Source organism: Poeciliopsis prolifica, unplaced genomic scaffold (genome assembly GCF_027474105.1).
Source record: "Poeciliopsis prolifica strain line A6 unplaced genomic scaffold, Auburn_PproV2 SCAFFOLD003, whole genome shotgun sequence".
Lineage (NCBI taxonomy): Eukaryota > Metazoa > Chordata > Actinopteri > Cyprinodontiformes > Poeciliidae > Poeciliopsis > Poeciliopsis prolifica.
In genome coordinates, this window is record NW_026562378.1 from 13,562,444 (window position 1) to 13,839,681 (window position 277,238).

General features: G+C 38.3%; 29 protein-coding genes and 1 long non-coding RNA gene across 48 annotated transcripts; 19 read left to right on the forward strand and 11 right to left on the reverse strand.

Annotated features, from left to right (window-relative positions):
• Positions 1–676: 676 nt before the first annotated feature.
• LOC129356121 (SUZ domain-containing protein 1-like) lies at positions 677–5,735 on the reverse strand. Its single transcript, XM_055025733.1, has 4 exons — positions 5,320–5,735; positions 3,530–3,579; positions 3,188–3,457; positions 677–2,988 (listed from the first exon to the last, which is right to left on the reverse strand). The coding sequence occupies exons 1-4, from the start codon at positions 5,368–5,370 to the stop codon at positions 2,865–2,867; spliced, it is 495 nt and encodes a 164-aa protein (XP_054881708.1). The 5' UTR covers positions 5,371–5,735; the 3' UTR covers positions 677–2,864.
• Positions 5,736–7,393: 1,658 nt separating this feature from the next.
• Positions 7,394–14,806, forward strand: fbxo42 (F-box protein 42). Its single transcript, XM_055025726.1, is given in 11 exon segments — positions 7,394–7,879; positions 8,002–8,281; positions 8,423–8,539; positions 9,787–9,921; positions 10,078–10,231; positions 10,346–10,456; positions 11,401–11,497; positions 11,615–11,671; positions 12,353–12,469; positions 13,205–13,513; positions 13,515–14,806. Coding segments are annotated over 10 exon segments (2,106 nt in total). The 5' UTR covers positions 7,394–7,879; positions 8,002–8,007; the 3' UTR covers positions 14,250–14,806.
• A 2,243-nt stretch (positions 14,807–17,049) lies between these two features.
• Positions 17,050–24,227, forward strand: slc25a34 (solute carrier family 25 member 34). Of its 2 annotated transcripts, XR_008605376.1 has the most exons (7): positions 17,050–17,134; positions 17,577–18,348; positions 19,985–20,050; positions 20,792–20,944; positions 21,976–22,110; positions 22,211–22,998; positions 24,161–24,227. XR_008605376.1 is itself a non-coding variant. In XM_055025741.1 (6 exons), the coding sequence occupies exons 2-6, from the start codon at positions 17,875–17,877 to the stop codon at positions 22,379–22,381; spliced, it is 999 nt and encodes a 332-aa protein (XP_054881716.1). In that variant the 5' UTR covers positions 17,050–17,134; positions 17,577–17,874; the 3' UTR covers positions 22,382–24,060. The 2 variants fall into 2 exon arrangements, 1 of the variants encoding a protein (XP_054881716.1); XM_055025741.1 differs by lacking the exon at positions 24,161–24,227 and having other exon boundaries at positions 22,211–24,060.
• A 13-nt stretch (positions 24,228–24,240) lies between these two features.
• LOC129356124 (transmembrane protein 82-like) lies at positions 24,241–29,739 on the forward strand. Its single transcript, XM_055025735.1, has 6 exons — positions 24,241–24,388; positions 24,469–24,541; positions 24,612–24,804; positions 25,746–26,163; positions 28,140–28,324; positions 28,408–29,739. The coding sequence occupies exons 1-6, from the start codon at positions 24,301–24,303 to the stop codon at positions 28,504–28,506; spliced, it is 1,056 nt and encodes a 351-aa protein (XP_054881710.1). The 5' UTR covers positions 24,241–24,300; the 3' UTR covers positions 28,507–29,739.
• A 1,649-nt stretch (positions 29,740–31,388) lies between these two features.
• On the forward strand, positions 31,389–36,928 carry fblim1 (filamin binding LIM protein 1). Of its 2 annotated transcripts, none has more exons than XM_055025755.1 (8): positions 31,389–31,513; positions 31,688–32,040; positions 33,441–33,586; positions 34,352–34,445; positions 34,522–34,691; positions 35,295–35,473; positions 35,955–36,075; positions 36,184–36,928. In XM_055025755.1, exons 2-8 carry the CDS (start codon positions 31,716–31,718, stop codon positions 36,292–36,294), a joined length of 1,146 nt encoding a protein of 381 aa, XP_054881730.1. In that variant the 5' UTR covers positions 31,389–31,513; positions 31,688–31,715; the 3' UTR covers positions 36,295–36,928. The 2 variants fall into 2 exon arrangements, with proteins under 2 accessions (XP_054881730.1, XP_054881737.1); XM_055025762.1 differs by having other exon boundaries at positions 33,492–33,586.
• Positions 36,929–38,251: 1,323 nt separating this feature from the next.
• On the forward strand, positions 38,252–57,051 carry si:ch1073-335m2.2 (msx2-interacting protein). Of its 4 annotated transcripts, none has more exons than XM_055025770.1 (15): positions 38,252–38,525; positions 39,594–39,908; positions 42,900–43,376; positions 43,474–43,628; positions 43,854–44,054; positions 45,125–45,276; positions 45,365–45,490; positions 45,591–45,704; positions 45,793–45,906; positions 45,990–46,090; positions 46,235–53,309; positions 54,026–54,094; positions 54,191–54,385; positions 54,940–55,098; positions 55,997–57,051. In XM_055025770.1, the coding sequence occupies exons 1-15, from the start codon at positions 38,443–38,445 to the stop codon at positions 56,126–56,128; spliced, it is 9,468 nt and encodes a 3,155-aa protein (XP_054881745.1). In that variant the 5' UTR covers positions 38,252–38,442; the 3' UTR covers positions 56,129–57,051. The 4 variants fall into 4 exon arrangements, with proteins under 4 accessions (XP_054881745.1, XP_054881749.1, XP_054881756.1 ...); XM_055025774.1 differs by having other exon boundaries at positions 42,903–43,376; XM_055025781.1 differs by lacking the exons at positions 38,252–38,525; positions 39,594–39,908 and adding an exon at positions 39,922–41,492.
• A 1,011-nt stretch (positions 57,052–58,062) lies between these two features.
• On the reverse strand, positions 58,063–75,500 carry LOC129356195 (mitochondrial carnitine/acylcarnitine carrier protein-like). Of its 5 annotated transcripts, XM_055025819.1 has the most exons (19): positions 75,401–75,500; positions 75,063–75,183; positions 74,832–74,950; positions 73,832–73,924; positions 73,120–73,247; positions 72,945–73,035; positions 72,738–72,855; positions 71,404–71,476; positions 64,949–64,951; positions 64,501–64,748; positions 64,382–64,414; positions 62,825–62,964; positions 62,163–62,269; positions 61,351–61,504; positions 61,171–61,272; positions 61,019–61,093; positions 60,553–60,618; positions 60,330–60,468; positions 58,063–58,363 (listed from the first exon to the last, which is right to left on the reverse strand). In XM_055025819.1, the coding sequence occupies exons 3-19, from the start codon at positions 74,934–74,936 to the stop codon at positions 58,239–58,241; spliced, it is 1,800 nt and encodes a 599-aa protein (XP_054881794.1). In that variant the 5' UTR covers positions 74,937–74,950; positions 75,063–75,183; positions 75,401–75,500; the 3' UTR covers positions 58,063–58,238. The 5 variants fall into 5 exon arrangements, with proteins under 5 accessions (XP_054881794.1, XP_054881775.1, XP_054881769.1 ...); XM_055025800.1 differs by lacking the exons at positions 64,949–64,951; positions 71,404–71,476; positions 72,738–72,855; ... (4 more) ...; positions 75,063–75,183; positions 75,401–75,500 and adding an exon at positions 67,678–67,790 and having other exon boundaries at positions 64,501–64,792; XM_055025794.1 differs by lacking the exons at positions 64,949–64,951; positions 71,404–71,476; positions 72,738–72,855; ... (4 more) ...; positions 75,063–75,183; positions 75,401–75,500 and adding an exon at positions 67,604–67,666 and having other exon boundaries at positions 64,501–64,792.
• Positions 75,501–75,900: 400 nt separating this feature from the next.
• Positions 75,901–88,011, reverse strand: LOC129356226 (NCK-interacting protein with SH3 domain-like). The gene is made up of 13 exons (XM_055025826.1): positions 87,693–88,011; positions 85,787–85,899; positions 85,499–85,703; positions 83,929–84,004; positions 83,192–83,787; positions 81,361–81,531; positions 81,062–81,148; positions 80,027–80,165; positions 78,755–78,835; positions 78,538–78,666; positions 78,326–78,415; positions 78,071–78,243; positions 75,901–77,286 (listed from the first exon to the last, which is right to left on the reverse strand). Exons 1-13 carry the CDS (start codon positions 87,861–87,863, stop codon positions 77,062–77,064), a joined length of 2,256 nt encoding a protein of 751 aa, XP_054881801.1. The 5' UTR covers positions 87,864–88,011; the 3' UTR covers positions 75,901–77,061.
• A 1,129-nt stretch (positions 88,012–89,140) lies between these two features.
• On the forward strand, positions 89,141–91,450 carry ndufaf3 (NADH:ubiquinone oxidoreductase complex assembly factor). Its single transcript, XM_055025846.1, has 5 exons — positions 89,141–89,248; positions 89,883–90,078; positions 90,172–90,238; positions 90,808–90,908; positions 91,027–91,450. The coding sequence occupies exons 1-5, from the start codon at positions 89,172–89,174 to the stop codon at positions 91,150–91,152; spliced, it is 567 nt and encodes a 188-aa protein (XP_054881821.1). The 5' UTR covers positions 89,141–89,171; the 3' UTR covers positions 91,153–91,450.
• A 1,083-nt stretch (positions 91,451–92,533) lies between these two features.
• zgc:112334 (uncharacterized protein LOC619199 homolog) lies at positions 92,534–99,922 on the reverse strand. The gene is made up of 11 exons (XM_055025835.1): positions 99,834–99,922; positions 99,156–99,263; positions 97,474–97,570; positions 97,257–97,391; positions 96,986–97,184; positions 96,776–96,907; positions 95,063–95,162; positions 94,803–94,974; positions 94,573–94,717; positions 94,438–94,492; positions 92,534–92,871 (listed from the first exon to the last, which is right to left on the reverse strand). The coding sequence occupies exons 1-11, from the start codon at positions 99,873–99,875 to the stop codon at positions 92,728–92,730; spliced, it is 1,329 nt and encodes a 442-aa protein (XP_054881810.1). The 5' UTR covers positions 99,876–99,922; the 3' UTR covers positions 92,534–92,727.
• A 973-nt stretch (positions 99,923–100,895) lies between these two features.
• Positions 100,896–107,749, forward strand: LOC129356251 (transmembrane protein 43). Its single transcript, XM_055025856.1, has 12 exons — positions 100,896–101,440; positions 102,508–102,654; positions 102,783–102,917; positions 103,651–103,745; positions 103,814–103,863; positions 103,959–104,028; positions 104,098–104,168; positions 104,258–104,385; positions 104,531–104,605; positions 105,324–105,425; positions 105,536–105,653; positions 105,860–107,749. The coding sequence occupies exons 1-12, from the start codon at positions 101,423–101,425 to the stop codon at positions 106,060–106,062; spliced, it is 1,212 nt and encodes a 403-aa protein (XP_054881831.1). The 5' UTR covers positions 100,896–101,422; the 3' UTR covers positions 106,063–107,749.
• On the reverse strand, positions 107,451–113,641 carry LOC129356262 (transforming protein RhoA). The gene is made up of 5 exons (XM_055025862.1): positions 113,513–113,641; positions 112,445–112,602; positions 111,010–111,130; positions 110,098–110,228; positions 107,451–108,583 (listed from the first exon to the last, which is right to left on the reverse strand). The coding sequence occupies exons 2-5, from the start codon at positions 112,598–112,600 to the stop codon at positions 108,410–108,412; spliced, it is 582 nt and encodes a 193-aa protein (XP_054881837.1). The 5' UTR covers positions 112,601–112,602; positions 113,513–113,641; the 3' UTR covers positions 107,451–108,409.
• Positions 113,642–116,827: 3,186 nt separating this feature from the next.
• LOC129356273 (cytokine-inducible SH2-containing protein-like) lies at positions 116,828–121,153 on the reverse strand. The gene is made up of 3 exons (XM_055025871.1): positions 120,966–121,153; positions 119,337–119,487; positions 116,828–118,022 (listed from the first exon to the last, which is right to left on the reverse strand). Exons 2-3 carry the CDS (start codon positions 119,473–119,475, stop codon positions 117,520–117,522), a joined length of 642 nt encoding a protein of 213 aa, XP_054881846.1. The 5' UTR covers positions 119,476–119,487; positions 120,966–121,153; the 3' UTR covers positions 116,828–117,519.
• A 3,649-nt stretch (positions 121,154–124,802) lies between these two features.
• On the reverse strand, positions 124,803–131,879 carry LOC129356284 (twinfilin-2-like). 2 transcript variants are annotated; one of them, XM_055025877.1, is made up of 11 exons: positions 131,729–131,879; positions 131,118–131,195; positions 130,842–131,020; positions 129,302–129,397; positions 129,120–129,224; positions 128,362–128,376; positions 128,240–128,281; positions 128,022–128,147; positions 127,760–127,910; positions 125,535–125,656; positions 124,803–125,443 (listed from the first exon to the last, which is right to left on the reverse strand). In XM_055025877.1, exons 1-11 carry the CDS (start codon positions 131,751–131,753, stop codon positions 125,276–125,278), a joined length of 1,107 nt encoding a protein of 368 aa, XP_054881852.1. In that variant the 5' UTR covers positions 131,754–131,879; the 3' UTR covers positions 124,803–125,275. The 2 variants fall into 2 exon arrangements, with proteins under 2 accessions (XP_054881852.1, XP_054881858.1); XM_055025883.1 differs by lacking the exon at positions 128,362–128,376.
• A 2,354-nt stretch (positions 131,880–134,233) lies between these two features.
• LOC129356302 (WD repeat-containing protein 82-like) lies at positions 134,234–137,621 on the reverse strand. Its single transcript, XM_055025891.1, has 9 exons — positions 137,257–137,621; positions 137,086–137,186; positions 136,940–137,006; positions 136,165–136,264; positions 135,919–136,035; positions 135,671–135,826; positions 135,523–135,592; positions 134,716–134,858; positions 134,234–134,609 (listed from the first exon to the last, which is right to left on the reverse strand). The coding sequence occupies exons 1-9, from the start codon at positions 137,415–137,417 to the stop codon at positions 134,577–134,579; spliced, it is 948 nt and encodes a 315-aa protein (XP_054881866.1). The 5' UTR covers positions 137,418–137,621; the 3' UTR covers positions 134,234–134,576.
• Positions 137,622–138,199: 578 nt separating this feature from the next.
• On the forward strand, positions 138,200–142,021 carry LOC129356324 (pseudouridylate synthase RPUSD4, mitochondrial-like). 2 transcript variants are annotated; one of them, XM_055025921.1, is made up of 6 exons: positions 138,200–138,741; positions 139,482–139,686; positions 139,778–139,871; positions 140,837–140,987; positions 141,082–141,179; positions 141,595–142,021. In XM_055025921.1, the coding sequence occupies exons 1-6, from the start codon at positions 138,324–138,326 to the stop codon at positions 141,796–141,798; spliced, it is 1,170 nt and encodes a 389-aa protein (XP_054881896.1). In that variant the 5' UTR covers positions 138,200–138,323; the 3' UTR covers positions 141,799–142,021. The 2 variants fall into 2 exon arrangements, with proteins under 2 accessions (XP_054881896.1, XP_054881891.1); XM_055025916.1 differs by having other exon boundaries at positions 138,201–138,741; positions 139,479–139,686.
• Positions 142,022–142,081: 60 nt separating this feature from the next.
• LOC129356310 (transcriptional regulator QRICH1-like) lies at positions 142,082–150,187 on the reverse strand. 2 transcript variants are annotated; one of them, XM_055025900.1, is made up of 12 exons: positions 149,816–150,187; positions 148,859–149,130; positions 147,566–147,640; positions 146,683–146,820; positions 145,791–146,594; positions 145,463–145,622; positions 144,375–144,529; positions 144,183–144,297; positions 144,000–144,108; positions 143,776–143,927; positions 143,005–143,095; positions 142,082–142,914 (listed from the first exon to the last, which is right to left on the reverse strand). In XM_055025900.1, exons 2-12 carry the CDS (start codon positions 149,117–149,119, stop codon positions 142,725–142,727), a joined length of 2,250 nt encoding a protein of 749 aa, XP_054881875.1. In that variant the 5' UTR covers positions 149,120–149,130; positions 149,816–150,187; the 3' UTR covers positions 142,082–142,724. The 2 variants fall into 2 exon arrangements, with proteins under 2 accessions (XP_054881875.1, XP_054881884.1); XM_055025909.1 differs by lacking the exon at positions 149,816–150,187 and adding an exon at positions 149,504–149,783.
• Positions 150,188–153,156: 2,969 nt separating this feature from the next.
• LOC129356340 (proline-rich transmembrane protein 3-like) lies at positions 153,157–158,329 on the forward strand. The gene is made up of 2 exons (XM_055025934.1): positions 153,157–153,628; positions 155,067–158,329. The coding sequence occupies exons 1-2, from the start codon at positions 153,175–153,177 to the stop codon at positions 156,707–156,709; spliced, it is 2,097 nt and encodes a 698-aa protein (XP_054881909.1). The 5' UTR covers positions 153,157–153,174; the 3' UTR covers positions 156,710–158,329.
• Positions 158,330–163,539: 5,210 nt separating this feature from the next.
• On the forward strand, positions 163,540–181,372 carry tmcc1b (transmembrane and coiled-coil domain family 1b). Of its 5 annotated transcripts, none has more exons than XM_055025948.1 (9): positions 163,540–163,617; positions 167,295–167,465; positions 167,668–167,729; positions 170,809–170,852; positions 172,608–173,383; positions 177,273–177,692; positions 178,451–178,935; positions 179,788–179,923; positions 180,001–181,372. In XM_055025948.1, exons 5-9 carry the CDS (start codon positions 172,784–172,786, stop codon positions 180,313–180,315), a joined length of 1,956 nt encoding a protein of 651 aa, XP_054881923.1. In that variant the 5' UTR covers positions 163,540–163,617; positions 167,295–167,465; positions 167,668–167,729; positions 170,809–170,852; positions 172,608–172,783; the 3' UTR covers positions 180,316–181,372. The 5 variants fall into 5 exon arrangements, with proteins under 5 accessions (XP_054881923.1, XP_054881941.1, XP_054881918.1 ...); XM_055025966.1 differs by having other exon boundaries at positions 173,121–173,383; XM_055025943.1 differs by lacking the exon at positions 167,668–167,729.
• Positions 181,373–181,736: 364 nt separating this feature from the next.
• LOC129358203 (transmembrane and coiled-coil domains protein 1-like) lies at positions 181,737–184,722 on the forward strand. Its single transcript, XM_055027093.1, has 4 exons — positions 181,737–181,971; positions 183,426–183,758; positions 183,828–183,963; positions 184,443–184,722. Exons 1-4 carry the CDS (start codon positions 181,940–181,942, stop codon positions 184,608–184,610), a joined length of 669 nt encoding a protein of 222 aa, XP_054883068.1. The 5' UTR covers positions 181,737–181,939; the 3' UTR covers positions 184,611–184,722.
• Positions 184,723–185,101: 379 nt separating this feature from the next.
• LOC129358202 (protein B4) lies at positions 185,102–186,498 on the reverse strand. 2 transcript variants are annotated; one of them, XM_055027092.1, is made up of 5 exons: positions 186,212–186,498; positions 185,911–186,119; positions 185,684–185,780; positions 185,567–185,613; positions 185,102–185,437 (listed from the first exon to the last, which is right to left on the reverse strand). In XM_055027092.1, exons 1-5 carry the CDS (start codon positions 186,294–186,296, stop codon positions 185,198–185,200), a joined length of 678 nt encoding a protein of 225 aa, XP_054883067.1. In that variant the 5' UTR covers positions 186,297–186,498; the 3' UTR covers positions 185,102–185,197. The 2 variants fall into 2 exon arrangements, with proteins under 2 accessions (XP_054883067.1, XP_054883066.1); XM_055027091.1 differs by having other exon boundaries at positions 185,860–186,119; positions 186,212–186,495.
• Positions 186,499–188,384: 1,886 nt separating this feature from the next.
• LOC129353180 (uncharacterized) lies at positions 188,385–193,027 on the forward strand. The gene is made up of 10 exons (XM_055022415.1): positions 188,385–188,460; positions 189,482–189,649; positions 189,828–190,142; positions 190,818–190,910; positions 191,276–191,314; positions 191,446–191,574; positions 191,728–191,746; positions 192,469–192,496; positions 192,606–192,659; positions 192,962–193,027. Exons 1-10 carry the CDS (start codon positions 188,385–188,387, stop codon positions 193,025–193,027), a joined length of 987 nt encoding a protein of 328 aa, XP_054878390.1.
• Positions 193,028–195,408: 2,381 nt separating this feature from the next.
• LOC129358326 (location of vulva defective 1-like) lies at positions 195,409–201,626 on the forward strand. The gene is made up of 16 exons (XM_055027299.1): positions 195,409–195,487; positions 195,734–195,760; positions 196,076–196,366; positions 196,548–196,862; positions 197,373–197,465; positions 197,917–197,970; positions 198,229–198,279; positions 198,576–198,638; positions 199,021–199,062; positions 199,713–199,808; positions 200,113–200,131; positions 200,705–200,724; positions 200,805–200,845; positions 200,935–201,001; positions 201,325–201,365; positions 201,462–201,626. The coding sequence occupies exons 1-16, from the start codon at positions 195,454–195,456 to the stop codon at positions 201,579–201,581; spliced, it is 1,374 nt and encodes a 457-aa protein (XP_054883274.1). The 5' UTR covers positions 195,409–195,453; the 3' UTR covers positions 201,582–201,626.
• Positions 201,627–204,694: 3,068 nt separating this feature from the next.
• On the forward strand, positions 204,695–208,806 carry LOC129358333 (uncharacterized). Its single transcript, XM_055027307.1, has 13 exons — positions 204,695–204,758; positions 204,999–205,028; positions 205,199–205,489; positions 205,633–205,941; positions 206,580–206,663; positions 206,910–206,963; positions 207,365–207,460; positions 207,801–207,819; positions 208,025–208,044; positions 208,122–208,180; positions 208,276–208,336; positions 208,518–208,558; positions 208,648–208,806. Exons 1-13 carry the CDS (start codon positions 204,725–204,727, stop codon positions 208,717–208,719), a joined length of 1,170 nt encoding a protein of 389 aa, XP_054883282.1. The 5' UTR covers positions 204,695–204,724; the 3' UTR covers positions 208,720–208,806.
• Positions 208,807–210,524: 1,718 nt separating this feature from the next.
• On the forward strand, positions 210,525–214,094 carry LOC129358378 (mucin-2-like). Its single transcript, XM_055027384.1, has 11 exons — positions 210,525–210,660; positions 210,735–211,028; positions 211,381–211,440; positions 211,525–211,611; positions 211,699–211,773; positions 212,060–212,173; positions 212,457–212,543; positions 212,704–212,722; positions 213,363–213,382; positions 213,489–213,527; positions 213,931–214,094. Exons 2-11 carry the CDS (start codon positions 210,860–210,862, stop codon positions 213,933–213,935), a joined length of 675 nt encoding a protein of 224 aa, XP_054883359.1. The 5' UTR covers positions 210,525–210,660; positions 210,735–210,859; the 3' UTR covers positions 213,936–214,094.
• Positions 214,095–221,208: 7,114 nt separating this feature from the next.
• LOC129358406 (uncharacterized) lies at positions 221,209–224,778 on the forward strand. Its single transcript, XM_055027440.1, has 11 exons — positions 221,209–221,368; positions 221,443–221,736; positions 221,941–222,000; positions 222,209–222,268; positions 222,353–222,439; positions 222,528–222,602; positions 223,083–223,115; positions 223,703–223,789; positions 223,948–223,966; positions 224,575–224,594; positions 224,704–224,778. Exons 1-11 carry the CDS (start codon positions 221,245–221,247, stop codon positions 224,766–224,768), a joined length of 924 nt encoding a protein of 307 aa, XP_054883415.1. The 5' UTR covers positions 221,209–221,244; the 3' UTR covers positions 224,769–224,778.
• Positions 224,779–226,353: 1,575 nt separating this feature from the next.
• LOC129358247 (uncharacterized) lies at positions 226,354–227,185 on the forward strand. The gene is made up of 4 exons (XR_008605777.1): positions 226,354–226,404; positions 226,548–226,574; positions 226,660–226,948; positions 227,063–227,185. It is a non-coding gene; the product is annotated as an uncharacterized LOC129358247 (long non-coding RNA).
• An 11-nt stretch (positions 227,186–227,196) lies between these two features.
• LOC129358246 (uncharacterized) lies at positions 227,197–233,454 on the forward strand. Its single transcript, XM_055027146.1, has 14 exons — positions 227,197–227,338; positions 227,413–227,706; positions 227,915–227,974; positions 228,184–228,243; positions 228,328–228,414; positions 228,503–228,577; positions 229,088–229,120; positions 230,054–230,167; positions 230,925–230,943; positions 231,241–231,257; positions 231,347–231,387; positions 231,488–231,554; positions 231,850–231,890; positions 231,988–233,454. The coding sequence occupies exons 1-14, from the start codon at positions 227,215–227,217 to the stop codon at positions 232,078–232,080; spliced, it is 1,125 nt and encodes a 374-aa protein (XP_054883121.1). The 5' UTR covers positions 227,197–227,214; the 3' UTR covers positions 232,081–233,454.
• A 115-nt stretch (positions 233,455–233,569) lies between these two features.
• LOC129358320 (uncharacterized) lies at positions 233,570–236,955 on the forward strand. The gene is made up of 9 exons (XM_055027285.1): positions 233,570–233,609; positions 233,722–233,748; positions 233,830–234,108; positions 235,109–235,414; positions 235,502–235,624; positions 235,774–235,851; positions 236,159–236,260; positions 236,649–236,689; positions 236,768–236,955. The coding sequence occupies exons 1-9, from the start codon at positions 233,576–233,578 to the stop codon at positions 236,825–236,827; spliced, it is 1,050 nt and encodes a 349-aa protein (XP_054883260.1). The 5' UTR covers positions 233,570–233,575; the 3' UTR covers positions 236,828–236,955.
• Positions 236,956–237,208: 253 nt separating this feature from the next.
• On the reverse strand, positions 237,209–273,095 carry cacna2d3 (calcium channel, voltage dependent, alpha2/delta subunit 3). 2 transcript variants are annotated; one of them, XM_055027283.1, is made up of 38 exons: positions 272,886–273,095; positions 271,663–271,744; positions 269,180–269,401; positions 267,782–267,898; positions 265,138–265,197; positions 258,801–258,963; positions 258,172–258,303; positions 256,787–256,841; positions 256,512–256,662; positions 256,194–256,268; positions 256,027–256,116; positions 252,774–252,887; positions 251,833–251,911; positions 250,303–250,436; positions 248,512–248,583; positions 247,888–247,968; positions 247,734–247,808; positions 246,842–246,925; positions 246,507–246,578; positions 246,359–246,420; positions 245,521–245,588; positions 245,291–245,336; positions 245,094–245,191; positions 244,936–245,029; positions 244,020–244,103; positions 243,779–243,900; positions 241,838–241,909; positions 241,701–241,762; positions 241,567–241,611; positions 241,423–241,485; positions 241,001–241,071; positions 240,854–240,929; positions 240,610–240,650; positions 240,471–240,526; positions 240,257–240,374; positions 240,041–240,154; positions 239,001–239,082; positions 237,209–238,065 (listed from the first exon to the last, which is right to left on the reverse strand). In XM_055027283.1, the coding sequence occupies exons 1-38, from the start codon at positions 272,996–272,998 to the stop codon at positions 237,973–237,975; spliced, it is 3,438 nt and encodes a 1,145-aa protein (XP_054883258.1). In that variant the 5' UTR covers positions 272,999–273,095; the 3' UTR covers positions 237,209–237,972. The 2 variants fall into 2 exon arrangements, with proteins under 2 accessions (XP_054883258.1, XP_054883259.1); XM_055027284.1 differs by lacking the exons at positions 237,209–238,065; positions 239,001–239,082; positions 240,041–240,154; positions 240,610–240,650 and having other exon boundaries at positions 240,261–240,374.
• Positions 273,096–277,238: the final 4,143 nt, after the last annotated feature.

A 277,238-nucleotide genomic window follows, 5' to 3' on the forward strand; every position in this document is an offset into this window, starting at 1 on the left:
TTTCACGTTAATATAAGAGTTTCTTTTTTTTTTGTCATTTCTGTTAAAAAAAAGAAGTTGAATTTTGTTGCTCATGGTTTATTGTAAAAGCAGTACAAAGGGTAAAACATTCAAAAGAGTGAATACTTTGTATAGGCGCTGAATGTAAGCTGTGTAAATACATTTTAAACTTTAACAGCTACAGTAGTAAACTTCATCTGTACTCCAATAGTAACCTGATTTTGTAAAATGAGACGCTGTCCTTTTGGCACATAATGGTTGATCACATTATTCTGCCACCAGTTTTTGAAACGATTATTTCTCTACATTTCATTCTCACATAAAAGACGTTCATTTCTTCAGAGTGAGATTATTCCACTGCTACTTCTATCCTTTCCGTTTGTACTAGAGATGCTGATATGCTGGGTTTCCTTACAAACTTTTTAATAATTTACTTTACTGCAGTTTGATTACTGGGATTTATGGGAATGTATGCATGATTAAATTCTTTTGGAAAAGTGCCTCAAGGCCTTTGTTGAAGCATGTTGGGGTCCAAGTTTACTGTTTAGTGTTTAATTGGAAAACAGAACCTGTCGTGGTTGAAACACCTCTAGATAAATCCGCTTTTCAAAGGCAACAATTTAAAGCCAATCCACTCACTGTAAAATTCAGACAAAAGACAAAATATTCTAGATGGTATCTTTAAATGTTTATTAAAGGGTATTCGAATTTCATTTGGATTCTTCAAGTTTTAAAACAATGACATCAAATGGGCATCAAACTAGACAACCGGCCGTGAATATCTGCAGTAAAGCATCATGAGTTGATCACACTGCACATCAGCTTTAAATGATAAATCCTGTTTGCCTAAAAAGCCAGACGATGTAACGTCATACAGTTCTGCTAAAAGAGTATGACTGATCCAAATCCCAGAGAACGTTTCCTTTAAAGCTTAAGGTGATAGGTCCAGATCCATGCTGCCTGAAACAGAGCAAATCAACTCAAAGGTAAACAAATGACGTATAAATGAAGCATTTCAGTGACTGGAGCTGCTAGACAGTAGATCTCAAACTGCAACCATTTCCAGACAGGAGGCTTCACATTGATACGTCTAAAACGGTTTGGATAAACTGCATTCAAAGCAGAAAACAATGAATGCAGCTGTGAATTTGCTCTAAAAACCCCCAACTCCTGCAGTGTGCAAGCACCAAAACGGCTTCAAATGTAATCCAAATTATCCCACTTGTGAGCGTTTGTTGGACAGCAGGTTAATTTGAGGCGTAAAGTCACAAAAGGCTCAAAGGCTCAAGGTCGAGTTGCTCCTCGGTCAGTTCCTATTTCCATTTTGTAAAGTGAGATTTAGACAAAAAGTTCGTACTTTGCATCTACTTTAACGTATTTCCAATTAATTTCTGAACAGTTTCCATTATTTATGATTCTGATCACCATTGAAGCCAATTGATTCTAATGAAATATGATAGAAATCATGTTTTATAGGAGTCGTATAACGACATATCCTTTTTGTAGTTCTAAATGCAATTATAAACAGTTACTTCATCAAATCGCTTTCCTGATGGATGAAGATTGAAGTTTGATGGGTATGTAGTGACTGTTCAAAACTGAAAAGGGGCAAACTTAAGAGTTTAGTTACTGGGATCCAAGCTGTCAGTTTATTTAACTCCTCAGTTTTTAATCATACTATGGATTTTGTAAACCATTTATAATTGGTGGAAAACAAGCGTACGCTACAGTAAAAACCCTTCTGCGTTTAAAAAAAGAAAAAAAAAAACAACCTGCCAGGAAGACTTCCGTCAAAACCAGGAAGATAAATTTGGCTTCGTTCCACAGAGCGCTGATTAAAAGTTACGTTCTCTGATATTTCCACGACATCTTTCTGGGCCTGATGCAGCCATTAACGCTCCAACACTTCTGCTGACGCAGCACACACAAGAACAATGAAACACCAGAAATTCTGATTCCTAATTCACAATTCCCTCAAACTTGATCAAATTAACAACATTGCAAATCAATGCTTCTATTGCAACCTATTTTCTAAACAGCCAACAAATCTCCTTATTTAAAAATACTATATCACAGAAACAAAAAAGACAAAAAAAAAACAACCATGGAGAAACAATGTTAACAGTTTAAAACAAAATGCACACACACACACACACAAAAAAAACAAATCCAGGAAGTAATTTCATTGTTATTGCTTGTAGAAACAGATTTAGTGACTCGTCGTTCTGATCACGGTTTATGGCCAGAGGTTGCCTCCCCGCTGCTCTGAGCCACCATCTGCAGGACTAAGACACATTATTCGGCACTGTGCACTTTTACGCGGCAGGTCCAATCAGCGCAGCGTTCCACCGCCGTGCCCCCGGTCAGCTAAACGGGCAGTTCTTGGCACTGTGCAATCCACTTCCTCTCAACTCGCTGAGGCCTTCCTGTTTGTGGACGTCCAACTGTGACCCGCGCTTCGCCAGGGAGAAAAGGCTCACCTAGTTCTCCTCTTTCTCCCTGAAGTGACGAACGCTTTGCAGATTTAAAATCGGAGCGCACATCAGAGTATCACAGTGTGCGTGGGGTGAGAGATTAAAGCCTGTTCCCAATGTGGAACCGAGGGGCTTTTGAATCCTTGACCTCTGGCCAGCCTCCTTGTAAGGTTCAATAGAGGGAAAAGACAAGGCAAAAGGCAAAGATCCAATCAGAGCGTGCAAAGCAGAGAGATGGTGGACAAGTAAATTTAACTCCTTATTTTAGTCAAATTTGATGTCATCCCACCACTCTGCTCTTTGGAAATTACGCAAAACACCCCATTAATTTCTCCCCCGCTCCGCCTCTCGCCAAGAGGCAGCGGTTTCTTCGCAGCAAGCAGCTTCACTTTATCTGCAGAGCCGGAAGCCGGAGGTGCCATCAGGACCAGAAGGCTGACGGATCACATGATTGTTTGGACGAACTATTTCCAAAGGCTGCTGCTGCTGCTGCTGCACATTCATACGAGGAGCCCTGTTGACGTGACAAGACAAACATTTAGCAGTCGAGGTCGAGCTGTAAGCCATAATCATACAAATTAAGAAACGTTTCACATAAATGGATCACTCTGTATTTTAAAATATACAGATGAACTTCACTAATTTAACATTTTAGTAACATAAAAATCTATTGAGATGGATGCATGTTTACTGCTACTGATGTGATGCATTACCGGTCCTGGCTTGGATTGTCCTGAGGGGTTTCCTCTGAAGAAGCGCTACCCAGAATCCTCCTGCGGGCCTCTGCGTACTCTGCCTCCCTTTGGGCCAGCGACTTCATCTGCTGCGAGGGCCGAGACGAGGACGCAGAGTTCCCAGCAGTACCGTTGTTGGAAGGACGCTTTAAAATCCGAATCTGAGGCGGAGGAGCCGCCGGCAGGGAGTCGTCTTGGACTACAATTGCTGTTCGCACTGGGGAGCTAGAAGACTTTAAACTGGTCTTCCTGCAAAAAATAAAACCACTTGAGTTTTTTTCTTAAAAGAAAAACCTAGTAATTTAGGGATTGGTCACTTACTTTGCTTCCTGATTTATCTTTAGCTTTGCCTCAAGTCTCCTCTCAATTTCCTAAAGGGAAACAAACCATTGCCGGTTAGGTGACCTGTAAATTTGATTTAAATATATATGATCTGAGACATTGGAAATATTTAAAAACATAAGCCCTCCAGTGGCTGAGGTATGCTGGCATTTAAAAACAGAATAAGCTGACATTTAGATAAATTCTTGCTATTTTTATGTGAGGAATGCACACAGTGCAACACTCACTTCATCTATGACTTATGAATACTCTCAGCTTTTCCACAACAAAAACCTCTGGAAAAGTAAAAATTACCACAAACACTGATTTCAGAAAAAATATTTTTCTGCAAACACAGTGTGGTTAGTCTGAGTTGTGTTTTTGAAACTTCAGCTAACATTTTACACATTGTTATTTTCCTTAAAAATGCATTAAATACTAGGAGTAGATCATAAGAGTTTATGCATTAAAAATTTGGCCAAAAGTATTGAATTATTACTTGTAAAGTCAGATTTATCTATTTATTTTAATTTAACATCCAACAGGAATGCTAGCACCTAAAACCTCTCCAAATAGATTATAATGAGAAAGAAAAAAGGATTCTAACGTTTCAACATCAAATCGTTCAGAATGTCTTAAATGCTTTTTGTATTTTAATTAAAGCTTCACACTTATATTTAGTCTTAAATACATCTCTTCTTTTACTGAAAGTGAGGCATTTAATTTTTCAAAATTAAATTAAATGTAACATAATTAAAAAAGTATTCTAAAGGAAGGGTATTATGCATTTTCTTATTGCACTATAAAATAAGTTTGTCACAAAAATGCTGCATACATCAAATATCACTTCAAAGAAATTTAACTTTATAATTTGATGGCATAAAATTGGTCTGTGTCTCTTTAAGAAGCTCTTACTCTCTCCTGCTTTTGCACACCATCACAATGCTCCTCTGTGATGCTGTTTACAGCTGCTCATAGGAACACTGGACTGAGAAGTAGTTTCTACAATAAACTCAACTCATGCGCAATGTGTAATTGCTGCTAGTCTGAAGGAGTTGAGTGAGGGGCGCAAACGATGAGATCGTCACTGAATGGTTGCCGTGGGAGATTGAAGAGTTTCTCAAATACGCATGAATGAATCAAAAACACTCCAGGTATGTTTTGAGATGATGGAATAACATAATAAAATGATATGAAGCTAAAAAAGTGTATTTTGCATGATGTCCCCACTTTAATAAAATGGAGGTCAGATTGGATCTTCCAGCTACAAAATCACGACCATAAATAAATAATTAAATTCGTTCAGAAACTGCCCTAAAAACAAGACTTTTGCCTGTTACTCCAAACAGGAAGATAAATTGTGCATAAAGTTTCCAGTATTAGAGAATCTTTTTAGGAAAATGAAAAAAGTGAGGGTAATAATTAACCGCATTGCTGTTATTTCCCCAGTGGGCGGATCTAACGTGGTTTAGGAAAAAGTTGTTACTTCATATAATTCAAACTGTTTTTTCCTCTTACTCGTGCCATAATGTTGACAAAAACGTGACTAATTTAAAAGTAGAAGTGAGTTGAAAACAAGCTTCGTTATGAATTCATCACCTGACGGACTCGGCCTGCAAAATCAAACTCTTGACCCAGGAAACATGGGCAAGGAAATAAGGCCAAAATAAATGGCTTATTTAGCTGGAAACTGAACACTTGCGGAGACCCAGTTGTTTTCTGCCAGGTGATTAGTTTACCGTCAACCTGAAATCAGCACCATCTTGTTGAAAAATGTTAGTCCAACTCACCCCACTGTCCGCAGCTTCTTCCCAGCTCTCGGCTACCTCCTCATCCTCCATGTTTAGCAGGACTCTGACAGGCTGCCTCTTCGAAAGCTATATCCGGTCCCAGCTGAGGGCATGAGACGGTGAGGCCAGGCCAGGCAGAAACTGCTGGGGACTCAGGTTTCACTGGGTTTTCTGGTCTGGGGTTAAGCTGAAGGAACAAATCCGTAAACCTTTATTTTGGCCGCGTGTTAGCCTGACGCTCAACTGAACTGACAATCTCAACCCGACTTCCGGTTATTTTTAATTCTGCGTCAGGGCCGCTTTCGGGTAAAGCTGGGTCACTTTAACAGCAAAGAAAAACTGTGAAATATTCACCAAACAGCGGAGAGATTCAGTCGCTAAGACCCGCCGCTAAGCTAATGTAACCGTTTGGACTGAGGAACGGAAATGACGTGGTAACGTCAGTTAGCCACATGAATGACGCTGATCTCATGAAGATGGCGTCATATTTCAACTACGCCTGTTCCGCGAAAAAACAGCGTTTTGAGAGCTTCATAGTATAAATGTGACCTTCTTTAGACAAATTACAATATTCTATTAACTCTTTCTTTTTCGAACAAATTTGTGTATTTTGTAAAAGTGAAATGAAAAACAAAATGTATTCTCTACACATGTAAACATCACTTACCCTGGAGTACTCTTGCACCTTATTTGTGGTACAAAAATTCAGAAAAGTTTTTGAAAGTATAACATTAATCCCTTTATTAAGCATTAAGCCGTTATCAAGCAAAACATATTCCTAGTTTGCTTTATTGTTCATTTTTTTACAGTTTTTTTACAGGTTGGACTCTAAACATGAAGTGAGAAGCTTCATCATCCAGAGAGACCTAGAAGAAGATTTAAGTACAAGCTTTCCCACCAGAAGGTTGCCAGAGCCTTCATTGCTTCTGACAGCTTGTCTTCTTCCCAGTGTGCATCCTGATGATAGGTCTTACCCAGGCAAATGACAGAAGCAGGCATCCTGAATGACTAGGTGTCACTTCTATGCACTTTGTATTGGTTGATAATGGATGTGTGACCTGTGGTTGTATAATGCTTTATTTAGACCAGAAGACTCCAAATGCTTCCTGGTCAGTCATTTAGCCCAGTGTTTCCCAACCCTGCTCCTCAAGGCACACTGTCCTACATATTTACGAGTTACAGCATGGGTTTTGCTCTTCAGTGCTTCTGAAGAAGTCTTTGAGTGAAGAAACGTTGCCTTTTGAATAGGATGATTATGTTTGCCCATTCTGTTTTGACCTCATCACCTTTCCTTTGCACAATCACCTTTATAGGCTCCTTAACAATCCCTAGGTAAGACTCAAGGCTCTTTATCAATTTGTTTAGCTTTTATAACACGGTGGCCCAAAATATGACTGCAAATGAGACTGCAGTCGAAACAAGAGATCTTTGTATAGAGTTTCCAACTCTTCTGTGGGTCAACAAACACTAAACAAATAGACTGATACCTATCAATTAGTCAATAATACTTTGTCATGAAAACTAAATATCATTTTTACATATCTATCTCTATAAATTCCGTACGTCTTCCTCTTTGATCAACAGTTGGGAGAGCAGAGCCTGGGCCTGATGAGACCCACCCCTGGTGCCGCTCACATCCCCCCGCCTTTACAGAGGCTGTTCGGAAGCGGAGCTCCGCCACCGAGGCAAGAAGCGGAAGATGGCGATTGCATGGAGGCAGCAGAGGAACCAGCGGAGCTGATAACCGGGGTGGAGGAGGACATATACACACCCAGAACCCTGAAAAAAACTGACCTAGAACAAAGGTATGAGCCGGATTCTTTTTTCCACTAATACACAGTAAAATTAGCAACATTTCAGCGGAGAACCTTGACATACACAGACCTTCCACTGAGGCTAATATTAGCAACGATTATATACAGAGACAAGAATGGAGGTAACATCTAGCTGATGCTGACTGTGGATGTCATGTCGGTAAGACATCGAAGAACTGATAGATTTTTATAGTTTGCCAGAAATGTATAATTTGGGGAAATATGTATTATAAAGATTGTCAGGGGAAGATGAACTGGTACATGTAAGTGCTGTTCGCCTGGTTGCAGCTGGTAGGCTAGCTAGCGTTAGCATATGCTAGCAAACCAGGATCAACCGTTAAATTCATCAAGCGAACAGTTCGGTTTCCAGCTGGTGAACTGTTTTTATATATGAAGTAACCTATATGATACCTTAACATTATTACAACTTTAAAATGCTTTGGAGGCGGTTGAAAGCTTTTCAAAGAAGTTAGCATTAGCAGTCCAGTGATTCATTTATTATGTGGAGGCTAAAGATGGCTAGCTAGACGTGGCTAATGGAGCCAACTGGGACGAACGAAGCCGAACAGTTTGAAGAATCAACTATTCCGATTAATTGAGCCGTTACACACGCCGTGTCACAAAATGTCCACCCTGGTCACACCTTCACAGCACCGCTAAGATTTGTCAGCAGGAGCAAATCTGTTTCGCTTTAATACAAGGCTTCGTCGTCGTTATGATTCAGTAGAAAGAACCGAACAAAGCAGGTAAATCTCCAGGTGAAAGGAGAAAGTGACACTTTGAGCCATCACTGCATGATCTTTGGTAATAATCATGTTTACGAGCACTTTTGTGCACACCATCAAGATGTCTTCATGTGTCTCTACAGACAATAATGTCCCTTTCCCCCGACAATGAAGATGGATACTTTGTTGCCATGGATACAGAGGATGAGGGTGCAGAGACTGCTGCGTTAAGAGAGGAGGTGGAGGGAAAGATGGGGACCTGTAGTCAGGAAGGGAACATGGACACTGGTGCCAAAGGGAAGGGCAGGTCGATGGTCGAGTTACCAGAGGAAGTTCTGGAATATATTTTGTCTTTCCTCTCACCTTACCAGGAGCACAAGACCGCTGCACTTGTGTGTAAGCAGTGGTATCGTCTTATTAAAGGTAAGCCTGTCAAATTTTGATGCCATTACGATTAGTGTCACAACATGTTTGGTTAATGTGGAAATAAAAGCGCTAAGGTGTGTGTGCCACTTGGGGAGCTTTTCTTTTCTCTGTTGCTTTATCTCGCTTTTTTCTGAACAGGTGTTGCCTATCAGTGTTATCATGGGTTTTTGAGAGCGGTCCAGGAGGGAAATATCCAGTGGGAAAGCCGGACATATCCATATCCTGGAACCCCCATCACTCAGCGCTTCTCACACAGTCAGTATACATGGCTTTACATCACTGAAGCCAGTCAATAATTTTCTTCCCCCTCTTAACTCCTGCAATTAAAGATGGGGCCAAAGTTTTTTCCAAGCTCATCATGTCATAAAGAAGTGACACTTTTATTAGTTTTAAAAACTGGATATTACTAAATTTAACTTCAAAATAAATACACGGTCTGAATATCTTTTGACGACACCCAAATTATATATTTATACAGCTGGTCCTCTTTCAAACTGTGTCACATTTCAACTGCAAACCTCAGACTTTTTTTTTCTTCAAGATTTTATCTAGTAATCCAACACAAAATAACATATTTGTCAAGTGGATAAAAAAAGGACATGTAGTGTTCAAATTCTATCACAAATAGAGTCTGAATAGTTTGAGATGTGAATTTGTATTCACTCAAAACTGGAGATAAACTGTAGCTATGAGCCTTGTCTTGAGTTTTGTCCCCACATACTTTTATATCTGATATAGTTCTTCTCTGGAAAATATCTCGGGCTCTGTTAACATCAGATTTCCAGTCTTGTCCCAGATACTCATTTGGATGTCTAGACTGTGAGACTCTGACATTTGAATGTTTTAAATGAAACCATTCCACTATAACTCTGGCTACATTGTGATTACTGTCCTGCTGCTCCACTTTTAAGTCTTTTGGAGACTCTAACATGTTTTTTTTTTCGGTATTGCCCAGTTCTATTTCCATTCATCTTCCTTTCAAGTCTGAACAGCTTTCTTGTTTCTTTCCAGAGATTCATCTAGTTATTTGCTGAGTCTTCTACATGGCTTGTGGAAAACAATAGTTTGGCTTTTTCTTGCCACGTTTTCCTCCAGCCCCGATGTTTGGAATGCTCAGCTGGTAGCTGATGGATTTCTGCAGCTCCTCCAGAGTTACTATGTATTTTATAGTAATACGTTCAGAGCACGTACATAGTACTATGTATTTCAATGTACTATTAAAATAGGTTTTCTGATTTATAAATACTCTGATATTTACGGGTATCAGAGTCTAGTTGGATGTGTATAAAGTGCAATTTTCAGATTTTTCTTTTTCCCTTCTCCGTTCTGCACCACGTTTTGTTGGCTGTTGCATGGAGATTTATGTTTATAATGTTACAAAATATAAAAAAGGGAGATGAATATTTTTGCAAGGAGCTGTCTGCAGCGGTTCCCTAATGATTTTTAAACATTGTACCAGTAATCTTGTTTTTTTTGTTTTGTTTTTTTTTTATGTTTTCCAGGTGCGTGTTATTATGACTCAAATCAATCCATGTATGTTTTCGGAGGCTGCACTCAGAGTAGCTGCAACGCTGCCTTTAATGACCTTTGGAGACTTGACCTCAACAGTAAAGAGTGGATCCGCCCTTTAGCTTCAGGTAACAACGAAGCAGAAACAGGAACTCCAAACTATAAACCAGCTGCCCAGTTTAAAGACGTTCTTTTATATTTTTCTGCGTTGTCCCGTTTTCTTTTAACAGTCAAGCATCGTCTTCAGCAAAATGTTAGATTCATTTGTGTCTTATTTCCCACAGGCTCCTATCCGTCTCCAAAAGCTGGAGCGACTCTCGTGATGCACAAAGATCTGTTGGTGCTGTTTGGCGGCTGGACCCGGCCCAGCCCTTACCCACTTCACCAACCAGAGAGGTTCTTTGATGAAATCCACACCTACTCACCTTCAAAAAATTGGTAAGATGAACTCCAGTCATCCAGAGGGTGCGGTTTAGACAAAGCCTTGGAAAGTTGATGTCTTAGTTAAGCTCTTCTAATCTCTTGTGTTGTTTTTTTCTTCTATTTATTCAGGTGGAACTGCATAGTAACGACACATGGACCTCCACCCATGGCAGGCCACTCGTCATCTGTAATAGGAAACTCCATGATAGTGTTCGGGGGATCGTTAGGAGCACGTCAGATGTATGATCATTTTATGAATTACAGTGTATGGTTGACTGTGAAAGGATGTGGGTGGGGAGAAATATTGTTGCTCATCAGAGTAACATTAGGAGTTCACAGCTGATAGAGGTCAGGGTTCGGCAACCCTTTCCATTCATAGAGACACTTTTGCCCCCGCTGCTGCAAAATAAAATTTACTACAAACTGAAAAAAAATATTTTCTAAATATTTGTTATATAAAATTGTTTATGAAATCTAACAAATTAAATTTATATTGTTTTCTACTTTTAGTTATCAGAATGAAATTAATCCTCTATTACAAAATGTAGGAAAACAATCTTGTACATTGAGATGAAACTTTTCTGTAAATGTGGGAAAGCTAGTTACTTTTAAAAGCCCATTGTAGCAATTGAATGTAGATTTTTTTATTTCATAAGAACTTACAAAAAAACTCAGAATATGACAATTTCTTATTATTTTGCTAATCAAAAGTAAAGCGAAAGCCACAGTTTGCAGACCTTTAATATTGATGAACTATTAGAAGTCAAGAGTCCTGCTAAATCTAGTTTTTGCACCTGGGTTGTAATGTTTTAGCTACATTACAATGTAAACAATGCAGATTTAACAACTTAACATGAAACTTTTCTTTTTGGTCTGTATTTTTACATAAAAACCACTGATTGTGTCCACACTGTAAATAGAAGGAAGTCTAGCTTCATATAGAATGGCAGCCAAGTTTAAAACAGGAAATAAATAGAATAAAAAATAGACATATCACTTTCACTGGGGGAAATAAAAAATATATTTAACATTTTGCTCTTTATAGATGAGTTCTCATTTCATCAGTTCATTAATTTTATACAAAATCATGTTGGAAATATCAAGAATAACGTCCATGAGTGAAAATAAAACCATTTGCACTCTACTGTTTTAATATTGTTTATTTATTGACTGGTTCTGATCAGGAGCAATGAAGTCTGGGTTCTAGATCTGGAGCAGTGGTCCTGGTCCAAACCGCCCACGTCGGGTCCATCGCCTCACCCACGAGGAGGCCAGTCACAGGTAAGAAGGGTTGTTTTCTTACTTCAATCAAATAGATTTATTTTCTATTCAACTTCTTTTTTTAGTATTTTGTATCAATTTGAAAATTGATGATACAAATTGTTTTTCCTCTCTCAGATTGTTATTGATGAGAAGACGTTGCTTATATTGGGAGGCTGCGGCGGTCCTAATGCTGTAAGTTTCTTTATTATCCTTTTTTTCCCCCAACTAACAAATTTATATTGACAACAAAAAAACAATTATTTGGTTTCCACTGAGGGATTTTACAAAACATGCAGTTTTGAAAAATCACAAACACATTTTAAATGTTTTTAAGGCATGAGGGCAGGAGACGTATTTACATCTGTAACAGGAGCATAACTACGTCTTTAGCCTCTACATCTGGTGATCAAGAAGCTGGAAACATTTCAGTCTCCATTGTGAAGCCGCCTCCATGTGATTTCATAGTTGACAAGTTTTTCTGAAATTATTACGTTTGGCCTACAAGTTTTTATGCAGCTCTTCAGAACAGAAATGATTAATATCAATTTAATGTGAATAATTTTATCTTAATTTTTGTTTTATTCAAGTTTATGTAATGAAGGACAGAACGGTAAACAATGCTTCATGGTAAAAACAAGCAACTTTTTCTAGACAGAAGCTGATTTGCAAACGGTGCCTGGTTAGATAGCTTTACTTGCAAAGTGCTGTTCAGAATAAAAACTTTTAAAACATTACAAAAGCCATTATGAGGACACAAAAATCCTTGAATGTTAATATTTCCTTAAGTAACATTTTAAGCTCTTGCTGGAGGGGAGAGCTTGGAGAACATCAACATTCATATTTTAGTTAATTCTTTCCTGTTGCGGTTCTCAGCTTCTGAAAGACGCCTGGCTCCTCCACATGGAGGCTCCTGCATGGAAGTGGCAGCAGCTGCAGGTGGAGAACGAGGACCATGGCGCTCCAGAGTTATGGTGCCACCCAGCTTGTAAAGTGAGTCTTCGACCAAATTCATTACCAATTCACTCCTAATTTCATACTGTTGCTGTTTTTTCCTACTTTTACTTTGTACGTGTCCAAAAAACCATTGAATGACTACAAAATACAGCTGAGCGATGAGGACTGGAAATTTATTGCTGTATTTTCTGTGATAACAATAAAAATTTTAATACAAAAATATTTATTACTTCTTTTTTAGGTAACTATTACTAACCGTAACGGTTTAGTATATTACAAATAAGTAAATTTTTCACGTATTTTGGAGAGAAATTGCAATGAAGAGCTCTAAATGTGAATCGAATGTGAACAATGTGAATCAGTCTTACATTATATTCTTTTAAGTAAACAGCATTTCTTTTGATTACGGTTCTGACCGCCTTTTGAGACAACGAAGTGATTTTGCATTTGATGAATTCTGATTCCCGATCAAATAAAAACACTGAAAATAACGACATCGGTAAAATGACGTGGATTATTGTCATAAACTTCGGTGTCAGACCTGGACAATAAACTGAAAATTACGTGAGTAGGTTATTGAATATTGCTCTTATTTTTGGTTGCTTTACTATATATAAAGTATTTGTGTGGTCAGTACAAAACACCTTGTGGCAACAGTCTCTGTTTTTTACCTGTAACAGTGGGATATAAAATGGCGATGGCGTGAAGCCTCCTTCATGTTGCGTTTGTTTGTCTCTAACTTGTGATTTTCCTCCTGTGTGTTTCTGCTAGGTGGGCCAGTGTGTTGTGGTTTTCTCCCAGGCTCCCTCCGGCCGTGCCCCTCTCAGTCCAAGTCTTAACTCGCGACCTTCCCCCATAAGTGCCACGCCTGCCCCTCTGGGCCCGGAGCCCCCCTCCCTGCGGTCTCAGTCCCCGATTCGAAGCGGCGCCGCCGGCGTCGTCTTGGGAGCCGCCGAGGAGGCTCCGTGTGTGAACGGTCGATGGGGGACGCTCAGACCGCGACCCTCAGCCAGAGGAAGCGCCAGAGAAGGCAGCCCCTCCTCGTCCCAGCAGCCGTCTCCGTCTCAAGGCCCAGACAGCCCCCCCCCTGCCTCCGCTCCCCTCTCTACTTAACGGGTCGTCCCCGTCGCCCAGGACCAGCCCGGCCCAGGGCTGCTCCCCCCCCTCCCGTCCTCACCTGCCGGGCTCCACAGACTACGGCTGGGAGTCGCCTCCCTCCGCCGCTCCGCACCACGACGTCCCAAATACTAACGGCCTGCACACGCCGCCCTCCGGCTCCCCGCTCACGCCGCCTGGAGCCGTGTCCCCGGCCGCCCTGCGGCGAGGCCTGGAGGCAGTGAAAAACAAATCTTCCTCATCCTCACCTTCGTCTTCCCTTCAAACACAGGGGGCTTCTCCCATGAGCGGTGGTGGAGGAGGCACCGGCCCCTCAGGAACCCCTCCGTCCTCCTCGTCCAGCCCCCCACAAGCCGCAGTAGCCGATGGACACGCCATCCCGCCCATAGCGCGGCGCCTCGGCCATCACCCGCCTCAGAGCCTGAATGTAGGCAAACCGCTGTACCAGTCGCTGAACTGCAAGCCCATGCAGATGTACGTGTTGGACATTTCCCGGGCCAAGTCCGTGGGGGTGGTGTCCTGGAAAGTTTACGGTAACGGGACACCCGCGGCCGTCACGGGGCCTCCGGAGACCAGCCTTCACACCGTGGTGCAGGGCAGGGGGGAGCTCATCATTTTCGGAGGCCTCATGGACAAGAAACAAAATGCTAAGTACTACCCTAAAACCAATGCTTTGTACTTTGTACGTGCTAAAAGGTAATGCAGCTCCAGGTGGGACGTTACATTCTGCAGCAACATAAGGGAACTAACACACAAGGCCTTTTACCTGTAGGAAGGATTATAAGAAAGAACTTTATCAGTGCTAGATGTTTCACTTGAATTTCACTATTGTTCCTTCTGCCTACCAAACGCATTCATAAGGAAAGACTTTAACTACACTTTGACAAAATATTTGCTTGAATGAGAATTATCTGTGTGTGAGATTGTTTAGAGAGGACCAGACGTTTTTATTGCCCCTCAACCCGATGGTAAACAACCAAGCAAAACATTTGTGTGTGTGTATGTGTGTGTCTCCCTTTCTGAAGTCTTGAAAAGAGAGAAATCAGTTGATGAAAACCTTGCTTTTTCTATCTCTCTCAAAGCCTGCAATGTTTACATAGAAACAGCGTGAGTGTGTGTGTGTGTGTGTGTGTGTGTTCGTATGCATGATGGTGGTTAAGTTGTTGACTGTGTGTCGGTGAGTCGACAGTGGCTGAACGATGTGGGACTGTACTATAAATATAGTTGAACAATAAAGGCCTCCATGTCTGCTCTGTGCCAGAGTTTGTTCTTGTCTGGTGTGGAGAAAACGCAGCTGCTTTTCCACTAAACAAAGCGTCTCTTTGTTGGGCGTAATGACAATATTAGATGTTCTGCCAAAGCAGAGATGGTGGCATTGTCCGTCTGCTGCTCTTCTCTGCTCCAGTTCACAACTTTGGTTCAAATCAATCCAGCAGGTCAAAACTAAACCTGAAGGGAAGTTAAAACCCAGACGCAAGGCAGACAGAATCCTTAGATTACTGTCTCTGCACAAAATGTTTGCGGAAATAAAACCAACTAACAGCAGATGGCTGATAGGACAGAAAAAGGACATTTAGATGCACAACTTCTACCGCTGCCTTGGATTTAAATACTTTTCAGACACTGTCAACTTAAAAAAGTAAGGTATGAATTCACAAAAAGATTGTATTACAAATATTTATCAGAAGTTGAGAAGACCTCGCTGATACAGCTGGTCCATGTTTATTTCTTCATTTGTGTAAAGCTGTGCCTGGAGGTCACTAGCAGCACAAACTTTATTTTTTTTAAAGAAAAGGGATTATTTCTTAAGAGATAATTATTTTTTATTTATATATCAAACCACAGATGGTAAAATTGCAGGTGAAATGATGGATTTTCTGACATAATTCCAGAATAGAGCAAATCTAACCTTATAAAGAAATTCAGTTGAGGCTTTTTTTTTTATAGAGCAGCATTTCCACAGACAAAATCTTCAAAAAATTAAACAGATGTTAGGTTCAATAAAAATAGTTTCTCATGTGTTTCTTCTGCATTTATCTCATTTTACCAATTGATCAATACAGCAAGTGATTCTCGTCTTGTTCTTGTTGCTGAATCTAAAAGGAAAATCTCCCAGCATCCCAAAATGATCAACCTGTTTCGTTCTCTTTTATTCATAAAATCATGTTTTAGATCTAAAATAATGTTTTATAGATCACTTTACTACAAAAATATGACTAGTTTATTCTCTTCAGTAAAACTTTGCATAGTTCGTTCATTATTGAGAAACACAAGCATGGCCGGATTTTCATGGATGTGGGCCCTTGGCTACAACACATTTTGGTGCCCTATTCATTAAAGAGAAATTATTTTTCTAGTACATCATAGGTAATCCTAAACATAACAGAATTATAATCCCAACTGATGATAGTAAGTTTAAAACATCTTTTGGACAGTAGCTCCATGTTCTTTCCACAAAAACTAAAACTGTACTTGAATTTTGTTTATAGTCATAAACATTTCTGAAATATTATTACAGTTCACCTTCTATGGGCCTATGACGCTTATATAAAGTATGTTTGTGAAACATGTACCCATTAAAAAGAAATAATACAATTAAAAAAATAATAAAATTTGTACCTTCATCTTCAATACCCCCCAAAAATTTCCCCTGTCAGCGCTTTCTAAAGTCTGGCTCAGACCCCATGCTTTCAACTTGAAGAAGAAAAAAAACAAATACAATAACTTCATGATTTTCAAGAACAGTTTTTAATACTTGAGTATTGTTTTTATTTGTAAAAACCTCCAAGATATTGTTGCAACTCGCCTTATATGGGTGGACCTAAAACATAAAGTACAATGTTTGCAAAACACACATTCATTAAAAAAAGAAAAAAAAAACTCTTTAAATAAAACTGGCTGAGCCCTTTCTAAAGTCTGGCTCAGAATCCAAGTGTTTTCAACTTCACCATTTTAGTTCTCATGACAAAACGTCTGGGCGCCTCCAGCGACATCTAGCGGCTGCTTTACACGCTACAGGAAGCATGCAAAAAGATGAGTCATCCAAACGTCACGCATTCAGATCAAGTTTCATCACTAATGCGTTCAAGCTTTGACAACATGCTTCAAAATGAGCTAAACGTAAACAGAACCCCACAAATCACAACTGGATCAGAACAGGAAGGAAACAAAAATGCAGCTAAATAAAACGAGTCTTTCTGTTGGTTTTGCTGGTGGGATTATCCACATTACTCTGCTGGGAGCAGGCTTCTCCCGGTATTGACACTGACCGACTCCGCCCCGCTTTCCTCCTCACCCACACGCTCACCTTTTACCCAGAGAGCTCCGATAGGAGCAACGCAGGGGCCGAGCGCCGCTCCGGCCTCTGATTGGTGCAGGCCGGGGCCCGCGGTGACGTGGCAGGCTGCGCCGCGCCTGCATTGGCTGTGGCGTGGGGCGGAGGGAGGAGTCTGTGACAATGAATGTGCTGAGGACACATGTTTACAATGAGACGAGGAAGAATGGAGCCGCAGACTGAAGTGGCTCAGAGGACAGTCAGCTCACACAGGAGATAAGTGGACCACTGTTTTTATCTCGGACCTGCAGGTAAATCTACTTCCAGCTGGTTTTACTGCTATTGTAGATGTTTGTGCTTAGTGCTGAGCTGCTGTTAAGAAAGTAAAACAGATGAAAGCAGAAATCTTACCAAGTGTTCTAGTTTAAAATAGGTCTTGGAATACGACACCATGTACTGCTTGTAACTTTTCAGCAAAATGCACAAGCTTGTTTTGAGTAAATATGTCCTTAATACAGATAAATAGTTACTATTTCCACTGGCAGATTATTTCACGTACAGCAAGACATTTTTTCCATGTTATAAGTTAAATAATTTTCCAGTGAAACTATTTGTTTTCTAGTGAAACAAGCTCTTTTATCTGGGTGAAAAGTTACTTGCATGTCAGTTCGGTCCTAGTCCAAGTTTACTAGAAACTAGACCACAAATCCTCTGATTTTTGCGTTTTTTCGGAATGGATATTTGTCATTTCAGGAGGATTTTCCATCATCCTCGATGTGGTGGGAAAAAGTGAAGCTTCGACCTTGGGCATGTTGTAAACCAGCCAAAACTCAGACGTGAGAAGTGTTCACTTAATAATGAATGCTTGGATTGGAGGTGGCGGCTCCTGCGTGCGCACTCCCAGACAAGGAAGTGAAGAAGAGTGAGGACAGGGAGGGCAGCAGAGTATCGTTCTGTAACAGACACAAACATGCAAAGCAGACAATAATTCATCCCTGCAGTTGATAAACTGCACCCTCCTCTTCCTCTGCACTGTACGGACCACTCAGGGATGACCAGCGCCCAGCTGCTGGAAACTTCCCCCAAAGAGTCAGCATTCTCCCACAGGATGGCTTCTCCTGTCGTCCCCCGCAGTGCTTTGGGGCCCCCTCCTGCCGTCTGGCCCCCTCTGGACTTTGCGCTGGGTGCTCTGGCCTGCTGCGCGGCCTGCGTGTTCACCAATCCGCTGGAGGTCGTGAAGACGCGTCTGCAGCTTCAGGGGGAGCTCCGCGCTCGGGGGTCCTACCAGATCCACTACAGGGGGGTCCTGCAGGCCCTCTGGGTGGTGGGCCGCACAGATGGGCTCCGGGGCCTCCAGAAAGGGCTCTCGGCCGGGCTCCTCTACCAGGCCGTGATGAACGGAGTGAGGCTGGGTTCTTACTCCTGCTGTGACTCTCAGGGCATCACCGCGTTTCATGGAGGCAGCCTGCTGTCAGGGGCCGGGGCCGGGGCCCTGGGGGCCCTCATCGCCTCTCCTGCCTATCTGGTTAGTAGATCCAAGTTCAAAAATACTTTATTGATCCTGAAGGGAAATGAAATGTTGTCACTCATATTAATTCAAAATTCTTCTAAGATTGATGGCTGTGAGCAGGAAGGATCTCCTGTAGCAGTCTGTTTGAGAAATCCTAGGCACTTATAAAAATATTGATACATTTTCAAAATGATTTCTTGTATCTAATCAATACAATAGATATTAATTTGATCAATTATTTATTTGGGTAGTTGCAGGTCTCTTCTTGCTCTTTTTATGTCTCATGTGTGTAATAGGAAGTTAAAACTCAAGCGCAATGTTGTAAAGAAGATATGCAACGTTAGTTAATGAACAACTAACATTGCAGACGCAGATGGAAAAAACTGAATGCTAAGAAAGACTTTGGTAAGTATCTATTCTCTGGCAGGAATAGATGACAGCCTCCATAAATATGGACATTCATGGTAAAAACATGCAGAGCTTTGTTTTTTGAACTTTTAGTTGCTTTAAATGTTTTAATTGTTGCCCCGACTTGCAGATATTTCCTCAGTAATGGAGATGCATGCCCGTCAGCCATGATTGAGACCAAAGTGTGACATCATATTTTGGTCCATTTCAAACCAGGAAAAATACAAACTTACTGTAGAAAACCAGATTTCTGTCTGAATATTCTAGGACTTTAATGTCAACGCAGGAGGTCACATTTGGACTCCTTAGCATGTAGCAACCTGCTACTTTTGAGTCTAATCATGATAACAAATAACTACATTTTTAAAACGTTTTTATCTTCAGCTGTGACAGTAAAAATAAAGTTCTACAGCTGAAAGCTGACCCTGTTGGATCGTCTCCAGTGTTGTGTTGCTTGTTTTTACATGTCAGGATCAGTAGAAACGCCGCCAAAGGTTTGGTGATGCGAGAAATAATTCTTTGATAAGTGGTTGTGCAATTGAGGAATGACTCTGCATGAACCGGCTTGTTGCTACTTTTGCTTTTAACAGGCTTGATACAATACACACCAATTGTTCAGCTGCATATTTTAGCAGAAAAAAAAAAGACAAAATATGACTTATAAGTTATATATTGGTGTTGGTCTCTCCAAAAACCAAAACATGAGTTGCCTGCTCATGGCCTCTCAGATGTCTTTGTTCTGTTTCCGACCCAGTAGAGCAGCTCTGTCTGAATGTGTTTGTTGGATGAGTCTGAAATTACATTTACCGTAAGGGAGTGTTTAATATAACCCAACCTTTCCTCTTTCATCTGCTCCATTTGTTTTACCAGTATTTTTATGGTTGGTTCATTGTTTCTCTGCTTCATGCGTTCTGAACACCAAACATTTTGCACCGTCATGGAAAGACGATACTGTTTGTGTCCAGCTCACTAAATTGTACACCTCTTCTTTTTCTGCCACAAAACGCGGTCCCATCTGGGTCCTACTGTAAAATAACAAAGAGAGGAGTTTTACAGTCGTCTACACTCTGTATTTAAGCGACTATTTAAATGTTTTGTGGCCGGCAGCTCATTTGTCACTGTCAAATGTGTTTGTTTTGTTCTATAAAGATGTGTGTTGTGTAATCCTTTATTCTATCTGCACTTCAGTAATTGTCAGAGAAATAAGGAAGTTTAAGACTTTGCGCTGCATTTTTCTCCACAGGTAAAGACTCACCTGCAAGCTCAGACTATGGATGCAATCGCTGTTGGTCACCAACATAACCATCTGGTAAGAAAAATATCAGAGCATTGTGTTTATAAATGTTTGTCTTAAAAAACTTCATTCGGTTTTTGATAGAGGTGCAAGTTTTGAATATAACAGAACAAATTTTAAACTAATTTGAATAATGAACTGAACTCAAACTGGAGTGGATGCATATTTGGATTAAAATGATTTTATTGTGTAAAGTGCATTTACATGACTGCACTGTAAAACAAAATAAAGTATGGTAATTTATGGTAAAATACCTGCAGCAGTGTTTGCCAGAAATTTCTCCAAATACAAATTCTACAGTATAAATATGTAAATATGATCAAATCTATAAAATTTTGGCAACCATAGCGAGCAGTATTTTACCGTAAATTGGAGACATTTATTTATTTTATTTTTTACAGTGTAGTGTTGTTGTTAAATTTAACATTTTATTCCAAATGAATCTATATAACAGAGTTTCTGAAATAAGTGACCAAATATATTGAACTTTTTCATAATATCCAAATGAATTCTCATGTATTTGTAATTTAGCGTAAAACTAAAATACCTTAAAAATCATTACTGCTTCATTTAGTTTGTTTTTATTTAGATTGTCTCTGTAAGTCACTCTTTGATTTTCAGTGAAGTTAAAACAAAAAAATTTTTTCAACACTTTAATCAAAATATTAAACGAAATAAAGACCAAATCTCTACACGGACATAGAGATTGATTTAAAAACAAGCACGTCATCTTCCTGACCATTTCTTTTTCTCCAGGGTGTGTCTGATGCCTTTGTTACCATCTATAGAAGAGACGGTCTGACTGGGCTGTGGAGGGGGGTGAATGGGGCAGTCCCTCGGGTCATGGTGGGGTCAGCAGCTCAGCTGGCGACCTTCACCTCCGCCAAGGACTGGGTGTCACATTCTCAGGTACAGAAAGGGAATTAATCAAAATTAATCAACTAAATTTGTATTTGACTCGTCAATAACTGGCTCAAAAAATCATCTTCTAAAAAATATTTACATACATTTTGAATTTAAGATAAAAAAAAATTGTATTTAAATATTCAGAACTTTTCAAGTGGCTGTTTTAGTTTCAACTTCTTCAAATTGTGTGAAAAATAATTTAAGAAATCTCTTATTAAGCACCTTTTGTTATCCATTTGTTAATTGGTTAATCCATAAATAATAATAAACCAATCAACTCTTTTTTTTTAGCTGCAGATTCATCCTTTGCTACAAATCAATTGATATATAAATACATATATATAAACAATAATAGGCCACTTAAAATGATCAGTGTCTGTGATTTTACTCTTTATAGGTTTATGTTTGGGTAAAATTAACATTTTTATTTTGTTCTACTGACAACATGTCTCAAATGTTACAAGCAAGAATTTAGTTTTTATTGGCTGAACATGAGAAAATATAAAAATAACAAAAAAGATGCAGACCTGAAATAATGCAAAGAAAGCAAGTTCATGTTAATTTAGAAACAACAACACTAATGTTTTAACTCAGTTCTGAAATCAATATTTGGTGGAAACACCAGGAGGTTTTCAGTGGGTTCAGCGCAGTGGGCTTTTAAAGTTTAAATTTTTTTAAAAATAATTATTTGCTCCTCTAATGTATTTCTAATATTATATAAAAAGGTTTAATGCAGAATGTGCCAATTTATTTTATCTGATTAATTGATTTAAGATTTAATTCCTGAGGTCCAATTTATTCTTTAGCTCATGTTTTTCTGCATCTGATTTTATTGTTGACATTTATCTCAGACGGATCCTCTCATGTTTAATTAGATGAGAGTTTATCTAACAATGTGCAGGTGTTGGCCGTCATCATTACTTTTTGTAAACAAATGTCCCTTTTTGGCTCTAATAAGTGAGTTGATTGATCGATATCGATGACTAAAACAGGAGTTAGTTGCATTCTCGCCACCTGTTCCCTCCTCGTTGCAGTGGTCTCGTGCCGACGCTTGGCTAACGGCGCTGATCGCTGCCTCCATCAGTGGCGTTGCCGTGGCGATCACCATGACTCCGTTCGACGTGATCAGCACGCGCCTCTACAACCAGCCGGTTGACGAGCTTCGCAAGGTGAGTTTGGACGATCTCTCCCTTAGATGTTTGTGTGTTTTTAGGGTGAACTCTTCCAGAGGTCAGAGGGGATCTCACCGGGTTGTGATCTGCTCCGCAGGGCCGCCTGTACCACGGGTTCACCGACTGTTTGCTCAAAGTGTGCCAAGCCGAGGGCCTCCTTGGGCTGTATAAAGGCATGGGCCCCGTGTTCCTGCGGCTGACCCCGCACACGGTGCTCAGCATGCTGTTCTGGGATCTGATGAGGCAACAGGCTGTCAAGGACAAATAGAGAAACACTCTGAGCTGAAGCACAGGAGCCTCTGGGACGAGAGAGGGACTGTGTCGCCAAGCGACTCTGAATTTCATCCGAAACTTGACATTTCTGCTGCTTTCTGATTGTTTTCAACCAACGAAAGATGAATTCATTCATGAAGTGGATGATTGCTCATCGGCTGGAAGGAGAGAAGTTCAGGATATTTGCACAAATACTGATGATGAAACATTCTGGTAGCAGAACGCCCATTATTATTTGCTCCTCTATGTTCTCAGACTAGCACCTTTTAGCATTAGCTGCACATCTGATGTGGAAGACGATCAAACTCTATAAAACACTTAATGAAGAGTTGAATGATGAATATAAACCCATTGATCAGGTTTTACAAACAATGGCTTCTTGCTCACAGAGAAGGTTGAGTGGAAGAAAAAAATCTCGCTAAAACACAAACTGCTTTTCATCACAAGCACTCCTGTGTCGTATTTTATGTGTTTTCCTCTTGCCTTATTGTTTATTGTTTGTTTATTCCTGCAAGAAGAAAGATCCTGCAAAGCAGTGAATCTAATTTCCTTCAAGGTTTTTTTTTTTATTCAAGCTTTTCAACACTGGGAACTCCAGGCCCTTTAATTGTTGTAAGTAATCATAATAAACATTTTGTTTTGTAAATATTACCAAAAATGATTTAGAGTTTTGTCTTTTGAATACATCTGGGAACAAAAACCGTTTTATTATTGTTCCTTTCAGATGTAATTTCCCAGAACCTTCAGCCTCTTCCTGGCTCTTTACTGTTTATATTTGGTCGTTAATCTTGATTATTACATAAAGTCTGTTAACACTGACTGCGCTGTCCAACCTGAGCCAAAAGGAGGCAAAAATAAAAAACCTAGAACAGAAAAGAAATAGCCTTTAATATTCAGGTGCACCAACAGTGACAGGCAATAAAAACATGTTGATTCACAAAAAGATAAAAAAAAATTACCAAGGACAAAATTATAAAAATACTGTGCAGTTAATCGCCTTCTGATAAGGATAGATAGGATAATTAAAAAATATATAAAGTATGCATGTTTGTTTGTGTATAAAAGCAAAAATCAATTTACAAGACGTGAAAATAACTGTCCAAACATCAAATTTGTGCTTACAGCTGAATAAACTGATTGATCAGAGATTAAATATATTTTTGGTTTAGAAACAGAAACAGTATTTTTAAATCGTGTGCCTTTCCTCCTGCTTTCAGTTTTATAATTTACCTCTAAGAATTAAACTATAGTTATTGTGGTTGTGACGAGATGCTTTGTATGAAATGTGTATTAATACTTTAGTTCAAACTGGGTTGAAAAATAATGAGGAAGCTCTGAAAGTTCATAAAGTTCAGGGTAATATCAACAATGCATCTGATGGGAGGATTTCTGGGATAAATTTTGAATTATGAAATTAGTTTTCACCTTATAGATGTAATAAAACAACAGAAATTAATAATTATTGTTAAAAATTGTTCCTTAAGTGGAAATAAATGTACAATTGCTGCTAAAAATAAATCAGGACACTGATTGAAGGAAAACTTAAGATTTTTATTAGACACATGACAATAATTAAACATTTTAATGATAGGCATCTTATAATGTGAAAGACATTGTACAAATACACAAAATCGGTTAAAAGATACTGTAATAAAATATCAGATATAAAACTCAGACCCGATTGTTCAGTCATATCTCGGCAAGAGTGTTTAGTTGCTTAAACAAATCTTATCTTTTCAGGGGACTTTCAACCTTTTTCATTGAAATTTTTTAGAGTGGCAACAGGAGTCAAGCTTTTTGACCTTTGACCGGCCAGAAGCTCGGCTCCTCAGCCAGAGAAACGTTTTGCTGGCGAGCGTTCAGTCGGCATGAGTGGAAAATCCTGCTCTGCGTTTAAGAGGAATTAGGAGAAACATGAACATCTTTTCCCCGTTCGTTTGGATCCTGGACATTTTTCAGTGGACTCCTTTCGATTCAAATCCAGTTGATTGTTTTCTTAAAGGTGAGGCCATAGCGATTTCATTTTAACACTTTTTACTCTGATGTATTTTTCCTCTTTTTCATGTGATGTTTTTATTGTAGGGCTGGTAGGAGCCTGTGGAGTTTCAGTCCTCTATAATCTGATTAGAGTTCACAATTTCGTTCAAGCGTGCAGGTGAGTTTACAGTAGAAAAGGAAAATATTTAAAGTTTCCTTTAATTATTTTGAATTTCCTTTGCGCTCAGAGATCCTGACACCCAAAGTGGGCACAGACGGAGGTCGTCTTCCTCCACAAGTCCTCTGAGGAGGAAATGGAGAGCGGCGGTCCAGTTCTGGGGTCTGACCGGCGTCCTCTCTCTGGTGGGCTGCAGGGTTTCCTCTCTCATCGTACTGGAGTTTTCCCTCAGAGCCGTTTCTGCATTGGCCTCCGCCAGACGGGTGAGTTCACAAAATTCACAAAAAGCACAAACTAGAAAACTGTGGTACTATTCAGACAGGGAGTGAGGAGTTAGGAGGGAAAATTACCCCTTAAAAGTTGATTTAAACTTTCACCAAAGCTCAGAATCAAAGCAGTAGATTAGTACAATAAGAATATACTGTGAAAATACACATTATACCTGTGAAACTGAATAAATTTAATACTAATTCTCTACATTTGTGTCCAAAATGCATGAAGGAAAAAGGAACATTATTACATTGATTATGGAAATGTAATAAAGTTATGCCTTTTTGGGAGTAAGTTAGAAAAATAACAACAAAATTTATTTTGAAAAGCATTTTAAAGGATCCTGCTCTATTTAACTTGTGACTATATCCCTGTAGTCATAAATATAGACTGTATTTTGATAGATATGTTTCTCTTGCAGGTCAAAAATCAATCTATTGCACTGTTGTGGAAAAGAAGAGATTAGACATTTCAGCTCTGAAAAGTGGCAAGCATAACAAACATACAGAAAAATTTGAGGAGGTTTGGATTTAATTTAATTTACTTATCAAAGCGACTAATTTTGTAGGTAAGGAAAATTAAATACAAGATTTGTGTGACCCTGATAAATAAGATTAAATAAAATGGAGACAAATAAAGAATAACTAGACATGAAATTAACACAATAAACTAGAATCACTAGAAAAACCAAAGAAAAGCAGAAATTTGTTTGATCTAATCAAAGGAAATTAATTAAGGAACACAGAAATGAACAAAACCCAAAACCAACTCCAACAACCCCAGATTAAAACAGGATCCACAAAACATCAACATTTAATCAGAAAAGTTTTTAAAGCACCAAAAATAACAAATGTATGAATGGCTCCAAAAACAAAACACATTTTGGTTGCCTCACGTTTGGACTCTTTTCCGGCCTTGTTTTGTCTGAATTCAGGGCGTCGGGTCCAGAGCTCTGGAGTTGCTCCTGATCCAGAGCCAGTTCTCTCTGGGCTGCAGCCTCACCTGCACTCTGGCCTTCATCCACCAGGGGGCGCTGCACAGCTCCTTCGGCCTTCTCCTGGCCGCTGCGCTCAGCTGGGCATTTGCGAGCTACAGCAGCGGTCTTTGGCGCCATGTGGCCAGGCTGTTCCCGCTGCACAGGACCGATGGTTACTGCGGGAAGTGCATCAACCTCCTAACCTCTGGACACACCATGCTGGCCTCGCTTCGCAGGGTGGTTATCTTGGCCTTTGGCGCAGCAGCTGTGGCTTCCACCACCACGGTTTACGAGCACTTCTTATCCCAGAAGGACGCGATGAAGTTCTGGACTCTACTCACTCTCTGCTACACCATGTTGGTGGCCTACAACCAAGGTGAAGATGATCCTGATCAAAGAGATGATCGTCTGCGATCTGCAGCCACGCGTGGCTCCTCACGTTGTCTCGCAATGACGTCAGCCAAAACAGTGTAGAACTGAGTAGTGTTTTTAAATATAAAGATAACTTGAAAGGGTAGTTTTTGGCTATATTTAAAGTGTTTTCATCCAAAATCTGCATAAAATTTCCACAGCAGAATAATACAGATAAAATAAACTTTCCAGCGAAGGAAATAAATAGATTCTCATGTTTTCTTCCTTCTAAAAATTGGTATTTGGAATAAAATACAACATAAACATTTAGTCAGTTTTGCTAAGTATTTTTTAAACGTTCATGTAGGTTTTTCTGCTTTAAATTGGTTGGATTTTGTTAATAATAAAACAACATCCAACCAATGAATAAGGCTCTACTGATCAAAAAAGTTGTTTATCCCTGTTCTAGTGTGCACACTAGAAAGATATGCTTAAAAAAATAGCAATTAAAAACAGCTGATTGACAGAGTCTGAAACTATAAAAATACAAAAAGTGAAAAATAGCAATAGAATAATTGCAATTAAACAAACAAACAAATTTATGTCAGGATCTGAATCTACACAAATACAAAAAGTAAGAAAAACCTAAAATGAGTTATTGCAAAGCAGAGGAAACATATTGTCAAGATAGTTCAGGTAAATACATTGAAATGAATGAGCATTAGTGGGGAGAAATTAGTAAATATATAACTATTTAAGAAGTATATTCAAATAGTATTCACTGAAAGTCAAACCAGATATGATGTGGTAACAATTGGAAGTTTTAGTCAAAATAAAGTATGAAAGTTATATTTTTTTTATTGCAGTTAAAACCATTGTAGATGAAAAGCCATAACTGAGGAAATGAAGCTAGGTCAACAATAAAATACCCTCTTAAATTTAAAAGAAATGGGCCTAAGCGCAGTCTAGCTTATGAAAATGGGTTGCTAAGACTAATTAGCCAATAGCTAACTATTCTTTAGCTTCCTGTATGAAATGCATGCTAAAAGAATGCTAACAGCTAAAACTGTTGGCTAACGATTCAGAACATTTTAGAAAAACTTTTAAATGTTTAGATTGTTTGCACTGGCGAAGCTAACAAATTGACCAACCAACAGTTAGCTTACAAAACACACAAAAATGGAAACCGGACCATAGTTAAAGAAGTGGGATTTGTTTTGTATTGGTTTATGACAGGAATGCTGAACTTTTTAGCTAATTTAAAAAAAAATGGTGAAAATAAATCATCTGCCATTCATGAAGCTGTTGGCTGATAGTACAGTTTTACTTGGTTACAGTTTTAGAAAACTTGTTAAATATCTGAATTGTTTGTGCTTGTTTAGCGACAAGTTTTGCTAACATTTGGTTTGTGTAAGAAAATATTTGAATCGGAGATGCTAAAGTTGGGTTATTTTTTGAACTTATGGAAAAAAAAATGTTTTTTTTTTTATGGAAAGCATCCAGTTGAAGATTCATCCATACTCAAGATTAGCTGATGGCCTTGAGGGTTTTCAACATTTACAGAAAACATCTGATTAGGAAAAGCTTCGTAGGAAGTAAATGTCTGCACCGGTTATTTAAATAAGCATGTTAAACTAACTAGGTAACTAATAGTAACAAAAAATAACACCTTGAACCACTTTTCAAATCAATAAATCAAGTTTATTTGCATTGCAATGCAAGGTGCTTTTTACTTAATAAAAAGACAAAATTACAAAGTCATGAAGAAAACTTGTTTGTTCAGCAACTGAACAAACATTACACTTTGATTTAAAAAAAAATCAAATACATCAGAGATGTAGGTCAGTTTTTAATTCATTATGTTTCAAAAGCAACTCTAAAAATCAGACTTTAGTCTTCGTTTAAAGGACATCAGTGTTTTGGCTGTTATGCAGTTTTCTGGACGTTTGTTCCAGATTTGTGGTGCACAGAAGCTGAATGAATTTTTCTTTCTATCTGCAGAGGAACAACATCGGCTGAGCATCACAGAGACCCTGCTGCGCACCGTGGCGCTGCGACTGGGAGGCCTGCTGGTTCTCATGCTGGCAGTGGGAAACTGGACAGACGTTCTCCACATCCTCGTCGCTTTCCTGGGAGAAGGAGTCTGTCTGCTGCCCTCTGAGGATCTGCTGCAGGCTGCGTTAAAGGTCCTTCCTGTCCTGGATTGTTCAACGGCCTTATTATGAGGAACTTAAAAGTGACTGCTCAAACTTGTCTTGTTTGTTTTCAGAAAGAACGAGAAAGCAACCAGGACAAACAGAAGACCTGCCACAGGTCAAACATGAGAACACACCATCGTGAGTCAGAGGAACGGGCTCAGTGTTTCTAGAAATGCTCTGAATTTAGTTTTGAATTGGTGAGTGGTATCTGAAATAAAGTTTGGACAAGAAGGAGAAGGAGATAGTTCTGAGTATGTAGTTGGTAGCCAAAGGAAAACATTTCTGTTTCCTTTCAGGCTGAAAGAATTATTGAAAATTTCTTAAGTCTTATATCTTAGTCAAACTTCTTATGGACATGAAAACATATAAAAAACTAAAAACGTTCTGAATGCATGCACCAGATTTATTTTAGTTGAAGTCGTGACTTTTTTACACAATTCACCTTTGAATATTTCTGCAGAAAAAGGAAATTCTTAAGCATACCGTCACTGAAGTCTCGCTCTACCTCCATGGTTCCCTGATTGCTCCCACATGTTATCAACTTTTTCTCTACTACATGAGCTCACAGGAAAACCTTTTAATCTTATTTCTTGCCCAGCATCTTGCAGGACCAGATGCTTTCATGAGAAACTTTCTCATAAAACAACAATATCCAAGTTTTTAGCAGTAAAATAACACGGGACAAAGGGCTATTCTGTCTTTCCAGGAGTAGCGGATATTACCGCAGCTCTGAATTATGCTACTGTACATTCAGTCGGTCAATTGATCTGTCATCATCGATCTGAGGCGAATTCTTCACCTTCCCAGGGGACAATCATTATCATACATACAAACAGATGTGGGCCTCCTTTTATAACTATAATTTATTTTCACTCAGAGATGAGAATCATTGAGAAAATTACAATGAGCAATTTATGCAATCTAAGGCTGCAAGTCATTATTATTGTAGCAATCAATCAGGTTTAACTTCACATTCTGCAGATTTTTCATTAAAGCTTTTTTTGTATAAAACTATAAATACAACAAAAGAAGCAGGTGAAGATACAGCTATGCCGCTTTGGGTAGAATACATTTACAGACAGGTATATTTTTTACTTAAATGCAAAATGTATAAGATTTTTGTACATTTTTTGGTTTAATTACTGCTCTGAGAATGTCGTTCTTTCAGAAATTTTTATTTTAAAAGTCTGTATCCTTCAGTTGATGATTAATCAATGACTAAATCAGTTAACAATTATTTCAATAATCAATTCACCACATTTCAGCAAAGAGTAAATGTATTTGTGATTAAACAACTGTATGTTCCTACTTGAAAGAAATATGTGTAAGTAGCAATGAAGAGAAAATGTAAAGACTGATAATAATAATAATAATAATAATAATAATAATAATAATAATAAAGTACAGTAGTTTTATGCTGTGTGGATCCTTTACTTCAGCAGGAACAGGCTGCAAAAGACTAGAGACTGGAACAGAGGTTCACCTTTATCAGGTCAGTGACCCTAACCACGTTTCCATAGCCACGACAGAATTTTAAAAAGCATGGCCTAGTCAAAGTACACACCAAAATCCAACTGAGAAGGATCGTAGACGAGCAACAGATTTGTTTATACCAGATTTGTTTACTCCACAAATCCTTTGTAATTTTTTTTAGGATTTTAGAAATACAAATATCCTTTATTTCTGTGCAACAGCAGCAAAGTGATAGGAAATCACACAACGATAGAATATAAAATACAGAATAAAAACAGAATAAAGGGCAAAATGTTAACATAAATAGTGTGTAGTTATGAAAAAATTGCAATGACGTTGGTTGATTAAAAAATTTGCATCTCTATGTCACACCATTTACAATTAGTGAGAATAATTTAATAATTATATAATTTTGTTTTCAACAAACAAAGTCCTTTCCTGGGTGTTGAGGGAACAAAAGGCGGTGAAAAGCTACTCTGCTCTGACGGCAGGTCAGAAATGAAAAGTCAGGGTGCAGAAGGAGGTTCACAGGGTTTAATGAGGATTTGGGCTGTAAGGGGGCGGAGCCTGCAGGCCCTGGGATTGTATCATCCGTGGGCATGCTCCCTCCTGCAGCCGTGACATCACCGCAGCATTCCTTTCCACAGAGCTGGAACAACAGAGACCCCCATCACTCTCCTCATCGCCATCTCCTGTTAACCCTCTCTGCACGCCCCCAAATCTGCTCGGTTTCCAACATCCCTTTTTTAGCTTTGAAGGAGCGGAGTGGACGTCACAGACTTTTGAAAGTAGCCATAATATTTGCTGATCAGCAGCCCTGATATGACGGATTCAGTCCGGCGTTTTGATTGCTCCACACATCAAAACGCCACAAAGCGCAGAGATGCTGATAACCAGGAAAAGTTTGAGTGCGTCAAATGGTGTGTCCCAAAGTGGAGCTCTGCAGGGGCCAAAGGCTGCTAATGCCATAAGATACTGATAGTGAGTCAAGTCCAAAAGTGATATAATGTGGGGGAAGGGAAGAAGGAAAGAGGGGGAAGAAGAAAAAAAAGGAGGCAGACCCAATGAGGGAGGTAGTGAAAATAAGGTTAAGAGGACAATAAGGCAGAGCTGTACAGGAGAGACGAAACAGAGGAGAGTCAGAGGTGCTGTGAGCACCAGGTACGGTCCAATCCGGATAGATAATAAAATGGGAGTTGGCTGTGTGTCTGCGTGTCCATGTCAGGGTGAAAAACCCTTTATGACACTGTAAAAACACTGCTGTTGGGACAACTGCACGTTGCACAACTCTGTGTGAGCGTACATGCATCTGAGTGAGTGTATGACTGTTCCAGTGTTTGCCAAGTTTTCATAGTGGATGAATGTGTCATGACTTTTTTTCTTCTTCTTTCTCTTTCTCTCTCTCTCTTTTTTTTTCACTGCACTTTGCCAGAGATTAACTGTTCACTTTTTATGGTCAGGAGGGAGGCTGGGTTGTCATTCAGCCAGAGAAAGGAGGAGGGGTCGGCAGACGGCAGAGCTGGGGAGGGGAGGGAGATAGAGGAGGAAAAAGGAGTGGCTTTCTGCAGATAGGCGCCCCTCTCCACCGGAGTAAAGTCTTCTCTCACAGGCAGCTCATGGGAGTGGAAATAAAACAGAAACTCTGATATCCAGACCAAAGAAGAAAAAGATAAAGACTTGACTTCACGCCTCCTTTTGTACCAGGTAAGCTGGAGCCAGATGATTTGGATTCCTTCCTCTGAACCATTCATTGTGTCTGATGAAAGCTGAAAGTGTGATTATTCCTCTGAGGAGGAAAGTGAACAGCCTCTTAATGCTGACTGAGGGCGTTAACCTGTCTCTCTCTCTCTTGGTAATGACCTCTGGTCTGTGCTGCAGTCAGGCTGTATGAGGGTTTCACTCAACCATGGCATCAGCAGCTCCACAGAAAAGGATGGTCTCCTCCGTCTTCATCACTCTGTCGTCCCCTCACCGAGCCACCGTGACACAGCAGCAGCAGCAGCAGCCGGCCCTCCGCACCCACAGCGGCCCAGACAGGCAGCACAGCGCTGCAGGTGATGACCTCTCCTCCCTCCGGCGGAGAGCAGAGGAGACGTCACCCACTAACACTGGCAGAAACTGGACCGGTGCGGGGCCCCGGGCCAGAGCGTCCGTCCCTCAGAGTCAACCCCGACCTGCCCCAACAGGAGCCACCAAAGCTGAGGTGCAGGAGAAAAACAGCAGCTCTTCAGGTATTCATGACCGAGCTTGTTTTAAAGTGTTTGTTCCTCATTTTCAGCCTTCATTGGATCCCAACGGTTTCACTCGGAAAGCTGCTTTAGGAAGCAGAGGTTCCTAATCCAAACCTCCTCTGGCGTTCTGCACAGAAAAGAGTTCATGTTGGAAAACATTTCAGACATTAATCAAAGCAGGGGTGTCCAAACTTTACGCTAAAATCTTCCAAAGTACAAGAAAAACAATAAAACTATAATCTACACTACAAAAATACAAATATTTTTGGTCTAGTTTCAATTGCAAATATTTTTGTACATTTAAAAAAAGACAAAACTTGCTTACAGGTAACTTTTCTGCAAAATATAGCAGCTTGTTTTAAGTATATAATTCTTAAATATTACTGATTTACAACAAGACATTTTTCTTATGTCTTAAATTAAATAATTAGCCAGTGAAATTGGTACAGTTTTATCAAAATCAAGCAATTATTCACTTAAAACAAGCTGAAACATTACTTTTAAGTTAGGTTTGTCTAATTTCAAGAGAACTAAGATATTTGCTAAATAAACTCAACCAAAAATATTAGGTAAGATTTTGTGTTTTGCAGTGAAGCAAATAAAGTAGACTTAATTTCTTTTCTTTTTTTGGTGGGAAAGGGATGTTATTTATCATAGATCCAAAACTTTATTTGATATTTGCTTCTCAAATTCTCTTAAGCTCTGTTGAATACATTTATTCTGTCATGAAACTAAATTTAGCCGAGGTTTATAAATTAATTAAAATCTAATTTGGATGCAGCGAAGTCAGCTTTTCAGTAAAAGTCGCTGGATAGACGTGGTTCTACTTATTTTGTTTTATTTATGCACTGCTGAGTTTCAGGAGGTCCCCATGCTCTCTAATCTTAAATAACTGTAAAGTTCAAAAATTAAATTTAAAAATGTAAGACTGAAAATTGTATTAGTATTATTTTGTTTCCACATTGAAAAAAATAAAAAGAATTGTGCTCTAAAGGCAGAGACAACAACATCAACTTGGCAAATATTTAAAACCTACAAATGTTTAAAAAAAAAAAAGAAAAAGAAAGCAAATAGTTAAAGATGATATTTTTGGGTGGTTTCATCTGTAACATTTATTGAAGTGTCATGTTTATAACAACTTGTCATAAACATGAAAGAGTCTTTATGTATGTATGAATGCTGTCATGACGTGTCATTCAGTAAATAATGAATTTTTAATACAAAATTTTATTAAAAGTCCATTATAAATATCAACTTTCCATCAAAAGTGTTATTATTTATTCATGACAACATTCATAAAGACGCCTTCATGTTTATGACAGTGTCATGTTAATTCCTATCCAATAAAACCATTTCTTCCATAAAGTAAATCTGATTTTGTTGATTTCACTCCCAAACAGAGTTTTTCCCTCCTCCTCCTCCTGACGTTCTACCTTCATCGTTCTCTGAAGGTGCAGCTCTTCCTCCTCTTCCTCCTCCTCCTCCGTCCCTGACGTCTCCCCTCCATCCACAGAGTCCTGACCAGATTCCAGTTTCCAACAAAGAGGTATCGCATCCCATTAAAACCTCGTTTTTCACATCATAATATACAGTTCTAATACTGGTGATTTTTTTTTAACGTCTCGCAAAGTCTAACAAACTCATGTCTTGGAGAAACAGCAAACTGAGAAGAAAACAAAATAAAATTCCTCACAATAGCGTACTTCAAAACATTTTGTTTTATTATTGTCTGGACTAAATAAAATGGAACAAAAGACAAGGAAGAGGGAAGAGATCGCAACAGAAGATCCATTGTTTTACTGGTCTGTGTGTTTTTCTTTGAAAGTCTTCCTGCAATTTTCTTCATTGTCCAGATTTTTCCTGCACGTTTTCAGATGCACGAGATTTACAGTTACCTCATCTGCAGCTGTGGAGAATTTGACACAATTTATAGATTTAGAACAACAGAATAATTCATAGTTTGTTGACATTTATATGTTGTGACCTTCCCAAAATAATGGCTTGCATATTTTTTATTTTGCCAGAAGTGATTTTTTTGTAAAAATAACAATAAAATAAATAATAATTTTAAAAATTATAATAAATAAATAAATAGATTAAAAAAAAACCTCTTTCTTTCCAAAAGATGTTTCAGGCCAAAAAAAAAAAAAAAAAAAATCACTGTTGGCAAAAAAAAAGACTTAGAACATCATTTAAGAAAAACTGGACCAGGACAGATATTTGAGTCTCTATGTTGTTAATAAATTGTGTTTTTCAAGTGCTTTTTTCAGTCTTAGTTTCCTTTTGCATTAATTATTTATTACATTTTCAGGTAAGCGCATTTTCACCAACCAGAGGCTCAAAACATGATGAAGAAACTAACGAGATTCACAGAAGGAGCCGAGAAGTGACCACAGAGAGCAAAGGTTGCAAGATTTACACTTTCAGTTTAACATGAATCATTGTCTGATCTTAACTTTTGTAATATTTGCAACTGTGCAGATTTATGTGGCTTCTGTCGGAAACCCATGGGCTTTTCTGAACCTGCGATAGAAGCCCTGAACAGGATTTACCACGAGGGCTGCTTCCAGTGCAGATCCTGCCACGTTCCCCTGGCCGGGAAGCAGTACTACAACAAGGCAGGAATCCCTCTGTGTGAAGACTGCTATCAGGTGGGTCATCGCTCATTTACCTCCAAGAAAATAAATCAAGGTTAATTAGCAATGGGGCTGAAGGAATCCATTTCTACTCTGCAAAAACACAAAGTCGTACCAAGAATTTGGTCTAGTTTCTGGGCAAATATATAATGTACAAGTAACTTTTTAGAGAAATTTTGGAGCCTGGATTAAGTCAATACTGTCTTATTTTAAAGTGGAAAAAATGTCTTATTAGTGAGCTAATCTCCCAGAGGAGGTAGTATATATTGTTCATCAATGTTAAAAAGTCACAACAGCAACAAAAGGAGTGGATGATGTTTCAAATCCAACACTTTTTCAAGCAGACGCTGTTTCATACACTCTACTGGTCAGAGACAAAGAATTCAAATTTTATTTCTGAAAAAGCCGTCGAAGTCTAAAAAAAACTTTGAAAGACATTTACATTACATTTTGGAGAACTATGGATCCAGATTTTAAAAATTAAAAAAAAAATGCAAGTTATAGCTAACTTGCATTGAATTATAACTTCTTAGGTTATTATTAGACCTAATAACTCTGTTATAAAGACTTATTAGGGCTTGATGATTAGTCGGTGCTGCATCTTTTTCTGTGTTTTAGGCCAGTTTGGAGCTGTGCTGGACGTGCGGGGAGATTATCACCGACCAGATAATCCGTGCAATAGAGCGAACGTACCATCCCTCCTGTTTCACCTGCACAACATGCAACCAGCAAATTGGAGCACAAGCTTTTGCTCAGGGGGAGGTTGGTGAAGTTTACTGTCTGCAGGACTACTACAGGTAAGAAAAAAACAGCAATTACGTCAAGTGCTATTAGCAACAAGAATGTGTTGCAGGCCCTGTAATGTTTTGTTTAAAATCCTTGTACCTTGTAAAAGAATTTTACAGGTAGTGAAACCTTTCAGTCTTTGAATGTGAAAAGCTGGAAGAGGCAAACCCAAACGTCTGCCAAGGTGTTTACATAATGTGTTGACAACTTGAAACATGTCATTCAAAAATGTTTTACCTTCAATCTGACTGACCTTCAGCTTCATTATCATGAGGGAGAAAATCAAGGTTTTATTTTTTATTTCCAGCTCAGAAGGTCTGAAAAAACCCTCCAAAAAAATGTATGCAAGTTCTGAAAAAGGATCACAATTATACACTACTTTGTGATGGATGTTTTAACTTACTACCACTTAATTATTTCAGTGTGTAAAACATGATGTTTTCTCTCATTTACACCACTTTTATGTTCTAATTCAAAACTATTTGCATACAGAAAATATGCTCCGATGTGTAGTGCCTGTGACCAGCTCATCATTCCTAAAGAAGACGGTACTGATAGCTACACTGTTGAGTGTCTGGGGCGCTCCTACCATGAGAACTGCTACAGATGTGAGGTAAGTATTTACTCTGCAGACAGTCTCCTGAATGGACTTACTCACAAACATGTAAATACGCAGATGCACGTTATTCTGCAGCCGGCATGTCTTTCTTCTTCTCTGCAGGACTGTGGCATCCAGCTCTCCCCTGAACCAAACGAGCACGGCTGCTATCCTTTGGAAGGGAAAATGCTGTGCAAAGCCTGCCATGTCATCCTGGTTTCTGGGCAGCAGTAACATCACCTGTTCTCGCTGCAAGCAAGAGAAAACTGAGTGTTCAGCCCAACGATTCACATGTGCCTTTACAGGAAAGCATACGTCACAATGCTTTCTTTGATGACGCATCTAACTTCTTTCCAATTTGTCAGGCTTTCAGAGAAATACAAATCAACTTTTCTTTTATACTTGATCATTTTGCACTCGAGATAAAAATGAACATATTTATGCAACTGGCTTTGCAAAAACTGTTTGTAACAAACTCGTAGAATCTGGATTTTTTAGCCTTGTACAACAAAAAATATATATATTTTAAGCATTTATAGAAAAACTAAAGTAACATAATATATAGCCTGTTAAATTAGGTTCTAAGATACATACATGAATTGGAAATGTTGCACCCTCAGTATATAAATGTATTTAGTACATAATCATATAACAGGTTAAGACAAAGCACAGATCAAAACAGCAGATAAAAAGAAAGATTCCTCAGTAAACAGGTCAGAGCCTGCATTATTCATCCTGATTTGTCAAATCTGTTTCAGCTTTTTAAATAAATGGGTTTTATTTTTATTTCTATATCTCAAAATGGCTTCTGGAATTACATATCTTTTGAAATATGTAAAAAATAAAATAAATCTTTTTTTGAGAAAAACGGTTTCGCTGTTTTGATTTTTTTTAAACTATGACCAGTTGTAGACAAATGTCTTTTGTTAGGTTTCAGACATGGATAGACAGGCCAACTTCAATAGCTGATATTTATATTGCTGTTCTGGCCGATGATCATTATTTAAAGATGTTGCATGCATATTTTCTTCATTTTTAGAGTATTTATTGAGAAAAACAGGCTTTCAGGCACTGAAGGAGACAGGAAAGGGAAGTGGAGAATACTGGCAATGTAAGCAACGAGGGACGGGCAGAGATCAGAAATGCTCTGACAAGGAATGACTGAAAACAGGAGGATTAATTGTTAGGAGGTGATTAGTGGCATGGAAATGAGGTGAGTCCAAAATCTGAATGTAATGTGACAATGAATACTTAAGACTATAGAAAAGCTAACAAAGCAAAGCAAACAAACCCAAAACGGAGCACAACCCAGCATTAGAATGACTCAAAGTATCAAGCCAACATTTGACAAGAAAGAGTGTTAACAGGAAAACAGGAAGTAAATGGAACACAGCCTACCAAAATAAAACAGGAACTGAGATTCACAAAGAGAGGCAGGGTTAGCTAAGATTATAAGAGTGAAAAATAACTTTTGACTTTTACTTGAGTAATTTTATTGAATAACATTTCTGGATACTCTGGTCACTTCAATGAATGAAAAGCAAGCTTGCTTTAACCAAAAATGCACCAAACACAAACACACACCTACAAATTACAACAGTTTTTGTTAAACTACCGTAAGTTTTATCTTTGAATGAATTTATTTGGAAAAATGTTTCGTTTGCCTAATTTTGTTGTTTTGTAATTATATTATTCATATAAATTATTTCTTTTTTGGTCTTTAAAATCCAAGAATTTCCACATAACTTCAGTTTTTGGTAGTTGTAATTTTTAAGCATTAAATTAGTGGTATTTTGATCAGTTACTAGGTACTTCAGTAGCCTTTTTACAAAATATTTTTTTAGTTTTATTTGAGTAATTTCTTGGACGTCCAGATTTTACTTTCACTTGAGTATAAATGCTAATTCTACTCTACCCACCTCTAATAATAATGATTAAATCATGCAGAAATTAAGCATATGACTACATAAAAACATATATACATTTTAATTGTTCATGTTGTATTTATATTTTCTTATTTTCTTCTATGTAGCTTTCTGACTGCACTCGCGCACAAAAATCTTGTGTTGATTTGTTGTCGTCATGAAACCGCGTGCTCGCTGCTCACGCCTGCGCCTGGGTCGATAACGCACGCGGCAACCCGAAACCAACCAACCAACTTGGGGAGAGGGGGCGCGTGCACGCGCTCTGATCGAGGACGCAGCAGCAGGAGCAGCAGCAGCAGCCAAGCCAGCAGCTATAGCTACACGGGGAGCAGGCGGTCGGGCCCACATCGTTCACGGAATCAACCGTCGGTCATTTTGTTCAGGCGGACCTCCGACCGGCAGGGGATTAAAAACGTGCGAGATCATATGTGTTTGAAGGGGGAAAGAAGATCGCAAGATGGTTCGGGAAACCAGACACCTCTGGGTGGGAAATTTACCCGAACATGTTCGCGAGGAGAAAATCATGGAGCATTTTAAAAGGTACGTTACGCAAGCGAGAGACCGTGTTTGCGGACCTGCGCGCGCTGGCTTTAGCACTAACCTTTTCTCGATGCGAGGCTACGCTGCTAGCCCTGCTAACACCGCTAACGTTAGCATTATTAACTATTACTCATGGAGAGGTTCCATGTACGGTGCATGTGCTTTATTACATCACATTTGCATTTGTTTAAGAATATTTACCGAAAGCGACTCGTCCAGGTGACCATGTGGATATTTTAGAGTCTTCCGCTAACTTTTGCTAATGCAAGAAGGCAGTTAGCTGTTAGCCGCTGAGCTACCACCCAGCCAACCATTTTGTGGGAAGTCGACAGGTTTTCGTGATCTGTGCAAGCCAAAAGACAGCCAGGGTCCACCGTTATGATGTGGAGGACTTTTGTGATTTTGGTCACTCAAATTCGACTTTTCCGTTCGCTGCCAGTATAATATCGCAGCGAAGTAGTTTTTAAAAAGCCCAACTCTAAATAATTTTAATGAGCTTTGAGGACTCGGGACCAAATGTTAGCAAGTTGTTGAGCTGCACAGCGTTCAAGTCGGCTGCTGTCACTGAAACTACTTTAAATTGTGGTGCTGTAGGATTAACTCCACGGACCGCGAAACATTGTGTTTTCCTCACTTGTCGCTACTAAGGTTGATAGACGTCAATATTGATTGCTTTACTGATATTTTATCGTTTTTGTTTGCGTCATAATTCAGAGGCCATTCCCATCAACAAACTAATCTAACGCTAACAAACGCATCTATTTGTTATATCATTAGTCAACTTGATTACTATTATGTTTTTGTTTTGATTAGTTCAGTGCGTTTGAACAGTATTTACAACACAAAGTGCCATAGTCCTGGCTGCTTTGTGGGTTGTAATCTAAAACTGATTAAATACAAAAAAAAACGCAGTTAATTCTTTTTCAGATAATCTCTCTGTGGTGGACACTATCGTGTTGCCTTCTCTGCTCTTGCATATCAAGTTTGTTCCATACAGAAAGACAGTAGGCTATTTTTGGATACTCTGAATGTAACTCCTTCTTTGTTGTGTCTGTAATTTCCTGTCAGGTATGGCCGCGTGGAGAGCGTCAAGGTTCTGCGAAAGCGAGGGTCAGAGGGCGGTGTTGCAGCCTTTGTGGATTTTGTGGATATCAAAAGTGCACAGAAGGCTCACAATGCTGTCAATAAGATGGGAGACAGAGACCTTCGGACTGACTACAATGAGCCGGGGTCAGTCCCCAGTGCTGTGCGGGGCCTCGAAGACAGCTCCCCCTCCAGCAGTCGAGACGTTGCAGGATTCCCTAGGGGAACAGTTGGCCCAGTGTTTGGCCCACCTGTGTCCCTACACACCCGAGAGGGACGTTTTGAACGGAGAATAGATGGGTAAGTGGACACGGTGTCCCTCAAAAAAATCCAGAGTGCTCTAGGTTTCATTTAAGTGTAAAACCTGTACACATAGTGGGGTTATTCATCAGGGAGCGGTACCTCCAGGGGTCACACAAAGGTAATCTAGGGATCACTCTACTCTTCATCACACCTGACTCGCCTTGCCCATGGGATTTAAGTAAATTAATTTTACTATCATTTGCAAAGGTAACTATATTTCAAGGTTTTTTACATCTGGTTTGGATTTTACATCCAAGAGGAATATCCTGGTCAGCTGTGGATTTATTATGTGGGATACTACCTTGGGGAGATTTTGGATATGTTTTTTAATGAACATGGAATGTAACCCTGATTTATACATGGATTTGCCTGAAGCTGGAGATAAATTCCAAATATGAAGGATTTACGTTTTGCCTGAAGGATTTATTGAGGTATATCAATGTCCTACCATTGGCCTATCATTTTTGACCCAAGACTTGATTATTGGACTACTCCCTTTCCCAATATGTGGATATACCCTATTCTGGATTGTAAGTTTTAAGCAACTGGATGAAAGAACTTAGAGAATACACATCACAAGAAAGACTGAACAAAGGCATATATCCTAAGTTTTACAAGTTACTTTAGAGTAAAGTGTAACTATTTAATTGATGCCATGCCCCAAATGTGGAAGTTATATTCAGAAGGCAGAAAGGGAACGCTCCCGGATCCAAACGGCCGTCTTCCAAAGTTTTGGCCGTAATTCTTCATCTGAGGAAGCATGAAGAAGGCTGGAACGTCGTGGATGCAGTTCATCATGGACAGAGTGATGTGGATCATACAGTGGCTAGGTTTATTGTTGCCATTTATCTGGAATACCAAGGTGTGGATGTACATTACCTGTGCGTGCGACCTCCAAGAGCCCAGGATGATTGTAAACAAAAAAAAAGCCATGCATTTCTACCAACACGCCTAGTGGGATCTTTGGACTTTGGAATTATGCGATACCAAGACTCGAGAAGGATTTATTACTCTGTGATGTGTCTGATTCTTCCAGAAGTTAAGAAGCAGGATGTAATCCACTGGGATTTTTTTTATTTTTTTATTGGTATGTTTAGTTTTTTCTCCAATGGAATCGCTCAACCTTTGGGACATACTCTTTCCTTATTCTACCATGGCCACCAACACTGATGAGCCATTTGGATATATTTGCCATACTGCCTTCAAACATATTATTAGCTAGTTGACCTGGATATGCAGATTAAGTTCATCATCATATTTTTTTTTTACATGTTATCAAGTTATTTTTTCCCCACTCAATTTATTCAGATTTGTCAAGGAGCATATTTCTAAAGTTGTTTGCTTTTCTTTTTTTGTCCTCATCCACTGGAGAGAATTAAGTAACTAAATACCAAACTGTGGAATATACAGGAATCCTCACCTGGTCCTTGAAGATAACTCAAAGTAAAATTCAGGAGACACATTTTTCCCCTAATTGGATCAATTGATGTTTTTGTTTTTCTCCAATTTTTCATTGGGGCATTCACATTCTGACCACCTAGATTTTATTTGGATTAATTTTGGTAACTTCTTTCCCAAAAGGTTGGTATTTCTCTGGCCATATTTTTATCTTTCTGCTTCCCTAGTGCTTTGTGAAAGTTTAGTTTACTGCTGCTTTTAGAGGAAGTTGCATAATTTAATGTAAGAGGTGAATAATCTTTTTCAGCCCATGAATATGTTTCCTTTCACCGAGTTACAAAAGTAGTACAATGTGTAATTTACATTTTAAACAGCATGCATGACATGTACAAATCCATTCTACTTAGATTCTTTATAGGATTTTAAACTTGAAAATCGAACAAAATGTTATGTTATTTCTTTCATGTGAAACATTTTTATCAGCCTCTGAAATCTGGACATAGAAATACACCTGGCAGAAGTTGAAGCAGATCAAATGTGGCTAGGTTCTCTTTCAAGACAACCTTGCCCCCTCCCTGGAGTAATTTGTCGCTGTTACACCATTTAAAAACATATCCTGATACCTGTTGTTGCTTAAACAACAAATAAATGTGGCAAGAAAAACAACGCCTTGCAAAAGTATTCATTCCCTTTGGTCTTTTTCACATATCTCATGTTACAAACACAAACTTCAACATAGTGTTTTTTTTTTCTGGAGATATATCTTGATATAGACTTTGGTTTATAACAAGGTATATCAAAAATGGTTTTGCAAATCAAAATCTGAAAAGTGTGGAGTGCATTTCTTTTCAGTCCCGCCGATTTTAATAATTTTTCCTACCTTCTCATATTGCGTAGCTTTCTGATCAAACTTGACCAGCTTCCCTGTCTACCCACAACATAATCCTGCCAACACCATGTTTCACTGAGTGCATGGTATGCTAATGGGGGACGTTCATTGCTAGTTTTAGCCAAAAGGGGCTTTCGACCAATTTTTGTCACCTCTGACAAGAGCACCTTCTTCCACATGTTTACTGTCTCCTAAAAGGCCCTAATATATCAACTTTATTTAAAATAAGGTGTGGTTATATACACAGCTGGACTCGGTAAACTAATTTAAGTAATTACTTAAAATATTTGGCTGCAATTTATTTTAATAAGGGATCTGAAAACAAGTTCACTTAGATTTGTAATTTTTTTTCTAATATTTTGTTACTCTACCACATACAACTGCACAAAACTGCACTTAAAATGGTTGTTTTAACATGACAAATGTGTTAAGTTTCTGTGAATACTATTACAAGGCGTTGTAGTTATGTATTTATTCAGCCTAGATTTTCAAATTGCTGCCCTGTATGCAAAGCTGGTTCTGAAAACATGAGTAGTGAGCCTATTCTTTCTTTGTGTAGTTGTGGCATACTTGGTTGTTTTCTAACAAGTTGCTTTGTTGCATATGTGGTGTATAAGTAATTCATGGACTATTTTTAATTCAAGAGTTTACTAATTCTCCTTTTCTTTTGTAAATCTCTCTATCTTGTTCTTAATTCACAGTAGCTCAGAAAGCCGTGAACGTGCTTATGATCACAGCCCATATGGCCACCACGAGCGCAGCGGGACTTTTGACAGACAACGTCACTACAACGCTGATTATTACCGCGATCGCCCTGTGTTTGCAACCGCTGGCCCCGGCAGCAGTGCTATCGGAGGGAGTTTTGAGGCAGCAGACCCACATTTTGACTCTAGAATACGAGACCCATTTACTCTCACCAATTCAACACGGCGAGACCTCTACAGAGATGATAGGGGGAGACGGGTTGATCGATCTTATCACCACCGACGAAGCAGATCATCTCATTCCTCCCAGTCGAGGCATCCGTCTCCTCAGCGGACTGCAGGGCAAACCTCAAAAACCCCTCATTCTCCTAAAAGAACCCCTTTGTCCCCTGGAAGAGGCCCAAGGTCGAGATCTCAAAGCAGATCTTCAAGCTCCGACTCTGTCAGCAGCACCAGCAGCACAGGCAGTGGCAGGTATGCATCTTAAAATCTGAACATTTTACCTATTAATTGACTTTATTCATTTGTTTTTCCAACTGATTTTTGTGTCTGTTCTGTCTCTTTTTGGCAGTGACTCAAACAGCAGCTCCAGTGATGGTTCCCGGGCCCGCTCCGTTCAGTCGTCGGCGGCTCACACGGCTCCCCAGACATGTTTAGTGATGGACTCTGAAGAGCCTCGGAGAAGCTTTGGGATTAAAGTGCAAAACTTACCAGTGCGCTCCACAGGTTAGTTTTGTTCGACATCTGGACAGAAGAGCAGCCTCTTAAGCACTTTTTTTCATCCATTTTTTAGTAGAGAAAACTGCCACTAAATATGGTGGCTGTTCAGTTTGACCTAAACACAGGCTAAAGTTACCTATAAAGATTTTATCTGTAATTTAGCACCATATTTGGAAAATCTGTTTTCATTTTGTTGCAGATTTGACTAACAGTTTGACTTTCCTTCTGCAGATACAAGTTTAAAAGATGGACTCTTCCATGAATTCAAGAAATATGGGAAAGTGAATTCAGTGCAGATTCATGGCGCATCAGAGGACCGCTATGGATTAGTGTTTTTCAGACAGCAAGAGGATCAAGAGAAAGCCCTCAGCGTCTCCAAAGGAAAGCTGTTCTTTGGCATGCTTATTGAGGTTACAGCCTGGAATGGTCCAGGTAAGAGGTGACAGATGACAAATCATTATGACCAGGCAAAGTTATCAGAATAAATAGTCATAATACAAGAAAAAAAGTCATATTACAAGGTTCAAGTTATTTGACAGTAAGTCAATAAAGTTGTAATAATAGGATAATGACCTCATATTAGGAGAAAGAAATTGTAATATGAGAAAAAAAAAGTTGTAATAGAACAGTAGTCATTTTGATGGTAGTAAATCAAAATGAGAGTAGTAATAATAGTACGGGGGGGGACGTAATAATACAAGAATAAACTCAATGTTACGAGAATAACATTGTAATATTCAAAAAGTTCATAATTTGATAAAAGTCATCTTACAAGAAAAAGGTAGTATTACAAGAACAGTCACACAACAGTAAGTCGAAATAATACCAAAAGCCGTATTACCAGAAGAAAATTGTAATATTACGAGAATAGTCGTACAAAAACAATAACAGTTATTACGAGAATAAAGATCTAATAATACAAGAATAAAAGCATATGAAAAAATGTAATAATATAAATGTAATATAAATGTAATAATATGAGAAAAAAGTTAGTGATATGAGAAAAAATCAACATTGAAATGATACAAGAAAAAACTTGTAATATTACCAGAATAAAGTCATAATATTACTAGGATAAATAATAATTTTGTAAGTCTTGTGAGGTTATACTATGGCATTGGTTTTACCAATAAGGACATACTTAATCTTTATCACATTAGCATCAAATTATTATCAGTAGCAGAGTTTTTCAAAATGTGTACAAACTAATGTCTGTTTTGAAAGAATCAAGCTGGACATGTCAAACCTTGATAACTCTGTCAAAGCTTTGATCTCATGAACTTTTTTTCTGGTAATTTTACCACTTTTTCCTGGTAATATTGTCTCTATTCTGCTTATGACTTCATTCTCGTAATTTCCAAACAAAACTCTTAGTCTGGCTCTAATACTTTGCTGTGAGATGGATATTATTTAACATGTCTGAACTTCCATAACGTGAGTGGATGCAAAGATAGTTGGATTAAATGTAGCCTGTATGACTGAAACCTGTTTCTTCCCCTCAGAAACAGAGAATGAAAATGACTACAGACCGTTAGATGGACGCCTAGACGAGTTCCACCCCAAGGCTACAAGAACGCTGTTTATAGGCAACCTTGAGAAGACCACCAGTTATCAGCAACTCCTGGACATTTTTCAGCGCTTTGGAGAAATTGTTGTAAGTTCCCACACAGATTTATGTTGTGAAACTAAAGTTTCCCACTTTACAGTAAGCATCATTGTAATTCTTGTCACTTCCTCTCAAGGACATCGATATCAAGAAAGTAAATGGGATTCCTCAGTATGCCTTTGTCCAGTACTCTAACATTGGCAGCGTTTGCAAGGCCATAAAGAAAATGGATGCAGAATATCTGGGGAACAACAGGCTTAAGGTAGTAATTTTATTCCCTGAAAAGAAAGAACCATTTCTTGTCTGTGTTGAATTATTTACAGCTTATCACTATAAAATTGTTGCTCTACATCTCTTTGCAGCTTGGTTTTGGGAAGAGTATACCTACTACATGCGTTTGGCTTGATGGTTTGGCCCCCAACATCACAGAGCAATACCTCACACGGCATTTCATGCGTTATGGGCACGTAGTTAAAGTAAGCCTCTTTTTTTAAACTTCTCTATGAATTTCTAGACTTTATTTCAGTTCTTCTGGTTGTAACTGTGTGTTTGTAAATTTCACAGGTCGTATTTGATAGACTAAAGGGGATGGCGCTCATTTTGTACAACAACACGGATTTTGCTCAGGCAGCTGTGCGGGAGACCAAAGGCTGGAAGATCGGTGGTAATAAAATTAAGGTAAAAAAACCCCCAAAACATTAATGTCTATTGTTTTTTTTATTTCCTTATTGGTATTAATTGGTATTTGTGATCGTCAATAGGTGGATTTTGCAAGTCAGGAGAGCCAGAATGCATTTTACCGCTCAATGCAAGCCTCTGGACAAGACATTAGAGACTTCTATGAAGTTCCACCAGAACGACGGTAAGTTTATTTTCTTTCTCATTTAATTGCTCCATTGGCATTTTCAGGAATTTAAATTAACCTTTCGTAAATATGTAGAAAAACAAACGTGTGTATTTTTAACATTTCCGAAGTGATTACTAAGATCTTCTATTCATTTCACAGAGACGATCGCAGACCTCCTTATCATGAGTTTACAGCAGAGAGAGCTTACTATGAGAATATAAGAACCACTGGCCTTTATCCAGAGGAAGCTCGCAGAGAGTACACTGCACGCAGTAGAGAGCGTTTTCCTGAACTGGAGCATTATCAGGGAGAACACTTTGACCCACGTTATCATGAGGATCCAAGAGACTACAGGGATTACAGAGACCCCTTCGAGCAGGACATCAGAAAATATACCTACATTCAAAGAGAACGAGAAAGAGAGCGGGAGCGTTTCGAGGCTGACCGCAGCAGGTGGAGCCCGTCGCAAAGAAGAGCTGTCACTCCCACAATTTCCCCTTCTCCATCCGAACGTGCTGCCAGAGACTCAGAACGGCGCGTTTACAGCCAGTCTTCAGAGAGGAGCGGCAGCGTGAGCTCCATGTCGCCTCCACATTTTGACAAATCTGAAAAGACCTTGCCAGATCACGCAGCAAAGAGTGAGAAGAGTGAGAAGAGCGCTCAGCCCGATCGCATGGCAGGGGCAGAGAAAATCAAACGTCCAAAAAGAAAAGATAAAACTGACAAAGAAAAGACTGAAAAGAATAAATCAAGGAAAGGAAAGGGTCAGTCCCCGGCTAGCCAGATCCCAGAAACAGAGCCGGACGCTGCTTTTGAGGGAGGATCTGGAAGAGGAAGGGGATCAGACCAAGATGTTCATGAGAAACCGAAATCCAAGGTGGATGGAGATGCTTTGTCTGGAAACCAGTTAACTGCTCCTCAAGACTCTGTAAAAACTGAAACGACTAAAGGGGATATTGGAGAGCTAGACGGAAAACCCAAACTTAAAAAACAACCCAAATCTGATATTGGAAACGATGGAAAGGATTCGGCGGTGGATTCAGATCGCCTCGCTGCAAGAAAAAGGCGCTTTGGGGATTTAGGTGGCAAGACTGTTCGTCAGAAAAGAAGCAGACATGAGGAGGAGGATGGCAATCAGTCATCAGACTTTGGATCCAGTACCACATATGTGAAAGAACCAGATGCAGACAAACACAAAGATCCTCAACGTCGAGATTCACGACTCAAAACAGAAAAAAGTGTCACTCAAAAGGATGGACTAGAGGACCTCAGGGGACAAGGAGAAAAATCTGAAGGTTCTGTAGATCTGCCAGAGCCAAAACGACAACAAGGAAGCACTTCCTCCAGAAGGGTCTCAGTAGAGGGGAATTTAGATCAAAGCATTTTAAGAGAGCAAGAACAAAATGCTGCATTCAAGCCGAGTCAGAATGCTGAAACTAATAAAAACACCAAGACTAAAGAAGACCATGTTGACATTGATCTCTCTCAGAGTTACCGCAAGCAGATGGAGCAAAACAGACGTTTACACATGCAGCAGCAGCAACAGCGCGAGTCTGACAAACTGAAAAAAGCAGAAAGTCTGCAAAGAAACGAAACTGAAGACCTCGAACATCGTAGCCTTGTGCATGAAGTTGGTAAACCACCTGAGGATGTCACAGATAATTTTCCGTCTCACAAGCTGTCTGACCAGTTCGAAGCCGAGCCTGGGATAAAGAGAGAGCGTTTCTATAGGAGACAAAAAAGTGAAGACCCTGACTGGAGTAGTACCCCTTCTCCAGGACACCAGGTTTTTTCTCAGCATGCTGATGAGGACTTCATGGATGCCTCTCTGAAGGAGTTAAGTCGAAACAATCAGAAGATTCACCCAGAACTTGAGCTTTTGGTCAAAAGGACCCACAACACACAGGTGAACAAGACCAACACCCCCGTTAATATTGGGGAAGAAGATCAACAAAAGAGGTGGGAGAGCAGAGTTAAGCAGGACTTGCTGCCCAACCTGAACTTTTCTAGAGGCTTGGGCAAAAACCTTCACAACCGCAAGCCCTCAGAATACGGCCTTTATGATTTGGAGCCTGGGGAAGTGAGATCAGACTCTGAAGAGGATGGAGAGAACAAAACCCTCTCTCCTGCTCCCTCCACATCTATGCCTTTTTCTGAGAGGCCGAGACCTGATCGGTTTTCAGACCCAAAGCTGGCTCACCTTGAAAGAAACAAATTCTACTCATTCGCACTTGACCAGACCATCACCCCCGATACTAAAGCTCTACTGGAACGAGCAAAATCTCTGTCCTCTTCTCGTGAGGATAACTGGTCATTTTTAGATTACGATTCCCACTTTGTGAATTTCCGAAGCCAGAAAGACACAGAGAAAGTAGAATCAGCACCAAGACCTACTCCTTCCTGGTACATGAAAAAGAAAAAGATACGAAGTGGATCTGAGGACAAACTGGATGACAGAAAAGAAGAGCCCAAGCCAGAGGAACAGGAACGCAGAGAGCTTTTTGCGTCACGTTTCCTTCATAGCGCTGTGTTTGAGCTGGACTCTCGACGACTTCAACACCTGGAGCGCAAATACGAAGAGTTGGAGCACATGCTAAACCAACAAGCTAGTCAGCAAGGAGCAGAGGGAGAACTTGAGGCTGGCCCAGTTGTCCTCTTTCACAGCCGTTTTCTGGAGCTCACGCAACTACAACAACAAAAAAACAAGAGTCACCAGCTGCAGGAGGATAAAGGAAGTACAGTTTGTACAAGTGAAAATAAAGAGGAAAAGCCGTCTGAGCAGGAACAACAAGATTTACGGTCTAATGACACATCAGAATCTAGTGTGGCAGCTGAAATCAAACCCATCAGTCCTGTTGAACAAGTTGCTCCTGAACCGAAACTGACTCCTAATCTTGTCACTCAGTCTGCAAGCAGAGACACAGCTCCTTCAGACCAGAAATGTGTGTTACCAACTCCACCTGCTGATATATGCCCACCTATGTCTTTCACAAAAGAGGAAACAAACGAAGAAGTAAAAGAAAGTGAAGATGTTGTACCAATGCACTGTTCACCAACTGAGACCTTAAAATTTGAACCTGCACCTGAAACTGTTCCTGAAACTAACATTTCTGAGGAGAAGCTGGAATTTCTTGAAGAGGATGCAAAGCTTTTAATTGACGAACAAACAAACGAACCTGGTTCTCAAGAAGAGTTGGTTAGCAGATCAGAGCCAGAACCAAGTCCTGAGATGTCACAACCTGAAGTGCCTACAGCCAGTAGTCCAGTACAACTCAGTGTTGCTGAAGAGGCAGATTTAATCAAAGAAGATCCTCTTTCCACATGTCAAACAACAGTAGACCCAGAAGGAGAGAAGAAACTTGAAGAAGTGAATAAAGAAGAGATTTCTGTTGATAGGGATGCAATTGAAGAGCCAGTCTCCTTTCAAAAAGAAAATAAAACAAAAGAAATTAAAACTAAAAAAGGCAGGCAATCACCTGCTCAAGTTCCTTTAACATCTGTGTCTGAGAAACAAGCTACACGCAAGAGTGAGCGCATTGACAAAGATAAGCTGAAGCGTGGCTCATCCCCAAGAACCGAAACAAAGTCCTCAGCCAAGTCTCCAACTCCCGGATCAGATCATGATCATTCGGAGCAGAGCATCCCGATAAGTAGAGCAAGAACTCGAAGAAATGTAAAATCTGTTTATGCAACCCCAGTGGAAGACGATGCACTGAGTCGTGGCAAGGAAACTGAGTCACCTCGCTCTGCACGAAAGCGGGGTACAGAGAAAGAACCTGTACAGCATAGCACTGAGTCGGAGCCACCGACTCCAGCGCCAGTAAAACAACGTGGGCGTCCTCCCAAAAACCGCAAACCGGTTGAAGAGATTTCAGCTGCAAAAACAGAGAAAATAAAAATGGATAAGGATGCAGATTCAAATGAGTCGGAGAGCGGTGAACGGTTTTCAAGAGTTGCTAAGGGTAAAATGTCCCCTTATCTCACAAAGGGTTCCTCAAATCCAATACCCTCAGTCCCTGGCTCTAAGAAAGGGGATAAAACTGAAGCAGCTGATGAGAATCAAGTAATGCATTTCACCGAAGCAGATGATTTGTCTTCACAACACTCGTCATCTTCAGGCAAAGATTCTTCAGTAAAATCCGATGTAAAGAAGGATGAAAAAGATGAGCAAGGCACAGAACTGGACAAAGATCTTCATGAAAAACTATGTGAGGGGAAATCGAATGGAAAAGAGACAGATTCACTGCTGGCTGAGGAGAAACTTGCCTCAGACAAAGAGAAGATCATAAAAGGAAAGGTCAAGCCAACAGGTGCTCCAAAGCCTCATGTCTTTAGGGACCTCCAAGTCTTACTGGATGTCAAAGAAGTCAAAGACCACGTTTCCAGGTGCACCACTGCCAACAAAGAGTGCCCTAATGAAGAAAAAGAGAAGAAGGATGTAGACGCCTCAAAGAGCTCTTTCCTACAGGAGCGTGAATTGGAGCAGGCAGTTGAGAACATTGCCAAACTTACGGAACCTGCTTTTCCGACAGAACTACCGACTCCTCCTGCCCCTCCTGCAGAGGTAAAAAGTGACCCTGAGGAGGAAAAGCCTTGTAATCCTGCCAGTGAGACAGAGCTGATGGCTGCCATTGACTCAATAACTGGTGAAGATGTAAGTGTACCTCTTACCCCAGCAGTTCCAGTTAGCACAGAAGTTTGTTCAGAACCTGAGGTCCAGGAGATTGTCTCACCGGTCAAGGTTGAAGAACCTGAAACCGCACTGCAAGAGGAACCTGTCTTCTCAAATACTCCCAAAAAGAGTTACAAGGGAAGGCCCAAAACACCTAAACGCCCCAAAGCCCCAAAGCATGCACGAAAAGATGTGAAAGAAGAATTAAGTGAGGAGTTGACGGTGCCTTTAGCCGACAGTGCAGCTTCTGATGTAAAGATTGTGGCTGAGAAGCCTCCATCTGCTGCAGCTGCTGCTGTTATCACTCCTACGACCTGGAAATCGGAGGCTGAACTTTCAGCTGTGAAGGCAGCAGAAACAGAGTTGCCGTCACCTGTGGAAGAGCAAACACAAGCTGTGAAGCCCACACACCCCCAGGCTAAGAGCCCCATATACTCAATGCCTCAACAGTTACCAGCTGATTGTGTTTCTCCCTCTTTGGCCTCCAACAGGCCCAACATCAGATCCATTCAAACCAGCCGAGCGCCTGTTTCTCCACCCGACTGGCGACACCAGTCAAAGGATCCATGTGTTACCTCTGCACACATAATGTCAGTAGGAGCCAAGGAAGGCCAGCTGACCGCTTCTGACTCCAACAGCAAGGAGCTAGATCAAGGCACAAGTGATTTGAGGCAGATTCTCATGAAAACTAAAACAAATACGCTCCCAGGAGGAGGAAGTTCTGCTCCAACCAATCTCCCCAGTCTCCGAGATCAGAATCCATCTGAAAGCAATCCTGCCATCACAGCTGCTATTCACAACAGATCCCCACTCCCAGAGAGTAAAACGCCAACTCATTCAGTGCCACCTATTGTCCGAACACCTTCCACATTACCTGGAGAGGCTAAATCTGTGATCTCCGTTATTGCATCTACGGCAACCTCTGTTATTAGTCGTGTTTGCAACACCCCTGAGTCTGAGGAAAAATCTAATCTAATCATTGGAAATCCCTCCATGGATGTGACTCTGCCCAAAACGGCCTACAGGCCCAGCAAAGACGATGGCGCACCTTACCACGGCCCCTCTTTCGGTTCTGGGTCTTGCTCGGGTCTACGAGTAAACACGTCTGAAGGAGTGGTGGTGCTAAGCCACTCAGGCCAGAAAACAGAAGGACCCCTGAGGATCAGCGCCAAGATTAGTCAAATCCCACAAGCAACAGCCGGTGACATTGAATCTCAGCAATTGGTGTCGATTCCCCAGATTAAACAAGATGTTTACAGCCATTCTCATTCAGGACATCAGAAGGGGTCTTCACAAACCGATCATGGGCATCCTGGTAAACTCCAATCAGCTCTGTCTTCAATTAAGCAGGAAAGCAGCAGCAGTTTAGAAAAGCTGGATTCTGCTTATCAGGCAGGGCCCCAAGGAGTCGTGAAGCGTCTCCCGCAAGGTAACCAGCAGGTAATGGGTTACCACCAAGACTACCTGCAATTAAAACCCCAGAAGAAGATGGAAAATGTTGATCCTCATGGCACAGATGGAGCTAAGCCATCTTGGACCTCCACTGTAAGCCCTGCTATAAGCCCACATTTACCATCTCCCCCTGGGAACCATGTGGGCTTTGTCACATCCACAGGTGACAGAGGTCCGTCGCATCTTGGTAGCATCAAACAGGAACCACGGTCCCCGAGAAAGTCAGGACATTCTCACCCTTCTTTCACCAAGGTGTCTTCGCCTCTTGGGTCCTCCTCACCCAAGGGGATACCTGTAATGATATCCTCTGCTCTCAACTCCATGCAGCAGTACATCCCTAGTGTCCACCACCCAGAGCAGTCTGTCATCATGCCACCTCACAACGTGCCTGGAGGTGTGGGACGAATGTCTCCTCACTGTGTCTCCCAATCCATTACAGTGGGTCATCTGGTTCAGGGGGAGGTCAGGGTCAACACACCACCTCTGTCTGTGATGAACTACGTCCACAGTGAGCAGCTTCCTTCTCCGTGGTCTGGTTCCCTGCAGCCACGGTCGTCCTCCCCCCAGGCTGTCAGCAGGGACAAAGTCCTCAAGGTCAACCACAGTTCTTTGCGGGGCCACGAGGGTGAACAGGACGAATCCAGACACTTCCACCAAACTGGGAGACCATCCGCCACAATGCCGTCAGATACTCGGGCAACTTTGAGGACTAACATGGAAACGTTTATCGCTCAGAGAGATATGCGAATGCACCTGCACCAGCAGGGGGAGCGTCTGACACTGGACCCCCATTCTGGACACATTCAAGAAACTCTGCCGCCTTCTTTATCTCCGAGAGCTCACATGTTGCCCAAAGGCGTGTCTGAGAAGGACATAAAGTCGCTGGAAGCAAAGAGGCCGCACTCTCCTGTAATTCAAAAGGATGGAATGATGGCGATCCGGCAGTCTGGCGCTGCCATTGCATCACCTAAAAGGGTTTCCCTGATGCCACCAGGACCCAGCGGGTCGTACTCAGAGTACTCAGGAATGTACCCAAACCGCATGCATTCTCAGATCCCGGACGCGCCTGTTGGGCACAACCAGCCGCCGTTGAACGTCACTCCGTCTATGGTAAGTTCACTGCGCTTCGGGGCATTATTACAGTAGTTAATTATTCTGTAATTACATTTTTATAAATTGGCCCATCTTCCATATTTCTTATTTAACCATTTAAACTTATTTCATGCACTATTGAAAATGCATGAGATGCAAGGCATTTCTTTTTTAAATAAGAAAATGAACATTTTATTTCATAAAATGCAATAACTGTATTCCTTTAATCAACGCTTGTTGATTTCTAGCAAAGGATTTATCTGCCCCTAAAAACAATGCTTGTAATATTTGGTCTTCTCTAGTTATATTGATCTGCTTATAAATCTATTATGTATCTGAAAAGTTAACGCAGCGCCAATACCGGCTTATCTCATGAGTATCTTTGATTAATAATTGGGTGTTAAATAGCAGATTATGTTTTTGACAGAGTGAGTTTAAAACTGTCCACTTGAGTTTTGGTTAGAACATATTTACAGTAAAAAAAAAAAAGGTTGTTTTTCATAAGCTTAAATGCAATGCAAATTTTTTTTTCAAATGCTTTTTTTTTTAGTAAATACTTCAGTAAAAGAATCAAGATGCAAATTAGTTGATGATTTTGTCAATAATTGGTTAATTGTTTCAGCTTTACTGCATTTATGTTTACATTTCAAAATGAACATATAGATAGCATAAGGGAAGCAGTAGTTTTCCCTCATTTTATGTCTTTTCTAATGATTTTTTTTTGTAATCTAAAGGGTGCAGAACTGCAGGCTAAACCAGATGGAAAGATGACCCAGGTTGTTAATATGGTGCAGTTGCTCACGGTAAGACAGATGTTTGCATTCGTTGGTCGAGTCGCTGGTCAAAACTAAAATGGTGTTCTTCTGACACCCTTTTCTATTTCTGTGTAATTGAAACAGAAGTACCCTATAGTGTGGCAGGGCCTTCTGGCACTGAAAAACGACACAGCTGCTGTCCAGCTGCATTTTGTCTGTGGAAACAAAGCTCTGGCTCATCGATCGCTGCCTTTGCAAGAAGGAGGCGCTCTGCTCAGGATTGTTCAGAGGATGAGACTGGAGGCCTCTCAGTTGGACAGTGTCGCCAGAAGAATGACGGTATGTTGTGTTTTGACTTACTCCTGCTTAATTTCTTATATTTTTGATTACAGTTCAATAAAAAGAGGTATTAAAATCCTTAGAGGCTTCTTGTTTCTGCGTTTTTTGCCATTTAAATGTTTCCAGATGATCAAGTGAACCTTCTCAAATACTTGGTCAAAATGAGTAAATACAAGATATAGTTATAAAATAAAAATTTTTATTTAGCTATGATAACCAAACTTGGACTTCATAACTGGCTACTTCAACGACTCATTTTAATTCAGCTCTAATTAAAGACTTTCAACTCATGCCACACATCTCAAATAAAATTAAAATAGGAACCTCACAGAACATTGATTTCATTTTTTATTATTCTCTTGCTGATCTTGGGATCATTTTGGTCGTGTTTCACTTGAGTCATAAAATCATAGAATCAGCTTTGTACCCGACTGGCCGACAGATCAATTTCACTGACATTGCTTCTTATCTGTTATGTGACAAAAAAGCAAAAACAGAAGTAGTTTGTGGCACAGCAGCATATGTTGAGACTCAATGTTGATGTCTGTCTGCAGGGTGACAGTGAGTACTGTCTTCTTCTCGCTTTGCCTTGTGGACGAGATCAAGACGATGTCATAAACCAAACTCAAGCTCTCAAAGCTGCATTCATCAACTACCTGCAGGCAAAACTGGCAGCTGGTATCATCAATATTCCCAACCCAGGTTCCAGTCAGGTGAGACACAACGCATTGGTGAAGGACTTCAATGTTTGGATTTATGGTAGTGTAATGTGCAGTGTCTTGGGGTTGCATGGACTTGATGAAGTGCTTTACCGCCATTTACGACTTATTTGAAGAGGACGTAATATGTAAAATTTACATTTTGTACGACTATACTTCTATTTGGGTCTTGGCTGCTTCTAAAAACAAAGCACATAAAAACAAAACAAAAAAACACAATCATTTATTTGCACCAGATTAATGTTTTTTGGGTCTGGAAACGAGCCATTTCAAAAATTGGCCGATTGTTAAGTTGCATTTGACAGGCACTGCACCATTACCTAGCAACCCAAGTGGAACTCCAGCACCTATGGTCAGCAGGTATTACCACTGTACAATGGATGCTGGAAAAGACAAGTGTTTTGTTGTTTACTTACCATCCAGAAACCACTTGCTGCATTCTTGTCGGTTGTGCAGGAGGCTCCACTTTTGCTTTTCAAATATATGCAGTTGCATAATTGTTTGTCTGCTTGCAGCCGTTTTCTTGTACGAGAGTAAACGTTGAGTTGGGGGCGTGTCCAACAGCAGCTTATTAGGATTTAAAGTGACAAGATGCCCTAAAACGGCTCAATCTCATCTTAACCTGAGCAGATTGAAATCTGATTATCTAAGTTCATGGAGTGTTTTTTTTTTTTTTTTTCTGAAGCTTGTAAACCTCTACTAACCAATTCCAGGAAGCATAATAGGTCATCTTTAAAAAAAAAAAAGACTTGAAAATCATGGGTTTGTAAGTAAAATATATTTAAATATTTATAGGGAGAATGTTTGTTTTTGTTTATTGGTGTGGCTCAGCACTGATCTCCTGATTTCACAGGAAAGCGTTTTTACGTCTTGATGTTTGTCTTTCTTCCAGCCCGCCTATGTGCTCCAGATTTTCCCACCCTGTGAGTTTTCCGAGAGCCACTTGTCTCAGCTGGCCCCCGACCTTTTGAACAGGATCTCCAGCATCTCGCCACACCTCATGATCGTCATCACCTCTGTGTGACCTGTGACCCCTCCCGTCACTGGACGCTCCCGCCTGCAAGCCTCGGGAAACCAGAGGCGTTTGTCCCAGTTTCTGTTTCTGTTCCTGGATCCAGTGGAGGGGAAAAAGAGAGAAAAAAACATTTTGGATGTACCTTAAACATTTGATTTTTTTACATCAGATTTTTTTCGGCTTCTTTTTATTTGTCACTCCTGTCTGGTATATTTGTCCTTCTCGAAAAAAAGACAAAAAAAAAAAAACCTCAGGGATGGATCAAACCAGAATGAGTCTTACTTGACCATTTTCTGCTGTATTTATATTTATTGAAGTTTTATTCTAGTGTGTTGGAGATGCGCTGAAGAAGGATGGAAAAGAAAAACATTAACATAAAAACTGGTGACTATCTGGGTGGCATCTTTCATTGGTGTTTATTTTTTTTGACTCATTTCTTCACAGGAGGATCATTAAAGCTGTTGAGCTACAACGGTTAACGGGACATTTCATCGTGTAATTTTAAAAGGAATTATGTACAGACTTCTCTCTGCCTTTTATCGGAGGAAGAATGAACTTGTAAATCTTTGGAGACCCTGATGAGGACCATGTTCATTTAACAGCTACTTCATTTCCATCATCTCTGCTTATTTTTCTCACTACTGAAGAGGTCACACATCTGGCATGGGCCTCCATGTCGAGCAAGCTTCATTCTGAGGGGTCTTTCAGTACAGAACTGTAAATATTTTAAATATTTAAACGTCAGTGGAAAAATGGCGACTTAACAGAGACTTTACCTCCGGGACATACGAGAATGCAGAGTGTGGAAATGGATCTTTACTTTTGTTGGTGTAAATACTTGTAACACAAAGAAAGTTGGCAAACTCTGTAGAGTCTGCTGATGGCACTTCATATTTTGTAACTCAAATAAAACTCCAGAAAACAGGATTTCAGATGAGGCTTTAGTTATGTATTTGTCACTTTTTCATCTTTTTATGTGTTTGTTTTATATTTTGTTATTGTCTGTGCAAACCAACAAGCACTGCTACAAAATATGTAAAAGAACAAACTTTTTCAATATATTTTTATTCACTATTCAATAATTAGTACATTTAGTTAGCATAAATCCTGCCTCTCAGCTTTGGACTTCAGTTGGCCATGAGATTTGTGGTGGTAATTTTTTATCAGACAATATATTATGACTTTATTACCATGGTAATATTTCTTGATCACAATCCCCTCATAAGAAAATAAAATATTTTATATTAATCACATTAAAGTAATTTTTTTCACATAGTTCTTAAGAGTTTTTTTTTTACTTTTCCATTTCTCCCATGCTAAACAATCTTAAGGAGCAAAGCAGCTTCATCAATTTGACTGGTAGCCAATCAGAAAATGAGAATCAAAAATAAATTGTAACTTTATTTTTAAAAATATTTGAAAAAAAAAACAGAAAACACAAATTAAAAGATATTTTGTAATGCTTTTTTTTTCCCTCTCCAACTTCCTGGGGCCCCCATAGCGCCTCCTGGCGGCCCCCAGCGGGCCGCTGCCCCCATTTTGACAAACACTGGCATAAGGGGTTTCCTACAGTGATGAAAATTATTTGCTTTTGTAATGTTTCACGGCATTAATTTTCCAAGTTTTTAAAAACACCAAATGTTACATTGCTCATCACAAATTAGCATTTTCACCTTATTTTGATTTTTCTCTTTCTGACAGACGGCCTACGATTAAATATTGACATTAAAACACGTTGGATGTAGATACTTAAGATATATTATAGATATGAAATAATATCACAACGTGTCAGATCTGTAAAAAACATTTAACAACCGAGATGACTATTTTTATGGAAAGTGCCATTAAGAATAAACCAAATTAATTTACTTAAATACTTGCTAGCATAAAAAAATTGACAAATTCAAGTGTAAATATTATAAATAAAGCCCAGCCTCACATCCTTGGTTTTCACGCTATGTTTTATTTCGACGGTAAAACATTATTTTTGATGGATTCACACACACAGAGAAACAGCGGTTAGCTTTGTATGTCGGTATAAAGTCAAACAGGGGAACGGTTTGTGAACAGGAAGCGGCTACATCGTGCTAGCATTCACTCGCTGGTTCGGGGCCCAGTCCTAGTGTTTCAAATCCTCACTGGAGCCGAACAGCGCCACCAGCTGGTCCTCGTACTGGGAGATGTTTCTCTTCATGATGTCCATGCAGGGACCAAGCAGGCGCTCAAAGGCCTGGACGTCAATCACTGAAACACAATTTCATTTGGCATTTCAACGACCAGAATCACTCAAGTACGAGAGAAACAAACAGTGTGGCAGAAATACTCCTAAAAGTACATTTTCACAGAAAAGTTGCTCAAGTAAATGTAATTGAATACAAGAGTGGCCAAAAATTGTGCTTCAGTAAAAGCACCACGACTTTAACATGTTTTAATAAAGTAAAAGTAAAATGTAGCCATCCAAGAAATGACTGAATTACTAGTAAAAAAAAAGTTTGATAAAAGGTCAATTCAAGTAGTGATCAATCATTTAATAATTTAAAATTACATGAACAGAAATATAAAGTAGAAATGTTGGTGTTTTAACGACCAAAATGACAATAATTCATATAACTAACACAAAATCCGAAAAAAGAATATGTTTGACTTTGGCTAGACGATGTTTGTTCTTCATTCAGTGTGTAGAAATTTTACTCAAGTAAGAGTCATAATAAAATGACTCAAGTACAATAAAAATAAAAATACAGCATAGTAGAAATACTCATTTAAGTACATTTTGACAAAACAAGTCACTCAAGTAATTGCGTAAATGTAACTGGTCAACTCTGAATATGCTTATGTGACATTTATTGGCCAGTTATAAAACAAGCAGCAGAGGAGCAGCCTGGTTTTATTTAGTGAAAACGGGAGAATCCAGGTGAAAACATTTCTGTTTTGTGTTTCTGTGATTGAAATGTTTTATTCTTAACCTGACTACGCCTGGCTTTGTGGTGATGGAAGGTCAAAATCTGTTTTCATCAATGATCAAATCAATGAAACTGATTGATTTGTAGGACGTTTTTTTCCCCCCTCCCAGTTTTATGGATGACATTCAGCCTGCAACATTTGCTCTGTGACAAACTGAAAGGGTTGCTGTTTAAAATCAAACGCAGACACAAAAATAACCCCTGGTTTGATTAGAACAGTCTTGAAAACAAAGTTCACATCAATGGGATTACATGTGATAAACCAACACAAAGTAACATAAAAATATTTTACAGTTAAAACTCATTTTTTTCTTTTGGTTGTCTTTCTACTAGATCATTTCTAAGCAGATTGAATGATGAGAGTCTGTAAAGATACATTTTGGAGTCTTGGCTTAGATTCTGAATTAGATTTGGGTCTGGACTTTGACTGGACCGTTCTAACATGCCAACTGAAGTCTCAAGTATCTTGTTTTTACAGGTTTTCTCTCAGAGTTGTTCAGTTTTTAGAGCTCTCCTGTCCCTGCAGAGGAAAACGAATCCCACCTGCCTGTTCCACGGTAGAGACAATCTGATTTCATCAAATGTTTTCCTTGCCAAAAGGTTTAATTTTGGTTCATGTGGCCAGAGAACCATCTTCCTGGCAATAACCAGGTTTTTATTAAAATTTATTTATATGGCACCATTCACAGCTAAAAATAATCAAAGTGCTTCCCAGGAAAATTCAAACAGTGCAGTGATAATAAAAACATTAATCCAGATTTCAGAGTGATAGTACATAATTTAAAAAATGAAAAATAATGTTTTCTAACTTGCCGTCCCTCCAACTTAGTCCTTGACCTGTTTGGTGCATGAGGCTAAATTACACAGATTTATAGTCAATGTATTTATTTATTTATTTTGCTACAAAATGTGGAAAACTTCACTATTATGTGGCATTTTGTGTTGGTGTATCCGATAACATCCCACTAAAATACTCTGAAAAGTAGTCAAAATGTGACTAGAATTAAAATATGAAGTTCAAGAAGAATGCATGTTTGAGCACAGCAAGGTAGATAATTAAGTATGCGATTGAAATGAAGCAATAAAAGAATAATAGAAATGTCAGTACAGAGAATATGAAGGTTCAACAAAGAGAAATTATCCCGATTTCCTCCTGAAAATGAATTTATTGGACTCGATCTTCACTCAAACTAAAATCTCTAGAAATAATCCAGGTTTACAAGGTTTATGTTTGGTGTTTGACGAACCTAAACATTTGGTTTCTCCCACAGCGTAGACGGACGCTGCGCGAGGTTTGTTGGTGACCAGCGCCAGCTCTCCAAAGTATTGCCCCCTGGAGCAACGAGCCACCTCCACCTCTGTGTTGTCCTGCTTCCCCGACTTCGTCTGCAGCAAACACAGAAACACGTCAGGCTGCAGAACTGCTTGTCCTCAAAACAGACCGGAGGTGAATATGGTAAACGTAGTTACTTTGGTTTTGATCAGTATCTTCACCTCCCCTGATTCCACAATGTAGAAACAGTCAGCTTTGTCGCCCTGCAGGTATTTAAAATAAAGGCATAAAGGTTTTTAAAATATTGAAACCGATTTAAAACACAAAATTCTTGGTCTAGTTTTGTATTGCAAACATGTTAGTACACTTGGAAAAAAGACAAAACTACCTTGCAGGTAACTTTTCTGCAAGATATAGGTGCTTGTTTTAAGTCAGTCCTTAGTAGTGATGAAAAAGTGCTAGTTTCATTGACAGATTATTTCACTTTTTCCCTTGTTATCAGTGAAATGATCTGCTTTCTCATCACTATTAAGGAATTATTGACTTAAAACAAGCTCCCAGATCTTGTGGAAAAGTTACTTGTAAGTTGGATTCGTCTTATTTCAGGTGTAATATGTGCGAAACAAAACCAGACCAGAGTTCTTGGTGAAATGTTTTCTGTACCTGTGCTATGATGCGATCTCCATCGTTGAACGTTCGCACTCCTAAAACATCAACGATCTTCATCCTCTCAGAGAGCTGAAGTGAAGGAGAAGGACGTCATTTATGAATGTGTTGATGCGTCTCTCTGAGAAGATTGTTTTCGAGCGACAAACCTCGAGACAGTTCAGGAGAGGCACGCACTCGATGAAGGCCTCGTACGTCCTCCTCTTCTTGGCGTTGTTTTTCACGATCAGCCTGTGAAACGTGGCTCGATCCTGTCGGGTCAGAAACAGCCTCAGGTGTAACGGAGCATCGGGAGACAATGATGCTCCGAGGCGGCGTGGTTCACTCACCAGGCCCCACAGAGCGCCCTCCTCTGTCGCCACGATGGTGGCGGCTCGCGGCGTGTTGTACATGAGGGCCAGCTCCCCGAAGCTGCCCTTGTTGTTGTACTTCCCCACACACACGTTCACGCCGTCCTTCGCCACGAAGATATCGTACACACCTCTGGGATGAGAAGGAAGACGTGTGGAGGAGGATTAGTGCCACCAAAACAAATCTACAAAATTCTGAGCCTTTTTCTCAGAATTTTATTTTTTTTTAATTTTGACTTTTTGTTCAGAATTCTAATTTTTACTAAGAATTTTGACTTATCAGAATTATATTTTTTTTCAGAATTCAGATTTTTTTTATTTGGATTTTTTGCTCAGAATTCTGACTTTTTCTCAGATTTCAGATATTTTTCTCAGAATTTAGTTTTTTCTGGAATTCAGTTTTTTCTCAGAATTTTTTTTAAATTTTGACTTTTTTGCCCAGAATCAAAATTTTTACTAAGAATTCTGACTTTTTCTCATACCATGTCAACATTAATGTCCAAGCATTCTTAGGTGTAAGTCAACTATGGTATTATTTTGAAAATAATCCCATAACTGTTGCTTCCTTGTTGTGGGATTTGTAAAGGTGCAGTGATTGGTAAATTTGAGTTTTAAGACTAAATTTGCCTAATAGTGCATAAACTATTTTTTTAAAATTCTGATTCTGGGAAAAAAAGAATCACAATTCTGAGATTAAAGTCTGAATTTTTGCTCAGTCTTCAGAAGAACTAATCCTGCCAAACACAGCCCTATGCATGTCAAATCTGTATATCTTAAAACCTCTTCCTCACTTGTCTATGACGTAGAAATTATCCCCGTCGTCTCCCTGGTCGATGATGTGGTCCTGAGGTTTGACCAAAACCTCAAACATGGCGTCCAGAACCTCAGAGAATTGTTCCTGATGTACAATAAGCAAATGATTAATTTTTTTTTCTGCAAGTTTTACTGCCAAGTCTTATCTAAGATGGCGTCTCTTTCAAATGCTAAAATGCGAGGAGTCTCCGACAGCACAAGGCCTCACAAATAGAGACACGCAGGCAGAATGAAGACTGATGGTAACTTTTGAAGTGTTTTAATGTGTTGATAAGTTCAGAGGAAGGAAAAACTTTGATTTCTCCACCACTGAGTTATACAGTAAGCCACATTCACACCCTGTTGGTTTAGAAATGAAACAAATCACATCTGAACATCCAGAGATCTTTAAAATGTTTGTTGCTGCTGCTGATTGGATAGATCGCCACAATCCTCTTTACTCTTTCCCAACCGTCTGAAATGAGACTTTAAAATACTTTTTAACCTGCAACAGTGATTTAGTAACGCCTGGCTCTGATATGTTTTGGAGAAAGTGTCACGTTTACCTCACATGGCTGATGCCTCGGCTTCTTTAACCTTTAGTCAAATCCTCTCTGAGTCACAGATGTGAGCGCCGATCTCAGTTTGTGTTTACGTTTACCTTCTCCAGAGTCTTGAACAGCAGAATGTCTTTGCACGCGTCCTGAAGCCGCTGGCGCTGCTGTTCTGTTTTGGGATGCACGACCTGAGGCTCGGTGTTGTCGTCCGCATCGTCATCAGGGTCATAAGCTTCTGCACACACTGCAGAGGAACAGACATGCTTGTTTGACGTTTTGTCCCGGATTCGCAAAAAAAAAAACAAAAAAACAAAAAGTGCTGGTCTTTATAAAGACTGTCAGAGAAAATAAAGACGTGTTTTATTAATGCAGCCTGTCTACTGATCACTGGCGTCAATCAAACAATTAGGAGATTGTTTCCTCATAAGGTGACCCTAAAACAACGACTGCCAGAGTAAGAAATTGAATTTCTAACCCTTTAAATGTTCCTGTTTTTTAGTCCCCACCACCACAACAAGATGATTGTTTTTTCACCCACATGTGCAAATTTAATGTGGAGCAAATAATTTATGTCTGCAGGCGTGAGAAATTGGCAGCAACATTGATTCAGATGAATTCTAATTTTTTACCATTTTCAACTAAATTTCTCTATCAGAGTTGAAAATACACAAGAAATATTCTTTAAAGATTTCTCAAAGAGTCAATATTTACAAACCTATTTCTTAAAATAAACACCTTTTCCATCTTCAGTCATCAAGATACAAATCAGCTGTTTAATCGATTTTATCATTTTTAAACCTCCTACTTGCCAGTTTTGGCCATTTAACTTTAATAAGTCATACAAAGTTATCAAAAGGTCTATTTTTCTATCCCATATATGCAAACTGGTACATCTACAGGACATGATGTTATTTAGTAGAAGATGATGATGTGATGGAAATAAGAATAACCTAAATCTGGTGCAAATCATCTTTTCTTTTTTTTGTTGCACGTCATCCCTACTAACATAAAGCAATAAAACATTTTCAGGGGTTTCAATACCAGAGAACAGAAAACATTTAAAGTCAAATTATAATGCATTAAAAAATGGATCAGATCGCTCCGTTCAGTTTAAAAGGAATGGAAAAAAACCCATAAAAAATTAAAATTTACTTCAAAACACAAAACCTGGAAACTGCACTTGCATCAACAGAGTAAAAAAAAAAAGAATATAAAAATTACAAACATGAATTTAGTAATGGTGATGTCAGTCAAAATGAACAATAAATTAATTAGTCACATAATAAATGAAAATAAAAATTTAATTTGCTTGATTTATCATTTTTCTTTTTTCTTTCTTTTTACCTGATTGATAAAAGTCGTCAGTCTGGTGTTTTGGTCTTGACTAAACCTTTTTTTTGATAGAAAATTTTGTTGACAGAAACTTCATGATTCATTATATTTGTTGTTTTTCTGTTCCAGAGTTTAGATGTTCATTAGAATTTAAAGTTTATTGATCATTGAGAATGTCTTCTTGTATTTTTATGCCATTATTGCTAGTACATTACTTGAAAATGGCCTCAAAGCAATATTATCGTTTATCGCAATAAGTTCCAGGACAATGTATCGTCCAGGCAGGGTTGCTATGGTGGTGTTGATGAACACGGCTGCTGTTCACTGACCTGCGACTCTGCGACTTCTCCCAGTCTTGGCCTCTGAAGAGAGGGCAAAAGGTCAATGTAACAAACTTTGACTATTCCACACAGCCACAGCGTCTGTTAAGTGACGGCGGGACACTCACTGGGAGCCTCCTTCACCTCCTCCTCTTCGTCGTTTTCGTTAGATTTGTTTGACGCCGTCTCAGGCGCGACCTCCTTGGCGGCGGGCTTGCTGCTGCTCTTCCTGGCTTGCTGCTCGTTCTTTTGGTTCTCCAGGATTCGTGTGAAATGCTGCACGGCGAACTCCACCAGGTTGGGAGGCCTGCGGCGCAGCACCTCCACCGTGTAGCCCTGCAGCAGCTCCTTCAGGCCGGACGGGATCTCCACGTTGCTCATGACGGCAGCGGCGGGTCAGACGCTGCGCTGGTTCGACACCTGGGAAAATAAAAAAGCAAAAACTTCCAGTCGAAGTTGATCTCCTCAGAGCTCAACCTGCTGAAATATGTCAGCAGGTTTGAACCATCAGCAGAAACCAGTGACTCCTCCTCCTCCTCTAAACCTCTGCACTTTATCGATTCCTTTATTTAGCACAGCCTGCCGGCAAATATCGACCAGCGCTGCCCGCATCGTCTGTAATTAAAGGCTGTTCAATGGATTATGTGTCAGAACTTCATGATTTGGAAAAGAGGAGCGTTTTCAACTGCTTAAATGACACCAAGTGACTTATGAAAGTAAATAAAATCGAGCAGAAAATGAATGCGCCTCAAAACTTTACAGATGTGAGCAGCAGTCGGACTATTTTGATCTGGTTTCCAGTGCAAAAATATTTGCCCACTTGAAATAAAACAAATCTAACTTGCTGTAAATCTTGTTTAAAGTAAATAATTACTGTGGAACATGTTGTGCTTGTTGATAAAGTCTTTAAAAGCTTTTTAAGAGATTTCAGAAAACTGCAGCGATGACAATGACCTGCAGTCACAATAGATCACCAATGTCATGTTTTAGAAATGAATAAAGTGAAAAGTACAATTGTTTCTGCATTTTGAAACATCTAAGTGGTTTGATGTAGCAAAGTGTTTCTCCTCTCAGCCATTGTAAAACATCAGGCTTTTAAATTAGCTTGGAAAGCTACATTTTCATCTGGCATTAGTCCTATTATTCTAGCTGAAATATTTTAAAATGTATGTTTGGTCAAAAAAAAAGAAGCTACTTTCTTACCTCTAAGTTGTTATGTATTTTTTTTTTTAATAAAGTTGTATCACCAGCTTTCAGCCCTGACATCCACCATGTGGGGTTTGGGAGCGAATGGCTAAATAATGAAGGAATCACAAGACTCTTTCTAACCTCCTGACTGAGAAGGCAAAAAAAAAAAAAAAAGAGAGAGAAAAAACAAGAAAGCTGTCTTTGAACACAGCAGGATTGTTGAAATGTACAAGCTGGAGCTTTCACATCAGTTTATCTCCACCCAGGCTGGATGCAGAAGACAGCAGCCATTTTAAGGTTTCTAAAAATATCCCGGGTTTCGCTGGGCTGGGACAAAAACGTTTGAAAACCGGGTGACAAGACAGACCCCTCCTTGACCCCAATGGAGGCTTGTTCTGACTCTGATGGCGGCCCAATCGCTATAAAATGACACACAGAGAACATCTGTGCAGATGAACCGTTTTGGGATTGAAAGATGGCAGACAGATTTATTTTCTGGCAGAAAAAGAGAAGTTTTGGTCAGGAGGCAGCATCATGATCGGGGATCGTTCTCATTCTGGTTGAGCTGAATCGTCAGTGTTCAGGGAGCCACGCCCCCCTGCTGCACCTTCCTGCTTGTTAGTGATGGGAACCAGGTGGACGCGGTCTCCTAGCAACCAGAGGGCAGGTGAGACTGGCTCTTTGAGTGAAATCCAGTGAAGGTTCATAGAGATGATCCCTTTCAAGTGGGGAATCACACAGTAAACCAAACCAGTCAGCCAGTTTTTGATAGAGGATTCCTGCAGTGATCGGATCTTTAATCTGATCAGTGGCGGCCCCGAAGGGGGCCACGGGGGGCCACGGGGGGCCACGGCCAGAGTCTTGTTCAGTTCATACAGAGGCATCGCTTCACTCAAGACATGCATATAAAATATATGTATATAATATATGTATTAATGCTGTCAAATGAGTAAAAAAACATCTGAGTATACTTTAGCGTTGTGATTAGTTTGGAAGCTTCAAATCTAAAAATGTAAACGTTTTCAAAAAATGAAAGTTAAAAAACCAAATAAATTAGTTTTCCAGGTTTTCACATTCAGGAAAGGAAGAAAATAACTGATTTTGTTTGAAACATAATTTAGAAATGTGGACTATAACTTGTTGTACGTTGGTGGATACAGAAAGTATGCTGCATCCTATGTTGGTTTTATCCAATGTTCATCGCAACGATTTTAAAGTGAAATTTGATTTCAGCAGTCTGACTCTCCTCACTCAGTTTTTCACTTGCATTTTGGTTTTGTACGAGACCAGTGTAATCACATTACTCTGCATTATGTAATAACGCATTACACTTTTTAGATTAATCGCATACTTTAATGTTGCCTCTGCTCCTCTGAAATCCCTTAAACTGCCACAAATGAATGAAGACAAACTTTAATTTAAGAGAAAATACATGTGAAAATGCTGCTTTCAATAAACTGGCTACTATATTTTATTTCTTCAGATTAAATATAAATACTGAAATATAAATACTTGCAGCTTTTTGGCCTACAGTACCCACAAGATGCAAAACATCCTCAAACATTTATGTGACTATTTGTATATATTTGAGTCTTTATGCATATTTTGACCCTAATAAGAGAATAAATCAAACTTGTGCAGCTAATTCTTGATTTCATGAATGAAGTTTTAAGCTTCACAATTATCCCAGGCTGGCAAAAATGGTTAATAAATGATTAAGACATGAAAGATAATTAATGCCACCTTGACACAGATACGCAGCTCATCCAGGTTTTAAGAAACAAATGATAAATTATTTTAAGAGGAACTCAGAAAAAATGACTTCTTCCTAAAGTGGCTTCTCTCTCTGTCTTTTATGATTTTCTTTTCAAATAAAATAAAAATAGTTGAAACTCTTAGTTTCTGTGCTAAATGATCACAGGGAAACGAAAGCCAGTTAAAAGTGAAATTAAATTCAAGATGTTTCACATCATTTTCTCAAACTTTAAGCACATTTCCTTAAAAGACAAAAAAGCCAGTAGAATAAGAGATTCATGACCAAACCTTCAAAATTAGACTGTCTAGAGTCGGTCGGTCGGTGTCCAGCATGTTTTAGTTCATTTCCTGGTTCAACTCACCTGGTGGCTCCTTATCGGGCCTCTGCAGAACTTTGACCCGCTGAGCAGATAGTTGGACCGTTTTAATCAGCCGGGTTGGAGCAGAGACGCATCTGAAGCTGGCAGGAGACCAACGCTGAGGACAACCATCATTTAAAGCTGCAGTACCTCAGTTTATAAAAGCATTTTTTTTATTCAATTTTTTTTTACACATTTGTTAAAACTGTCAATAAGTTGTGACAGTAGAACGTGAGTAACATAATCGAGCTCCTCTGCCTGCTCCAAAAACCTGCAACTGATCTTAGCGCTCTCAATCATCCTCATGTATGCGTTACTCAGACCCTCCCACATTCTCTCTGCTGTGCTACAACCGGTTCACCTCAACCTAGCCTGTCGTGAATGCTAAAGCTAATTAGCATCACCACTAATGACAAGAACACAGATTTCCTGATACAGCAAGTTATTTCTCTGCCATTAGCACATGAAGCAGCACGTACACATGCATGATTGACAGCACTATGAATCTCTGGTTGTTTTTGAATGGTGCACTGTTGCAGACTGTGAGGAGGCCGAAGAGCTTTTTATTTTCAGATTGTGTTTAATTTCTTACTTTTTCAACATTGTTTGAACAAAAATGTGAAACTACGCTTTTATAAAAGTTACATAATACAGCTTTAAGACAAAAATCTGCAACCTTTACAATAAAAAAGCCATTTTTGATTTTTGTCTTCCAAATCTGCAGAATTAAACTCATTTAAAGTTGCTAATATTACATAATCTTTTGAAAAAATGCTTTTATATATAAATATCTTCTGTAGGTAATGTTTTTAAGCTACAATTTCTGTTTTTAGATTTTAAAATAAAGAAAGAATTGGATTAGCATGTTTTCTTCTGTGGGATTGTTGATAGTTTAGGAAAATTATAGGATATTTTAGAAAAAAAATAATAGTTCCGGAAAAAAAATCTAAATATATTTAGTCATTCTGTTGTGAAAATTTAATAAAACAATTCCATAAAATATTTTTCTCATATAGTTTTTAACTCTAGTTATGAAAAGCTGAAGACTTAGAGTCCAAAATAAAGTAAATCCATTTAAGATTTTTAAAACCTGCAGAATATGTGATGCAAATGTTCATTTTTTAAAAATCTTTTTTTCTACATATAACCCCCAAATTTAAGCATTTACACATTTTTTCACCTATTAGAAAACTAATAAAGAAATGTGTTTGTCTTATTCGCATCACAGCAGGTTCAAACTTTTTTAAAGACTGTTTAGGAAGTTTGCATGAAGAGATTCTTTGACTCAAACAAGGAGACAAATGTGTAGAAAGAAGCAGCAGCACTGTGGATTTTCTTAAAGATGGATCAGTTTTATAGTTTCTTTACATGCTGACATGTTATCTTCACCCATTCTTATTACAGTTTCCTTCACATTTTCACATTAAACAGACGGCGTGAAGTGTTGGAGTGAAGGAGACGTGTAGCAGGCTGAAGGCGCTGACAGAACCTGAAACGTTCCACTGCTACCTGCAGCTAAGAGGAGGTAAGGCACCACATGTTCGTTTCACTCCCTTGCTAGTTAAAAAACCCCAACAATAAAACAACAGACTGAAAGGAGCGAGAACATTCGAACTGTCTCCGTTTTTGCGTGCGAGGCGGCACCGTTGGGAGTCGAGCCGACGTCTCCGCAGGTCTGAACCGTTCCTCTGCAGCACCAACAAAAACAATCAAGTAATTTACTGGAAATCTGATAAAAAGCTCTTCGTTTCACATGATTCTCTCTGTGTGAGAGAGCGACTATTCCTGGTGTTCCCAGAGGAAACCCCTCGAGGGCGACGTCACAGGTTCGGAGCTAACCAGTTCAGAAACTTCATCGCCAACTCAAATCCCAGGAAGCAGGCCTAAGGAGACGGAGGGGAAAAAACATCAACCAACGTGTCAGTAATGCTTGATAAAATGGGCCTAAAGGTGGCTAAATGCAGGAATTTATACATGTTTGTGTCTCAAACACTGAAGCATTTTTCTGAGTTTTCTAGGCCTCGACTTAAACTCTGTTGTTCCAGTTACTTTTTAAAGCCTTTTTCTTCTTTTTGGTATTTTTTGTTATTATTCAGAGTGGCTATACTAGCAGCTTAGTGTGCTCAACATTTCTATGTAGAGCTTAAATAAGCTCATTAAGAAGACTAGCTCTGTCCCAGATGACCCTCAAATTTGTATTAAACTTGTTTTTACATCTCAAGTAGAAAACAAGTTTTTCTTCAAACGTTTAAAAGTTGACAAAAGTAATTTATGTTCACAGCTCTAGACATCAAGCTACGAAAATGTGGAATTAAAAATGGGGAAATATTCCAAAAGAAACTCTGATTTGTGACACATTTATTAGCTTAATCAATAACTTTGTTGCTTATGTTGATTAAACCAACATGGTTCATTATGTGGCTCATATAGAGACTTCTACAAAAACAAATGTTTCAAAATAAACTCATTTTTATTGCAGAGGCAAAGCCTCAAATTCAGAAGCTTTATCTTGTTAAAACCAGAAAACTCTTATAAAACAAAAAAGTTTCTCGTTATAACAAGAAACTTTAACAAGTTTTCTTTATGACATACCACTCCTGAATTTATTTCCAAACTCTCAGATTAAAACATTTATGCAGCCTTGATTTTAAAGACTTTTAAAAACTTTATAATTATTTTTGTAGGTAAAAATATGAACAAACTTAAAAAAAAACATGACCCTTGATTAAATCACAATAAGATTTAGTGACTTTGTACTGGTGGATAATTTTAACAGATTATTATAAGACAATATTTTCTTACTGCAGATTACTGATAGAGCAAAGAAAATTACTTTAAAGGACCTGCTAGTAATACATATTTTTACAGGTTTAGCTGTAATAACTTTAGCTCCTGAGGAAATGATCAGCTCTAATGTTCTTCCGTGCAGCAGCTGTTTTACAAACAAATATTAATAAAGACGCTCAAAGCCTCTCTGTGCTTCACTGCTCTGATATGAAAACCAAACTGGGTTAAATCTTCAACCTAAATTCATCACCGACTTTTGAATGATCCTACAAGCGACTGCCTACTTTCCACGACTTTGTCTTTACATTTTCATGATCTTCTACATCTCCAGGTGTGGATCCAGCTGCTTTAAGCCTTCTTACAGCTTTATGAAGCTGAAGGTAAAAGGATGGAGACTCACTGCGTTTGCAGGGAAAGCTCTGAGCATGACGGCGTTGAAGCCTTTGTACAGCGAGCCGATGCCTTCCTCTCGGACCAGTTCCCGCAGAACGTCTCTGAAACCGTTGGGATACTTTCCTTCAGGAGCTGATGGAGGGAGAGAGAGGGAGAGATTTGAGGTTCGCCGTGATGCGGCGTGAGATTCCTCTGAAATAAACACCTGGATTTTTATGATAGAGGCAGCTTTTCCCACAATGAAATTCAAGCAGTTTCAAGGTCAGGCTTTTCCAGCACCACATTTCAGCAATAAAAACAATATACATTTATTTAAAAAACAAAACAAAAACAAGAATGACTGAATGTAACGTTTGAAGAAGAAAACCTGTTTGGAAGCGAGACTTGAGGACGTCGGGGGGAATGGCAACGGCCCAGTTGAAGATCCCGGCCATCCCTCCAGCGAACAGAACGCTGGGGATGCTGAGCTCGTCGTGGCTGTGGAGAGAAGACAGCTCGTCTTTCTGCTCGGAGAACTTCCTGTGAGGAACAGGAAGAGGAAGTCCTCACCTTTTTCCTTCAGGTGTGAGGAGGTTCTTCAGCCACTCGTAAGACATGAAGTACATGCCGCTCGCTGGGACATCTAGGAAATAATTTCAAAAAAGAGCAACATAACCCTAAAACTCTCTGATATGATTTTCCAATCACCTTTCAGTCAAATCAATATTTTAAAAGCAATTTATTTATGATATAATTTAACACTACAAGTGCATTTCAATAAATCTGAATAAAAGGCAGTTTGAGTAAATCAGTTCAAAGAGTTAAATTCTTTACACACAGAAATGTATTTTTAGCATTTATTTCATTAAGGCTGCAGTCTTCCCCCAAAACAATTTATATTTTAAAAATCTTATTTGTTGGTCTTATGTGATGTGATAATTTTTTGTTCAAAATTTTCAAAAAAATTTAACTGAAATTTTTTTTCATCTTTGTTAATAATTGTGTATAAAATTTCTAATAATAAAACGGATCCTCAGTTTATCTGCATGAATCTGTACTAAATCAAACAGCTGGAATACATGCAAACAACCAAACCTGTCGCAATAATCAATAAACAAATTGATCTCATGATGAATTAAAATGAGCTCAATAACTTCCAATAGTTTGAAGGAAAGTTTTGTTTACAGTGACTCTATAATCCATTTTATTTATAGTTTTAACTGTGTGTGTGTGTTTTTTTAAGTTTTGTTTTATTGTTGCATTTTATTTTGAAGTTTTAAATATCTTCCATCTCCAATGTTAAGTGTTCTTAAAGTTTATTGGTTTTTGAGAAGGTGAACTTGTATTATTATGCTGTTATCAATATACAACTTGGAAATTGTCTCGAAACAACAATATTTACAATTTATCATCCAGAAAAACTAGTTACTGTGACAAACCTACCAACAAGTTGGTAATGCAACTCTACGGGACAAATAGCTGATTTAACGGTGGTGGCAGGTGTTATTCAAAGCATGCAGTAAAGATAAGTGGCCTCCAAAGATCCAAAGTCCAAACTGCACTCTGAGGATTGTTTCTGAGGACAGAGCTGCTTAGACTGGTTTCGCTGGACTACCTCGTCCATAAGTTGCTGATTCAGCCTCAAATCCAGAGCAGGAGCAACAGAGATTTGTTGTGTTTAAGTTATTAAGCCATAAACTGCAAAGGAGCTGTCATTTCTTGAGTTTTTCTCCCATCACTGCTGTAATGAAACAAGCCGGTCGAGCCTTTGTTTGCAGGTAAGTAAAGATAAGTTTCAGAACCTGGACACTCCCCGTTTCAGATCCCAGCCATGCTCAATCCCAATTCCCAATATGAACTTTGCATATTAATGAAATCAGAGAGTAATAAAAGTGAGGACGAACCCCTCATGAGGGTCAGAGCTGTGCCTTTGTAAACTCCTCTGATCCCAGACTCTTTGTACAGCTGCTTGACGCAGTCCATCGGCCCGGCGTACTTCACCTCTCCTGTCGATGCCTGAATCTGGAAACTCACACAAAACCTTACTTTAGCCCACATCACTTAACATCATGTTCGAGGTTTGAATCCAGGTTTTAAGAACAGGAACGGACCTGTAGGAGACATTTGATGCGCTCTCCCGGAGCCATGATGGCTGTGGTGAAAACGCCCGATAACATCCCAGCAGCAAACAGCTGTGGATACCTGGAGGAGAGCAGAAGAAGAAGATGAGGAAGAGCTGCTGGCTGCAGAGAGAACACAGCCAGCTGAGGTGAATCAGTCACCTACGTAAGGATATCATCAGGCGTCCTCTGTTGTAGCTTCTTGCCCAGTCCGAACCCAAAGAAACAGACGGCAAACATGGGCGTCACGCCGATTATTGGGGCTGCCATTCCTTTATAGAGTCCTTTCACACCCTGTGAGGAAACATCAGCACGGGGAGTAAGGATACCTATTTTATTATCATTTATTAACACTAAAATGTCAAATTGTAAAAAAAATATGTAAAATCTTTTTGTTTTTTTACAATAATTACCCGATTACCCAATGTATCATATCTGATATAAGAGAGCAAACCAGCAAAATAAAGCAAAACCAAGGAATGTTTCAAATTATTATTTTTTTTTTACCTCTGGCTCTAAAGGATTCACTCTGACATCAAATGTGTCATTTATTTATCCCAGATTGTGAGACTTGTTTAACAAAATACATTTGAAGAATTAAAAAAAGAAAACTCCACTGTGTAGAGTAACTGGAGAGCAGATATGTTGCTCAGTGTATTTTACATTTTCTTTATTAAAATGTAAACCCATGGGGAATTTTATTGTGTCTTACTATATATTACTACAAAAGTCTAACGTATCAATTATAATACAAACAAATTGGAAAATCGTACTGATGTTTAAAAAAAAATTTTTTTTTGTTATGTAAAAGAATTTAGATAACAGTTTAATTACAAAATTTAAAAAAAAAATGAATGAAAATAAGTCTGCATGCTAACCTCTTTGGCTAAGGTCTTTTTAAAACAATCCAAGGTTCCAGCATATATGAGTCTCTCTCCAGGTTTTGGTTTAGGTTGAGTTTGTAGACGCACCTGAGAGGAAAGAAGAACATGAATGAATAAACAAATTAATGTACTTTATTAATCCCTGGGGGGAAATTGACATTTCAAAATGCCACCCAAAGAACAACAACAAAAAACAAACAAAAAAGTAAACAACATAAGGCATCGGTAAATGGGGGCCTGAGGCTGACATACATATTTTCTTTCTTACAAGAAAAATATTATTGCAAAAAAAAAAAAAAAATCTTAGTTTCTGCAATTCTAAGAGTCTAATAGCTGCTAAGCTTAGGAAACTGTATGTATGAACATTGTTAAGGTGTCCCTAAATAAGTATCTGGTTTATTGTTCTGGGGGATGAAGGAGATTTTATGTGTGTCTAGTATTGTAACACCTATCAGCAGAAATCTTCAGAAAAAACAGATTATCAACTGAACAATGCATCTCAAGTCTTTTTTTATTTTGTAAATGTGAAGACAATCTTCATCAGCTACAAACATTGTTTTTGTGCCCTATTTCAACAACATTAAAAACTTGAAGTGATGAACTTATTCAGTCGTGAAATTCTGATCAAATCCACTTCCAGGAATCTGAATCAATCTGCCTTTTGTTACATTTAGTCAAACTCCCACACAGCTGATGTATGAGACTGAATGAGGTTTCAGGTTTGACCAGCTCAAGGTGTTGATCTGGTCACACCCCACTTTTCAGGGGGTGTGACCAGGTTGAAAGGTCACTTTTCAGGTGACCTTTCAACCCGAGCAGCAGAAACCGCGTGGCGTCTTGAATCTGGGTCAAAGGTTTGCAGCAGCAGGACTTAGACGCTGCAGCCCGTTTTGTGTTTATAGTCAGTCTCTGCTGAACCCGGATGCTCTTTGCTGATTGTTTCCCCAAGTAAAAAGCGGTGACAAACACAGACACAACATTTAGCATTGTTTACTTTGATGGTGTCCAGTGGGTGACCGGCGAAAACCAGGCAAACCCCTCCGAAACCTCCAGCGAAGAAGTTCTTCATCGGGCTGATCGGCTGCTGCTGTTTGGCCATTTTTACTTCCCGCTCTGCAGAAAGAGAGAGACGGTGACAAAAACACGACAAAATGTCGCCGCGGGAGGCATAGAGAGATGCGGGGACACGAAGAGAGACAGTCATAAAGACCAGACAACACCTCACCTGCTCTATTTTCCCTCTGAGATCCGATGAAGGGCTCCTGCTGTCACTGCGGTCTAAAGGACCTTTAACCCACTTTAACCCGGACTGCTTTCACTGCGACACAACCATTTTCTCCGAACATCTGTATTGTCCGGGTGGAAACATTCAGCTGTCTTACGGTGTATATAGATGTATTTTTAGATATTTATATTACTTCTCATTACTTTTTTATTTATAATATATTATTTATTATAAACAGCGTAAAAATAAAGAACATAAAGAACTTAGCCAATCATCATGGCAGTAGTAACCATACAGAATAAACAAATGTATTTTTTTGTTTTGTTGTTTTACGTTACCATAATGGAAAAGTTGATCAAAACCGGTTTATTTATTCTTCCAATGAATTTGTTCAGTCAACAAATTATTTTCTCCTGGCTTTTCTTTTTTACTGCCGTTCGTTGTTTTTGGCCGTTGGTGGTTAGCACAGTAACCACTAAGCGTTAGCTTGCTCTCTTTTTCAGTTGCCGTCTGAAACTTGTGTTTTATTTACAATTATTATACTTTGACATGAATTTTGGATAAATTTGATTACACACAGAGTATTGTGTTTTTTTTTCCTTGTTTTGAACTGTTGTGTTTAATTTTATAACTTTTTTGGTCAATTCTTCAGTGGGAACAATTGCTCTGTAGTTTAACTTTATTATATTTTATTTAAGGTATACAATAATTCAGTGAGCCTGAGTGTGAGGCAAACAGATAATAAAATGGACACTGAAGTTATTCTGACAGTTTATTATTAAATCATCTTCATTATTGTCCTGAATTATTTGCTCTTAACCATCTCGACAGACAATAGCACTGTTAAAATATAGCTTTATTAGTTTCATTACATGGTTGCAGCATTTTTTCAGACATTGCCCGTCAGAAGGATGTTTATCACTCAAGCATAAACTTTACACATATTGTAAACAAATACACCATTACTCAAAGAAATTAATATTCAGACATGGATTTTAGAGAACGTGAAGAAGCGCTTCTATTGGAGGAGGACCAGCAACAACAATATGTGAAAAACAAGGACATCAGTCACAACATTGATGCAAGAAACAAGGTAAATAACATAAAAACCACAGTGAGGTCATAAAAATGCCTTGGATTTGTCTTTAAGCATGATATTTTTTCAGCAGGAACACAAGATTATAACTGAACAAGTGCATCATACCTCACATACAGCCTCTATTCAGAACACTTTATCTAAATATTCGAAGGGGTGATTTCTTAAGTCTTCCAAGGCTTTGCATTTTAGGAAAACAGAATAATTATTGTACCAGATGCAAAAGCCAAAAGTAGCAGGAGACAAATGCAGCAGAGTTCAGAGAAGCAGCTGACTCAGCCATGAGGTCGGTGGAGATGAGTGTGCTCTGCCTTTCTGAGTCAGGAAGTAAATTAACTTTAAGTGTAAATATTGAGAGGTTTTATGGCACAAAAAGTCAGGGGTAGAAGTACAGTAACTATTTAAGAAAATAATACTCTCCGTAACACACAGTAGTTTGGTCCCTCTACGAAGGGAAGCTCGCCAAAAATTTTCCCTGGCACGGAAACAAACTACAGCTTTGTCTCTTGATATTTTCTCTGAAAACTATTTGGTTTAAGTTAGTTTGGTTAGAATAAGACTCAACTGTAATTGCAGTAGATTTTATCTGACAAAGCACATGCAGTTAGTCCATATGAGACTCTTATTGCTTTTAAATTCACTTCAAGAGCTGATTGGCAATTATTTTTGGCTAACAGTAGTTTATGGGTTTTTAATATTCTCAATATCCTTTAAAACGCTAAAGAATTGCCTATCATTTAAACTAACTAACTTGAGAAATGTGGAAACATGCACAGCCCATCCCTAAAGAGCCTGTTGTTTTTTTCCTCAGCTGATGCAGAAACCATCAGTCTTCCAGCAAACCCCACCTTCAGCAGACGGGAGCGAAACTAGAGCATGTGAATGTGCACCACACGGATATGGTCAGTCCTGGTTGTTGCAGATCTGCGGGAACTCCTTGAAGATCTGCTGCACAATTAGCTTATCCATCTGTTTCGCCGTGGCGCTGCCTTCGTCCTCTCCGGGGTCTTCCTCCTCCCCGAGAATCCTCTTGAGCGACCCCTGCAGGTCAGAGAGGCGGTGCTGGTGCTCCAGGTAGTCCGTGGAGCGCATTATGGAGTGCATGAGGGAGAGGTACTCCATCCGCAGCTTCAGGAGGAGGACAAGAGATGATTCAGTTCAATTTATTTATTTTAAGGAGGCATGCACATTAATAAACATAAATTTTATTTCCCAATTGGATAAATAAAGTATTTTCCAATTGATTTGAACCCAAAAGTTACCATGCAAGTGATAAAATGGAATATTTCCAACACTACTTCATAAAGCATGCAAAAAGATTTAAATTAAAGACTTTGTGGCCAAATATAAATTACTTTGAACATATTTTTACTCAAAACTCTTTTGTTCACATATTCAAAATTGAGAAAAAGCTATGTTCAGTATGACATACTCAACTATTACAAACAAGAGTCATTTCTGCAAATCCTTAAGATGCTGATTAATTTTTCTGCATATACAAACTAAAACTGTGAAGAAAACCTTCCTCACTTTCCATTTCCTACTGATCAAGAATTATTTTTCTTATATTTCAATTAGTAAAACAGTTAAAATGGAAAATATGTAGCTTCTTTAAATACATTTGTCATTGGCTCCTTTCACCAAGGTGAAAATAGCTCCCTCTAGTGGCTCTGTGTGGTGTTGGAATCATGATGATACTAGAATTGAAGAAATATCTTACTTAATTTTTCATTGATAAAATTGCTTTTGGTCTGGTTTCATGTGACACAAATTAAACATCAAAAAAGCTGAAATAAAAAGCTTATTTTCCAGCTTTCTCTACTGTTTCCATCAGAACTACACAGAGCTATAAATATCCAACAAAACTCTCCTGGCTGCATCTCGGTGCTGCGTCAGCTGCTGAGAGTCTCACCTTGTCTCCGGGAGACAGGTCGGAAATTTGTCGGACGGCGATGTCTATCATCACCATCATGTCAGTGCGATAGAAGATGTCGGCGGTCTCTCGGCTTGCGAAGACATCCTGGAGGAACTTGAGCACAGAGTGAGGTGCAGGTGGCGTGTGTTTGAACATACACACCGGATCCTCTGCAGAAAACAGCAGATTTCATTTAGAAAAACACGTCAGAGCCCATTGAAGAGCAGGAATCATTAGTCGGTGGGATTTTACCTCCTCTGTTCAGAAGCAGCAGCACCTTTTCTGTCAGGACCTTGACGTTTTTCTCCTTCAGCTCCTGCATGATTGCATTGTTGCTCGGCACTGGTTGAACAAATATTGAGTTTAAAAGGGTTTTTCTGAACAGAGAACAGGACAGCTAAAATGTTTCTCAACAGTAGAGATCAGTAAAAAAGTTGTTCAATATGCGAATAATCTTTTCTGACCCGTGTGGTGCAGGTTGAAGGCCAGCAGGAGGTTCAGGAAGATGTCCGGCAGCTGCTCAGTGGGGTCAGAGGGAAGCCCGTCCTCCACCACACCCAACAGGAAACGAACGAATTCGGCGCTGAGATGCTCTGCAGACACAGAGGTTCCTGTAGCTTCAGATCGTCCTCGTGACGAGCATCATGTTAAAACTTCTCAAAACAAAGAGACGTGTCGTACCGTAGTGGTGATACGGCAACTGCTCTCCCATTGAGAATATCATAGTTAATACCAAAGCTGTGTAGCACATCTTCTGATGTTCTGGAGGAAAAGCAAAACAAATGCACAACAAAAAGAACTAAATCATGTTGCAAATAATATCAAACAATTGTTCCTGTTCTAAATAAATGGCAACAATTGGTTTGTTCAAATTTTCTACATATTTTCAGTAAAATGTTCTGGAGTGGTGGAACAAAACCAATAAATAAATACATAAATAAATCATTCATCAGTTAAACTGTTTCATTATTTTATTATATAAAGAGCAGCGTTCTAGAGATATTTGACTATTGCAAATCTACAAATACAAATAAAACAATAAAAATATTACAGAGTGGAAGTGAAAAACCCTTCATGTGGTCAGACAAATCTACTTTTAGAAAACAAATGTGGAAGCACACAATAAATTAAAATGAGTTGGATAATTTCCTGTGTCGTGATTCATTTTTTTGAAGGGAAATTTTGTTTATAGAGACTTCCTAGTGTATTTTATTTATGGTTTTGGTTTTGTGCAGTTTTTATTTTCTTTTTATTAACTGTTTCTGACTATCATGTTTTATTTTGGGTATTTAAAATGTCTTCTAGTTCCTGTGTGGAGTGTTCTGTACAAAGGTTGATCAGTCTTCGAAAATACAACTTGCATTATTATATTATGATATTAGATGAAAATGTTCTCAAAACGACAATATTTATAACAATTATATTTTATTTGCAGAGACATCATAATCCATTAAAGTTATTAATTTATTTACTTTGATTTTGTATGGTTTTGTTTATTTTGGGCATCTAAAATCTCTTCCAGTGTGATGTACTCTGTACAATTATTGTTCAAAATAATCTCAAAATGACCTAATTACAGTTTATTGCAATGAAGCCTGTCAAGATAAACAATTAATCAGTCAATTGCATGATAAACTAAAATTACTTTGATCATTTTCATTTTGATAATTAATAGATTTTAAAGAGCAGTTTTGTTTTCAGATCCATTTTATTTGCATGGTTTTTATTTTCTGTCTATTCACTGTTCTTGGTCGTTTATATCAGATATTCAAAATGTCTCCCACTTCCATCTCTTCCATATTAGCTGAAAATGGCGTCGAAACGACAATATTATTGTTTGTCACAATTATTTCTGGGACAATTCATCGTCCAGCAAAATGTCTTCCAGTGACAGAGACGTGAAAGCTTTCCAGATATGAGGCGACGCACGTTAATATTTCTAATGTTCCTCACCTTGTGTGTCTGTCTGCAGGTCTCTGGCCAGCTCCATGGGCAGGATGGAGTTCAGCAGAGTGGAGATGAACGCCGCGTCCAGGCTGCACATCGCTCCAAACACTTTGAGCAGCAGCAGCCGCAGAGACACGCGGTGCTCCTGCATGAAGTCCAACGGGGAGGGAGAGAGAGAGAGAGAGAGAGAGAGAGAGAGACAGAGAGACAGAGAGACAGAGACAGAGAGAGAGAGAGAGACAGAGAGAGAGAGAGACAGAGAGAAAGAGAGACAGAGACAGAGAGAGAGAGAGAGACAGAGAGAAAGAGAGAGAGAGAGACAGAGAGAGAGAGAGAGAGACAGAGAGAAAGAGAGAGAGAGACAGAAAGAGAGAGAGACAGAGAGAGAGAGACAGAGAGAAAGAGAGAGACAGAGAGAGAGAGACAGAGAGAGAGACAGAGAGAGAGAGACAGAGAGAGAGAGAGAAAGAGAGAGAGAGAAAGAGAGACAGAGAGAGAGAAAGAGGGAGAGAGAGAGACAGAGAGAAAGAGAGAGAGACAGAGAGAGAGAGAGACAGAGAGAGAGAGACAGAGAGAGAGAGAGACAGAGAGAAAGAGAGAGAGAGACAGAAAGAGAGAGAGACAGAGAGAGAGAGAGACAGAGAGAGAGAGACAGAGAGAGAGAGAGAGACAGAGAGAGAGACAGAGAGAGAGACAGAGAGAGAGAGACAGAGAGAGAGAGAGAGACAGAGAGAGAGACAGAGAGAGAGACAGAGAGAGAGAGAGACAGAGAGAGAGACAGAGAGAGAGACAGAGAGACAGAGAGAGAGACAGAGAGAGAGACAGAGAGAGAGAGAGACAGAGAGAGAGAAAGAGGGAGAGAGAGAGAGAGAGAAAGAGAGAGAGAGAGAGTCAAGCTGCACATAGCAACACAAGTCAAAGTTCAGCCAGGAGACAAACTAAAGACCTCAGTGAGACACGTTTACAAAATGAAGATCATTGGTGAACAAGTGTGATGCTGAAACAGTTTTCTATAAACAATAGCAGTAAGCTACACGTTACCATCTGATAATATGACACCAGCGACAGAACATTCTCGAAGTTGTTGGGCCGGCACATCCTCTTACACACTTCTGGATCTGCATCAGTCTGGAAACACAAACAGTGTGAATGACGTGGAGAATAACCTTTTACTGCTGAACACAGAAACACACTGCAGGACGAAGAGTCCTCTAACGATCCAAACTCAGCTCACGCAGACTCAAACTGATCAAACTGATCTGCAGCAGCTCGTCTGGCTTCGCTGCGTTTTGTGAGTCCAGCAGCCTGTTTGGGATTTCTGCTGTCGCTCTCATGGTTACCAGTATCTTCAGCAGCTCCTCCAGGTAACAGGCGATGAGGGCGTGGTCCTCGTGAAGAGCCCAGCTGCGCTGCTGGGAGTCGTCACGATGACGGGCGAGGTCACTGAAGATGACCTCCAGACGCTGTTCGTCGTGACACACTTGACCCTGCGGCAGCCCTGCACTCAAGTCCTACAGACAGTTCAGTTCAGTTCAGTTTAGTTTAGTTCAGTTCAGTTCAGTTCTAAAATTTGCTACTGATGCTAAAAACCATCAGTTCTGACAGATAATTAGCTCCAGTTAGCACCTTAAAACAATAACATAAATTCAGGAATAGGTCAAATATATACATTATATTTGTTCAAATAAACATGTTTTTTTCTTTTATTCACACTTGTTTTAGTGAACCATTTGGCCACCAGAGGGAAATATAAGCAGCTGTTACACATCACTGAGATTTTAAGTCTGGTAAATCTAATTTACCTCCTGTTGTTATTCTTCTTTGGCCTCTGTCATAAAGACTTGTGTTAAACAAATGAGATTAAAAATGATCACTGATGTAAATGTTGAACCTTACAGGATCTGGTATTTCACTTCTCTTTTTGTGCCTCTGCAACCAGTTTAAAGCATTTATTTTTAGAGGCTTGTATCTAACCCTGCAGCTGCTGAAAAATGAAAACTGAAGCTCTAAAAACTAAAATAATTTGAACACACTGTTGGCAGGTGATGTTGTTGTTGAACAGCACTGTGGAGCAGTTTGAAACCTGTTTTTAAAAGTACTATATTAATAAATTTGATACTGATGTAAAAGAACCCAAAGGTGCTGTAGCAAAGTATTAGTCTAAAGCAGTGCTTCTCAAATAGTGGGGCGGGCCCCCTTTGGGGGGCGCGGTGCGATACCTGGGGGGGCGCGTGTGATCCTGGGGAACAGGCTTTTTTTTGGCCGAACTAGTATAAAGTGTAATTGCGCACAGTAGGCGGCAGTGGCGCTCTCATTGTTACTTCTGTCACGTTTGCGACAGTGCAACATTTTACGACTTACAAGACAACAGGTTTGCCTTGGTTAGCAGTGTTAAGTCAACAAAAAGCTCCGACTGCGTTCTGTCTCTGGCCTCCGTTATTCAACAACCCCCAACATGAAAAAGTTTTTCACAGGGATGAAAAGAAAAGCGGAGAGAGACAAAGATAATGAGACAACAGAAAGTCAACCGAAAGCTAAGAAGAGGAAATACGACGAAGCGTATTTAGCGCTTGGCTTCACTGTGACTACAGTTGGAGAAGAGGAAAGACCGGTGTGTTTGCTGTGTCTAAAATGCTCGCAGCGGACAGCATGAAGCCAAATAAATTAGCGCGTCACTTAAATACGTTACATCCCAATCACGCCGATAAGCCGCTAGAGTTTTTTCAGCGAAAAAAATGTTAAGGAAAAAATGTTATGCAGAGATGGATAGTCACGGTGGGGAGTGGGGGGCGCGAATAGTTTTCTTCTTGCTAGGGGGGGCGTAACGGAAAATAATTGAGAAGCACTGGTCTAAAGGTAAACATATTTATGTAACCAGGTTATTTGAAGTTTTTTTATTTTATGTTTCAGTTGAATTGAACAGGTCATAGGTCACCTAAAAGGTGAAATTATTTGTCTTGCTATCAATTGGACAGGGCTGTGTAAACTTTTAATATCCACTGTGTGTGTGTGTGTGTATAATGTGTGTGTATAATGTGTGTGTTATTCCCATCTGGCCCCCCCCCTCGGCCCTCTGACTCTAAAAGTCTGTCTCTGCCTCTGTCCGTAACTCTAAACTCTGAGCAGGCGTCAGGAATGCTGGATCCACATGACAGTGAAAACAAGCCTGACCTTGCTCTCCACCAGCGACAGGAGAACCCGCTCCAGAGCGGCGGCCGCCTGCGGCAGGGCGGTCTGCAGGTGGCCCGCCACCACCCCCACCGCCACCCGCGACAGCTCGAAGCTCAGCCCCGTGTTCTTCCGCACCAGCTCGATCAGTTCGGCGCCGATAGTCATGGGAACCGGCTCGGAGGCCGAGGGGCTGCCGGGAGGGCTTCCGGCCACAGACGGCGGGGCCACGGGCCATTCGGGCCCCGGCGGGTCCGCTAAGGAGAGCTGGGTGGGGGCGGCGCTGGGGTGGGCGGCCTCAGAGAGCTGCGAGAGCTGTGGGAGCTGTGGGAGCTGCGGAGGCTGCGGAGGCTGCGGAGGCTGCGGTGCCGGGCTTTTCTTCACGGAAGGAGAGTCAGACGGCTGGACGTCCGGGGGAGGGACGGGGGGCTTGACGCGAGACGGCACGGGAGGCGGAGGGGTGCTGGCGGCGCTGGGCAGACTGATGTCAGAGGTGGCCAGAGAGGAGCGGGAGGCGGACTCTGTGGAGGTGGTGCTGATGGTGAGGGAGGGAGCGGGGGACGCGGGAAGGGAGGACCCTCTGGAGGGGACCTCCGGCTCTGCAGAGAGGGACAGGAATCCAGTTACAGAGGAGCTGAGCGGCGCTGACCTGACTAAGAATAGAGCGTGGCGCAGGAGGCATCAGCAAAAACACGCCGCCGCAGTTCGCAGCCGACAGGTGGAGGAACTGAGGGCCTAACCTGGACGGCGGTTGTTTCTCTGCTTCTCAGGGGGAGGGGGAGTAATCGGAGCGGCGCGCCGGGGCTGAGGCGGCACCTGCACAGAGGAAAACAAACCGGATCGAGTTAGAGGGACTCTTATGAGAGAGTAGGATGAAAACTGTTTCATTTTCAACATACCTCTAAATTACATATTTTTTATTCATAATCTAGTGTAGCTACAACAAGCATTACAGACAAACATAAAACAAAAAGGGGTTTTGAGCCACAAAATAAATAAGTGGATAAGAGAACAAATGATACAAATGAAATAACCAAAGGAGGTTAAATTAAAATGGATACCTTCAAAACAAAGACAAAACATAATCAATAGGAAATGGTTTAACATTTGTGGATTAGGATAAACTTTTTTTCTACACTCCTGACATAAAATATTAAAACATCTTTTACTTCAATAGGTCGGAGACGAGCCTCTTCAACCATCAGAATGACCTTTTTACAGTAAAGTTTAGTAGAGTGTCGGAGTTACGCCTGCCGCAATAAATCAGTTAATCACATGACAAATTAAAACAAGCTCAATCATTTCGATTTGCATGATTTATTGTTTTTCTTTTTCTACCAAAAATTGGATGACAAAAGTCTTCAGTCTGGTGCTTTTCTGTTTTGAATGACAATTTTGTTTACAGACTTATTTGCTGTTTCTGTCGTTTTGTTTATTTATCTTGGATATTTAAAATGTCTTCCAGTTCCAGTGTTAAATATTCATCAGAAATTAAAGTTTATTGATCTTTGAGAATGTGTCATTTTGCCATTGACACTATATTATTTGAAAATAATCTCAAACTGACAATCTTATCGTTTATCACAATAACTTCTGAGACAATCTGTTTTTGTGACAGGTCTAGTTAGAATACCTAAGAACTAAAATATTATACCTAACAAGATCTGTGAATGTATTCTGGATTTGGTGAATGTATTCTGGATTTGGTATGCACCTTAAACAATTTGTGAAATATTTAAGGTACAAACAAATGTCAATATTATTGACATACATTACCTTGTATCTAACGAGGAAATGATGCTGAAATGCAAACTTTTCTAAATCCAACAAAACAGAAGCTAGCTGAAGCACAGAGCTGAGATCTTTTATTAAAAATGAGTGAGACAAACCCAAAACGTAACATTTGTTCCAAAAAAACCAATGGAAAGCAACTTATTTTAATGCAGGGCTTCCCCCAGGTGTATCATAAGCCTGGCGGGCCACCAGGCTTCAATTGTGCCTCTACCAGGCTAAGCATTGCTTATTTATTTAAGTATTTTTAAGACTTTGTTGTTAGTGTTCAGGTGTTAATCTTCCAATCTTAAAATAATTATCAAATTATATTTTCAAATTTCCTGTCAACTTTTAAAAAATGCAACTCAAAAATACAACGGGCCGCTGGATGAATGACTTCTCTAGCATCCAACCACCGGGCTCAGCACGTTTTCTGGGGGAAACCTTGTAATGCAATTAATGATAAAACAGTTTCCTGTTTTGATTAAACCTCCAAAAACAGATGAAATCATGAGTAGCAGAGCAGGCCATTGTTACCTGGTAGAAGCCCGGCTCTGCCTGCATGCTGTCCATGCTCCCTGATAGCGGCACGCTTCCCTGTCTGCCGTAGTTCTGGTTCAGGCCGTTGGGAGGAGGCGGCGTTTGGCTCAGGGATATTTCACTGTTGGAAGCTGGAAGTCTGTGTCCGGCGGAGGAGGAACTTCGCCGAGCCAGGGTCTCCTTTCTGTGGTGGATCAGCTTTCTACGTCACAGCAAAACAACTATTCAATTAACAGAACATAATGCAGCACTACTGCCAAATGCTCCCCTTTCTCTCTGTCTTACTGTAGAACATCTCGCTGTTCCAGATTGTATTTGCCTCCGTTCTTTAAGGCCACGTTGTGGATGCCTTCGATCGCTCGGTCAATGGACTGCAGAACCTCATCTTGCTCCGGAGCCTGGTGGAAAAAAAACAACAAAAGGGTGAAATATTTATTAATATGGCAGCATTGTTAGCTATTAAACTTTAAGCTGAACAGGACATGGCTTGGGGACATATGTGGCTGTAGGCGGAAACAAACGGGGACAATTATGTAACAACAGTCTTTTACAGCCTTTTTATGTTTTACAAACACATTCCTTAGAAATTCTTCATTGGGATTTCATGTGATGGGCAAACGTAGCGTTGTCCGTATGAAAGGGGAGAAAAATATTTTTGTAAACAAAAATCTGAAATGTGTGGCAATTCATTTGTATTCAGCGGACCTGCGGTACTCACAGGGTTTAGAACCGGCAGCCAGAGTTGGGTAGTAATTAGTGCTTAATGCATTTAAGTAACTTTTTGGAAAAAATTTACTTTTAGGACTATTTTTACTAAGCTGTGCTATTACTTATGTAATATTATTACAAAGTATTTCTACTGTTACTTTGAGTAACTTCACTGAAGGAAGAACAAACTTGTTTTAACAACAAAAAATATATATAATAATAATCCCCAGACACAGATACACACCTGCAGCTTTTGTTAAAGTTTCATACATTTCATATTGAAAAAAACTAAATTATTATTTTTTTGTAATTATGTTATTTATGTGAATTGTTTTCGTTTTAGTCCTTAAAGTACATAAATGTCCTCATGTCTTAATGTGTTGGTCCATCTGATGATGCAACTTTCAAAAATCAAACCACTGATGTACAATTACTCAGGACTTACGGAGCCTTTCTACCAAAAAATGTTTGTTACTGTTGAATTTTTTTTTTTACTTTAATTTGAATAAAATATGTTAAACTACTTACGTACAACTTTTACCAGTTTTACAAATCTATAACTGAAATGTTTGTCCACTCTTCTTTGGAAAATAACTTAGGTGCAGTGTGATAGTATAATGTACCAATTCTTGTCACAGATTCTGTATCTTATTCTGACCATCTGTGAAACTCTGATCAGGCTCCCCCTTGATTACAGCATGATGCTGCCACTACCATGTTTCACAGTTAAATGTATGTTCACAGTTTTCAACCACAAACAGTTTAATTTTGGTCTTAAGCACCACTGACAACACTGAATTTTAATTAGCAGAGTCAGAGTGCAAGGGGCTGAATAAAAATGCACACCACACTTTTTGGATTATCATGATTTCCCCTCAAGTTCACCACAAAACACTGTGGTGTTTCATCAGATAAAACCACCATAAAGTACAATAGGGTATCCTGACTGAATTGCAGGGCTCTATAATTGCAGTCATGCGTGCTCAGAAAACCTCACATTCAGGATTATTAAGTTTAGGAGAGCATGCTGCCAGCTCAGGCATCCGAAACAGCACGCAAGCTCCGACTAGTTAGTCTGCATCCAAGAGCAACCTCCTCATTACTTGACTCATGTGGAAGGAACAGAGAAATACAGCATGAATCATGGTCTATCTAGAAGTTAGCAGAAAGGAGTTTCCTGCAGCTGAGCGCGTCTTTATTGCTTAATGATCCTTTTTGCCATCAGTATTCTGCGCCACTTCTGTCCCACCCCGAGTCTCCCCTCTGCCGCTGCAGCGCAGAAAGATGAAGGAAAGTCTCTGCATGACGCAACGCTTCCTTTAATTTATGATTTATTCAGCAGGCATGCACCGCTGGATGTGTCTCTCTCGATCCCATTGATTCAGCCCTTTTTGTCACCAAGCGCATCAAGAGGCTGAGAGCTCAGTGTTCAGACAGAGGGGGAGGAAAGTGGAAACAAACGCTGTGCATCATACTGGTGTACCTGCAGTTTTTCGATGTAAGAGGCCGGGATGTAGCCGGTTTCCCCCGAGCTGCAGCGGGACCCCAGCCACCAGTGTTTGTTGCTCCTCTCCAGGATTAGGAAGCTCTCCCCGGCCGCGAAGTGCAGCGAGTTGGGCTCGGACGATCGGAAGGCGTACAGAGACCGGTACATGGTTCAGAAATACTTGGACAAACCGAAAAAAGCCGAGAAAAAGCGTAGAGTCCAAGCGGAAGGATCTGCTCAGCTTGGGGGGATTTAAAGAGCCCATGAAGGCATGGCTACAGTGAATGGCTGATGTCTATTTACAAAGCAGCTCAGATCATCTGACCCCTGTTGTACTACCAGATGCCCACGAGGGGCGCTGTTACATCCTGAACGCACCCACCAGGCATTTTAATCGATATCAGAGCTGTTACTGGCTTTTACTCGATAATCAATGTATTATGAAATTATTACATAATTGATTTATATAAACAAATATGCTATTAAACAAAAATACAAGAAAATATGCTGCTATTAAAATTATTATTCATATTTAAAAAATAAATCTCAACTATTACAAAAATATATATTCTTAGTAACTTTTAGCAGCTAATTTACCTACAGGAAAAAATGTAAGTATAAACAGAGTTATTTGTTTTTCTGTACCAGTATTCACACGAAAATAATGTAAAATACATATATCATGGAGTACAACGTTGGATGTAATGTTTAATTGTAAATGATGTGTCAACAACAATTTATCAATTAAATGCAACAAAAGGAATCATAAAAAGGTTGTTTGTAATAAAACCATATGTTTTGCATTGAATCGTGTTAGATTTCACTGAAAATTATAGTAGGCATTGCAAGAAGAAGTAAAGAATGGGTCATTTTTTTTTCAAATTCCAACATTGCAAATAAATAACGTTGTTAAAAGTGATTTTGTAGATTAAACCTCTTAATGTGCCAAAACAGCTAATTCTAATAAATAAATAAAATACTATTTAATATTTAATTACAAAAACTTAATTTGTAGGTTTGTTCTTCTAACCTTCAGTCAGCAGACTATACAATATTTAACTGGAAAAATATTTATTTTGTTTGAATGCTTTTATTTTTTGATTATGATATTTCATCTTAGTCTTTAAAATACCAAAAATGTAGATATGATATTACATATTCGTCTATCTGTGGAAATAGTTTTGGAATATTATGTCAGATGTATATGACCAGGTGCTCACTTTGAGTTTACCTTTACCTGAGTTCAGTTTTTGGCTCCTCTAGTCACCTTTGGCTTTAACTTCTCATTTAGTTGCCCCAGTTGCCCCAGCATTGTAAAACTGTTACCTTTCTGTGTCGGTGGATTGGCGTAAAATCAGTTCAAACCTCCTCAACTAACGTGGGACAAAATATTGTTTGACTTTTCGACACTCGACTGTTCAGTGAGGAAGTGGTGTCACAGCGAATTCCGTCCCCCTGCGTGTCACCGGCTCAAACATGGCCGCCAGGTTCCTCCTTCAGAGATCAACACAGGGGCTCCTGTCCTCCTCCAGATCTGTACCCGCTTTCTCCAGGTGTGTTTCATTAACCCCCCCGAATATTTAACCCTTAAACAACTAATTACGGATGAATATGTCTGCTCTTTATTGTCTCTTTTCTCTTAGAAGGGAGGACATTTTAACGCCATGGTTTCAGTTATAAAAGAGTCCCAGTCGTTTTTTTTTTAAAGTTTTGTTTTTAAAGTCACTGCTGTACTGATTCGCTTTTATTTTGACTAAGACTTTCAGCCTAGATTTAATACTATACTATGCCTAGTTAAAATGACAAAATCACAGTTTACAATTTTAAAACAAAACAAAAGTTTCTCTGCAGCTCAGCAAATAATTGATTATAAAGAATCAAGTATTTGGGAAATGTACTTATGCTTGTGTATGTCTTGTACAAAAACTGGCCTGCAACATTTGGCTGTCAGTGCCTAATGATTGTTATTTAAAAATTAACATGATGGAGGAAAATATAAACACTAATTCATAGCATCTCAGATTTTTAAGCAATTCTTGCTGAAAGTATGGTTTTACTTTATTTCTAGTGTTCACATTCAACCTGGAATAATATATCATTTTATTTAGGTATTTATCTAACTCGGATATGAATTTAAAAGAAAACAAAATACAACCCTAAGTTCGGTTCTCGTGTCTTTGATTGCAGCCCATTTCTCTGCCGAGGTCACAGATTAGGGCCAAGTGACGATGAGATATACCAGCGGACCAGCGTGTCCATCATGAAGAGGGAGGAAAACAATGGGTTCCTGATACACAACTACAGTCCTATGGGATTCAACATTGATGGAAACCGGGTGTTAGGGCCCTGCGCTGTGATACCTCCTGCCATCCTTCAGTGGAACGTGAGATCACAATCCAAACAGTCCCTACGCGTCTTATTGTGTTTCCCTCCAGGTGAGTGTGTTCTAAGTTGGAAAAATTGTTTCTTTCTGCAGGTTGGAAGTTCTGAAGACATCACAGAGGAAAGCATCTCTCTCTTCCACATGCTTGAACCACCTATAGGTACGACTTCGAACCACAAGGTCACGCAAGAAGAAACATGATCATTTTCCAAATACTTTAAGCGTTTTGATTTATTGAGTGTGAAATATCTGAAATTTAGCTCTCTTTGGTTTTGTGTTTTGTGGTTCCTCTAGCAGAAGTCGTATAATTTGAAAAAATGGGATGGACAATAAATAAATATTGCGATAGACATCGGATCAATATCATCTAATAGAATATTTAATGCCGGTATATAGAATATTCACTGGTCTTCGCTATAGAACCGTACAGCATTCTGGGAAATGTAGGCAGAGGAAAGGTTTTAGGTCTTTCCTCTGCTGGAAATCTCAAGCAACCTCTCAGCTCCTTCCTGTTTGCCCTTTTCCTTTTCTGCCCCCTTTGGGCCATCTCTTGCTACTGCATAATTTGAGTATTGGAATCAATTGTAAGGCATCTTTAGATGATAATTGGTGAAAACCACTGCATATTTCTATTATGTTAATATCCATGAATCTATTTTCTTTCTAAGGCACATAGTATTTAAAAGGATTTACTTTTTATTTTTGTATTTTTTTCTCGTGCTGGTTCAGAGATTCTTGTGCTGGGCACAGGGCGTCGGGTCGAACGAGTTAACCCCTCGGTCCTCGCACTCTTGAAGAAGAAACGCATCGCTTTGGAGGTGCAGGACACGGTAAAGATCACTCAATCTTTCCACGATAGTTTAAGAGAAAAACAGATTTTACTTCAATGAATGTATTTTTCTAAAATGCCCATTTCTAAATGTTAATAATTTGATTGCTCTTTTGCAGCCCAATGCCTGTGCAACGTTCAACTTTCTGACCAGCGAGCGGCGGCTGGTGGCCGCTGGTCTGATTCCTCCCTCCTACAGCAGAGCTCTCGAAGTGAAACAGGATGAAAGTGTGGGCTCAGAGTGAGAGTCTAAATGGTCTTTTAAAGATGAGGTTCACATTCAAGTGGGAGGACTGACTCTTCTGCAAAGAGGCTTCAGGATAAAATAGCAAACTGATCCAGCTATTGTATTTCTGCAAACATCGGGGTAAAGGCAGATTGAAGCATTTTTATCAAAGCTTTGAGCCACTTTGAGAAAATTTGAAACAAAGTTGTGGTTAAAAAGTAAATACAACTTTCTGTCATAAATGAGTTGAGTAAATCTGTATTTTGCTGTATAAAGTTGTTGTATAGACTGGTTATAAATACACTTGTTAAATACCACGGTTTGATTTATTTATTATATTCAGTGTTTCCATTATTTGTGTAAGAAAACATTTCACCATTTGCCATTTTCAGTCTTCACAGCAGCATGTACAAAATAAAACGGACTAACAAACACAGGATCTAAAGTGTGTGACGTGTCGCAGGCTGTGCCGAGGCGAGGAGCCTGTTTGTGGCGGCTGTCCTCCTTCTGGATAAGCCTCTTTGCTCTGTGCGTCCAGCAGCTCTGCAGCAGACAAGTTGCCTGTGCAGCATATGATATAATTCACTGGCTTTGTCCTTCTCATAAGCCCCCAGCAGAGAAGAGGATCCACAAATCCCCTGCATGTTCGATTCATCTCTAATCAGCTGCTGCGGCGCAGCATGTCCAAAGTCATTCTCAGCGATTAAACCTATGTCATTCAGATCTGTCTGCAGCTGGGCTACTTTTACCTGAAGCAAAATGCCCACATCACTCAGCTCAGAGTGAGCTTCAGTTAATAGCACATAGAGATCTATTTTATTGGTATTCTAAATAATATTCACGCCTCTCCCTAGGGATTTAGCAAACTCTATTAAAGCACAAACAACGAAATGTGTACGGCCATGTGTTAGGGTCATTTAAGCCAATTTTTTTTCTTTGAAAAAACAAGCAAAGTTTTGAGTTTGAAAAGTTAGTTTTCGGGGAAAGAAATTCTGAAATTTTGAGGTTATTTTCTGAAATTTTTGAGCGAAAAACTTGGACATTCCTGAGTTTTAAAAGTTGCACAATAGCTAGAAAAAAATTTTCTAGAAAAAAAAACCCTTTGCAGAAGTTGAAGATGCTCAACTTTTGAAACTCAAATTTCCAAGTTTTTTTTCTCCTCAAAAACTTCTGAGATTAATCTCAAAATCTGAGTTTTTTTCTTGCAAATTTTCGACTTTTCAAACTCAAAAATGTCTGTGTTTTTCTAGAAAAGTTCTCAGATTAATATAAACATTTCTGAGTTTTTTTGGCAAATATTTACTGCTACTTCCCCATCTAAAATGGCCCTAATATGCATATTAAATTGATAAATGTAAGAACTACACAAAATAACACAAAGAAATCACACAGGGAAGGTACAGGGATCAAAAATTACACAGTTTCATGCAGGCTTTCTCAAACAGAACCAATTATAACAATCAAAAGGAGAAAAGGGGATTTCCAACATTTACATTTTCAGTCACGGTTCACTAAATCTACAGAACTTCTTCACAGCTGTGTGTGGTAGCCATCTTGTCTGTTCAGTCGAGCGTTCCTGATGCGGATGGCTCTCTCAGTCGTCATCAGAGTTGTGGGACAGATTGCGAGGTCTTCCGAAGCAGAGCTCTGCTCCGGTGATCCGCCGGTACATGTCTTTGATGTCCTCACACTCTGAGTCAAAGTGGTTTGTTGCATCATAAGACCGGGACACAAATATCTAATGCAGCAGAAAGAGTTTGGAGGAAACTGATAAAATGCTCTTCAGTTGTAAAAAAAAAAAAAAAAAAAAGATTGTTTTTGCAGCGTTCAGAGCAGAAGTTTACATACATCCATTAGCATGAATCTTTGAATAAATTTGGGCCTTTAATGTTTTTGTCTTTTTTTTCAGACATTCTTTTTACAGAATAAATATACAATACTGCACAAGTTATAATTTCTTGTTGGATACATACAGGCTAAAATATATAAATAGATCCCCACTAATATGTGGTTAAATGTTGCGTTGAAACATTCATAGCTACAAACTTTTGCAGCTATAAATGAGGTTTTGGATTAACCTTTGACCACTCGCTTTACCAGAAGTTGATTTAATTTCTGGAATGTACTTGACTTTTCAACACAGACTGTTTGTACATATTCAGTAGGATTAAGGTTAGAGTCCATGTGAATGTTAGTGTTGAACCCATCAGTTTTAAAGAGTCAGTATTTTGTGTTTTACAGGCACATGGTGCATCTTCTAGCATAATCAAGTAACTATGTTACCTTTAGTTGTTATAAAAATGCTGTAAATATCAAATATATCTAAAAAGAAATTGGGCCTCTGTCTCTTTAAAAACTCCTGAAACTCCGCCTTCAGGAAGTCATCGCAACATTGCTCCTCTATTGAGCCTTAGGTAATATTTTTAACACTGAGCAGTAGCCGTATAATGATCTCAGCAGATGTGCAGTTCCACCAGGTGTTTGCTAAATGCTGCTGGCTAGTCTGAAGGAGCTGCGTGGGAGGGCTGCCATTTGAGGCAAAACCTTGGAAACTGCAGCACGGTGGTTTTTACACCACTGAATGGTTGCCATGGAGAAGACAGGATTTCTCAAACACGCATGAAAAAATAAAGCCTTCACTCCAGGTATGTTTTAGAGGAGGGAATAACATTTATTGAGTTTTGACATAACGCTCAAAAAAGTCAATTTTGCATAATACTGTCCATTTAATGTACAAGTGGGATTATTAATCTGCTACAAAACTCAATTCTGCTCTAGCTTTCATCATGTGAGCTGCTACCTTAAAATGGAGCCTATCAAGTTTATCATAAACAGGACGCTGCTTGAATTGTCGGCAGTGAAGGGACTTGTGCCAACCAATGCATGAGAACCTGAGACAAAATCCACATAACGAAGAACGGCTGAAATGTGCAGCTGCCCACATAGACAAGATATTTCTCGGAAAAGCTTTATGGTCAGTCAGACCAGGTCTGAACTATTTGGCCACAATCAAGGTATGTTTGAATCAAGCACGGTGGTGCTGGCATCATGCTGAGGATCTTTTTTTTTTTTACTCCCATGGCTACTATTACATTTTAAAAAATTAGGTGAAATAATGAAAAAGGTTGAAATATATAACAAATGCATAACGTGTGGAAGAAATTTGTATTTTTCATAAAATTATTTCAGTTGTTTGTTGCTCAAGATATAATAAAAGTCACTGAAAGCCCAAAATGTCAAGACATTCATGCTGACGATTGGTGTATGTAAAATTGTGACTGCCTCTGGCGGCTCCTCTCTTTACCTGACTCTTTCTTCCGTCCTCATTCGGAACCAGCAAGTTGGTGACGGAGACAAATCTAGAATGATTAAAGTCAGGCAAAAAAAATTACAATAAGGTAGTAAAACAGACCTGAGCACAGCAAGAGTCGTCACTGACTTCTGCATGATGGGTTCCAGGAACTCCAGGACCGGCTCCACTTCTTTCTCTGGATCGCTGGTCTCTACAGTCGTGCTCACCGTGGCGATGTACATCCCGTCCGAGGCCAAGCTGTGAGTGTAGGACACTACAGATATGTAAACGTCTGCAAGGACGAAACAGAAACGTTCGTTCAGAGTGGTGATCATAGCTCACAGTCAGTATGGATGAGAAATCACATGGTTTATTACCCGACTTTCTGTTGAGCTGTGCCTGAGGGATGATGATCTGACAGGAGCTGGCCTCATGGGTGTTTTTAACTGGATGATTTAATAAGCAGATAACCCTGATGACACGTCCAATTTTCCTGACCCGGTTAGGGACGTAGCTGGGATCACAGATTAACTGCTTACAGTGGAAAACCTGTGATAAACAAAAAGAAAAGCTTATATCATTTAGTTTTCTGAACATCTCAACTAAAGTTTCCCCCACAGTCCAACGTCTGCTCCACCTTCCCATCCGATTTGACAGCTTTCACTTTGCCGTTGTCCAGGACAATTTCATCCACTGGTTTGTTCAGCAGGAAGGTCCCTCCATACTCTGCACTCAGTCTGAGAAACACACAAAGACAGAAAAATTAAAAGTCACTATAATCCAGTAAATACATGTAAATACACAATATAACATCTTACAGCAGAAATTCTCACCAAATATCTATAACTACCTAAGAAATCCACACACACAACAAAACCATGATAAATTAAGTTTTGTGCAATAAAGTGAAATGGAACAAAGAATAAGTGTTAAATACAAGATTAAAAAAATCATTTAATTATGCTTAAAGCATAATTAAATGACGCATCATTTCAAACTAATATCAAAGGGGTAGTTATTGGTTTTGGCCAATAAAACATTTACTGAGATGTTACACAGGAAGTATCCCCTAACAGGTACAAGCAAAGGGCTCTTTAAAGACTTTTACACTTTAATATTGAAAAATTTAATGACAGCATTGGTCACAGGCATGTGATTAAACTACTGGATGCTCAAGTGAGCTCCAATGGATGCGTGAAATACCGCAAATTAGAGGAACCAAATAATAACCTGAAGAGTTGTCAAAGAGTCACAGATTATTCATGGACAAATTCAGGAAGATCTGAAGTGAGTATAAACATTTTTCTTGTGAAAATAATAAGTAAACACATCAACAGATGAAGAAGAAACTTGTTGAAGCTGGCTTAGTGTTCGCTGCTGAGATTTGAACAAGTCAATAAAATACTAGGAGAATATGGTCTGTTCAGATGAGAGCAAAACTGAACTTTATGATGCTGCAAAACAATGTTTGGAGATGAAATGTTGCTGCACTTAGTCCCAGTAACACCATACCAACAGGAACGCCTCGAGGCGGGAACATCATGGTATAGAGCTGATTTTTCAGAATCTGCTACAGACAGACTCCTTTCAATAAAAGGGAAAGTTGATGGAGAAATGCAGGTTGGAGTTTGAAGAATTAACTATCTGGGATTTCTCAGCAACACAAAGATCCCAAACAGAAAGCTGAGCAAATTCAATACCTGATTAATGCTTGATGCTCGTTTCTTCACATAGGATCAATCTTCATTACCAACAAAGACTATTAGTACTAAATACATTTTAGTACATTTCCATAGTGCCTTTTTTTATGTCGTTCAACTTTATTACATGTTTAACTTCTGACCTACTTTGCTTTGATTTCTTACATGTTGACTTGAGTTTGATACAAAAGTTTCAATAGAAATAAATCTACAATAAAAACATTTGACATGTTTCAAGATTCTTTTTTTCCTACAACACAGCAAGAATTTCAACACTAAACTCTTAGTCAAGAATTTCACAAAAGAAATAGTGTTTCTTAAAACACCGCCTTAACGTTGCGATTGAGACTCGGTGAGATTCAAACAAACTTACTCGTTTGAGGCAACAGTGTTAACAACTGCACTGTGCAGCCAGGCAGTGAAATATTTCTGAAATGTTGTGATATTTAGTTTGATCAAAATTTTGTTTTGCTTTCATTAGTCCAGTTAGACTTTGCCTTTGCCTTTCAACTCCATCTTGTGAATTTGTGAATATTCAAGAAAAGCTGTCAGTTCTGCATGATGGAAATGAAACTAAATTGTTTTTCAGAGGTAAATTTCCATTGTTATCGTAATTTAAATAAAACAAATAGAAACTGTCTGCGCCCCACCTGGCGAATCCCTGCGGTAGCTCGCCGAGGCCGTACAGCGGGTACAGGTACGGACTGCTGTTGTGGCGGGACAAAGACTCACAGTACCGCTTGATCCGGTTGATGGTTTCCAAACAGGGCTGATCCAGGTAGCTGCAGAGCAGGAAACCACATGGAGGCAGACTGAGGCATTTGAAACATCTGGGATCACTGGTTCAGATCTTGACTGACCTCTCGCTGGAGTGTAAGGCTATGGCGTGACCTGTGACCTCTATGACATCCTGTCCCAGGTCAAACCGGCTGAACAGCTCTCGCGCGGTCGTTTTTTTAGGATCCACGTCCTGGTGAGTGCGAGGGTTTCTCGCGTCAAAGTTTATGACAAAGTGCAGCATCTTCTTGAACCTCCTCTTGTCAAACATGCCCATCAGATCTGAGAATATTGTAAAATCATGAAATACATTTCTGCCTGTCGATGCAGATTGAAAATGCTAATCTATGTCACCTGAGCTCTGTGCGTCCTCCTCTGTGGCAGGAACTTTGTGCACTTTGCCTGCTTTGAACACATAACTCCCTTCAACGACTTTGAAGTCCAGATAGCGAGTCACCTCGGTGTGCACCAATATCTTTACCAGCTGGCCTGAAGCAAACACACCTCAGCTGATTGCGACATAAACCTAAAACAACAAGCTCACTAATAAGATGAGCGACACAAAACTCACCAGTGGCAAGAAAAAACTTGGGGACAAGATCCACGTTCCACTCTTTCCCTCGTCGGATGGATTTAGGAGGGCCTGGAACCTTAAACCGCCTGTACAGCTGCGAACAAAATGAGCTTTTAATACCAGAAACAAAGTGTAATGATAAAGATGAAAGTCTGCCAGGCCAGGGCAGGAGTGGATTCATGGTGGCGTGACAAAACCGTCACAAAAAGTCTCAGAATGGAGATGTTGCACAAAACAAAACGCAACAATTATTCCCATTGCTACTAAAAGATTATAATGTTTTCAGTATTAAAGTTATACCAGTATTTTTAACATTCGTTCATTTTTTTATTATTATGCTTCAAACTAAGCAAAAATATATAGTGAATACTTGGATTTTCAAGCCCTTTTGCAGGAATCCACTCCAATCTTGGTCTTTGTGGATTAATAGAACTGAGTTGGTTAGTGAGTTGGGTTATCTGCTCCAGTAACCAGCTAACAGAGGCCATGCTAGTTTTAAAACAGTGTTGGTTTGGTAATCAATGTGGATCTCATAAACTAAACATTCAACGTTCAAAAACTGGCATGAAATAATACTTTTTAAAGTTTCATAAATTTTACGAGAGGTTTACGGCCTAATTTTGATTTGTAATCTGTCAAATAATCTTGACATAAATAAGGGATTAATAATTTCAAAACTGTTTCACGACCAGAAGCAGCACCAGAACAAGCACTAAATAAAAAGTTGAGCGCCTCACCGTGCTCCGAAATGCAGTTTTTAACTCATTCAGCTCATAGGATTAAAGGTCATTAAGCCAGCTGACTGGTAGTGCTCAGCGACAGAAAATACTCCAAACAGTACACTGTAAAACATATGAGGGTGGTTCAACTTGAAAATGAAAGTCCATCTGCTGCCTTGAAATGCAATTTAAATCAACAGGAAAATTGTTTAGGTTTAATTCAGAAATTAAAGTTTATGAAGTTGATTTAACAACAAGAGGAAAATTGTCTAAACTTTGTTTTTAAGTTCATTAATCTTGAATTGTGAGTTTTAACTTAGATGTTGAAATTTAAACAAAATAATTTCTTCACAATATGCAACAAAAAACTGCCCACATAGTTAAAGAGCCACATTTCTCTATCATTTTCACTCATTATATGAAGTTATAATAATTATTCATTTTACTTTAGAATAATAAAAAATCTTGTTTCAAATTGTACGAATAAAATTTTTGATCTTATCATGAATTTTATTCAACATCAAAAATGATTTTTACTCAAAAATTAAAGTAAACATTTGCTTTAATAAAACACAAGAGCCAGATCAACGTAATGCACAAGCCGCTAAGCAATCTGGGAAACAGTTCCCACTCTTTTCTTTTTCTTCTTTCAGTTTTTTAAGCACTTACCTGAAAGCTCCAGTTTATTCAACTTTTTGAGGTTTTACAAAATTAATGAAAAGTTAACATAATTCACTACCTTTCACAAACACACATTTATGTTAAAAATCCAAAACTGGCTAAATGTATTTGACTTAAAGAGTAGAAGAAAGTAGACACAACTAAATGTGGTTCAAATGTTTTGCAACGTAGAAGAAACCTGATCTCTCAAATGCCATTTATTTTTCTTTTCTTTTTTTATTGTTGCATTTTTGAAAGCATAACTCTTTAAAACCTTGAGGTGTTTTGGTTTGAACAGACCTCCTCCAGGGGAGAAATGGAAGCACTTTCTCCTCCATGGTAAGAGTTCTTGTCGATGTGAAGGACCTTTTTCCCACTCAGAGACATGAGGCCAGAGAGGACACATTCCTGAAAGAAGGAAGAGGGGACAGGAGGGGAAGTGGGTCAAATGCTGTTGGAATCAGCAGTTATCAGTTTGTGTAAAGGCAGATCAGCTTTAATGCCATGATGTCACACGATAAATCCCCTTCGATTGCCAGAAGGAGCTCAGCAGGATGACGGTCCAGGAAACTGAAAAATGTCCAAGCATTTCTAGAAACACATTAACTTTTAATTCTACTGGTAAAAGTTGAAGTTAAGGCAACAAATCAGTGTTTTAAGGTGCTGGATGCAAATATCTACAACTTAGTTTTGATTTGACCTTGAAGTGATTGCTAAAATACCCAACTCTACAGACAGCTCTCTTTTTAGGACTGGAAGTCATTGTGGTGCTTCTGTTTTCAGAAAATAATCTTGCAATAGCCATTTCTAACAAATAATGTTGCTTTTCCTGAACCTTTCAAGTTTGTAAATCACCATATCGGCAACTTACTAAAGTTCTCAAGAATCAAGGCTGTAAGTTTCTGACAGAAGAAAATGCTTGTTTCTCCACACTGCAGGCTGATTGTTTAAGAGAAACAACATAATGTCTTTTCTTACCTTAATTCCAGTTCCAAGCACTATCACATCATACTCCTGCATCCTGATTTTGTCTCTGATTCAATCCCAGCTGCTTCCCCTGAATGCAGTTTATAATGTCTGTGCAGAGAAACAGGTGACACGGCGGTCTGTGAGAGTAATTGCTTTGCAATAATCCTCTTATGATGGGCACATATATGCATACTGTGTGTCTGGGTGTAGGAGTGAATAAGACTGAACCTAAGAGGTCACGTTTCACACTCACACGCTGAAGATTAGGGTGTTAAAATCTAATTAGTGCTATACGTGAATGAAACAATTCATGATACATTTGAATAGTTTCACTGTATTTAAATATGCTATTTAGTAATCTCTTATATTTTAAAGCGTAATGTTTTCAGTAAGATGCTTATCAGTTGGTAGCAGGGGCGCAACTACATACTGTCGGAGGTGCATGCAAACATGTCATCATCCCCCTGCTATCCCCCCATGACTTAAACTTGTACAACTCATCTTTAATTAAAGTATCAATAATAAATGCACATACATGTGAATAAATAGCTGCCTATGTAAAGTAAAAGCAATACAAAAAAAACAAAAAAAAACAAATAACACACACTACCCAAATATAACTGGGTTACACCTACAGGGCAATTAGAAAAGAGTGAAACGATAATTATTTAACTGTTAGCCTGTGTCTAGTACCGCCTATAGGCTATAGGTTTATTGATCATAGCTTGATAGGAAGCCTGATCCAAAATGGCCACTCATATTAATAAAATGGTGAAAAAATAATATTAACCACAAAACATTGTATTCATAAAAGATATCAACATTTTTCCTACACAATCTTAACAAACGCTTTTAATGTTGAAAAAATATAAACGGTTTCTCTTCACAATATTTATTTTCTGTCCGTATTTTTGCCAGAGGTTTTATCTCTAGGGACGGTGTGGTGTCTACCGGGTGGACGTTTTAAAAAGACGCGGGTCGATAGCGGCTCACTGCGGCTGCGCAGTGTTCGTCTCTAAGCAACCGTGACAACAGCGTCAGTACACTGACGTTACTGTCTTTCAACCACTTTGAGAAGCTTTTCTTCGTCTCTCTAACATCTCTATCCCTCCCCCTCTTGTTTAGTGCCCGGAGTGAAGAGGTAGTTCTTCACCGCTATCTGAGTGTATATATTTAATCTGTATATTTAATCTTCGATTTTAAATTGTAAAAGTAGAAAGTCGTGTTTGTTGGAGGTGGAATACTAATTGGAATACCATCTTTTTAATCAAACATGTCAAATTCATATTAAAAATTTCTGCTTATCTTTGTATTTAACCGTAAACTGGCTGGAGGACAATTTTTTTTTCCTAACGTGAAACTAAGACTACATTACCCATGATTCTCGACCTAGAGCTATCTGTGCAGTGAAGGTCGCGGTTTTTCTAAACGGCCCGCACGGCTGGGCGGGAGCTGAGATCAAACATGACTCCGCCTTTCCTGGGCTGAAGGCGGGACATTCCGTGCCAATGCGTAAGCGAACCCCGGCAGGCTAGCTGTTCGTCAGTTTGCTAACAACTTTGTGATTCCTGCTTGCAGAGTTAACCAAAGTCAAAGAAATGTCTTCACAGCAGACAGTGAGTGATATAATTTACACGACTTTAGTTTCGCTTCATAGAGAGTATTTTTTATTGTTGCTTTTTTAACAAGGTACAGACTACTTTTTGCAGTTATGCTTCCTGTCCCTTGAGTTAAGCATTTAACTCGAAATGATCTTTTAGCATTGATCTCACAGTTAGTGGAGTTCTAACCATGTGTATAGAACTGTGCTAGGATATTAAGGTAAATGTTATCAAAAAACCGAGACATTACATGTAAGTAATGAAGGTGTATCAGCTATTGACGCCCAAACACCAAATTTAGACACAGTCTGATACTTTCACTTCTTCTATCAACTCCAAATTATCTGTATATAATATCAAAGTTGTAACTGACCCACTTCATTTGACTGAATTTGAGAATCCATTCAATTTCATTTGGTGCATTTGTTTTAAAATATACACACACACTAATATTTAAATAATGTGTGATGATTAAAAAAACCCCAACTGTTATACATTAGATAAAAGCGTAGCAGCTGTATCTGATTATATTGATGCTTTAACATATCAAACATTACGTGGTGCAAAGAAGCATTCAGCTTCAATGCACTTAAAGTTTGTAACAATCTTCTAGAAAATTGCTGAAACATGGAGATAATCCATTGGATTAAGGGTTAAAACCCAACCTGTTTAGAGTTGCCTTTGATCAATAGTAAGTGAAACATTGATCAACATATGTGATGTGTCTTTTGTTGATTATTTTGATGACATTTGATATAAAAAGTAATGTTTTATTGCTTAGTTTTGTAATCGGTGAATGTAAAGCACTTTGCCTTGTTAAAATGTGTTATACAAATAAACGTGACTTGACTAAATGGACTCTAAGGTTTGATTGGTTGATGTGTGAGTTTCTAATTGTCCATAAAAGAGTTGTGAAGTAACACAAAAAAAATGACATTCTTAAATCATTTTCACAATTAATTCTGTGTTTCATAAATATTTACTCATAAAACTGTCAAATTCAGTTTTTACTTTATATGTTTATGAACTATAGTTTTATTAAACTTTGAGCTGTGTCTTTTTATACGTTTTTTTTTTTTTAGTTTTCAAAACCAGAGCCTGACCAACACACTCGCATATCTGTAAAATCAAATCCTGGATTTCTGGAGCGTCTGAGTGAAACGGCAGGAGGAACAGTCGTCGGCGTTGGTCTGTTTTTTCTCTCCATCTACATCCTCTTCACTAATGAGGTGAGAAACAGTCTCTGAGCGAGAAAACGGTTGTTTTGAAGTGTCTCACATCGCGGCTGCTGCTGCCTATGTCAAATGAAGACACCTGGACAGAATTAAGAAGAGGTTTTTCTTGTTTCTCTCCTTAGGGTCGAGCTTTGCAAACTGCCTCTTCTCTGGAGGAAGGTCTCTCCCAGGTGAGGTCGCTGGGCTCTTATCCAATCCTCGACCTGCAGAACAACGGCCACTTAGTTCATCTATCTGCAGAGCTACAAACCCTGAAGGTAGGCTGTTGTTGTTTACACTCTGCACACCTCAATATCTTCCTTGTGGATATTGTGATCTAAACTCATAGCTGCACAAAAAAAAAATGGTTAAAACAAAAATCTGTGGAAATTAGTATGCAACAAATTGTAAATGAAAACAGAGGTTTGGATGCTGGGTGACCACCTGCCACGACCGAATGGGTATTTGAGAAGACGAGGCAGAAAGCAGAGGAAGAACCAGAAGAACTGATGTAGGGTTATTTTCAATCATCTCTGTGAAGGTAAAAGGTAGAAGAGAGAGAACTATGAGTTGATGGCAGCATTATATCAGCCGATGCCATAATCCAGGAAGGTATTGCAGACAAAACAAAATGCCAGACAAGGCGTCGCTTTTATGGAGTTTCTTACCTCCAATTTTGGTCACTTTTTACGATTATAGAAACCAAGTAGAGAAAAGTATAAATAAAAACCTATTCCATTAATGGCTATTGTATGCTAATTATCTCATTTAATGAGGAAACCGACTAATTTTGCCTGTGAAGCTGCATAGAATTCAACAAATAGATGTGCAGTAATCAAAGAGTGCATGAAAACATTTAGGGAAATGACATGCAAAATCTGTCACAGAAATGTTTCTTTAATGTAAATGGACTTTTTTTTTGAGTAGATTCCTTTTTTAATCTAATATGTTCTTAGCTTTTCTTCATGCCATGTGATTTTGATGGGCTGAATCTGATTTATTCCTGCCCAGCCCCTCTATGACCCCAGCTACAGGGTGGTGGTCCAGGCAGTGAAGCTGCGGCGGCAGGTGGAGATGTATCAGTGGGTGGAGCATAGTGAGAGCAGGTATGTCCGCTCCCTGCATATCAGTGCCCAGAGAAAGCATCAAAACCTTGACCCTGAAATCATTTCAGGGATTACCAGGAGAATGGAGAAACCAAAACTGAGACAACCTACACCTACAGTGAGTTCGCTTTTATCGTTTTAGTGTTCGCCTGTTGTTGTTTTTGCATCAACTCAACCAGCTTGTGGTGATAAACGTTGTTTTTTTTTCTTTAGACACTGAGTGGAAATCAGAGGTGGTTAACAGTCGTAACTTCGATAAGGAAATCGGCCACCAGAACCCGAGGTACTGAAAATGTTTGGAAGATGTTTCGTTTTTGTGCTGCACGGTTTTAACTCAGCTGCTGGTTCACAGCGCCATGCCGGTGGAGAGTGTGACAGTGGTGGCTCAGGAAGTCCAAGTGGGATCTTTGATTCTGTCCAAAGGTATTTGCTTCTCTGAAAATCTGTCAGTAGCTTTTTTTTCCATTACAAATATGCTCAAATCTTTGTCTGTATTTTGCTAATGCTGAAAGGCCTGGTGGAGCAGATCAACAACTTCCAGACTCTGAGTCTGAAGGATCTCTCAGCCTTTAATCTGGATCCTTTCCTCTCCATCCATGACAATTACTTCTATCACACTCAGTTCCCGCTTCGGCCACAGGTCAGCCTCTCGCACAGTATCCAGTATTAATGTTGATCAGACATGTGTTTTTATTATTATTATTATTATTGTTATTATTATTATTATTATTATCATTATTATTATTATTATTATTATTATTATTAATATCTTTCTATTTGATCAGGTCGGGGACGTCCGAGTGAGGTTCTCCTTTGCCGGACTGAGTGGTGAGAACAGCTACCTCGGACCGCCGCTAACAGTAGGTGGTCCAATAATAATAATACTAATATTCATAATGTATTATCAATAAGTGTAAAAGAGAATAATAATTATCATTTTCTACTAGCTCAAAAAGGAGTGCAATAACACCTTCTTTAATTCTTGAAGTAATTTATCTACTAAAAATAAAGGTCCTCATCCATCCATAATTATATTAGATATCAATATATAATAATTCTACATGAAAAGAAAATGAATAAGAAACTCCAACATTGTCATCCCTCACAGTTTTTCTATTTTTACAGTCAGAAAATATGATCATGATCAGAATCCATATTTTCTTATCTTTTTTCCTCTTTGACTAAATGTACTTCAGCTGAAGATTGAATTTAAAATGAATTCAATGTTTTGCTTCAATAGTAGATTATTTATATTTTAAAGCTGTTTTGACACATCTTTACCTGCAGTGCCAAAACATGTGATGGATGTTGTTGGAAATGTGCTTTTATTAAATTATATGGAAAATGCCTATTCATTAATTGCAGAAACAAATTAGCATTAGTAATTTTTATTTTATTAATTTAAGATTTTGTCACCATAGAGACTCATTTTTTTGATTCCCTGCAGAACGTAATCATAACTTCCTGCAGGAAGTCAGCGTAGAGGAAATGTTTAGCTGAAACAACAAATTCGATAAGAAGCCATGAATGTGATTGTGTTTGGATGGTGAGTATTGATAACATTTAAACTTTTTCCAGGTGAGTATCGTAGCCATGCAGAGAGGAGAGAAATTGCTCCCCTTTAAGACGAAGTCTGGAGACTTTCTGGAAATCATCTACCTGGAGGAGCTCACCGCAGAGGTCGGTGTGGATTCACGTTTGTTTCTTTTGGTTTAAAGTGTTCATATTTCCCTCCTTTTTTTCTAATGTATGTTTCCTAACTAATGCAGCATCTGTGTTTTAATGTGCAGGAAGTGTTCGCCAAGGAGCATCAGTACAACAGAATGAAGACGTGGGGCCTGAGGGCTGCAGGCTGGTTCCTCATGTTCATTAGTATTCAGCTGACCACACGCATCCTCCACACTCTGGGTAAATCAATGCTGACACTGCAGAACTCCATGTTCAATTCACATTTTTTATTCGTTATATATTTTTTTCTTGTTTTTGAGTGTTTGTTCATATTAGTATTATTATTAAACCTGCGTATTTTCAGCCTCGTTTGTCTGCTGTGAACGTAGCCTGGGTGTGTCAAAGCTCATCCCACGTGTGTTTTTGTTGCTCCGTTTCACTTGCAGTGGATTGGGTTCCTCTCCTCAGAGATCTGGTTTCTTTCGGCCTGAAGATCTTCGCCCTGTGCCTCTCCTGCTCGCTGTCTCTCCTCGTCATCGGGGTCGGTTGGCTGTTCTACAGACCCTTGGTGGCGGTCGCTCTGGGAGCCCTCGCTCTGCTTCCAGTGTTTCTGGCTCGATCAGGCCTTCCCCAGAAGAAGAACGAATGACTATCGCAGTGAGGATTCGACCTGGGTCCACCTTGACTGCAGCTGTGCAGCAGAAAACTCAGACAATGTTACACAGCTACTTTTTGAACTCCAAAGGTTTAGAATATTTCTGCACAAAATGAGTCTCGCAGCAGACGGAGGAGTTTGCTGCCTTCACTGGTCATTAATCTTCGACATGAAGCATAACAATCCCTCACTCTGCCAAATAAGACGCGCCCTACTTTGTTTTGAGTGTCAACATAACTCAGCAGGCAGGTGTTTAGTTATCTCACTTGGTGGTGGACGTGGCTTTGTATTCAAGTGTCACTCATGGACCCTTGCAAACGACAAAAAACTTTAAATTGAACTGGTTTCATACCCATTATTCTACGACCAAATTTGATACTAATCCCAGACTAAAACTGTCTCATTTCAGTTTTGGAAGTTTCTTTCCCCAGTAGTACAACCACTAAAGTTTAATTTGAAGTTTCTGCTGATATTTCTGAAAATATGACAGTCTACAAAAAACCTAAACTGTAAGAATGGATGAAGGAATGCATAAATGGATGGACTGATTGATGGACAAATGATTGAATGAATGGATAGAAACAAAAGGATAGATAAACAGACAAATGGATTGATGAATGAAAATTTGAATTTTGGAATTGATTGGAGTGGCCGATGGGACATGGACAAGAAAAGCCAGAAGTATTTAATATTTTTTTACTCATCCAGATTTGAAGGTGTATGGAAAACACAAGTTTTCTCCAGACATACTGATAGCATGTTTTGGCTTGTTTAGAGGATTTACTTTGTGTTGCTTTTCAATTAGATCACATGCAGAATATCCGCAAAAACATGGGGAAAAGATAAACAGTGTTTACACTCGGATGCCACATTTATAAGTTAAATTGTTTTCAGGGATGGGATTAGACTACTTATGGAAGTTGGTCTTATAATTAAGTTTGGATGTCTCTTAAAGATGCAGAATTTTTCTTGAACCATAAAACGTGGATGGTGCAATTTTCCATTTTTCTAGCTCACATAAACCAGAAATCAAAATCAATTAAATCAAAAGCTTTACCATATATTTTAGTTTCTCTGGTGCAGGTCTGATAATCAGGAAAGAATTTAGTCTACAAAAGTAAGCTTCACCATTTGCATCTGTGTTACATGTGAAACGTTACTTTGTGTGTTTGTTTACTGTATGCCTAATTTATAAACTGCAAAAATGTAATGGGGCGTGGGAGGCAAATTGAAGTAAACGGACACAATTCAGTTTACTTGTAAACGTTGCATGTTGAATAAATCCTTTCGGATGTTTGATAAAAGTCTGAACAGATTATTCACTGGAACGTACCAACACTGACTGCAAGAAGGATAAACAAACAAAAACAAAAAGCAGGCGCTAATTTTGTCCACCAGGGAGCACTGACAAGTTTATTATTTCAAACTGTTAACATCCTGATTGATACATATAATTTATATCCTACTAAGTAGTTCCCGGGCTTATCAAAAGTTGCTTCCACAAATATTAGTCCCTAGTCAGGCTCCACAGACGAGACAAAAAGCTAAAGGAGTGGCTTGTATAAATGTCTAATGCCCAGCGTATCTCCTATGTGCACCTCTTGCACTGTGGCTGAACCAGAAAACCTGACCAACATTGAAACGAAAAAAAAAAACACCCCAAACTGGCCAACAGTGAAAGTTTTAACCCAAGAAAACAAAACAAATCCACCTGAAGCCGGCGTTACATTTAAGTTCTGGTCCTCAATCAGCGTGTCTCAGTCAAGTCAAGCAAATTATCAAGATTCTTACAAAGTAATTTATTACACAAAACACTTGTGTTTTTAGCAAAACCAGTTTCCAGTATAGTAGTGTGCATTGGGTCACAATGCACAGAGGATTGTTTCTAATATTGGGAGGCACGCTGCCGGGTTTAGACTCGCTGCGTGCCTCAGTTTGTCAGAATAGTTAAAGGACTACATGTCACAGTGTGCAGGTTCTTCACCCTAGTTGGCTGTGGACACATTCCTCAGATCAGCAGGCAGGGCTTAAGCACTTAACTGTAGTTGGCAAGTATGACACAACAGCACCCTGGGGTGACCTTTACAATTACATACAACATGTTTAAGGAGCTTTCATTATGGCAAATTTTACTCATGTTAAAAGTACAAAAAAGTATTTTCCATAACCTTAAAGTTGAATACTGACGACCTGACTACTTTTGCTTAAGACAAAACAGTAGAAGCATGACACCTTTAGTAAAAACAGGGGAAAGCAGTCTTTGTGTGTGTTTATCTGGGGGTAGGGTTGACCTAATTCTCCTTCTTCTACCCCCTGCAGGAAGCAGTCCTCATGCCCCGGTTTACAGTAGGATGCATTTATTGCTCTTCTTTCCCCGCCTGGCCTGTAGTGCAGCCCTGGTGGCCATCTCGAACACTTCCCTCACGCCATCCTTTGTTTTTGCAGAGCACTCCATGTATCCGAAGGCACCGATCCTGTTGGCCATATCCCGGCCATCTTCTGGTTTCACGGGTTCCTGCAGAAAGGGGAGAACAGGGCGGCTTTTAGGAAAACCCACAGCTGATGTGACGGAAAGGATGTAAAAAAAATCAACAGGGACCAAGAAACTGATTGATGACTGAAATAGCTGATATTCAGTCGAATAAGCCCTGTTCAGTGGCTGGTCAGAAGCTTGAAAATCCAATCTTCAAATGAAAAAACGCACCATACTAAACACTGAAGCTACACAGAAAAACCTCTTCAGTAATAATGCTGCTGCTGACTGAAGAAGACTGAAAGTCAGCAATTTAAAGTGTTAAACAATAATATAAGAGGCTGTTTAATGTATTTTCTGTCATGTCAAATAAGGTTGAGCAAAGTACAACAACGTTGTTCTTTTTTTCTTCATTCGCCTCCACTTCCTGTCTGTCATGGAACATCCTGGATTTGGGAATGTTGGCAGGCTTTTTGAAATCTCAGCGTTAAAGGAGACCCATTATGCAAAGTTCACATTCTACATGTTTTTATGCTTCTGTTTGGGTCTCAACGGCTTCTAAAAAAACAACCCGGTGCTTTAAAAGACACACCCGGCTGGCTGTGTTCTGGGAAGAAGTTCATGTTTTTTGGCGTATGGAAAAAGAGCCGTCTCAAAAACCTCCTGATTGTTAAAACACAATGCATTGTTGCCTAGTAACCCCAGCTCGTCGCCTAGCAAACCCAAGCGGAGAGCCAGGATGTTTGGTCTGCTGATTTTACAGCTGTGTGTGCCGTACAATGGCTGCTAGAAGAGACAAGCGTTTTGTTGTTGAAACCACTTGCTGCATTCTTGTTGGTTGAACAGGAGGCTCTATTTCTGCTTTTCAAAGATGTATGGTTGTATAATGGCACATCTGTTTGCAGCCATTTTCATATGCGAGTATAAACTTTGAGTTGAGGGGCGTGGCCAGCAGCAGCTTAGAAGAATTTAAAGTGACAAGACACCACAAAACAGGTAGAACTGAGCAGATTAAAATCTCTATCTAGGAATAATTTTGTGCAAAAATGTAATAAAAATGTTTTGCGTAGCTTGTAGACCTATCCTAACCTCTTAAAGGAAGCATAATCAATCCCTTTTAAGGTAAGAATCGACATCCTATTGGCATTTGGATACTGTTTTGTAATACTATCGATAGGATTAGACCACATTCTGACTTATTGTAATATCAGTGTGCAGTATCGCAACCACAAAGACCTCTGGAATGGACTATATGTTGCTATTGTAGTCTAAGAATTATAAATTCATTTTTTGGATCCCAATTATACATTCAACCGGTTGGAGTCGGGTTGCAGTAAATGCCAAGAACCTGACAGATGACATGAACAGAGTGGATTTTTTTTTTACAGCTACTAAAGTGTTTTGCAGCCATTGCTAGTCACAATGACAGCAGGAAAGTAGAAAAATCATATTTTGAATGTTCTCATATTTATCTACAATAGTCAAAAGAAACTGGAATCAGCAGAAATCAATATTGGCGGGTCAAAGCTGTAAATCAGCAGACATTTCTGGTTTACCTGCTTCATTTTAGCTAGCTCCCTTCGAGTGTGATCATCGTTACGCAAGTCCTTTTTATTTCCCACCAGTATGATGGGAACGTTGGGGCAGAAGTGTTTCACCTCAGGGGTCCACTTCTCAGGGATGTTCTCTGAGTAACGGGACAGAAGACACCAGCAGTCAGATCAAAGACACAGCTGGAGCAAAAAGCATCATCACACAAAAAGAAAAGAAATAAAAACCCTTCCAACTCTGGGGTTTTACTCACGAGGGCACAATGTAATCAATTCACATGTTTAAGATTGTTTAAATGTTCTTGTTCTTCTGGGCAAGAGCACTCAAATTCTCACTGTCATTTATTAAAAATATGTGTGGAAACATTGAACCTGATTCAACAGGTTGCAGAATCATTTTTAATAGCATAGAGGTGTTTTCTGTATGGTTTTCCCTGTTTGAGGTCATTTTTCTGTCCTAATTCTGCACAATTTGAGGTTTTATTCAGAGCTTTTGTATATTGTTCAGGGAAATCTTTTCTTGACAGGCCATATTAGTGGAGTTTATTTCTGATTATACCATAATTGACACTTCACATGCAAACTGAGAAATTTAGAGTTATTTTAGAATATTTTGGTAATTTCTCTGTTCACTCTTGAAAATATTAATATTAATAATATAAACACATCTAATAGCTGCCTTCATACTCTTTCTGTTGCTATTTTTTTTACCCCAGTAAAGGTCAGAATATTTTTATTTATACACATAATAACCTTTCAAGACATCTGTACTTAACCATAACAATTTTGGATAAAGAATAATAAATGTCAATTAATAAAGATTCCCTATGCACTGATAACAATTATAAAAATCTATTGCTGGAAAACTACATCATAAACATGAACCACAACATTCACAGAGTCCCGTTTTTAACTCACCAAGACTGTCTGGGCTGTCGATGGAGAAGCACATGAGTATGACATCAGTGTCTGGATAAGAGAGTGGGCGGAGTCGGTCATAGTCCTCTTGACCTGCTGTGTCCCAGAGAGCTAATTCAACCTGCAAGGAGTTTAACGTTATCAACCGACCCCTAGCACTGAAGCTATCCAAGTGTTTACAAGCTCATAATGGTCATAAAGGTGTACTATTTTACTCTGAGTTTTCTCATTCCTCTACTCAAAACCCTGTGCACTCTAAATATTTCTAGCTCTTGATTGACAGTGTAGAAAAACAGATATAAATATGTCCTGCTTAAAAACAAACTTCTGTTAGCAAAGAGCCCAGGTGTCATAGTTTCTAAATTACATCAGGTCCATATGTGGTTAAAGTGGATATATTATGTTTTCAGATTATATTGAGAGACGCACCAAAACCAGATGATTTTATACTCAACTGATCCTAATGGATAATCTACTGGGCAAAACTAAAAATCCTCATCTATTTCCAGTCGGTGAATGCTTCATGCATGTACATGAGCTCTACCACGTCACTGACAATCTTCACTGTTGAAAACAGCTGCTGAAAGATGATACAACGGCTCTAAGTAACAGTGAAGAGTTAAAAAAAGAATAAGGACTAAAGTCGACTTTTGCTTCAGGCAAACGACAGGAAGTTAGGAGCCAGCTGGAAGTATTAGTCAAGTTACTGTTTTATCCTTTTCAAGAGTCCAATTTGTCTGTAGGAAAACATGAAGGAGTAGGAAGTGACTTGTAAATCTCACAGTTAAGATAAGTATCTGCTAACGCTACAGGGAATATCAACAAGGTGCTATTTGAAATGCTAACCACAATGACCATGCTAAAGACATGCTAGGATGCTAAAGACAGCTTAGAAATGGCAACTCTAGTCATTTTCTTATTGCTTTGTGGCAATAGTAGATTTCTGTTTATATTTAGAGCCGTCTAACACACAGTGTGACTTGGCTTCTGCCCTGATATGAATAATAAACATTTGATTCTAATAGAAAGGATGTTTGAGACTCATTTAAAGTGATAGTAAATTCATTTAACATTTCCTCGCAAAAATTTAATTGGATGACACTTATTTGAAAAAGTGAATATCTTAAGATATGGTGCACTCTAAACTTTGAAGTGTGCAAAAAAACAATGATATAGGCAGTTTTTCCTTAAAAATTTTATTTACGAGTACCTAAAATAAACTAGCAGACCTTCAGCTACCCAGAATGAGAGAGCTCTAAAACTTTGGCCAGTTTTAAGGAATTGCTTTGTTTTACTATTTTGTGGTTGTTTGTAGTGTATGACATTTCTATTATTTGTGAATGGGAGAAGTAGAAGAGACCTGACCAGCCGTCAGCTGCTGAAACCTAATAAAATGCTGTTTGACTGAAATGTGGAAGAGGAAAACAATCCCTACCTGTTTTCCGTCAACTTCAATGTCAGCGACGTAGTTTTCAAACACTGTGGGCACATAGACTTCAGGAAACTGGTCCTTGCTGAATACAATGAGCAGGCAGGTCTTCCCACAGGCTCCATCTCCCACGATAACCAGCTTTTTCCTAATTGCTGCCATGGCTAGAGAAAAGAGGGCATGACACACACACACAAAAAAAAAACCAACGGAGGTCAGTCACAGTACCAGAGGTTGTTATCTGTCTTTAACAGGGCGGGTCATTTTATTATGCAACTTTCTAGCCCCGCTGCGCCTGTGATAAACTGTGAGCACATCGCAGGTTCAGCTGTGTTGACACAACCCCCGACTAAAACCAACACTCGGGGCTAACATCCTGACTTTCTGTCACTGCATCATGACGGCTGAAAGCAGACCGCATCAAATACAACAAACAACAATGACAGGCATAAAAGTGGCTGTCTACATCTATCTGATTAATGTCGGATTTATTACTTTTTGGCCAAATTAGAGATCTCTTCTTTCCCGATTGTACATTTCCGCTGAGATTGTTAACCATCAGGCTCGGTTAATTATTCCTTTTGACGCACTTTGTCATAAATTACTGGCACATCTTTTTGCGAATCGTTGCAGAGCTTTGTGGCCTGGATAAAACCAGGCTAAAATAGTTTTCTGTTTACAAAAGACTTAATGTTAGCTGTGGAGGCTAACTAGCTACGACAGGATGTAGCGTAGAAGCTAAGTTTTTATATTATCTTTCCAATTCAGAAGGACTTTGGGGTTTATAAAAACAATTCTGAAACATCGTTGTATTAGTAGAATAGTTATATGAGCTAAATTGAACACAATTGGCTTTGAAGTCGCATACCGGCACGGCTAGCTGGCTAACAAGAATTAGCTTGGCATAACGGAAGTCGAGACGAGTTTTATCGTTCCATTAGCTAGGTGGCTAACATTGGCAAAGAGTCGGTAGAAAATCTACTTTAAAAAATAAACCTGATACATTAAACTGTACATTATAAACCCAGTGAAATAAATGTAGGTATATTTTGTTTGTAGGAATGGTGGACTTACGTATAGAAGTAGTGATTGGTTAGAAGATTATCGAACTGAAGTCAAAGTAGCGCTTTGTTAGCCTCGGTGTCTGCTGCTGATGCTACAGGATTAACAGGAGGGAAGTGAGGGGGTGGGGACAACTAAACAGTTCAAAACTGGATACATGCACGGAGATGTGTCTACATACATCAATATTATAACGGGTTGATTATCTACATTTTATGTAGTCAATATGGACGTTTTGTGTGTGCGTTTTAACTTGGGAAAGAGATAATCAGCCAGGTTTACTGGAAAAGGACAAAAGAAAACAACTATTGATGAATGAGATAGATAGATAGATAGATAGATAGATAGATAGATAGATAGATAGATAGATAGATAGATAGATAGATAGATAGATAGATAGATAGATAGATAGATAGATAGATAGATAGATAGATAGATAGATAGATAGATAGATAGATAGATAGATAGATAGACAATCTTTAGAGTAGGAAACATAAGAAAGAGAGGAAATCCTCTGCTTTGTTATTCAGATCAATGTTGAATTGTCTATTTATACAATGGGCACTGTGACAAATAAGTCTGGATGAGGACCCAAGTACAGTGCAGAGGACAGTAAGGAAGGTGAAAAATAAAAATCTCCACAGCAATCGTTAGACGGTGAGCTAACCCAGAGGTCTTCAATTCCAGGCCTCAAGGTCCAGTGTTCTGCAGTTTTTAGACGTGTCCCTGGATCAACACGCCTAAATCAAATGGCTGAATTATTTCTTCAGGATGCCGTCAAGTTCTTCAGAGTCCTGCTAAAGAACTTCTTATTTGACTTTCATGTGTTGAAGCAGAGACACATCTAAAGCCCTCTTGGGCTAGTTTTGAAAGTGTTCAAGAAAAAAAAAAAAACTCAGTGTGCTTAATTTTATTGGGACTTTGAGAATAAGATCAGCCTTTTACAAGGCAGTTGTATTAATGGTGGATTAATCATGAAGTGATTGTGGTGGAGGTATGGTGAAGTATGGTGGAGGATCTGTGATCAAACCTTTTAAAAATACCAGGAAATGTTAAATACAAATCTGGTGGCCTTTTCCAGAAAACTAGAAATGAATCATCACTGGGCTTTTTTTCCAATTCAAAACAGAAATATAGAAAGCAGATAAAGGACTGTCTGTGGTGTTAGAGAGGTTAACACTGGTGAGCTTGTAAAAATAGAACAAATTTGTATAGTGAACAAATATAATAAACTATAGACAGATTTTTCAAATATTTTTTGCTGTGAGCTTTTACTACTGCAATAAAATATTAATTTATTGAAATTGGTTCTAATAATAAAGGTTAACATTTGTGTCTTGACGTTTTATTCTTACATCTGATCTGGTATTTTACCATAAACCAAATAAAACACGTGCATTTAAGAACATTTGTGTTGAAGACGTGGTAAAAATAAAAATAAAAAATAGAACAGCAACAGGAAATGTGATCTTTTTTATATGGTGTACTCAGCCTTTTCAGATCCCATAATTGTTTGAAAAAGGAGGAAAAGATATTGAAGTAGAAATAATTATTTTTCAATTCTCGGTCGGTGCAGCAGCGCACTAATAGCTGCAGCTCTTATTCTAATCCTGATAAGAGGCTTTCTCGGTGTTGTTCAGCTGCAACTCCTGGAAACCAACTCAGATGCGTTTCCATGAAAACCTCTCATTCATCTGCGCAGTGAAGTGGTCAGCCATTAAAAAGGAAGAACATTTTTTCTTCTCTGAAATCCAAATGATGATGCCCTTCTGAGAATTAGCACAAAAAAAGTCTCCTCACAGACGTTCTTTATCATCTGCAGTTCTTCGTTGAAGTGGCCTCGGTTAGATGAAAATGAAAGGAAATTTAGTTTCCCATCTAAAAAGGAACATATTAAGAATACATGCTATTTATTCAATGTCCTTTATTTGGTTTGTAAAAAATATAAATTACTGCTGGAAAACACATCATTTTCGTAGCAACATAACTTTACTTACAGTCCTTTGCAAATGTGAATAATTCCAACTGCTTTCTTATACATAAACATCACTGTCATCTACAACAGAAAGTGCTGTATAATTATCAAATGAAAGAGGAAAAATGCAATGAATTAATTTCTTTTACAAAAAGAAACCTCAAATGTATGTTAATGTGCAGTAGTATTCAGCCCCCTCTGGGTCAACGCACCGTAAAGTCAGCTTTCAATGTAATTGCTGTATTTTGGGGATTTAAATATTTCCTCTCTTTCTTTGTAAGTAAGAAAGAGAGGTTCAATGTCGACTGCATGAACCACTTTGAGTGTGAGTCATTGCAACACACAACTGGTTACATAAATAGGGCTGTCTGTTGTTTGGCTGGAAGGCGAACCACCAGCCGAGTCTCAAGTGTTTTGCAGCCCCTGAAAGGTTTTATCACAAAATGTTTCCTTTATTTTTTTCCCCATAAATCTTGATGGGGAAGAAAATCTTCCTCACTTCATGACGCTGCCAATCAATAACAAAAATATGTATTACAGTAGACATGTGATCAACATCAATAGACTTTACATCCAATAGAATTTTCCACAATCCAGAACCGCACAGCATTCTGGGTGATGTAGGCAGAGTTGCTGAAATCAACAAACGCACTAACTCTTTGGTTACTGAGCAACAGCCTGCTGAGCAACAGACAAGATTTTGGCACTGCGCCTCATATTTGCTTAAAAACAAAAAACAACGGGGTGGAGTGAAAGAATAAAATGAGTACAACAGCTGGAGAAGGAGTTGTGGATAAACAGGAAAGGTCACACCACAAGTTTAGCAGTATTTCAGATATTTAAAACAAACAAACAAAAAAAAAATCAATGATTAGCGAAATATGAAACGTTTTGAGATACATTTTTCAGCCACACCATCCAGGCCTAATGCTGCCATCACCATGCCAGAGGTGTGATGTGTTCAGGGTAATGTGTAATGTTAGTTTTCCACCACACATTGCCAAAAAGACATTTTTAAATCCCAGTTTACCAGGACACATTCTTCCACATGTTAGCCGTGTCCCTCATGTGGTTTGTGGTAAACTGCTGAAGGGACAATCTCAGTTTTCTTCCAATAATAACTTTATTATCTTTTCTTGATAACAGCTCCCTGTGTGATGTTTAAAGGTTGAAATATTGTTTTTATAACCTAACTCTGCTTTATGCTTCTCTACAACTTTCTCCCTGCCCTCTTTGTTCACTAATGCTCTCTAATAAATCTCCGTAGCCTTCACAGAACAGCTGAAGCTACACTGAAATTAGATTACACACAGATGGATTATTCTATTAACCAAGTAGGCGACTTGTACAACTGGCAACAATAGATTTTTATTGGAATATCAGAGCACATGTGCATGTCATGGTTTTAAAGCTTTTTATTTATCTTTTTAAAATGAAACATCATTTTCATTCCACTTCATAATTATGTGCTACTTTATGCTGGTCTTGACTTAAAATCCTACTAAAATACATTAAATTAGGTAATGTGAAAAAGTTCAGGGGTAGAAATATTTTTGAAAAAGAACAGCATGTCCAACAGAAACGAGACGTAAATTGCAATCCTCAGTCCTGAATTTGTTCAGTTTTGCAGCACATATTTATCACACACTGCACTGTGTTCAGACCGACATAAACATGACGACCACTCATTTTTACCTTCTTCTCCAGTGTTAAAGTGATTAAAGTTCTTCAAACTCAAAAGCTCAGATAATTTGGTTTATTCTGTAAAATTGTCTCTGCCTCATTGCCAACCATTTAAAATCCACAGGTTTTCTTTTGCAGCTCAGAATAAAACATATTGGCCTTCACTGCATGTTTCACAGTTGCTAAGGTAAACATAGAAATCGGAAACTTATGTGGAGTAATGTTGCGGTTTCTCGTATTTGGGCCATCTCCGTCTTCTCTCCCTGTGCTCCACTGAATGTGATGCAGGATCCAGCGCAGCTCCGCATCCACAGGAATGTTCCTGTATCTTTGTCCCTCTGCGTCCACCGGGCTGCCATCTTCATATGAAGAAAGGGTAGTTCTGCAGGAAGCGCAGCAGCGGCTTTGGGAGGGGCAGCTGGTCGGAGCAGTTTGTGTGTTTGTTGATGGCAAGGCGTGCCAGGTGCTGCAGAGAAGGAAAACCCTGCTGCACGTTGTGCAAAGGACGCAGGAGCTTAAGAGGAACACCGCTGTCTTTAGCCGCGCGCTGCGTTGGGTCCGGCTTGGTTTGGGGCCGGACGGACTCCAGGTCCTGCGCCGTCTGGCCTGAGGCGGTGTAGTGCTGGACGAGTCTCGGAACGTCTGGGAAGGATTGTAGGTGAGGCAACTGAGGCGACGTGGAGTCCAGCCAGAAGCTGCCTCTGTTGTACTCGATGCGCACACTGGTGGGCCCACAGCGGGTCTTTACCGAAAGGGCCAGCATGTACTGAGGGTGGCTGCTGTCCCGCACCAGGAATGTCCCTTCGGGCTTGGACTGGAGAACTTCCCGAGCTTGGCTCGCTGAGATAGAACCCCAGTACCAACCTGGAGAATAGAAAATATTTCTAATGTCAGCTTCTGTCTTTTTTGAACCAACACTAATTGTGTTACTTCAACTGATTCAAATGCTAAATGTGTTTGTCTGTTTTACAGAGGCAGCATTAAGAACAAGAGCCCTCCACCCCATTTACGTTTGAACAGTGTCGAGTAATAATTCATTGCATTTACTCAGTTACATTTACTTTTGGTAAATTTTTGGAAAAAAAAACTTTTAGGAGTATTTTTACAACATTGTAGATTTTCTTTTACTTGAGTAACTTCATTATGAAGTATTACTACTCCTACTTTGGTAAAATATTTGGTACTATACCCACTGTGACTAACTTCACAGAATGAAGTTACGTAATTCAGACAGACATACATCTGCAATTTTTGTTAAAGTTTAATAAAAATATTTATTTGAAATTTTATGATTTCTAGATATTGTTTTCATCTGTCAAGTGAAGTTTATTTTCACAGCACATTTCAGCAACAAGCCAGTTCAAAAATGTTTTTAATCACAATTTCAAACAATACAGTAACTAATTATGAAACAGCAATAAATGTTGCATTTTGTGGAATGCCACCATCCAAATGATCAAGCCAACATACATCAAATATGGTGATTAATGTTCCAGTTACTATGAATAAAATGAAGCTTTAAACCAGTTTTAGCCTTGATTTAAAGCACACATGTAAACTCCAGGCTGCTGTCCTGCAACGTTTCGATGTGCTTCTGATGCTCCACACCTGAATAGAATGATTAGGTCATTAAGGTTCTGGAGCTCTGATCTACACAAGGAGGAGGTAATTAAGCCATTTCATTCCAGTGTTTTTATACCTGTGGCACATCTTTAAAAACAGTTTGATTCCCCTGATTTAAAGGATGTCTGTGTTTTGGCAGTTTTGAGGTTTTCTGGAAGTTTATTCCAGATTAGTAGAGCTGAAACATTCTCTAAGCTGAATGCTGTTTCTCCATGTTTGGTTCTGATTCTAATAGAGTAGAATGAAACTATCCATTTAAAGTTCATAAATACCTAAAATGCTGTACAATTTTCGGTATTGCATACCCAAAAGACTATTTATGGTAATTGCGCTGCCATCTGTACGTGGCGATGTAATATAGTCACTGAAATACACCAAAAACAAAGAAAAGTGTGTGGCAACGTAGTTGTGTGGTTCAGTTTGTACATTTTTTTTCCTAAAATATCTACTTGAGATGAAGCTAAATTCCATATGTAACCTTCATACACATTTTCTTCCTCCAACGTAACATAAGTGATGTGAGTTGGTGTCTTTCTGATCCAGCTGTTGGTTTACCTGTGGTCTGCAGATACTGGAAATTGGTGGTGATGCATTGGAGGTCCTGTGCCGGGTGCCAGGCTGGAGGCAAGGGTTGTGGGTAGCAGGAACTTTGCTGCTCCTCGTGATGCAAGATGGTCGCTGCACGGGCAACCATTACGGCCTGATGCTGGATCAGGGCCGGAAATAGAAAAGCGAGCGTCAAGAATCGACTTTCACAGGTGAGTTATTGTTCTGCAGGTCTGTTTTCAATCATCCAAGACTTTGCTATCCCTAATGCTCAGAGATTAGGCTGAATCTGCTGAATCATGTTTTGATTGCTCTGGGGCAGGAGTCTGCAACTTTCATTCCCTCAGCTCTGATAAACTTAATTTAGAGCCACAAATGTCACACCAACTTCAGAAAATAGAGCAACTATTTTGATAAAGATCTACAATGAGGAATTTGCTGTAATGTTTTAAATACAATTTTATTTCTATTTTTAGGTTTTAAAAAGTTATCATTCTCTTTCATCATTTCAGAAAATTTATGTTAAGCACACTCAGTTTCCAACCTAATGGCAAAAGAAAAAAACTAGATCTAAAACTATTGAGCTTAATTGTAGTTCTATCCTGGATTTGAGTGCAATTATTCTATAAAATAACCTGCATTGGTAATTATGTCTATATTTAAAAGAGTTTATTATTCTTAGCCAAACTGGAAAAGCTGCAGGTTTGCAGACGCTGCTTCAGTACTGGGGCTCCCTAAAGCTTTTAACCCATCAAATTACACACAAACTTGTGATCCACAAAAATAGATGGATGAAGTAATCAACATGTGAGCACATGGTAGTGGTAGCATTATGCTGAGGGTTTGTTTGCAGTCATTGCTAATGTTGGATTTCACAAGACATACTAGGAAATGAAAAAGAAGGATGCAAAAGCTTCCAGTTCCTCTCTAGATTGTTATGAAATTGACACAGTGAGGCGATCCAACAGGGCAAACACATTCTAGATGCTCTTTAAGCTGAAAACTAATAAAAATTTACAGGCTGCTTGAAAGTTTTGTCTATACTTAGCAAACCAGGCAATTTAAATAAATGTTTCCATCTCGGTTAAGAAAACTGATCAGATATCAAGAAAAAAACAATCTAAACAGAAGCTTGGTGGTGGTTACAAAGGTGTGCAGATTATTTTGCCAAGGGAATTTTTTTCAAATAATATAATATAAATACAAGGACTGTAAATAAAGTTGTTGTTGGAAAAACCTGCATAAGTTCAAATTTGTTTGGCCAGTTATTTCCTAAAATAACTGGAGCTTTATCTAAAGATTTTCTTTTAAGATTCAATTAAATTATTAAAGCCTGAAATGTTCAAGGCATTCACTCCCATAATGAGATTATGTACATATATGATTGCCACTAAATTAAATTAAAAAATAAATAAAGTCCTGAAATCACCCAGAGTGGATGGCATCGTATATTTCCACCAGAAAGCACAATAATAATATCAAATAGCTTGATTACATGTTCATTCAAAAACAGTATTTATGTTTTTGGAATCCACAGGAAAGAAGGAAACAATGCACGAATAAAAAACAAATAACTACAGCACATGCATTCCATTCAAATGTCCACAATTACTGAAGATATGTTTGACATAAACTTACCTGAAATCAAGGCGAAAGAAAAATAATTTCCACCACTAAAAAATAACCTAAATCCAGTGAATAAAAACCTCAGTGGCTCCAGAAGTCTGAACAGGTGAATTTCCTCTGCTTAAATGAGAGCACAGCTGCAGACTGAGCTCTGTGGAAAGTGCTGCTGCAGTCAGACAGCAGCTCGGTTCAGCTGAAGGTTCCCGGGAATCCGATTCCAGGAAAGATTTAGCGTTTCAGCGCCCGCAGTCACAGATCGTGGCGGTCCGTCAAGCAAACACAAACACACACTTACCGCTTCCTGCACAAATGTCAACATAAGATACAGTCACGATCAGGAGGCCTCGTGTCAAAAACTAGGGAAAATACTGATTCCTCCATACAGAGAGAAATACGCTTTATATGGAATACCGAGAGTATTCTCTCTGTATTTTATACAGCTGAATGATAACAACAGATTTAATTTATGACACTTTCAGAACTCCATAGCAGGCGATACATCGTGAGTTTAGATCTGAGTCTCCATTGCATCAGGAAAAACTTTACTTTCAGATCAGTATTGTTGATTTTTTAAAATTAGTAATCCAGTGTTATAATATATTGATTATGTAATAGCACATAATAAATACAATAATATATGTGAACAATCACGATAACATTATTATTATTATTATTATAATTATATTATATTATTGATTAATAAATAATAATATTAATATAATATATAATACTATAAATAATAATACATTAATGCAAACATGCATTAATGCATAATACATGTGCATTAATGTATTTATTATTTATGCTGTAGCTTTGACATTATAATCAAAGATTATATTTCGGCTGAAGTTTGAAGTTGTTTCTGTTTCTCAGGATTTGCCTGATTCAAGGTTCATGCAGATTTAACTAGGATTGATTTCTGCTTTTACTTTGAAGTCTGCCGGTACTACTTCCTGTACCGTCTGTAACTTGATCTGGATGAAATGTCGCTTGCTGTTATCCAGTTCAGTGACAACAGAAACACAAACATTGGCAGTTTTAATTATATCATGACACTCTCAACTTGACTTTTGAATGTTTTAGCTGATATATATATATATTTAGAAACTCAGTTGAATTTATTTAATGTTAGTTGCTTCTGAAAAAATAAAAATTCTTTCATGCCTTATCAGATTTTATAATTATTTATTATTTTATAATTATTATTATTTATTATTTCTAATCACTATCATCTTTCAGTCAGTGGTTGTTTGTTACTTGAGGTGCAGCTCCTGTTTTCTTGGAAATCAACTTCTTATCTGGAGTCAGCCCGTTTTCTAAGATTCATCTTAACCCGGCCTGTGTTTCCCATGTATTGAGATAATGACCACTTGAAAAGCTGCTGTTCAGCTCTATACCCGGTTTCCAAGAAGAAATGTTCACATCAGGCGTGTTTCCCGTGAGGCATGAAAGCAGCACAGCGCATGGCTTCTGGGTAGAGAGGCTTCTTGGAAAACAGGCTACCCTGTGACCCCTGCTGCTGCTGCTGCTCTCCCAGTGACTGTGGGATATCACTTACACACACGCAGTTAGGAGGAAGTCAGCAAAAACACACACACACACACTGGGAAATACAGAAAATACTTTATATTATGACCATGTAAAACAACAAGTTCAATTTAAATCTTGTTAAATATTGATTGGAGGAGATAATGTAGTTCATCCAAATTTAAAGCGGATAGGCCACGTCACAGTGTCAGAATAGCACAGAAAACATGACAGAAAATCCATTTTAAAACAGAGATTTCACAGTAATTTCTCACTGCTCTTTATGACCTGGATAAAATAAAAATTAAGCTGTAAAAATAAGTTTTAAGAAGTTTTGAATCCTTCAAATGCAGAACGCTGAAAAACACACAACCTTATCAATTATTTTTGGACTAGTGTAAATATCTTAGTACAACTGAAATAAGACAAAACAAATCAATTAATAACTTTTTAGCAAAAAATAGGAGCTAGTTTTAAGTCAATAACTTCTTATTGTTGAAAAAGTTCTAGTTATGAGTGAAATAACCTGCCAGTGGAACAAAACATTTCCCCATATTTAAAATAAAAAACATAACCCGCTAGTAAATCTAATACTTTTTCATCAATATTAAGGAATTTTTAATTCAAAACAAAACTATTTCTTGTTGAAAACTTACTTATATCTGAGTATTTTAAGTTTCAAGATATTTGCACTTCAAACTAGACCAAAATTATTTGGCATGAGATTGTGTTTTTGCATTGCACGCCTTTTTCAGTCAAAACACGTTTACATCACAGGAAAAATGCTCCAATAATTTAAAATTGTTTGCAGAAAGATGTTAAAAATGTGTGCTTTAGGTTGATTTTCTGGGGGTTAAAATAAAAGAGGAGAATCAAGCATTTCACCAAAGCAATAGGAAGTTTTTGGGGAAAAATAAAGAAAACCCCATGCAAGGTTTTCATTTTCATCAGATTGTTTATCCCAAATTTTCATAACAGCATTTCTAATTGAAGAAATCTCAACATAAATGTTTGTCTGAGATTTTAAATAACAAAGCAGAAACCACTGTCCTGTGACCAGCTTCTCTTCTTTGCTGCTTTTGATGCAGTTTTTCCAACTGGGAAAATCCCACTGGACTCACATCAGTGTGGCTCCATTAATTGAGATCAACTTGACAAGTGTGTGTTGAAACTTTGACGTCTGGGGTTTGAAAATACATATTAGCCATTAACAGTGCTGAAATTTTTCAACCAGAATCTGCAACAGTTTGCAATCTATTGAATGTGTTCCTGAAATTAAATTAAATTCAATTAAATGTAGATTTGTTTTATTATTTTAATACTGATCAGCTGTTAAGTAAACAATTTATTTCAAATGCTGCAGACAGAAGTTTCTGGATTTTGGAAATCACTGCAGCATTTCTTGTCATGGTTTGCTACCAAGATTAATTATTAATTAAACTAGCAATTGTCATGTTTTACAAAAATCTGTCTCATGGTGATGTGGACCCAGAGAAATAAATATTTTACAGCAGACGCAAAAAGTAGGACAAGCTTTTGGATCTACAGCTCTTCCAGGAAGGAGGAAAACTCAATGTGTTATCTCAATGTGTTATCTTTTCTTATTTTTCAGTCACCAGTTCTCACAACCCTGTTGTTAATCTTTGACCGTTCCTCTTTGCACAATCTTCATGATCCAGATCATCCATCTAGGAGCTGAAGTTACCAAGAAAAGGCAGGTTGTTTAGTGTCTTACAAACAATTTTTGTGTTGATTTGGCTCCTGAAGCTACTGAAAGATGTGATGACAACTAATTTAAACGTGTGGTTCTTATTTAAACTCGTCAAAGAGTTCATCTTGTTGTGCATTCTGAGAAGATTCTCCAGAATCCCGCAGCATCACAGGACTACAAAGTGTTTTTTTCTCAGCATGTCTCCCAAACCACCGGTTGGCATGCAGATAGCATCTAATGTTTGCCACGAAGATTTGGTGACCGCAACAGCTTAAGAGATTTATTTTTACCTTCCTTACCATCCTGCTCTCTGTGCATGATGACGAGATAAGACTGGATCCTCTTTCAGCCGTTTGCAGTTGTTTTAAACTTTTGTAAATTTTTATTTATGTGTTTTGATTTTAGAAACCAGTTAGATCTACAATTATGGCGACATTTTGACTTAGATGACAAGAAAAAAATGCTTTAGTGTCTGTAGGTTTGAAGTGAGGCTAAGGAAAAATGTACTTCTGTGTTACAATATATTTATACCAAAGGAATACAGGATGTTATTGATTGCTGATTAAAGGTTCCTACACATCTCGAAACATTGAGTAGAAAAAATGCTTTCATAACATTTATTTTACACAAGCAGTGTGGGGTTAGTGATCTCCAGCTGTGTTTCTCCACAGAATAAATGTGATAAAATTAAAGTTTGTTTGTTTTCTCCTGCTACTGAGATAAAAGATTAATTTGCTTCAAGGTTTCCTGCACAGTTAACAATAACTATTGAGTGTACTGTACATCTTCAAAGGCATTCAGATTTCCACAGAAATATGCTGTACCAACATTAACAGCAGGCCAAATTGGTGTTGGTCATGTAGTTGGCGGTAAAATTCACTTTCAGATGTTTGATGTGGATGTGTGAAAACCCTGGCTGTGTTGACTGACTCAGTGATGGATCTGAGATCTACATTTCATTCAATTTCACTTTAAAAACTTTGCTTTGAAATGAAAATAGAGAACCGGTGACCTGAAGGTTAGCAGTGAAACGGCAGATCATTTCTTCAACATTTCTAAACTTCTGTGGATCTGATTAGAGGGTCTAATTTTCCTCCCCGTTCTCTCCTGTCCCCTTGATGAGGCGCTTGTTGCCCCTCTTCCCTCCTGGGCCTCTGGGCTTAGCGAAGGCCTGCTTCAAGGTGTGCTCCATGGGGTGCACCTCCTCGTACAGGAAGTCTTCTGTCAGACCGTCGCCGCTGTCTATTTCCATCTGAACAAACACACAAACCAGGGGATGATGACTGATTCAGTGGTCGTCAATACTGCATATAAACCTGCTGGTTATGTGGATTAACTTTTACCTTCTTGGTGACTTCCAGCTGGTAGTCTCGCTCCACCTCGTCCAGTAACCGGTTCTTACAGCTGGAGTACAGCATCCGCTCCTTGATACTACAGGTGTAGCCAGGCATCGAGTATATGAACACTGGAGGAGGCATGAAGGTGATCAGAAAGGGCACAGCAGTTATAGCTTACTTTAAAGCTGCAGTGTGTAGTTTATATAAAAATATACATATTTCTTTTATATATTAGTTCAAAGTGTCTCTGTGTTGTGGCAGTTTTTATGAGACAGAGAAACTGTGAAAAGATTGATTTCCTTCACCTCCTTCCTAAGCCGTCTGATGAAATGCACCAATCAGAGTCAGGAGGCGGGTCTTAGCACTGTCAATCATCCTCATGTACTCGCTGCTCAATGTGCTAACGGCAGAGAAACAACTTATTGTGACTCGGTATGCTGGCTACAGCATAGCAGAGAGAAAGGGGAGCAGTAAGAAGGTGGTGGGATGAGCAGCACCACAGCAAGGGTGATTGACAGCACTAATGCCAGCCTCCTGGCTCTGATTGGTTGTTTCTAGATAGCATTTGGAACAATGGGAGAAGGCAGAGGAGCTTGATTTTTACACAGATTTTCTATTTCATACAATAATATAATAATATGTTGACAGTTTCAACAAATATAAAGAAAATGTTTTAATAAAAGTTACATTCTGCAGCTTTAATAACCAATATGACATCTTACTTACAATACTTACAAGGTACATCCTCATCAAGTTATTAATAATATAGAGTAAATGCAAAAGCCAAATGATGAATAATTTATACAAATTGATATTTAATTCAAGCAGAAGTTCATTTGCCTCTGATGTCGTAACATGGACGTTTGAAAAGCACAAAACTCAACCTCAAAACTTTCTAATTGCAAGTTTTCTTCACTGTAATCCAGTTAAGTAAAGACAGGTTGCAGGGCAACAGAGTCTTCAATTGTTTTTACAACATGTTGCCCAGTTTAGCCTGAGTACCATTGAATAAACTACCTGAATACATGACTGTTACCCTTTATGAAGTGTAAATTGGCTTTCTAAAAGCAACTAATTAGGATTCAAATCTAATTAAGATAAAGAAAATATCCCATATTTGGTTGAGAAAGTTTTTTGTCAAGAATTATTCACACTTGGTTTTTGAAACTGCTCCATCAGATTAAGCTTCCTTCACCACTAAAGGCTGACGAAGGAAATGAAAACACCAAAGCCTCCGTACAGCTGGCAGGAACATCCGAGATGAGTAATAACACTCACTGGGTGCGTCAGAGGAAGACATCCTTTTGTATTACGCAACCATTTAATTCAGTGTCAGAGGAAGCAACAGAACTGATCTGTAATGCTTCGAGCATGCGGTTGGTTTTCTGTGAGCTGTGGGGAAACACTGAAGCTGACGTGCTCAGAAAGGTCGTGGTTAACTCGACTCTAATCTGTACAGTGAGTCACTAAGACGTGATAGTTGTGATGAAATACCATTTTCACTGAAATGCTAAATTACCGTAATTTTATACTTCTAAATGTAACTGAAAGAGATAAAGACAGTCAAAACAGCTCAACCTAAACATCACTCACACAGGCATTCACAATAAAAAAGAGTTAAACCCCAAATTATTCATACCACAAAGAGTATAAAAGAACTCAATTATGCCAACATTGTCTATTCTTACTGGAGGTATTATTAATTTTGTTCGTCCTGCAGGTTAGGACAGGTCATTGGTCTATGCAAAACATTGCTAGGCGATAGGCAATGCCTGTTGATTTGTGACGTTACATTCTGGAGGTTTTTGAAACAGGACATTTTTCAGACACCAAGGAACATAAATTTATTGCCAAAAACCGACCAGGTGTTTTTTTTTTTTTTTTTTAAATGCTTAGGCTGTTTTTAAAAGGAGTCCTACTATATATATATATATATATATATATATATATATATATATATATATATCTATATATATATATATATATATATATATATATATATAAAAATTTGCACAATAAAATCTCCTTTAAGATTTTTGAGTTGTCCAGTCAACTTAGTTTTGATCAAAAATTTGTTACATCAAACAAATTTTAGTAGATAATTTGCCAAAAGTACGAGAGGAAATATTCAAAACTAGTCCAGTACAAAATCATGTTTGTGGTGAAATCTAAACACTGTCCGACCTCATTTATCTTTCTGCATGTTTTCATCTCGTCTCATGTATACTGACCCAGCGCCTCCTGCAGCTGGCCTTGATGGGAATGCTTGAAGACAAAGAAGTGATATCGAGGGGAGTCTGTGGGAATCCTGAAGGGAAGCTCGTGGGTTTCTGTGGGTTCGGTGTGAACCAGCTCGATCGTCTCTCTCTCTACATCCACCCTCTGGAGCACAACATATCCCATTTAAATCACTTTAAATGTAACTCATTATATTAAAAACGACAGTGTGAAACAAAGACTTCCCACTGATTGCACAGCGGTTTTGTTTCTCACCAGCTGGATGTAGTTGATGCGTTTGTGCTTGAGCTGCTGCAGAGCTCGTTGGGCGTCTTCCTGTAAAGGGAACGCGAGACCCTGAAGAGTCTGTGCTCTCTTGTCTAAACCAAACTCCATTGTGACCTGGAGAGACGAAACGCAGAGCGTTACGAAATCAGCTCTCTTACTGCAGAGTGTAAAATGAGCGAAGAAGCAGATGATCAGAGCTGACAGACCCTCGCTCGCGCTGTTGGGGTTCCAATTTTTCTCCGTTCCTCCTGCAAAATAAAGAGCAGTTGCTTTATTTGACTTTTGTTAATTGCAATGAACACGCTCGAATTCTTGTGTATTCTCCTACCCAGACAACTTTATCCTGAAGCAAAAGAAAGTAAAAAGACTATCAAGCACTAGCAATGAACACATTCTACATGCAGCACCTTCACATTTAGAGCACTTTAACTTGTTTGGATTTGTTTTACTTTTGCAAGGCAGATTTCAAAGTATTTTATTGGTATTTTGTGTGAAAGATAATAATCAATCTCGCAGATCTCAACATTTATTTTCGTTTTCCACTCTGATAAATTCAGTAGAGAACATTATGACACAAAAATATGTCGCTTAATATCTTCCTCTGTGTCTCTGCTAGATGGAAGCCTCCCCAGAGCATGATGCTGCCACCACCATGTTTAATGCTGTCTTTATGGTTTTCTCTTGACAATAGTTTTTTTTCTGCTTCTCCTACTGGAACTGTGAATCTCTGCAGCTCCTCCAGAGGAACTGATCAATCCTCTCTCTGCCTGGACGCTCCATTTGCCATTGTTCTTCCAATTTTATATAATGGACTAAATTGGTGCAGACGTTCGTAGTTTGTTTTTTTGTTTTTTTTTATAACCTATCCCTGCAGTAGACTTTGCAATTGTAAAATATTTTACAAAAAAAATGCATATTTTTTTCTTCCACTTCACAACGACTACTTTGTGTCACTTTACTCCTAAAATATCAGTGAGAAAACATAAACATTTGTGCTCATCACATAAACTTCTCATTAAAATATGCTCAGACACTTTTAGACGTGTCAGTAAAACCTCCAGACAGCTCATGTGATTTGTTCAGCACCTCTGTGATTTTGATTCGTTGCAGTTCCTGCTCGGTCGACGTTAGAGGAGCTGGAGAGGAGCAGGAGGAACGGTGGCGCATGTATCCCTGAAAGCACAAATCGTCCTGCAGACAGAGAGTCGACAAAACTGTCACTCAGGAGACAGCTGGCGGACCTCAGTATATTTTATTTTTTTCCTCACCTCGACTGTGCCGAACATTTCGCCTCTGATGTGACCTCCTCCAAACTCTTTCTTCAGTGTGGCACGGGTCGCAGCGTACATCATCTTCTGCCTCACCTACAAAACACACAGGAGGAATTTTCTGTAGCTTTTAAGTAAAATCTTTTTTTATTATTTTTTATTATTATTATTTTAGTATTATTACTTCATTAATCCGTCCATTTCACAATAAAAAGTAGAAAACAAACTCGACTGGTTGGACACAATCAGCAAAAGAATTTCTTTTAGTTCAACTGGAGATTATTTCTTTATTTTAGGTCCAGAATAGGTTTGATGTAAATAGCAGCAACAAAATATTGAGAAAATATTTCTTGTACATTTAGTTTGTGAACAACCATTTACACACCTCAGCACAATTCAGAGTATTCAATTAACCTAGCAGTAATGTTTGTGGATGATTTTCACTCTAATGCCTCTGAATAAAATGCAGCGTACCCACAGAGCTCATTGAATTAATAAAGTCAACGTGTGTAAATAAATCAAAGTTTCGGTCAGAGTAGGGAAACTTGAGTTCATTAAATGTTAAATGTTTCTGTTCTCCAACACTTGACTCAAATCCTGAAATTATCATCTCTGGCTCTGGTGACGTTCTGTAGCAGCCTGCTGGTTATTTCATCCTGAAACACCTGAACACATCATCTTTACAGTGAGACACGGTAGTAGCAGCATCATGCTGTGGGGTTTCGTTTTGTCAGCTGATCAGATCTGATGGGAGAATGGATGAGAAGAGGCTCCAAAAACTGTCACCGAATCCATGATTGGAATAATCATCGAGAAAACCATCCTAAAAACACAACCAGAGCTGCAACACAGCGATCGAGATTGAAGCATATCCATCTGGCCTAGTCAAAGGTGAGATCTACATTGAGTTCAAAGTCCTTGGAAAGACATAAAACCTTATGCTCACAAACACTAATTATATTTTACTGGTTTTGATTTTGAATTTCTTTGCTTAGATTACACAGCAATTCATGGCTGTAACACTTAAAAATCCTAATATTACATTTTTTTAAATGTTTTGCATTTGACTAAATCAAAGAAAGAAATCAAATTTGTTTTGACAGAATATTGTTAAAGTCATTCATTGAAAAGAAGAATTGATTATTAATTTAAGAATCTGTTTGCACCTGATTATGGATGACTTAAATGTCGTTTAAGACTCTTAATTCATTTCTCTTAAAAGTCAAACGAATTAAAAGAAAATAACTGAAGTCATTAAAGTGTCAAGTCATTTACTCAATGACTTAAATTATTAAAGTAAATGACTTAAAAAACAAACAGGAAGAAACAGTTAAACTAAAATGATCACTTGCGGAAATGAAAATAGAGGAAAAGCAGCAAAAATCCAAAGAAAAACATAAAAGGACTAGAAGAGAATCTGGCTGCATAGATTTGAAAGAAATAAAAATGTTTTGGAGCAAATCAACTTATTTTCTCTCAGATTCTCTGTAAAGTTCAAATTACTTTTGCACAGAAATTAATATCTTGTATCCAGACTTACTGGCGACTGGTCCGGTGACCATGAGATGAACATCCACTCGTATCCCTGTGCATTCTGGGAATCCAGGCGGTAAAGGATGTAGCAGGGCTCCTGAGGCGTGAGAAGAGGAAGCACAAACTGATCGTAGTCTTTGTCCCAGCTCTGCACCGGCTCTCTGAAGGAATCCAACACCAGCTCCTCTGCAGCAGAAAATAATAATTATAATAAGAGAGAAAAAAACAAAATAGGCCTACTCTTAACTCAACCAGGAGGCTTGTGAGCAGAAGACATGTTCACCATTGCTGATTATGATCTTCATTATTCTGATGGAGCCTCTTCTGGCTTGAGCCAAGAACTGTCTGAGCTCCGGTGCAGCTGCAGTAATCAGATATAAGGCAAAACAAAGTTAAAGAAACAAACATTGGTTCTGCAGGTGAAAGCCACTGAGACGGTTTGGTAAGTAAGAAGCTGTGACTCCACTGAGGAGTGAACATTTGATTCACAGCCAGGTATTCATCACAAACGGACTCAGAACTGACTCAACACGCCGGCCAGGCTCTGACCCGCAGCAGCTGCTGGACAAAACCGACTTAAGTTCAGAAATAAAATTTAAAAATATTCTGTGTTCCTGATCTGGTCTCACTGAGGTCACCAAACCCTGCGATCTCATGAAAGATGTAAGATCAGGTGAGAAAGAGGAACACTTCCGTTAACCAGTCCTCCCAGTGCTCCAGTCAATGAACTCCATTACACACACACTACTGCTGCTGGATGAACGAGTTCATTATCAAACAAGCAGACATTTCAGCTAAACATTTTGTGTGACTCTTTGTAATTTTAACATAACTTGAGCAATGCAAGTCCCCCCCCCCTAGAAAGCTCCAATCTAATGAGATTTGCCGCCTTACCATTAATCCCAGTTTGGTGTGACATCCTTTGGCAGTCGCTGTTCACGGTTTCCCGTTCGTCTCATGCAGCAGAGACCCCTTCCAGGTCCTCAGTGTCCTCTCTCTCTCTGCAGGTGAGCGGCCTCTCCTCCGAGGGCAGACAGAAACAGAAGCACGCACAAGTGACATAAACGCCTGGAGGATGACTCGGGAGCTCCCTAACGCCTGAAACACAATCTCCGGAAGTGTGGCCAATGAGTAATAATGTGCCTGTCAGTGGATATGCCTCCCCAATGGGCGATCTAAAACACTTTGCATATCGATGGCAGCAGCGGTAATGGTCTCGCCACAGGTGGAGTCTTAAATGGGTCGCTTGACTTCCCGTCTGGAGAGCCGGAGATGTTCGGGCCCGAGATCAAAACTGTGTTTCCAGAAGCTGCTTCTGTGTCCCGAATAATGACTTTTTAGCACTCCTTCACAAAGAGCGGACAATCAGGCAGACGCAACAGCGTGATCTCAAATTCCAGCCACCTGCTCACAGAAACGTGACACCAGGCCAGAATCTGATCGCCACGTTTGGACATAGTTCCCCCTTCCCACGAACCTGCAGTCCGTACATGTTGTGCCTGTGAGCAGAGAGTAGATGAATGAGGAGCTAAGAGCAGGACAGCTGCAGGTGCAACCTCTGAAAACTCACCAAGTGGCATTTTGTCATAAAGTCTGCACAACATTTTCATCATGCAAAAACCATAAACTAAAGTGAATTATTATACAAATCGAAAAACTGTATTCAGTAACTTTTACTACATTACCCATAAATAAAATGTAATGAAACATGTCAACCTTTGACACTTTTCCCACGGTAAAATTCAAGCACTTTTCAAGTTTCTTATTTTTTTTTTTTAGTTTTCCAGCACAATACTTTGGAGATTAAAATAACACAAACAAATGAAATAAAATGGTTTCAATTCATTAATATATATATGTGAAGCTATGCTATTAACAATGTCTTGTGATAGAATTCAAACATCCGTACAAACCCTGCATTGAGCATTTTACCAATTTATCCAATTCAGCTTTACAAAATGAAAACAGTTGCAGCTCAGAGGAAGCTTTGGAGGAGCCACAGCTCAGGTACAATGTTTGTCGATTGGACGACTTTTTATTGAGCAACAAAAAATATGCAGCAGTGGCAAACATGTGGGCTGCGTGAAAAACGCAGTGTGGCAGAAAAACAACAAACTGAGCAAACATCGGTGACCTTGAAACTTGGAGGTAGAGACAGGGATGCTGGTAAGAGTTCATGGGGAAATGAACTCTTACCAAGCGAGGCAATCCTGGGAAAACACCTCAGAAGCTGCAACTCAAATTTCTACTTGTAAAACAAAAACTAAGAAGAAAAAAATGGTTTCAGATTCCCACTACAGTTCTTCACAATGTTGTTTTGGTCTTTTACATGAACTCGTAATGAAGTTATTGAAGTTTGTGGTTGGAGTGAATGAAAAGGTGAAAAAGTACTTTAGTAAGGCACAGTTTGACATGAAACACCACACCGACTTTTATGTAAGAGGAGCTTCATAGTGATGTAAAATATCTGGATAGACGTCGGTATCACAATCGCCAGACACAAAAACGAGCTAAAGCAGAGAAGAGACACCAGAAGTACTCAAAGTTTAAAGAGAGTGAGAATAAATTGGTACAAATTTAAACTGCTGTGCTTGATTTTTTTCATTTATTCGCACTTGATTTGCTCGCACACACACATGCTCACACGTGGGTGTCGGTCAGAGACAGATTAGTGTGTGCCTGTGAGGTTACCTGTGATGGGATCATCCATTATTCACTCTGTGGTGAGTACACTACCCAAGCATGTATACATTATTCAGCGTGGCTCCCACCCCTCCCCTCTGCTTCAGGAAGACAAAGTTTTAGATGCACAAGGACACACCACTGTCTCTGATTCTCAGTTTTAGAGACTGACCTGACAGTTTTCAGGTCAGTACTTCAAATTATCCAAACGTTCACGATGACTATATGACATAATTATGGAAAATGTACCGAGAGCAGCAACCATCTCAACAAGCCAGTTTACGTTGAACTTCACCACAAAAACAACCCACTAAGTGAAATGAGGCTTATGTGTTTGACTAAGTGTGAATTTATGCAACTGGAAAACTTTGTGGTTAAGTATCACATATTTTAAGCTATAGAAAATTAACAGTGTTAAAAGCAAAAGTCTCCCAAAGCAGCATCCAAACTTTGCACTTAAGACTTAAAGTTAATTTTGTTTTGAAACACTCGCATTGCTGAAATACACGTGGCACGTTTCGACATTACTACATTTGTAGTAATGTTTGAACAACAGACATAAAAAATAAAAACTTTCAGTCTTTATCACATATGGACACAATGAGTCTCATTGATATATTTTCATTTTAGTGCTTTTCAAGGAAACTCGTTTTGCCTTTTGTTTATTTAGTTTCAGGTTTTGGAGTTTGTGAAATGTTGGACCGAAATAGACGGATGGACGCTTAGAACAAAAATGGCAAAAGAGAAAAAAGAAAGTTTATTATTAAAAACCTCAGTAAAAGCTGTCCATCGAACAGGTAGTACAAAAGACATGGTATAAAATTATGAGCACATAAACTGTCTTAAAAACATTATTTTTTTTCTTTACAAAGAACTGACACCATCTTTTAGCCTTTCACAGGATCCTGACGCAAAAGGAACAATAACTTAAAATGCAAAATTAACGGCATTTGAAAATACTTCTGAATTTCTTGGTTAACAAGTTGCAGCTGTGCCAAGGTAGAGTGCAACACATGAAGATATCCGACTTCACTGCTGGGTCGGAAGCTGTTTCAGCCCTCTATAAGTCATCAACGCACGGGAGCCAAAGAGACTGGAAAACACATGAAAACAGTAAAGATTAACAAGAACAGCAAAATCAGAAACACTTTGTCCAGCAGTGCGTCTCCGAGAGCGTCATATAAAGTGTTTGCTCTCACCGTGTTTGTGCAGGCGCTGGCAAACGTCATATATCTGGGGTTAAACTGCAGAGTGTTGATAGGGCCTGGATGTTTGCCGTCCAACACGGCCACCTTCATCCCACTTTCAGTACTCCAAACATGAACTCTTCCGTCCTCTGAACCTGCACAAGACAGAGTCTGTGTACAGCGCCGGCCCAAAGTGGTCAAACTCCTTTGACCTTTTCACATATTGCTTCGTTATGACCACAGACTTCAGTGCAATTTGTGTTAAAGAGCAGGCAATGCCAGACAGGTTGAGGAGAAAATGGTTGGGTTAGAAAACAGCAACCTGAGCTTTGAAAATCTCAGAGGAGAATAATTTTCATCGTCTTGTGAAACCTACTGTTTGACTTCCAGCATGACGACGACTGGCTGAGACCTAAATCTGCTTAAGATTTAACAGAGTTAACCTAAATCTGTGTAATTTGTGATCAGTTAAAGTAAGTTAAATAATTTCCATTTGTGTATTTTATTGGTTTTCTTTTCTCTCCCTCTCCTTCTACCAAAAAATTGGTGCTTTGATCTCAATTAGCCCTTTTTTTGAAGGACAATTTTCTTTAGAGAGACTTCATATTTCATTTTATTTGTTGTTTCTGTTGTTTTGTTTTTATTTTTGGATATTTTCAATGCCTTCCAGTTTAATTATCTTTTGACATTTATGCCACGTCATTATGCCACTACCTTTATATAACTGGAAACTTGTCTCAAAACAACAATATTGTCATTTATCGCAATAATTTCAGAGACAATTTATTGTCCAGTAAAAGAAGTAGTTCTGTTTCTTACCAATCATGACAAATTGTGAGTCTGGGGTGAAGCAGGCCTCCAGGGTGATGCCCTTGTTATTGTTGTAACCCTGAAATCAAGTGAAACACTGTGACACATCCAGCTATTTACCAGTCCTGTCTCTTTATTACATGTTAATGAGTCTCACTGAAAAAGTGTGCAGCACCGATCCACTGAAGGCATTCAGGATGCGAACGGCGCCTCCATTGGTGCAAATGAGAATGAGCTTCCCATCGTTACTAAATTTCAGTCCAGTCCAGTCACAGACGCGGTTTAATCTGGCCTCAAAGCACGCAAAGGGACCCTAACACAAACAGGAAGATCATTTCAGGAACTAAAATCAGACTGGTTGCTGCTTCACAAAGGTCAGGTCAGCCATCTGACAGTGATTTGTACCTTGTCAAAAGCACGAATGTCGTACAGTTTGATGGCCTGTGATTCCACACCAGCTGCAAAAACCAGCCCATCTGGGTCAAATGAACACACAGGTTTCCCCAAAGGATCGGTCAAACCCTGAGACACAAATCAACACAGAGACAAGACAACGGTATTTAATGAAACGCCACCATCCTACATATTTTTTTTTCCAATTTTCTTTGTTTTATTATCAAAGATAAAGTGGAGCTTGAACTAAACTCTCACTTGACAGTTGGGAGATCGCAGATCCCAGATGCGGATCGTCTTATCCAACGAACTGGAGATGAACGTCTCGTCCACCGGAGACATGGAGAGTGCCGTTACCCTGATTGGAAAAGTATAATTCACTTTGATCGTTCAGGAAGGAGCTGTCAGTTCATATAAAGCAAACACAACTTAGTCTGGTAATGCTCCAACATCCAAACTACCTTCATAGGAAACGTTGAAAAGTTTTCAGAAAATGCAACAAAAGTGAAATAATGGCACGTTACAGAGTTTTTACTGACAAACCCATTTGAATATAGATTTTCTTGAATTAAATCTAGAACTTCATCCTGCCAATAAAGGTTCAAAGTTTAAGAGAAACACATTTCTTAACTTTGTTACATAAGTTGATATTATGGAGATAGAAAGTGTTTGTGGATTATGAGTGACTCAGTTATTTTACTGGGAATGTCTGTGATAAACAAACACACAGATCCAAACTAACTCTGTCTGCACATCAACATACCATCTACACGAGGATGATGGCCATATCATGCAGTAGGATTTTTTTTCAGCATGAAACAGGGGAAGTTGGTCAGAGTTGTTAGGAATATACAGCCACAACTACAACTGAATGAATACAAGTGTATTTGAGTTAGGAAGGTCTAGTCAAAGTCCAGAGGAATTAGAAGTTTGTGGCTGTAGCTTGACAAAATGTGAAATAAAATAAACCCCCCCTGAAGGAAAACAAATGCTTTCTCAAGGCTGAACGTTGACTCTTTTGCGTATTACTTACCTTGCAGTGTGACCAGGGAAATATCGGATAAACTTGTTGTCAGTGAGCGACAGATATCTAATAGTATCTGGAAGACAGAAAACAATCTCTGATTAATGAAAACGAGGTTTGGAGATGACAACAGGCTGTAACATGCAGGTTCGGACCATCCAGCTTGTTGGAGCTGAAGACCACAGTCTGGGCTTCCCTCTGCGTGAAGCGGATCAGATCCACCCCGTACTTCTTGCTGTACAGAGTACTGAACGGCCTGGAGCAGAAACAAATCACAAGTTAACTCATATCCACACGGCTGTGGTTCATAAACATTGCCCGCTTACTTTCCCTCCTGGATGTCATATAAAACGATAGAGTCGTCGTCGCTGCTGGAGACGGCATGTTCTCCGTTTGAGCTGTAGTCCACACAGTTAACTTTCTCTGAATTCAGGCGGTAAATCCTGGCGACTTTAAAACTCCTCAGCAGGCTGTCCGTGATCTTCATCGCTCCAGAAGCCCATTAAAAACATGAAAACAAAGCAAGCACTTTCTGCTCGACTTAACCGCGTTTTAAAATCATTTCTGCTTACAAAAGCGTTGCATTATTTCTGATTACCGCTGACAGGCAGGTATAATTGGTTATATTTTATCATATGTGTCATATTATGTTTTTCTTCCTCTTCTGATTCTTCTTGGTTTTTTTAGTTCATTGGCAGGAAACGTTTGGTACGCGATACCGCCATCTACTGGAGTGGAGTGTGGCTAAAAAAAATTGTATTATATATTTTTCTTTTATTTCTTTTATTTGTCTTTTTACTCTTTTATTTTTATGTCGTGGAAAGTTATGCTTCAAAACATCCAGTAACTTTTTAGTCAGAAGCATTCTTACGTTAAACACAGCACCGGTTTTAATAAAAAAAATTAGATTTTTTTTTGTTGCTGGAAATGAACTAAATACATCTCAGATCATTCATATATCAAACAAATAAAATGACCAAAACTTTGAACATTAACACAGTAATGTGTTTATGTGCACTTTTTTTTCTTGTTGCACAAAACAGAGTAGAAAAACAATTGGCCCCAGAGGTTAAATAATAATAATTTAAGGCAAATGCAAAAGTTATTTTAAGGCAAAAGTTACGATTGGTAAAAACAACAATAAAAAAAATCTTGTCTAATTAATGTTGTGTAGGTAAAGGAGAAAGAAAATTCTAAATAATATTATTTTTGCAGTTTTTTTTTAATAGAGAAAGATACAAAAGTTTCACTTGCAAAAAGTTTTGACACCACTGAGCAACACGCTTGAATCCTTTTACTTTGAAAAGTGCGACCCGGATATGAACTCATAGTGTTTCCTGCACCGTTGTTTTCAATGGCTCGTGCGTTATTCCTCTCTTCACCTTGACTCGTAATGAGCTGCTGTAAAGCAGCGGCCGTTCTGGGCGACCAGATGCTTCTTTCTCTGGTTAAATCGCGGACTATCTGCCGCCGGCTCCCGGCCGCAGCTCCGGGCCTCAGCCGGGGTCAGCACACCGCGGCTCAGCTCTCGCCAGGCGGCTCGGAAACCGCTGACAAACCCCGGCTGAAGGCCATCGACCTGGCCAGAAAGATCCGACAGGAGAAGGCGAAGCCTCGGAGTGAATCTCGGACTCAGGAGACGGATCCTCCGGTGTCCGGCTCACAGCAGAGAGTGGCCGAGCTGAAAAGGTTCACTGCGCAGCTACAGCACGTCCATCCGAACGTGCTGGCCAAACATCTGCACCGAACCGCGCTGTACCGGGATGAAGACGTGGTCGTCCTCAACAAACCCTACGGCGTCCCTGTCAGAGGTAAACCAGGTTCCTGTTGGGTTCAGAAAGAGCGGAACCAGCAGCGGCTCTTCACAGGATCTTCTAAATAAAATATATTAAAATATTACTAAATTGAACAGTTTGGTTAAAGTAGGTTTCCCATCGTTACCATGAAAAAATGTAACGAGACATTAAGACATCAAAGTAACAATATATATATATATATATATTGTAATATGTGTATATTACTGTTGAATTGATTTAAAAAATGGGCACATTCTGCAAATTTTTCACTTAAACATTTTTATTTATTATAAATACATCAAAAGATGCGAATAAACAGATATTTCAATTCCATTTTTAAATAAGTAAATATGGCCTAAACCATGATCAATTGTAGCAAATGATGCATCTGCACATAAAAAAATGAATTAAAATAGCTAGAGCTATGCCTATTGTGGTGCTTTGGGTCAAACATCTTTTTTTCACATATTACATCTAAATGCAAAATGTATTTGTTTTTATGTAAATTTTTTGGTTTTTGCTGACTGTTGTCCCAGCAAGTGGCCTGTTTTGAGTCATGCATGGGGTGGGAGGCATATGTATGAGGTAAAGAGGGTTAACCATCCTCTGAGTTGTTCTCCCAGTGGTGTGATTTAAAACGTTTCCATTAATCTGGCATTTGGATTTTAATGAAGCGATACCAGGGCTCCTCATTGAGCAGCTAAGAACTGGAATGACTTTTAGAATTTGTAAAACTCTTCTCTGTCTTTTAGAAGAGTCTGGTGTCACGAGCGTCGCCTCTGTGCTTCCGGTTCTCTGTAAAATGCTGGACGGGCTGAAGACGAAGACAGACACCAAGCTGCTGCCCTCTCTGGGTCTGGAGAAGGACTCATCCGGAGCGCTCCTGCTGGCCAGGAGCGAAGCAGTACTGGAGCACATCCTCTCCCTGAGTAGAAATAACCAAGTGGAGAGGAAGTATTGGTAAAGCGATGGCTGTCATTATCATCAGCCGCATGTTTTCATTTTAAATGAAGCTCCTGTGTTAGTTACCAAGGTCTCTGCGTTTCCTCAGGGTGATCACAGTCGGTGTGCCTGTTCCGTCTGAAGGGGTGATCGACATTCCCATCATCGAAAGAGAAGTTACAGGTCCTACGCCACATTTCAAGGTGTTTCTTATCCTCCATTTTTGATTATTTGTTCAATGAGAATGTAATAAAGATGAGTCATAGCTGCACTTAAAAGCACGTACTATGCTGGTAGCGTTAGCTGTACAGCTGATGACAACGTGCACACCACTTATAAAAACAACCACATTTTTAAATGCCACTCTGTTCGTTTCAGTGCGAAAAGATAAAAATACAGATCCATCTTTAAATTTCAGCAAGTCGTCTTCGCTGCGCCTGGATGCTTAAATTCATTGGTGCCACATGATTCCCTTCAGTACAGACGGATTGGATCGTTTATAATTTATTAATCCCAGAAGGTGAATTATTACAAAACAAAATAAAAAAAGTGTGTGGAATTAAAACTAAGATGGTTGGAAAACACTTTAAATAATGAGAATGTCGTATAGCAGCTGCCTGGAACGACTTAATTGTGTTAAGCAGTTTGTACATAGTAAAGTGGTAGCACATGTAAAGCAACAGTTTAATAAAGTGATATAAAGATGTCTCCAAGTAAACACTGGATTGTGATCAAATTTAGATTATATTGAACCATTTGATTGTGATCTAATTTAGGTAAACATGCAGGTTTAGGAGAAAAGCATATTTTTTTTATTTTGGTTTTGAGTTTTTAGTATTGCTTTACTTTTGAGCCAAATGTTTTTCAAACATTTTGAATTTGATCTTTTTTTTTTTAATCTAAGACTATTATTTCAACTGAGCTGATGACCTGATATAGCTTAGGTATTTATCCTGTGTGGTGACGGGTCCTGCTAGATGGACCGTCCTGACACCAAATACTGTGTTCATCTCAACACGGCGTGCTGAACTGCTCAGATTTATTCTAGTAGAATAGACTTGATTACCACCGGTTTATGATTTGTGATGATTAAACTAAAGAGAAATATTGAAATGCAGGTAATCTTGCTGATGAACACGGGCTCTAGTTTCATAACATTTCATTTCAGATGACGCTGAGTCCGCTTTTCCGAATGAATGAGGCCGGTGACGGCGTATCCAAAGTGCGAAGCCACCGGCAGGCCCATGCTGCAGCCACCAAGTACCGAGTCCTGGACAGCGGCTACGGCTGCAGCCTTGTGGAGCTCCAGCCTCTCACCGGTTAGGCCACATTACTGCAGCCGACGTTACTTTTCATTTTTTCCTTCACCAAATCAGTTTTAGTTCCAGTTTCCCTGTTTTCTTGCATGTACAGCGGTGAAGCACCAGATGCGGGTACACATGGCGTACGCTCTGGCGTGTCCCATTCTTGGAGATCACAAATATTCCCACTGGAACAAACTGGCACCACAGGTGAAACATGTTAATAATAATAATAATAATAATATATATATATAACCAAGTATATATATATATATATATATATATATATATATATGTATTATATGTGTGTGTGTGTGAAGTTTTTACTGTTAGGCCACCTCAGCTTTTGCCCAAACTTGAAAAAGCTTGCTTCCTCCAAAGACACAGGAGCAACTCATCTCAGTGACATCTTTTATTTATTTTTTTTGTCTTTAGATGAATCTCATGTACAACCTATGACCAAACATGTGTAGTGAAGTGAATATTTTATCACTGAAATGTACTTTTTGGTGGTTTTCTATTGTCCTTTGAATATTCTTGTAGAAATGTAATTATTTGGTATTAGAATAAAACAAATGGTTGACAAAGCTTCGATGAAGGCTTAGCTTAGCTTTTTGTTTTCCAGAAATTACCGGAGCGTGTGCTGAAAAAGCTCGGAATGGAGCAGAGCAAGAGCCGGTACCTTCCTCTTCATCTGCACGCGCGTCGGCTGGAGCTCCCGGGTCGCAGCCAGTCCGATGTCGCCGTGTCCTGCCCCATGCCCAAGTACTTCATAAAAACACTCAACAGACTGCAGCTGATGTTCCCAGAGGACAAAAATGATGGATAATCCCTCTGTGTCTGCAGAAAGCTGGGTTATACCGAGAGGCTGCTGAATAAAGGAGAAATAACCATTTAAATTAAATGGGGACTTTTATATTAATACTGACCTGAGTTTATGTTTATAAGAATTTAATAGAGCAAAAGAAGAGTTTGTTTTGTAGAAAATGGTTGCATTTGTTACTGTACTGACCTATATAATGTCTTCATATTAAAGTGGATATGCTAAGGAACACCAAAGTGATTATTTTTTCTTCCCTGCATTATTTGACACAATTCAAGATACAAGAATATTTCCAACCGTTTCTCCTCTTTAATATACTACTATACACACATACATGAAGGGCTAAAGATGGCAAAATATTTGGTGGCTCTCCAATTGCTAGTTTTAACCAGGGAGGAAATCAAGTCTACTGAATAATTACAATAAAATCCTGGATCCTGTTGAAAATTGACAAGCCTCAAAACCAAGTAAAAAAAGAAAAAAAACAAACAAAAGGCACACATTCCTCAGATTTAAACATATCAATACATTGTTTGAATTGCAGTCAGAATACAAAACCGGAGCAATTGTCCCTGTAATCATGAGCTGCAACCTATCATAGCGAGAGCTTGGAGAGAAGTAAGACGCGAGAGTAAGATGTTCAGTATTGAATAATTTTGTATCGTGTCAATAAGATGTCTACAGGAAGAAAAGAACAAAACATCCACCTCCGCTCTAACCACCCGCAGCTCACTCAAAGTTCAGAGGTTATAGAGCTGCAGGAATAACTTCCCAACCCCGTCAGATGAGAAATATCTCAGCAAATGCAATCATAATGCTCTGCTCAGAAGAAAATGATTGTTTTAGAAGATGCCCCGCTTTATTTGATGACCTCAGAGGTGGCGTATAGTCTGGATGGTGCTGCATAGTCAAGTCCAGCCAGTCCGCCCAGCTTAGCTCACGCTCTCAGGAGAGGCGCCCATCATCTCCTGGATCTCTCTCACCACGATGATGCGGGCCAACATTTGCTCCACCTGCCGACTCGACAGCGGCTGGGACGAGTACCACATCGGGCTGTTCGGCGCCACAACAGGCTCGGGCGTCATGTAGTAGGCGTCGCTGCGACCTTTGACGCTTTGGGGACTGGAAGACAAAGCAGGCAGGTGAATTCGTTTTGAGGCGTCGACAGGACGTTTCACCTCGGCGGAGAGCTGGGATTGAGGAGACGCTCACCATTTGAAGAGGTAAAAGTCGTAAAGTTTAATGGGGCAGCGCAGAGGGTTTTCAGGATCTTCAATCTGTTCTTCATACATGTCATCAGTTCCTGAAAGAATCGTCACACGGCAGGTTAAAAACCTACTAATGAGTCAGACAGCTGTAGACCAATAAATCAATCGCATGATCAATTGAAATGATCTGAATTTACATTTGCATGACTTATCGTTTCTGTCTTTCTACTAAAAACTAGATGATAAAAGTTTTTAGTAGAAAAAAACTATTTTTTCAAAAGGGCTTGATCTCAACAAGCCCTGTTTTTGAAGGACAGTTTTGTTTAGACTTCATAATTCAGTTTATTGTTGTTTCTGTCTTCCAGTTCCAGTAAACAGATTGTGTTTCCACAAATCATAAAACAACATAATGTCCAAGTTGGATTTTGACAGCTTGTGATTAATGCTCTTTTGTCTTACAATTCCCCCCCAAAAAAGGAATTTGATGATTTCTTTAGCATCTAAACCAAAATCCACTTCAGGAACATCAGGTCCAGTTTATATCCCAGAAGTTATAGGATCTGAAAGCCAATAAAAGAGTTAAAATTGCACTTTTTTTTTTTATTCTTTAACTGCTCAAATACACAGAAATGTATCTGATATCCATCACTGAAATACCTACAACTGTTAAGAGTAATTTATTTTTTGAAGAAATTCAGAATTTCATCTTTAAAATTATGGGGAAAAAAGTTTTTTTTTAAGACCTTGGGAACCCTGAACCTGCTGTGTGTATCACCTTTTTGTCCAGAGGTGTGTTGGCTCTGCACTTTCAGAAGGCGAATACTGGTTGCCTTGTCCTTGGCGTTGGTGGGATTCTTCCTCGAGTGTCTCAACACCTTTGAAAAAGCCACTTTCATGTGGTGCTCGGGCGTTATCAGACGGAAATACCTGCAAAATAACTGAGTCCTTACAATCTGTTAGCAAGTGATTCGTTCAACTAATCTATGAGTGATTACTCACTTAGTGTTGAAATACATTAGTGTTGTAAGCAATGTGGCAGGAGAATGAGCACCAAGCTGTTTACACTCCCACAGCATCTCCTCGGTCACATGACTTGGAATGATATAACCTGAGGAAAACAAAGAAAATGACAAGTCTTCTTTTCAAGTATTAAGTAAAAGCTAAATAAGGACTCCTCCTCACCTAAGGGATGGATGCTCGGTTTCCAGTCCTGTAAGAGTTTGTGTAAACTCTCACAAAAGCGTGTGTAGTACGGATCAGAGAAGACATCATCCACACGTCCGTTTTCATACAGATACTACAAGAAAAACCCAAATATCAAAGAAGTTCTGATGCCATGCTGGCATCATTTTGCTTAAGAGTGGAGATGCTCACCTTCTGAATACACAAGAACACATAATATAGAACATCAGGAGCCAGCTCTTCTTCCTCTGAGCCCCGAGCTTCTTGAGTCATCAAGGAAAGTCCCAGGTTCAACTCAGCAACAGCGCTGGACACCAAGTCTTCCTGGAAACGCAGAGGCTGGCGACCTGAGAACATCGGCACAGCGGAGGGGAAAAACTGGAGTTCGAATTTGTAGAACAAGGTTTGCGCCCAGTTTTCCTCAAAGTACAACATAAAACATCAGAATTGCAAGCTAAGTAAAAACTATTTAGCTGCCAACTTAATTCTAGTCGAAGATCTGTATATTATTGTTTCAAAGTCGCTAAAATTAGATCTTTGAACTGTCTGCATTGGAGGAACAGTTGGATTGATTTTAGTTTTCACCAGGCGTGTGTCTCTCCTCCACTTGTGGCTGCAAACTGCCAGCCAGCTGGCTGAAAGAAGGATAACCTGTGTTCAGATTCCTGCTTGAATTTAGTTCCAGTCCATCTGACTGCTTTCTGTGTATGTATTTGTTCATAAAACAAATAAGGTTTAGAAAGCGCTTGGCTAATGTTTAAACTTCACGGCTTTGTAATAAACTTGAGAAAATATTTGTTACAAAAAGTGAAGTGATTATTTGTACTGTTGGTAAGCATTTAATGTTTCTTAAGAAACTGCTCTGTTTAATATCAAGAATATTTATTGATCTGGGTAATTGAAAGGTTGTCTTCAGCCAGGTGAATTTTCAAAACATAACATTTTGTACTTTGTCCCTGTGATGTAGAATATTAAAGATAAATGATGATGTTTACAAAACCAATTTGAATTGGTGCTGTAAAAGTTTGAAAACTTACCTTGAAAATGTTTGAAAAGTGCTTGAATTTAACCATATAAATATTTACTCTCTATAGGCGACTATATCTGAGATTACTTTGATTCGTATTACTAAACAGTCTGGATGGCAGTTTTTATGAAAGCTCTTGCATTATGTTACAGATCACTATTTTAAATATCTGTGCTAATGGCATAATAAAGTGAAACGGGGCTGTTTTTATAGCCACATCAGAATCTCAAACTCAAAGCCCAGGTCTACTTACGTCCTATGGGTGCGAGTTTGGTTTGTTCCTGCTTGCTAAGCTCAGCGTTTTTCTTCTTTGCCCAGAAGCGCCACACTTCCAGACCCTCCTCTGGTTTCAGAGACACAGGAACCAGAATCTCAGCAGGCGGTTCCACGTCGGCGCCCGTCTCTACTTGACCCTGTGTAGAAGGAAAACTTTACAAATGCTTCCTGGGAATGCGAGCTGGATTCACAGAGAGAGAGTATAATAATCCACACAGACTAGCATTCTTATTTTAACTGACATCCTGTGAGATGTCAGGACTGTTCATGTGTGACTGCAGCTATAAGAGGAATGCGTTTCCAACCTGCAGATGGAGCTGCTGCTCTGCGCCCTCGTCGCCGTGGCTCTGCTGCTGACTGGGGTCCCAGATGTGGACTGACTGTGTGGTGTTGTAAGTCCCTCCTACAGTCTGCACTGCCACCGGGATGTGGATGTTCCCATTCATGAACTGCGCAGGCAGCAGCGTCTGCACTATCTCCTCCTGGGTGGAGGCGACCTGACCGTCTGCGGACCTCGACGCGGCGCTGGCCGCCACTTTGTCCTTGCCGTTGGTAGTCGTGGTGACCTGCACGGTGCTGTATGCATCCTGTGGGATGGCGATGTGTGTCACGCCCTGCTGCTGTGGAGTGGAGTAGACGGGGATGGTCCAAGTCTCGCCTGTGGGACCTGTGATGGTTCCTGTGGTGCTGTACAGCTGAGCGCTGTCGACGGTCAGCAGGTCGGGTCGCAGGGAGACGTAGCTCTGCTGCTGCCCCTGAGGGATGGTCAGAACGGTGGCCACCTGCTGTCCCTGTGGCACAGCGTAGGAGACGGTGAGGGGAACGTCCACCTTGCGCTTCTTCGCCGGCTGGAGAACGGTCGCAACAGCGCCCGGCCGCCTCTCGCCCTCCCTCGGAGAATCCTGCTGCTGGGACGGAGACATGGCCTCTATGGTCTGGATCTGGATCTGCTGGCCGCTTTGCAGCTGGATCTGCTGCCCAGCCTGGAGCTGAATCTGCTGTCCGCCAGGCAGCTGAATGTGCTGCGTTCCTTGCAGCTGGATTTGTTCGCCGCTTGACAGCTGGATCTGCTGACCTCCAGTAACAGCTGCAATCAGCTGAGCCTGAATCTGTAAAACAGAAAACTCCAACGAGTCACGTTTACTGACCCGTTGGAGATCCTGAGCACCTGTTGGTGCACCAACAGGATTCCTGTACCTGCTGCTGCTGCTCCTCTGTGAGCTCGGCCTGCTGCACCAGCTGAGCTGTGGAGATTCCCTGCAGCTCCTGCTGGGATGGAGAGGACACCTGCAGAACCTGGCCCACCGCTTGGCCCGGCTGTTCCTGGATCTGGACCTGCCAGAAACCCACCAGTAATTACACTAATCAGAGGCAAAGAAATGTCATCTAACAACATGATCAAGGGTTAAAACAGGGACATTTTAAATGATTTAAACTGTTTTTGCTGCTGCATGTTTGATGAAAGTTGAATATAAATGGCCAAACAAAAACTATTTCTACAAAGAAAAACTAGAAACAATATTTTTATGGTTTTATACCTCACTCTCTACACTTGGTGTATTTATTTTGCCCTTTGTTGGCTTATGTAGTCGTATCTTTTAATATTACTATAATACCGTTTTTTAAGACAACAGATCTGCAAAGTATTCGTACTTCAGTCTAGCCATAATTGCCCTATAAACATCAGCTATCATATTACTTCCTTAATACATTTTTTCAATGAAATACTTTTCCTTTCATGGCGGCTCTTTTGTGTGTCAAAATTAAAAAACTAAATACAGCTGAAAAACATACAATGTTTTGCAAAGACACTGCATTTCAACAGCAACCATAAAGCTTTGTTTGCACAACTGTGAGTTGCAATTAATAAAAAAAGAACTGCAACTTAATCGTGCTGCTTATTCAGTTTATGAACTGACACTGAAAATGTCCAATTATTATTAAGTGGCTCAAATGCACCTACTGTTTAATATGTTCTTAGACTCGTCATCGGCAGCTCTTTTTTTTGCTGCCATATGCCTTGTTAACATTTAAAAAAATGTTAATAAGGCATGTATAAAATAGATCTGCCTAAAATTACCTGCACTTGGAGTTGCTGTTCAGAGCCTGGATGTACAGACATTTGGGGGGAAATCTCAGCTGAGGTTACCTGGACCTGTGAAAAAACAAACAAACAAAAAAAAAAACATTTATGTAAACTTTTTTTACTTGATCTTTAATGAGACAAAAACTTGTATTATTCAAGATAAAAAAAAATAAACATTTGCAAAATATAAAAACAAAATATACAAAGGAGACCCGGTGTTTTCATTTTCATTATCCAGGAGAAAATTAGAAGCAGGAAACTAGGAAACAGTACCATTGTATGTTCATTGTTTTTCCTGTTTAGACATCTGACATCTTTTGCTCTTTGCTGGTTTTGTTAAGAGTTTGACAAATTTAAGGAAAGTGCCCAAAAAAATAAGTATCAAACCAGAATGCATCACATTTACAGCACACTTATCCTAATATCAGACAGTTACAAATAAGTTACTCTATAACTCTGAGATTATACATACATTTTCTAAAAGTAGGCAACGCTCATAATCTCACTAACTTTATGTTTATAGTGTGAAAGACAAAATGAACAGCAAAGAGCATTTTTACTTGCATAGCTCAATTTTTTTTACTCAATTTTATCTGAAAGGTGATATTATGTTGCGAAAATAGATTAACAGACGTATGTCCATCTTGGATCAATTTCAGTCTCGCTGTAAAAGGTTTAAAGAGAGACATATTTTAGCTGTACTTTGATCCTTTATCTTGTACACGAATTTTGAGAACAAGTTGTGGCTTCTCCGGTTTAAAATAAACAATCCATAAGCATTAAGCTTCAATGACTCCAACAAAATGTCCAAAGCTAGTTAAATTTGTCTATGGAAATGCAGCTTGTGCACCTACTTTTTTTTATTTAAAAGATGAAATATAGGCAAACTGAATTTAGTTCCTTTGATTCTTGTAACTTTTATTTTGTTAATAAGGTATCGATGGTAACAACAGAGCTATGGGAAAAGGTTGATGGGAAGGCGAAAAAACGCATAAGATTTAAAATGAGCTTCAGTCAATAAGGGAACAAGATAAAGGCGATTGATTTTATAAATTATGTGATTGCTTAATTAATGATTAATGAAAGGCAAAGATTTGTGCTTCAGGAACAGTGAAAACAATTGTAATCTTTATTTTTCTTGTTTAGCTCTTATAGTGGCTGATGACATACAAGGATGGCTTTAAAGATCCTGTCATGCTATCTTCGCATCACTTCTGGCCTTCTCAAAGCTGACTGAATGCAACTACATGTGTATTTCCTTTAACAGCGACTGCAGCATAGTCTTACTGGGCAGGCCAGCTCCAGGAGGGATCCAGCCACCTCTGTGCTGTCTGTGTAGACACAGTTGGCCTCCTGCTGCTGGTACACCATGGTTGTGGTGGTGACCGCTGCTCCTCCTCCTCCCCCCTGCTGGTTGAACTCCTGCAGCACCTCTGGGCCCTTAGCAAGAGACTCCAGAAACTCCTTCATCCTATGCTGAGGCACGGTGCGGGCCTTCTGCCGCACATATTCGTCAAATGAGACCACCCCGCCCTCCTGCTCGTTCATCGTCACTTGACCTGAAATAATAAAGTTAAAAAAAAAACCAAACAAACAAAACAAAAACAACAACAAAACAATCAAACAAACATGCCAGCATACATAATGTTTGCAATCATTCGTATTTAGAGGACAATTTAAATGTAAAGCTGTTTAATAATGACTTAGTTTTTGAAAAAATAACAAAAACAAAACATCTTAGACAGAAAAAAAATCTGCTAAACTCCTGCTTAGGAACGTTTCACATTATGGAAAACAACTGAGGCTAATGCGCTAAATGCAACTTTTTCTGGAGACTTTCCGATCTCCTGGACACTATTACACGTTTACATTAGGTGACTTTCGATCACAAATTTATAAAATAATAACCCAATTAACTGCAAATGTGCTTACGTGGTTTTAATTATTTGAAGATCAAATGTTTTAATGGTTGAGGTAGCTCTTAGCATGCTAGCTATATGCTAGCAAGACCCTGCTAAGTACCAAACCATATGGAGAGCATTCTGACTTGCAAATGTTTAGCGTAATTGGTGTGGCTTTATAAGAATACAAGCATTATCACGAAATATACAATTAAGTTGCAAAGTTTGCCCCGGAGCGAACATCAAAGCCACCCCCATTCATTACAACAACAGGACGCTAAGCTAGCCACTGAGCTAATGCTAGCCAGCTAGCTCGACACCCTGAAGGATCCTGTCATGCTACCTTAAATAAAACGAAATCCTCTTCTTTCCGCCAAGGCACGGTGTTTAAAATTAAAAAGCCGATAAACGTCTAACAGCTACCACCAGCATGCCATTCGCTGCGCTACATAGCGCCGTGTAAGCAGCCGTGAAATCCCGCAAATAAGGCTGTGATTACACCGCGATAAAAATGTAACTGCAGCGGTGAAGCGGGCGAAGAGTCTCTGACGTCTCCTTATTTTACAGGCTGGGCTCCGGGGGCTGCCGCTGCTCTTGCTCTGCTCTGCTCTGTGAGTTTCCTCCAGCGCTGATGGAAATCCCAGGAAATATTTCTGAGATGCACACTGCGCTTATTGAGAAAACCCGCCTTCCTATGCTGTCCAGAAAGCAGTAAAAATGTCGGCGGTGTGGGCCCTGAACGCAACGCGAGTCAAACCAGAACCGAGGCTCCCAAACCAGCTGTGTGTCCATCTGAACCTGAAACCTGAGTTTGTGATGGCCATATTAAAGCATGGCACAAATACCGAGGCCTCTTTGTGGTTTAATACACGATCGTGCCAAGTTTGAGAAAAATAATAATAATAATGCAGAAATATTATGCAATTATACCTCTTTGTATCACCACATAGAAATAAACTGAAAGTGAAAAAGTGCAACTTATCCACATGTACATACCATAACACAACATCTGAAAAGAATTACAAAATCTACAAATCTCGTTTAGTAAAGCTCACTTAAACTGACATGTGTGACAAAAACAGATCAAAGATTGATTTGCAGACCCATTTAAAGTGCGTTATTGTTAAAGTGCTTCCCTCTATAGCCAATGTGAAGCCTGGTAAATATTTGAATGTGTATGCCTTTAACAAAATCTAACTTCCCCAGTCTGCCTTAAAGCGCCAGGCATGTGCCACTGAGGGCGTCCCCCTGCTCGCTCCACAACAAACTGCCCCGTGCTGCTCTTAAGGTGGACCGACGGAGATGCGCCCTTTGAATGGGCAGAGTCAGTCACTCCCTGGATAGGTAGGAGTTAAAATCAGCAGATTGTCTGATACTGCAAGGTCTCTGTTGAAGTAATAGCAGGCTATAATATTGCAGAAGTTGGTGGAGGACAACCAAGCATTGCTTCAACACATTTTTACCAGAGATAAAGTAAAAAAGAAAAAAAAGAAAAAGAAAAAGTAAAGTGATATGCAGGTTCTAGTGATTTAAAGACCAAAACAATACAAATAAATTTCAAAATAACATTTTTTGAGAATAAACAGTTTATCAAATCAGTTCTTTAATCAAACCAATATTTACAGCAGATAATATAATTACATACATTATTTATTCAAACAATAAACATTTAAGTTTTTTATTGTACTTTCACTTTATTTACAAATGGCACAACATGCTCAGCATATGGACAAGAGTGCAGTGCAGTTTTCTGTATTCATACTCCAAACTTTGCTCAATTTTATTTGGATTTTAATTAAATTCTATTCAATTTAGTTTACAAATAAAGCCCCAAATCACAATGTATGTTAAATTTCAGTTCAATCATACGTGCATTTTATACTTGAGACTGGAGCACAGGGTTCAGATTCCAGGAGAGCAATGACCCTGAACACGCAGCCAGTGTTACGATGGAAATCAAAACAAAACACGAGGTAGAATGATGCCGTTAATGTTCAGATCTAAATCCAACTGAGAATCTGTGACGAGAATCAAAAGTTAATATAATCAATTAGTTTCTGTTCCATCTGACTGAGTGTAAGTTATGCTGCGTCCCCTGAAATATTTGTTGTAATTGCAGCGAAATGGGGTTCTACAAACAGTTGGCTGGGGTTGAATGAAAATGCATGTTTCATATTTTTATGTGGAAAAAATGTTGAAACATTTGCAGTGTTTGCTTTCAAAATGTTCTTCTTTGTGTTCAAATAATCAAATAAAGGCCAAATAAAAATACATTAAAGTTTGTGGCTGGGACTTAAAACATACCATTAACATACCACGCAATTAATAATCATGTTTCATCGCACAACACACAGACCGTCCTCTGTCCACAGGTAATTCCAGGTGTGAAATATGATTCTGTGTGTATATATGTAAAATAACAGTTGTCATAAATTGAGCATGTGCTCGTGTCTTCTTGGCTTCACATCATCGCCTCATGTGACTCGGTGCCACTGTAAGGATCTTAAAGTAATCCTATGCAAAGGGATTTACCTTCAAACAAATGTTGCAAAAAGTCAAGAGAGGCTTTTGCAGGCTTTCCTTAATCAAAAAGAACGAAAAAAGCTATAAAATGTATTTAGAAAAAAAAAGAAGAAGAAGCAACTTTTTCAGCTAATTTTTATAGACTTTTTTTAACATTTCACAAGCAGCTGTAGTTATTGAGGTCAACCTGGATGGGAAAAGGCCAAGGAAGCAGCTGGTGCAGTAAGAGGACTAAGACGTCGGCTTGAAAGGTTAGACGTCTGTGAGCGTGCCTCTAAATCCTCTGTTCAGTAACTGTTCGGTGAGATGTTTATGTTCCTCGTTAGAAATCAATGAGACGCCCTGGAGCAATAAAGACGGAGCACAACCACTGAAACCCTGAAGAGGAAGGCAGAGGATTGTCAGGAGCATCAGGTACCTCTCCAGTTATCATGTAGGTTTATGTATTTTTAGGTTATTTTGTTCTTGCAGCTGAAGACTGAAATGTGTAAATAATAAATGTTTTGTTTCACATGCTGCTTTCAAAACACTATTTTGTAAATGATTAAATGCTGAATTGAATGGACAAAAAGCTCAGTATTTCTTTGGATAGTCAATATTTAATCTTATTCTACTTGAACTCTAAGTGTTGAAATTTCAATTCTGCAATCTCAATTCTGCTGGATCTAAAGGTCAAAGTACCTGATTATGTTACAGTAAGAAGACATAAGTTGTAAAAGCAGACATAGTCATTGTAGCGTTTACTTTTTTCACAAGTGATGCAAATGTCACCACAACATTTACACCAAGAACAGCACAAATATTTCTGACTCATTGTGAACCTCCATGTTTACTCCTTTTTCTATTTTTTTTTGTTTATTAGTATTTTTGCTGGATCAAACCGTCTGCAGATGCTGTGTGGTTTGTAAACCCTTTGGATTACTCAGGGAATTACAGGATTAAAACACATGATGATTTGGATATCTCTCTGACTCTTAAACGAGTCTTAACCTTTGAAATCTTTCTACTGTGAACACATTGGCAATTATCCAGAATAGTACACCATAAAACACTTATTCCTCATGAAAACTGGTTTTAATTAAAGATGTTTTCAAATACAAACTTTCTTAAAGATGTGATGACTAATCCCCAATCCTTTTTTGCTTTGTATCCACGGACAGTGGCTGTAAATCAACAAAAATGGGTCTCTCAACTTTTCTTTTCGTCGCTCTAACTGCATCTCTCTGTTCACTTGGAAGTCTCACTCAGACTTTGCATTCATTGGCTGCCTCTGACACGGTCGACATGCCTCAAAGTACAGGCGGAAGCACTGACAGGCTGAAAAATGTAGCCGGCAGAGATACATTTGGTTCAGAGAGCCTTGTGGAGGGCAGCGGACAGACTGCTGACGTCCTGACTTTACTGGAGCTCAGCAACGAGGAGACTGCCGTCCGAAAGGAGTCTGAGCGATTGAGGAATAAAAACCACTCAGAGACTGGAATCACATTAACCACAAGACCAGCACTAAGTGTCTTCAGCTCAGGAGCTCACAACCAAGGAGCAGAAAAATCTGAAGATTCAGTTACAGGACCTGAACGCCCCACTGTGATCTCTGACGGCGTCCCGTCGGATGGCGATGATGACTTGCAGAAAGGTAAACTTGATTTAAACTCAAACACATTATAATCTCATTTTATTCCTTCAGATTATTAGAGGATGATTGGCTGGTGCAATATACAGTTAAAACCAGATACTTCCATACACTGCAGTGATAATTCAGTAAATTAAAATATGACTGAAAATTTTATTTATTTCAGTAACTGAAGTCACTAAGTAAAACACAACATATAAATAAAATTTATATAAATATACATTTTCTGCCAAGTCAATAAAAACATGAGATTTAAGATTAAAATATTACATCAGACCAATAAAAAAAAACATTTAAATATAGAAATGTGAGGTACTTTTAGTCCAAGAAATTGGAATGGATTTTCTAATTTAGTAAATAACTGTATATTGAAAGTTATAACCTTTTTCATCACCATCTGACATGGACTCAAGTTGAATTAGTTTTTTATATTTGTTAAGATTACCAAAAATATTAGAATTTGCTAAATGACAGAATAATTACTTAAAAGTCAGCTTTATTTTGACTGTGTTTACATACAGTGTAAACCTTGTGGTTAGCCTCACAGACAACAAAGCAAAAGCTGCCAAATCAGTTCCAACGTGGTTTAACGTTTAAAGTGGCCGTCAGAGAAATCTCAATTCATTTGAACTTCATTACTGCCTCACTGATGCGATTTCAATAACATTTACCCTAATTTTGTGCCAAAGTTACCTTTGTTCAATAAACATGGTGGCTCCAACTTGCGACGGTCACGATGCAAAACTTTGTAAAGCAGTGGCACCGCAGGAAAGAAAAGGTAAACTGAACTTTTTTGCCAAAGCAAAAAAAATAAAAAATATCTGTGTCGATATACGTCACCTGGAGATGAAATTATGTACACAACTGTATCAGACGTGTAGAAAGTCAATGCTGGAGCTGCTGGTCTTCATACACTTTTGAAGTGCAAGGCTTAAATACAATATTATTCTTATTGCTGAATTTGAGTGAGTGAGGGTTTTTTGGCATCAGGGGTGCACCGATTTATCAGCGTTGATTTTCTTAATTTTGAGAGATCGGTGATACTTACATGTGAAGCTGATCTTATCCGCTAATATTATCTTCCTCAGCAAAGGTCTAAAAATCAACCACTGTCCTCTTCCGCTCTCCTGTCAGAGAGGACAGAGAGGTTTGACTGACACACCGGCCCACCAGGTCACATCTGTACGTTCACAGTTAACAATAGTCACCCTCAGCAACTTTGTTTCTGTATTTAGCAACGTTTCGGACGAATCAGCCAAAATTGGAATCGGTAGGTCAGGCTTTTTGAAGATCGGTAATCGGTGAGCGTCCAGAAACTGTAATCGGTGCAGCCCTAGTTGGAATGTAAATCAAACTCATGGCTGTGTAGAGGCCACTACCTGAAATGACTCTTTGTCTAATTCTTGTGTATGCAAAAAAATAAAACATCTCTCTGTTTCAGGTGAAGACCACTCCAGAATCCCAGTCCAAACCAGTGTGTTTACCTTCATGAATGATCCCAGCCTGTCGAGACCAGGAAGCCCCTGTGTGCTCGGCTTCTCGCCTTGCACGATCTTTAACAGCTTCAATGGCACCAGCCTGCTGTGGGATGACATGAGCCGCACCCTGGCATTTGCTTGGGAGCTGCATGTCTTTGGATCTGCAAGCCTCTTCGTGTTGATAACAGCTCTGGCAGTTTTGGGAATTGCTGGAGCGCATACTCTTCCTCATACCCTTTGTGATGCCCTCACACTTTCTAATAGTTTCCTTGCCGTAGCAGGTGCTATGCGCACAACCCTCCTTCTTGTCGATCCTTACGGTACCCGTCAGATCCTGCCTCATGCTACGCTGGCAGCTCTACATAATATTCCTCTGCAGCTTCTTCTGTGGGCGCAGACTGTCCTCGCTCTTGTAACGCTCCAAGGGATGAAAGTAACATCTTTCCCTTCAAAGCTGCAGTCCCCGTGGGTGGTTGGAGTACTTGGTGTATCGCACTGCACTTTCTTACTTTTAGCCGATCTGTACTCTTCAACTTTGCCCCCAACTTTTCCTCTTTTATTGCAGACCATCTCCCTTTGCTGGGGTATCCCTTTCTGCCTGGGAATCCTCACCAAGTCCCTCTCCCATTCACAACCTTTCTCCAGATCTGCTGTCCCACAGTGGGTTCCCTCTCAGAGGACAAAGAGGCTCGGAAAGCGAGTAACGACTGTGTGCGCCTTGCTTAGTGTGCTCTGCTGCAGCATTCAGATATACAGCGTGCTTTGGCTCTACGGGCTCCTGGGGAACTGGAGGCGCTTCAGCTGGGGTTGGTGGCTCAGTCAGTTCTGGGCCAGGATTTTTGAGTTAGCATGGGGATTCTCTGTCCTTTTTCTTGGATCTTGGGTCTTCTGGACGCCATCTAAAGGCCAAGCAAGAGGCGTTGATTTACAGGGTAGAGATAATGTCTCTAAAAAGGAAGTAAAGAAAGGCTTGTGGCAAAGAGTTTTGGTTTGCATGCAAAGAGGCCTGAGGGGAAAATCAGAGAAATCCTTGGAAGATTTGATGCCAAACAACATTGCAAAGCATAACATGTCTAGATCTGGTGTCAGCAACAATGCACTGCATGGTGATAAGCAGGCTCCCTCTAACCTGGACTGTAGTTCTGATCCTGTTAGCATCAGCAGCTCTGACTCTCAGACTGCGCTGCTCTGGCAGAAAGTCGGTGAACGAGAATGTGTCCTCTCACTCATCGAGTTCGACATGCGACCCCCGTCTCCCATCAACCTCAGGCTCAGCATTGACAACGCCCTTTATCAAGGGCAGCTGATAGCTGGGGCCGTCTTCACGCCTCCCCCTCCCTCTTGGACTCAAAGTTTGGGCACAGATGGAGAGAGGGGGCCAACAGCATTTCCTCCAGCCTACGTCAGATACGGGTGGATGTTGGATACAGAGTCCATTTCTGCATCTTTAGACCATTTCCAGGCCAAGGAGCCAGCACAGTCAGTAAATGCCACACCAGATTTTAATAGCAGGATTGGATCTCCAGCTGCTGAACCAACGGGAGAACAATTCACAGGAGTGATGCTCCAAAATGACTGGTCTGATGACGACGTTACCGATCTCTAGGCTCATTAGGGTAGAGCCTTTAAAAGTACAAAATTATTTTTTTTAAATCCACAATGTTGTGCTGCATTAAGTATAAAACTGCTGAAAAAGATATAAGTGTATAAGTGTAACTATTCAACTTTGAATTAAAACTTTGCTCATTTTTAGAAAAGGCCAGTTTGGTTGTAATTATAATCTATATCTCTATAGATTACTGATTTATTCTCTTGAGTCTTTTCTGGTGTGTATTTATTTTAAGACACAATCTGAAAGGAGAGCAAAGTACAAATGGACAGACTGGGTTTTTTGCATTAATATAACATACTTAAACAGTTTTAGTTGATGTTATGCAGAACGGAAGAGTTTTTTTTATTAAGGTCCACCATATTTCTACACTTTTTTGTATCAGATTTGCTTAGTTATAAATGCTCAAAGGATTTTATGTTATATTTGTAAACAAAGAAAATGAATTGAAAATGTCAAACCCGCTCAATCGCTATCAGTTTTATAGATATTAAGCTCTTGATATCTGTTTGTTATTCTGAGAAAAAAGCATCAGGGACTCTGACTCACATCTAACATTTCAAAACATTTGGCCTTAGCTTTTTCTCCTCAAGCATTTCTTTGAACAAGTTATTTGCAAATTTTAAACATTTTAAATAAACAAGATGGTTTGCACACTGACTCATTTGTTTCACCACTCCTTGGGACAAAAGAGACATTTCATTGACCTCGCTCGTTAACCAATAACAATCATGAAAAAGTTGGTGCAGAGGAGAAAATGTTAGCACTAATGCAATGAGTCTTCATCAAGCAAAATTTATTTATTACATAAGTTTATATTAAAAACTATGTCATGAAACTATGTCATCTGTAATTTTCATCAGTTAGATTTTTTTAATAAACTGTACATTTTTGAAAATTTTGTTTGGTCGATTGATTTTAAAATGTACAAAAGAAACAAAAGTAAATGTTTCTTTAAATTAACTTTGACAGTTCTGACACAAAGTCAGTCGACCTTGGAAAAAAAGCATTTTCTCCTTCATCCCACTGAGCCTGCAAGGACGTCAACACTGTGGAAACCCAACTATGTGCCCTGAATGAGTTAAACCTGATCATTTAAATTTGCAGATGATACCTGCAATATTCCTAGGAATATTGAACAAAAGTGTAGAGCAGATGTCAAAGAAATCAAGGCCTGAGCTGAATGAAAACAATCTGCTTTTTCATGAATAAAATGAAAGAGGATCACAGCTCATATGGTGAGAATGCAAGTAGAGGAAGCAATGTTTGCTGGAGTTTTCTCTGAGATGCTATGAAGATTTTGATGCTGTTAGCTCTCTTAAATACTTGCTCACTGCTGCTACAGAGTGTTGTGCTCAGGCTGCGACCTGCGGAGATTGAAGTGGAAGCTCAGCTGCAGTATGACAGCAAAAGAAACCGTGCAGAGGAAACTGTGAGAAACAGGGGAGGTAGTTCCCTCTGTAAAAGGGTCTGTTTAAATCTGTTGGATATTATTATAAAACACAACTGTTTTATTTTATATGTTTAACCTTTTGTGTGTCTCTGTTTTGCATGCTTGTCTGTTAAAGATCCCAGACCAACACTATCTAATGTTTCAATAAACTGATGACAAATTCATTTGATTGATTGGTTTCATTTAAAGTTAGCCAAACTATCAATGATAATATAAGTAGCTCTGTATATCAATTCAAAATATCTTCATAACATAAAAAGGCAATCTGCAAATATCATAAACGTGGATCATGTTTGGGTTGAATCTCCTTTTTAAATGTTATTTCTTAAAATTCAAGCAGATCTTATGCCAGCCGGTTAGACGATGATCTTAGTCTTGATCATCATCACAGCACTGCAATGCAGACAGGTGTGCTTTGTGACGTAGCGCTGCCTGATTGGTTAATTAATGTCACAGTATATGTTGGGTCGTTGGGCGCCACGGAGTCCCTGGCAATTAGCAGAAGTTATTTACGAACAAACGACCTGTACAATCCGAAGCGATGTCTCTGAGGAGCATTTTGTGTTGTTTTGCGTTGACCGTCGTCCTGAGGTCCTGCACTGTGTGTGATGGGCTCTCTGGTGAAGCGCAGGAGGAAAGAGCTGCAGCAGTCCCAGGCAGCCATCACCTCAGCCGGGTGGGGTCTGGTCGGAAAGGTGAACCTGGTTCACTCACCTTCACATATGACCAAAAGGGAGACTTTAATTCCACCACTGGTGAGTTTTATTAGCATATGCATATTTTCGTGCATATTTAAGCAATTGTGTTGGGACTTGACATGAAATGCTTGCTAATAGTGTAGAGATTTATGTGATGGCGATTTGTTTATTATGAAAAAAAAGCGTTCTTTAATCTTTTACCATAATAAATTAATGGTGAGAACATCATGTAAATTAACCTTGGCAGAGGAAATTTATCTCCTAAAATGCAAAACAAAACAATTTCTAACCTTATAATGCCAAATGTCTCGTTTTTCGAAACAAGTATCTTTTCAATTGAGTTACAGTTTGCTCAAATTTATGGACTAATTATATTTTTATAATAATTATTATTATTTATAAGCATTATATACTGCTGTTCAGTATGCAAAGAGAAGATTAACATCTTCTTTGAATTTCAAACAGGTGAGGAACCTCTTACTCCTCTGTCCCAGGTGCCCTCTACATGTAGCTTTTTTGTGAAGAGATCCCGCAGAGATGTGTAATATATGGTCTCCTATCAGGGCTGTCATGTTAATAAGCAGGTAATGCCGGACCAGATTTTGTTTTAATATCATTTTTTAAAAAAGGCCAACCTTGCCCTTGGGCTTCCTTTCCACAGGAGGATGAATATTCCTTACCGCTGCGATTATGGGGGGAACCGATGACCATGTCCTGCCCTGGTATGTTAACTCTGTCCTCCATTTTCTGCTTTCCAGACAAGATGGTGGAGACGATTCGTGGCGTTCCAGCCAATGAACTCAAAGTAAAATGTATGTTGTGTTTATAGTAGTGATTTGCAAAAATAGTTGTAACTTTTTGAATATTTTCATGTTTCAACCACAAACTTGATTTTTCAGGATGGAGGTTAAGTGTTACCAGTGATGGACATTTAGATGGATCCTTTTAAAATGTTCTCCAGCTATTAAAACACATTTTGCTAAAATTTCTTGTGTTACAACTGTTGCAGTGTCTGGGACATGGCAACCTTTGTCACCAGCCTGCAGCAGCTGCAGGCTGACTTTTAATGAGTCTTTTGGTGAGCTGACCCTCATGCACCTTACAAAGACTTGTGTGTGGAGATCAAGGTATGATGAGGCCCTCTTGTGGTCAAACATGGAAACTGAACTATAGATTTGCTTCTGATTGTGTCTTGTGTTGCAGGATGGGGAGTATTTACTCTCTCTTCAGTGGGAAGATTTTGAACTGGGAGCATCTTGTCCTCCAGTACCAAAGCCTGACCTCACCACAGGAAGAGCTGCACCCTCTACTGACGGCAACGAAGCTCCACAACTTCAGTTCCCTCAATTGCCAATATTTTCAGAGTTCCAAGAATCGCAGTCGACACAAAGTCCCGGGTTTGTGGCTCCGTTGCCCTTTTCCTTTGTTGCTGCAGATTTATCTGAAAACCAAAAGATGCCTGAAAATCAGAACCCTCCTTTCCTGCCCAACTTCTGTTTGTTTCCTGGATCTGAATCACCAGCACATCCCACTATAGATGGAAATAGACACACATGTCATCTCCAGTTACCTCAGACACCACTGTCTCAGTATCCAATTCCACTTTTCCAAGAATTCCCCATGATGACTGGAGTTTTTCTGCCAACAACAACCCCCTTACCACTTCCTGCAACAAGCGCAGGGGGTGATGTGACCACACCTACTCCAACAGGGAGTGAAGAGCCTTCCCTGTAGACAGAGTTTCCAATGCCGTTTCAGTATCCCTTCGTACCGTTTTCTAAATACCCACAATCTCCACAGGAACAAACTGCAGACAATGCAGAATCAAAACCACAGTACCTCCATCCTCAGGTCTTCCAGATCCCCATGTTGTATCCTTTCCGTCATCTTTCCCAGTTACAAAATGCTCCTGCTCCAGTGACCTCCACTGACCTGCCTCTTTCTGAAAAGCCTTTATACCAACAACACCCTTTTATACCCGTATATGTGGTTCCCAACCAAATCCTCCCAATCGCAAACCAAGGATTTGGTTCATCCTCCAGCAATGACTTCTTCACACCGAGCTCCATCAGGTCAGCAGGAGCATCAACCCTTCTACCATGCCATGCAGCCATTTTACCCCTTTCTCTCTGATCAAAGTCAAACTGCGCCAACAAACATTTGACCAGGGTTCTGATGGGCGGCAGAACGTCTCAGAGCATCATGGATCGGTTTACTGTCACCTCTGCTGACTACTAAACTACTGAATAAAAGTTTGAGATCAGACAACTTGCAAGAAATTAAAAACAAAATTTACTTTCCTCTGGAAAATAAAGACTGAAGATACATTTTCTACTAACCTTGTTTTTGTTTTGTTTTTTAAATAGAAATCCTTGTATTTTCTAAAGTGAACTTTTGCTTGCTTTGTTGTATTGGCAAGATATCCCAAAATTATTTTTTATATATAAAAGTACATCTATAATTGTACTGGAAAAAATTCATTCCAAAGTCAAATTTGAATAAAGTTCATCTATATTGGCACCAGTGCACAACAGATGTCATCTCAATGGCCAAACTGATCCAGTTTATATTCAAACTGCTGATTGTTGGTCAGCAGATGGTCATTGACACTTTCTGCAGAGAAGGGGAAACTACAAAAGGTCAATACTAAACCAGTGTAGGCTTCCTGGACGCCGCAGGTGTTCATTCACATAATGTTGATACTGTAAGTCATGCAAAACAAACACAAGTACTAATGTACATGATGCTGTACTGACATGTTTTAGCTGTAATTAAGATTAAGGTTTATGTCATTTTCACAAGTTTCTGGGTTGCTGAGCTTTTTGACTTTCTAATTTTTTGCAAATTACTCAACTATCAAAGCAGTTGATAGTTTATATACGAGTACTGCTCCATATATTTAACCCTTTGTACTTCTGTGTTGCTGATTTAGGTTATAACTTTAAAATCCAAATAAGCAAACTGGACAGAAAAGTTAAGATTGTTCAAAAGACCAAATGAAATGATGCTCTAAAGCCAAGCCCTTGCTTTTAATTGCTCACTTGAAAGGATACATTTTAAAAGCAACAATTTCTTTGTGTGTTAATGTTTTTATTTAGTTTTACCTCTGAGCCACCGTATTTATTCTCTGATTATTTTTTGTCTCACCAGGTGGCATTTGATCTTCCATGTGGAATATCATTCTAATAATGGTAGCATAAAAATGTTACTCCAACGTTTTTATTCTAATTAAGTGGAATGTATTTTCTTCCGATGTTTACTCAAATTTGTAATCCCGGAAAACAACCTGAAGGAATTCATATTTAATACCACAAAGCAGCAATACATCTTGTGAGCTTTCTCATAAAGTTAGTTTGAGGTAGTTTCACGTGTTTTAAAACTCTTTTGAAATCCAATGGCAACTTGAAAAAGTGCAACACCTGATATTTAATCTGTTAGAAAAATTAGGTATTCCAGAGCTATCTCTATTCATTACCTTCATTTGTAATGTTTCTATTTCCTTCTTTGTATCTCTTCACTGGTATTTATTGTGACAATTTATTACCTTCATCTGAATGTATGATTTACTTTGTAACACGGTAAGAATGTTGAAGAAAAGAAACTTGACTGTAACAATACTGATGAAAGCACATCCTGTAAACCTGCTCGCTGAGTTGCTCACCTTGGTGATTCATTAGGGATTATATGGCAAGCCATTTACTCATATAATACATAGACTTCACTGTTTCAACTGTTCAGAATAGCAATGTTTTAGCTACCTCAAGCATGTTCTGTGTAAGAGAAATGTCACTTTCCTATTCATATTTATTGGGCATTTACTATATATTGGTATAAAATTTTTAGCATTTTATGGCTCTACTTTTAAAGTTTTTTTTTTTTAAATAAATGCATGTTGCATTTAATCAATCAACAAATAGTTTGAGAGCATACGTGGTTAGGTCAGTACCGACCAAGATGTTACATTTTTCTTTATGTACCGCACATATTGGCTTGCCACCCAAAAAACATTTAGAAAAAACAGCATTACTGTTGGAGAATATCTCCGACCCCTTGCATAAAGCTGTTACTAAGCTGGATAATTCCTTCAGGGACAAACATCATGTCAACAAAGGTCCATGTTTACAGTTGCACAGTTTTTCTTTATTTCAAATGACATCACAATTATTTTTTGCATGTTTTCATTGTAAAAATCCTGTACGCAAAAATATACAGGATTTTGTCCATTTGTTAAAATGACTGCACTGTTTTTTTTTTTTTTTTTTACCAGAATATGCTATTCTTTAATAACTATACAGTATTATTTTCTTATGTTGTAACTTTGCCCATATTGCATAGTTTATATTTTTTCTATTTATTCACTGTTTTGAGTATGCATGCGAATATTTAACTTTGACTTAATGCTAGTTGTACTTTCCTCTTTTCTATTTTAAAAACATCAGAACTTCTTGCTGCAGTTTGTAAGCATTTTACAATATTTCCACAGCTTGTCGGCGGATTTCCTGCCTCGCCTTCCTGAAATAAAGGTCTGACTTTTTTTTATTTTTACTTTTATTTTTTTAGCGTATGGGTACTGCGTGACGTCACGATGCAAAGGGCGTATTGACGCAGAAAAAAAAAGTAATTGCAGCTGGGCTGATTATGCGTGACAACTGCTTGCCATACCCTGACGCCGAGCACGCTATTTGACGTCACCGCGGGAGTGTCGGCCATCGGGAGAAATGAACGGTCATCAACACAGCCGTCTCAGCGCCCATGTAAGTTGAAGCCTTTAAAATGCACTTTTATTGTGTAACGAACTGCTTTATGAATGAAATGCCTTTCCATATGCTGTCGCCCCCCCCCCCGGGCGGATAGGGTAAAAGTGGATTTGCGGTGTTTACCCTGCTGTCGCTCCCGCCTGGCGGTGTGCCATTTTCTTTTCTTTTTTTTTTTTTGCCTGTAGCTAACCATGGCTGAAGCCGAGGCGATGCGTGTGTGTTTTTTTTAGCCGGGGAGCTGACAGGCTGGGTGGACATGCGGCGAGTAAAGCGCCCGATCTGCCACCCCGGAGATCCAAGATGGGCGGTGTTAAGTGCGTTTAAATGTGATTAAGGGAGGCGGAATTAATGCTTATGGTAACAACTTGAGAAGGTTTAACTTTCGCAAACACACCCAGGCCACGTTCAGTTGTTACTGTTTGAAAACAGTCGTTCGTCTTTTTGTGTTGTGATTAAGTTAGCGCTCCCAAAGTGTTGAATGAGGAGCTTGAAGTAGCAGAGAGGAAGGTGTGATGCGGGGACGCTTGTGGGAGTATGTGACAGATGGCAACTCAATACCTCCCATCTAAACGGGGTTTCGAGATTTCAACACCTGCGAGGACCGTTTTTGGCCACTGCCTCGGTTTGCAGCGTTCCTGAAAAATAATGGGAGTTGTTTTACATCCCAATGTGTATTTAACTCCATATTTATGACTCATAAATATGGCGTTGATTCAAATCTTTAGGATATGTTAAAAATGGTCAGACATAAGTGTTGTAATAGAGCTGCTGCACTGATGCAGAGATGTAACTGCTTTGCAAAGGAAAGCGACTTTACTTCAGGAGGATCACGTTACAGTGTGACGATAATTTAATTTCTGCATTCAAATCATGTCAAGGTAGTCAGTGAAACCGAATACGAGAGTGAAACTAAGAAACCAGCTTTATATATTTACACAGCAACACCAGTAAGGGATGAGCTGCAGGACTGTTGGCATAGAAACTACATGTGCTCACCTTTGTTTGTGCAGTTTTTTTTTACATTAAGTGATTAGTAATTAATAAAGGCGTGTGTTTAGTCTGCTGGATAAAAAAAAGGCAGCTGTTGTAAATCATTTATTCTGGTTTTGCTGCTCTCATGAAGGTCTTACGTCCTCGCCCCGCACAGACGCACCGGTGTGCGCTCTCATATAAAATAAACGCCCTCCAGCGCACCACGTTAGCTTCCATTGCTACATATCAGTTGCACAGTCAAGCCGTATAAGTTGAAACAACGACGTCTTGGATTGAAACAAAACAAAGGGTAGAAAAACAACATAAGACACATACAAATGATACAGTTATTCTGCGAAAATTGTTCACAGTTTAGTGTTTTTAAAGGGCCCGGCCTGCGACCAATGGCTAGCAAGGTGCTAATGTCACTCAGTTATTACCTTGAGCTATTGGCAGACCTCAGAGTACTGACTGTAGTTTAACAGCTACACTCGCAAAACCTGCCGCACATCACAGTAAGGTAGTCACTAGATAAAACGTCCTGTTTTTATGGTTATAACAGGGAAAGTGCATGTGAAGACGCCAGATGCACCTGTAACCTGGTTGGCTGTTATTGAACTAGCAGCTATTTAAACTGTCACAGCTGTGGGTTTGCATAGCACTCTACTTTCTTGTAAAAATCAGTTAAACTGGCTTTAAATCATTTAGATTAGTAAAACATTAATTATTAGCTTTAAAATCTCACTCCTCCAGAACAACTTGTCAGTTGGTTTTGCTCATGTTTCTTGATATTTCTTGGTGTTTTTTAAATTTTTTTTATTTTATCAGATTTGTTTCTAAATCAAAGTCAAAATCCATTAAAAAATAATCTGTGCTATTGCCAGCGGATTAGCTTGATTGTTCTGGCACGTGTGAGGTTGCTGGCCAAAATTCACACAAAGCAGAATTAGCTTTTCTGTCTCTTTCAGTGTGATTGGATTTTGTGAATTTCTGCTGCTGAAATTCATGCTTTATTGCTTGACTGTGTTTTTAATCAGTGTAAATTAAAGAATATGCACAACTATAAGTAATTGTATATCGGTTTGCATAAAACTCCTTTAATATACAATAGCTACAAAATCTTTCATCCCAAAAACAAGCTTGTAAGCACACAAGTTAAAAGGCAGCTATAGTTTTGAGTTTGGTTAATTATATCTTTCTTTATGTTTCAAATGTAAATGCTTCTGAGTCAGCTCTTTATGTCAGTCGTCTCCTCTCCTTCTTGTCATAAATCTACAGGGGGAGTTTTATATTTTGTCTGTCAACAAAATTTAGACCCTTAGCCCCAAAAAATAAATATGTGTTTTTACAAAGTTTATGTTGAAATAAATTAGTAAAATTTTATATGGTCAGTGGAAACACTTCATTAAAGGAAAGGCAGTCCTCTGCTTTCCGTATCCCCTCACAGATGATGTAATGCTCTTGTCAAAGGTTTAGTTTGGAGATTTTATTGAGTAAATGTAGACTAGTTTTCAGGGTTTATGTTCCAGGATGCAGATTAAAGCAATCACAACCGCACAGGATTGTAAATCATTCACCCATTTGATTGGAGCTGCTGCAGAGGCTGTGTGTGTGTAGATGTGAGTTACAAGATGGTCGCAGTTCACTTAAAATCTATTCTATCTACACATTTTCAGATAGTTTGTGCATTTTAAAGCATAGCAGCTACAAAACAAGCTGAGTTTAATGCAGTCTGAGTCAGATTTCACGGTTTTATTTGCATTCTGGGCTTCGCTGCCGTTGTTACCGGATCTGTGTGTCCTCAGACCTGAGATGCTCCTCAATCAGACGGGAACCAGGTCTGAGTCAGGGAGTGAAATCAGATAAACGTCCTGGCAAAGACAGAGGATCGGCAAAAACCATGTAGTTACATATAAAGGTTTTGAGATGTTAAATCGGGGAGAAAAAATGTACATAAACCATATTGTGTCTGCTAATACCTCCAGATCGTCTCCATTCTTGTGCCTCTTGTGATGTCATTAACAGAAATGCACTCAATAAAATCTGTGTATTTTAAGAACTCTTGCAGTGGAAATTTATACATTATTAACTGTTTATGTATTGTCTGTCTATGTTTGTTAGTACATAAAATGGACGGCTGGATGGTTTCTTTAACCTCAGCTTCAACACAGAATAGTTTATAACATCACAGCAACACAGCAAAACAGTTTGGTTTCCATACCACCAGCAAATAGTTAATGTCTTGTGAGCATCCTCATGGGTCATTTATGCACTATTAATTAACATTTCACAGTTAATTACTCTAAATGTCCTCTGAGGCCCGCTCTCTGCAAAATGAAACAGAATGAAACGGATTAGGTTCTTTAATGTGAGGTGAGCTTTACCCTGTGGGGATTTAAAATTAAACCTGAACTTCCTTTTTTCCAGGCAATGAGGTCAAATTAGGGCCATCACTTTAACATAATGGTGATAAAGTTGTTGACTGTTCTTTCGATGCAGCTTTCAGACTAGCAGTGTGTTTTAGAAGTTCCTGATTTAAATGTTAAATGTATTAAGCGTGTAGCGCATTAAACAAACAAACAAAAAAAAAAGCTTTAAAATGTTTTATATACTTAAAGCACACACAATCACATTTCTCACATCAACTATTTACTGAGTGCACTCTGCTTTTTTTAATTTTTTGTCTTTCTCTTGTTTTGCAGCATGTGATTTTTCTAAATTTCCACGGAAGCTGTGGGTTAAAGTTCAAGAGCTATTTTATTTGGAAAAGTCACCCAGAGGAAGCCTGGCCGGAAATCGGCTTGGATTGCTAAGCATTTTATTCCCCTGTGTTCATAAAAGCACAGATCTGCTGCAAATGACCACATGTGAAGGTAAGTTGCTCTTACAGCTGTCTTTATTCAACTTATGCATTATGATCTTATATATTTATAATAAGTATATTTGAGTAATCTTCACTTGCAATCAAACGCTGGACAATAGAAGTTAAAATAATCCCTAAATGATGGCGTTAATAGGAAGGATTTGACATGGAAAGCAGCCTTTGTTGAAAGTCTAACACAAGTAAAATGTTAGCTCACTTGCACAGGACGCTGCAGCCGGTGTGACATCGGAGCGCTGCGTCCGCAGAGTGACAGGTGAATACTGGTTGACCTACTTTAGACTTCAGCCTGAAGGAGTCAGATGTCATTGTGTTCTCTCTGCAGATGCAGGATATGGTTCCACATCTGTGTGGAGCGTTTATTATCGCTTGGCTTTGATTTGGAGCTTACAATTTTGTATTCAGTGTTGTTACGTTAAGTACTGTATGCGCTCACAAGAGTATGTGTGTATTAACGAACCTGATGAAAGTTACTGTGTATCATAGATAAGCTTTTCAGAAAATTAAACAAATATTTTTTATGTTTTGGTCAAGACAGTCAAGATGATGGCCATTGACCTTACAGTGTTTTAGCAGTCAGTCACTGATAGCCTCCAGATGGATGGTTAAGCCGCAAAAGGTCAGACACTGGCTTTCAGAGTGCTGCATGCTGGAATATTAGGTGAAAGTTAAGTTAATTGAAAAACTGTTGTAGTAAAGGATGCACAAGCAACAGGTTTAAACACATTTTCCTTCCACTCAACTTTCCACCAATGTACTCAGACACAGTCATCTTCTATAGCAATTAACTTCCTACTAGTGTAGGAAGTCAGTGTCTGTAGCATAGCTTAGCATGAAGCTTCATTTCTTTGAAAATAGTTATTCTTCTGATGCAATGATCCAATTGTCAGAGAAGCTGACAGTTGGGTTTTCATTAGCTGTTGTCCATAAATTAAGTAAAAATGACCAGAAATAAAAGATTTAAATATGTTATCCAGTATTTATACAATAAACAAATTTCACTTTTAAAATTTAATTTTAGAACTTAATTAGATTTGAGTGATGATGCACCTGTAGATGAAGCATTTTTTCTCGTAGGATTCATATGATAACTGGAAGCCCTGTTATACAAGTCAGAGTGATGCATCGCCACAACAACCTGCATGCAGCTTTCAGGGGCTCCATGCTGTTCAACACAAGCAGCATATCATAACTGAACGCTGGTTTGCTTTATTGCTGCCAAACATCAACTTTAAGAGAATGTGGTTGAATTATTTGAATTTGTTTACGCCGACAGCTTCGCTCGGTTGGAGTTTTCATTTGTGCTCAAGTGTTGTTGAATTACGCATCAGTAGTGAGAACGCCAATAACAAGGTGAAGCAACCTTTGGATGCATCATGCATGGTTCAGTTAGAGAGAGTGTGCATATCTACAAACACCTCAGTGCTGTGGGATCTATCAGCAGAACCTGCATCAAATGAGTCACAGCTCAACACGAGTGGATTGGTTTTTTTTTGTTTTGTTTCTGGAAGAGCAATTGCTCTCTTGGCTTGTTAAGTGATACTTCATGGTTGTGCTGACTCAGAGGATTGTTTTTCTGGTTTTCTGGAAAGCAGTCTGTGTCCTAGGTAGAGAGAACCTATCACGTAAAGTTTGCTGTGCCTTTTTTCAGACTATGTGAAGCATGCAGTGTACATTATCCTCTAACACACCCTTTCAGGGTGATTCAAGATCATGCCTACAAACGAGGCTAACGCTGCAATTATGTGATTAAGAAGGCGTTCTGTGCACACAAAACATCCTTTTATGTTCACTGCTCGGTTCGCATCCACAAGAGGACTGTCTTTGCTTTCAATTTGCTTTAATACAAGCTTGCAGAGGCAAAATCAGCTGCATGATATTAAGAAAACGTGTAATTCCAATAATATTGACTACAATTAAGTCTGTTTCCCAACCCTGGTCTTCAAGCACTGAATTACGTCACGTTTTCCTGACTGTTTTTCTGTCTTTCATCTGCATCATTATCTCCTCATTATCTGTTAGGAGCTTTCTCTTCACAGCCACAGTAAACACAGATTAAATGTCACGTCAAGTCACTGAAAACCCATCGTTCAGGCCGATATTTCAAAATCTCACCATGCGACTCAAGATAATGTGCAACTTTAGTTAGAGTTATTCATATTTTTAGCAGTAATAAATTAGCAGTAATAAATTAGATGCCTCATTGATATTCCAATATTCCTTAAAGCATTTTTTAAATTGTGTGTAGCCTTAAGGCATAATCTTCAAATGTCTAAGAAGTTTGAAGTTATCCGTCGCAAAGCCAGTTTTAGATCACATTCTGTTGGAAAACCCGACTGCTTCAGCCATTTGTCACCATCAGGTAAAACAGGATCAATTGTTTGAGTAGTTTCAGCTCCTCCTGGTATTGATATCAATCAAAGCAGAAAGGCCTGAGCTTTTCACATGTGGATATTAGAAATATTTTTTAGCCAAAGATGCATCCTTTGCAACAAATTATCAAACACACTAAAGAAATGCTATATTTTTGCATTTTAGGCAATACAATGCTATTTTTTTATTTTATTTAAAAGAGGACGTTAATAGTTTATATATATTTTGTATGTTTTTCTAATATTATATAAAATATACTTAATTGGTTAAATTGAAAGTCTGCAGAAAATACCAATTTATTTTATTCGATTAATAGATGAATCTAAAATGATTGTTAGTTTGCAGCCCTATAATAGATCCAAAGATAAATCCATATTCCTCTTGTTAAAAGCAGTGATGGAGTTTGTAATAAAATTATGAACCTTGTAAAAAAAAAGGATCTAAAATTAACCTACATAAATTTCTGTCCCTTACTTAGTCTTGAGCTGAAATAACTCGCCGTGTTCTTTGAGTTTTTTGTTTCAGAATGAATAAATAAAAAAATAAGTGAATGAATTGTTTTTAAGGTGAATGGCTCATAACTCAGTTGTGAATCAATAATTATTCCAGGCTCAGCATCGTCACCCTGCGTGTGTCCTGAGCTCCTCAAAGCTGCAGCCGCTATGTTTTCATGTTTGTTTTAAGAGCTGTAAGTGCCGCTCCGATGACTTGTTCATGTTTTCATGTCGTTTTATGTGAACATCACGAGGCTGATTAAGCAGGAATAAACTCTTAACATTTTAAGCATCAGGTCTGCCGGGGTCGTTAGTGCCGTCATGTGGCCAGCTGCTTTGAAGTGGTTTGCTCCGACACTCTCATGTATCCGTTGCTGCCGTTCATTAAAGAGTGGAGGCTTTCATGAGTCAGTTTTTACCTTTCTGTTGCATGAAGGATCTATTTTTGTCTGTTTGTGCTTCATTTAGCTTGTCCTGAGTTGTGAGTCAGAAGAGAAGAGGCTGGGCTGATGGTAAGCTCTGCCACACTCTCTCCTTCTTGAATCCTTTCTGAGCGTGTCGTTACATCTTGATAAAGAGAATCAAATTGTTATAAACTGAAAGTGACACAAAGAATCGAAATGCTTGGACTGAACCTTCATATTACAGGTTTTAGCCGTGTTAGGTAGGCGATGCAGAGAGGAGGCCGCTGTGGATGGAGGAGGCCTGGATCACAGTCAATTTCCATTTTGTATTTCATTTAGAGCACAGTTTTCATTATTTAGTTTTTATTTTACACTCTGTTGTCTCTTATCATCTAAGCAATTAGTTATTTGCTCATTAGTTATTAGTTAATGTATTCATTGAATACTTTTTGAAATGTGTCCATTTATTCTCTAACATAATTGGGCTTGATGTTTGTAGAATTAGTAGAAAAGAGAAGACGCAAATAGAAAACTATAGTAAACATTTCAGAAACTATTCACAAGATTTTTTACTATCTAGAATTTGAATTTTATGCATTTCTGGGTTGACACTTTTAAGACATGCCACATTGTTTTTAACAAAAGTCGGAACTGGCTCTCAAAATTGTGCAAACTGGTTAAAATGTCAGCTTTATGTGATATAAGACCTCAGTTATTAATTTCAAAACCTTTATCATATTTCAATATGACAATTATTTAAATGAAAATCAAACAAAAATAAAAAAGCTGCAGCAATCCCTGTGCAAACCCTTATATTGATATTTGGTTGAACCTTTGTTGAATTTCAGACTTATTGAATTGAAACCACATTGAAAAATCACTGAAAGAACACCAAACCAACAGTGAAACATGGTAGTGGCAGCATCATGCCGTGGTTTTATGTCTTTTTTTTTTGGATTAGTGAGTTTTTTCAACAGAAGAATGACTTTAAGAGAAGGATATTAAAGTTTTTGATCGGCCTAGCCAGAGTCTAGAAGTGATTTCAGGATCTTGTTTACAGTATTTTGACAGTTGTTACACATGAACAGGAACATTTTTACAGAAACGTAAAAAGCAGGATATTCTTATAATGAGATGCAAAACTCGTTAAAACAAGAATCTTTCTCGTTAACAAGAAAATTTCTAGCAATGCTATGATCTCCTCGCACTGTTTCTGCAAGGCAACTCCTAAAATCCCAAGAGATGTTGCTGTTTTACTGTTACGACCCTTCTTACTTAAAAGAGAAGATATTTCGGTTTTAATGAGATATAAATCTCGTCGTTACAAGTTTACAAAATCTCGTTAAAACTAGAAGGCTTTGTAGTTTTAACGAGTTTGGTTCTCGTTAAACGAGAAAGTTTTCACTTTAAAGGAGTTGCTGCTCCTGAACTTATTTTCAAGCTCTAGTCTGTTAAAGACAGTAAATTTGACCAAAGACTAAATTCTCAAAAGCGCATTATTTAAGCCTTTGATGTTTTTAACAGTTTGACAATACTTTGTCTTTCAGTTCATTGGCTCTGAAAGTATTTATTATGGTCTCATTTTTTTTCATCCAAAAAGCCTGACATTTTAACAGAGTTAAACACATTTTTCAAATCCATTGTTCTGAGCATTCCTCTTTTTTTTCCTGACATAATAAATAGTAATTCTGGATCAAATTTGAAATAAACACGTTAAATGAAAGTGCATGCATGTGGTCATGCCATGTCAACCCAGTTTTTATTGTTTTTTTTGTTGTTTTTTTCTCTTCACATTGTGCTTCTGCTTTTTATGTTCCTGACAGCCGCATGTCATAATGCGTTTTATTTTCCTTTTTGTGGTAGACAAGCATGACATTGAGCCGAGCCACAGATGCATGCCCACTCTAAAGCACCAGCTGAGCGGCATCCCCTCTGCTTCCTGGCTTGCACCCGGCCTCTCAGAGGGGGGTGTGGACGGGGCGTAGCTAGTCCCCTGCAGCCCCCTGCATAGCGGCTCGCTGTGAAACTGGAGGGGTCTGATGGATCAGGGTAGTAGTGAGCAGAGTCCAGAGGAGCCGGACGCAGGAGGCCGAGCGGAGCCGGAGGTCGGCAGGAGGGCGTCGGAGTCAGAGCACGGCTTGTCCAAAATCACCCATAATGCCCTGGAGAACATGGGAGCGTTGGGGCACGGCCTGAAGCAGCTTTTCCAGCCTCAGCGCCGACGCTCCTCCGTTTCCCCGCATGACTCCGCCTCAGCCTGCGCGAGCGCCCCTCCCTCCGAGCCCGTCGACCTAGGGTCAGAAGTAGGGGACGTTCCGGGCTCCTTGGCCCCCTCCATGGATTCTGACAATCCTGCCGCTTCCGCCCCTCCCGCAGCTCTGAGCCGGGTTCTCCAGCAGATTCGAGGTCCGCCCATCATGAAACGAGGTACCAGCCTGCAGAGCCGCCGCAGCAAAGCGGGGAGCTCTGGGGAGGCCCCTCAGAAAGGAAGCCCGCAGATCCATCGGCGGAGCACCCACGAGGCCCTGCTTCAGGCAGGACGCCCACGCTCCTCCTCCACCACGGACACGCCCAGCAGTCCTGCGCTGGTGGACGTGCTGCTGACCTCTGGGTACCACTCCACTGAAGAACCTGACAAGGTGGGTGACTCCCTCTGTTCAGCGGGTCCAATTAAGTTACTTTGTTTATACCCAGAGAAGGTTTATTTTGCAGCGGCACAAAGGAGACATTTACAAAAAGTAACAAAACATCAACCGAACCAGAACCACTGTAAAAATCAAATTCAAATTGGATTGTTAGTCACTGAAAGATTTGAATCTCTGAGAACATCGATGCGGCTTCAGTTTGTTTATTTCAGTAACAGTTGCAGAAACGAAGCTGTTTGAAATGCATCAATCTGTCCCATGCAGCTGCAGACATTCAGATGTGGTCCAAAACTTCAGAGGATCAATAACAAGGATTACATTCTTCAAATTCCAAATATATTCAAATACAGTGCCTTGAAAACGTATCCATACCCCATGAACTATTTGTACATTTTAGCCACATGTTGTAATTTTTCTTCCACTTGAATCCTCAATAAAATACATTGATGCTGTAACTGTGGAAAATATTTCAGACTGCAAACACTTTTCCAAGGCACTAAATATAATAAAGAAATGAATGCAGAAATTAATTTAAAATTATTTTGCTATTCTTTGGAAAAAAAAAGACACAATATAGCTGTTGCCAGAGACCAAGCAGATGTTTAATTCAAACATGGGTTTTTATTTACCACAAAAGTATGAAAAATAATCAGCAACACCAACACTTTTACAGGCAAGTCAAAAGAAGAGGTGAACTCAATAACAATAAAATATTGGCATTGATTTAAGGTCAACATAATTTTAACCTTTGATGTGTCCACTCCATATAAACATTAAGGTTTGATGGAAAATAAAATAAACAAGCTCTTAGTGTGCTTAGGATTTAAATCCTAAAGCGTTCCTAGAAGATTTGCCCTCTGAGTATAAAACAGTCAGATTGGCTTTGAAAGAGTGTGTTCATTGAGGAAGCAGCAAATGGATTGTATTCAGCTTTTATTTGTTGTTATTATTATAAAAATAAAAGGTTAGAGGTGACTCATGCTCAAGCGAACTGGGAAATCATGTTAAAAGTCTCCCGTTGTGTCCTGGATGCTGCGCTGAGTGGGGAGATGAGCTGTCAGTGTTGGAAGGTCAGAGATTGCCTTTGACTGGTTTGTCACTATGTGCTTTAAGCCGCGCTAAATTTAGCTTTTGCCGTCTCTCGGTGTACTTCAGGTCAGAGAAAGCTCGCCGGGGTAAACAAACTAACGTTTCGCTTCGGGCCTCGCTGAACGTTCGAATGGGGGAAATAATACCAGAGAGAAACTGACTTGGATTTAACTGACAGCTTACATAAAAATGTTAATTATTTTCATTTCCACAAAACATTTTGGACTACAGGACGCATTTTGTTTCAGCCGCACAGAGACATTTATTATTTATTAAACATGGAGGAAGTGTTTTGGTCAGATTTTGGCCGTATCTCGTTTGTGCAAATGAGAAAAGTCTTTGTTAGGATCAGAATAATGTTTAACTGATGAGTTATCAATCTGGGAAGTTCTGATCTCGGCGGCAGAAGCCGGGCGTTTTCACATTGTGTGGTACCAGACCGCGCCGTTGTGCAGCCGGACCGAAGCCCAGGAGAACTTCACCAATCTCTGTTTAGTTACCTACTGAGACAAAACCCCTCAAAGGTTGCCGTTTACAGCTAGAAAATAATTCAGAGATTTGAAACATGCTCAGTGTTAGAGGGCTAAGAAGAAGTACATTATTAATTACTTCTATGCACTGGCTTCCAGACAGTGACTTTGTTTTGTTTTTCTTTAAGCTACAACATTATTCATAACAAAAAGATTGATTAAAAACATGCAGCATCAAGGCTCCACTCCCAGAATACCACAGAATGAATTGAAGTCATTACAACACAGCAGATAAAAAGATTTTCTTAAGGGAGATTCTCTGAACATTTTGCTTTTAAATTACAGCTTTGCTAGGAAATGGTCAAAAATGGATAATTATAAATAAACCAGAAGAAGCTACAGTATCGTCAATGCAGACCAGTCTGTCCAGGGATTTGCTGGCTGCATTAGTTTTATTTTCCTGCTTTTCAATTAACCATTTATTATACAGCAAATTAGTCATAATTGCTGCTGATTGCCTTTTCACCATTTGTAGTTTCAGCCATTATGTGCCAGAAGACTGATAGCTTGAAATATATTTCTATAATTTATTCATAGTCTGCTTAATGGTCAGGAGATAAAATGAGTCCAATTAATTTTATCTGCCAGCTAGAGGTTGCTTATGTTGTTCATTGTTTTTTTTATCAGGGGGAAACAATCTGTGTTTATGTTCCAAGAGTCAATTTTCCCAGTCGATACTAGAACCAAAATAAAAGCAAATAGAATTTATTAGGTATTCAGAAAACAACATTCCATTAAATGTTATAATATAGGAGATTAAAACATAGTTGTGATTACTTGCAGTGATAATTCAAGAAAATATTTGCTTACATGGTTTCAGTGCCTGCATTAATGGCTTTAATGCAGGAGGAAGAAAATGAAATCGCAATGTTCATAGTTTTGGGGGAAAAGTTCATCATGATGAGAATTGGGATTCAATGTGAGAGATTATCGATGTTTGGGAAATGTTTTGTGTTCTTAACCGTTTTTGAGCTGCTTTGGAATAATATCAATATATTTCAACCTATAAATGCACTTATTGTGTAGCTACACAATTTAATGTAGCTGGAGTTGAAATTGTTTATTTAATAATGTGTATATTATATTTTTAGAGCAGTTTAGTGTTTGTGGGATTCTGTCTGTTTGCAGTAATTTATGTTGTGATCAAAACAAGATTTTCTTATTTATTATATCATTATCCCATCAAATGCCACAAAATATGATGATAAAGTTCATATTGGCCATCCATAATGCCGAGGAGCAAAAAGTCAATTTTACATCATGTTGTTGACCTTTTAGACTGAACCCACTTATGATGGACAGAAATGCTCAAATTGATTAAAACCTAAATGCTTTGCTGTGCATTTTTTTTCTAAAAGGGACAGTTCTTATAGAGGAACATTATGATACAATTGTGGTTGACTTTTTGCCTCTTTGACTATTTCTAATATCAGTCGAGTTAGAGTGGAAAAAATGTCTATGTGCAGACTGAAAAGTTTGTATAAGATTAAATGGTTTAATTAATACCATACAATAAATTTGTGGGAGTTTTTATTCTGAAAAAGACCCAGAAATGTTTTTTTTTAACTCTGGACAATTATTCAATTGCCTGAACAATCTTTTCAACTTGTCACTTTGTTTGAGATTTTTCTCAGTTTTGCCGTTTAGTGTCAGTGATGATGCTGCATTATTTTTATGTTGGAAATCCTTTTGAGCTTGAAGAGTTGCTGTAGATAGATATTTTTTATGCAGTCTGGGATGTGATTTCAGTATTTCAGCTCTGAATGAGTTTGGTAGGAAGGTAAAAAGGATGAGTAAAATTCTCGGTTGTCTTTTTTAAAAGTTGTCCATATTTCTGTCCTTTTATGTTGCTTTTTTTTCTCCTTCCTTTAGTCTTCCTCTTCTTCATTTGTTTCTTCCCTTGGTTTCTCATGTCAGTTTTTCCATCTTTTATAATCCTTCCTTCTTCTTTCTTTATGTTCAGTCTTCCTTTGTTCCTTCTTTCCTTCCTACTTGACTTACTTGTCCTACTTTCTCTCTGAATGCGTCCTTCATTCCTGTCATTTTTCATGTGTCCTCCTTCCTATTTGCTAGTTTGTCTTCTCTTTCTTGTGTTCTATCTTCCTTCCCTATTTGTGTCCTTCCATCCTCTCTTGTTTCAGTTTCTTCTTTCTTTCCTTATTAGAGGAAATTTAGTGCTTTGTTAGTGAGCTTAATGTTTAGTTGTGAAGTTTTCTTAAAAAGAGAGTTTATTTATTTTATGTATGCTTGTTATTTTTCAATAGTTGGATCGGTACGATGGATCAGGCCCGGCGGTGTCACCCAACACCCTGCCTTACGGCGCTGAGGGGTACGACGTGGTTGACAGCACGCCGGACCCCCAGCGCACCAAGCAGGCCATTGCCCAGCTGCAGCAGAAGATCCTGAAGCTCACAGAACAAATCAAGATCGAACAAACGGCTCGGGACGACAACGTGGCAGAGTACTTGAAACTGGCCAACAATGCAGACAAGCAGCAGAGTGCGCGCATCAAGCAGGTGTTTGAGAAGAAGAACCAAAAGTCTGCTCAGACCATCCAGCAGCTGCAGAGGAAACTGGAGCACTACCACCGGAAACTCAGAGAGGTGGAGCACAACGGCATCCCTCGGCAACCCAAAGACGTTTTCCGAGACATGCACCAGGGTCTGAAAGGTGTTGGAGCCAAGGTTAGACCGTCACACTTCTTCCTCAACAAGGGAAACAACTAATTACTCTGTTTTGTTTTTAATCTTGGTTGATTGATGGCACCAATGAGTTCACTGACTTTACTTTGACTCAGTATGCAATAGTATAGAGTCAAACTGGAAGCGCTGATATAACAAAAACAAGGTACTGCACGCCTCATTAGTTTGTCTCTAGTGTTTAAACAGCAAAATGATGAAATATTTTCTTTAAAGCTCTTTACAATAAGAGCCCCAAACATGTTTCTGCTCAGACATTTAAAAATAAGAAGTTAAAGTCTTTGCCACAGCTGAGAATAACTTTACTGTCTTATTGCAGGCTGCAGACAGTAAACAGCCTCTTAAATTTGCAATTTAATCTGCTAGTACTATGAAAATTAATATAAAAACCCTAGAAACTTTGTTTTTGCCTGCCACACAGATGTGTGGTAAAATGCACACTGTACATTTTACCACACATTTCAGATTTTTGTTTGGAAAAACTAAGTTGAAACCATTTTTTTCCCTTTCACCTCACAATTATGTATTGCTTTTTGTTTAATAGATAAATTAATAAAAAAAAAATTTTTTGGCTTGTCATATGAAAATAAATTGCAAAAGTGCTCTTTTCCAAAGCACTACGGTGATTGCTGCATTCATTTGGTATCATCAAACCATCTGAATTCAAAGAAACTATTTTGAAGCTCCTATTTGTTTAATCCAGTTTATGAATGAGACACTGACTTGATCGCTGCTTTCCTCAGGTAACAGGAGGGCTGTCCAGTTTTTCTCAAGCTACTCATTCTGCAGCTGGAGCTGTGGTGTCCAAGCCCAGAGAAATCGCTTCGCTCATCCGGAACAAGTTTGGGAGCGCCGACAACATCGCCGCTCTGAAAGACTCGCTGGAAGAAGCGGCAGGAGAAGAGGGCAGCTATCCGGGGGGGTCACGACCTCTGGGAACAGGACAGTTACAATCCAGCCCCAGGTACGGCAGTGAGGACGACTGCTCGAGCGCGACATCTGGGTCTGCTGGAGCCAACAGCACGCCGGGGGCCCCAGGTGGCCCCCCCAGCTCCAGGGGGAATACTCTCGATAATGCACAAGGTTCAGGGTTTGATGCTTTCCTCCATGAGATCCATGAGCTTCGGGACAACCAGGGTCGACTGGAAGAGTCATTTGAAAATTTAAAATCCCACTATCAGCGGGATTACACCATGATCATGGAGGCTCTGCAGGAAGAACGATACAGGTATGTTTTCACCTGCTAAATTCAGTTTAATGAGGTTAGAACTGAAAGGTTAATGTTTACAGTTTGCCATACAAACTCACAACATTTTGAACTCTTCATGACGTTGCATTTTCAGTTTTCTCTTGATCTCTTTGCTCATATAAACTGTTTCAGTCTTGCTGCTTTTTCCTTCTTTAGTTGCTAGAAACAAAAAATAGGCTTTACTTACTGAGGTTGGAATTTCATGCATTGCCAGGTTGATGTTCCTCTTTATGTCTTCATTCTATTTAAACATTGCAGCCAAAAGCAAGACTAAAACAGTCTCTCACCTAAATGAAGGACTGTGTTGATTTTGCTGCTGATTAAATTTAAATTTCACCTCTATCTGAAAGAGAACTTTGGTCCACTAAACAACAGCCCCGTCGTTTTTCTCTTTAGTCGAGGTAAGACGCTTCGGATATTGTCTCAGGTTCTGGAATAGCTTCGCATAAAGGATGCAACTCCTTCATGTTATGAATACGGCTTGAACTTGAAGTTCTGACTCCACCTGCTGTCCATATTTTGTTCACACTAAACTCTAGAAGAGCTTTACAATCTTCTAAAGGTTGAAGTTATTCTTTTTACTTGTGCACATGTTTCTACAATGTTTTTTTTTTCTTCCACCAAACTTTCTACTAATATGCTTGAATATGGAGTTAAACAACTCAGCAGTGTTCTCTTGATTACCACTATAGCACATTTTCATATCAAAATATTTATTCTATTAGTCTTTTTTAATTAAAATGAATGTTTTTTGATATTCTGATATAACAAGATGCACTGATATTGGTTCTATATATAACATGTTTTGTTCCTAATTATTTTTTTTCCCAGGTGTGAGCGATTAGAAGAACAACTCAATGACTTGACAGAACTGCACCAGAATGAAATCCTGAACCTGAAGCAGGAACTAGCCAGCATGGAGGAGAAGATTGCCTACCAGTCTTATGAAAGGGCCCGAGACATACAGGCAAGCTTCGACTGAATGAACCTCACACCGATGCTTTGCCATTATGCATGTCTGACGCCTCTGATCTCCTCTTCCAGGAGGCGCTGGAGGCTTGTCAGACTCGCATATCCAAGATGGAGCTGCAGCAGCAGCAGCAGCAGGTGGTGCAGCTGGAGGGCCTGGAGAACGCCACGGCACGGACTCTCCTGGGAAAGCTAATCAACATCCTCCTGGCCGTCATGGCTGTCCTCCTGGTGTTTGTGTCCACCGTGGCCAACTGCGTCGTCCCCTTGATGAAAACACGCAGCCGCACGCTTTCCACGCTGCTCCTCGTGATCCTGCTCGCCTTCCTCTGGAGGCACTGGGAGGCTATTTCAGAGTATCTGCATCATTTCCTGCTAAACCCCAGATGACCTGCTGGGAGAAACTAATGAAAGCGATGAAAGGGACTGGGCGCTTCAAGGTCAACGGTTAAAGGGAAGACGTATATACTGAAGGTTGTGTCTTAAACGTCCAGTTGATCATATTTCTCTAAAAGCACTCAGGAGTGTAACAAAGGTTTGTCACTTTACCACTTTGTGAACTTTGTATCCGGGAGAATAAAATTAAGAGCGAGGAGATAAAAGAAAAAAAAAATCCTGGAAGTTGGGCATCGAGTTTGAATCACAGGTGCAATGGAGGCACAAGCACACGCTGCGAGAGTGAAGGGGGCGAATTTGAAGGAGGAGCTGAGAGAACTGCACACTGGATTTCTCTCTTCTGAGTGAATTTGTTTACAAGTGGAAAACCTTGCATTGTTTTTCACCTTAGTTTATATCTGTTGTTTATTCAAATGGTATTGTTTTGAAGTCACTGCTATTTTTAATCCAGCTTGCTCAGTTCTCTTTTTAAACAGTAATGATTTGACGTCGTTCTGCGGTTTTGGTGTCCCAAGGTTTTTTTTTTTGCAAGAAATTTCTCTTCGGTTTTGCGATTGTTTTTTTCTCTTTTTTTTATTTGCTTCCTCCTCTCATCATCTCTGCATTTCAGCTTATGTAACCAAGTCCTCCTTCCAGATCACTTAAGATCGGGTGCCTGCAAATCTGCATCAGTGCTCTGAGATCACATTTGTAACTGAATTAAATAGCTGTGGGTCGTTGAATTGTTTCCTTTTGATGTGTGGAGTCGATCACACTGGTTCCGCCACAAACGGGATGCGACTATCCAGAAATGTGACCCTCTCCTCCAACTGGACTACACTTTTCCTGGTGACTCTTTCACTGCAGAAAGAATAATCTACAAACTGAATTAACATACTTGAAGAGCGGCTGAATTGCTCAAAGACTTAGTGCTTCCGTACTGTTTCTATTAGTGATGATGAAATAGTAACACATTTTAGTTGATTTTTTTTTTTTTTTTTAATAAATTGCTGTTTTGAAAGGCTTCGTTTAAGGTCTAACTTGTATTTGTGTGCAATTGTCAAAAACTCTCTCCCGCAATACAAAAAAAAAAAAAAAACCCTTCTCTCTCTGTTTCTTCTTTTTTTTTTTATTGAACAAATGCATCCAGATTATTTGTCTGAAACGAACACATGGAAGCCTGGAGTTCATTTTCAAACTGCATTTTGATGTACGAGTGAATGATTTGGTCTCTGAGGTCGCATCGGGTGTCAATAGAGAGATTTAAAGGCCTTGTTTAACATATAATTAACAACTAGGACGTCATAAGCCTTGGACTCCGGTGTGATAAAGGTCAAAGGTCATATGTACTCCGACAAGGTCTCGGGTTTTCCCGTTTCCAGAGTGATGAGAGGCAGAAGGAGAAGATGCCCGTCACACTTAAACCGCCCGCAGCAGAAGCCGCCCTGAGAAAATGTCGCAAATAGTTTCATTTAAAACCAAAGTTGCGCAGAGTTGTTGCCCAGCAACGTAACAACCTGCGCGTTCGGAATCGATTCCGATTCTTAACGTCTCGCAGCCGCAACAGCGTCGGTTAACCGTTAGCTTAACTCTGGAAACAAGTTCTTTGATTAACGATAACCAGCCCAAACTCCCATCGATGCCTCGCAAGTTGAGTTTCTTTAAAGCCAGGTAGGTTATGAAAGAAAAAAAAGAAGAAAAAATCTAAATTCAGTGCGGCGTTTTCTTTCACGCGTGTCATTCATGCGGGAAAGAAAATGGTTTCTGTCGTGTAAAATTGTAGCTACAGTCCTGGACAAACTGTACGAGGATCCTCAGGTTTAAATAGGTCACCCCACGAGAAGTGTTGAGATTCCACTGTGTTTTACTTATTCAGTCTACTGAAACGCTTCAAGTTACCTAAAAAACTCCTTATTACCCCAAATATAGTGATTTGTTTTGGATTTGTATTTCCAGTATACTTTTGAAGCTTATTTTTTTTGTAAATGTAATTTATCTTCCATCAACACTTTTGTGAAATGCTCAATTAACTCTATAAATATGATATTTGCAAAGACTATATTACTACTATTGTATTAATAAATGAAAATAATTGAAAATGGCCACAGTTCTGCACTTGTTTACAGTAATCTCTGTCCAGTCCATATGATGGACAATGGAAGCATTATGTATTTTTGTGCTTCAAAAGTACAAAAATACAAAACAAAGAATAAAAACATTTGGCCTTTAAAACCACCTGATGAGCAGTAAGTGAAAAAGGCATCACAAAAGTCATTTCTGAAGTGGAAGGTGTTCAGGTTCGGCCCCCATTACTTTGGAACCCCTTATTAAAAAGTCCTGCTGTCTGAGTGGAAATCTCCCAGAGGGTGTAATGAAGACTAACAATCACAGCGGAAAGGTCAAGGGTGATGTTTTGAAGTTTAAAGGGTAATCTGTGAGGGTACATTTGTTCAGCAAAAGCTGTTCAAGAAAAGCTGTTAGTGGCTGCAAAACACCTGAGACTTTTTCAATTTATATGTGTTCATTTTGAAAGCCACAATGAATTATTTTTGTTCCTCTTCACAATTTTGCATGTAACAGCAATCAAGCTATTTGTTATAAAGGTATAAATTGTATTAGTACTTTCTGAATAACCTTGTTAGTGCAGAAAGAAATATTTTCCAGCTATCGAACTGCTGTTTGGTTGTTTTTATAGCTCCAACTGAAGAAATGTGAATAAATTGTATTGTGTCGTGATGCTGGTAACAAGGTGCCTAAAGATGTAATTTAAAAGAACTCTGATCAGAACCTCTGTTCATTTTTTGAGTTTAGGGGTATAATTTGTGGGTCAAAATGCTTTTTTTTAAATAAACAAAATAATTGCTTTAAAATCTAGACAAAAATGACAAGATCCCACATATCAACTCTGTAGAGGAGTGAGAGTTTCATCTTGAGAGATTGGACTTTAGACATAAATTTATCCCTTTGGAAGATACGATTTTTTTTGAATAGCAATTTTGGTTTTGAATTTTTAATATTGTTTTTATTAAACTATATCTATGTGATGGCGGACGCTCTTAAATGTTCCCTGGAGGTGTATACCTGTGGTGTCAATTCTTAGAAAAAATGTCTTTCTGTGTTCACAGACGGTACAGCGGATCTAGTACCCTTGCATCCAGTGATGCATCACTGGATATATCTAGTGATGTTTTCGATAACCAGGACTGCTTGTCGCTTAATTTGGAAGATGATCTGTCAACCGAAATGTGTAGCAGTAATAATAACAGCTCTGAGAAATCTGCCATCACGAAGGATCATCACAATGATGGAGAAGTGTCTGGTCCTGATGGCGCAATCCCCGAGCTTCAAGAGTTTAGAGAAACCCAAATCGAACAAGAGAAGTGCCTGCAAACCCTCAGAGCCAACTACCACAGAGATTTCACGATGATAACACAGACACTTGAAGAAGAAAAATCAAGGTAATTCATGCTCACTGCTATACATGAAAACGTCCTCATATAGTTTGTAATAAACTAATGGTTTTGCAGCAAAGATGTTTTAACAAAGGAACTTGCTGACATCACTGAACTTTATAAGAATGAAATGCAGAACTTGAAAGAGGAGCTGACCAGTACAAAGGAGATGATCAAGCATCTGGTTTTAAAAGCTACGACAGATATTCATGTAAGTTTTCATTGTGGTACATATACACTGCTAGCCAGAAGTGTTGGTGCTTTCTACAGTTTTACTGTCACTGTTGTTGTGAAATGTTTTGAGAAATGCACTGAAAATCAAAAGGCAGGAATATGAATTATTTGCCAAGTGCAGACAAAGTTCTGCACTGGTGTCACTGGATTGTTTGGTTGAATCTGTCTCTTGCTTGAGTCTATGAAGACTTTTTTTTTGTCACAGTTGAACCTCTCTCTGTAAAGATCTGAACTTTGTGTTTGATATAAGAGTAATGTTAATAGTAGCCATCTATGCCACATGGTAAAGAAAAATGTTACCTTAAAACATTACAAAAACCTAGAATTCAAATTTATACCACATAAACTGAAGATTGTGAAAAAGTAGACGATTACATTTGAAATGGTTAAAACTGCTTTCATAAGTCAGTTAATGATGCAAATTCTTAACTTGTAAAATCTCTTCTTGGTCTGTAGGAGGTGCTGGGGGCTCTTCAGTACCGTTTGGAGCAGCTTGAAGAGCAGCAACGGCAAAAACAGAAGCCTCTCCTTGAAAAAATTCAAAACGGCTCACTTGTCATTTGGTCGGTGCTTCTAGTGCTTCTCTCCATACTGGGCTATGTAGTCGTGTCCCTTAGAGTATAAGGCTCCAGACCTTTTTCTGTTTTGACACTTTAAGAGGATTTTTTTCTTGAATATGCTGACCTAGTCTGTAACTTGAGTCGTGAGATGCCTGTAATAAAAGCCATGTGATTAACAGGTCTGTGGTGTGCCACACCAGCCCTAAAGTAAATCTTTAAGAGGTCATTTGAAAGTTAAAGTTTGCATTTGATCATTGAAAGCATACATTTGACAGGTCTTCCAGTTTGACCTTTGTGCCATTTGCAGTCATGGCTGCTTACATGTCAGCAACTGACATTAAGAAAATCAACTTTTTTTGCACAAGATATGCAAGGATTCCAATTAAACCCATCATTGCCAAGCTTGTGGAGTACAAAGGTGAGTAACTTCTACATTAGAGGCAAAATGCTCCAAAGTTTCTCTGTGCAGTCAAGGTTAACTTAAGCCAAGTTTCATGTTCATCAAGTCAAGATTTTGCTTTTAAGCCTACCAATAGTCCTTTTACTGATATTTGACCCGTTCGTTCAAAATGGGAAATAGAAAAACCAAAACTTTGAAAAAATACACATTTATTGTAAACAAATCTAAAAAAATAAAATAGATTCCTCATTTCACACTGTCTTCTTCACTCGTTTGCCAGCAGTTTTAGATGCAGGGGCATCACTGCCTGACGTTGCAGCCTTGTTTTGGGTTTTCTTGTCCGTTTTTGCCCCTTTGGCCTTTGCAGTCTTATTTTTGGTTGGTTCGGAGCTTTCAGCACCGCTTCCCTTCGCCTCCGCTTTCTTAGCTTTTGGCTTCTTTACTGGAGGAACATCTGCCTCATCCTTTGTGGTTTTTGGAGCCTTCGGCTTCTGTGACAAAAGAAAAAAAGCCAAAGTCAGAATAGATAGAAGCCAGAAAGTGTAAACAGCAGCAAATGATTGGATACTTCTGTGTGGATTAGGAAAACTGATTATCTGGTCAGTTTCATCTCATCTTACCTTTGTAGATTTTGCCTTTTCCTTTGTTGGCTTCTTCTTGGTGGCGTCTTAAACAAAGCAAATGTTGGTGAGGGACTCCACCGTGAGGTAGAAGATGTGCATTTCGGGAGTCAATACCTTCTGTCTGGGTCTTCTTGGCTCCAGCTTTGGGCTTCTGTCCGTTTGGATCAGTGTTCTCGCTTTTCGGCTTCACCTCTTTAACTTTTGGCGCAAGCTTTTAACAACAAGGACAGAAAGACTTGAATCACGTACATTCAGTTTGGAGGCTTGTCCGTCTCTCTTCAGTGTCCTACCCTGAACTTCCCCAATGCGCCCGTGGTGATGGTGGCGTTGACGGGCCTCACCAGCGTCCCGCTCAACAAGCCGTTCTTCAAGACTCTGCGGACCAAGTGCTTCAGCCTCACCGGCTCCACGGTGGGGTACGTCTGTTTGATGTAGCGCTGCAGGGCCTGGGAGGAAACCCCTTTGCGTGAGTCCAGGGCCTCCAGCGCCTCTCTCACCATGGCGGCCGTGGACGGATGAGACGCGGGTTTCCGCACCGCCGCGGCGCGTGCTGCAGAGAGGTTTGTGAAGCCGCTTAAAAATATAGAAATACATTTAAACACGTATTGGTATTCTTCAACTTTTCCTCGTTCGTATACAAACCAGATGTTTTCTTCTTGTCGGGCTCTCCAGCAGAAGCAGGTTTTGAACTCGGCTGAGGATCTGCTGCTTGTTTTTTGGGAGGCATCGTTTTAAACAAAAGACAAAATAATACTAATGATAAAAAAAATACACACGCACATTGAAAACTATAAGCTTGACTTCATTTTTATGCAGGTGGACCAGGTGATTCACATCCCACTGATTGGCATTTGGTCAACTCCTTATGAGTCAGCCGGATAAGGAGCCGGAAGGAAGGGACGCAAACCGGAGTGGGAGGAGTTTATTCAGTGAAGGACAACTTACCAGTATTAAGTTTAGCAGATAAATTGTAATTACTGGAGAATCTTAAACGCTAAAACAAGTAATGTTTGTTTCAGTCGCATGCTGGATGCGGTCAGTGTTTTATCTGAATCAGAACAGATTATCTCACAATGCCCGCATGACGAGCCGTTCAGGAACACACCGGTTTTCCCACGGGGTGTAAAATGGTGCGCACTTGGCTCTACTCCATTTCTACTGGTAATTTAACCATTTCAGAACACCTGTAATTTAATCCCTTTTGTTTTTCAGCTCATAGCAATCTGAATATTTTTTGATAAATTCTTACAATCCGACCACGTTGTCAGTGCTGTTACATTACATATCGGCACTTACTTCTGCTGTTATGTACTAACTGTACCTGGATGAAAAATGAGCATTTGAAACCAAAGTGAAAACAGCAAACGGCAGGGAACATTTTCATGTGATTGAATGAATCTCAAACAACAAATTTCTGTGTAAAGTTAATAGGATAAAAGTTTGAATATATGTTATATGTAGAAAAGGAACACTTATTGAGGATAAAGTATGCGGTTAACAAAAGGGAATGTAAGCATTAGAGTTGTAACATTTAATGGTTGAATGTATTTTGTGTATGTGTGTAAAGTGATGAGATGTGAAAATAAAAATAAACTCCAGTGTTCACGATGAGACAAGGCCCAGCAGGAGACGAGTGAGAGGGAAAAAACACTAGAAGGAGAGAACAGACAGAGATACGATTGCTCTGTTCTCTGAACCCACGGCACCATGACCTGCACAGAGAAGGGGTTAAAAGATCAGGCAGACCCCAGGACACCTAACACAGCTCACAATGTACAAACCAAGTTAAACAGCCTTTATGTAGAAAACGCTCAAACTAAACTACGGTATATTTTAGTGTTGTATTCATAGCATACTGATATTGCAACTGGCATAATTTTTGTTTTTTTATGTAGATATATTTTCACTGAGGTCTATCAGATCTACTAGTTTTGAAAGGCTTTTACAAAGTGGTCTAAAGAGTGCTTTGTGTGTACTTATTATTAGAGATATTTATGACTATGTTAACAGGAAATTGCTACAAGAAATTGTTTTCCTGTTAAGACTTTCTGTGAAATGAAACCAAGGTTCAATAACATTTATAGAGATTCAAAATGTTATTGTGACTCATCGCTGTATTTTTCCTCTAAAAATTGTTTGAATTGTTTTATTATTTTAGTTTGTCTTATTTTATTTACGTGTGAATAAAATGGTTTCTTTTTGACTGAGCAGTTCTCGTTTTAATATTGTCTCTTGGTCACACTTGAATAAAATGCACTTTTTATTAATGCTTTGTTGTCTGTTGAGGTTCACCTTCACTTGGAAATTGTAGAGGTGAGTTTATAGAAAGTGTGGACAAAAACACTGGGTTTAATGATTACTGTCTCCAGCTGCATCCCCAGCAAAGATGAGGATTTTGCACTGCGGTAATCGCTTCCTCTTCCACACGCCAACAGAGGTGGATTCCAACATCTGGATACTTGTGATAAATGTGGAGATAAAGGCAATTTGACTCACTGCCTTTGGGAATGTCTTGAGATTCAGAATTTTTGGAAGGAGGATTTGGATAAAATTTCACTCTACTGATCCTCTCATATTTGAGGCAGGACTCTGACCTTAATGTTACTTTATGCATAAAAAATGTATTACTAAAATTAAAACACGACATTCAACCCAGGTTTTATGTATGAATAATTTTACCAGTAACTGAATAAGAAATGTTTATTAATGATCAACTCAGCCTTAATGAAAAAAATAAACAAAAGTCATCCTACTTTCTCCACTGGTGTTGTTGTGTTTGGGGTCAAGGTGGGGTTAATTACAGCAGACTGTTAACATGCATGATCACCATGGCCAGGTGGGAGGTGGTTATATCTCAGTTAAACTCAGGAACAATGGTAACTTTGAAGAAGGTGAAACAGAATTACTGTGCAGATAAGAAATGCATTAATATAAAGTGAAGATACTTTGTACAAATGTAAGGAAACATAAGTGACTGAACATTTAGACTTAAAATACACTGGAAGTTATTAAAGGTTGAACAAGTTGTATGTGATAGTGGGTTGTACCATTGAGTTATTCTGATGCTCTCTGTGGTTTTTCTGCAAGTATTGAACAGAAAAAGTCTCTCAGCTTCATGCAGTCAGACGCTTTTCTTCTCTGCAGGGTTTGATCAGTTTACGTTGGTTTCACCATGATAGGATGTCTAGTTTTTATTGTTCTTTTGGGTAAGTTAATTTTCCTCATTCTCTCAACATCAATGTGAGTTTCTACTGATAGATACATGCAACACATAATTTAATTTGGTTTTACTGACTGAATGCTACAGCTGTGTAGATTATTCTGCAGTTTTCAAATGAAAATATTTGCACAAATTGTTCTTTTTTATTCTGACTTTGAAATACAGTTCAGTGTAAATTTACAGTCTTTCAATTTATGCAAGCAAGTATTTTATTAAACTTTCTTTCATACAGGTTCCTGTAAAGAGTTGAAAGGACAAGGTCAGTTTTTGATGTTTCTTATGTCCAGCTGTGTTACTTTTTAAAAATGATTAAATATCTTAAACAAAGTTTAATTTGAAAGATCCAACTCTCATGTTATGTTGAGATTACTCTATGTTTGTGTTTGACTGTTTTAATTGTTGCTATGCTTTGTTTTATTGATCTATTTTATGATAGTTTCAGTTCTCATGAATATTTAAATCCAATCCAACACGTTTCATTTTATTACAGATTAAAAATAATTTCTCATAGGAAAATATCGTATTATTCATATAGTAACTGAACATATGAATCTCTGTTTTTATTTCAGCTCTTCTTCAGGCTAAGCTAACACCGACTTCATCATCAATCACAGAAACAGATTCAGTGACATTAAGCTGTCAGGCTCCAGCTCATGTTTCTGTGTATGAGTGTTATTTCTATGTGAATGTAGGAACTCCAACACGTTTCCCCTGCAAGAAAACGTTTACAGGAACTGAGTTGCTGTCGATGAGAAAACAAAGTTCAGACACTAAGGTTGAAGTGAAATGTTTCTATACTGTAAAATCTGAAGCTTTAAATTCTCCATCTCCCCACAGTGATCCATCCTATATCAATATAGGTAAGTTTCTGCTTCATTCTTGGACAGGTTCAAGTTTAGCTTAATTAATAAAAACTTATCAAAACTAAACAGGAAAAGTTTAGCGCTTTAATTTTATAGCTGGAATTGAATCATAAACTCAATGTCAAAGACATGTAACATATTTTACTTTTCCTGACACCAATTACTTCTTCTTTAGGTCTTAAGCCAGAACTGAATGTAAACTATCTTAAGGGCCAGTTTGCTGCCTTCACCTGCTCTTTGCCTGGATCTGTGAAACATGATACAACATGTAATCTGTACTTTGGAGAATCAAGTCGTCCAGCAGCAACAACAACAACATCAAAGACAAAGAGCTCAAGCACTAATCAATGGTTCTGCTTTACTGAGATTCAAGAAAATGAATTATTGAATCATTTACGTTCAACTAAGAGGAATGAGGTCAGCTGTGATTATAGATTGGAAAGAGATGGGAAATCTTTGTCACCTCGCAGTGATCCATACAGATTTACAGGTGAGTCAAACATGAATACAGTAAATATTTTAAAACATATTCATATATTTTCACAAATCCCTGTTGTTTTTAATGAAGTTATGAACGTCTCGGGGCCGTCATAGGTTTGGTTTTGTATCTGGCAGCAAGATGTAGGCAGTCGATGATTTAAGTCTTGTAAGATGTGAGGTTGAGCCTCCAGGATCAAAACGTCCCAGATTCTGGATTAGACTGAGATCTGCTGAATCTGGAGACGAATCCTCACCTCTCATGTTTTAGTTTTGCTCTGAATCATTCCTGTGTCCTTTTTGACTTTTAAAAGTCTGTATTTTTCTGACAGCTATTTATAAAATTACAAAGAATGTAATTTAAGATTACACCTGGAACACAGTGCTGACCTAAAACAAGAAAACTTTGGTCTGATTTACTTCAGACAGTGAGAAAAAAAAGTTATATGTGTTTTTATTCAGTGTAAGAAAACTTCTGGTTTCAACTGTGTTTCTGGCAAAAGTTGCAGTTATGAATAATATATCCTTCTTGTTTCCTTCACTTGTTTGATGTTGTTTAACATTTATTGGTGTATTTATTTATATATAAACTTTATAAGAAATCCAAATAATCCTTGAATGAGCTGTATCATAAAGATTATTCATTTAGTTGAACTTGAAACTGAGAACACCTGTTTTCTAATTTTAGGTATTGCAGAAGTAGATTTAACTGAGATCATCACAATACCAACAAGCTTTACGAAGACCACAGGCTCATCGAACGTTGTCTGGCCCATCCAGGGTAAAGATGAAATATACTTTAGAAAAATGTTGTTGTCTTTCTTTCTGTACTGAGGTCATAATATCAGCATCCTAATGTTTTGGTTTTCAGCAGGCTGCAGTAAACAGTCTAATAAAGCAATTTTTAAACAGCTTAATCGCAGATAAGTGGCACAGTGAGATTATGATCTCAGCATCCCAATATCTTATCTGCAGGAGTAAATAGTCTATTCAAGTAATTTCCTCTCCAAGGTCACTTCAAGGTCAATAGTGGGAATGAGAGAAATAAACATCGCACAAAATATTACTTAAGAGTTTATAGAGATTATTGAAATAAAAAGAGTATCTTGTAAAACCTTTTCCTTCTTTAATTTTTCTCATTGTCAGAATCATTCACCCAAACAACCATGACAGTCTTCATCACAGGTATGGTGAAATATTCCAAGAACATTAGCAGTAATATGGTGATACATTTTTTTTAAGTATGGCAGAGCTGACAAAGAATATCACAGGTGTTTCTCTTAACATTATGATAATTATACCAAACTTTTCTGCAGCAGCAGGTAGAAACTGGACATTTGCCCCACCCTCCACAGCTGAAATGCTTTTATGGAGCTTTGGATTCGGTCTGGCTGTGGGTGGCATCTTGTGTGGAGCAACATTTCTCTTCAGTCTCTGCAAAACAGGTGAAAATCTAATTCCTTCTTGGCTGTATTGATTTTTTTATGTTCGTTCAACTATATACTTGCCATGATTGTAGAAAATATATCAGAAGTCATTAACTAATTATACCATCTTAATACAAGTAGCTTCATTTTGTTTGTTTTTCTTGCTTTCAGGGAAACAGAAATCCAGGAGGTAAGAAAAAGTAGATTTATTTAAATTTAGCTATGCTACTATGGGTTTTTGTTAGTACAGGGAAGATTTTTGCTTTGCTTTCACGTAGTATTTATTTTGTCGTAATAAAAATATCAGATTTCATAATATTGTCTCACATTGTTCAAACATACATTCAATTTAAAATGTATTAGGATAAAGACTTTTTGCTAAAATATCCTTAATTTGCTACTTAGTGGGCTGTGTGTCTTTATGCAGGGAGATTTGTTTCTTTCTGTATCTTACAATTGTTTAAAGCGACGAGAAATATAACAGTAAAAAATGTTAGATGCTTGTTTACCTGCTTAGATAAATGATAAATATACATTTGCTGATGTTTCAAGTTAGTTGGAGGTTGTAATTAAATCCACACAATATGAAAAGTTGAAAAGCTTAAAGTTTCCAGACATTTGAGCAGCAGTGAACAATCAAAGATTTTGTGGAATACAAATGTGTCAAATAAAATTTTGAAAAAAAATTATCAGAATTGGTCAGAATTTTAATTTTAGTTGTCAGAGCACTAAGTCCTAAAGGATCAATAAAGTTGGTTTGATTCATTAGCAAAGACCAGAATTAAAATACAAATAAAATATCAGATCAATCACCAAAAGAAGAAATAGAAGATTATTTCAGAAATATGTTCTTATGTTGAGATTTTCCTTATCTAACAAAAACAAACTCTCCTAACTTTAATTGTGTTTTAGTTTCCTTGCAGAAGCTGAGATGATTACGGTGAGTTACTGATTATCTATTTTTATATCACTGAACTAGTGTGTCTGTTCTGTATTGGATTAAAACTATTTTTACTGTTTTGTTTGACATAATGTTTGACCATCTGCAGGCTGATGAAACCTTCACCACTGTTATCTATTGTGATCACAAAACTGATACTTGGGTGAGTTTTTACTAAACCTGTATTTATTCTAACTGAAGCAGCATTTGACATTCAAAGTGTTTGTTACTGCAAAGGACATTAGATCGTTTTCAAACTGAGCGGGTTAGAAAGTGTCACAGTGACAACGTGTGCAGATCTTATGAAAGCAAACAGGAAATGTGAACAACTCTGAGCAGATCAAACACAACCAGCCACTTGGTGGCGCTGTTATTAGGAGAATAAAAAAGTTTTTTCTGACTATAGGCAATAAATGTGATTTTTTAAATTGAAAGTTAAATACTAACTGTGTTTTATTTTTACAGGGTGATGATACAGCAGCTGTGAGACACCATGAATGCAACTCTTCAAAAACAACTGTTCTTTTTTAATATTATTAAATCTTACATTTGAATTATTTTCCCTCTATTTAATTTACAATCATCTGCTAATTTCTTTCAGCTTTAAATATGCCAGCATTTTAGCTCAATAATGATCTTCATGAGTCTCGTAAGCATTTCATTAGGCTGATGTAGAAATGAACAAATTGACAACAAGGTGATGCATTTTTATTCACTGTCTAAATCCTTAGAAAGGTTTATTAGTGATTGGAGATGGTTGATGAGAAATTTCTTCTGTTGAAATTATCTCAGTAAAAACCCTAAAGAGGTTTAAAACTGAAACAAATGTCAGTCGCTTTTTCCCTTGGAGAAGGAAAAAATCTCATTTTACAGAACTTTATATTAACTGCTAACTGAATTTCTCTCTATGTAAATCTTTTCTGCTTTATGGCAGGTTAACCTTCCAAGATTGTCAAACAAACTTGTTCCAGTATCTTGCTAAAATATTTATATCCCTTAAATGTTTTTCACATTGTGTCATTTCACCACCACAAATGTCGATGTATTTTCTGTAATAATGGAGAGCACAGTTGCACATAATGAAAATGATACATGACTCTCAAAATATTTTGGAAATTAAAATCTGAAATAAAAATATACACAGTTTTATTTTGTAAGAACTGCATGTTTTTTGGGGGGTGGGATTGTCTGAAGAACAAAACAACATTCTTATTGCTACTATTGAACTTCTTGTGTGTTTTCAGTCTTGCCGCAGATTCTTAGCCGGATTCAAGTCCAGACTTTAACTAGGCTGTTATAACACATTAACGTGATTCATTGTAAAACTTTCCTCTTCAGTTCTGGTTGTATGTTTAGGTGGAAGATGAACCTCTACTGGGTTTGTTTTCTTGCTCTTGATTTAGCTTCACTTATCTTTTTATCAACTTTGACCAGTTTCCATATCTCTGGTGAAGAAAAAACATCCCTAAATAATGATGCCACCACCACAGATGGGAGTGGCAAGGTACTGTTCAGTGGTAGCTTCCTTTCACAGATAACATGCTGCATGATGGCCAAAAAAAGGCCAAAAAAAGGCCAAATCGGAGCCTTTTTCTACATGTTGCTGCATTTCCTGCTCTTATTGTGATAAAATTTAAGAGAAAATATTTGAGGTTTTCATCTTGCTGCTGTTTTGTAAAAGTCTGACTTGTGGAGTGAACAAGTCATAGTTATCGTGTTGTAATGTTTCTGTAACTGAGCAGTTGGTCTTTGCAGCTCATCCAGAGTCATTATGAGCCTTTTGAATGTGCTTCTTTTCCAGCATGTCAGTTTTGAACAGCTGTTTTCCATTTCCAGACGATACAGATTCTCCTTCACCTATCTGCCGTGTTCCTTGGTCTCCATGATGCCGTTTGTTTGCTAATGATTTATAATAAACCTCAGATATTCATGGAAAAATTGAATTTATATTCAGATCATAATACCCACTGATGGACTCCAGTAGCTGCTTGACTTCTGAAAGCAGACGTTTAGCTCAAATTATTCATGCTACTGCATGATTTGAAATGAATCTTACTAACTTTAAAGATTATTTCTGAAGAGACAGACATTCCTAAAATTATTATAAAGTAAAATTAAATGAGCAGAAACTTTGAAAAAGTAAAAATCGTTTTTTAGTTACTTGTTAAAAATGTTGTGTTAGAAATAATTTCTTTCATAGTCATGTATCAACAGAAAACTCTTTATTACAGGAATCAATACTTGTGATAATTACTATTGATCTTCCTGAATGTTTGCACCAGTGTATTAATGATTAGTCTTTGTGACTAGAATGCCTCCTTGCCATCACCCTAATCTTTAGCTCCCTGATCCTCTCATATTTGAGGCAGGACTCTGACCTTAATGTTACTTTATGCATAAAAAATTTATTACTAAAATTAAAACACAACATTCAACCCAGGTTTTATGTATGAATAATTTTACCAGTAACTGAATAAGAAATGTTTATTAATGATCAACTCAGCCTTAATGAAAATAATAAACAAAAGTCAACCTACTTTCTCCACTGGTGTTGTTGTGTTTGGGGTCAAGGTGGGGTTAATTACAGCAGACTGTTAACATGCATGATCACCATGGCCAGATGGGAGGTGGTTATATCTCAGTTAAACTCAGGAACAATGGTAACTTTGAAGAAGGTGAAACAGAATTACTGTGCAGATGAGAAATACATTAATATAAAAGTGAAGATACTTTGTACAAATGTAAGGAAACATAAGTGACTGAACATTTAGACTTAAAATACACTGGAAGTTATTAAAGGTTGAACAAGTTGTATGTGATTGTGGGTTGTACCATTGAGTTATGCTGATGCTCTCTGTGGTTTTCCTGCAAGTAGTGAACAGAAAAAGTCTCTCAGCTTCATGCAGTCAGACGCTTTTCTTCTCTGCAGGTTTTGATCAGTTTACTTTGGTTTCACCATGATAAGATGTCTAGTTTTTATTGTTCTTTTGGGTAAGTTAATTTTCCTCATTCTCTCAACATCAATGTGAGTTTTTACTGATAGATACGTGCAACACATAATTTAATTTGGTTTTACTGACTGAATGCTACTGCTGTGTAGATTATTCTGCAGTTTTCAAATGAAAATATTTGCACTAATTGTTCTTTTTTATTCTGGCTTTAAAATGCAGTTCAGTGTAAATTTACAGTCTTTCAATTTAAGCAAGCAAGTATTTCATTAAACTTTCTTTCAAGCAGGTTCCTGTAAAGAGTTGAAAGGACAAGGTCAGTTTTTGATGTTTCTTATGTCCAGCTGTGTTATTACTTTTTTAAAATGATTAAATATCTTAAACAAAGTTTAATTTGAAAGATCCAACTCCCATGTTATGTTGAGATTACTCTATATTTGTGTTTGACTGTTTTAATTGTTGCTATGCTTTGTTTTATTTTTATATTTTTATGCTAGTTTCAGTTCTCATGAATGCTTAAATCCAATCCAACACGTTTCATTTTATTATAGATTAAAGAATAATTTCTCATAGGAAAATATCGTATTATTCATATAGTAACTGAACATTTGAATCTCTGTTTTTATTTCAGCTCTTCTTCAGGCTAAACTAACAGCGGATTCATCATCAATCACAGAAACAGATTCAGTGACATTAAGCTGTCAGGCTCCAGCTCATGTTTCTGTGTATCAGTGTTATTTCTATGTGAATGTAGGAACTCAAACACGTTTCCCCTGCATGAAAACGTTTACAGGAACTGAGCTGCTGTCGATGAGAAAACAAAGTTCAGACCCTGAGGTTGAAGTGAAATGTTTCTATACTGTAAAATCTGAAGCTTTAAATTCTCCATCTCCCCACAGTGATCCATCCTATATCAATATAGGTAAGTTTCTGCTTCATTCTTGGACAGGTTCAAGTTTAGCTTAATTAATAAAAACTTATCAAAACTAAACAGGAAAAGTTTAGCGGTGTGATTTCATAGCTGGAATTGAATCATAAACTCAATGTCAAAGACATGTAACATATTTTACTTTTCCTGTTGACACCAATTACTTTTTCTTTAGGTCTTAAGCCACAACTGAGTGTAAACTATCTTAAGGGCCAGTTTGCTGCCTTCTCCTGCTCTTTGCCTGGATCTGTGAAACATGATACAACATGTAATCTGTACTTTGGAGAATCAAGTCGTCCAGCAGCAACAACAACAATATTAAAGACAAAGAGCTCAAAGACCAATCAGTGGTTCTGCTTTACTGAGATTCAAGAAAATGAATTATTGAATCATTTACGTTCAACTAAGAGGAATGAGGTCAGCTGTGATTATAGATTGGAAAGAAATGGGGAATCTTTGTCACCTCGCAGTGATCCATACAGATTTACAGGTGAGTCAAACATGAATACAGTAAATATTTTAAAACATATTCATATATTTTCACAAATCCCTGTTGTTTTTAATGAAGTTATGAACGTCTCGGGGCCGTCATAGGTTTGGTTTTGTATCTGGCAGCAAGATGTAGGCAGTCGATGATTTAAGTCTTGTAAGATGTGAGGTTGAGCCTCCAGGATCAAAACGTCCCAGATTCTGGATTAGACTGAGATCATTCAGACGAATCCTGAATGATGTGCCTCAAACATATAGCGAAAAGTAATATGTGTTTTTATTCAGTGTAAGAAAACTTCTGGTTTCAATTGTGTATCTGGTAAAAGTTGCAGTTATGAATAATATATCCTTCTTGTTTCCTTCACTTGTATAATGTTGTTTAACATTTAATGGTGTATTTATTTATATATAATCTCTACAAGAAATCTAAATAATCCTTGAATGAGCTGTATCATAAAGATTCTTCATTTAGTTGAACTTGAAACCGACAAAATCTGTTTTCTAATTTTAGGTATTGCAGAAGTAGATTTAACTGAGATCATCACAACACCAACAAGCTTTACGAAGACCACAGGCTCATCGAACGTTGTCTGGCCCAACCAGGGTAAAGATGAAATATACTTTAGAAAAATGTTGTTGTCTTTCTTTCTGTACTGAGGTCATAATATCAGCATCCTAATGTTTTGGTTTTCAGCAGGCTGCAGTAAACAGTCTAATAAAGCAATTTTTAAACAGCTTAATCACAAATAAGTGGCACAGTGAGAAAAAGAAAAGTCACCAAAACCTGCAATAATTAAGTAAAGCTTCAGAATTTATAGCAATCATTGAAATAAAAATTATCTTTCAAATGCTCTTTATACCTCTGCTTTGAACAGCTAAAAAGCTTTAAAAAATCTACCAGATTATTTACTCTGGACATTGAATAACAAGATAATATGGGTAGTTTAACGGTAAATGTTGTAGTTTGGATGACAGCAGAATGAACATGAGTTTATAAATGTCAACAACTGCAATTCAAGTTTTCACAAATCCACTTCTCTTTGTTGCCTCAACAGAATCAGTCACCCAAAGAAGTGTCACAATTTTTACCACAGGCAAGGAGAAACATGGTAAGAATACCAGCAGTTGGTCTGCTGTGGTGGTGTAAGGTTTTAGCACAACCCACGTATGGAGGCCTTAGTTGGTCCTCGACGCGGTCGCAGGTTTGACTCCCGGCCCCGGCGACATCCCCTCTCACCACCCCTACTTCCTGTATAAAATACAGGCCAGTAGAGCCAACAAAAATCCTTGGAGAAAAATATTACAAAAAAATAAAAAAAGTAACAGCAGTGATCCAGAACATTGTGAATATTTTATAAATTTTATAGGTACGACAAAGCTGACAAGTATCCCCAGTATTTCCACTTCTACTAAGTCAGGTAGGAAAATGTACTAATGTGTAATAATCAGTCTTAACATTGAGACTATCTATGAAAATATTCATATTTTTGTTTATTGTGTTTTATTTCATGTTTATTGTGTTTTAAGCTGAAAAAAAAGCAAAGGATGCAAATGTGATGTGATTTTACTTTAAGGATTATGTAATTTATAAAAAGACTGAGAGGAATCTTTTTATTGGCAAGTTAATGTAAACTGGTGTAAAGAAAGCCTTGTCTGTCTGGTGTAACTTTCATTTATTTATTTGACTGACTGAGAATCTGTTTTCTAATTTTAGGTGATGTGGAAGGAGAATCAACGAAGACTGAAGGTTCGTCAGACGCTGTTCTGTCCACACAGGGTAAAAAGTCATTGCCTTGCTCTCTGAAATTATATCAACATCTCAATGTGTTGGTTTTACAACACATCGTTTTGTTTGAGTCGTTCAACATTTACATTTATATTGTTCTTACTTCTCAGGGTTAGCTCGATGTTTGAAATTTATTCTCTCTATAATCTTTCAACACTTATTTTCAGTCACCTTTAGCACTTTTTATGTTTCTTGAAAATTAGTTAAGATAAATTTAGATCTAATAGTTTCACAAATCAACTTCCTGTGAGCTCCCCAATAGATTCAATCCCTCCAACAACCGTCACAGTTTTCACCACAGGAATGAGTGAAGATGCCAGAATAACTGCAGTGACCCAGAACATTGTGATAGTTTCATGTTTTTTATGTTTAGGTGCCACAAAGACGACAAAGAGTGAGACCACTTCTACATCAGGTAGGAAAATCTATTATTGTATTAATCAGAAATAAAAATCATATTATATTCTGAAAACATGTATAAAAACATGCTTTTTGTCTAATTTGATTTGTTTCTTTGTTGCATTGTACTCTGACAAAAAGGTCTGGACCGCCTCCTCTCCCAGTACAAAATAAATATTATGAACACAAAGTGGTTCAGGTCTGTGGAAAGGAAGGAGAGCAATACATGACTATGCATTTCTATTTAGTGCCCAAAACACTAATGCCCCTAAATAAAATATGGTGTGACCAATGGCCTGAGCTACACTAATGAGATGCTGTTCACTGTTTGCAGTTCACTACAAACAATGACAGAAACAGCTGTTTGCAGCAAGATGTTTAAACTAAAGTGGTTAGTGAACACTAACACTCTAACCACTAGACTCTAAAGACGAATCTTGAAGTTTCTAAATGTTTCCGCTTTATGCATCTCTGTGCATTAAAGTCCTAACAACGTTGTTTTTTAAATTAAAATTAATTTAGTATTTTTGCTCGTGCAATTTATAAATATCATAATAATAACATTTTTGAGCTATGAAGGCAGAATGCATCTAGATGAGTGTTGCAACAACACAACGATTCCTGTGAGAAAGTCAAAGTGAAACTTGTTTATGATCTTTAAAACAGATCTGAGGACGTTGATAATTACAGCAGCGGTGGGCGGAGTGATCGTGGTCTTCATTCTGGTGGTGGGAGCGTGTCTCATAGCCAAAAGAGGAACTGGTGAGAAACAAATGTCCAGAACACCCAACTGAGTTTATAAATAACTTTGAAGAAAATCTGAAAACTTACACGACTGTGACAGCATGAAAGTAGGATATGGAAGGTGTGCAGAAGTTATTTTTTCATTTTAACTGTTTATAGCAGAGACATGTTGGATTTCTGGTTTTATGCAGTGAATACAAAGGTTTTAGATATTAATGAATGCAGATGCTTTAATAAAGCATAAAAACAGAAGTATGAGCCATGAGTCATAGAGTGTGAATTGCTAATAAGTACAACAAAATAATCTACTTCCTGTTTCCAGGAAAAGGATTGTCCAACAGGTAAGACTGTCTTGTTCTCATCAGATTCTCATAAATGAACGCTCACTAATAGCTGGGATGAATTTGTTAAATGATGAAAAAAGTTTCATGCAAGTTATCTAAATGAAACTTTAAATATTGCATTTCAATGATTAACACAGACATTTTGGGGGTCAGTGGGAACAAAGGGCCCCTTCTGTCACTCATGGAACCACCAACTGCTTTAGTAGTGTGAGATTAATTCAACAATATCAAGATTTCCACATAGATATTTCAAACCAGTAGCCATCTGGTGTCTGATGTTAATGTCCACCTGGGAAAAGAATCAACTCAACATTCAGCCTGAAATTGAACTTTGAGTCATATTAGAAACTTGCTCTGTTTCCTCTTTTCACACAATGGGCACAATGTGTTTGTCTTGACCGCATTGATCAATTTTTATCTTTAATCTCAGAAATCAGAAGGTTTTATACTTTGTATCTGCTGAAATATACTTTTGTTTAGTTTAGTTAAGTCTAGGTCATATTTTGTTTTCCTGCTGAATGTAATGCACACAGTGACTAAATAAATCTGTTTTTGTTCATCATTCTGCAGAAAAAAATCCAACCTTAAAGGTAATTATATATTTGCAGTGTACTTAAACACCAATGTTTGTTGTTTTTATACAACAAATTTTGTTAAATTTATGTTGCAGATCAGACTATGTGGGTGAAAACAACTGATAACACAGAGATGGTAAATAAACTATATTTTAAGATGAGTATTATCTCATTATCTTGCTTGGATTATTTTCTCTTCATTTTCCCTTTTCCTCATATTTAAAGTTACCAGTAGATGAAGATGGCGTCTACAGCGTCATCACATCTGGACCTGCTGCTCATCGTCCTACAGGTGAGTTTATTTATTTTCACTTGAAATTTATCTGAACATATATCAACAATAAAACGTTTCCTAAATAAATAAATAAACAGTAAAATTAGTTTTTTAAGGTTTATGTAAAGGTTTTCTTTTAAGCCTTTTGAGACACATACACTAAATATGTGATTATTACTTTTACTGCTTAGTGATATTTAAAAGAATTTAATAAATTCATCCAACTATTGATCTTGAAGTAAATATATAAAATACTTACTGTCTAAATTTTGTAGAAATAATGGATTCACACAAACAACAAAGATATTGACTCATATTAGTTATACTTCCTTATTTTTCAGGTCCTGGGAAATCTGCCACCGGAAAACCACAAACTGAAGATGTACGAGAAAATTTTCTCCAGAAAAGATGTTTGTGAAGTTGGCAGGAAATGTTGTAAATGTAAGTAGTTCTCACAGCTGCTGTTTTTCTTTTCCAGTCTGACGTCTACCACGTCTACTGCACCATCCCTGATTTCCCTCCTCCACCAGCACAGGGCGACGGAGAGTACTGCCTCCTGCAGAGTCACATTTTCATGGAGAAAAAATTAATTCCCTGAAGATAATCAGTAGTTATATTATAACTACTGATTATATATTTTGTGCTGATTTATTGTTCTGCAAAAGACTTTTGTTACAGAAACCCGATGAACAAACAGAACATGTTAAAGATTTGGATATTCATCCCAGGGGATTTATTTTACTCTCTCATCTCAAGTATAACTGGTAGATTTAATTGTGTTGTTTATGTGAGCTCAATATCAACACTTTTTAGACATCACATTGTTTTACAAAGTTTAGTGTTTTTAATTTCTGAAATAATTTGTGAAAACTGTTTTATTCAGATCTCCTTTGTGCTTGTGTGTTTCCGTGGATGTTGCTCACATCAGGAGTGTTTGACTCGAGTTGAAAGTTTAACAGGAAATGCGGTGGATAAAGCTTCAACCTCACTGTCAAACAAGCCAGATTATACAAGATTTTTAAAAAAATGTCAAAGGCTGTAATATAATGGAGGTGATCCAAAGTTGACCAAGTGTTTGGTGAGGCAGTGACCTGCAGGAAGCCACCATCGTCTCCACATCCTGGAGCGAGTTCAGCTCCAGGTGGTTCTGTTCAGACCAGCCGACTCTCCTGCTGTTTGGACGCTTCGCCGTCCAGGACCAGACCAAACTCTGCTGTGTCGTTTTCAAACTTAAGGGCTTCATGTTGAGCTGTTTCTTTACATTTAAGAGAAATAAATGAAAAACACCCCAAAATGAGATTTGTTTTTCAAAAGAGATTTTTGAAAAACAAAGATTAACTTTGTACATATTCCGAACTTGACCTTCAGCACAAAGAGTATTTGAATATTAAAGCCAAAGCTTAACAAACTTTCACACACTTGTACCTCTTATGTGGTCTTGTGATGCTGAGGCGAGTCGCTGCATCGCAGGCGGATTTCCTGAGAGCTTTTCTGAAGCTTCTTACAAGTGAAAAAGTCAAAGAAGTGAAATGAAAAAAGCTGTTTCAGAAAATTCACATTATCATGGCTGCATATCTGCTATTCATCTTTTATTTCATAATGTTTTATTCTTATTTTAAGCTTCAAAGTTAAGCATGTCACAATTCAAATCAATGTTTTACCTTTTTATGTATTTTGGATTTTATCTGAACATAAATAGTCACTTTTAACAGAAGTTAAAACACTGTAAAGGTAAACTATATTGCATGAAGATGATCCATAATGAAAGAAAAAAAGTTGTATAAAACATTTTAATGCATATTTTTGGATGTACTGGTGAATTTTTGTCCATAAGTCATTTGCAGACTAATAATATCCTTAAAGGGACAGCTTTATGTAAAGCTCCTCAGTGGCCGTGTTGTTACTGGAACGCACCGTCAAAATAAGAGTTCCTGGATCCTGTCGCTACAGGAACCGACTCAAATGAATCCCTGCCTCTGTTCCTTATTGCTCTAGATATGGATCCTACGTCACATGCTTTTTACAGAACTGCATTTCATCCAATGCAGGATTGCAGATTATTTTTTCCATTTCAATGGGCAGGTGGGAGGCAGAAAGGGTCAGAGTGGCTTTCCATACACACCCTATGGGAGGGAAGCTGGAGAGGTTTCTCTCTTAATGTGAGACAGAAACTGAGGATTTGGGTTTAATTTTTCTATTAAATTTTTGATTTAAAAAACTGAGTCTGTCATTCTTAAATTTCTATTCACAGATAAAAATACAATCACATTTCTAGATGTGAAATAGAGCAGACAGATTTACATTCATTGAAAAGTTTTTTTATACTGAACAACTTCTCAGTTCAACTTGACTTTTTTTGCTGTGGTATAAATACTTTCCTGAGGCTGTTAGATGTAACTTATATTAAAATTTGTGATTAAAAAAGTCAACATGATCAGCCACTTGATGGCGCCATAAAGTAACTCTAGTCTGTACAGCACATAGAAAAGAAATTATAGTAATTAAATGAGTATTTTCAGAGAATTATATATACATATATTTGCACAAAGTGGCTGTAAATCATAGCCATAATCCAAATATACATTTCTATTGTATTTACCAAATTTACTTAAACTTTGCAACTAGTTCATCAGACACCTTGAGGCTTTAGATAGTGCTGAACTGATGTTCTTGAGTGGAAACCTGAAGTGAGTGACCCTGACACCAGTTAACAGTGGTTTATTTGGGGATGAATGAAAAACACCCACTTTGCTTTTCAGAGGCAGGTTGTGGATATTTCTTCTAGAAAAGACACCAAGGTTTTCTCTCACTTCTCTGTGTGCATGCATAGACGCTTACACTGACGGCTCTTTGATGTGTACAAAGAACCGACCATGCTGCAAGCATCTGCATAGTCTGAGATCTAATCTTCACCTTAGAGAAACAGCAAATGATTGCATGGGTGCAAGCATTTGCACCCATGATTGCATCACCCTGCTTTTTTTATTTTATTAAATTTCTGAAGCTTCTCTGTCACAGCACAACATGAAAGCTAGTTGTAACTTTCCAGATTAGAACATGCATTTAATCTGTTTCTGGGTCTTTGCTATTGCTACCAGTTCATTAAATCAGTTTATGAAATTCATTTTATGTTTTATCTGCATGTCCAGTAAAAACATATTTAATTTTTTTTTAAATTCTAGATTATCTCTGCTCTCAGAGACATAATCAGAACGACAGAAAAATGTAACTACATCATATATTTTTTGTCTCTTTTAGCACTTGCTTACTTATCCATAATGCAGCAAAATTCAATTTATAAAACTAGATTTTTCTTTAATCTGTTTCAAAAGCTAAAAATGTTTTCTGAAACAAAAACATTGTGCAATGTGTGAAGCCAACTATCTTGCATTTATCAAATCTAAAGAGATGAGTTTGGACTTAATCAGTGAAGAATAATAGTTTGCTGCTAATTCAAAATATGACAATTAATTAGATGATCATTGTCATTACCTTCAGCCTGAGTAATTACCATTGAAATGTAACAAATTGTCATAATAATCAGCAAAAATTAAAGTATTTGTCCCAGATTTTAGTCCATTTGCACTGAAATCTTCTCTGATGTTGCTTTTGGAGTGAAACTGTTTTCCTGTCAGTCATATTTGTGGGTTGTATCTTTGAGTTCTTCTGATCTTTATCTTTCTTGCTGTCAGAAACGTATCTTCTCTCAAAGGTTATGACCAGCTGAAGTCTGCCTTCATCATGGGGAGATGCCTGCTTTTTATCGTTCTTTTGGGTAAGTTAATTTACCTCCTTTCTCTCAACATCAGTGAATTTACACTGATGAATATAAATACACACAAATATAACTTTCTTTGTCCTCACTGGCTTTGCTGTGCAGTTTATTCTGAGAATAATCTGTTGTTAAAGTCACAGCACGCAACTGTGACTTTATAATGTACCAGTTCATTCTATCTTTAGAGATGATAAATCTTTAGAGATGATAAATATTGTGTTACATTTTTCTTTCAAACAGGTTCTTTTCAAGAGGTGCAAGTCAAACAAGGTCAGTTTTTGATGTTATCACTGTGCAATTTATTACTGCTAGTAAAGTCACCTAATATTTTAAAGGCTCAGCAAAAAGCTTTTTGTTTTATTTCAGATGAAAGAATACTTTACTATTGGAAATGTTTTAATCTTGATTCATCAATACTTTACCCTGTGTCTCTATTTTAGCTCTTCCTCAGGCTAAACTAACAGTGGATTCATCAATAATCACAGAAACAGATTCAGTCACATTACGCTGTCAGGCTCCAGATCATTTTTCTGTGAATCAGTGTTATTTCCATGTGAATGGAGGAACTCTGACACCTTTCCCCTGCATGAAGACATTAACAGGAACTGAGCTGCTGTCCATGGCAAAGCAAAATTCATCGTCTGTGGTTGAAGTGAGATGTTTTTATATTGTGAAGTACGAGGACAGAAATTCTCCATCTCCTGACAGTGATCTGGCTCATATTACTATAGGTAGGTCACTGCCTCATTTTTTAAATTATTAACGATTTTGTTTATGAAAACTTGTCAAAGCTTTACAGGAAAAGTTATCAGCTCTGGTTTACTGCCACAACATATAACATATTTTACTTTCCCATAAATGATTTCTTCTGCAGGTCTAAAACCACAGCTGAGAGTATACTATCTTAAAGGTGTACACGCTCTTTTCTTTTGCTATCTGCCTGGATTGGTGAAAAACACCACGTGTAACCTGTACTTTGGAGAATCAAACCATCCAACTGAAACAATAACGACATGGAACAAGACGAGCTCAGAAACCCATCAGTTCTGTCGGATTGTCATTAAAGAAAATGAATTAGTGAAGCATCTACGTTTGGTTCAACAGAAGGAAGCCAGCTGCGATTATAGGTTGAAAGATGACAGGAAAACTTTGTCACCTCGTAGTGATCCATACAGCTTCACTGGTGAGTGTACATGTACATAATTATAAGTATGAACATATTACAATTATTTTTTCACCTAAATATTTTTGAGATTTTCCACTTTGAAAATTCAGTCATGCACAAGTCTAAGCAAGCTTCTTTTAAACATCCTACATGACAGTAAGTCAAAGACAGGAAAACAAAATGAAATGTTGAATAAACACACAGCTTCTCAAAACAACAGAGGAAACAGATTGGATGCAAGATGAACGTGTATATTCAGCGTGTCTCACTGCAGGTTCCAGCAAATCAAGGGTTAAAAATCCCTCAAAGACCTTAAGAGATTTAATGAAAGAGACCCCGAAAATTAAACAAAATCAAATATCTTCTCAAAAACATTAGTTAGATTTCCTAGTACATACTATTATTTCCAGAGGCAAATTAGAAGATAAATACTTTAACCACTTGGTGGCGCTAAGTCTGTTGACATTTTTACAACTAATCTGTAAAATGTATTTTTTGTGTGCAGAAAACAGGTTTATGTATATAAAGTTCATTCTATTTGACTAAAATTACACTTCTTAGTGCAGAAAGCTGAAAATATACAGAAAATATTCTGGAGCCAGTTTTACAAAAATTATTAGATTCTTTATTTATATAAACCTGTTTTCTCTTTGTAGATGGAAAAGTAACTGATATCAGGACGAGACCAACAAGATCTACAACGACCACCGGCTCAGCGAACTCAGTGTTTTCCACCAATGGTAACGATGAAATATATTCTTATAAAACTGTTATTGTCTTGCTACCTGAGATCACAATGTCAACGCAGCCAAACAATGCACAATTACTTAGAAATTTTTTTGTTATATTTCATTTAAAACCTGTTAAAATGTGTGTATCATATTTGATACTGCAGGTATTTAAGATGTCTGTCAAAAGCAGATAATATCGTGTATACATTTGATTAAACTGAGATGAGTCTTCAAATGTCACTTCTAATTATAAAGTGGCGGACATTACAGAAAAAGCAGGAAATCATGAACCTACGGGCAAAAATCTGGGTGAGATTCTTGTTTTACTGTCAGTATTAAGATAGTCTGTTTTGGTTTTATCCTTATTTTATATATTTTTTAATACACCTGTTTGATATTGCGCATTCTTCAGTAAACTATTTAAACTATTTTAAGGTTTATAACCTTTTGAATCTAAAGAAGCTGAAGTTTTCTGAACGGTTTCTGCTGCATGCATCACTCTGCATCACAATATGAATTATAGTTATTTTCAACTTGAATCATTAATTAATATGTGTGTAGTATTTTTGTTTTTGACGTTTATGTAAAGCTTAGTAGTGAAATCTTAGCTGACAGATGTTTGAGATTTGGAGTCAGATGGTGAGTGTTGCAGCAGCACAAAGCGATTGTGGTTTGAAAGTCAAAGTGAAACTTTATGACCTTTAAAACAGACACGAAGACTTTAATAATCACGACAGCTGTGGGAGGAGTGATTGTGATCTTCATCTTGGTGGTGGCAGCGTGTTTCAGAGCCAAAAGGAGAACTGGTGAGAAACATTGAAACCTTTGTTTAGTGAAGGAGATCCATTAAAAATTTTTGTCTCTGGGGCTCTGCTGAGAAATTTTTACAAATAAAATCCAATATAAAATAAATAAATTACAGCTATAGTGACATACTGCAAATATAATACGCTTGATGAAGGTTTAAATATAGTAAGATTTTTCTAAGTTAAGCTTATGTGTTGCTGAACATAAGATTTTTAAATAAATATTAAATTAGTGATGTTTGTCAGCATAAAAACAGAATCTAAAGTGTTGATTCTTGTGGAGTGTGAATGGTTAAGTACAACTAAATCATCTGATTGATTCTACTTTTTATTTGTTCAGAAAATGGATCACACGAGAGGTAAGGCTTTCTGTTGTCAAGACTTTCTATTATTGTTCTTTTATCAAATTTTTAAAGCAAATTTGACCTCAGAAATCAGAAGGTTTTGTACTTAGTTTTCTCTGAAATGCTCGCATGACAGGAAATAAACTCTTAATTTGTCTAAATCTGATTTTGCTTTGCTCCTCACTAAATAAATCTGTTTCATTTTTTTATTTTTGCTTAGAAAACAAACCAACATTACAGGTAATACACATCTAGGATCCTGAAATATCTACTGTTTTTCCTATTAATGTATATTTAGTCTTTATATTTGTGTTTAGGAATCATGTTAATGCCTGTTGAAGATCAGTCTGTACAGATGACTGATAACACAGAGATGGTAAATAAACTATTTTTTAAATCATTCACATTGCATTATCTTGCTTGTATTTTTTGTTTATTTTCCATTGACATAATCTTTTCCGTTGTTTCAAGTTACATAATGATGCCATCTACAGCATGATCACACCTGTACCTGCTGCCGACTCGTTTACAGGTGAGTTTTCTTAATTTGATACCCACTTGAACTTGATCTAAAAATACATTTGCAATAAAATATTTGCAAAAAATAATTTATTGTTTTTATATTTACGGAAATCGTAAATTTGTTCTTCATAATCACAGAGAAAGTGAAGAGTCAAACCTGATACTGTTAATTGTATTTTCTACTGTTTCAGATTCTGAACAATTCGCCGTTGAAGATTCTTCAGCTGAAGACGTACGAAAAAATGATCACAAAAAAAGATGTTTGTAAACTTAACTTATATGATATAAGTGTAAAAAAATCCTGGTGTTTTTGTTTTCCAGTCTGACGTCAACAGCCTGTACTGCAGCATCCCTGATTTACCTCCTCCATCATCTGCGGGTTACAGGGTGTAGAGTGGTGAACTCCGGCCCCAAAGGGCCCGAGTTCTGCGACTTTTGGACGTCTCTGCTTCATCACACCTGGCTCTGTCATCAGCAGAGCTCTGTGGAGCTTGATTGCATGTTAGTGAGGAGGTTTTGCCTTTTAGTTCAAATGTGTAGGACAGAGAACACATCTACAAGTTTCAGGACTCTGGCACTTAAGTCCACTCATGTAGAAACTCCTGCAGAAGCAATGAAATACAAATGTTTTGTTGAAAAGAAACAATAAAGTTTGAAGATAATTAACTGTACTGTATCACAGTCTCACATGTCTCACGTTAGCTCAGAGCTGTCATTCTGTGAAAGGATTTTTGAGAAAAAGGACCATGCTGCTCCCCACAAGATGCCGCCCTGGGCAGTGGCCCATATCAGAAACCGCCAATGCACAACCAATTTATTTCAGACTTCTCATGCTCATATTTTATGAGGGTAACTTGTCTTTCTGTCTCTTTGTAGAGCACATTGGTCACAGGTCTACAAATTGTGTGAAACGTTATTGTTTTTTGTGGTTTCCGAAGAGCAGTCACCAAGTTGGCCGTCCATGACATCTGCTGCCCTCTTTGTGAGCATCGTGCTAAGACTACGGCAGGGTTAAACAGTGAACTCTAGTTGAAACTTTGCCAAACAGAATAGAAATTAAGCAAACATTATTGCTCCACGTCCAATGACTCATACTGTACACGCACATGTGGCCAAGTAGTTCATGTATATCTAAACTTTCAGTTCAGTTCAGTTGTGGTTCTCCAAACCACAATTGGATTGATGTCTGAATTACTATGGTCAGTAGGTGTGTCCACTTCAGATTATGTGGATTTTTCTCCCCCCAAACAACTTTTGAAACCTATTGTGGGTGAAGGCTAAAACAGGAACACGTCTGTGTCGGTGCATTGGTAGCATCATCATGGCTGTACAGCTGCTGTTCTTCATCCTCTTCAGTGAGTATAGGTTTCTTTAGCCTGCAGTAAATTACTTTATTATTGAAATGATCCATAGCACTTTGTCATCAAACAAGGTTAATATTCTCATGTTTAAATATTGTTGCTTCTTTGTCTCCTTTTCAATAATTTTTTTTATCAGATTCCCTTTATGGGACCAAAGCAGGTCAGTGTTGATATAAATTTTACTGTTGTGAAGAGATTACTGCTTAATCAACTATTCTGAATATCAACTTTCTTTCTTTGTTGGTGACAATAGTTGATATTTAAACACCTTTTGAACTTTCAGCTCTTCCTCAACCAAACCTAACAGTGGATCGACTTGAGATGACAGAAACCAACTCAGTCACATTGAATTGTTCGGCTCCACATGTTTCTGTGTCTCTGTGTGATTTCTACATTGAAAACAAAGAAATGTCAGCAAATTCATCCTGTGAGGAAACACTGACAGGATCTGAGATGCTGAGGCTGTTAAGCAGAAGATCACCAGCTGATGTCAAAGTTAAATGTGTCTACACTGTAAAGGATGGAGCTCTACAATCATTAGACAGTGCATCAACATTAATCACCATAAATAGTGAGTAAACAGATACGCAGTCTAATTTAAAAGGGGGTCTTATTCTGATTTGTGTTTCTGTTGATGAATGGCTATGCTGGATATCCATCATGTGTATAACTTTACTGTGATCATATTTCCAGATCTTCTTCCCCCCACACTGATAGTGAATCCTCTGGTGATCACAGAGTCAGACTCAGTCATTTTAAACTGTCACCTCCATCATCTGTTCCTGTGAAAAATTGCTATTTCTACTTTGGGAGAGAAAAACTACCACAAAGCTTTTCTTGTCTGAAGATGCTGACAAGAGCTGAACTTCTGTCTTTAACCAAACAAGTTCACCAGCTAACATTGATGTAACATGTTTTTACCTGAAATTACACCAATCTCCAAAGAGTAACCTGCTCACCATCATCATACAATGTGAGTAAATACAGCTGTGATGAACTAATACAGATGACTGATTTTAAACTATTTGATCTTGTTTATGTTTTCAGTTCCTCCACCTGAACTGACTGTGTATCCACAGCAGATCACAGTTTCAGACTCAGTCATAGTGAACTGTGGGACTCCTTCATCTGTTTCTGTGGAGAATTGTTTTTTATATTTCATAAACTCAAAGATGTCCAGAAGCATTTCCTGTGAGCAAACACTGATTACAGGAAGTGAGCTCCTGATGATGACACATCAAACTTCACCTGCTGAGGTTGAATTAAAATGTTATTACATGGTGAAGCGTGGAGGACTGCATCAGTCTCCATACAGCAAAACGTCTACAGTCACCGTCCACAGTAAGTTATTAACTCTCTCTATGATCAATGACCTCTAAATATGAAATATTTGTTAGTCTGTCAATCCTATTTTCTTAATATAGTTTCAGCTTCATAAAGTTTTGTCTTCTGACCACCATCATCAGAAAACAATGACATTAATGTCATTGTCAGAAACATTGTCATTGTTTTCTGATGATGGTGTAATGAAACATTATTGTTTAATGCTAAACAATAATGTTTTAATGCTAAACATAGTAATGTTTAGCATTATTGTTTGTAATGCTAAACAAGGGTGATACCAGTTTATCATCACACATTTTTATTTGTAACAAATGTGTGAAAGGTCTAAATGTTTCCTCTGCCGTTGCAGATGTTCAGGAAACAGAATCGACCAAGTTTCAGAGAGTAACGACTGTCAGTGTGACTGATGGTAATATCTGCTTCTAACACCAATACCAGACAATTTTAAACACATATAATTATATTTACTATGTACTTTGACTTTATCCATCAGGTCAAACATTTAGGACAACAGTGGAAACAGAAAGTCCATTTTCTGATCCCCCATCATCAGTGAATCCTTCATTATTTGGTACAACAGGTCAGTCAAAACTTCAGAAACATTGTCAGCTTCAACCTTTGGACATGAAATTTTGAACATTTTTATGTTTTTCTGTGTTTTCTTCAGATACAAGTGGAAGTACCACAGTCAACACTTTAGGCTCAGTTTCTACTTTGTCAACGTCACCATCAGAGGCACCAGGTCATTTTATACACTTGAAAATGTTTCATGATTTTGATACTTTTTTCTCATTTGAAAACATTAATGCAGAAAAGCTGCTGTATATATTACACTTTGCTATAGTTTACACAGGAATATTGCTGTGAAAAAGTATTTTTCTTCTTCCAGATGTCTATTTATTACTTTTCTGTCATGCCTAAATGTTTAGAGCATCATACAAAGTTTAATATCAAAGATATTGGAAACCAGATTTTTACATAGACTTTAAAATGACAAAGCTCTCTCTTCCTTATTTTACTTTTCTTAGTGAGTCACATAACTGATGTAAGTGAGTCAGATTTACTCACACAACCTTTGACCCCTGCCCAGAAAGACTTGACGACCTCCCAGACCATCGTCCCAGTGTTCCCAGTTTCCACTGGTAGGATCTGCGTCTGAACAACAGCTTCAAAACTTATTACATCAGGATGCAACTTTATTTGTTTCAATTTAAAAGTAATCTTTTTATCAATAGTTGGAAACAAATCAAGTATCTGAGCTTCACAATGAATATTATAAAAATAAACAGTACACATCCTAAAAGAAACAATACATATTAAAGACATATAGTAAAAATTTTGTGTCCTGTAATATTTAAATATTACTTGATGACAAAGATGTGATTATTTCTACAATAAGTGCTGAACTTTCATCTCTTCATGCAGTGATGATGATCTGGAGGTTCATTGCAGTTGGATTGATCTCTTTAATCCTGATTGGATTGACTCTAAAATGTTGCATAAGCAGAATGGGTAAGGATGCAGATATAGCAATAACTGAATTTAAATACCCTTTTAAATACAAGTTACATCTACATCTGCTTAAATATTTACTACATTTAACAAATTCTTTGGCATAGTTCTTTCCCAAAGAAAGTTAATAAAAAAATATGTATTTCTCTTTTTCTTCTAGAGAAATGTTTTTCAAAAAGGTAAGAAAATGTAATTTTCAAATAATTTTTAGAAATTATTTAAATGTTGGTTGTTTTTTGAAAATCTCAGTTATTATTATGGTTTACATTGTCTTGGATATGGACAGTAAAAAACTCTTGTTTAAGTCCACTAGCATAAACAATGTTAACTACACACCGAAAAGGTATAAAATCAACAATCACTCTAACATATCAGTCAAATGTTTTCTGTGAGCCTCTGCTTCTACTTTAAATCGTTAATAATGGCTCCCTGCAGAAAGCTTAGAGCTTCCAGTGTGTTAAAAAAACTATCAAAAGTGAACAAAAAATATGGTTTGGTGTGCAATAGTTTATTTATTATGTTGAAAATAAAGATGGACGCACAGCTTAAGTTAGCAAGGCTGCATCTTTCTGAACTAAAGTAAAAATGCTTGAGGTTATTGTAAATGTGGTGTGTGTTTTTTTTATTTTAAATTAAACTCCGGTTATTATTAGTATAAAGCCGTCATAACAAGTATCAAACCTTGTTGTGGAGAGGTGATGTTTGGGTTTTTTCTGCTGATTTTTTGTAGACTTTTGTTTGGATTCAAATCATTTTCAAACATTTTTTATGTCAATTTTATTAAAAACACAACAGATTAATTCTTGTCTGTTGCCACAGATCAAAAGCTGAAGTTTCAGGTAAAGAAAATAAAACGTTTTGCTCATCAACAATAAATTGTGTTATGATGCCTTTACCAGACAGCAGTACTATTAATGGTGATTTTTCCTTTTGGTCATTTTCCAGTGGAGCAGATCCAGATGTCTGGTCTGAACAACAGAGATGGTTTGTTAAATTTCTTCTTCTGTTAAAACGATGAATCTCAGAGTCATTCTGTCTCAGTGCAGACTGTCCTGCGTCTTTCAAACTTATTATTAAAACATTTACAGGCAGGATGTGACGATCCTACAGCGCTGCTGCCTGCAGCTGTAACTCTGAGTTTGTCTCTGGCAATGATGTGTAATGATCACTGATTGGTAGTTTGGCCACTTGATGGCGCTGTTCTGTTGAATAAGGTTGAAACATAAAAACCTGTTTCTACAGATATTTGCAAAAGAAAAAAGAAATCACATGTTTTCTTAAGAATAAAAGTAAAAATCTTAAAGTTTAACAACATCGGCATGATATGTTACCAATGCTAAAACAAAACTGAATAAGAGTTTTACAAAATGTTTCTTTGTTTTCACAGAGTGACGACTGAACCTCATCCATCCAAACTTGTTTTATCTCATGTAATTTTAAAATACAGCAGCATCTCTATAACAAAGCTGTTTGAATTTACCATAATTTTTTTATATGTTTTCATTAAAAATACGTATAAAATCTGTTAAAAATGCCATGATGAATAAAATGTAATTTGCTCATAAATAATTATAAAAAATGTACAAACCTACAGGAAGAGAACGACTTCACATCTCTGACCCATTTCTACTGCCACATATGTTGAGAGAATACATAACGACCAAAAAATAATAATTTCATTTTAGGTTTTTGACTTGAAAGATTAACTCACCGTCATATATTTTGTGTTTTATTTTATCTATATTTGTTTTTGCTCCAGAAGCATAAGATCTATTTTGTCTTTTTAATGATTGCTTACTTTGTTGAGTTCAATCCTTGTGAATCATGTTTAAATTTTGTTCTATACAAATAAATTTTGCATTTGTTTTTATTCTGCTGTCTTTTATTAATGTTAGTCCGTTTTACAGGAACATCAGCGTTTGGCTTTTAGAGGAACTGAACCTTTGATTACCTCATCTAGTCTGATAAACGCAAACAAGTAACCAAAGTGTTTGGAAAAGATTTAGGAAATATGTTTTTGAATTTAATCTGGAGCTGGAAATTTACCACCTCTTCAGTTTTGTTGAGGCTCATATGAAGCAAGCAGACAATAAGCTATTGTACAGAGGGCTAAATATAATAAATATATCAACATGTTACTGAGACCATCTGTCTTTACCAGTTTAAACAGCGACTGGTTCATATAAGACTGAATCACACAAAACAATGTAGATAGTTTTACTGATATGTGATAGTGTTTTTGCTATTTTTAGATTTGTGAACAGATACCTCTCAGTGAGGGCTTTCAATAGAAAATGACGATTTAAACCACAAAACTTTATGTACTGAACTTGTAAAGTGACTCCATGCAGCGGATCCAGAACCAAAGCATTAAACTTTACTAAAATATCAATGTCAGTAAAATGATGATAGTGAAATGGTTCATGTTGTAGGTTTAGGTGGTGTAAGATACGGATGAACTATTTATATGTGAGTTTTTGTTCCTGTGGTCAGTAGGAGGGTCCTCTGCTGATCATGTGGTTTATTTTAACGTCTTTTGAAACCAAATATAGGTAAAAGTCACAGTAGGAAGACATTCACTGCTTCATCATGGCTTTACAGCTGCTGTTCTTCATCCTCCTCCGTAAGTTTAGTTTATTGTCATTGATATTATGTTCTACTCTTTAATATAAAGTCTGAGTATTTACTTTTTGCTACAATTGTATTACATTTTACTTTCCAGTCAGAAAAGATGCAAATGTTGTTTCTTTGTCTCATTTTCTATAGATTTGACTCATGAAGCAAAAGCTGAAGGTTAGTTTCAATTAAGTATCTTTGGATAAATAAAATGTTTCTTTTCTGATAAAAGTTGATATCTAAACACCTTTTGAACTTTCAGCTCTTCCTCAACCAAACCTAACAGTGGATCGACTTGTGATGACAGAAACCGACTCAGTCACATTGAAGTGTTCGCCAAATGTTTCTGTGTCTCGGTGTGATTTCTACTTTGAAAACAACAAGAAGTTTTCAGACTCTTCCTGTGTGAAAACACTGACAGGATCTGAGATGTTAAGGATGTTAAATAAAAGATCACCAGCTGATGTCAAAGTTAAATGTTCCTACGTTAAAATGAATGATGCTCTCAGTACCACATTGTCAGACAGAATCAACAACATCACCATAAACAGTGAGTCATCTGGTTATCAAAAATTGTAGCAACATTGATTAAGAACATATTGGAAATCCATCATGCATTAACTTTTACCTGTTTGTTTCTGTTTTCTTTACTCATATTTCCAGATCTTCTTCCCCCCACACTGATAGTGAATCCTCTGGTGATCACAGAGTCAGACTCAGTCACTTTAAACTGTCAGCCTCCATCTTCTTTTCCAAATTGTCATTTCTACTTTGGGAGAGAAAACATACACCAAAGATTTTCTTGTCTGAAGACGATGATAGGAGCTGAACTTCTGTCTTTAACCAAACAAAGTTCACCAGCTAACATTGATGTAACATGTTTTTACCTGAAATTACACCAATCTCCAAAGAGTAACCTGCTCACCATCATCATACAATGTGAGTAAATACAACTGTGATGAACTAATACAGATGACTGATTTTAAACTATTGATCTTGTTTATGTTTTCAGTTCCTCCACCTGAACTGACTGTGATCCACAGCAGATCACAGTTTCAGACTCAGTCACAGTGAACTGTGGGAATCCTTCATCTGTTTCTGTGGAGAATTGTTTTTTATATTTCATAAACTCAAAGATGTCCAGAAGCATTTCCTGTGAGCAAACACTGATTACAGGAAGTGAGCTCCTGATGATGACACATCAAACTTCACCTGCTGAGGTTGAATTAAAATGTTATACATGGTGAAGCGTGGAGGACTGCATCAGTCTCCATACAGCAAAACGTCTACAGTCACCGTCCACAGTAAGTTATTAACTCTCCCTATGATCAATGAACTCTAAATATTAAATGTTAGTCTGTCAATCCTATTTTCTTAATATAGTTTCAGCTTTATAAAGTTTTGTTTTCTGACCCTTGACAGAAATCAAGTGGTTACCAGTTTGGCATCACACATTTGTATTTGTAACAAACGTGTGAAAGGTCTAAATGTTTCCTCTGCTTTTGCAGATGTTCAGGAAACAGAATCGACCAAGTTTCAGAGAGTAACGACTGTCAGTGTGACTGATGGTAACACTTCTACAATCTCCATCCACAATGAATTACTAACTATTCCTCCTCTTTGTTCCAGATCTCTAAATTTACTGTCCATTTGTTCATATGATTTCACCTTCATATAAGTTGATTTTGACATATTAATTAGCTTGGTATTACATGTTTACATTTATCACATAAATGTGAAGGTCTTAAATACTCTATTATTCTCTGCCATTGCAGATGTTCAGAAAAGAATCGACCACGTTTCAGAGAGTAACGACTGTCAGTGTGACTGATGGTAATATCTGCTTCTAACACCAATACCAGACAATTTTAAACACATATAATTATATTTACTATGTACTTTGACTTTATCCATCAGGTCAAACATTTAGAACAACAGTGGAAACAGAAAGTCCATTTTCTGATCCCCCATCATCAGTGAATCTTCATTATTTGGTACAACAGGTCAGTCAAAACTTCAGAAACATTGTCAGCTTCAACCTTTGGACATGAAATTTGAACAAATTTTTGTTTTTCTGTGTTTTCTTCAGATACAAGTGGAAGTACCACAGTCAACACTTTAGGCTCAGTTTCTACTTTGTCAACGTCACCATCAGAGGCACCAGGTCATTTTATACACTTGGATCATGTTATGAAAATATTTAATGATTTTGATTCTTTTCTCATTTGAAAACTTTAACACATAAAAGCTGCTGTATACATTACACTTTGTTATAGTTTACACAGGAATATTGTAGTAAGAAAGTATTTTTCCTCTTTCAAATGTCTATTTGCTGCTTTTCTGTCATGCCTAATAGTTTAGAGCATCATACAAAGTTTAATATCAAAGATACAGTCATTGAAACTTTAAAATAAACTTTTTCTTTCACATTAGATTAACTTCTTACAGTGAGGCAGGATTTTGCTAAATACTTCCAACTGCTAAAATCTGAAAACATAAAAACTGTATTACTATAAAAATGTTTGATGACTTTTTCCAGAGGAGCTTGCAAACATAATTTAGTATTTGACAGAATTCCCTTTTAAACTGTATTACTTAAATGATTGGTCAAGGCTTTGATCTAAATGTTTCATCTTTCATTGCAGCTGTTGAGAATAAGGATTTTCCTGCAACCTCTGGTACGATCTGCCTCTAAACTACTGTTTTTTGTTTATTAATGGGAGTTTTATTTCTTGGTTTTTGCATGTTGTGATCTGGAAAAGTTCTTTCTTCCAGATTTCTTATTATTGGTTTTTTTGTCGCACCAAAGTGAGATCATGAAAGAAAGTTTTTTCTATCTGACAGCAGTCACTGAAACCAGCCTAAATTTTTAGAGCATCATACAAATTTCAATATAAAACATATTTGAAACCAGATGTTTATGTAGACTTTAAGAAATCAAACGTCTCTCAACCTGATTTTACATCAGATTTTACTTCTGTTAGTGAGGTAGGATTTTCTAAAATACGCCTCAGTGCTAAAAACTGGAAACTGAAACACTTTATTATCTCAAAAATATTGTATTAATTTCTCTTCAGAAGTTGACATAGACATTTTATTATTTAATATAAATGCCTTTTGTACTAAATTACTTGAGTTGAACGGTTTAGCTTTTCATTCCTCCAGACAGAGCTGATGTGAGTCAGATTTAGTAATTTAAATATTACTTGATGACAAAGATGTGATTATTTCTACAATAAGTGCTGAACTTGTTTCATCTCTTCATGCAGTGATGATGATCTGGAGGTTCATTGCAGTTGGATTGATCTCTTTAATCCTGATTGGATTGACTCTAAAATGTTGCATAAGCAGAATGGGTAAGATGCAGATATAGCAATAATGAATTTAAATACCTTTTAAATACAATTACATCTACATCTGCTTAAATATTTACTACATTTAACAAATTCTTTGGCATAGTTCTTTCCCAAAGAAAGTTAATAAAAAAATATGTATTTCTCTTTTTCTTCTAGAGAAATGTTTTTTGAAAAGGTAGGAAAATGTAATTTTCTAAATATTGTTGCATAAATGTTGGTTGCTTTTTCAAAATCTCAGTTATTATTATGGTTTACATTGTCTTGGATATGGACAGTAAAAAACTCTTGTTTAAGTCCACTAGCATAAACAATGTTAACTACACACCGAAAAGGTATAAAATCAACAATCACTCTAACATATCAGTCAAATGTTTTCTGTGAGCCTCTGCTTCTACTTTAAATCGTTAATAATGGCTCCCTGCAGATGACCCTGTGAAAAAAAAACAAAATGATGGTGACAATATGGTTTGGTGTGCAATAGTTTATTTATTATGTTGAAAATAAAGATGGACGCACAGCTTAAGTTAGCAAGGCTGCATCTTTCTGAACTAAAGTAAAAATGCTTGAGGTTATTTTGAATGAGGCGTGTTTTTTTATTTTAAATTAAACTCCGGTTATTATTAGTATAAAGCCGTCATAACAAGTATCAAACCTTGTTGTGGAGAGGTGATGTTTGAGTTTATCCTGCTGATTTTTTGTAGACTTTTGTTTGGATTCAAATCATTTTCAAACATTTTTTATGTCCATTTTATTAAAAACACAACAAATTAATTCTTGTCTGTTGCCACAGATCAAAAGCTGAAGTTTCAGGTAAAGAAAATAAAACTTGTTGCTCATCAATAATAAATTGTGTTTTGATGCCTTTACCTGACAGCAGTACTATTAATGTGTGATTTTTCCTTTTGGTCATTTTCCAGTGGAGCAGATCCAGATGTCTGGTCTGAACAACAGAGATGGTTTGTTAAATTTCTTCTTCTGTTAAAACGATGAATCTCAGAGTCATTCTGTCTCAGTGCAGACTGTCCTGCGTCTTTCAAACTTATTATTAAAACATTTACAGGCAGGATGTGACGATCCTACAGCGCTGCTGCCTGCAGCCGTAACTCTGAGTTTGTCTCTGGCAATGAAGTGTAATGATCACTGATTGGTAGTTTGGCCACTTGATGGCGCTGTTCTGTTGAATAAGCTTGAAACATAGAAACGTGTTTTCTACAGATATTTGCAAAGATACAAGGAAATCACGTTTTCTTAAGAATAAAAGTAAAAATCTTAAAGTTTAACAACATCGGCATGATATGTTACCAATGCTAAAACAAAACTGAATAAGAGTTTTACAAAATGTTTCTTTGTTTTCACAGAGTGACGACTGAACCTCATCCATCCAAACTTGTTTTATCTCGTATAATTTGAAAATATGTCAACAGCCTTTCAATAACAAAGCTGTTTGAATTTACCATAATTTTTTTTATATGTTTTCATTAAAAATATGTATAAAAACTGTTAAAAATGCCATGATGAATAAAATGTAATTTGCTCAAAAATAATAATAAAAAATGTGCAAACCTACAAGAAGAGGAGAACAACTTCAAATTTTGTATCATATCTTATTTATTTTATGTACTGAACTTGTAAAGTGACTCCATGCAGCGGATCCAGAACCAAAGCATTAAACTTTAACTAAAATATCAATGTCAGTAAAATGATTATAGTGAAATGGTCTGTTCTTGTTGTAGGTTTAGGTGGTCTAAAGTACTGATGAACTATTTATCATGTGAGTTTTTGTTCCTGTGGTCAGTAGGAGGGTCCTCTACTGATCATGTGGTTTATTTTAACGTCTTTTGAAACCAAATGTAGGTAAAAGTCACAGTAGGAAGACATTCACTGCTTCATCATGGCTTTACAGCTGCTGTTCTTCATCCTCCTCCGTAAGTTTAGTTTATTGTCATTGATATTATGTTCTACTCTTTAATATAAAGTCTGAGGTTTTACAATCGTAATAAATTGTACTTTCCAGTCAGAAAAGATGCAAATGTTTCTTTGTCTCATTTTCTATAGATTTGATTCATGAAGCAAAAGCTGAAGGTTAGTTTCAATTAAGTATCCTTGGGGAAATGAAATATTTCTTTTCTGATAAAAGTTGATATCTAAACACCTTTTGAACTTTCAGCTCTTCCTCAACCAAACCTAACAGTGGATCGACTTGAGATGACAGAAACCAACTCAGTCACATTGAATTGTTCGGCTCCACATGTTTCTGTGTCTCTGTGTGATTTCTACTTTGAAAACAAAGAAATGTCAGCAAATTCATCCTGTGAGGAAACACTGACAGGATCTGAGATGCTGAGGCTGTTAAGCAGAAGATCACCAGCTGATGTCAAAGTTAAATGTGTCTACACTGTAAAGGATGGAGCTCTACAATCATTAGACAGTGCATCAACATTAATCACCATAAATAGTGAGTAAACAGATACGCAGTTTAATTTAAAAGGGGGTCTTATTCTGATTTGTGTTTCTGTTGATGAATGGCTATGCTGGATATCCATCATGTGTATAACTTTACTGTGATCATATTTGCAGATCTTCTTCCCCCCACACTGATAGTGAATCCTCTGGTGATCACAGAGTCAGACTCAGTCACTTTAAACTGTCAGCCTCCATCTTCTGTGAAAAATTGTCATTTCTACTTTGGGAGAGAAAACATACACCAAATATTTTCTTGTCTGAACACGATGACAGGAGCTGAACTTCTGTCTTTAACCAAACAAAGTTCACCAGCTAACATTGATGTAACATGTTTTTACCTGAAATTACACCAATCTCCAAAGAGTAACCTGCTCACCATCATCATACAATGTGAGTAAATACAGCTGTGATGAACTAATACAGATGACTGATTTTAAACTATTTGATCTTGTTTATGTTTTCAGTTCCTCCACCTGAACTGACTGTGTATCCACAGCAGATCACAGTTTCAGACTCAGTCACAGTGAACTGTGGGAATCCTTCATCTGTTTCTGTGGAGAATTGTTTTTTATATTTCATAAACTCAAAGATGTACAGAAGCATTTCCTGTGAGCAAACACTGATTACAGGAAGTGAGCTCCTGATGATGACACATCAAACTTCACCTGCTGAGGTTGAATTAAAATGTTATTACATGGTGAAGCGTGGAGGACTGCATCAGTCTCCATACAGCAAAACGTCTACAGTCACCGTCCACAGTAAGTTATTAACTCTCCCTATGATCAATGAACTCTAAATATTAAATGTTAGTCTGTCAATCCTATTTTCTTAATATAGTTTCAACATTATAACGTTTTGTCTTCTGACCCTTGACAGAAATCAAGTGGTTACCAGTTTGGCATCACACATTTGTATTTGTAGCAAACGTGTGAAAGGTCTAAATGTTTCCTCTGCCGTTGCAGATGTTCAGGAAACAGAATCGACCAAGTTTCAGAGAGTAACGACTGTCAGTGTGACTGATGGTAACACTTCTACAATCTCCATCCACAATGAATTACTAACTATTCCTCCTCTTTGTTCCAGATCTCTAAATTTACTGTCCATTCTGTTCCTACGATTTCACCTTCAATAAGTTGATTTTTGACATATTAATTAGCTTGGTATTACATGTTTACATTTATCACATAAATGTGAAGGTCTTAAATACTCTATTATTCTCTGCCATTGCAGATGTTCAGGAAACAGAATCGACCACGTTTCAGAGAGTAACGACTGTCAGTGTGACTGATGGTAATATCTGCTTCTAACACCAATACCAGACAATTTTAAACACATATAATTATATTTACTATGTACTTTGACTTTATCCATCAGGTCAAACATTTAGAACAACAGTGGAAACAGAAAGTCCATTTTCTGATCCCCCATCATCAGTGAATCCTTCATTATTTGGTACAACAGGTCAGTCAAAACTTCAGAAACATTGTCAGCTTCAACATTTGGACATGAAATTTATCAACAAATTTTTGTTTTTCTTTGTTTTCTTCAGATTCAAGTGGAAGTACCACAGTCAACACTTTAGGCTCAGTTTCTACTTTGTCAACGTCACCATCAGAGGCACCAGGTCATTTTATACACTTGAAAATGTGTCATGATTTGATACTTTCTTCTTTTGAAAACTTTAACACATAAAAGCTGCTGTATATATTACACTTTGCTATAGTTTACACAGGAATATTGCAGTAAAAAAGTATTTTTCCTCTTCCAAATGTCTATTTATTGCTTTTCTGTCATGCCTAAATGTTTAGAGCATCATACAAAGTTTAATATCAAAGATATTGGAAACCAGATTTTTACATAGACTTTAAAATAAACTTTTTTTTTACATTAGATTAATTTCTTACACTGAGGCAGGATTTTGTTAAATACTTCCAAGTGCTAAAAGCTGAAAATATAAAAACTGTATTACTATAAAAATGTTTGATGACTTTTTCCAGAGGAGCTTGCAAACATAATTTAGTATTTGACAGAATTCCTTTTTTAAACTGTATTACTTAAATGATTGGTCAAGGCTTTGATCTAAATGTTTCATCTTTCATTGCAGCTGTTGAGAATAAGGATTTTCCTGCAACCACTGGTACGATCTGCCTCTAAACTACTGTTTTTTGTTTATTAATGGTAGTTTTATTTCTTGGTTTTTCCATGTTGTGATCCGTAAAAGTTCTTTCTTACAGATTTCTTATTATTGGTTTTCTGTCGCACCAAAGTGAGATCATGAAAGAAAGTTTTTTCTATCTGACAGCAGTCACTGAAACCAGGCTAAATTTTTAGAGCATCATACAAATTTCAAAATAAAACATATTTGAAACCAGATGTTTATGTAGACTTTAAGAAATCAAACGTCTCTCAACCTGATTTTACATCAGATTTTACTTCTGTTAGTGAGGTAGGATTTTCTAAAATACGCCTCAGTGCTAAAAACTAAAAACTGAAACACTTTATTATCTCAAAAATATTGTATTACTTTCTCTGGAGAAGTTGACATAGATATGTTATTTAATATAAATGCCTTTTGTACTAAATTACTTGAGTTGAACGGTTTAGCTTTTCATTCCTCCAGACAGAGCTGATGTGAGTCAGATTTAGTAATTTAAATATTACTTGATGACAAAGATGTGATTATTTCTACAATAAGTGCTGAACTTGTTTCATCTCTTCATGCAGTGATGATGATCTGGAGGTTCATTGCAGTTGGATTGATCTCTTTAGTCCTGATTGGATTGACTCTAAAATGTTGCATAAGCAGAATGGGTAAGAATGCAGATATAGCACTAATTGAATTTAAATACCTTTTTAAATACAAGTTACATCTACATCTGCTTAAATATTTACTACATTTAACAAATTCTTTGGCATAGTTCTTTCCCAAAGAAAGTTAATAAAAAAATGTGTTTCTCTTTTTATTCTAGAGAAATGTTTTTTGAAAAGGTAGGAAAATGTAATTTTCTAAATATTGTTGCATAAATGTTGGCTGCTTTTTGAAAATCTCAGTTATTGTTATAGTTTACATTGTCTTGGATATGGACAGTAAAAATCTCTTGTTTAAGTCCAGTAGCATAAACAATATTAACTGCACACCGAAAAGGTTTAAAATCAACAATCACACTATTAACATATCAGTCAAATGTTTTCTGTGAGCCTCTGCTTCTACTTTAAATCGTTAATAATGGCTCCCTGCAGATGACCCTGTGAAAAAAACACTGAACAATTATGGTTTGGTGTGCAATAGTTTATTTATTATGTTGAAAATAAAGATGGAAGCACAGCTTAAGTTAGCAAGGCTGCATCTTTCTGAACTAAAGTAAAAATGCTTGAGGTTATTTTGAATGAGGCGTGTTTTTTTATTTTAAATTAAACTCCGGTTATTATTAGTATAAAGCCGTCATAACAAATATCAAACCTTGTTGTGGAGGTGATGTTTGAGTTTATCCTGCTGATTTTTTGTAGACTTTTGTTTGGATTCAAATCATTTTCAAACATTTTTTATGTCCATTTTATTAAAAACACAACAAATTAATTCTTGTCTGTTGCCACAGATCAAAAGCTGAAGTTTCAGGTAAAGAAAACAAAAAGTTTGTTGCTCATCAACAATAAATTGTGTTATGATGCCTTTACCTGACAGCAGTACTATTAATGTGTGATTTTTCCTTTTGGTCATTTTCCAGTGGAGCAGATCCAGATATCTGGTCTGAACAACAGAGATGGTTTGTTAAATTTCTGCTTCTGCTAAAACGATGAATCTCAGAGTCATTCTGTCTCAGTGCAGACTGTCCTGCGTCTTTCAAACTTATTATTAAAACATTTACAGGCAGGATGTGACGATCCTACAGCGCTGCTGCCTGCAGCCGTAACTCTGAGTTTGTCTCTGGCAATGAAGTGTAATGATCACTGATTGGTAGTTTGGCCACTTGATGGCGCTGTTCTGTTGAATAAGCTTGAAACATAGAAACGTGTTTGTACAGATATTTGCAAAGATACAAGGAAATCACGTTTTCTTAAGAATAAAAGTAAAAATCTTAAAGTTTGACAACATCGGCATGATATGTTACCAATGCTAAAACAAAACTGAATAAGAGTTTTACAAAATGTTTCTTTGTTTTCACAGAGTGACGACTGAACCTCATCCATCCAAACTTGTTTTATCTCGTGTAATTTGAAAATATGTCAACAGCCTTTCAATAACAAAGCTGTTTGAATTTACCATAATTTTTTTTATATGTTTTCATTAAAAATATGTATAAAAACTGTTAAAAATGCCATGATGAATAAAATGTAATTTGCTCATAAATGATTATAAAAAATGTACAAACCTACAGGAAGAGGACGACTTCACATCTCTGACCCATTTCTACTGCCACATATGTTGAGAGAATACATAACGACCAAAAAATAATAATTTCATTTTAGGTTTTTGACTTGAAAGATTAACTCACCGTCATATATTTTGTGTTTTATTTTATCTATATTTGTTTTTGCTCCAGAAGTATAAGATCTATTTTGTTAGTATTTAATGATTGCTTACTTTGTTGAGTTCAATCCTTGTGAATCATGTTATCAGTTTCAAATATTGTTCTATACAAATAAATTTTGCATTTGTTTTTATTCTGCTTTCTTTTATTAATGTTAGTCCGTTTTACAGGAACATCAGCGTTTGGCTTTTAGAGGAACTGAACCTTTGATTACCTCATCTAGTCTGATAAACGCAAACAAGTAACCAAAGTGTTTGGAAAAGATTTAGGAAATATGTTTAATTTGAATTTAATCTGGAGCTGGAAATTTACCACCTCTTCAGTTTTGTTGAGGCTCATATGAAGCAAGCAGACAATAAGCTATTGTGCAGAGGGCTAAATATAATAAATATATCAACATGTTACTGAGACCATCTGTCTTTACCCAGTTTAAACAGCGACTGGTTCATATAAGACTGAATCACACAAAACAATGCAGATAGTTTTACTGATATGTGATAGTGTTTTTGCTATTTTTAGATTTGTGAACAGATACCTGTCAGTGAGGGCTTTCAATAGAAAATGACAATTTAAACCACAAAACTTTATGTACTGAACTTGTAAAGTTACTCCATGCAGCGGATCCAGAACCATAGCATTAAACTTTTACTAAAATATCAAGTGTCAGTAAAATGATGATAGTGAAATGGTCTGTTCATGTTGTAGGTTTAGGTGGTGTAAGATACGGATGAACTATTTATCATGTGAGTTTTTGTTCCTGTGGTCAGTAGGAGGGTCCTCTACTGATCATGTGGTTTATTTTAACGTCTTTTGAAACCAAATGTAGGTAAAAGTCACAGTAGGAAGACATTCACTACTTCATCATGGCTTTACAGCTGCTGTTCTTCATCCTCCTCAGTAAGTTTAGTTTATTGTCATTGATATTATGTTCTACTCTGTAATATAAAGTCTGAGTATTTACTTTTTGCTACAATTGTATTACATTTTACTGTCCAGTCAGAAAAGACACAAATGTTGTTTCTTTGCCTCATTTTCTATAGATTTGATTCATGAAGCAAAAGCTGAAGGTTAGTTTCAGTTAAGTATCTTTGGGTAAATAAAATGTTTCTTTTCTGATAAAAGTTGATATCTAAACACCTTTTGAACTTTCAGCTCTTCCTCAACCAAACCTAAAAGTGGATCGACTTGTGATGACAGAAACCGACTCAGTCACACTGAATTGTTCGGCAAATGTTTCTGTGTCTCGGTGTGATTTCTACTTTGAAAACAACAAAGTTTTCAGACTCTTCCTGTGTGAAAACACTGACAGGATCTGAGATGTTAAGGATGTTAAATAAAAGATCACCAGCTGATGTCAAAGTTAAATGTTCCTACGTTAAAATGAATGATGCTCTCAGTACCACATCGTCAGACAGTGAATCAACAACCATCACCATAAACAGTGAGTCATCTGGTTATCAAAGATTGTAGCAACATTGATTAAGAACATATTGGAAATCCATCATGCATTAACTTTTACCTGTTTGTTTCTGTTTTTCTTTACTCATATTTCCAGATCTTCTTCCACCCACACTGATAGTGAATCCTCTGGTGATCACAGAGTCAGACTCAGTCACTTTAAACTGTCAGCCTCCATCTTCTGTGAAAAATTGTCATTTCTACTTTGGGAGAGAAAACATACACCAAATATTTTCTTGTCTGAACACGATGACAGGAGCTGAACTTCTGTCTTTAACCAAACAAAGTTCACCAGCTAACATTGATTTAACATGTTTTTACCTGAAATTACACCAATCTCCAAAGAGTAACCTGCTCACCATCATCATACAATGTGAGTAAATACAGCTGTGATGAACTAATACAAATGACTGATATTAAACTATTTGATCTTGTTTATGTTTTCAGTTCCTCCACCTGAACTGACTGTGTATCCACAGCAGATCACAGTTTCAGACTCAGTCACAGTGAACTGTGGGAATCCTTCATCTGTTTCTGTGGAGAATTGTTTTTTATATTTCATAAACTCAAAGATGACCAGAAGCATTTCCTGTGAGCAAACACTGATTACAGGAAGTGAGCTCCTGATGATGACACATCAAACTTCACCTGCTGAGGTTGAATTAAAATGTTATTACATGGTGAAGCGTGGAGGACTGCATCAGTCTCCATACAGCAAAACGTCTACAGTCACCGTCCACAGTAAGTTATTAACTCTCTCTATGATCAATGACCTCTAAATATGAAATATTTGTTAGTCTGTCAATCCTATTTTCTTAATATAGTTTCAGCTTTATAAAGTTTTGTTTTCTGACCCTTGACAGAAATCAAGTGGTTACCAGTTTGGCATCACACATTTTTATTTGTAACAAACGTGTGAAAGGTCTTAATGTTTCCTCTGCCGTTGCAGATGTTCAGGAAACAGAATCGACCAAGTTTCAGAGAGTAACGACTGTCAGTGTGACTGATGGTAACACTTCTACAATCTCCATCCACAATTAATTACTAACTATTCCTCCTCTTTGTTCCAGATCTCTAAATTTACTGTCCATTCTGTTCCTACGATTTCACCGTCATATAAGTTGATCTTTGACATATTAATTAGCTTGGTATTACATGTTTACATTTATCACATAAATGTGAAGGTCTTAAATACTCTATTATTCTCTGCCATTGCAGATGTTCAGGAAACAGAATCGACCACGTTTCAGAGAGTAACGACTGTCAGTGTGACTGATGGTAATATCTGCTTCTAACACCAATACCAGACAATTTTAAACACATATAATTATATTTACTATGTACTTTGACTTTATCCATCAGGTCAAACATTTAGGACAACAGTGGAAACAGAAAGTCCATTTTCTGATCCGCCATCATCAGTGAATCCTTCATTATTTGGTACAACAGGTCAGTCAAAACTTCAGAAACATTGTCAGCTTCAACATTTGGACATGAAATTTATCAACAAATTTTTGTTTTTCTTTGTTTTCTTCAGATTCAAGTGGAAGTACCACAGTCAACACTTTAGGCTCAGTTTCTACTTTGTCAACGTCACCATCAGAGGCACCAGGTCATTTTATACACTTGAAAATGTTTCATGATTTTGATACTTTGTTCTCATTTGAAAATATTAATGCAGAAAAGCTGCTGTATATATTACACTTTGCTATAGTTTACACAGGAATATTGCAGTGAAAAAGTATTTTTCCTCTTCCAAATGTCTATTTATTGCTTTTCTGTCATGCCTAAATGTTTAGAGCATCATACAAAGTTTAATATCAAAGATACAGTCATTGAAACTTTAAAATAAAACTGTCATTCGAACCAGATTTTTACATTGACTTTAAAGTAAACTTTTTTTTTTTTACATAGATTCACTTCTTACTGTGAGGCAGGATTTTGTTACTTCCAAGTGCTAAAAGCTGAAAACATAAAAACTGTATTACTATAAAAATGTTTGATGACTTTTTCCAGAGGAGCTTGCAAACATAATTTAGTATTTGACAGAATTCCCTTTTAAACTGTATTACTTAAATGATTGATCAAGGCTTTGATCTAAATGTTTCATCTTTCATTGCAGCTGTTGAGAATAAGGATTTTCCTGCAACCACTGGTACGATCTGCCTCTAAACTACTGTTTTTTGTTTATTAATGGTAGTTTTATTTCTTGGTTTTTGCATGTTGTGATCCGTAAAAGCTCTTTCTTCCAGAAATCCTCTGCTAATTGGTTTTCTTTTGCACCTAAGTGAAATCATGAAAGAAAGTTTTTTCTATCTGACAGCAGTCACTGAAACCAGATTTTTGCTTTGAAAATAGACTTTTCTCCTCACTTTCTGGTATTAAATCTTTATCTGCTTTATGTATGTTAAGATTTTCAGATTATTTTGCCAGAAAGATAAGACAGTATAAAGGGTCAGAGATTTTCTTGCTTCAGTACTTGATAGAACTGAACTTACATTAATTAATTTTGTGAAACATTTCTTGGTTTCCTTTCACAAACATCCTACAACAGTTTCTATTTTTGGGCTATTTCTATTTATCTAATCTCTTTGCAAAACTAATTAAATACAAGTTAAATGAGTGAAATAATTCTTTCATATGAGTTTTAGCTCAATAAAATTGCAAAGAATTGCTGTTCCAGAAGATTAGTTTCAAATTATTTAATTCCTGGCCACTAAATACAATAAAATGTTGTGTATTTTTTTTCTTTTCTATTTTATGGTACAAAATCATGCACTATTCCTTCAATTTTTAGCTTGAGATCAATGTTGTATTTAAGTTAGGAAGTTTTGTGTTCTCTCTGAATTAAGCTCTGCATGAGTTTAATGCAAATGCAGGGGAACAATTATGAATACAAGATTAGTATGTTGCTAACAATAACTTCTTTCTACAAATTATGCATTCCATGTTTTGAACTACCTCAGGTTGCTTTAACATCTTTTACGTTGTGCTTCCAGATAAAGCTTGGTGTACTAAGATGTTTGCAACATTTTGTTTTGACCATTAAGGAAGTGAGACTGATTCACTGTGGTTTTTGTTTCCCCAGCAGCAAATTGGAAATTCGAAACTAAATGGATGTATGTAGCTGTACCTGGTTTTGGAGTATTTGTGGGAGTAGTTTTGCTTGTGGGACTTCTCTGTTCCTTCAGATGGAGAAGTGGTGAGTAGACGCCTGAGAACACGAGTGTCTCTGTAGCTTTAAACTTCCCACCCATTTTGACACCTAACATCATTCAGTTACATATTTGAGAATCATGCAGTTTCTACCCATCACGGACATAAATGTCATATCTCGTCAAGGTGCTTATAAAAATTATGTCAAACAACAAATTTGACTGCCAAGCTTTATTCTTTGGTGGATTTGATCTAATTCTCTCAAAGTCAAAACTATACATACTGTAACACTTTTCTTTGGGAAGTCCTGACCAAGATGCTGGATTGTTCCTTGATGCATGTTTGAGGCCCTGTTTATACGACAATGATTCAAGTGTTTCAGGTCCAGAGTGTCAGGACTGTTGCAACAGTGATGTGACACAATCCAGAGGACAAACAGTCAGCAGTGATGATCGGAGCGTTGCCGTTAGCATCCAGATTGGGTTATTTTATTTGTGAACAAGCAAACCTTTTATCCATCCAACCATCCATCCATTTTCTGAGCACCCTTCTCCCTAACGGGGTTGGGAGGTGCTGGTGTTTATCTCCAGCTGCGTTCCGGGCGAGAGGCGGGGTCACTCTGGACAGGTCACCAGTCTGTCGCAGGGCAACACAGAGACAAACAACCATGCACACACACTCACACTCTCACATTTAGGGAGATTTTATTTTTTTTTTGAAGAAAGAAGAAATTGTATGTGAAAATTTTTCAAAATTATATGTAAAAAACTTATTACTAAATACACTTTTGTTTTTTTTGACAGATAAAAAAACTTACCGGAGGTAAGGTATTTTTTTCTCACTTCAACTGGAATCAGGTTGATCTGTTTACTTTGATCTGTTAGAGAAAAAAAGTTTATCTTATTCGATTAATATTTATCAGTTCACTACAGGGAGATTTACTGCTTTATTTAATCATGAAATAAATTAGTGCTGTAATATTTCCACTGTGGATTTTGCTCAGAATGACAGCTATCTAATAAGTAAACTATATACATTTAAAAAGTGTGATTACACTATTAGAACATGTTATAAGTTGTGCAAAATATTCATTTGTTTTATCACGTCATTTTATTCCAGATCACGAGGCTTTAATGGTAACGTAAATATCCATTAATCTGGTTTTTCAACATGTGTTTACATATTCTGCATTTATAGATACATGCTATTTAAATTTTTGTTCCAGATAACTTCATAGGAATGAGGAATGTCACTAATGGAGGACTGGTAACTTTTTGTAAAATGTGCACATCATGCAGTCTAAAGGAAAAGAGAAGTTCGTTTATTTTAACTCTGTATTCTCTCTTTCCAATCAATTATATAAAAGTTACCTGTTGGGGATGAAGATGGCTACCACACAGTCACCTCCGTTCCTGCAGACGATTCTGCAACTGGTGAGCTGCTTGTTATTCCTCTAGATAATCTATAAGTTGAGGTTCAGTTTGTTATTAGCTTTTGGAAGAAAAACCTCAGAAATTTTAGCATTATTTGACAAGTTTGTAGTTGCAAAATTGGGATTTTACATGCAAGTTGATTGTGAGATTACATTGTTTATTTGTTTTGCACATGTTCAGGTATGAGGCATACTAATAATCAAAGTACCTAAAAAGCAGAAGTCAGACGTGTTTTAAAACTGAGAAATGAGAAGGCAACATAAATGATGTACTTAATTTGATCATGCTTTTCCAGAATCTGTTGCGATTAACAGACAGAACTCTCAAAATGAAAATGTAAGTAAGATACAACGGTTTACCAGAAGTGAACATGTTTACTCTAAAAACAAAAGATGTAAAAAAATAAATTATGTTTATGTTCTTCTTTAACAAGCATGATGTTTACCACGTTTACTCCACCATCCCTGATGAACCAGAAGAACCGACCGTAGTGAAGGAGCTGTACTACACCATACAAGCTCACTGAAAAACAGCTTTTGTTTAAAGACGCATTAAAATATCCGCTAAATGTACAGTTACAGATTATGATTTTATAGATATTTTTATTATTATCATTTCATAATTGTTGTTCCTTTCCTTTCTGGACTATAATTACTTTTAAAAACGCAGTGCTGTTTTATCTGTTCAGCTGTTTTCTTTTTGTGACAAAATTCAATGTTTAAAAATGTTAAAATTTTATGTATTTTTTTATTTTTGTTTTGGGGGAGTATGTCTTTGTCAGTCTTGCACATCTGGAGATGAAAGGTTTTTCTCAAGATTAAATTAAGAACAACTGAAAACCTAAAATTATTCCAAAGAATGACATTTAAATTAAAGTCTAAACTTTAACTAGGACATTTTAAACAGCAACTTCATTACACTTCTGCTTGTGTGGTTTTGGTTATCCAGTACTGAATCTCCTTTAGCAGGTTTTGTGCCACTGTTGTTTTGTATTTGCCTCCATAAAAGCAGCTTCTCTCTTCTTAATAAAACCAACCTCAGCCTGATGCAGCTTCTTCCATGTTTCAGTTTGTTGGTTTTCAGTCGTGCTGTTTGTTTTCTGTGAAACTTCATTTTGTTCTAATCTAATGAGAGTAGATTTTTAGCAGTATCACATTTTATTTAGGGGAATCTTCAGATGTTTTGTTTACTGTGAACTTATGTATCATTGTCCTTTCACTTTGCAATGATGAGCCACTTTGTTACGTCGAAATCTATGGAAACAGATTTGTGCCAATAATACCACACAAAATGTTTTACTTCTGAAATGCTTCTTCTGTTTCCTTAATTTTAGTTTTTATCCTGTCAACCTCTTTGTTGGTGTAACTACTTATTGTTCTTTTCTTGATATATGGAAATACATTTCTAAATGTTTTTGTCACTGGATGTTAATTTTTAACAAGTATTATCTGAAATGATCATATTCAGAGTCAGAAAAGCCAAAATTAAAACTTAACCCAACACAAAAATACTGACTAAACTAAGTTACGTAGTTTTGGCAATGTTGGTGACTTATTGTGGTTTTAATTCATTTGAAGAAGGAAAGGAGAGAATCATCAACTGAGATAATCAACCTGAAGAGGAAAAATATTGATCTGCAAAGTTATCCATTGATTGCTTCTTGTTTAAGATTGGCTTTAGTTCTTTAAATTACTTTTGATGCACTGCACAAACATTATGGGAATTGTTTGATATTTCAATTTATGGCGGCGCCTGTTTTAGTTGTTTGCTGTTCCGAATGTTTCCCTCCTCTGATACAATGTCTGGTTAAGAATCGTAACTTGAACAAGATTAAATAAAACAACAGAGACTCATCTGCTCATGTTTGCACAGTTGTTAGTTTCCGCTGAAGTCAGCAGCACCTAAATGTGGGATCCTTTTATAGAATGGTTTTCCTGTTTAGAGCAATGAAGTGTGTCAAACAAACATTTGACCCTCAGTCTCATCTCTGCTCACTGGTGTTTGAAGGTCTTTTCTCCATCATGGCAAAAATACAGTTTTTTGTCATCCTTATCTGTAAGTTGTTTTTTATATTCTGTTATCAGTCTAGATTTGGAAAATGCATATATTCTGAATTTTTTTTATGCGTAAACATTTTGCTGAACTTTTATTTTAATCTTCCTGGTAGGTTCCATTCATGGGTTCTGGACGGAAGGTCAGTGATAAAACCCCCCATAAATGATCAAAGTCACATGACATTATTCCCTTTTTATATTTGATTTAATGTTTTATTCAGGTTTTCCTCCACTTAAGCTAACAGCGAATGAGTCAGAGATCATGGAGACAGCCTCAGTTACTCTGACCTGTGAGGGTCAGCGTAGTTCACGTTGTTTTTTATACACTATCAACAGAGGAACAAATCATGAGTTCTCATGTAACCAGACGTTTACTGGGACTGAGCTGCTGAAGATGGCAAAACTTTCTCGACCCGCTAACGTTGAATTGAAATGCTGCATCCCCGATCAGTTTGGATCATGTTCTCAGTACAGTGACATGCTGTCCGTCAACGTACAAAGTGAGTAACTTTACCTTTCAATTTTTGACCAGGGGTTATTTTTGTTGTGCTAAGTTAAGTGACTTGATATAATTAAAACTTCGTAAAACAATGCCAGATTTAATATTCTGGCCATTTTGGCAAAATGTGTCTGGTATTGATTTTCCAGATTCGTTCTCTATTATCATAATTATTTACAGTTTGCCATTTTAGAAGCACTATGTGATTTTTTAATAGCCCAGGCTATATAGTGAATGATTGCGAATATATATATATATATTTATATGGAGACAGAAGGGCGAACCAACCAGACATTGTCGTAGTGGATAAACATCAGAGGAAAGCCGTTGTGGTAGATGTAGCAATACCAAGTGATTGCAACATCAGGAAAAAGGAGCATGAGAAACTGGAGAAATACCAGGGCCTCAGGGAAGAACTGGAGAGGGCCTGGAAGGTGAGGACCACAGTGGTGCCTGTGGTCATCGGGGCCCTCGGGGCAGTAAACCCCAAACTGGAGCAGTGGCTACAACAGATCCCAGGAACAACATCAGACATCTCAGTCCAGAAATGTGCAGTCCTTGGCACAGCCAAGATACTGCGCAGAACCCTCAAGCTCCCAGGCCTCTGGTAGAGGACCCGAGCTCAGAGGATAAGAACCACCCGCGGTGGGTGAGAAGGGAATTTTTATATATATATATATTTTTTTTTTTTAACCAATAAATCTTAAAACCTTGGGATGCTTAATACAATATATCACCTGAACTATTGGTTCAAGCCTCCAGACCACTTTTATGGCTGTAAAATCTCCGGCCCAGCAGATTGCTTCTGCTGCATTGATAGCATTGCCAGCTGTGTAACAAGTCCAGTGTTTTGTGTGTAAGTTTGCTGTTACTTAGATTATAACAAAGTCACAGCTGCACTCTAGGATCACATTACCAAGTTCAATGCAAATACTTGACTATCAAGATGGATGCCAGAGTGTAGAGACATTTTAGAGATGTTTTCTTTTTTTCTTTTGCAGCTCTTCCTGCACCTGAACTTACTGTGAATCCAGCAGTGATCACGGAAATGGACACTGTCACACTGACCTGTGAGGCTCCTTCCTCTGTTTCTGTCTCTATGTGTCATTTATACATTCTGGTTGAATCAAGAGGATTTCAGAGAAACAGTTCCTGTCATCAGACACTCAGAGGAACTGAACTGCTGGAAATGGCGAACATGGCAAATCGAAGACTTCCTGCTGAGCTTAAAGTGAACTGTCGGTACACGGCTGAGCCTGGACAGGTGCTTTCTCAATATGGGAGTCTATCATCCATCCTCATTCAAGGTCAGTGACTATCTGCTGATCATTGATTATTGTATCCCAACATAATGATACTGCAAAAACATATTCTGCTGTAACTATTCGTTTCAGATAAACCAGAGAAAAAGAAAGATTTTACAACCTTCATTCCCAGCAGAATTTCAACTGGACCCACAAGCAGGATTTCAACTGGACCCACAAGCAGGATTTCAACTGGACCCACAAGCAGAAAAGGTGTCCCACTTTGTCCTCTCCTCTCCTCTCCGCTCTTACGATTAATGATATATTTTATTTTTTAAATTGCTTTGTTGCATTAAATCTATAAATATAATAAAAGTAAATAATATCCTCATTCATGTGATGTTTTTTTAATCTCTTTTCAGAATCAAACAATAATCTGACTCATCGCTTTACTGTGGATAAAGTCTTTGACAAAACAAGTTCATCCACACCATTGCCGAGTAAGTATGTGTTCTCATAAACCTCAGAACATGAATATTCCAGTCGTCAATTACTATATTGATTATTGCTACTATTAATTGAGTAATTGGAAACAAATTGTGTTTTTTTTCTTTGAACTGCCCAGTAATTCTGGGAGGAGAAAGTCTGTCGTATAGTCAAATGCTTATTGGTCTCCAAAAAATGATAACACAAAAAATTGGACTTAGCAATAACTCGTAGGCAGAAGTGAGCGCATGCCGTACGAGCTGGACACCTGTATGTATTTTGTCTAGTTTGACTTATTTTGACTGTGTATCTCTTCAACAGATTTGAGGATTCTCAAAATATTGTTTGTGGCTCTGACTGGTCTAGGATCAGTCCTTGGCGTTATTTTTCTGTTTTATGCATTTGTGATCCGTCAGAGAGCTGGTGAGAACATTTTTCTTTTACATCATACCTACAGCTTTGCTAGGATATACACAATACACCATTTTCAGTTTTTATGTTAAGTTAATTTTCATGTAGAGACACAATTTCAATCCAGAAATTACAGACTAAATAAAAAGTAAGTCAATGCCATTAATGCGAAAAGCATGTTTTTCTTTTTCTTAGCCAGAATTTTGCATCCCACAGATTGTAACTCACAAATCAGTAAATTAATTACAGATACTTCTGATCTTAACTTTTCATGTAAAGAATTAGCTTCCTCCTCTCCATCAACATGGAGTGGACCAGAGAGCTGTGGACAAGATACTGAATCTCCTCCAGGCTGAAAATAGCAAAATAATCAGAAAAATATCTAATATTTTTGCTACAGATCTGGAAGGGCAAATCATGCAAGAGACCAAAAATGATGATGTAAGTCTGACTCAGCAGATTATCCACCATGCAGTTCATTCTCAAACTGTGGTTGATGCTTTTATTTTCTCTTTGCAGCCTGACAACCTTTACCACACTTACAACACCATCCCTGATTGGCCTGCGGGTCCAAACTAGATGTGCCATTATGATTTGTTGAAACAAAAGGTTTTTATTCTATCTATTATGGTGAATAAGAGAACAACCTACTTTTTCCTTTGAGGTCATACTTTTAAAGTTTATAATTTAGAGCTGAAATTTGATCCTCCATGCTTGCTTTTTTTTTTCTTTTTTTTTTGGGAGTTAGATTATAATTCATGCATTTATGCTAACTTAGTTGAAGTTAAATTTTCCTCCATCTTGTAATTCTTGTTCAACTGTAATTTATTGTTTAGTTTGCATATCTGCGCCACCATGCTTGTTTTCCTATCTCTGTTGAATCTGTTATAATTCAGCTTATTTTTGTCTTTTGAAAAATTAAACCCGATGAGATGCACAAAGAGGAAGCAGCACAATGTGTAAAGAAGGAAAATATTTCTTTAGGTTTATTAATCTCTTTCCTTAGACACATGGTTCAGATTACATGGACGTTTCAACAAATTATGGCTGAATATATAAATGTAACATTCTTCAACACACTGCATCTTCATCATGCATATTAACTTCTCTCACTTTAATTGAAGAGAAACTGGCAGAGCCGTTCAAATAACATTTTTTATTTACTGTCTTTTATAAATATTTTTTGACAATAGATATTTTGTTAGAAAAGCAACTGAAATATTCAGGGAAATAAAACATTGCACATTAATTGATTTTCACTGATTTATAGCCAAAATGTGTCTTTTCCTTATTCTTTCCATAGCTCACAAAAGTGCATTTTACGTTCCTTTATTTTTTTCTCATCACAATGAAACACACATAATATCTTCTTTTGCACAGTGGACTTGTTCAGACTTTGACAAAAGACAAAAAAATCTCCTGTTTCCATTTGCCGTTTTCCCCTCCCATTAATTCAGCAGACATTCAGAACAAGACAAACTTCCAGTGTAGTGATTTGCAATGAGCAGAGCAAACTCACCAAGCACGCACTCTTATAGTTCACATTATGTTGTGTTTTCTGCAGTAATGGATCTGAGCCTCAGAGCTACTGATAAAGACCTAATAGAATCTCAGTTGAGTAATGTCTGCTGCAGAGGTGAGCGAAGTCGTTTCTGATCAGTCATGTTCTCTAAATGTTTCTAAGCGGCTTCTGGTGGAGTTAGCGTCAGACCTGCAGCTCACGGTCACCTGCTGACGGTCGCTGCAATCAAAGGCAGCAGATTTACAGCCAGGCAGCTGGAGAGGCGACCGGCTGAGCCGCACTCCATGGCATTTTCCTGCAGAAAACACACACACTGCTGTAATACCTCAGTACATTAACATCATGTTAAACAATTTGATGTGCTGGATCTAGCTTCAGAGGTTTCAATGATGCAAACAATAAAGTAAGCCAGAACAAGATAAACAACATTTCATTGGATGTTTTTGGAATTTTTGTTATGGAAGAAAGAAATTGTATGTGTTTGTCTAATTTAAATAAAACTGGGAGGATCCCACCTTTATTGCTGCAATTACAGCCGCCAGACTTTTGAGAGTATTTTTTTTACTTTCTTTAAGCTGAAATCTGTCATTGGTTCAAAGGTAATTCTCAGTCAGAGTGGATGGAAAAAATCTGTGAAGGACTATTTAGGTTGCACTAAACTGATAATTTGATTTAGAGAAATTTTATCTGACTTTTTGTGATGTTATTATTTCATTTCTGTTAATATTTTTCATCCAAAAAAGATTTAAGAAGAAAAAAAAGTTTTCTGTATAATAATTGTTGCAAACTTGTATTTCTGTAAATTGAATGATAAGCCCTTATAGGAGCATGCAAATCGAACATTATGTCATCATTGTGCAAAATTCTCCGTCTCTTTTCTCTCCTGATGGACTAACTCCTCCTGCTCATCACTCATTGATCCCAGATTCTCAGGAAACCGACCCAGATGTGAGAACAAGTCATGCATTTGATGCTCATGTTGCAGCCATACTTCAGAAAGTTGACCTGATTGAGCAAAACCAATGTGATGACTGGATTCAATACATCAAAATTATCCTGAAACAGTTGGAAACAAATGTTTGACTGATGACCAGTGTTTTGAGTTTTAAAATTTACTATGATGGTGATTTAATGGTAATTTGCTGCCAAATTACTTTGAATAAGAATCAAGTAAACATTTTGGCTTGTTTGTTTATCATGTCAGTTTGTGGACAGGAACATTTCTCCTACCTCAGGGTGGAAAGGATGACATGACTCGGGCTTTTTCCTGTCCTTCTGCAGCTTTAGTCTGTCACACTTTAGTGACTCGTTGTGTTCAAAGGAGTCAAGGATAGAAATGACTAAACAGTTCATTAAAGCTCACATTTAGAGTTTCGAATAATTTGTAACCGGGTGGTGTATTAGCTGTTTATTTGAAGTTGTAAATTCCCACCCGTTTCAGGCCCTTGAATGCAACATGATGTCATTTCTGGTTAGCGGGGCTCATTAACGTACCGGGTGCGAACGCCAAGTTAAGTGTGTGTCAGATCCATTGTTGTGCACAGTTGGATCGTGGATGGACGAGTGCTGGTCGTGTGCTCTGTGATCCAGGATTGGACTATGGATAAGGGAGGGTTTCAGCAGTTCACTGCAGCATCTAAACGTATTCCGTGTGGGGATTAAGATTGCCGCAGATTGCCGCTGTTGTATTTTATGCTCTCACCTGCATGCACATTTTTAGAGGTTTATTAAATGGCTAATAGGTTGTCCTGAAGAGCTAGAATGGTAGCATAGACACCACAGAACCAGAACGATAGTTATTTTAAATCAGCTGATTGGGCACCGCGTCATAAGGCGGGGCTGGCGCAACTTGGGATTTCTTTCTTTTTCTTTTTTTGTTTTGTTAACATTAGTTTGTGTTGATTTGCATGATTAACTTGGTTTGCAATTATTCTTTTCTTTTGTTTAAATCTCAGATTGCTTCTGTCCTGTGCTTTGTGCACCACCAGATTTTAGAATTAGAATAATAAAGTATATTTTTAATACTGCAAAAAGAATGAATTAATGAATAAATATTTTTGTACACTACTTCCGTTTCATCATTTTAAGCCAGACTTACTTGAGTATTTTTAATTGGGATTTAGGATTTGAGAAGTCTACCAGTTGGCTTTACGGCCACGTCCTCTTCCACGATCCGGGCCCCTTTCCCTGTGTTACAAATTTATTAACTCTTATACAAATCCCATAACCAGCACTTAACAATGCTTAACGCAGCAGGTCTATAAAGGATATACTTGATCTCGATGGGATCCATTGTTACAGGATCAACGGTGCTGCAGTCGCACTTGTTGTCAACTACAACCATGAACAGGTTGCTGCTGGGAATCTGCTGTATGACAAAAGACCTGCATCCAGCACACAAACCAGAATTAAAATTGTTACAGTGAAAAGTTTAAATCATTTGAAGATTCAGTGACGAGCTTCTTGACGTGAGGCTAAATCGGTACCTGACACAACCACCACAGTCAATGTTGCCTGTTGTCTCTTTAATGGTGCGTTCGGAGACGAAGGCTGGGTATTCTGTGTCGCAGGGCACCATCATGGTTTTACCCTGAGGTCTCTGAGCTGTTCAGGAAACACATATTTAGCTCCACCACAAAGTTTGCACAAAAAGGAAGGAAGTTTTTCTTTCTCGCCGTGTGGTTAATTTTCACAGACTACCTTTGACTGAGAGGTCGACGTTCCACCAGCTGTACAGGTTGAATTCTAGCAGGAAACTAAGAAAACAGCAGAAAATGTAAACATGCATCCTTTGTGATCATTATAAAAAGTAAACTACAATGTACTTAAAAGTTATTACATGACAAGTTCTGTCAGGAGCCACTTAACCATTGAGAAAGGCTGAAAGAAAAGAAAAGGAGGAAGAAAATGTTTCATACTCGTCACAGTTCTCCCCACTAACCATTGCATAACAACGGTGCACAGACAGTGCATACATACATCCCTGCTATTTCTGAATATTTTGACCATAGAGATATTACTGCAACAGTCTGCAGAGTTCTGGTCTTCTTCTATTTACAGGTTGGTGTTTCTCAAACACTCACATCTGATAAAGTGCGTGCGCTGTCGCTGCTCCCGGCGTACTCTCTGCAAAGCGCCTGGTAATCATACAGGTTGATTCTGCGACACAAGCACAACAGCACAGGTTGTAATGCAAACAATTAAGACCTGCAGTGAAAACAGAGACAGACCTCTTAAAGGAGCCCATTTGGAGAAGTTTGCTCATGACAGCACCCTCCACCTCTCCAAAGAAAAGCCCTGTCTGAGAGAGAAGGACGGTTTCTTACATTACTGGAAATCTTACAGGAATAGCATAAAAAATAACATCCTAAATAGTACCTGCGTATTAATGATCTATCTACTAACTTAGCATATTCAGACACTAAAATCTTTTGCTGATTCTTCAGCTCAGGCTCAGTTAACTTCGGATGGAAATGTAAAAATTGCCATTTTTAATCCTTTAAATAGTGCTTGAATATTGGTCGCTTTGCTGCAGCTCCTGCTTCTTATAACTTTCTTTCAACAATGGCTTTTTACTTGCTACTCTTGCATAAAGTCCAGATTTTTGGATGCAGGATTAAAAGTTTTCAACAGATTCTCTCTCTCACTCTACCTGAGATTTTTCTTCTGTAACAAGAATGAAGCCATTGTTGTCAATGAGGTAGCAGTTAATGTCCTGAAAGGACAGAAAACAAGAAGGTTAAGTTAAAAACAACATCAAACAGGAATAAAAGCAGTGATATGGAAACTTTCTTACCTCACTGTCACAGCTAATGATACATTTTCCATCCAGAGCTGTGCACTGAGTAACACACAATCAGAGTTTATTTTCATCCCTGATTAGAAATTAAATTATTTCTAAAATATTATGTCACAGAGGTTTCAGATTACCTGTCTGCAGGCAGTCCAGAACTTTCTCTGAAAATACTCGAGCTTCATTTGGATCCCCACAGCTGAAAACAGCATAACACTGAGCTCTGACTTGATAAACAAGAGCTGGAGATAAATGTGATGTGGACGACTATTACCAGCAACAATTGGAGACTTTCTGTCATCGAGGAGCTGAATTGCTGTGCTGGCCAACACCACACTCTCAGAAGCTAGAAAAGAGCAGTGAAATTTATTAATGTTACCTTTAATGCTCACTAGGTGGCACCCTTTACCCGGCAGCTGCTGGGCGACTGGCGACAGTGGAACTTCCTCGGATCCAACTTTACTGTTCCTGAAATGAATGTCGTGACTGAAGATTTCAGTTTATGCATTCAGTCATTTAAAATAAACTGGAGGATGTAAAAGTTCTGCACAGAAAGTCTGAGTCCTTCATATCCCCCGAACCGTGGCCTGAACCAGGTCCATTAAAATGACTCGGGTTATGAGGCGGATAAGATGAGCTGCACGACTTGCTAGTAAAATTCAGTCTAAATAAGGATTTTCCTATTAAAAGACTGATTTATTTTTTGCATCTCAATGAGTTAGAATACAAGTTGAAAGTTGCTTTATTCAGTAATTCAAAGAGAAAAATTGATACACAATTTAGACTCAACCTGGGCTTTCCTGCATGGAGTTGGTGTGTTTTCCACATGCATGTGTGAGTTCTCTGCTGATGCCTCCTTCTCCCACAGCACAAAAATAGGACTTTTGTGTTATAGCCTCTCTAAATTCGGGGTTAGTGTTTGTATGTCATCAATCTTTGTCCAAAATGGACAAAGATTCACTTTTGTCCAAAGGAAACTGAAAATTTCCTGAGACTTTCTCAGATTGTTGCAACATGAAAATGATCTCAGTTGGAGAGACGACTTTTTCTAAACCTCATGATGTGTAGACCCAGCCTGGTTCTGGTGTCCAGCCTCCTGCGATGGAGAACGATGCATTTTCTCCATCACATGGTGGAGATTTATTTTCTGTGTACCTGCTTTTTCATTGGGAGAAGCAGGGTGGTAAGTTCTGGGAGAAGCAATGAACGCTGTTGATAAAACGCAAACCACTCACCCTCAGAAACACTGCATGGGTATCTGGATCAATGGATCCAGATTTATTGCAAACAATTGTGACTGTAGCTTGCAGTTAGATGATAAAAAAAATAGCCTTTTGTTTTATGCTTTGGTTCATACAGAGGACTGCTGAGAAACAATTGCTTGATGGAGACGTGGATTCTGTTGAAGTTTACCCAATTGTTTGGTCACGACGTGTGTAATGCGCCAGCTAAAGTGTGAACAAAGCTCTGCTATAAAAATAACCAGAAATTGTGTTTGCTGTAAATAACAATCCCCAATGTGAAGAGAGAAGTGCCAAAGACAGAATGACTGAAAGACACAGACTGAATGACGATTCAAAGTCTAATTTAAGTTATTGTTCACAACTTCACCTTCTGTTCACTGAGGACGAAATTCATCTTGAGCAATCAAACTCAATGGGAGAAATCCCAAACAGAGCAGTGAAGGGAGATGATAGTTGAGCAAAATTGCATATGAAGACAATGGCCGTGCTGATAAAACACTAAATTTACCAAAATATTTTTGATATTTTTAATACCAAAAATAAAAATAAATAAATCAATTTAGTGCAGGATTTAGGAGATCAGCATGTGGCTCTGCTGAGATTGCTTTAACTGTTGTCGGTGTCACCCGGTGCCAAGTTCTGGTAAAAATTGAAATCAGTTTCTCAAAGTTTTCCAACAGAGTTAAGGAAGACTTAAAAGTGCGATGGACCAACACAAACACGTATCAGTATCGACTTTGGAGATTTCTCACTGAAGACAAGCAGCAGACACTGGGGCCTTCATTTCCAAACTATTTGAAAATTTACTGTCTCATGAACAAAATGGTTCCAATCTGCTGGGATACACCTGAAAATTCAGCAGCAAAATAACAATAATTTAGAAAATAAAGCTAGTTTTCCAGGGATTCAGAGAGCTGACAATTGACTTTTCTTAGAGTCCATAGTGTAATCACAGCGTCAGTGCAGAGTACCTGTGCTGAAGGGGATGGAGTAAACAAATGTGCCTGGGACCTGCTCTGCCGCTCTCCTGTACCACAGGGGGAAATGATCAGCATTAAACACACCCTCCTCGTCCTCCGCTGTCAGGAAATTTCTGTGCAGCCACAGAGACACACAGAGGACGAAACAGAGGTGAGAAGACAATGATTAGGTTCACCACCTCGCTTCATGTTTCAAGTAATGATTAGAGAGATGTCGAGCTGCAGCACTCACTGAGCAGTCGGTACAAACAGGTTGGTTCTGGACAGACCAGTTCGAGTGCCCAGGAATGCAATCTCCACCCCTTTGTCTGGGTTCCTGTAGGGGGGATGCAAAGGAGATGGTAACCAAATAAACTCATCTTTGTTTCAGCTGTGCCACACTCACAGTGACTTGCAAAAGTATTGAACTTTACAGATTAATATATTTAATTGCAAATTAATTTAAAAAACCACCACAAAGTGGCTTCAACTGTGAAGGAGAAAGAAAATTATACATGTTAAATTTCTTTGAGACAGACATTATATCATTATCAAAGTAAGATATTAGCTTATTTTAAAACTATTTTGAAAGACTTTTGTGTTATTAATCTGGAACTGTTTTCTTCTTTCACCTCTCCAACAGGAAATACATCATTTTTACCGATGGTAGTTTGTATTTTTCTAAAATGTGTTTGATTTTTATCATATCCTCCTGGACCCTCACGTCCAAATAAACAATGCATGCATATAGAAGTTTAGGTAAAATTGTGCATTTTCTGTATGTTAATAACTATAACTGTGATATTGCAAAAAATCTTTTCACAACGTCCCGTTAAAAATATCCTTGTTTTTCATCAATGTTGCTGATGTTGTTCAGAAAATAAGACAAAATCCTCAAAATTTTGACACTTGAATTGATAAACTACTTTGACCTATGTAAACATAACATTTAAAACTGATAATAATATAATCTTGACATAAAGGATCATGATTCATGGATGAAGGGGTTAAAATTGTTAAACAGACACAAAAAGCCAGATTCAGATACGATTTAAACTCTGATCAAATGTTGAATGAGTTGTTAATGGAATGAGAAACACAACAAGAATCAAAACGTATCCTGACTGCGTTGGGGGAGAAGTAGAGGAAGTGTTTCCTTATGTTCTTACTCTGATTTGTTGAGAGCCAGGCTGTTCCAGTAGCTCTTCAGTGGAGCCGTGACGACGGCGTCGAACAACACTTCCTGTATCAACTCTCTGTCACCTGAATGATGCAGCACAAGTTACCTTACAAACCACAAAAACCAGTTTAGGTTCAACTCTCTTACATTTGAGGTGTGCTCTGCGGCCAGTCATGAAGAGCTTTATGGCTTGAATCTGGGTCAGGTGGCGGTGCTCGTGTTTCTCCTCCGTGTTGCAGTAGGTCCTGAGTCCAGCCCAAACAAATCAGAACCCAATCCACATAATGCCAAATGATGTAACCTAAATAACGCATGAGCGACCACCTTTACAAGCCTTGCCTCACCATTCATCTGCCAGGGCGACATCTGGCTGTTCCAGATCACGGAGCCCTGAAAAACGACAGTCAGTAACGCTCCAGCAATGCCGCTCCACATTGACTCAGGCACTGATTGAGTTTACATGAGCAAAAGGTTTTCTGGTGACACAGAAATCTGAGTTCTGCGCCATGTAAGCATATTGCTCATCCATCTTTGTTGACGTCATATTGTGTGAGATGGACTTGGATTAAAGTACCTGCATCCATCGATACATTTCCTCTGAAGAAATACTTTCCGTGACCTCTTGAAAGAGCAACTCCGACACTGGAACCACAAACGCAAAGGAGTGTAAAAGTTAAGTTATTCCTTCAGTGGGCTGCAGACTTTAAAGAAGAGTGTATAAAGGTACAGACATAATTTTATTCTCAGCTTCTGGTATTAAATCAAAGTAACTTTTCCTGTTGTTTGTCAGTTAGAATTGCTATAATTATCACTATTTACAAGAAGTGGAAGGCCACCAAAAACCTTTAAGCCACTTCATGGATTTAAAAAAAAAGAATTTTCTGTCATTTAGCAAATACAATGTGTTTCTAATCCCAAAGGACCTAAAACAGGGAATGTTTAATCAGAGCTTTTGTCAGAAAGGTGAGGAAAAGAAAGACGTGTCTTTTTCTGTAACAAAAGTCAATTTATTTTTGAATGTAGCAAACAAAATGTAACTATCAATTGGTCAAACATCCTGATTGACGAGCCAAATGCAAAGAAAAAAAGAAATTTTTATTTCTAATTCCTTAAATTCATCAAAACTAAGAATTCCCACAAATTATTGTCTGTAAATGCATCATTCAAAAGGCAAACAAATTGTTGCGGTTATTAAAGTCTGATAATTAGACCAAGTTATGATGTTTCAATGAGAAAACAGACACCTACATTTTGACCATGCAGCACTTTTTTTCCTCTTCTACATTATATGTTGCGTTCCTAACTTAAAAATGGAGTAGGTAGGTCAGAGCCGAATTAAAAGCTCTGACTCAGTATTGACCAGTTAAATCTTGAGGTTTGATCTCTAGAGGGAATTAAAGGTTTTAAATCACCTGAATGGAGTTCCTTTGATGTCGGTGTAGTAGTAGTCATTGTGCATCTTGAGAACACGCCTCTGAAATAAAGTTTGTTTATTCCTAAGAGATTAAAGATGATGACCGTCTGATGATGTACACTAAACAGTCTTATCTGCAGCCTCACCCCTCGGTCCACGGTTCTCTTCACGTCCATAGAGAAAGTCCCCGTCCTCCTGTTTACCATGGCGTTACGTAGCTGAGCGATAAGACAAGGCGAAGCTCGGTCAGTGATCTAGCAGTTTTGTCTGCTCAAGATTTCTGTACAAATTTGCTGCGAAAACTGTGCTTGGAAATAACCAGACTGTTCTCAGGATCATTTAGTCTGATGGAAGCTCTCGGTAAGATTGGGAGAAAAAATATTAAAAAGTAATGTTGCACATCCGAATAGATTTAGTCTGAATTGCATTTGGTTAGGAGAAAGTCAACTTTGCTCCTTTTGTAATAAGGTTTTGCACGTACGATGTCGTCCTTGTCTTCCCACTCCACCTCAGAGAGATCCACGCTGCTGTAATAAGGCTTCCTCCTCCTCTGTCCCTCCTGATACTGCACAAAGTAAAACAAGAAGCACAGATTAATAATCTCATCCCTGCAAACCTGCTTTATTTTACTGACAAAGCTCACACACAGAAGCTAATCTAGTCTGAAATAATGTGCTCCATGTTTTCATAATACATATCACGGACGTAGAAAACATAAATTCAAAGCTTTTTCACTTAAGTCTGTCTTTTTGTCATGTAATGAATCCTCATTCTCTTCTTATTTATCAAGCACTGTTAAGGCGCTTTTGCAGAGTAATTACTTAACAAATCATCTATGAAATTAACACTGTCAGGTGAATTAAAATTAATTAATATGATTGATAGAAACTCCACGCTCAAACAAGAACACGTCAAGCTCTGCCTCTGCCCCGATTCACATGAAACGTCAACGACTACGACAGGCACAAAGAGACACAAAGAACCAGCACAGACTGACACACACAGTCGCACAGAGAGCTGTAGCACTAACACTGGCGTACACAGATCCACCAGCACAGCCAAAGCTCCTTGAGGAACCAGAGGTCCCAGAGCGAGGGGCCGTGGTTTCTGCCAGCAAGTGTTAAGTTACCTCTGGGAAATCTCAGGCCAGCCAGCCTTATGAGTGGCCTTTATCCCTGCATGCATACATCAAAGGAAAAGGTGGGATTACAGACTATACAAGCTCATGTAGCCTCTCAGCCAGATATCACATTAGACTCTGTGTGCCCTTAAGGATATTTTTGATGATGTGCACAAAACCAAAGGAAAAGAGAGGGTAAAGTAAAGGAATGCTGCAAGACTGAGGCAGTCAAAACGCAGAGAAGCTCAGTTACCAAAGGCCTGAGGTCCGGATGCGTCAGGATGTAGCCATTATTTGTGATTGCAAAAGCATATCCATGGATCCCTAACTGCAGGGAGAAGAGGAGTGTCAGACAGGGTTGAAGAAGACATAAAAACAGTGATCTAGCCGAGGAAAGCTGATTGTACCATATGTTTTGGGATGAGCTTCATCAGCTCCTGCAGAGGGATGTCTGTGCCAGCGACTCCCAGCAGAATACCCTGGTTCTTCTGCATGAGAAGTTGCAACACACCATTAAGAGGCTATCACACAACAAAAACTGGGAAACATGCACTGCCAGGGTAAAATGGAGTCAGACCTTCTATTGCTTTCTTCAACGAATCAGTGATTATGTTTTTACGAGGTTCTAAAATCATTTTTTTAAGTGGGAGTCGGATAGGGACCACTTATGCTAAGTGGCACAACAAAACCAAAGGCTTCAACATAAAAAAAAAATAATAAAAATGGGCACTCCTTGAAGCACAAAAAAAGATAATTAAAAAGAGTTTAAAAAATCCACCAATATCCTTATTTATTAAGTAGGTAGAGTAAAATTATTCTTCATAGGCATGGATCTGTTCCTCACAATCTGTCTTTATTTTTTTCAGTCACTTTCAAGAGTAAATCTGAATGGTCTGGCATCTGAAAAAGCAACAAAGTCTGAATAAAGTCTTTTTGTAAGCAGGGAAATACTGCGCTTGGAGAACATCCCATCTTGTTAAGTCGGTTTATCTGACCTCCGGTCTGAACCTCTATGCGAAATATTTACTCACCGTTTCATTCTTTGTGCTGAAGACCGGCATCGCTACTGTCGTCGTCAGAGCTGGACCTGATTTACCGCGAAGCTGAAACAAATAACAAGCAAAACTTAATTAGCTCATAATTTTTATAAATAAAAAGAAATCAAATCAAATTAAATCATTTTTTAATATGTACCTGCTAATGTAAGGGTAATTATTTATTCAGTCATTCAACAACGAAAAGCTGGTTTAAATGTGTTACCTGAGTTGTTAATCCTAAGCAAACTTATAATACATTCAATAAGCACAATCAATCCAAATATATTAATGAGTAAATTAATATAAACACAAAGAGGAACTCAAAGTGCAGATCTCCTGTGCAAAAGTGATGCTTGCTTTTTTGTACAAGTGATGTAACAGAGTTTCTATTTTTCTTACTTTGTGTAAATCTGCTTAAAAAAACAAACAAACATACGTTCAATAATAAATTCAGAATGCCAGAGCAACATATTTTAATACAAACAAGTGTCAAAATTTAGAAAATGTAATTTACTGCAACATTGTAAACTCAAATTTGAAAACTAGACTTTGTTTGGTGGCAAAACCAGCAATAAAAAATAAATGTTAATTTATTTCTAGCATCAGAACATTGCAGTTTCAAGTCGTCAACCAAGATGAAGATTAAAATAATTAAGCAAATGTTCACAGTTGGATGAGGTCTGTTATGTCTCCCCCGCATGAGTCAAGACAATCAGCTTCATGTTCATATAGGTGTGTGTGTGTGTGTGTGTGTGTGTGTGTGTGCTGCAGACTGTTTGTGCATAAACATGAAGAGAAACCCCTGTAAGCTGCTACAAGTTGACAAAATGAAGAATAGAGGGTCCTTAAACTCATCATTGCACACAATGGTGGACAAATCCCAGCTGCTTAGTCTCCCTGAACTGTGTCCACACAAACATGCACAGGGTAAACGTATGGATGCCAAACAATCTGCACACCATCCCTCCTTTCCTCCCCTCCTCTCGGTCTCTCCTCCAATGTCAGTTTTATTATGGGCTTTAGGAGATAAAGTGCAATGATCCACAGAATGATGAATGGTGTGTCTGAGGTTGAGATACAGGAGCACACACTCCAGAGGACAATCTCCCAACCATTTGTGTGTGTGTGTGTAATTTCATGTGTATTTTACTGGGTACATTGTCTCCTAACTGGAAGGAAGAACAATAAAGGCCTCTGTGCTGAAAGTGCATCTCCACACTTTAAATTTTGTGGGAAAATATTGAAGCAAGATTATATTTAACCTCTAAAATCATATTTGCTGAATCTGAGAGGAAAACATTGTTCTACTCCATGTATCCATTTGTCAGTTTAGATTTTTTTTAAACAAAAATTTCAAATTGCCATAAAGATATTTTCCTCTATAGCATGAGAAAGCTGACGGAGAAGAAAAGACACAAAGAATGAATTGTTAGTGAGTTAAAGTAAAGTACACACGTCTGTGCATTGAAAGTGTGGATGCAGACGTAAAAGGAAGGAGGAATCCATGCAGATTAATGGAGCTCATAATTAGGAATCATTATAGAAGCATAATGAATAATGATGAGAGAACAGATCCACACATGGACTCTCCTCACTGTATGCCGCCTCTAATAGCATGCAACCCAAGATAACATCACTACAAAAGATGATCTAAAGCTTATCGGGAAAAATGTAAATTCCTGAATGTTTTTCATGCCTGCAGTGACACTAGATTACCAATGTAAATAGAAGATATATCTTGACAAGGAAGATGGGACTGCAGTTAATGCAGTGTGACATACTTACAGCACTGTCCGCGTACGCTTCAGTCCACACCGTGTCGTGTTCGTGATCGATAACCTTTGGACGGCTCATGACGTGAAGATACCTCATCACGTTCTCCTGGACATCGGCCAGAGTGGAGATCTGACTAAAATACCCTGAAATAAGACGGAAACTAAATAAAATAAAAAAAGATACCAAACAAAGTGGAACTGCTCATCATCAACATGGTTTTTAACACATCAGACACAAGAAGAATGTCTGATTTACTGCATAAAACAGGATCCAAGATGCAAATGTTCCCCAAAAACAGTTCAATGGGAAACATCAGAAGATTTTGAGAACGACTCAGCTAATAGGACTTCCTGATGCACACTGGTAAAGAGGCGATGGTTATTATAAATGGACCAAGCCAAATAACAAAACAAAAGCAAAGACGTGCAGAACCCTCGGAGTCTGAAGTTGAAAAATGTGAGTGTAGCGTTTTTACATGCAGCCAATTTTGAATCCACAAGAAAAAGATTAAACAAAATTTCACCTTAATGAACCTAAGAATGCCATTTTTTAATTCAACAAATCTGTTACATAATTTTAATCACTGTGGAATGATTCAGTTCAAGGTTGAGAAGTTTGTATTTTGCCATTTTCACATTTTTTGCACATAACAGATTGAAGAAATGCTTAATTGATCTCAAGTGGTGTGTAGACTAGTGCAGTTAATCAGTTTCAGATTTTGAACTAAAGATGATCAAATGGTTCAAGATTCCTGAAAATAATGCTGAAAACATCCTGGATTTTTGCTCCAAATCAAAACTTTATAGTAATTAACCAGATGCTGTTTTCTCAAATTTTCTTTTTTAGCAGGAATCCTTTGCCCACTGCCTCGACATGAAAACAAGCAAGAAAAGACCTGTGGAACTGACAGCTATTGAGAACTTTTGCATGTAAGAATGTTTATACCACCCTCTATCAGATGGTGCCCTGGGTGGAGAGCCATAATGGGTTCATCATAAACTGCCACTGTAGCAGAGAGCTGAATGGAAATGCTCATTTTTGTACATTGTTGTTGTCCAGAGTCCTGTCACTGCAGCTGCTGCAGGTTCCCAGCGTTTCAGATTTGAGCAGCAGCTCCTGACAATATTTCACATCGGACATGTGAGGTTATTTCACAGAGGGGGGTCCGTCAGAGGAGAGGGGGTTCGGTGCTTGTCATTCTACAATTCCTCAGTGATCCGTTTTCCTGCCTGCGACTCTCCCATTCAGGGAGCACTCATCCGAAGCGCTGACACGTGGCAGCCATCAGCAGAGAGCAGCCGAGAGGTAGACAGTGACAGGAAGAGGGATTAGAGCAGATTGAACTCTGACCCCGCCCCCCACTTCAAGTGACACTTCATTGCCTCTTGGCAGACGGTATCTGAGCCAGACCATGCAGACGCACACATACACGTGACAGATACAAAACACCAAAGCGCCAAAGCTGATATCTTCAGGCTATCATATTCATGCAGACAAAGCAAACAGCACTTTAAAAGTGTTCATCAAAACGTCTCCAACCTTTGTTGGCACAAGCCATCCATTTCAGGTTATCTGCAAATGCAGACTCTCGCCCAATCAGGTAGGGGAATATGCGCACCTGTGCAAAGAACACAGACATGATAACGCATCAGAGATTACAAGATAGAAAATACATGGTCTTATTTTGCAATTTAGCTGCTCTTAAAGTTTCTTTTTTCAAGTCACTTTGTGTTTTCAATCTCTGCTGCAGTTAAATCAATTAATGTTCCTCTTGCTGGGGTCTTTGGGATGAGGGCAGGAGCGACTGTCCCTTCGGAGAACACTGTGTGACACGCTGCCAGGCCTGCACGGCTCATCGGCTCCAGATGCTTTGCTAAGCATAAAGCATAGAAAACACTGGATCGCTGCCATGCAGGATCCCTGAGGGCACATGGACCAGGTGGGGGATGGGGTGCCAAACCCTGCCAACACACATACGCTTGAAAGGCCTGAACAAAGGCCCCGAGCTGTTGCTATTGTTGTTCTGTGATTTAATTTCAATTGCCTCTAGATTATACAAACGTAACCGGACAAAGAACTTCAAAACCAGCTCTGAGTCCAGGAAGAGGTGCAGCAGCAGCTCTGTGGTGGAGCACAGAGCTCCTCATGGAGCACTTATGCACACACCGCCCTTGAAAGTTGTTAATTTGCCATGTTTTATTCCTCGTGAGGGAAAAATGAGTTGTAATGCATCAACATATTGAAAAGAAGAAAAGAAAAAAAAAAATCACACTGACATGGATTTTACATTACGGAGTTGTAATGAAGTAAGAAACCAATTCCTCACTACATCAGACAGGAGCTGGGGCTGGCGTAAAGTATTAAAATGTACATTTATTACTGATGCAAGAAAACAGCAGAACAAGCGGAAAGGTCAGAAAAAAATATGTGAGGAGAGTTTCAAACGGAAAGAAAGAAAAAACACGCGGGTCAGGACTTACTTTTCTGTCTGGCCAGTTGTACTTCTCAAAAACATCATCATACATTTCCGTAGCTCCGTCCGTCACAAGCATGATTGCCTGGCTGCACAGGCTGCCACGTCCCGTCTGATTAAACTACAGACGCAGGAAAAAACAAACAGAAAACAGACGTATCACATATTTATTTTTGTTTATGGACAAACATGTCTATGACGTCCGCAGATGTCAGTCAGTAGGGGAGACTTTGTGTTGAAGTAATTCTGAGTAATGCGGCACGTTTCATTCTGATTTCAGAAGATGTAGTGCCGTAATTAACTGGTTTATTGACCTGCAGTGATGTGAATATGGAGACAAAGGGATCCACAGAGACACAATCACAGGACAAATCCTGCTGAGCTCATCTGCTCCTAAATCAGGTTTGAGATCAGATTCAAATCCTCCATGCACATAAACAAAAAGCAAACAAGCAATACAAGATCACCACACTTACAGCTTAATTTATCTGGTTATTTTCGTCCATTACCTGTTTAACCTGGACACACAGGCATAACAATTTAATGCTTGTCACAAAAATGACAAGATTTCCTGATTGTGCGACTACTGCACAACTCCTTTCATAGAAAAGTGTTTACACAAACAGTTTTGATCTGTTTGTCACATTGAAATGCTTCATTTCATCAGACAGATTTTGCTGTCAGACAAAAATAACTCGAATGGATTATGAATAAACTGTAAGTAACATTTCTATGGCTCAGTTTCACTGAATACTTCCTGATCTGTAGCATCAAGGACTCATTTAAACATGAAGCATTCATTTTCTGGTCAAGATAAATTTAAGAACATGAGGAGAAATAATAGTTTTTATATTTTTAAGACTGAAAAAGCGATGCAGTGTCTGATGACACATTGGAGCACAATTCAAAGTCAAAGCCAAATGCTGAAAGTGACCAAAATGGCAATATGTGAAAGCCTGACTGTGCTAATAGTTAATGAAACCAAACATGGCAATGTTTGTTTATAAAGATAATTCAAGATAATTTGGCAATTCTTCTAAATTTTGCTTAACATTCCTCCATATCAATTCACAGATCTGTAAATTATGATGTGGGCCTGATTTAAATAAAATCTTCCTTTGTTGAACTGAGTCCATGTCAACAGATTGTTTTCCTGTCTCTTTCTCACTTCACCAGTCTGAAGGCGGCTACACCCTCATTGTCTATTTCTGAGACTTTGGGACTTCCAGAAAAAGTAAAAACACAAAACAGTAAGAACTTTTATAATATCATCTACTGACCTTAAAAAATAAATAAATAAATAAATAAATAAATAAATAAATAAATAAATAAATAAATAAATAAATAAATAAATAAATCAAGCTAAATGATTTTTTGTTGTATATTACAACAGTAAGTTGTAATATACAACTAGTTTTACTCATAAATTCAGTATCTTGATATCTGTTCTAGTTCTGTGTATCTGGAGAATCTAATATATATTTGTAAATACACTGACTTCTGACTTTTTACAGTGAATTTTCTGAAAACTTCGTAACAGCAAAAGCTGAAAGTTGTAACTTCAGACAAACCACCAAAGGAAACCAGCAAAACACGTGACAATCTGAGCAGATTGTACCTCTGCCACAGTAAGTAAAGTTTTCATATTTAACATTTTGAAGGCAGAAATCATCAGTTTCCCTCTGCAGAAAAATTGAACCATTAAAAGTGAAATCTATGCTTTATAGAAACATCAAGCCCAATTAAGAATAACTAAATTAAACACATATTTGGCTCATATTGTGCTTTTTTATGCTCTGGAGGTGTCAAATGAACCTTAACAGTGTGACAGTGGATCATATTAAACATCTTAAGGAACTGAAGCAGCTCAGTAATTTGATTTACTCTGAGATTTGACATGATTAGATGTCTGAGATAAAGACGGATGAAAATGTAGCACCACTGACTGAATGACTCTCATGCTGCTGAGGAGATAATTGGCCGACAACAAAGTGACAACAGCTGCACAGATGAAGACACTCTATGGTCTTTTATTTGAGTATTTAGTTTATAGTTCATTTGTCAACTCTAGATTAACAAGAATACATATGCAACTCTTTAAATTAAAATCAACTTTCAACAAATTAAATTCTGAAACGTGTGGCAGGCCTTTGATTTATTCAGACAGTTATACGCCTAAAGAAAGTCAAGCTCAATCAGCTGGACTAAAGAACAATATCTACATATAAATATCTGCTGATGATGAGTAATTCAATTGATATGCAGTGTGACATTTCACATTTACACACCAATTTAAGGGATATGAATACTTTCGCAGGCCATCATTTTCCTGGTGTTGATCAGATATTATTATTAAAATCTGATCATCCCAAAACAAGGCTTCTGTTTTTGATTTTTTTGAACAAAAATTACAATAAACAAATGTGGTGGCAAAAGGTTTTTATCATGAACTTGAGGCTTTACGTTGACATGAACAGTTTGTAAAGAAAGTTTGCAATCTGCATCGCTGCGATACTCTCACCAAACTCTATAAGTGCTCCTTGATTCAACAAATTTTTGCTCGATTTCATCTGCAATAAGCTCTTCAGAGTTAATATAACGAGTATCAGTGCAGCTGTGAGTTTTAGCAGCAAGCTACAGAGTAGCCGATTACCATATTCACTGCAGAGCTTTAATTAATCTGACAAACTCAGAGGTAAAAGCTGTGCTCCCTCAGCTCCGGCGGCCCCGGCCACAGCTCATCTGAAAACAGGGAGATAAACGAAATGCAGTCTGGCTCCTGGCTTTATCTCCTCCGTGTTCTAATCAGCTGCAATATTAATCATTGACATTAATTAGAGCCATTAATCACTCTTCAGAATAGATGTGTCCGTGTTTGCAGAGTGAAACGAGGGATTGAAATGGAGCGTTTCAACGGGAGACACAGCTCCCGTTGAAACGCTCAAATATATTTCACTGGAATGTGTTGCTATTTATAAGTGAATGCTGTCATTGTAACAAATGCAAATGCTAAAGTTTTGCCGCCGTTTTAGCCATAGGAGTCCTTTAATCAAAAGGAAACTGAATCCATTTGTCGTAGTCACTCTGTCCTTGTTTTGATGTCAAATTACTATGAATAATAATCCCACAAAATCAGTCAACAAAAAACAAATACATCCATTTGTCATGCTCTGTGTAAGCACAGTTTAAACAGGACGGATAAATGTTTGAACAGCATCTGCATTAAACTGACGGTCAGAGGTTAATGCAGCAGAACTCACATCGTTCAGGATTGTGAAGGCCTCGGTCAGCGCTTCGCCCAGCAGCCCGATCCCTTTGGCAAACAGCTTATCCAGATGCTCACGGAAATGCTGACAGATAAAATCAATAATTTTATAATCCCACAAAACTTTCCCAACGGCAGGAGTTCGAACATTTAGGAACTCACATCTTTGTTGGTTGTGTCGGCTCGGACCAACGTGCCATTCAAACACGGCTCCACATAGTGGATCTCCTGATTATACTGTGGATGAAAAAGAGCAAACAAACAGTCACATACGGTTATACTTTGTCTTGCAAAAGCATCTAACTTTTACCAATTTTCTCCCACTATATCCTCACACTATCAACCACTTCACTGAGTTCTGATGTGATAGTAATGTGACAGAATGTAAAAAAGTTAAGTGTGAGAATATCTGTACAGAAACCTTTTTTTTCTCCCCATAACAACCAAGTCGAGAAAAAGAGGATAAATAAGTAAACATACAGCAATAATGTTGAAGAAGTCATTATCTCCCAGTGTGTCTAAAATGGAGGAAACTGTTTGTCTGGCGATCGTCAGCCTCAGACCCTTCATGCTCCCGCTAACATCCACGAGGATCACCACATCCTTAGGAGACGTGGCTGCCTGGATGTACCTGCAGCATGAAGTTCAATTAAATACGTCAACACAACATGACAGCAACGACAGAACAAGTCAAATTTACATAATTTCTCCTGCATTCAGTTGGAAATTGAACATTTTAACACACAAACACTCACCACTTCCGATTTCTGCAGTCGAAGCTGATTGACTGGTCTGAATTCCACTTTACTCCTGCGGGATAAATTATGGATTCAATTTACAGGAATAAAAAATAAATAAATAAGTGGATGTTTTTTTTTTACAATGAGGAAAACAACGGCTGAGAATAAAATGTTAATTATAAAAAACAATCTCTTTAATGTTCTACTATTGGTCAAATTACATGATGAATCTTATATTTAAACTGTACATCATAAAGTGACTATATTTGCTAAACACCTAAGAAAATATGAGCATAACAACAATAGTTATTCTGTGTTCACTTTAAGCAAACAGCTTATATAACAGATTGGTAAATGTGTTATTTGTTTATAATCCAGGGAGATCAGAAGTGACCAACACCGATATTTATCAGACTGCATAAATCTGATCAGTCCATGTCTACTGTCTACTTTTGGTGTTTTATGTTGCTTATTAAAATTTTGTATCAAATATACCTAAATGTATAGAAATGTTGATTGAACTTATCGTCTTCACCTGCATAAAACTGATTATTGATCTTGAGAAATTGTGGCACAATAAAAGTTTTTTTTTCAAATTGAAAACAAGATGACAGCTGGATCATTTTAAAGCTTGAAAAAGAAAGTGTGCAAAGCAAAGACTTTTTCCCTTGATTCATTTTTATTTATATATTGCGCTTGTCTAACATTGCCTAAATCTTTTTTCTGTGGAATCACATCAGCACCTTTTCTGGATTAGGAAACAGAGGGCTGTTCCCTCCGTGGCTGTAGACCAACACTGGCAAATTCTGATTAATGGCATTCTGTTTAAATGCATCCTCTCTGATGGTCTGTAAAATTACAACATTAGCCAAATTACCCCTTTAGAAAGCCTAAATCATTTGTTCTGATCAGTTTTTTTCCTTTTTACTGCAGTGACAGCTCCCATGAGACAAAGCTTTCTTTTCTTTCTCTTTTTCAATCCCACACACAAACACAAAAGGCTAATCTTTACAAGGATTATGCTCAGAGCTCATTCTGGACAAAAGGGTTACTTGATCAGTAACTCCAAAGTTTTAAAGTCCAACTAAAAACCAAACAATTAAGATCTTCTCTGTTTAAGGCTTATTATCACAACATAAAATCCACTCGATGCCTTTGAAACAAAATTGATGAGAAGCCTTTTAGTTCAGAAAAAGTTCACTTTACATCTCGGGGGGATTTGACAGATGTATTCCCAAGAATATTTTTATTAATTTATCATTTCTTGATTAAAAGATTTACTAAAACTTTTAAAAAGGAAAGCTGCACAATTTTAAAGTGTTCTTATAAGATAGACTTCAGTAGCAATTGTTACAAAAAGCCTGAACTTGAATGAGAAGAGCAGGAGCGACAGCTCTCACCAGGGTACTGTCTGAAGAAACCTTTGGCACTTCCAAAGTACTGCCAGATGAGCGTTGGATCTCTTTCAAAGTTTTCTACAAACACCTTGTTCAAGGCCTCCGACCAGTAAACCCCATTCATGATATCTGCATCTGGAAACGACAGAGGCAAAGAAAAGGACAAGTGAATTAAATGGCGATAATGGTAGCCATCTTGGTCGCCATTAGTGCCTGCATGATTGACCTTTGTCCCTTATTGACACCCTCTGAAGCCGACACAATGGCTGCATCTGAATCATCCCCTCCCTTCCTGCTGCTGGACGAGCCTCTCTTTGTGCAGAGAGCAGAGAGTTATTGGGAGTCTATTTGAACCGAACAAAAGCCACCCAGGATATGTGACAACAAGAAGCAGCCGAGCAGCTATCCGTATGAACATCTTAACAGCAGGCTTTGCCTTTTATGTCTGGGCTGCTATCGATCGCCCGACTTCACTTCCCACAGCCTGTGACACTGATACAGCCCCGGCTACCATTCCTCACTTTCATCACTCACTTATCCCGCTCCATCTCTCCTCCCTCTTCATCAGCCTCCTGTATTGTAGGTAAATAACTCTGAGTCCTGCATCTGTGGCACGCTCCAGGAGTCCTCACCTTTATTGTACATGTTGGTGGGCACCTGCACCACACTGAGGCTCAGGTTGACTGAAAGGTTGTTGAAATGGTCGTTGGGCTCCAGGATGAACTCTCCCCCCAGCTCCACGGGTTTCTCGTCTTCGCCCACCTCGTTGATCAGCACAGCGTTGAAGTACTCGAACTAAAATGCAAAAAGGGAATACGTGTGATGTAAGACGAGTGTCAAAACTCATTTTCGTTTTGGGCCAAATCAAGATCTTGAATGTTCTTAAAGGGCCGGTTGAGCCAGAATGGTTTGATAAAACCTGTTAAATTTTTCAAATATTAACAAATAGCTGTCCTTGCAGTTTAAGTGGTTCCTAAAATTAAACATTTTGTCACATCGTTACTCCAGAATTTTGTGATTTTTGTTTATTTTGGGGGGAGGGTAATATATATATATATATATATATATATATATATATATATATATATATATATATATATATATATTCAAAGAATTTTGCAATATTTATGTCAATGTGTGATGTGAATTGTGACTTTGTTAATCGTCACATCGATCACAGATTAATAACTTGACATCAAATTACTAGGCTGAGACAGCGGTGTTGTAAAAGTATAAAATACTGCCTCCTACAGGTGGGGCTTAGATGTCAGTCATACCCAGTGTTTTTGAACACTTTTGTAGAAAATTTGCAGTTATTCAGCAGTGAGAAAAAAATTTGGGAATCTGTTGGTTTTGGCATGAATTTTCTGGGAAGACTAGTTGTTTTAAAATAAAAAGATAGATTTTAATCTAAATTAGATTAAAAATATTAAGATGTTCATAGAACCCACCAACAAAGTTATTGTTTTTAGAGATCAGCCTCATCTAACTTTGATTCAAGTTGATGTGACAAGATGTCCCAACACCTTCATCTCCATGGTTCTTCTATGATTTACCAACAATTTGGTGTTTTTGACCACCAGAATCATTTACCCCCTTTGGCAGGTCACAGTTTGGATATTTTTTTAGATATCTACTAAAGTTAATGTCTTACATGTTTGCTCTGCTATTGATATGAAGACTTATTGGCCACCAGTTTAAATATCTGCTGCATTTATTCAGAGAATAAATGCAGCTTCTTCCTCAGTCTTGGAGCAGAGCTTAGTGCTGCCGGCGTTTTTTTGGGGGGGGGATTTTTCTGTGTGCAGTTTTTAATCACTGAGTTTCCTCTGGTGGCTCCAGTTCACCACCATCATCTAGAAACACTTATGTTTGGTAAACTGGAGTTTCCAAATCACCCTGAGTTGCTGGACTTTTATCTGTGCGTTGTTGTCTTTGTGATGGATTGGTGACCTGTCCGCGGCGTAGTGATTCGTTGAGTGCTGGAGATCAAGACCCTGCACCAGATTAGGCAGGCATAGGAATGAAGATCCATCCATTTTCTATGAGCTGACTGACCTTTCCTATTTATCTTTGTGCCAATTTAAATAAATGCTGCAAAAAAGCATGAATAAACACGAGATGTTACCACCTGCAGTAAATCATCACAGAAAGTTGCTAAACAGTGTCAGAATCAAGAATGTCAGACTTGTCCAGACAAAAACACGGCTTAGACTTTGAAAACTGTAAGAAAAATAATTACTGAACAGATACTTTTGTCAGATGAGCATTTTTGAGAGGCAGAACAAACAAAATAGTACTCAACACTGCCAGTCAAGCATAGTGCAGGTGCATTACAGTCTCAGGGAGTTTTTACAGGAGGAAATTGCCAATTTCGAGTTGCACCGTGATGAAGGAGAGCTATCACAAAGTTATGGACTGTCACACCGAACCCTGTAGACTGCACTTTATTTTACTGGGAACAATTTTATCCAACAAGATAATACACAACCTGACGCAAACCTTCAAAATGTCTCAAAAAGAGACAGCAGTCATCCAGAAATCTAAATGGTGTGAAGAGAGACACCATAAAGGCAATCCATCTTACGAGAAATGCTCCAGGAATTTTGTTTTAAAAACTGACTAAGATTTGGATTTTCAGAAAAGTTAAAATCGTTCCACTTTACAAGCCTGCTCTACTCCATGTTGGTCATTTAATATTGGAAGAAAATGTGTGGTTGTGATGTAACAAATTGTGGAAATTAATCTAAACATTGAAGGTATGAATACTTTTGCAATACGGATTATGTAAGATGGAGGTTTGTAAACTTGTGTCCATGTTGGCCCTGAGGGACTCTGCTTTCTGAGCTGGGTTATGTGAGGCAGTTCAGTCCAACAAAGGGATAAAAATCAATATTTGTGCTCTCAGCTAAGCAAATTTAAATCACCAAAATAATAATGTCCGGTAACAAAATGTCTAAAAACAATGCAGTTCTCTCACTAAATGAGCCAAGGGTAAATTGCTCTAAAGCATTTTCACACATGGAGGATTTGTCAGTGAGAAACGTTAAGAAATACCTGCATCAGCTCCTGTATTTATAAAAAAGTATGCAAAGATTATTCATCTGTAATTGAATCTAAGGATGTACTGAATGTGCGGCAGGAGGACTTTGTGTAAAGTGAAAAAAGTCTGTGCTTACAGTTTGCATGACCTGTCCTTCGCTGCCTGCTGCTGCAGTAAAAGAATAACTCATCCTGTCTGAGCGGCCTCTCCATGGCCTCTATTGTACGCACCGAGAGGGAAGGAGGGAGATGGGAGATAGGCGGAGGGAGGGAGGGAGAGAGAGATGGCTGATGGACTCCACGGCATCACTCTCGGGGGAGACTGAGCGGGCATCACCATCAAGCAGCCTCTGACAGCTCATACCACGCCTGAGCAGCTCTCTGACGAGCTGCGGCAGAGCTCAGAAAGGGGGAGGAGGAGGAGCCTCCGAGGGGTGTGGGGCGGGAGGACGGGGAGTGGGGGGGACGTGCACACTCAGCAGAAATTCAGTTCTGTAGAGAGGCACGTTAACCACCAGGGTTATTACTGTAGAGCAGGCCGTGGGACACTGCAGTTCTCCGAGACGGCCCACTGACTCTTACAGCGCTGCAGTTAGCCGGAGGCCATACTGCAGAGATGTGCCCTCCATTACAGACTGCAGGGGCCCCACTGTACAACCAGGCATATGGTGACAAGGGAGGACGATCACTGAGCTTTGTTGTGAGTAACATGAACAACTCTTACTGCTACCAGCTTCACAATCTGAGCAGAAACCCTCCTGTGCTGTGAGTCAGATGGTCTCATCTGGATTTTATGTGAAAAAGCAACACAAAGTGGTGCATACTTGTTGAGAGGAAATATTTTTATTTTTTAAAGCTTCAAGAGTGTACTATATCCAATCTGCTTGAGTGAAACAAACACTCAAACAATTTTCACTCCCGTTGCTGTTTTTTGAAATAAATCTCAAAGGTATTTAGTTATGTTAGCTTCAACTGCCATACAACATTTTGCATGTAGGTTATAAAGTTAAATTCTGGTTGCTTATTTTAATCACACCTTTTCACAGAAATCCTGTCATCAGATTCACTCACTTGAGATGGAAATCTCTGCAGTTCCTCCACAGTTTCCACAAGCATCTTGGCTGCTTTTCTGATAAAGCTGCTTCCTGCCAGACTCTAGTGTCATTTTCTGTCCACTATGACGGGTTGAACATTTCTCCATGTGGGGCTCGGAGGCTGGAATGGTAATTTATGATCCATCTATTGGACGTCCTAATGGTGTTTGTCCACTAATGTTCTCTAACAAACCTGCAAAGCCTTCATAGAGCAGCTGCATTTAGGCTAGACTTAAGTTACACACAGATGGACACTATTTACCAACTATTTCTGAGACTTTTATTTCAGGAGCGTCAGAGAAATTGTCTAGTATTGCACTTATCAGATTTTATCTTATATTTTTGGTAAAAGATGAAACTATACAAATAAATACCTGCAAGTTTGTGGTTGTAATACAAAATGCAATAAACTGAATATTCTTGATATGTGCTTTATAAGACAACCTGAAACTATTTAAGATATTCTGTGCTTTCTTATTTTATTTTACTTTTTTTTACATTTTAACCTCATAACTTAAACAGAAAAGAGAGCATGAGCTCATATTTCAAAACGAATTAAATGCATTGATCCAATTTAATCTACGGTGAATGATAAGGAGCCTGAGCTGCACCATCAGACCTGATCTGATCTGCACCGCAGGCTGGACCGGGTCAGGCCGGGTCGGATGTGACGGTCCTGACGGGAAGCAGCTGAGATAAGAGCAGCCGGCTTATCGCGCTGTGGTCGGTGAAATGACGCGTGAAAAACGTGTCGTGTCAGAAGAGGCGGCGGCTCACTAAATGATGCCGGAGGGAGCGACATCAGGACATCAGATCATTTCTACCACAGGTGGATTTTGCATTTTCCTCATTATTCTTATATGCAGGTCAGATGAAATGGCATATAATTATATAACAAGCCTATGTTGTAGTTTACAGTGACCAGACGCATTTGCTTGGATCGAAATGAAAATAAAGTTCTGTAAATCTGTTTTTAAAAATATATATTGTCTTTTATCATAGGAAATAATTTGGATAATATATTTTTGACATTTCCTCGTTTAAGAAAGATAATTCACACTCGGGAGGAAAAAAATGTAACATTTGGGTTTTATATTTTTAAAAGCATCATCAAAGCGTGGGGCATATTTTAAGTATTAAAAAGCAAAACAGGCTGCATTCTTATTTGAATTTCCAATCTTCCCATCTGGTTCTGCGGGTATAAACATCAGTGGAAACAAGCGGGGGGGGAAACAAGAGCACTGAATGTATTCATGCCATGTAAATGCTTCTATTAAACGCAAACTGGTGCCGTTATTTCTGTGTTTTGTTGCTCCAGCGCGCTTTCCAATCTAGAGCCACGGAGCTGAAACAATGCGTCGAGAGAGAGAGAAAGAGAGAGAGAAAAAAAGAGTTTCATTTGTCTTTGTCCGCGGTGCAGTGAGAGAGACAAGCGAGAGGGAAGAGGGAGAGCGCAGAAATGCTGCATTTCCACTGCAGAGACGGAGGAGGCTCAGACACGGCGCCCTGCAAACCCGCAACGAGAACAAAGTCCCGGACAGGTGCCGCACTAAAATGGAAAAAAAAAAAAAAAAAAACGTCTCAAAAATAATTCTGCTTCTCAGTCGTTCTTTGTCCGTTTTTGGATGTAGCAAAAAAAAAAAAAATAAAAATAAGGCTACATGTCCAGTAGGCCCAGCTTTTTATTTATTTATTTTTAAATAAAATGTGAGCAATGTGGCATCCCGCCTTGAACCCAATAGTGCCGGTACTGCGCACTCAGAAAAACACATTTTTATTGATATTTAGCATTTCAACGCGGCAAAACAAAATCCTACGGTAAATGCTACGGCCTGTACTTGCATCGCTTTATCAAGTCCTGAAGAACCCAAAGCGCCTCGCTCTGCATTCAGTCATTGACCCACTGACGCACATGCTAAATGCGTTTTTCTAACATTGACATGGCACAACTAGGACCCAATTGCGTCAGAAGTTTGCAAAAGTGCAAAAACAGAAAAAAAGAAACTGTCTATTCCGCCCTGAACAGAACTTCTGTTAATCAGTAAATAGAAACCCAAAAACGATCAGAACTGTGATAAAACATTATCTGTACAACTTATAGACTAATCAGATACAAACTTGACCTGCAATTGGCATCTAATCTGAGTTTCCTAATAAAGGCTAAATTAAAAGGCCCGTTTCTGTGTTTTTTAAGGAATCCGGAGCGCATCAATTAGTTCAAGTTCAAGATCTGAAATATTGGTTAAACTTGAATTAAATTATGTTATATTGGTTCCTGAAAATATAGTTTGAGATTTATGAAAACTTTATGTGTCGCCTTGTTGTTTTCTTCAAGATAACTCTGGATTTGATCAAAACGTGGTTTCAAAACAAACACGAATAGTTTTCTTCAAAAAGATATAAAATAAAAATAATAAAAAGACTTTAGTTCGTTAAAAAAGGCCTACATTTCTCAAAACTTTCCCCGTGACGTGCATATACAGTACAATGCTTTCTGATTGCAGCAGGTTATTGCAGCTGCATCAGAGTTCAATGCATAAACGTGTTGCTCCGTGAAACCAGGCAGTTCAGCGCGTCCTGCAGCCTTGGATCTGTGTGACATTGTTCATCCCAGGACCGCCATGTATCAACCCGCTGACAGGACATCAGAGCAGAAGAAGGATGCCTGCGCCATTTAAAACTTTAAGGGCCTATTAACCTTCTCTAACCTTGCAGGTGTTCCTCACAGGTCCAATAATAATAATTCATACTTCACTTCACATGTGAAAGTCTTTTTTTTTTTCCACATGTAATATGTATTTTTTTTTTTTTTTTGTTCTTGACTGAAACTCACCTGCAGGTCTGGGTTTTCTTCGTGCTGATGGTGCGCTTCTTCCGCAGCCTCCACCAGCCGCTGAGAGGAAGGAGAGAGGCCCGTTAAGATGTGCACACGCGTTTCTTGCTGAAAACATGAAGCATTTAGCAGATATAAAACTTGGAGGAATTATTTCAATCTAATCTATTGCGGACGATGCACAAAATCCCTGAGTTTATATGGCTTTTTCCCTCCGAGATGCGTTTTTGCGTCTTTACGCCGTTCAGTTATTGGCTTCCTCTCGGTGAAAATGCTACCATAGAATATGTTTTTCATTTCTGTAATATATAGCAAGATGCATTTAGGCATTTATGCATAAATTGCAATCCACACGAACCTTAAAGTCCACATAGAGGCGGGATGATGGATGGAGGCTGGGTGGAGAACGATTTTCGTGGCGCTCACTAAAAGCGTGATAACTTACAGCTATAACAGCTCGGTTCTATATATATATAAAAATAATAATAATAAAAAATATATGAAAAATAAAAATGTGCTTAGCTGGGGTGTTTCCGGGGGGGAAACCAGCACTGAATTCACTCTTGCCTTAGGAGCCACGCAGGTAATTAACATCTGTCACATGTGTCAAAAATAACTGCAACATAAACACAACTGAGGCTGCTGAGCCAAACTCATTTGACCTCACGGTGAAATCTTGTTTCGTCAGCAGAGAGAGGGGAGAAAAGCACCGTGGATTGAATTTAATGTCAGACGGAGAACGCGTATTACCTTGTTAATGAAATGTAAAGCTCTCCTTCATCGTTCTTCTGAAGCCAAAAACATGTTTTTGACCTGTGATGGGGGGCGAAATGAGTCAAATCCGACTAACACTTCATCTGTCTTTGCAGCCACACAGTGGTCTATATCACATGCAACATCTTATCTCACAGAATCTCTTATTAAATTAAGGCCGTAATTCAAACCCTAATTGTCGCGACTTATCGCACTCTTATAGTCCTCATCATCCCCCCTGCAGAGGAAATGAGGAAATGCTTCCAGCTTAGATAAGCTGACGGTCCTCCCAAACATATCATGAAACTAAGAGTTTGCTTTAGATATCAAAAAAGAAGAAGAAGGAAAAAAAGAAAATTAGTGGCAACAAAATAAATGAATAAAGAAAAGAAAAGAAAGAAAGAAATCTGCGAGTGATGACAAACCCTTGAAACAGATTATCTGTTCGCCAAACTGAGAATCAAATTACAAAAGCACAATTTTCTGATCGGCAATTACTTCAGTTAATGACTTAAACAAATGGATTGGCCTTATTATCAAATCTCATCGGATCACAGAAGGATGAAATAAGTGCAAATCATGAAGCTGCAGAAGCTTCAAAGCTTTTCTTTTCTTGTCGCTATTTGTGCCAAACATCCAGCAGTAAAAAGGAATGGGAGAGATTCATTTGGAAACTGATCATATTCTTGTATGCTTGTTTTGAAGAAAAGTGCAGAAGAAAACCTTTGAAATTCATAATAAAGATTTGTTCAAACTAAAGATCCTCCAATAACTGAACGCATCATTTCAACACTGATTCCCAGAACTGAACTGAACTCAACATGTCGACTTGAAAAGTGCTGCAGCACAACATAATGCCAAAAATATTAATAATAATAAAAATGGAGAAAAAAAACAAAATAAGCTTAAGTGTGTTTCTCTGATGTGGCAAAAATATTCCCAAATTAAGAAAGTGAAATGTTTGTTAAAATTACTGTTTGCACAGTTATTGACAATAATTAAACACATATTGTTTGTTTGTGAAAATAGAAGTAGATGATGTAGGACCCATTCACATGCAGGAGGCAAAATATAACATTTAAAACGAGATATTTTATAACATAAAGTCCAAACTTGTAAGAAAATGGAATAAGCTATTCTTTTTGAAGATCCCCCTTCTTATAAGTAAGAAAATAAATTCAAAGTAAGGAGCATGAAACGGAAACATCAGGAGAATCCGACATCAGAGGAAAGAATACAGATAAATATTTACTAGAAAAAAAAGCCTGTGGATGTAAGACAATCAGGAGATTGACCCAAAATGCACAAAATAACTGAACGTACCAAAACTGATGCAATAACTGACAAAAAATTTACCAAAGCCATTTTTAGTCATATAAAGACAAAACGGAAAAGACAAGGCCAGATGTTATTTATCAAACATGTTAGATGTTAATCCTCACAAGTCCATAAACGGTTGTGATAATAAGTCATGTACATCTGCAATCAGATCAACAGTGAAAGAAGTAGCAACCAAGGCTGGTTGACAACCCAAGTCTGTCTTGCACCGTGCAAAGTGAGCAGTGAGAGCGAGGAAGGAAGAAAAGTCTCCTGAACAACCTCTGGCTTTTGTACAAATCATTACCAGGGATGGAAATTAAGTGTGGGGGGAGACATGGGTAAGTAGTTTCCTGAAGATAAATAGCCTCATCAAAACACAAGATTATTTTGTGCTCATTGAGTTACTTCCTGTCTGAAAAGCACAAACACCTCAGAGCCTCCCTCTCACTTTCTGGAGACATCCTGACTCCACCTTTGCTGTTCCACAGACTCCCACTTTCTGCTCGGCAGTGAATACCCCCGAAAACTGATTAGTTTTTTCCTCAACATTTTTATTTTTTATTTTACATACCCTGGTGGCTTCTGCTTTTCTCTGGAACATCTCCTCCATCTTCACTGCCAGATCTTTGACCAGCTTCACGCCGTCAATCTCCTCCACTCTGACCGACTTTTCAGGCTCTTTATATTTCTGAGAAAATAATCATAAACAAACGTGACAGCCAGGACGAGCGGAGGGAGGGAGGGAGACATCTTCAAACTCAGGTGGCGAGCCGTCGAGGCTGACGCCGTTATTCACGTCATGTGATGAAATGAGGAAACAGGTGAGATGTTTCATGCGTTGCTCCGCTTCACTCAGGGCTGTTAAACAAGGATTATAAGCGTCCATGTGTTTGCTGACGTGATGCACAGAGCTGATAAAACCTGCAGCTCCAAACGCCTCGCTGTCTTTATCTGGTCTCAGTGATTGGCTGCACGTGCAGGATGTCTTTCTCCTCGCGATAGGCTGGAGGTGGCCATGTTGGGTGGTCACAGTGAGGAGGAGGAGGGTGTGTGGATGTTCAGGGAAGGCTATGCATGGTAAGAGGGTAATTGAAATGGAGTCAAAGCACAAGAGAAAGATAATAACACGTCAAGCTCGGGCAACTCCGTGTAATGAACTACACCTCAAATAATGCTGATTCTGCTGGATGTGCAGGACCTCCTGCGATAGAACAAAAGCCTGCAACAGCCCAGAGGAATCCAGCGTTATATAATCCAGCATCTGACCGGCACACACATGCACTTTGTGAAACGGTGACACACGCCAAGTAAAAACAAAACAAAACAAAAAACACGCTCCACATTTTCAGGCTATCAGCTGCTTCCTATAACGTTATCCTAAAAAGAGCACAATAGGCTCCCACATACAAAAGAAACACAACACACACACACCAGTACATGAGGCGACAAATTACCTACTGAAAGGAAGAGTGTGAATTTGCAGTGGAGCAGAACAGTTCATTTCACGCCTGTCCTCCTCGCCCCAGCACCTCAAGCCCCTGCACAGAAACCCCCAGCCTCACCACCTCTCAAGCCCTCCAGTCGTCAAGTGCAGGTGAAGATCCATCCATCAAATCCCCTGATCATAATTGTTGATTAGACTAATGACCGATGGAGGAACTCCGGGAGCCAGAGGAGGCTCGGAGCGTCTTCGGGTTCACAGGAACCATAATGAAATCAGGGAAATCAGAGTAAAAAGCAGGTAATGATAGGCTGTCTAACGACCTGTCAGCTGGCGCACAGCTCAATGCTTGGTGCTGACTGGCTCAGCGCAGAGCGCTGCGGTCACGCCGGCATGCACAGGAACATGTGCGAGGTTCTTACACAGGAGGAGAAGCAAATGTGTGGGCTGGATGGCAGGAATGTGTTTGTACCAGATGAAATGCATGTTCAGCTCACAGCATTCAGGCCCCGCTAGAGGAGCGGTTACCTCTGGGCAGGAGAGTCCTGGGTTTTGGGCTTGGAGACGCTTCTTAAACGCCGTTTGGACTCCTTCTCCGTATTTTCGAGGACTTCCTCGCTGCCCTCCGCTTTCTTCCCACAGACACGCGGCTGTGATCTTCGGGTTCAGCCTGCTGGTGGCCCTGACGGGGGGACCGGCCTCAGAAGTGGAGTTGGCCCCCGGACGTGGCGCAGTAATGGCCCACAGCTCCTAAAAACAATCAAATGCTTCAAAGCTGAGATTTAATGAACAAAGCAGTCTCTGAATCATTCTGGGTAAAAATGTGCCTGATCATCAATTTTTTTTAACAGGATGTAACTTAATTCTTGATGTATTTGTTATTAAAATATACATTGCACTCCTGTGCAACAAAGAGCATCCCCCTGCAGGCTCTGCTTAGACTGCTATTCAAACATAATCAACTTTAATACACCTGCTCACTAAAGCAAGCGATTAATCTAAAGCACTGCATTACGTCACACTTTCACCTTGCAGACTTGGTGCTACAGAACAACTATGGAAGCATAAATAGAAAGGCGTTCATAAACAACAAGCAAAACTTTTTATGTTTCTTTCTTTCTGAAGAGTGATTGTGTCATCTACTTTCATCACTTTCTCAGTATATCTTCAAACTCAAAATAGTAAAAACTGCATGGTGCTATAGAAAAGTATATTTTTTCCCCATAGTCTTGCTGTCAGACGCCAAAAATTAATGAATAAATTATAAAGACCTCAGTTGGACTCAAAACACACAAGCTTCACCCTCTGGAAGAAAAACCTTCCAACCCAAAGTGCCAGTTCATGGTTTTATGTGTTACACTAAAGCATATATTTGCAAATTAAGACATTCTAATATACAGAATATGAAGATTTTTAAAATAATTAGTCAGCTGAAAAAGTTGGGGGCACAAACGTGAGACATGTTTTTGTGAAGTCATACATAACAACAACGTTGTGCACGAAGGTACTTGCTTAGTTCCCCAATTCATTGAGGCCAAGAAAGTTTGAAATCTTAAGTCTCAACATTTTTTGTTAATGGAGAGCAGGGGGATTTGATGGAGGCTTTTTGCCCAGGGCACAACTATTACAGTAGGTGGCACAAGCCATCCCAAAAAAATCAAAACAAAAAAGTACAAAGTTAATCTTCTGTTTTCCCCAAAATAAATTTTCTTTTAGTTATTGTCATGTCCAGGAAATGATGATTGAGAGCTGAGCTTGGTAAAAAGGAGTAAGCACAAGGAAACCTGACAAAATGCTGCGACTCGCTAATATAAAACATTTGATATTTAATGCTTTTTCATTCTCATTTTTTATACATAAATGTAAGAAAATAATAAAAACATATTTGATCAGCTGTGGCTGGAAATTTGATGGTCAAACACATTTTATTTAATTAATATAAGAATGTTGCCAGTGCTTTTTTTAATTTTATTTTTACATCAATCCAGATTGGGATTACTACAACAACAGGATTGAATGTTTCAACACCAATTCTAGACAAATTAAAACACTTTTGAAATCTTTCTATAAAAAATGTTGTTATATATTTATTAAAAAACAGTTAAAATGTATTCCCTTTACAAGAAATAGGACAAACCACCAAAGTGAAAACTCAAAAAGGTCACATGTTACACATTAAAGCCGTTAACTTTTTTTCTCATTGAATGTTTGCAAATACACATAATAGACATTTGTCAGTTTTTGGATAGAGCAAAACCAATTAAAACTGGACTTTTCTTACCACAACACATTTCCATTGAAACTTTGTTCAGAGGTTCTGCTGGGTAATGCGCTTAAGAGGACGTGCCTGCAGTGCCTGTCATGGTCTTGGGCTTTTCGGCTGATTTTTTTTTGGAGTAAAATTAACCACACATGCTCCAACGTTGCAGTTATTCAGCATTCATAAGGAGAAGCTCCTCCAGCTGTTTACTGCACCTCCTCCAGTCTAATCCCAGTGAAGTGAAAAGGACAGGCCTCCATTTATCAACTTGACTTCACTATGATTGCCTTAAACCTGAACCCACCTCTGCCATCAAGTGGCCACACAGATGATCTGCATCTCGTGCTCTCCACCCTCTCCATTCGCTTGTTCATCATTTTCAACCCCTCCACTCACACACACTCACACACACTCTTTCAGCTCCCCGTGTTTACATCCGAGGCTCGAAGCTCTCCACTCAGGAGAGTTCACAGGAGAGAGGAGATAAGTGGGGGAAACAGAGCTGCGGTTAATGGGCCGCGTCGAGCGCAAACACACATGAACTCAAAGACACACTGACACACACTCGCATAGCACTCCAAACACACCTGAGTCTCCTCTAACACAAGGCCTCAGCATTCAGATGAGACACTCAAATGCTCCTGCAGCCATCAGAGGTCAAATACAGAAGTGAAAGTTACCGCACAAAACGATCAGACAAATAAAGAAGTCACTTGGACTGAAAGAAAACACTGAGAAGTAACAAACGTACCTTTTGTAATAGCTGGGAGCCAGAGTACTTCGCAGAAATTGATTTGATTTCTCCGCCAAATGCAGAGGCCCATAGCTTTACACTGGCAAAGAAAAGAAAGAAAAACTGACAATTGACAAAGAATCACAGATTTACCTTGAGGAAGAAGAGTGAAAAGATTGCTAAGTAGGTCAAACATAAACGTTTTGGGGTAACTTATTCAATGACTTTCTCCTGTCATCTGCAGCTGTTGGCCCTGAATGTTTAACTTTTAGGAACCTAGCATCTCCTGATAAGTTAATCTTACTCACCTGCTGTGCACTTGCAGAAACTTTCACTAAATTTAAATCACTTTTTGTGGAACAAAAATCTGTGATGTTCCAAGATGTTGTTTTAAATACTGATATGTTCAGAAAAACTACAAAACATGTTTATTTATGGATTTAAAGAATTAAGATGTTCTTTTAATTAACACAAAAAGTTTCCCTGAAAGCTTTAAATCATACAAACAGTTCCCTGGTTTTCATAAAAAAAAAAAAAAAAAAAAAAAACAGGTCTCATTTAGATTTCTTATCTTCCATTTGTCAGGAATTAAAACTCTAATGTAAGGTGAAATCTTTGAAGTTTTATTGGTTTGCTTTGTTCAGTATTATAAAAGAAATGCTGGATGTTTGTATGTATTTATTTTTTAATAAACCTTCAGTTTAATTATATCTGCTGGCGATTAAAAGCAACTCCAGAACAAATTGATCAGTGAAACATAATGCAATGATCAGAAAATCAGAGTTTAGAAAAATATGTATTAATGATGCTTTGGATGATAAATGATAGTAAACTTAGCTAACTCTAACTTCTTTTTAAATAGAATATTAAATTTTTTTGTTGCTTTTTCTTTATTAGACCATAAAGATGGATTAAAGGTGAGACATTTACACATTACTTCTTAAAGCTTAGTTGAGTAACTTTATAAGCATTGCAACAAAAAATCAATTTGTTTTTTCAGTCACATTTTAAAGTTTAGTTGTTACATCACATTTTTTTTACTTTGCAAATTTTTGAAGTAGTACAGGGACGGATTCAAATCTAACTAAAGTGCTGTTCTTCAGAGATTCAAAAAGCAAATCCTGAATATTCTGAGTGTGAAACACATTTGGTGCTGAATGTGTTTAGGTTTATATAAGATTTAACAAACTGATGAGACAAGTAGGAAAAGAGAACTGAGCATCCAGCTAATTGTCACTCACACTGACAGAGGGATTCCTTGCTGAGATCCCGCCACCGCCGCTACGTTCCAGCCGATGAAGATCCAGAGAAGAAGAAACGTGTGCAAGACTTGGATCCTGCAGATTCCCTCCATTTCAAGCTCTGTGTTGCCGCTTGACAATTTCTGCAGAGTAAAAATCCCGTCCAACCTCGGTGCAGCTCAATCCCCTCCTCCAGTGCAACTTCTCCACCTTCTGCTTCCACTGCCAACACGTCCTCAGCCCCACTACTGTATCTGAGTGGGCTTGAAAGAGAGAGAGAGAGAGAGAGAGAGAGAGAGAGAGAGAGAGCATCCTCCTCCAACATGTCTCTCCATCTTTTCCTCCCCCCTCTCTGAAAACCCACTCGGCTCATGGTGCAGGAATTACAGAGCGCCTCTCTTTGTTTGCAGCTCAATAGCTTTGAGCTGCAAACAAAAAGCGATAATCTACTGATTATCGCTTTTTGGAGACAATGCATGGCTTTCTTCCTTTTCTAACATAAACAGAAAAAAATGCCTGGACTGAGTTGAAGAATAAATTTATTGGTTAAATGTTAGCAGTCTCACTTAGACAAAACATCTCTGTCCTAAAGTTGATGCAGATGATTCCCCTAACACTCCTAGATGTCTGTCCATAACGGTGAATAAAACAAAAAAGGATTTTACAAAGGGACCTCTTGAATCTGGTGAGAGGTTATACTTCATTTTGCTATTTTCGGTTGAAGAAACAACCTAATGGCTATAAATGTCTCTGAACATAAAGTTAAAACTGGAAACCATATTGGACTGATGGTAATTTACTTTAGTATAAAAGTCTCTGTGGGAGATAATGAGGCTGCAGATATTTGGTGAGGGCTACAGCTCTGCTGCAAGAATGGGAGAGAGAAATAATAATAAAAAAAAGCTTTAAACAGTGCCATTATCAAGGGGGGGCTGCAGAGGGACAAAGTCCAGGCAGGAAAAGTTTCAAGAGCTGTATGATACTTATTTATATAAATGTATTGCTTGCAATTTACTTTATAATTCCCCCTTTATCAATGTCTGTCACTCAGGCTTAGCCCCTTCCTCAAATATTATCCATTTCCTGTGTTTACAGCAGGAAATGGGTGCAATAGAAAAGTTGCAATATTTAAATGCTTAATGGGATTAAGCATTTAATCCCATTAAGAAACATTGTAAATGTTTCTTACAATACATTTTGTAGGGGATTAGAAATCCCCACTGAAAAAACAAACAAACTATAAAACATTTTTTAAAATATAAAATCTGCTGACTTTAGGTAAATAGGTACTTTTAAAACGTAACGCTAGATTATTAAGGTTTTTCCAAAATCAGAATTTAATTACAAGCTCCACCAGAAAAACAAACCTAAATAAAACTCCTGAAATTGTGTTTTGGCTTTGATTGGAAAACCCAAGATTACCAGTGTCCTGTGAACTCATGCATTATATAGTTTCAATACTTACCGAATATTTCAAGCTTTCATTTCTGATAATTTTGATAACTATTGTTCACAGGAGGGGAACCTAAAACAGTTGTAGTCTGCAGAATCGTGAGAAAATCTGGTGAATGTCCATCACACATGGTACCACCCACAAGACATAACTTATAAAGAAACTGTTTGTTCACAGTCCAAGTACATGTAAGGAAAGTTAAGTGAAAGGAAAAAGTGCATAGAGAAATTGTGGACAAGTAACAGTCACAACAGAAATCTCCCTGTAGTGTTTGACACTTCAAGACTCACAGACACAGAAAGAAACAGAACTGTCTGTTTTTCATTTGTATTTTTTATTAAGTTTTGGTTTATATAAATCATAATCCTTTAAATCAACAAAAATAAACACATAAAAATACAAAGCTGTACTTAATTATGTTTTGTTATTATTTAAGATTTTGAAATTTCTTATTGAAATAAATAAACGTTTCAATTATATTCAGGTTTACAGCAACAACTCGTACGGCAGAAGATAAGAGCCCTTGTGAAAAAGGAAAAAGGAGATCTGCATTATCAATGTGCATTACCCGTGATTGGTTGAGGTCTTAATTAATCACTTGGGCCAGCCTTGTCACCCAACAGCGAGTTTTCTATGCAGATCCCAACACTGCTGCTGGCGCACTGCAGTGTCGCGACTCCTCATGTATGAAAACAGTTTCAGTGCCCCATTATTCAATCATACCGGAAGACGTCCCCATCGTCCTGCACTGTAAACGTTGATTATAAGGCGATAATCACGTCGGGGCATCAGACGGGTTGATGCAGCGCCTCCTTTTCCTCCTTCCGTACACAGCCCACCGCCTTCACCCTCCACAGGAACCTTGTTTCCACTTGAGGCTTTTATTAGACTCGTAATTGCATCGTACATCAAAGTTGTGAGGGGGCCCATTGCTGCCTGGGACGTGCCGATAAGCCACCTGAATGTTGGATGACGGACAATATCATCCAGTGTCTTCTCTGACCGGCGGCCTGAGCTTCACACCGACTCCTAAAATGTTTTAATTAACCAAACGCCATCAAATAAAAACATCTCTCAGTCACAGAAGTGAGGAGGGTCTGCTGGTTTTATTGGAGCCGCAGTAGATAAGAGTGATTGGACAGTCATGCTGATGTGTCCTTGAGCAAACCAAGCTGATGACTCACCAGGGTTTTTTTTTTTTGTCTAGAGGGTTTTAATCGACACTCACTCTCAGAAATGTGGTTTCAAATTAGCTTTCTTTCAGAGCAGTTGAGTAAAATCTATTTTTTTTTTAAGCTGAGACACCTCCAAAATTGCATCTCGGATTAACTCACTTTTCAATGTGAGCTGCATACATTCATCTGTTTAATTCATCTCTCTCTCAGGTTTTACATCAGTTGAGCTTTAGATGATCTTGGATCACGTCAAAGACTCCCTGCATGCATCATGTCCAGGAAAGCATGTGTGCTGTCCATGGTGCTGAACTCAATGCGATTTGACTGCATTAATAATTCTCAACTACAGCGTTTAGTCACCTAATACAGCAGAGATCTGGGCATCACTTCTCGTCTCTAGAGTTGGTTTTAAAGCCTGTGTTCATCACCCCTTTGTTTTTCTTGGCGCTGGCATAAACCCATAATCTGGATTAATCCAACCCCATGATAAACAATTAAACAACAAGGTTATTTTTCCTTATTTAAAACCCCAATTATTTTACATTAATTTTCATCCATCCATCCATCCATCCATCCATCCATCCATCCATCCATCCATCCATCCATCCATCCATCCATCCATCCATCCATCCATCCATCCATCCATCCATCCATCCATCCATCCATTGTTCTGTCAATATTACCTTACTATATTTCAAAACAAAACATACACTAGTATTATTATTATTTGCTGTTTTTTCAACAGTTATTGCCATATTTTAAAATTAATTTTCAATGTTCAACAATTTAGTGTCTTCAGTTGTAAATAAGACAAATGTTTACATTAAAGTTTTCAGTCTATCATTGTTTTACACAAAGATATGCAGGGCTTCTTTCTGTGGCTGATCTCTTTTTGCAGACAGTAAAATAATATCAGTAAAATGTATTTAATAATTTCTATATTTAGTGTGGCTGGATCAGTAGCTTTAACAATTAAGCTCAATGCTTTGGACTGACTTGTAAGTCGTCTCCACAAAGAAATGACAAAAATGCCAATGTTAACATATGAACATAAAAGGAATCTCATTCAAGTGTTCGCTTTATAATTATAGGCAGACAGTCTGGAACCATTAGCCTGAATTGAACCCTTGCAGTTATAATCTGCATCTTGACTTGATTGAACATAAACCTCTTAGAAGGTGAAACTTCGGACGCCTCTTGTTAAATCTGTGGGCTTAACCTCGCCTCAATTCTTCAGCGGCTGTGGATCACTCCACACACACCACTTCCAGCATTCATCCCACTGTGGATTACATGATCAAGTCAAATGTGTCGACGTGTGTGATTGGGACAGATCATCAGAGCTTTAAAGGCTAAATATAGTGCAATGCAATGTGAGTTCGGTAACTGGTTTGGTAAAGATGTATTAATAGTACGACCATGTGGGTCTAAAGCAGCACCACATTCTGTAAACAGACCCATAACTAGTTACTTCACAGGATGTTTACTGAGGAGCAGACAGGATCAACATGAAATAAAGAGATATACAAAGACTACAAGATGGATTCTGGATCAATAGTTTGATATGAATCTGAGGAATTTAATCACATTTATTATCCTAATGAGAAAAATGCAGCTATTTCTGTAGAAGCATTAGATTAGGCTGCGTCTGCTTTAATCCCAGGTCATGACTTTTCAGCCAATTCCTTTATTTTGCTATAATACTTCAAATACAATTAACTTCCG

Coding starts and splice junctions, on each gene's coding strand:
- LOC129356340 (XM_055025934.1), top strand. CDS start 153,175: ATGGGTCTCTCAACTTTTCTTTTCGTCGCTCTAACTGCATCTCTCTGT. Junction 153,629..155,066: donor CGATGATGACTTGCAGAAAG/GTAAACTTGATT, acceptor TCTCTGTTTCAG/GTGAAGACCACTCCAGAATC.
- LOC129356273 (XM_055025871.1), bottom strand. CDS start 119,475: ATGGTTGCCCGTGCAGCGACCATCTTGCATCACGAGGAGCAGCAAAGT. Junction 118,023..119,336: donor CCAGTATCTGCAGACCACAG/GTAAACCAACAG, acceptor TCTATTCTCCAG/GTTGGTACTGGGGTTCTATC.
- LOC129358203 (XM_055027093.1), top strand. CDS start 181,940: ATGCCTCGCAAGTTGAGTTTCTTTAAAGCCAG. Junction 183,759..183,827: donor CTTGAAGAAGAAAAATCAAG/GTAATTCATGCT, acceptor ATGGTTTTGCAG/CAAAGATGTTTTAACAAAGG. Junction 183,964..184,442: donor AAGCTACGACAGATATTCAT/GTAAGTTTTCAT, acceptor CTTGGTCTGTAG/GAGGTGCTGGGGGCTCTTCA.
- cacna2d3 (XM_055027283.1), bottom strand. CDS start 272,998: ATGGAGGGAATCTGCAGGATCCAAGTCTTGCACACGTTTCTTCTTCTC. Junction 269,402..271,662: donor GCTCCCAGCTATTACAAAAG/GTACGTTTGTTA, acceptor GATTGTTTTTAG/GAGCTGTGGGCCATTACTGC. Junction 256,117..256,193: donor CCGACACAACCAACAAAGAT/GTGAGTTCCTAA, acceptor TTTATCTGTCAG/CATTTCCGTGAGCATCTGGA.
- LOC129356310 (XM_055025900.1), bottom strand. CDS start 149,119: ATGAACGAGCAGGAGGGCGGGGTGGTCTCATTTGACGAATATGTGCGG. Junction 146,821..147,565: donor AACAGCAACTCCAAGTGCAG/GTAATTTTAGGC, acceptor GGTTTCTGGCAG/GTCCAGATCCAGGAACAGCC. Junction 146,595..146,682: donor CAGAGGAGCAGCAGCAGCAG/GTACAGGAATCC, acceptor TCTGTTTTACAG/ATTCAGGCTCAGCTGATTGC.
- LOC129356226 (XM_055025826.1), bottom strand. CDS start 87,863: ATGTACCGGTCTCTGTACGCCTTCCGATCGTCCGAGCCCAACTCGCTG. Junction 80,166..81,061: donor TGGTGTCATATTATCAGATG/GTAACGTGTAGC, acceptor GACTTCATGCAG/GAGCACCGCGTGTCTCTGCG. Junction 77,287..78,070: donor ACCTGTCTCCCGGAGACAAG/GTGAGACTCTCA, acceptor CTCCTCCTGAAG/CTGCGGATGGAGTACCTCTC.
- slc25a34 (XM_055025741.1), top strand. CDS start 17,875: ATGACCAGCGCCCAGCTGCTGGAAACTTCCCCCAAAGAGTCAGCATTC. Junction 18,349..19,984: donor TCGCCTCTCCTGCCTATCTG/GTTAGTAGATCC, acceptor TTTTCTCCACAG/GTAAAGACTCACCTGCAAGC. Junction 20,945..21,975: donor ACTGGGTGTCACATTCTCAG/GTACAGAAAGGG, acceptor TCCTCGTTGCAG/TGGTCTCGTGCCGACGCTTG.
- LOC129353180 (XM_055022415.1), top strand. CDS start 188,385: ATGCATGATCACCATGGCCAGGTGGGAGGTGGTTATATCTCAGTTAAA. Junction 188,461..189,481: donor CAATGGTAACTTTGAAGAAG/GTGAAACAGAAT, acceptor ATGTGAATGTAG/GAACTCCAACACGTTTCCCC. Junction 192,660..192,961: donor ATCACAAAACTGATACTTGG/GTGAGTTTTTAC, acceptor TTATTTTTACAG/GGTGATGATACAGCAGCTGT.
- si:ch1073-335m2.2 (XM_055025770.1), top strand. CDS start 38,443: ATGGTTCGGGAAACCAGACACCTCTGGGTGGGAAATTTACCCGAACAT. Junction 38,526..39,593: donor ATCATGGAGCATTTTAAAAG/GTACGTTACGCA, acceptor ATTTCCTGTCAG/GTATGGCCGCGTGGAGAGCG. Junction 45,491..45,590: donor TGGGGAACAACAGGCTTAAG/GTAGTAATTTTA, acceptor ATCTCTTTGCAG/CTTGGTTTTGGGAAGAGTAT.
- LOC129358333 (XM_055027307.1), top strand. CDS start 204,725: ATGGGGAGATGCCTGCTTTTTATCGTTCTTTTGG. Junction 206,664..206,909: donor CTCAGTGTTTTCCACCAATG/GTAACGATGAAA, acceptor CTAATTATAAAG/TGGCGGACATTACAGAAAAA. Junction 208,337..208,517: donor TGCTGCCGACTCGTTTACAG/GTGAGTTTTCTT, acceptor CTACTGTTTCAG/ATTCTGAACAATTCGCCGTT.
- LOC129356124 (XM_055025735.1), top strand. CDS start 24,301: ATGAACATCTTTTCCCCGTTCGTTTGGATCCTGGACATTTTTCAGTGG. Junction 24,389..24,468: donor AGTTGATTGTTTTCTTAAAG/GTGAGGCCATAG, acceptor TTTTTATTGTAG/GGCTGGTAGGAGCCTGTGGA. Junction 26,164..28,139: donor GTTGGTGGCCTACAACCAAG/GTGAAGATGATC, acceptor TTCTATCTGCAG/AGGAACAACATCGGCTGAGC.
- LOC129356302 (XM_055025891.1), bottom strand. CDS start 137,417: ATGAAGATCACGGACAGCCTGCTGAGGAGTTTTAAAGTCGCCAGGATT. Junction 137,187..137,256: donor TATGACATCCAGGAGGGAAA/GTAAGCGGGCAA, acceptor TTTCTGCTCCAG/GCCGTTCAGTACTCTGTACA. Junction 135,827..135,918: donor ACATTCGTGCTTTTGACAAG/GTACAAATCACT, acceptor TGTTTGTGTTAG/GGTCCCTTTGCGTGCTTTGA.
- LOC129356262 (XM_055025862.1), bottom strand. CDS start 112,600: ATGGCAGCAATTAGGAAAAAGCTGGTTATCGTGGGAGATGGAGCCTGT. Junction 111,131..112,444: donor TTGAAGTTGACGGAAAACAG/GTAGGGATTGTT, acceptor AACTCCTTGCAG/GTTGAATTAGCTCTCTGGGA. Junction 110,229..111,009: donor CGACAGCCCAGACAGTCTTG/GTGAGTTAAAAA, acceptor CCCGTTACTCAG/AGAACATCCCTGAGAAGTGG.
- LOC129358202 (XM_055027091.1), bottom strand. CDS start 186,296: ATGCCTCCCAAAAAACAAGCAGCAGATCCTCAGCCGAGTTCAAAACCT. Junction 186,120..186,211: donor CGACAAGAAGAAAACATCTG/GTTTGTATACGA, acceptor ACCTCTCTGCAG/CACGCGCCGCGGCGGTGCGG. Junction 185,781..185,859: donor GCGCATTGGGGAAGTTCAGG/GTAGGACACTGA, acceptor TGTTGTTAAAAG/CTTGCGCCAAAAGTTAAAGA.
- tmcc1b (XM_055025948.1), top strand. CDS start 172,784: ATGGATCAGGGTAGTAGTGAGCAGAGTCCAGAGGAGCCGGACGCAGGA. Junction 177,693..178,450: donor TGAAAGGTGTTGGAGCCAAG/GTTAGACCGTCA, acceptor TGCTTTCCTCAG/GTAACAGGAGGGCTGTCCAG. Junction 179,924..180,000: donor AAAGGGCCCGAGACATACAG/GCAAGCTTCGAC, acceptor CTCCTCTTCCAG/GAGGCGCTGGAGGCTTGTCA.
- LOC129356121 (XM_055025733.1), bottom strand. CDS start 5,370: ATGGAGGATGAGGAGGTAGCCGAGAGCTGGGAAGAAGCTGCGGACAGT. Junction 3,580..5,319: donor AAGAAGCTGCGGACAGTGGG/GTGAGTTGGACT, acceptor GTTTCCCTTTAG/GAAATTGAGAGGAGACTTGA. Junction 2,989..3,187: donor GACAATCCAAGCCAGGACCG/GTAATGCATCAC, acceptor TCACGTCAACAG/GGCTCCTCGTATGAATGTGC.
- LOC129356251 (XM_055025856.1), top strand. Junction 104,169..104,257: donor ATCTTTGATTCTGTCCAAAG/GTATTTGCTTCT, acceptor TAATGCTGAAAG/GCCTGGTGGAGCAGATCAAC. Junction 105,654..105,859: donor ACGCATCCTCCACACTCTGG/GTAAATCAATGC, acceptor TTTCACTTGCAG/TGGATTGGGTTCCTCTCCTC.
- LOC129356324 (XM_055025916.1), top strand. CDS start 138,324: ATGAGCTGCTGTAAAGCAGCGGCCGTTCTGGGCGACCAGATGCTTCTT. Junction 139,687..139,777: donor CAAGTGGAGAGGAAGTATTG/GTAAAGCGATGG, acceptor GCGTTTCCTCAG/GGTGATCACAGTCGGTGTGC. Junction 141,180..141,594: donor GGAACAAACTGGCACCACAG/GTGAAACATGTT, acceptor TTTGTTTTCCAG/AAATTACCGGAGCGTGTGCT.
- LOC129358246 (XM_055027146.1), top strand. CDS start 227,215: ATGACAGGAGCTGAACTTCTGTCTTTAACCAAACAAAGTTCACCAGCT. Junction 227,975..228,183: donor GACTGTCAGTGTGACTGATG/GTAACACTTCTA, acceptor CTGCCATTGCAG/ATGTTCAGGAAACAGAATCG. Junction 231,388..231,487: donor ATGTCACTAATGGAGGACTG/GTAACTTTTTGT, acceptor ATTATATAAAAG/TTACCTGTTGGGGATGAAGA.
- LOC129358320 (XM_055027285.1), top strand. CDS start 233,576: ATGGCAAAAATACAGTTTTTTGTCATCCTTATCT. Junction 233,749..233,829: donor TCATGGGTTCTGGACGGAAG/GTCAGTGATAAA, acceptor TGTTTTATTCAG/GTTTTCCTCCACTTAAGCTA. Junction 234,109..235,108: donor GCTGTCCGTCAACGTACAAA/GTGAGTAACTTT, acceptor TTTCTTTTGCAG/CTCTTCCTGCACCTGAACTT.
- LOC129358378 (XM_055027384.1), top strand. CDS start 210,860: ATGTCCAGAAGCATTTCCTGTGAGCAAACACTGATTACAGGAAGTGAG. Junction 211,441..211,524: donor GACTGTCAGTGTGACTGATG/GTAATATCTGCT, acceptor TTTATCCATCAG/GTCAAACATTTAGGACAACA. Junction 211,612..211,698: donor TTCATTATTTGGTACAACAG/GTCAGTCAAAAC, acceptor TGTTTTCTTCAG/ATACAAGTGGAAGTACCACA.
- fblim1 (XM_055025755.1), top strand. CDS start 31,716: ATGGCATCAGCAGCTCCACAGAAAAGGATGGTCTCCTCCGTCTTCATC. Junction 35,474..35,954: donor TGTCTGCAGGACTACTACAG/GTAAGAAAAAAA, acceptor ATTTGCATACAG/AAAATATGCTCCGATGTGTA. Junction 36,076..36,183: donor AGAACTGCTACAGATGTGAG/GTAAGTATTTAC, acceptor TCTTCTCTGCAG/GACTGTGGCATCCAGCTCTC.
- LOC129358326 (XM_055027299.1), top strand. CDS start 195,454: ATGATAAGATGTCTAGTTTTTATTGTTCTTTTGG. Junction 197,466..197,916: donor CGTTGTCTGGCCCAACCAGG/GTAAAGATGAAA, acceptor TTGCCTCAACAG/AATCAGTCACCCAAAGAAGT. Junction 200,846..200,934: donor CAACTGATAACACAGAGATG/GTAAATAAACTA, acceptor TCATATTTAAAG/TTACCAGTAGATGAAGATGG.
- zgc:112334 (XM_055025835.1), bottom strand. CDS start 99,875: ATGCAGGAGTATGATGTGATAGTGCTTGGAACTGGAATTAAG. Junction 97,571..99,155: donor CCATTTCTCCCCTGGAGGAG/GTCTGTTCAAAC, acceptor TTTTGTTCGCAG/CTGTACAGGCGGTTTAAGGT. Junction 94,718..94,802: donor ACAGCTCAACAGAAAGTCGG/GTAATAAACCAT, acceptor TCGTCCTTGCAG/ACGTTTACATATCTGTAGTG.
- LOC129356195 (XM_055025819.1), bottom strand. CDS start 74,936: ATGGCCAAACAGCAGCAGCCGATCAGCCCGATGAAGAACTTCTTCGCT. Junction 72,856..72,944: donor GCATCAAATGTCTCCTACAG/GTCCGTTCCTGT, acceptor GTGAGTTTCCAG/ATTCAGGCATCGACAGGAGA. Junction 58,364..60,329: donor GGGAGAAACCAAATGTTTAG/GTTCGTCAAACA, acceptor ATTGTGTTTCAG/TGATTGACGTCCAGGCCTTT.
- LOC129356284 (XM_055025877.1), bottom strand. CDS start 131,753: ATGTCACACCAAACTGGGATTAATG. Junction 128,148..128,239: donor CCCCAACAGCGCGAGCGAGG/GTCTGTCAGCTC, acceptor TCGTCTCTCCAG/GTCACAATGGAGTTTGGTTT. Junction 125,444..125,534: donor AGCTGGAAGTCACCAAGAAG/GTAAAAGTTAAT, acceptor GTGTTTGTTCAG/ATGGAAATAGACAGCGGCGA.
- ndufaf3 (XM_055025846.1), top strand. CDS start 89,172: ATGGCCGCCAGGTTCCTCCTTCAGAGATCAACACAGGGGCTCCTGTCC. Junction 90,079..90,171: donor CTGCCATCCTTCAGTGGAAC/GTGAGATCACAA, acceptor TTCTTTCTGCAG/GTTGGAAGTTCTGAAGACAT. Junction 90,239..90,807: donor CATGCTTGAACCACCTATAG/GTACGACTTCGA, acceptor GTGCTGGTTCAG/AGATTCTTGTGCTGGGCACA.
- LOC129358406 (XM_055027440.1), top strand. CDS start 221,245: ATGACAGGAGCTGAACTTCTGTCTTTAACCAAACAAAGTTCACCAGCT. Junction 221,737..221,940: donor GTCTACAGTCACCGTCCACA/GTAAGTTATTAA, acceptor CTGCCGTTGCAG/ATGTTCAGGAAACAGAATCG. Junction 222,603..223,082: donor GTCACCATCAGAGGCACCAG/GTCATTTTATAC, acceptor CTTTCATTGCAG/CTGTTGAGAATAAGGATTTT.